Source organism: Anolis sagrei, chromosome 6 (assembly GCF_037176765.1).
Source record: "Anolis sagrei isolate rAnoSag1 chromosome 6, rAnoSag1.mat, whole genome shotgun sequence".
Taxonomy (NCBI): Eukaryota; Metazoa; Chordata; class Lepidosauria; order Squamata; family Dactyloidae; genus Anolis; species Anolis sagrei.
The window spans coordinates 77,216,366-77,448,075 of record NC_090026.1 but is presented as its reverse complement, the minus strand read 5'-3'; the positions used below and the strand labels follow the sequence as shown (position 1 = coordinate 77,448,075).

The 231,710-nt window shown below is 39.8% G+C and overlaps 6 protein-coding genes and 1 long non-coding RNA gene across 9 annotated transcripts; 1 reads left to right on the top strand and 6 right to left on the bottom strand.

Moving 5' to 3' along the window:
* Positions 1-10,677: 10,677 nt before the first annotated feature.
* On the bottom strand, positions 10,678-23,729 carry CLEC3B (C-type lectin domain family 3 member B). Its single transcript, XM_060781780.2, has 3 exons — positions 23,536-23,729; positions 16,231-16,329; positions 10,678-13,018 (listed from the first exon to the last, which is right to left on the bottom strand). Exons 1-3 carry the CDS (start codon positions 23,636-23,638, stop codon positions 12,618-12,620), a joined length of 603 nt encoding a protein of 200 aa, XP_060637763.2. The 5' UTR covers positions 23,639-23,729; the 3' UTR covers positions 10,678-12,617.
* Positions 23,730-27,965: 4,236 nt separating this feature from the next.
* On the bottom strand, positions 27,966-51,186 carry EXOSC7 (exosome component 7). Its single transcript, XM_060781779.2, has 8 exons — positions 51,051-51,186; positions 46,692-46,793; positions 45,661-45,755; positions 37,710-37,875; positions 33,906-33,976; positions 31,089-31,209; positions 29,334-29,489; positions 27,966-28,207 (listed from the first exon to the last, which is right to left on the bottom strand). Exons 1-8 carry the CDS (start codon positions 51,105-51,107, stop codon positions 28,103-28,105), a joined length of 873 nt encoding a protein of 290 aa, XP_060637762.1. The 5' UTR covers positions 51,108-51,186; the 3' UTR covers positions 27,966-28,102.
* Positions 51,187-54,201: 3,015 nt separating this feature from the next.
* Positions 54,202-95,834, top strand: ZDHHC3 (zinc finger DHHC-type palmitoyltransferase 3). 3 transcript variants are annotated; one of them, XM_060781776.2, is made up of 8 exons: positions 54,202-54,465; positions 62,445-62,522; positions 71,221-71,550; positions 72,883-73,007; positions 75,505-75,601; positions 77,256-77,337; positions 79,825-79,955; positions 90,584-95,834. In XM_060781776.2, the coding sequence occupies exons 3-8, from the start codon at positions 71,245-71,247 to the stop codon at positions 90,821-90,823; spliced, it is 981 nt and encodes a 326-aa protein (XP_060637759.2). In that variant the 5' UTR covers positions 54,202-54,465; positions 62,445-62,522; positions 71,221-71,244; the 3' UTR covers positions 90,824-95,834. The 3 variants fall into 3 exon arrangements, with proteins under 3 accessions (XP_060637759.2, XP_060637758.2, XP_060637760.1); XM_060781775.2 differs by lacking the exon at positions 62,445-62,522; XM_060781777.2 differs by lacking the exons at positions 62,445-62,522; positions 90,584-95,834 and adding an exon at positions 85,366-87,113 and having other exon boundaries at positions 54,205-54,465.
* Positions 95,835-99,927: 4,093 nt separating this feature from the next.
* On the bottom strand, positions 99,928-150,889 carry LOC132778602 (protein-glutamine gamma-glutamyltransferase 4-like). Its single transcript, XM_067470204.1, has 15 exons — positions 150,800-150,889; positions 129,159-129,334; positions 122,425-122,601; positions 121,058-121,221; positions 119,733-119,859; positions 116,710-116,828; positions 115,313-115,420; positions 112,430-112,604; positions 112,179-112,317; positions 109,871-109,974; positions 108,159-108,410; positions 106,183-106,485; positions 104,924-105,093; positions 103,513-103,649; positions 99,928-100,966 (listed from the first exon to the last, which is right to left on the bottom strand). Exons 2-15 carry the CDS (start codon positions 129,172-129,174, stop codon positions 100,825-100,827), a joined length of 2,133 nt encoding a protein of 710 aa, XP_067326305.1. The 5' UTR covers positions 129,175-129,334; positions 150,800-150,889; the 3' UTR covers positions 99,928-100,824.
* A 13,397-nt stretch (positions 150,890-164,286) lies between these two features.
* On the bottom strand, positions 164,287-198,584 carry LOC132778600 (protein-glutamine gamma-glutamyltransferase 4-like). The gene is made up of 14 exons (XM_060781773.2): positions 198,569-198,584; positions 196,371-196,550; positions 189,680-189,786; positions 185,962-186,091; positions 184,808-184,926; positions 183,308-183,415; positions 181,237-181,420; positions 179,663-179,795; positions 178,274-178,377; positions 172,995-173,252; positions 170,797-171,093; positions 168,828-168,997; positions 167,483-167,619; positions 164,287-164,492 (listed from the first exon to the last, which is right to left on the bottom strand). Exons 1-14 carry the CDS (start codon positions 198,582-198,584, stop codon positions 164,330-164,332), a joined length of 2,106 nt encoding a protein of 701 aa, XP_060637756.2. The 3' UTR covers positions 164,287-164,329.
* A 3,805-nt stretch (positions 198,585-202,389) lies between these two features.
* Positions 202,390-220,668, bottom strand: LOC132778601 (protein-glutamine gamma-glutamyltransferase K-like). The gene is made up of 10 exons (XM_067470566.1): positions 220,633-220,668; positions 220,277-220,406; positions 218,731-218,852; positions 217,147-217,254; positions 214,728-214,908; positions 214,090-214,195; positions 212,769-212,872; positions 208,425-208,637; positions 204,950-205,045; positions 202,390-203,066 (listed from the first exon to the last, which is right to left on the bottom strand). The coding sequence occupies exons 1-10, from the start codon at positions 220,666-220,668 to the stop codon at positions 203,062-203,064; spliced, it is 1,101 nt and encodes a 366-aa protein (XP_067326667.1). The 3' UTR covers positions 202,390-203,061.
* A 1,186-nt stretch (positions 220,669-221,854) lies between these two features.
* LOC137097385 (uncharacterized) lies at positions 221,855-227,571 on the bottom strand. Its single transcript, XR_010910185.1, has 3 exons — positions 227,486-227,571; positions 223,707-223,886; positions 221,855-221,955 (listed from the first exon to the last, which is right to left on the bottom strand). It is a non-coding gene; the product is annotated as an uncharacterized lncRNA (long non-coding RNA).
* Between the last annotated feature and the right edge of the window lie 4,139 nt (positions 227,572-231,710).

Below are 231,710 nucleotides of genomic sequence, written 5' to 3'. Positions count from 1 at the left end.
GCAACGAAAATAATGTTATGGTTGGGGGTCACCACAACCTGAGGAACTGTATTAAGGGGTTGTGGCATTAGGTTGGTTGAGAAACACTGACTTAGTGGGGTTTTCATGCTGGTCTGCCAGAGTTCTGGTCCAACATTCAAACCACTATCTCCATGTTGGCTTTTGAAATTCCTTTAATATGAATATTCATCATACCATCATGGGGTAATAAATGTCATCTTATGAATTAAGTGCTCTGGTAAAAGAACTACTTTCTAAGTTTTGTCTTAAAAATAGAATTATCCTCTTAGTTCTTCCAGCAACCTATCTTCTAGCTGTAAATCTTTGCAAATCACATCAAAAAAAGGGAACTAGATTAGAAGGTGCTGACTTGGACATGTTTACAATAGACCTGTTGAACCTGAAGGAAAATAAATGTTGTCCTTATTAACTTGTCAGTGTGAAGAGGTGGTTTGAGCATGACTCTGTATTATGGACTATGACTCTATAGACCAGAACTTAAATCCTGTCTAAGCCATGGAAAGTCACTAGATGACCTTGAGAAGTCATACAATTGTAGCCTCAGAGGACGGTAAAGGCAAACCACCTCTAAACAATCTTGCCAATAAAATCCCATGATAGATTCTCTGTAGGGTCATCATAAGTCAAAAACAACTTGAGCAAGCAACAACATCAACTTAAATCCCATTGATTTGTGTGGGTCTTCTCTATGATCATGGCTTGCCTTCTGGATCCAACCTATGTTTTTCAGGTACTACTCTGAGTAGTTTATTAACCATGACTGAACAACTAACTGTTCAAAGTCAGTTGCTGTGGCATATCCGCACTGTTAGGAAAGAAAAAAAAGAATCTGTAGCTTGACAGCCTGTACTGGACAATACTATTGCTAATAATAATAATAATAATAATAATACACTTTATTTATATTCTGCCCTTCTCCCTTGGGGGACTCAGAGCAGATTACAGTATTTAAATACATAGGCAAACATTCAGTGCCTTTATAGTCATATACAATGAGATACACAAACACAAACAAGTGCAGAGGCCTCTCCTTTCATTTTCGGCCTCTGGGGGTAGTGCTCATCTTTAACTTTAGGGAGGTGCTTTTCTCCATTTTCAAGTCAAGGAGCCTGCGTTACCACCTGCTGATTGTGTGGCTAGCAAGATTGGTTGGAACATCTCTTTGCCTTTTCCTGCCGAAGTGATACTTTTTTGTCTTCTCACATTTGCATGTTTTCAAACTGCTAGGTTGGCAGGAGCTGGAGCTAACAGACAGGAACTCACCCTGTCTCGCGGATTCAAACTGCTGACCTTCAAGTCAGCAGTTCAGCCAACTTTCAGGTCAGCAGTTCACCATTGTGCCACTATGGCTCCTGTCTGATATGTGTGCAGTTGCTCTGTTGTGAAGAGTCAGATAACGCATGTATGGATTTACAGAAGAAGTCCTGCATCCAGGCCTGTAGCGAGGGGGTGGTTTTAGGGGTTCAAACCCTCCCCAAAATGTTTCAGATTTTTTAAAAAAACTTGGTTTACTCATGAATTTTAACTGGTTAACCAAATCTCCATGCTAAGTCTATGAGATGCAAAAAATTAAGAGTCCCTCCAGAACTGTAAGCACTATCTCAAGCAAATATTGACAATTTATTCACACTGTCATTACTTGCAGCAATAGCTGATGTCGTGAAGCAACCAAGTTGGGTGTGTGTGTGTTGAAGGCCAGACTTGGTGGAGGTGGTTGACAGGGGCAGAGCTGCAGGCTAGTGAAGGCTGCTCTGCCCTCTGCTGTGCTCTTTGCTTCAGCGTGAGCTAGGAGGCAGGTTTCAACCCTTCCCCCCCCCGAAATTTTCAACCCTCCCCGAAATGTTCAACCCCCCCCCCAAATTTTCACACACACCCCCGCCAAAATTGTCAACCCTCCCCGAAAATTTTTTCTGGCTACAGCCCTGCCTGCATCCATCCATTAATGCATGTCAAAAAACATCCCTCTGGAACTTTCTAGAATGATCCCAGAGGTTTGAAAGTGTGTACTGCCAGTTCAGGCTGGAACTGGGACAATCCACTCTCTACACCACCAGAAAACCCACTGCTTCCTTGCCATCAACAAGCAGCTCCTTGCCAGAAACTTGTTGGTGACCTTTTTTTGGTGATGTCCAGAATGCCCAGAAATGTAATACCACCATCTGCTATGCTTACTAGAATTGATGGGAGCTTCAATCTAGCAATGCCTGGAAAACCACAAATCCATCATCCCCCATACCTTAAGGGTCTCAGGCTGAGAAGCATTTTGAAACAGCCTTTCCAACCTGGTGTTATCCAGATGTATTGTATTATGATTGCCATCACCCCAACCAGCCAATTGTGTTGCTAGCATCATTGGGAGTTGTATGACATGTCTGGAAGACTTTCAAGCTGGAGATGTCTGCTTTCAAAATTGTATGAAGAACTTTGTGGATGTCTACAATACCATGATGAACTACAGTATTCATCATCCTTGACCATTAGATATGACAGGCTGAAACTGACCTTACTTGTAGTCTGATAATATCTGGTGGGCCACAGTTCTCATGTTTCTAGATTAAATCTTTCATTTTTTTATATTCTTATGTAACTGGAGATGGTTGTGTCTAAAACTACTCAATAGCAAATGTTGTCATAAATGAAAACCTCAGAGTAACACTCAAAGTGAGAAATTAGTTTTTACTTAATGGGGTTAAACCAAAATTGTCAGATTACTTAGTTCTTAAAGCGCAGATTGAACTTTCTTTTATTCTAATATAAAATCTAACTGGAAGCATGCCTGGTATAAAAAATCTCTTAAATGTGTTTCCAAGAAAAATGCATATGGCTCTGATTTAAAACTGGTCCTGAAAATCTCTAGCTTGCCCCAAGATGAACCACACAGCGATGCCTCCTTTTCAACCCTTATTGAAATATATTGTTTAAGGAGAAATGGAATCAAATAAAATGTTAGTTTGTTCTTTCAACTTTAGAGAGTTACTGGCTGGCTAAATACCCTAAAGGCACTGGATCCCATACAATCTTGGAAGCTAAACATGCCAGCCCCTGTTAATATCTCGATGGGATATCTCTAACAAATATCAGATGCTACAGGTTATATTTCAGAAGAAGGACCTGGCAAAACAACCTCTGAGTAGTCATCACCTAAGAAAACACTACAAAAGTCACAGGTTGCCATAGGTCAACAGGTAACTTGAATATATTAGATCAGCCCCCTCCCTCCTAGCCTTCAGAAGGAAAGTAAAAACTCGGCTTTGGGATCAGGCTTTCGGAGAATAGTACAGTGCAGTAACAGATTTGGAATGATTGCAATGACTATGGAACGTCTTTGGAGTACAATTATGGATGGCATGATTTATATTTAATGTAATGTTTTTAAACATTTTAAATGCTTAATATGTAATAATTTAATTTTAATGTTACTGGAATTGTATGTGTTTTAAGGCATTGAATAATTGCCTATATGAAAGCTGCCTTGAGTTCCCTTCAGGGTAGAGAAAGGTGGGGTATGAACAGGATAAATCTATATAAATAAAAATGTAATGTTTGTTTGTGGGATTAACATAACTCAAAAACCACTGAATGAATTGACACCAAATTTGGACACAATACACCTATCAGGCTAATGAGTGACCATCACTAATAAAAACACAGAAAAACATAGCAGAAGAGACTTAAAAAGCCAAAACATTAAAAAAATACATGCGTAAAACCACACAGATATATGCAAACATACACATATTATATACACATATACACAAATATATACACAAACATATACATAGACTGGGCCACAGCAACGCACGGCAGGGGAGGGCTAGTAAATAATAAATACTACATACATACATACATACATACATACATACACACCTTCCACTCTAAAGGGTGGTTTATATATTAGCACTAGATGTTACAGTGGTTTATATGTTAGCTCTATTATTTATTATTTATTTAAAACATTTATATTCTGCCTGTCAAGACTTAGGTCTCCCCACGATTCCATTGCCAATCCCCACCACCAGAAAACCTCTCAAAAGTGTCACTGGACATTGGTTGAGTACACACAGTCCGAATCTCCTGAACCTTGGTCCAATCCAGTGGTTCCTCTTCATCCCCACTACTCCCAGACCCATCATTCCCGGAAAAGCCCATGAAATCCTCTTCCTCTGTGGGAGCAGTAAGTATGTCCCAGATATTCTTTCTCTGACGCTCCTCATCTGACTCCTGCTCTCGAGTAATCCTCTTAATACCTCTATTCCCATCTGAATCTCCTTCCTCCTCCTCACTCATTTCACTCTCAGAGAAACCTTCAAAGGATTCTTCATCGGTGGGTGACATAAGTATCTCCCAAATTCTCTTCCTTTGCTGCTCCTCAGCTAACATCTGGGTGCCTCGTTTTCCTCCTCTACCACTCCTACTACCAGTTGCAGTGTTGCCAACAGACTCTACTACAACACTGCCTTTCTCACCCCGAAGGGGACTCAGGGCAGAGCACAGCATAAATATGGCAAACATTCAATGCCAGGACACAAATTCATATAAGCATACATAAACATTAAAAACAAGTGTCTGTCCAAATACTTGGAATTAAACTCAGTGGAATTTACCATACAGATTTGCACAAGTTTGTTCCTAAAATATAGTATCATGACTTGGAATGATAAAAGCCGAAACCATTGAGGGGCTGCATGTCATCTGTCCTACAGATGTACTGTGTAAGATATCCCCTTTCTGCTACTACATGCTTAACCCATTTTAACCCCTAATTTCTAGCCAAGATATATGAGCTATACAGGACATGCCATCCAGCTGTCCCAGTTTGACCAGGACAGTCGCAATCCTCTGTTGGCACACATTTTAGCTGCTTTTAAAATGTCCCTGTTTCTCTCTCCTCCTCTTACTTTATCCTTCACGTACTTCAGTTGCTGCAAACTGAGTTCAAATTGCAAACGTACTTAATTACATGGAGGAGAGGAGAGAAAAAGGTGGAATCTGGCTCTTTCTTTTTAGGCACAGGCTAAAGCAAACTGCTGCAACCTCTCCTCATTTTTGTTTGTTTTTCTTCATTAATAAAACTATGTAACATGATTTTTGTCCCTCAGTTATAAATGTAATGATAAAGCTATCATAAAAACAGTGAAAATGTTTATTAAACTGCAAAATTGTTGGTTTTGCAGGACATCCTGCAACACATTTTGATACAGATTTTCAATGAATATCTCATCTCAAGCAATTCAATTTGTGGCAGCCACAAAAATGAAGTTTCTGGAGTATAATAACTACTTTCAAAGTACGTACTGCACAATTAGGAAACAACACTTTAAAACCAAGGACAGAACATTTTACAAATGTTGTTGCTTTAATGTACTGTCGAAGGCTTTCATGGCCGGAATCACTGGGTTGTTGTAGGTTTTTTTGGGCTGTATGGCCATGGCCATGCCTCTAGACCATGGCCATACAGCCCGAAAAACTACAACAAACCAGTTGTTGGTTTATATTGTAATGTTTGCCATCATGACCACATTCTGATGTTGCTGGGCCACACAAGTTTTAATCTGTGAAATGTTAAGGGTATGGTACAACTAACCTGCTAGTTAATCCAGATCTAGACCTGGATCTAGTGTCTAGATCAAGGGTCCTCAAACTTTTTAAACAGAGGGCCAGGTCACAGTCCTTCAAACTGTTGGAGGGCTGGATTATAATTTGAAAAAAATTAAATTAATTCCTATGCACACTGTACATATCTTATTTGTAATGCAAAAAACACTTTAAAACAATACAATGATTAAAATGAAGAACAATTTAAACAAATATAAGCATATTAGTATTTCAGTGGGACGTGTAGGCCTCCTTTTGACTGATGAGATAGGATTGTGATTGTTGTTGTTGTTGTTGTTGTGTGCTTTCAAGTCATTTCAGACTTAGGTTGACCCTGAGCGAGGGCCGGGTAAATGACCTTAGAGGGCCGTATTTGGCCCTCGGGTCATAGTTTGAGAACCCCTGGTCTAGATATTAGAATATTCACATCTTTCAAGATGATTACTGTGCCAGTGCTGTCCAGATGGGATCCATTTGCTTTGGAGAATTCCCATCTAATCTATTTTATATAGAGCCAAAATCCTGGACATGAAAAAAAGAATTTTGAACAAGGCCCAAACATCACACACACAAAACGCCAGCAGTTGTGTTTATGTTGTGGCTACTTTCCAACCATCTTCTCTTCCATCTTTTCCTGTGTTGCTTGTGGACTTGAATGAAAATAAAAGATTATGAAGTGATAGCAAGAAATGTTCAGTGAAAAATGGAGAGATAAATGACCTTAGCAAGAAAACGGAGCTAGCAAAATGGGACACTATGCTAACAATGCTATTTGGAAGTTCCTTCAGGGTCTAGTTAGTGCAGTAGTTCCCAACCTGTGGTCCGTGGACCACCAGTGGTCCCCAAGAACTAAAATATGATCTGCAGCCTCACCATTACTACGCCATTGGCTCAAATCCATGCAACAACAACAGCAACTGGTTTCGCGAAACCCTCTTATAGTGCCAAGGCAACAAAGATGTTGGGAGGGGAATGTGTTGTAAAACACATTTTCCCTAATTTTCTAACTGGATCGTTGTTTTTTTCCCCCTTGTTGCTCAGATGGGAAACTGCAATTTGTGTCCAAATCATTTGCTTACACAGTTCTAAATCAGTGTAGTTACACAGCTGTTGCCAATACTATGCTGCATATTAACAGCACTCCAACTCATGCCAAGTTACATAACTGACATAAAAACACAAATTTTAAATGGATATGTATGGAAATGTGTCAAATTCAGATGAGGCCCAAAGAATGAGCCAAACTAGATCCCTCCAGACTGATTCTAGTACTTCCTGAGGCAAAACAAAGTTGGAAGGTATCCTGATGGAAAATGATTGAAGATCTGGAAACCGTGCCCTATGGGGAGCATCTTAAAGATGTTTTGGCTACAGAAGAGAAGGTTGTGAGCAGGGATGTAGCCGGGGGGGGGGGGGGGAGGCTTGGGGGGCTTCAGCCCCCCCCCCCAAATTCTCATGGTGGTTCGCGAAAAGGCCTTACTGGTTCATTATTTAAACTGTTCTGTTTATTCATATCATGATCTGATCACCCTACTCAATATATCCCATATGCATGGGGGTATTGGGGTAACGATACAAAAAGTTTGCTAGGGTAGACCCTCTTTCACTCGGACTCAGCCCCACCCACCCCCATCGAAATCCTGGCTATGGGCCTGGTTGTGAGGACACATGATAGCCATGTATAAATATGCGAAAGGTGTCATAAGGAAGAGGGAGTGGGCTTGCTTTCTGATGCCCTGAAAACTAAGGGCCCTTCCACACAGCCCTATATCCCAGAATATTAAGGCAGAAAATCCCACATTATCTGAGTGTGGAGTCAGATACCCAGTTCAAAGCAGATATTGTGGGATTTTCTGCCTTGATGTTTTGGGATAAGATTTAGAGCAATGGGTTCAAATTAGAGGAAAGGAGACTCTACTTGAATCTTAGGAAGATCTGCCTGGCTGTAAGAGCTGCTCAACAGTGGAACTCACTGCCCCAGAGTATGATGGAGGCTCCTTCTTTAGATGCTTTTCGTTATGAATTAGGGAATGGAATGAACTCCCAATCTGTTTTGGAACTATTCTGTTTCTGTCCTTATTTCAGTCAGTACCTCTTCATTGAAAAGTTGCTGCTAATGTTGCTCTCTCCCCTTCCTTCTCCATCTCTGTTCATTTCTCTTCCTGTTTTACTCTTCAGTGCTCCACTTTTGGCAAAGTTTGGAGATACTTCAGAGTTTGCTGGAAACTCCAGAATGTCCAGGGGCCTGTGGTAGTCTGGGCAGCAGGATTTGTTCTAATTTGGTCTGATCTGCTTTCCAATTGGATCCTGCCACCATCACACAGGGAAGGGAGAGGGATAGTGCCTGTTTTGTTGCCATTCCCATCTAGCCATAGAATCCATCCAAGCTCCATTCCATCATGGGGACTTCTACTGATGTCAGAATGGGGCACCCATATGACCAGCAAGAAGGAGAGGGACCTTGCTGGTCACATTCTGACTTCAGCAGACATACTTCTTATAGACATGTGTTAGAAGTGAGGTGTGTGTGTGTGTGTGTGTGTGTGTGTGAAAGCACCTCGGAGCAGAAGCAATGAATATATCTTGGATCCATGGTTGCTCTGAGAGAGATTTACATCAGGCTAAACTGCCTTATGTTGATGAGCCTGTAGTTCAGTGTTTTTCAACCTTCCCAATGCCGCGAACCCATAATATAGTTCTTCATGTTGTGGTGACCCCCAAACATAACATTATTTTCATTGCTACTTCATAACTGTAATTTTGCTACTGTTATGAATTGTAATGCAAATATCTAACATACAGAATGTATTTTCATTCACTGGATCAAATTTGGCACAAATACCCGATATGCCTAAATTTGAATATTGGTGGGGTGAGTTGGGGATTGATTTTGTCATTTGGGAGTTGTAGTGGCTGGGATTTATAGTTAACTTACAGTCAAAGAGCATTCTGAACTCCACCAACAATGGAATTGAACCAAATGTGGCACACAGAACTCCCATGACCAACAGAAAATACTGGAAAGGTTTGGTTGGCATTCACTTTGAGTTTTAGAGTTGTAGTTTACCTACATCCAGAGAACACTGAGGACTCAAACAATGATAGATTTAGGTTCTTGTGGGTTTTTTCGGGCTATAGAGCCATGTTCTAGAGGCATTTCTCCTGACGTTCTGCCTGCATCTATGGCAAGCATCCTCAGAGGTAGTGAGGTTGATAGATTTGGTCCAAACTTGGCACGGATACACAATATGGCCAAATGTGAACACTGGTGGAGTTTGGGGAAAATATACGCTGACATTTGGGAGTTGTAGTTGCTGGGGTTTATAGTTCACCTACAATCAAAAAGCATTCTGAACCCCACTAATTATGGAATTGGGCCAAACTCCCCACACAGGACCCCCATGCCTTGAAGGGACTCACTAGCACGAGCCTCCCTCTAGCCTTGCATGCTCTCCCTCGCTAGCAAATACACACCATGCTGCTATGCGCGGAACACGTCTGCTCTCCCCTCCCCGCTTGGAGTCTCAGAAACAGCCCTCCCCTTGGCTGAGAGGCCAGCCAATCACAGTGGACAAGGGCTTTTGGTGGGAGGATTTGCCATTTATTTCCAAAAAGGAAGAGACATGGAGATCTTCAGCCTTCTCTGTCAAAGGGATTCCTAAGACCATCAGAAATATATATATTCTGATGGTCTTTGGTGACCCCTTTGAAACTCGCTCACAGTCCCAACCCCCAGGTTGAGGAACGCTGCCCTAGTTTTTTATGTGTCCTGCTATGGTTTACACATGCATGTTGATATCATAGAATCATAGGGTTGGAAGAATCATAGGGTTGGTTGCAATTATCCTGACAGAAGAGACCTTGTGGGCCATCCAGTCTAACCCCCTGCCAAGGAGCAGGAAAATTTCATTCAAAGCATTCTTTTATATACTCTGCACTGATACACTCTTTTTAGTCGGTGTTGTGGTTATAGATGCTTAGCCTTTTCTACTTTGTATTATATGCAAACGGATGAGAATTATCCACTCTCAGACAAGAGAAACCGGAAGGAAAATAAGGACATCACATCATGTAGAAATATAGCAGGCTGTCTCCTTTGTCAGAGAAGTGAGTCATTCAGGGACTCCATATGGAGATGTAGCACAAAATTGTGTGCCCTCCAAGGCAAAGCTGTGTGTTGTTTCAGTTTGGAATAGTGACTTGAACAGAAACAAAATGTACCCTACACACTTTTGGGTAGGTGATACACACTCTAAAACAGGGAAACCTGCAGCTGTTGAAATGATTTCTGTCAACAGCATGGGAAGTAGACAGAGATGATGGAAGTCAGAGCCCAGCACCTCCATGAAGACTACAAGTAATCTATCCCTGCTTTAGATGATTTTTCAGACTAGAGATCTCTGTTTTAAGTTTAAGAAAACAGTCTTCAACTTGCAGGAGTATGGAAAACACACAAGGGCTGTTGGTATTAAGATGATTTAACCCTCTCCCCTGAACCGAAAGAATGAATTCATCTTAAAGTATTGTGAAAAATGGCAACAATTGTTGTTTATTCGTTCAGTCACTTCCGATTCTTCGTGACCTTATGGACCAGCCCATGCTGGAGCTTCCTGTTGGCTGTGGCCACCACCCACTCCTTCGAGGTCAAGCCAGTCACTTCAAGGATACCATCCATCCATCTTGCCCTTGGTTAGCCCCTCTTACTTTTTCCTTCCATTTTCCCCAGCATCACTGCCTTCTCCAAGCTTTCCTGTCTTCTCATTATGTGGCCAGAGTACTTCATCTTTGCCTCTAATATCCTTCCCTCCAGTGAGCAGACAGGCTTTATTTCTTGGAGTAACGACTGGTTTTATCTTCTTGGAGTTCAAGGCAACAGTACTAATTAAAAATAAAAGGGCCAGTCAATAAAAGGGTCCAGGTTTTTCCAAATGGGTCATTTTGAGAAAAAAATTTAGCCAGATACATTGAACATAGGGAAGATGGATTTTGGATGCTACCTTGATATGTTCTATCTGATGGATTACTCTGAAGGATGCATCACAAAAATTAATCAAAACCATATTTATAACAAGTCTTATTTATTGATTTGCTGGTTATCTCAACAGAAAGTGGCAATGACAATCTCAAATGTAAGCACTTATAGATGACTCTACTATATACCACCAGCTATGCATATCTGAAATGTATTTTTATCTTCTGTTTATTGCAAAGTAGCCAACTAAGGCATCTCTTTCATAGACTTCAGCAGAAGATCTGCTACAGTTCAGTGATCTGTTACAAAAAGAGGAGCTACAACACTCATTATCTTCTCCATTCATTTAAGATAGAAACCTATTGCATTACTTTCAGTCAGCTGGGACTCTGTGAATGCAAGTGATGAGGTGTGCAAAGAAACAAATCCTATTGCAAAGACCCAATATAGAATTAAGATGAGTGATCCACTTTTGTTATGGAAGAGAGTACTTCATGAACAGTGTTATTGTTTCAGTGTTACAGATGCATAGAAATTACCACCCCAGCCACCTTGTACATAGTAACCTCCCAGCATCCTCTATTTATCCCACATGGAACAATGTTGTGTTTACTTCTTCCTATTGATTAGTCCTACCCATGCTTCGTTCATCTTCTTGTTATCTTTTCTCAAAATTCTGATCATATTTTGATCTAGAAGATATAGTTGTCATGTATTATGTTCTGTAGTTGATGATGATTGGTGGTGGTAGGACTAGCAACTGGTAATGGAAGGGTTAATGTAAGTCTTAGTTCTAAAGGGTTGAGTAATCTGTAACTAAGAGTTCATGGGTGAAAGTAATTAAGGGTGGAGGTATGCAAGAGATAGGTTGCAGCTGGGTGTTTCTGGATATAATGAGCTAGCCTTGGGACTGATCTTTGGGAGAAAAGTATTTAACTTATTTTGGTGGTAGATGCTGCTGGTTTTCCCCCAGGTCTGTGGATTTTCGGTGTCCTGACCTGTCTCCTGAACCTTTGGAATCCTGGAACCTTGAATCTTTGGACTGGATTTTGACTACGGTATAGATTCTTGATCCCTGGACTTTGCTTATTGAATTCTTGTCGTTTGACCACTGGACTGGACCATTTGACTATGGAGTCATCTTGAACCTGCAACAGTATTTGCTGTTTTTGTTTTATATTCTGTGGCTGGGTGCAATCTTTATGTTTTATATTCTGGACTATTAAAACAGCCAGAAAGTAAGTGCTATTTTAATTAAATTGTTTAACACAAACTGGGAGTTTGGTTCATCTCTGCCTAAATATTGGCAGAGCCCTGGCATCGCGATAATAGTGACCCCTTTCATCAAAATATGCTAATCTCCCTCAGCCCTCTTCTTTAGAGTGAAAGGTTTTTTAAAAGCCTTCTTTCTCTCATCTTCTTTTAATTGGCATTCTACGTATAATAATACCGTAGCTGAGACAGAGACAACTTTTAAACCCTCCCATTTCAAAGGACTCATTTGGGCTGGCAATTTAGGAATACAAAACATTAAACAATAGCAGCAGGCTGTGATAAATGTGCTTTCAGCTTTTCAGTCAAGGAGATGATAACCAGAACAATTGAACAAAATATGATTTACTTTGGTACAATCATCTGGAAGAAAAAGAGGAATGTAGAAATGTTGCATGCAATAATAAACTAATGCATCTTAAGTACTTTACTGTTTTTTTGTTTTTGCAAAGTTCAAATTTTGCTCACATGCTGAAGCCATCCTAATACATTTTGAGTGTAAAAATATATCTCTGTCTATAACTTAAGCCTTAGTAAGAAACATGTTGCCTATGGTTTTGATATTTTCAGCCAATTAGATATAATTTATTCTAATCCATTACTAAGCCAAGAGTATGTGTGTTGTGTATATGTGTTTGCATGTGTGTATATTGTAGATATGTCTGTCAATTTGTGCATGTACATGTGCACACACAACTCTAGCCCAAGTGTCAAACAATGTGCCTTGGCCTTTTCTTCCACATCAGGTGCCCCGCTATTAAACAATCATGAACTGGCAGACATAAGGCAACAGGTCTCTGCACCTCTTGTCAAACCATTTGCCAACAGCAACCCCCGACAACGCAGCACAGTTCTCGAGCTTCCCACCATCCGGTTGGGTTGTGATCTCTGTTTCCCAGTTCTTATAACGAATGGGGTTGCTTGTCATGTCCACCCATTTCCCTTCTGCTGCCAGGTCATTCACGCCAAGCCAAACCTCTGTTTCGGGCCCCAGGCTCTTCCTCACGTAGTCATAGAGAGCATCGTTTTCATCTCCCGTCTGTGGGGTGCTAAGAGTGCCGCCTTGTGAGATGCAGTCTTCACTGGCCACGTGATAGGTCTTAGCATTCGAAAAAGCCAGGAAACATTTTAGATTCACTTTGGTACCTTTGAGACAAACTAGTGAGAGGAAAACGTAAGAGTCAGCGGAGATAAAGTCTCAACAGAAAAGAAATACTCTGCTTTGGAGCATAATGTTGCAATTTCCGGTGCCAGTTGTTAAGAAGAACTAGGGAGGAAGAATGTTGCCAGTATCTTCGGTACTGTTGTGGCCTCCACCCAGATAAAACCCTTATTTGGGCGGAGGCCACAAGGTGGTGCTAGAGAGAGAAGGATAGTCCATTTTATGAGGGTGGTGGGTGAGTTGAAGGAGTAAAACCATTTTCCTCTGTTTTCCTGTTATTTCCCCCACCCATGTCCTCGTCGTGTAAACAACCCTTGTTTATGATATTGGAAGGGGGAGGGGGAATAACCAGTGAAAATGGGGAAAATGGTTTTCCTCCTTCAACATCCCCACCCCCAAAAATGGATGGGCCTTCTCTCTTTAGCACCCTCTAGTGGCCTCTGCCCAGATTACTCTACACCAAGGATGAGAGAAGGTTTGGTCCTCCAGGTGTTGTTGGACTTCAAGCCTCATTATCATTCACCACTGTCAGTGCAGGCTAGGGCTGATGGGAGATGAAGTCCAACAACATCCAAAGGGTCATACATTGCCTCCTCCCTCATTTTATAGTATGCAATGGTGGTCACTCTGCATCTTAGGAAAGACGGTTTCAATATGCTCCTCGAAAGGACTCTCTTCCTTCATGCCCACTCACTCCTTTTGCTCCTAGCCCAATCTGTGCTGCTAGCCAAACAGAAAGGATGTGGTTAGTAAAGATTGCTGATATTTCTGCGTCACCCAGGGCCCTTCCATTCAGCCATATCAAGGCAGAAAACCCCACAAAAGCTGCTTTGAATTGGGATATCTGAGTCCACACTGCCATATATTCCAATTCAAAGCAGATAATGTGGGATTTATCCTGCTGTGTGGAAGTGGCCTAAGAGGACAAGTAAGAAGGTAGCAAGACACAAGACTCCCTTATACACTGTCCTTATATCCTAGGATCTGATCATAGGTTATCTGCTTTGAACTGGATTACATGAGTCTCCACTGCCAGATAATCTGGGCTAAACAGATAATCTGGGATCAGATCCTGGGATATAAGGACAGTGTAGAAGGGGCCAAGGAAGTGCAGCAGCGCATGGATAGACGTCTCTAAGTTGATACAATGAGATGTCTACCAAGGCCCAAGGGTTGCCAACACACACTGACAGGGTCACAGGTAATTCTTGCGTACTTCCAGTTAAAGACATGTTCATTGTCTCTCACTGGCTGAGAATTTTAGTAACAGGGTGAAGCAGGGATCCTGTTTTTTAGAACCAGGATCTCTCGTTCGCCCCAGTCTCAGTTAGGGTGAGGACCCAAAGAAATGCAAAAGGTGAAAGTCTTTCCCGTCTTCCACTGATCTGATTTTGGAAAGTTGAGAATTTCTAGCAGAGCCACCAAATTTGTGAAGACAGAAATGGAACAATTACTAGTCCCATGTCCCACTTCCCTGGTCTAGCAGAGAAAGACATACTTAAAAATAGCTTCATGTTCTGTATAAGCTGAAGTTCATAAGTCCAAAATCTGAAATACTCCAAAATCTGAAATTATCCACATGAGTAAATGAGATCATGACACCTTTGTTCTCTGACAGTTCGATACACACAAGCTGTGTTTCATGCACAAGATCATTTGAAAATATTGTATTTAATTACCTTATGGCTATGTGTATAAACTATATATGATATATACAAGAATGTAATGTTAGCCTTCGATGTCATTTCTAAAATACCTCATTATGTATGTATATCCAAATCCAGGAATTCCAAAATAAAAAAACACCAAATGCAAAGCACATCTGGTCTCAAAGATTTTGGATAAGACATTGTTCCCCACCAAAAATCTGTAGATCAAAGTAGGCAGGGAGGAGAGATTTAAACCTCACTGCTCCAGCTCCCTGCAGGCAAAAGTACAGAAGATCCTGATATAATTTAAAAGTGTTAACATATTTTTCCTGCAGCTGTGTGATTTCTTCAAAGCTTCATGCCTGAGCAATTAGACTTCCCAAGAAAGCCCGGCCATCAAGCAAAACAGGCAAATTTGCAAACTATGAAAGTGAGAAAAGCTCCTGCTTGTACAATTAGACATGTTTATTTATTTATTTATTTATTTATTGTTTCAGATATTTGTACCCTGCCCTTCTCAAACCCCCCCCCCCCCCAACGACAACTCAGGGTGGCTTCCAGCTGGCAACAATTCGATGCCGCCAATGTACACATAATAAAATACATAATAAAATCCAATAATTACATACATTTAAAACCTTAAATCACATTAATTAATGAAAATCTGTTTCTGTTTCAGTAACAGCCTAGTGGCCTTATCTGAGCCGAATTCCATAGTTCTATAATTCCAAAAAGGATTGTTTCCAGATATAGAGCTGGCCATTCCAAAACTGATGTGTATATCTGTGCATTCATAAAGGGTGTGTGTCCATGAGCTAGGCACATCACGTGTGAAGCTGAGCAACATAGGCCCCATCAACACAGCCATACAACGCAGTTTCAGATTGCATTATATGGTCAATGTGGACTCCTATAATACAGTTCAACATTGAACAGTATTATATGAGTCCACGCTGACCATATAGTGTAGTTGGAGCCCTGGTTCCATGGAGGAAAGCATGGAGCTTTTCCAGTTTTGTCCCTGATGAGGTATGAAAAATATAGAAAGAAGAGGGGCTGTAGAGATATGGGAGATAGAGAACACTCCTAGGAATATGGAGAGAAAACAGGGAAAGAGAGTAGCAGTACTATTATCCTGCTCTGTCTGCAACTGACCTACAGCAAGTGACACACAGCTGAATAAAATTTCATATTATCTGCTCTGAACTGGAATATATGGCAGTATGGACTCAGATAAACCAGTTCAAAGCAGATATGGCTGTGTGGAAGGGACCCGTTATCTCTAAGCTCTTGGCTATCGAGCCAGGGAAAAGTATTAAGAGACCATCAAAATCCACATTCATCTGAATGTTATTTTGCCTTCTTTCTTCTCCTGTTTGTTTCTAATTGCTACTCACTCATTGGATTCGATAGATGCCATCTTCATATGGGGTTGCTACTACAAAAAAAGAAAGTAGATATTCTTTGTTTTGCACCTGAGAGAGCCCATTGACTCTAATTACTGTCTAAGCTGGGCCAATTTTGTGATGTGTGAAACCTCTCGTTCTTAGGTTTTATACCTGTTTGAAGCGCTTGCTTTTCCTTTAGCAGAGCCACCTCCTGGGAGATATTCTCTAACTGCTCCTTGAGATCCTCAACCATTTTGAGGCTTACGACATCTGTTGGGAGAATAAAGATATCAGTTAGAATTTCTATTTACTAGGCTTGTTTGAGCAAAAACAAAAAATGGTTCAAAACTCATTTTGGATGTAGTGGTTCGATTCTAAAGTCAACTTCAGAGGCTTCCAAATCTTTTCATTAATGGTTTGAAAGTGTCATTTCCTGTTTCATTGGGTGGTCTTTACTTGAAAGTAGTTGTTTTACTCCAGAAGTGGGGAAAAGCAAGCGGAGTAAATTCTTTACTTCTCTGGTTTAAAACTGGTTTCTCTGGCTTGAGCTGAGGCCAGGAAATTCCTTCCTTTTCTGGTTTAAACTGGCTTCTCTGGCTTGAGCCAAGGCCAGGGACCAGAAGCAGGGAAAAGCTGAATAATTTCCGACTCACTTCATGAGTCATAACAAAATGGGGAAAGGGCAAAGGGACTTCCAGTTTTCTTAAAAACTTCAAAATCGCTTCGAAAAGGCAATTTTTCCGAATTTATTCCAAATTACAAAGATTCCAACAGTATCTAACCATGCCTACTATTTACATTCAAATACAGATTGAGCATCCCTTATTCGGAATTCCAAATTGCGCAAAAATGTAATATTGTCCACACAGGTGGCTGACATAGTGAGACCTTTGCTTTCTGATGGTTCATTGTACACAAATGTTGTTTCAAAATATGTATATTAAAATTATATCCAAGCTATGCAAATGAAATGCATATGAAATATAAATGAATTTTGTGTTCAGACTTAGATCCTATCTTCAAGGTATTTTATTATCTACATCTATGCAAATACAAGTATTCCAAAATCTGGAAAAAAGCACCAAAATGCAAAAATACAATGGCAACGATTCAATGCTGACGACATACAGAACATATACAACAACATTATACAAGAGATAAAACATTGGATTAAAATGCATTAAAACATTATTATTCATCATATAGCTGAATCCAAATCTGATTTAGCGACCAATGACTCAGTCAAAGCCTGTCATTGTTAAAATTCAAACATTGTGAGTGCTGCCAAACCTACAGTCTGAATGCCTATTCCCAAAACCATGTTTTGATCTTCCTTCTAAAAGAGAGGGTTGAAGGCGACCTAACCTCACTAGGGAGAGCATTCTACAGGCAGGGGGCCACCACCAAGAAGGCCCTGATCCTCATCCCCGGCAAATGAGCTTGCGAAGAGGGCAGGACGGAGAGCAGGGCCTCCCCGGACTATCTTAAGATGGGACATAGAGGGAGATATGTTCAGACAGCTAAGTTGGGTTGGAACCATATAAGGCTTTATAGGCCAAGACCAGCACTTTGAATTGTGCTCGGAAGTGGACCAGCAGCCAGTGAAGCTGACATAAGAGAGGGCACAGTACCTTTTTTATCTGGTAATAAAGGGGGAGACAAGTCTGACAAAACAAACAGCAAGAGATAAGAATGTTTTGTAGTCAGAGAAGCAAAGCACCGGGAAAATTATATACCACTGTTATTGCTTGTTAACTTAACAGGCTCCAGTAACTCTTTATCACACAATTATTACTATTTTCTTTTCTTTCATGAAAACACATTCTAGGAAAACATGTAGTTAATTGTGCCCTAATTGTAGGAAATCACTCATATCTGAACCCTGCTTTGTACTGGAATCTATGGCAGTGTGGACTCAGATAACCCAGGATTCATTTGTCTCTGGAGAGTTTACAGTCATTTTAGTTGTTTGTATTATTATTATTATTATTATTATTATTATTATTATTATTACACTTGTGTCAAAAAGGGTGGCTTATCAATAATGATTTCTGGAATTCTACAGCCTGTTTATCAAATGTGAGTAGTATTTATGCAATTACTGTTGGCGGGAAGTTTTCTGTCTTCACAGCTTTGTCAAACATGCACTTAAGGACAAAAATAAACAGCTGTAAAGTGCTATAATCATTTGCTGTTTCTGCTTCAAATCACCGCTTGATATAAGCGAGACCTTGTCAGAAAACTGACACATGAACTTAATGTAGTAAAGTGGAACGTAAGGAAGAATTACCAGCTGGTGGCTTTTTTCTCTTTAAAAAAATTACTCTAAATTATTATGACAGTTTGTGCTCAAGTCAAACAAAGAACTTGTGGCTTTCCAGATGCTGTGAGGCTGCAGTTGCCATCATCTGTTACTGCTGGCATATGTTAGCTAGAACTCATTGGAGATACATTCCAATAACATCCATACAATCCCCCACTTATGAAGACTTGTATATACTGGCCCAATACCCCAGTGTCAACCAAATATTACTCCTGGATGTCCAGGGAATTCTAGTCAGTAATGCAGGGTAAAACCCGTTAACTTGATTTCACCCTGTGTTAGGAAAGTCAGAAAATGCTTTGAAGTTTGAGTGATACTTTTAAGTAGCCCTGCACTCTGGGATTAGTTTAGCATCATCATAGGCAAGTCCTCGTGGTTGAGTATGATTGTCTTCCAGGGGTAGGGTATTCGTATTGGGTGAACAAATGACTGTAGAGACTTATTCTGGATCTGCATGATCTTTTTTTTTTTAGTGAAAACATACATTTCCAGATGAAAGGCAGTTCTGACAAGGGTTTGCTTGATGCACATATTTAGCCCTTATATTTGTTCCTCTGCAAAATCCACAACACTGTTGGTAATAGCTGCCCTCCAGTTAGAACACTTGAGGGCCAGGGCTTCCCAGTTCTCTGTGTTTATTCCACATTTTAAAGCCCATCTTCAAAACTCTTTTGCGGTCCATCAACATTCTGTTTTCCAATCTTGAGCTGAGAGTAAATTAATCACTTTGGGATATGGTGATCAGAGATTGGACAATATGGCCAGTCCAGCAGAGTTGATAGCGAAGGAATATCATTTCAATGTTGTAGTCTTTGCTTCTTCTAGAATGCTGACATTTGCCTGCCTGTCTTCCCAAGAGATCTGCAGGATTTTTCATCAACATCAGCAAAGCCTTCCATGTGACCAGGGAAAAGAAAGCAGACAGTTCTCCCTCCTCTCCTAGGTCATGTGGATGGGTTTGCAGATGTGTGGAGCTCTCTGTTGACTGCTATGGTGACAGGGAAGAAAGTCCAGGTAAGGGTGACAGTCCAGTGAGGTTGTCTTAGTTCAGCCTGACTGAAGGGTTTGGACTCTACTACCATGTTTCAGAGGCAGAATGTCTGAACAGTTCCATGGATTCTGAGGCTGGTCCAAAGCAGAAATGCTCAGGATCAACCCCAGATTTCAGTAACTGTGACAATGAGCCTAAGATTTGGGAATGCCTGGGAACAATTTCTACGACACTATTTTGTATTTATTTATTTATTTATTTATTTGCGACATTTATATGCCACCCTTCTCACCCCAAAGGGGACTCAGAGAGGCTTACAAGATATAACAATATATTATATTATTAGCATAGTACAATATCAGTATTATATATTACTATATTGTACTATACCATTATATTGTAATATTATTAGTAATATTACATGCCATATAAAATATATAATAGTAATATCATATTATTATATTATATTGTATTACATTATAATATATATTATATTATATTATATTATATTATATTATATCATTTCATTGCACAGGAGACCAGGTGGAACTATCCCTTGGCTCCCTCTCTCTTCACTCTGGCCCAGAGCAGCAGTTGGTGCCGGGGGGGGGGGGGGGGTCCCAACCGATGACATATGCAGGAGACAAGATGGAACTGTCCCCTGCCCCCCCCCCCCCTTCACTCTGGCCCAGTTTATAGCATAATAGTTCAATTTTAACTGCCTTGGCTGCATTATCTTGGATTTTGCAGTTTTTGGAGGCACTGTGACCTTCTGACTGCGAATTCTCAATGCGCCTCCCTTACCTTTTAGTCCAAAAACAAAATCCCCAAGCTTTGCTCCTACAAGATTAGATATAACTACGTTACTATTTAATAAAGTTTGCTGGAAGGTATATTCCAACAAAAGGAAGGAAACACAAACAACGTTGACACCAGATATCAGAAAATGGAACACTGACCAATCTAAACAAGTAGGTTTTGGGTGGATTTTTTTTTGTTTTTTTGCCATAGCTCTTCATGTTCTGGTACAGCCGCACCAGGAGCTCCAGCTTATCTTGCTATTTGTTGATTACTGCATGTATTTTAAAGTTCTATGCTTTTGCAGTTAGATGGCTTTCCTTAGTTTGCATTTATTGGATCTATGACCTGTCAGTTATCATTAGGTTCCCTGGTCCCGCCCCCTTTTTGGGTTTTGGAGGGAATAGGAGCCATTTTGGGTCAATTCACACAGAGAAGCCTTTCATACAGGACATAAAACCAAGAACTCCTGTAGAAAGCTTCGTCTTCTACAGCTTGGCCGGGGATATACAGCCCCATAGCTTGGCCAGAGAGATGCAGTCTCAGCACAGCTCTTTTGGTGAGGATTTTACAGCCTTACAGCTCCTTTGCTGAGGGAATCCGGTCCCACAGGCCGTCACAGAAACCTGAACACCTTCTTTTCCCCTGGAAGTCTACAAAGCTCTGCTTGGTAAGGGTCACTCGCAGCAGCCAGAAGCAGTTGGTACCGGGTGTAGGGGCTCCACGCCAACAGAGACAAGGACAAACTTTCCAGATAAGAAGTTAAGGATTTCCCCATTAGTTAAAATACAGTTATGAAGATAGTGCCTGTCCCCTGTGGTCAAGATTGAGAGAGCCAATAGACTATTAAGCCTTGAAGTACCTGTTTGATTTCAATAATAGAGTACTTTGTTGAACCTTTAAGCAATCTAAAGACTCTGTTCAAGGAAATCCAAAGGCCTTTAATCGGAGGCAGCCCCGGTGTCCCGTTGGGCACACAGAATTTATGTCCTGTCTACAGTCTTATGTGCAGGCCCAGCGTGCGACAGCACACTTCAAATTACAAATGGGGAGAACCACATCTCCACTTCCTTTGTAGATCATCTCCATTCATAGAGGGAAAATGGCACTTAATTGATAAGGAAGTTTATATATTGAAATAGGTTTCCTTCTTTGCATTATTTGTCCTGCTCTAACTAAGAAGCTGCAGAAACTAAATGATACCAACTGTTCTTGTTATGCAACAAGGACAATAATCTTGTTTCATCACCCCCCTCCAACACACACACACACCTCAAAATAATGTGTGTATCTGTGTGTTGCTTTTTGCATTTGCCTCTGTGTTTGTAGAAAAGATAAACAGGAACAAATGAAGATGTATTCCACTTGTGAATGATCTGTTACTCATGCTTTCTCACACCGAATATTCCATGAGCAGCTTTTCCAATTCCCCTTAATAGTAGCACATATTTTTCTCTATGAATAAAATTATCAAGTACATTTTCATCTATTCTAGCCATAGGCTTTAAGATATTTGGTAGATACAGCTATATATTAAAAAGGAACATTAACAAGCATGACTTGAATGCCTTCTGGTAATTGCTGATAACTCTTCCCAACTCCAGGGATTGAATATTAAATCCCTTTAAACACCATTTAATTCAAATCGTCTACAAAAGATAGCAAAGTCCATTTAAATTCTCCAGGGACCTTTCCATAATTAATTTTTATAGACGAACATACTAGTAATTATTCATTCTTTTTGCCTGCACTCTTCATGTGTAAAATGTCGGCAATATCCTCTTTCCATAAAATCCTTTGAGTGTGCCAAGTGTAAGTCAGTGAAGGAGAAGAAGTGAAAGCCAAAAAGATTAAACACAGAAGCAAATATAGGAATCTACTCTGTGGTTTTAGCAAATTGGTATATAATTCTGTGCAGATTATTCTTGTGCTTCTCTCTGTTGTATGTCAGCTGATTTGGTCAGATGAACTCATAATGATTCATCTGTTTTCAAACACTAGCAAAGCAGTGCAGATTTAGGCAAACAATACCATCTCATAAAAGACACCCAGTGGTGCAATGGGTTAAACCCTTGTGCCGGCAGGACTGAAGACTGACAGGTCAGAGGTTCAAATCTGGAGAGAATGTGGATGAGCTCCCTCTGTCAGCTCCAGCTCCCCCTGCAGGGACATGAGAGAAGCCTCCCACAAGGATGGTAAAACATCAAAAACATCCAAGCATCCCCTGGGCAACATCCTTGCAGACAGCCAATTATATCACACCAGAAGCGACTTGCAGTTTCTCAAGTTCACTTCACTTCACTTTATTTCTTAATTAGTTGCTCTCCACCACGGTGCTCCGAGCGACTTACATTTACACAATATAAAAACATTCAACATAAAAACATTCGACAGTGACTATTTAGCAAATTAGATCTGATTACTTAAATGCACAACCAAACAGCCAAGTCTTGAGTGCCTTTACAAAAGGTCACAACTTCGACATTGCTCTAATGTATGGAGGCAATGAGTTCCACGGAATTGGAGCATAGGTTGAAAAAGCTGTACGCCTTGTAGCTTCCAGGTGTACCTCCCTAGGGCCCGGTATATATAGGAGATTTTCCTGGGTGGATCTAGGTGACCACTGATGGAGAAAAGGAATGAGGCGGTCCCTAAGATATAAAGGTCCTTGGCCATTTTGAGCTCTAAATGTCAGGATCAGTATCTTGTAAGAGATCTGATGTTCTATTGGTAGCCAATGCAGCCAAGTTGCCTCTGACATGGGGAAAAAAATCATAATATAACTTGCGAATTTAATAAAGGTTTTTTTAAAAAAAACATAATAATAATAATAATAATAATAATAATAATATACCCCACCACCATCTTCCCAAAGGGAACATGGCTAACATGAGGCCAAACCCGAAAACACAATAAAATAAAATACAGAGCAATGAAAAATTACATCACCATAGGATATAGAAAGTAACAAAAATATAAACAGTTGCAAAATAATATAATGAAAAAACAATAGAACATAAGAGTATTCTATCAGACCAGAAACAAATAAAGCTGTCATATACTAAGTTAGGCATTAATCCATTCAGCCTAGTTTTGTGAGCTCTGACTGACTGTTGCTCTCCAGAATTTTAAGGCAGAATTTCTTTCCAGCTTTAACAGGAGATGCCCTCTGTTGTGGTTCCTCATCTAAAGTACTCACCAAGCATCATCTGGTTCAGTTTCCAAAACCAGGTGAGACCAAGGTAGTACAATCCAACAGGAAATAAGAAGTTTTTAAACCAATTCCACACATTACATTTTAAAAACAAAGAGATCGCTATCCGATGGAGAAATGCCCCCTTCCCAAGGTGTCTGCCTGTTTTACCTCTCCTGGGGTCTGCCTTTTTCTTGGGTTTGGGGTTTTGCTGAGCTGTCATCTGTGCCATACAAAACAAGCACACAAGAAGGCAAACTCCTCGGAAGAGCATTTTCTGGCTGCTGTGATCCTGGATGGGAGTGAAGCTGAAGTGGATTTGATCTGCCTTGAGCTAGGCTTCTTAACACAAGCTTTGACCAAAAAGTCTTGCCAAGAAACCCTTCCAGATTCTTCTGTAGCATTCCAGTGCCTGGAGGATATTTTTAAAGATTGTTGGGAGAGATCCAACATCCTCAAGGCTTTCAAATTCTCCCATAAACATGGAGGGTATGTGTAGAAATGTAGCTGTTTCTTTCATTTCCTAGATCTTGCTTAGTTTTAAAATAAGTAAAGCTGGACTTTTTTGTCTCCTACTTATTCATCGAGACTACAGTGTAGCATTGCTATCTTTTCACTGTTACATAGACTCTGAAGTTGCCAACTTTTCATTTTCAACTTGATCTACAGACATTTAATAATTCATTTGATATTAAGATTTCTATTCTACCTTTGCACTCTAACAAGGTAGCTAATGCCTTGCAGTGGCTCCAGGCCTTCCTTGAGGGTTGTTCCCAGAAGGTGTTGTTAGGGGACTCCTGCTCGGCCCCACGGCCATTTTACTGTGGGGTCCCGCAGGGCTCAGTATTGTCCTCTATGTTATTCAACATATACATGAAGCCATTGGGAAAGATCATCTGGAGTTTCGGTGTACGGTGTCATCTGTATGCAAATGATGTCCAACTCTGTCACTCCTTCCCACCTGCTACTAAGGAGGCTGTTCAAGTCCTGAACCGGTACTTGGCCGCTGTAACGGACTGGATGAGGGCAAACAAATTGAAACTAATCCAGACAAGACAGAGATACTCCTGGTCAGTTGTAAGGCCAAACAGGGCATAGGGTTATAGCCTGTGCTTGATGGGGTTACACTCCCCCTGAAGGCGCAGGTTTGCAGCTTAGGAGTGATCCTGGACTCATTGCTGAACCTGGAACCGCAGGTCTCGGAGGTGGCCGGGAGAGCTTTTGCACAATTAAAGCTTGTGTGCCAGCTGCGCCCGTACCTGGGGAAGTCTGACTTGGCCACGGTGGTCCACGCTCTGCTTACATCCCATATTGACTACTGCAACGCTCTCTACATGGGGTTGCCTCTGAAGACTGGCCGGAAGCTGCAATTATTCCAATGTTCGGCAGCCAAATTACTAACGGGAGCGGGGTACAGGGAGCGCACAACTCCTTTGTTGCGCCAGCTCCACTGGCTGCCAATTAGCTTCTGAGCACAATTCAAAGTGCTGGTTTTAACCTACAAAACCCTATACGGTTCTGGCCCAGATTACCTGTCCGAATGTATTCTCCTCTATGAATCACCAAGACTATTAAGATCTTCTGGTGGGGCCCTGCTCTCGGTCTCTGTGTGTATCTACATAAAATAACAGTTTGCACATATATGTGTGTGTGAGAGAGAGGGGTGGGGAAGAAATAATTGAATTAGGAATTAATTTGTGTGTGAAATAAGGCAAACCGTTCTTTTATGTGCTTCTGGGCCCTGAAGAGTTTCATGTGTTTTTTTGCACTTGAATATGGTGAGTGGATTTCACAAATTCCAGCAAAATTCACAACAGGCTTCTCACCAGTCTGAAATCTGCTCATCACTAAGATTAATCAATTCACATTTTATTTGCCGTAAGGCTATGTGTACTGTTGCCTACATCACAAACTGCATCAGGAACACTTCCCATATGGAAGCACGGCTCAACATTTCTAGTGATAGACCAAGGCAGGCAGACCTATTGCCCAACCAGGAGAAAAATAAATGAACATTGATTTCACCAACAATTTTGAGAGTTAAATTTTGCTGACAGTATCACCACCAGCCCTAGGGGAAATTTAGAAAAATGGCATGTAATGCCACGTCAGTAAATCAACAGCCAAATCAGTATTTCTGGATTATGCTGGGATAACAAGGAAAAACTGTAAAATAAAAGTGAATGAATAAATATGGCCAGAGATAGTTATTTTTTGGGAGGACTGCAAAAAACCCATGGGGGTATGTTCAAACTGTAGTCCAAACATCAGTTTTCTTCACCCTATGGACATACTTTTTCAAACTTAGTTTGGACAGAGCGAGATTCCACATTAGGAGAAACAATTTAATAAGGCCACAAGGAAATTGGTGATCCCTTCAGACCTCAGAAAAATGCAGATTGGGGCCAAACATTGGCTAATATACCCCACAAGATATGGATGTAATACCTTGATGTGGATAGCACATGCACACTTCCATCATTTTTCAGAATGTGCTGCCACCAGATAGTCCAAGTTTAAATTAATTTTAAGGTTGGGTAAATTCACAGATAATAGATCCCTCACCAGCTATTGCATGCATTAATGGTATGAAACTTATGCAATCAGAACATCCTATAAAAATAAGATGACCCTTTACACTGTGTCTACTTGGAAGCCTCCATAGTTATCTGGCAGGACTTTGCTGTAAACATATTTAGTGTTGATATGAAGGTCTGATTCAGCCAAGAAATTCATAAAAAGTTGCATTTTTATGGAGATTAGCTCCATCTACTTCTTAAAAGAGGATGTCCTGCTTAAGCTTAGAACTCACTTAATTGTGATGGTGACAGCAGATACGTAAATTAGAATTAATTCCTAAACATTGATCTGGAGGAACATACAAACTGTAAGTATATACCTGTAGTGATTTGATTGTTCAGTTTGAATCCCATCTTAGTCATGGAACCCTATGGATGATCTTGGCCACGTTACATTCACTCAGAGGAAGACAAAGACAAACCTCTTCCAAATGAATCTTGAGACAAAAAACTCCATGTGATAGGTTCACCTTAAGATCTCCATAAAATGCACAACATTGATGGAAGCTGCCTATTTTAAATATGGTGAGGTACATATAAGTTTCGGGCATAAAACACTCTCTTTGAATGCAGGGATTCTGGTGTGCCTAAGCTGGCCTGGCTCTCAAAGTTCCAGTCTAATTCAAGTTGTGGCCTTCTCAGTGCTCACCATACAAAAGTGAAATCCAGAGAACCGATTTCACGAATGGTTCCTCATTCATTTTTTTCCTGATTATAGTAATTTGGTGGATTGAACACACTTGAAATACTGCATTTTGGACTAATTCACTTGTCCAAATGTATCTTCCTTTACGATCCATCTCGGAGCTTAAGATCATCGGGAGAGGCCCTGATCTCGATCCCGCCATCCTCGCAAGCACGACTGGTGGAGATGAGAGACAAGGCCTTCTCTGTGGTGGCCCCCCATCTGTGGAACACACTCCCCATTGAAATCAGGTTGGCTCCTTCCCTCTTGTCCTTTAGAAAAAAGCTTAAATCATGGCTATGGGACCAGGCATTCGAGCAGCAGGCACAGCATTAATAATGTATACTATTTCCTTGATAGACAACGGACAGACCTTGGATTATGACTTTGGATGTGGACTTGGTCTTGAATTTGTTAGATTTTAATTGAATGTTTTCATTTATTGGTTAGTTAACGTTTTAATTGTGATTTTATTGCTATTGTTTGTTTGGCGTCTAATGAATGCTGATTGTAAGCCGCTCTAAGTCCCCCTTCGGGGGTGAGAAGAGCGGGATATAAATGTCTGAAATAAATAAATAAATTCTTATGCAAAAATCTGCAGCTGAAAAGGTTTCTATGGGACAATTACTCCAAATGTTTTCTTGAACTGCTCTCAAGGGGTTTAGTTGCAGTCCTCTTGATTTGCCTTATAATTACCATTGTTTTGTTTCAGAAGAATATTTTCATAATGGATGCATTAAGCAAAGCATTTTTGTCAAATGGATGAACTAATTCTTTTTCTCTCTCTTTTCTTACTAAGCCCTGAGGAGTTATTGAAATGCTTGTTTTATTCCATGAGGCCTTGGGATGTTACATTCTGAGCAAAAGCAATTAAATGTTTCTGGGACAAACGCTGAACAATTTGCAATACAGATGTTTCCTTTTATTGCTGTTCTGGATGCATGACAAAGAAAACGTGGCAGTAACTGCGCAGCAACACATGGAAATTTCCACCAGCTCTAATGGCTAAAGCTTCCATGGCAAAGTCTATTCATGGACCAGACAGCAATTCCGGTTGGGTTTGCAGGCAGTTGTCTGTCTGGAGAAAACGGGCTTTGTATGTCTGTGTTGGAGAGTGTCTTGCCAATAAAGTGGACACACCTTCCTCAGCAGCAGCATAAAACAGAGAGTTCACCTCTGCAGCATTATTTTACTCTATGCACAACTCTCTAATTATTTTATGGTGATATAGTAGTGTATTCTGCCAATGACACAATCATTACATTCTCTTCCATTTTTGTGAAATTTTTTGGAATATCTTGTGCTCTGTTACCAGTCTTGAAGCAATTAATCAAAGAGGAGAGAAAACACGTAACTTTATTTAAGAAAATATATTCATCTTTACAATACAAAAACAAAAACCAATAAACAGGAAGGAAGAAAAATGACCCCCCTCCTTGATTGTTGTTCAAGAAGACCAGTGTAATGATGGAGTTCATCCCAGGAATCCAACCTTTTTCCGCGCTGTTCCAAGACTTTCTTCTTTTTCTAAGATAGTTTGCAAGGATGTATGTAATAATTTCCCCACTCGCTTCCCAGTCTGGTATGCACATGGAAACAAAAAAATGAACACAGCATGACACAGGAGAATTTTAACAAGAAGAAAACATACCATATAGATTGTTTATTTTTAAATGTGAATGCTATTGTTTCAAAAACTGACCTACAGCAAACAGTTACATTTGAATCTGGTTAAAGGCTTACTTAAAAAAATAACGAAAAACTAGTTTTGTGCTTCTCTTTAACATATAGTAAGACTCAACCACAGCAAAGTTTTCTTGCTTTAAATTAGTCTGTGGGTACATCTTCTGTCAACCTAGCAGTCTGAAAACATGCAAATGTGAGTAGATCAATAGATACCACTTCAGCGGGAAGGTAATGGCGCTCCTTGCAGTCATGCCGGCCACATGAGCTTGGAGGTGTCTACGGACAACGCTGGCTCAAATGGAGATGATCAGCAACCCCCAGAGTAAGACACGACTGAACTTAATGTCAGGGGAAAACCTTTATCTTTATCTTTTTACATCTACACGAGGCATGGGCAAATTTTGACCCTCTAGATGTTTTGGACTTTTCCTAACAAAGTAAGATGGCTGTAATTTCTGGGAGTTGAAGTCCAAAACATCTGGAGGGTCGAAATTTGCCCATGCTTGATCCACACTGTAGAATTAATGCAGTCCCTTTGAAATGGAATGGTTCAATGCTATGGAATTCTGGGAATTATAGTTTGGTGAGGCACCACACTATTTTGCAAAGAAGGCTAAAGATCTTGCAAAAGGGGTTGTTGTAGGTTTTTCAGGCTCTATGACCATGTTCTAGAAGCATTCTCTCCTGACATTTCACCTGCATCTATGGCAGCCATGCTCAGAGGTTGTGAAGATCTTGCAAAATTTTGGTTCCCATATCCCATAGTATTAAGCCATTGTGGTTAAAGTGGTGTCAAACGGCATTAATTCTACAATGTAGATGCACCACATGTTGAATTTGTCTGTATTTATCCAACCTTGAGAAAGTTACTTTTTTGTATTAAAACTCTCAGAATCTCTATCTCAGTGGTTCTCAACCTGTGGGTCCCCAGATGTTTTGGCCTTCAACTCCCAGAAATCCTAACATATCAAATGCACACCAGAATTGGAATGATATCACTATTTAGAAGTACCACTGACCTCCATCATCTCAAATATGCTTTCTGGATCAAGGCTCCCCCTTCCGACTTTTTTCATACAAGTCATGGTACCTCTACTGGTCACAGAAATGAGGATGCTAGCCAAGGAACATGCTTCCTCTTGAAGGGTGGCATCCACTACATGCCTATAACCAATCTGAAAAAAGGAACAAGCAAGAAACTCAAGCTGCAATTCTAGGCATAGTTTTCTGTGAATACAGAAATACTTCTGAGGATACAAACACACATATTTCTATTAAGAACCAATAGACAACTATATGTTATATCTAGGAAACTCTAGGTCTTCCAGGGTGATTCTATGGTCAACTTTGCAAAAAAGGTTAAAGATCTTGCAAAAGGGATTGTTGTAGGTTTTTTGGGCTCTATGACCATGTTCTAGAAGCATTCTCTCCTGACATTTCACCTGCATCTATGGCAGCCATGCTCAGAGGTTGTGAAGATCGTGCAAAACTTTGGTTCCCATATCCCATAGTATTAAGCCATGTAGTTAAAGAAATGCCCTGGAGGATCTAGAGATTCCTAAAGTGGTGTTCTCCCAGGTAAAAAATATTTGTGAGGGTCCCTAACCTCAGTGAATATGGAGGACTGAATATACTCTTCCCTACCTATGAGTACAAGTACCCTGTATGTCTTGATGGCCTCTTCATCAGATTATCCATATGTTAATCTTTAAAGTATTCCACCTCACCATCTAAGGCAGTGTTTCTCAATCTGGGGGTCGGGACCCCTGTGGGGGTCGCGAGGGGGTGTCAGAGTGGTTGCCAAAGACCATCAGAAAACATAGTATTTTCTGTTGGTCATGGGGGTTCTGTGTGGAAAGTTTGGTCCAATTCTATCATTGGTGGGGTTCAGAATGCTATTTCATTGTGGGTGAACTATAAATCCCAACAACTACAACTCTCAAATGGCAAGGTCTATGTCCCCCAAACTCTACCAGTGTTCACATTTCAGCATATTGAATATTTGTGCCAAGTTTGATCCAGATCCATCATTGCTTGAGTCCACAGTGTTCTCTGGATGTAGGTGAACTACAACTCCAAAAACTCAAGGTCAATGTCCACGAGACCTTTCCAGTATTTTCTCTTGGTCATGGGAATTCCGTGTGCCAAGTTTGATTCAATTCCATCATTGGTGGAGTTCAGAAGGCTCTTTGATTTTAGGTGAACTATACATCCCAGCAACTCCAGCATTACCAAATGACAAACTAAATCACCCCCAACCACACCAGTATTCAAATTTGGGCGTATTGGGTATTTGTGCCAAATTTGTCCAGTGACTGAAACTATATCCTGCATATCAGATATTTACATTATGATTCACAACAGTAGCAAAATTACAGTTATGACGTAGCAATGAAAATAACGTTATGGTTGGGGGTCACCACAATATGAGGACCTGTACTAAGGGGTCGCAGCATTACAACGGTTGAGAACCACTGATCTAAGGTGAGATGAATGACAGGGCCTTGCTGGTAGCTGCACCTGGTTTGTTAAACACTACTCAAGCAGGCCGATCTAGTATCTATTTTCTGACCTTCTGACCATCAAGTAAAACAATGCAAGTTTTGCTTCCATCTCCTACTACTTTACTTTGGAAAGAATGAAAAATGAGTATGGTATACTAGAAAAACCTTGTCTGATATTGAAAGCTTGCTGTGACAATAAAAATGTAGGCAGTCAACCTCTTAAGAGAGACAACTGTAGAGAAGACCACTCAAGAATTTTCAGATGCTTACTTTGCTCAGTGTTACAATGCAGGGGACATTATCTACATTAAGCCGAATACAGTCATAGGGGTCATCGGAGAGCTCAATTTCCCGTCCTCCTTCGTCATCCAAAACACGCACTTTGGGTATCCTGAAGAAAAAAAGAATTGAATGTCAACCAATATGCCACCCTTGAGAATGTGTCATGAGAATCTACCCCATTTCTCTACCAAACATTCAAATACGACAGAAGATACCCAACTGAAGAGTCGCATGTTTTATTCTAATACCATGAATAAATGCTTATATAATAATTTGTGTGACAGACAACAAGGAAAGCGGGGGCCAGCAGCATTGCCCACTACAAAAGTTAAATTCACAGAACAGTGTGCTGTGCATTTGATGCTTTGTGGACATATCAAATGCACAGGTTATACCAATGAAGATATAGCTTGTTTTGGTGTGAACTAGGACCATTTCAATAATCTTCCATTTGCTTGCAATTTAATTGAGAAATGATAACAAAGCATGTATAAAGGTTATATGGGTGCCACAGCTTCTATAGCGTGTCAGTGAATTATTAGTGTGTTTCATATCACTATCAGCAATCCTGGACTCTTTGGAAAAATGGTAGGATATAAATGTGTGAAATAAAAATATGTAATAAATATGGTTCCAATAATGTGGTCCCACTCTGATGTATTTCTGGGTGATAGCATCATCTGCCGTGTGGCATCATCAACAAACATCCATTTAGAGCCAAATCTAGGTCTAGCCAGAAGAGTGTTCAAGCTGCAATATCTACCCCCAACCTTCATGCCTTTAATGGTAATGATAATCTTTATTTCTTATCTGACTCTCCTCATAGTTCAAGATGGGTTACAACATAGCTAAAACACATAATCATCTAAAATATTCTATAAAATACACATATCAAAATGTATTTCTACAAAATACATTTTAAAATACACAGAAGATTAAACACAAGACGCAAGTTTAAAATTTGTCTTTAGATGGTTTTTACATTCAGACCGCTCATTTAGCTGTCACAGCTCTTCTGGCAGGTCATTCCACAGTCTTGGGACAGCCAATGAAAAGGTCCTCTGAGTGACAGTGGCCAGTCAGGTTCTGGTTGTTTGGAGTAGCCTTCCCTCAGAGAACCTAAGTGTTCGGCACGGATTTTACAGGAGAAGGCGATCCTGTAGATAACCTGGATCCAAACTATGTAGTGCTTTATAAGGCTAACACTTTGTTCTTTGTCTGGAAACTAACTGGCAGACAGTGGAGGGTCTTTAGGTGTAATAAGTTCACTCCTAGATGTACCTGTAACCAATCTGGCTGTCGTATTTTGAAACAACTGGAGTTTCTGAACTTGGTACAAAGGTAGCCCAATGTAAAACACACTAAGGATGTCCAACCTTGAGTTACCAGCACATGCACTACCATCTTAAGGTCCTCCAAATCTAGGAAAGGGCGCAACTGGTGGATCGGCCGAAACTAGTAGTTAGCACTCCTGACAGTCACATCTAAATGGACTAACATTTGGAGAGATGCATCGAGGAGCACTTCCAAGCTGTGAACACAGTCTTTCAAGGGGAGTGTAACCCCATCCAGGACTGGTTGACACACCTCCACCCCCAGGTTAGGACACTTGATGGCAAGCACCTCTGTTTTGTCTGCTTCAATTTGTTTCTCAATTCGTCATCACTCCCCTCTAAGCCAGGTTTAGAAGGGCATCATCGCCCTCCTCCAGGCTGGACCCAGGAGGGCTTCATCATCGCTCTCTTCCAAGCCGGACCCAGGAGGGCCTCGTCATCTCCCTCTTCCAAGCTGGGCCCAGGAGGGCCTCATCATCCCCCTCCAGCAGTCCCTTTGGGGAGATAGGGCAGTATATAAATAAAGTATGATGATGATGATGATGATCTCATTCAGCCCATTACTGTCTCCAGGCATTCATTCAGAGGAGACACGCTGTCTTTAGCTGAGGCTGTTTTTAAAGGCACGGAGAAATATATTTGGGTGTCATCAGCATGCTGATAAAACCCCGCTCCATGCCTATGGATGATTTCTCCCAGCAGTTTAATACTATATTTTAAAATTGTATTTCTCTACAGTATTTACAGAAATTAGATGACAACTCCCATTATCTGAGATCATTGGGCATTCTAACTGGTGTTGTTTAGAATTTACCCAAAACATCTGGGAGAGCATCAGGTGGGGGAAGATACAACTGTAAAATGAAAAAGCACCACACACAACACAGCACTTCTTGTTTTACTAATAGCATCATAGTTATGATCTATCACATTTACCACAAATAGTTACATGCACTCAGTCAGTTCAAAGCTGACAATTTCTTTTGTTATCACTAGCTTACAGTCAGTTTTAAATACACGCAAAAACACCAGAATAGAAGGGCTTTTCATTAAACCTTGGAATAAAGTTTTGTTCTCATTTTGTAATTTTTTTACAAATAAAATTATATCAGCAAATAATTTAGAACAGCCTTCCCATCTGTGACAGAGGAAAGGCACATTCCCAGAATAATACAGATTTATTCCAAAGTTGGGGCTTTTTCCTTTCAAATAAACAGCCCAGAACTGTTTTGTACTTGGCCAAACTGCTATGTAAGGATTATATAATATAGCAAGAAGAAAAACACAGGACAAGATGTTTTTAACTAGACCGCTTGGCAAAGTTAGGAAGCTTGATGGAATTACAGTGTTTTGAACCTGGCTGGAGAACTAAACTGGGAGTCATGGAGAGAGTGACCCATCTCTGATTCAGGCTAAAACAGAGCCTTTTGCTCCATAAATTCTCTTCTGAAAATCATGTATGCTCGCTTACCTGGTATTAAATAGAGCTGCTTTTACTGCAATGGAAATGGCATCAAACAAGTTGCCACCGCATTCCAACAGCTGAAAGAAAAAAATAATAGTTACTTTTATATGATAAATCTTACAAATGTAGCAATCCAAAAACCTCTGAATGTATAGTATTTGTGCTGTTTCTCCCTCAAATATATTTGAATATAAATCACCAAATCACAAAATGTTTTCAATGATAAGAGGACTAATCAAACAAACCTTTACAAAAAACAAGCCTGCAGATTTTTTGGCTTGGATCTCAGGGATTGGCTATAGATTGGGGATTAGACAGTGCAAATATTTTTCTCGTTTTGGTAATGGTTTAAAATCTAAATAAAAATATAGTGCTTTCCAGTAAATAAATTAAAAAGATAGTATCTTATGAAGCCAAAAACACTTTGGACAGAAGGACATGTGTAATATGAAATGATCCTAAACCACCTACATAAAACCACATGGGATTGAGTTTACTATTCAAAGGGATCTATTTTAGTATTTAACTAGTAAGAAGACCAAGAAAAGCCCTCAGTACAAAGTTTATGTACTTAAGTAATAGATGGCTGAAGATATTTAATTGATTTAAAACTGGGTCATCAAAGTTTGGACATACTATACTAGTATTGGGGAAATGATTCCATTACACTGTTCTACAATATTTTCAGTTTTTCTCAGTTTTGGAAACGAAATGTGCCGTTTCTTAATAAATTTAACATGCTGAATTCAAATATAATAATTAAATGTGTTAATTGGCTCTGGTTTTTATGCAACAGCTATTTCAATTTTCTCCACAATAGGTAATTCGTTAATATTATGATAATGCGCCTAACCTTACTGCATGTATATAAACCGTGAATATTTACTACATTTTAGTCAAATTATATTGCCAATAGTTTATACATGAGAAATATTTATTTAATTAGTCTATTGTTTATGTTTGTGCAGCAAGAAACTATATTAGTAGGCCTAATGCAGTTGAAAAGTCTGAAAGTTTAAATGTCGCTTTAATCGTGACTTTAGTTTATATCCTGTTTGCTTCTCTTGACTTTTCTTTTGTATTCAAGGAAAGGATTCTCTCTTACAATGCTCCAGCAGTAGTCTGACAGCATTGACGGAGTCCATTGGCCTTGATATCTTTTTTCCATCGTGCTTTATTTACACACGTGCGAGGCATAACTACAGTAAAAAGAACAATGTAAAACGATGTTTAACGATACTGTCCCAGTTTTCAACTGACTGACCCTCACCGTTCAAAAGCCTGGCGTTATATAGGGTTTTCTGGCTTTTGCACATGGCACTAATACTGCGTCATCAAACTTTCTAGAATATTCTAGAATCTTCCATAGTGTAAGTCGCAACATGCATTTTTTCAACCATACGTGATCACGTGATTGCTTATATCATAAAAACTAGAGCCAATATACATTTTTAAATGTCATTTTCGTTTTCAGCACCCCAAAATCATAAAAGAACAACTATTTTCAGGCCCGCAACTTTTTCTCCGTTGAACAGTGTTATTTGAGGATCCTGTCTAAAGCTAGTAATTTCCTTAAACAACTGGATGCCTTTCATGACCATTCCTCATCTCCAAGATTTTTCAAGTACAAATCACATTTCAAGAACAGCACAATGGAAGCTCAGAGCAAATTGTGTGCAGGAAGACAGAAAGAAAAAGCAGTTATACACAGTAACGTTATGTAGCAATTACTGTATTTATGAATTTAGCCGCAAAACATCACAATGTATTGAAACAGCTGTGGATTCGGGCAGGAGGCAGAGTGTGTTGGATAATACAGAATGATGTATGAGCAAAGGTTGGCTAAGCCAGACTCTACTGTATACTGAAAGTTAAAGGTTTCCCTTTGACATTAAGTCTAGTCACATCCAACTCTGGGGGATGGTGATCATCTCAATTTCTAAGCCGAAGAGTTGGCATTGTCCATAGACACCCTTCTAGGTCACGTGACTGGCATGATTGCATGGAGCGCCATTACCTTCCCACTAGGATGGTACCTATTGATCTACTCACATGTGCATGTTTTCGAACTACTAGGTTGGCAGAAGGTGGGGCTGACAACAGGAACTCACCCCATTCTGCTGATCTGAACCGTCAACCTTCCGGTCAGCAAGTTCATCAGCTCAGTGATTTTACCTGCTGCGCCACTGCAGTCCCACTATATCTATATCTATCTATATATATCCTGCCTTTCTTCCAGAATGAGGCTTACATGAGTGCTAACAAAATGAAAGAAGTATAAGACAATATGAAACAACTCACTATATGTCCCCTTAGCCATTTTTGTACCATCTGCAACTGTCTGTCATCATTGCAGCACTGGTAACCCCCCCCCCCCCCCACACACACACACACAAATTTGCCTTTACATTTTTTGCCAAGCTACTGAATTTCAGTGCAAAAACACAGCAAGTAACTCTTTAAAGCAGGGGTTATCAAACTAAGGCCCGTGGGCTGGATGCGGCCCTCCAAGGTCATTCACACGGCCCCTGGTCTAAACTTTAGACTTAGGATCACCCTAAGTCTGAAACAACTTCAAGTCACACAACAACAACAACAACAACAACAATAACAACCTGAATTAACTTGACTATCTGATCAGCCAAAAGCAAGCCCACAGTTCCCATTGAAACCTGAATCCAAGTTTATGTTGGTTTAAATTGTTCATCATTTTAAATACTGTATTGTTCTTCCATTTTTTTTGCAGTACAAGTAATATATCTGCAGTGTGCATAGTCTAAGTGACAGTGAACCGGTCCTCTGCTTTAAAAGTCTGAAGGCCCTTGCTTTAAAGCAACCACTTGGTTCAAAACAAGGTGCTCATTCCCCATATGTTGTTTATAAGCAGGGACACAAATCATATGCCAGGAGGCCCCGCTTTTATACCCTATGCTACCCTAGAGTTCACATATGACCTCCTGTGTACTTTTTAAAAAATGAATTTCTGCTTCTGAAATGAACATTTCTGCTCCTGACCCTTTCAGAAGTGGTGAGTCGTCCTAAAAATAAGGTGTTGACCCTCCTGAATCTTGTTTTGTATTCCCATGAAGAGGCTTTGCAGAACCAAACTGGACAACATGTATGGAGCCGATATTTTCTGGGGCTGATGCAGTCAGAAAACTAATCACCATTTCAACACAAAAATGCTTGCTTGAAGCAATGGAAAAGCTGCCCTGCCTCTGAATTTGGCTCTGCAATGGAGGTGTGCCTGACCACAATGAATTAGGATCCTTCATTACACAGAGCAATATGATATAATGGAAGATCAACCTAAATGGCATCTACGGATGTGGTTACATTAACACTATCTACCCCAGCTTTGAGAGAAATATAATCATAATTATTGAACCAAGCAATAAGTTTTCTGAAGCTCATCTTTAAATTATGCTATGTAACACAATTTTTGTTCCTGGATTATGAATGTCATTTCCTAATTGGTTCTATCATGAAAACAGTTTATTAAAATGCAAAAACTTTGTTTTTACAGGACATCCTGCCGCACATTTTGCTATAGTTTTTGAATGAATATGTCACAGAGTCTTAACCAATTCAACGTATTTATTTACTTTGTTTTATATCCCACCCTCTCTCCCTCGTAGAGGGACTCAGAGCGGCTAACAATCGACAACAATAGTTTGTGGCAGCCACAAAAACAAAGTTTAACAAGACTTTCAAAGTAAGTACTGCAGAATTAAACAGGAAATAATACTTTCAAACCAGAAAAAGATTTTTTTTCAAATTTGGTGTTATGCTTAAATTTATTTTACTTACCAAGACATCAACATAAAGCACCCAGCAGTGCTCTCTGGGACTAATGCAAAGCAACTTCAAGTCGACACTGCTCTTATTGTCAAATATTCTGTAGAGGGTGTTTGCAATTTCAGTCCCCAGCTCCTCTCCACCTCGGCCTTCAAATTCTGGAGTAGCATTTGCTGAACTGGAAGGAACAATTAATATTTTTGAAAGGATTCTTGGCAAAAATCTGAACACTATGTGTAATTCCTTTCCTGCCACGGGGCACAAACAAATTCAAATGGAACAAATCAACACAAGTATTCTTTAGATAGAAAAGTTTTTGTGTTATTTTCTTTTTTTTAACAGAAAATTTAGTACCTGAGGCATAAATAACAAGGAATAAATAGTGATAGTCCTCAAGTTTACCATACACACACGTTTTCATTTAGTCACCAAGTTTATCATAATATTCTCCTTTATAATATTTAACATTTAATTCATTCTTTATTCGGGTTAAGAATAAGGAACAAAGCAGAAAATTGCTAACAACATAGCCTGTTGACAAGTGACAGATTAAGGAGACAAATGCAGTGGGTGAGAACAGATCAAAGTGACAGCATCATCACTGTTGTTTTTTTTAATTGGCTGTTGCTGCATTGAATTTATTTATATTTTTACTAAAGGAATCTTTATTTCAACACATAAAAAGCATTTCTAAAGGACATACAATCCCCTCCCCTGTGGAAAGCCACCTACACAAGAGTACTGGCATAAACCAGAGCTAAGAAGTCTTACTTTTTTGGACCACAATTCACAAAATCTCCAGGCAGCACTCTCAGTACTGCAGTGAGCAGTTCTAGCAAAGGGCTACACTGAATACCAATCTGAGGCATGTCAAACCACAGAATGCTGTGGCGAACAGTGGGGATGAAAAGATCATGCTTATGGGCAACTAAGTACCCCGTTTTCAAGCAGAGACAACTCTAACATAACCCCACATTCCATAGCAGCACTCTAAGAAAAAGGGTGTCTTCCTGGCACGATACAGACAACCACAGTAGTGGCCCAAATGAAGAAATCTTAGTATTTCTAATAATGACAACTCTGGGCAACTATCAGGGGTTAAGGGGGCCCAGCAAATCAAATCAAATCATTTATTTCGGTCATTGACCGGCACAGGAAATAGAGTCACACTTTCATACAAACTTGGTATGTTTGGCACATTAAAAATACAAATATAACTACTGAAGCACAATATGGGTGAGGGAGCGGAAGGGAAGGGGAAACAGGTTAAAAACATACAATGCCCAGATCCATCACCAAATTGTAGATTCAGAGAAGAAGATTACTGGACAAACAGTTAACTTTTGGGACGGATTTTGTATGCTGCTGCACAGAACTTTGCAACATTGTAGGTTGTAGCTGAATTAATATCTGCAAGAAGCAGGGAGGTATAAAATTGTCCTGAATGGCCTGGGTGCTTGTATAACAGAGGTAAGGGGGCCCAGCAGTACCTTTGGAGGGGTAGTAAAAGGTAAAGGTTTCCCCTTGACATTAAGTCTAGTCATGTCTGACTCTTGGGGGTGATGCCCATCTCAATTTCTAAGCCGAAGAGCCAGCGTTGTCCATAGACACCTAAAAGATCATGTTGCTGGCATGACTGCATGGTGCTCCATTACGTCCTGCCAAAGTGGTACCTACTGATCTACTCAGATTTGCATGTTTTCGAACTGCTAGGTTGGCAGAAGCTGGGGCTAACAGCAGGAGCTCACCCCACACCCTAGATCCAAACCACCGACCTTTTGGTCAGCAAATTCCACAACTCAACAGTTTAAACTGCTGCGCCGCAGGGGGCTCCCATTGTAGGGGTAATACTACCCTGCAAAAGAAAATAAATCAAAACAATTTTTGTCCCAAAATGCCCTCTAGGAAATAGGGGGCAGTGTCACCCATTCCCGAGACTCCCTGGCCTGTTTGAAGCCCAGGAGATGCTCTTTATTGAAAAAATTAATTGGGCATGAACCAGAAACCACTCCCTGCTTAAAGGAAAAGGCCTCTCCTCGGCCTAAAATGGTTTGGGGAGATGCAAAACATAGCAAAATTGTTCACATGTCCCCTGGAAGCCACTCAGCGGAAAGGTTTATATGAAAGTTTTTGAACTTTGTTCACCCCAAACTGTAATGCATTAATAAAACAAATCTGAATATTAGCGAACACAATAATTCTGAAAGCTCACACTTTATTTCTGTAGATGATGCAAACCCAACAGAGATAAACTTTTCCCGTGTGTGAGATAAGAAATGATGTCTTCGACCTCCACTCTGGCTTTTAAAAAACCCTGCAATTAAAATTTTTTATATATGTGTGTGTGTGTGTGTGTGTATGTGTATGTATATGTATATGTATATGTATATGTATATGTATATATATATATATATATATATATATATATATATATATATATAAAATCTCAAAGAAAACACCTGCTGCTTGACTGATTGAGGACACCTTTTAAATCACTCAATAACACTTTTCTCTTACCAATAAAGCAATTAAATAATGATGTCCTATTCAGAATGTTCTAACAGAATTTTTTCCCAGAGAACATGCAAAAAACCACGGCAGTGTGGGAGAAATAAATGACTATGACAGAACAGTAATTAGAACCTCCCCACGTACAGATATAATTCCCTTGCTTTTCCCCTTCAGTGTTCTTATGATGTACTAACCAACCCACAGCAAAGCATGATCTTTCTTTAAGAAATACTTTATACTTTGGTTTGATTTCTATTCTGATAAAGACAAAAAGTGCATCTGCCATGCAACCCCTACATGTTGCCCAAGGGGCTACTGGAAAGAAAGACTGCATTTCCACTGACCTTGACCCATTGATTGTTTTGCCATTCTAGTCATCCACTTTGGGAGAAAGGGTGAACATGGGAATTGGTGCATTAAAGCATGGGGAAAACATTGGCTCAAACTATTTGCCAAATATGCATCAAATTATTATAGAGCAATAATATTTATATACTGTGAGTGTCAACATTCAGGAGAGATGCCCAGTTGAGAACATGCATGGCAAAGGCAAGGTTTATATTAGTCTGAAAACACATTTATTCCAAGAGAAGGGATCCAAAAAGTAGAGGAACTGTCATTGATACAGGAAGCCAGAAAGTCAAACCACGACAAACAGTTGGCCAGCAACACTTGTTCCAATTAGCTTGTAGAATTTGTGGGATTGGCAGAGAAAAGGAAGCTCGGCTCTTATGACTCATTTGCCATATCTCACATACGAAAAGTTAACAATTCTTGTAACCTACATAATATGCATGGTAAGTGACATAATTTGCATTAGAGATCTCCCAGGTTAGTGTTAGCCAAATTATCTACCACTCTGAGATGTCTAGACTGAAAGTAGCATACACATATTTTAATAAATAAACGTATAAACACTACTTAAAAGAGTTGAACATACAGTGCCCACCATATGTAGATGTCCTCTAAATTCATGCTGTGCCATAGGGCAGCCCTACAGGAAAAAGCCGATTGCTCAACATCAGGTAGAAACAGTCTCTTTCATAATAATACAGTAAAAAAAACCAATATGTCCCAGTGAAACCATCATGCATTGAAAAATACTCAAGCAAATAGAATCTGAACACTTCTAACAGTATGTTTATGAAGGGACATTAAAAGTTTCCTTGGGAGAAAAAGCTCTAACTAGTATCTGATTTACCTGGATTGGACAATTTAGCCTCTACATAATTGTGAACAAACTCCATTTCTAAATTGCAGTAGAGATTTAATAGACAATTCACATGGACATCAAACCATATTAAATCTATAATGCACCGAGGGTGAGATCTGTGCTATGTTCAATTAAAAGACAAATGCATAGCTTTTATAGCAACATCTAAAGACCATTTCTTTAGGCTTAGCATTTTGCCACAATTATAAATTATATTTTCAAAGCAAAGTAATATGCTATGCTATTACTGAGATAATGAATGAAAATGCCTTGAATAATTTGCACTATGCATCGTAAGTGTTGTTGCTGCCTAGATGTGCTTATACTGCATCATTTCATTGCTGAATTGCTATTGTTGCTTCTATCAATATGGATTTATGATAAACACACAAAAACATAATAATAATAATAATAATAATAATAATAATAATAATAATCTTTATTTGTATTCCGCCCTATCTCCCCGAAGGGACTCAGGGCGGATTACAATCACAAAAAGGCAAACATTCAGTGCCCAAGTATGATAACCAAGCAATGCTACTTGAGTCATTTGTTGGGATATATGACTTCTTTTGTCCTGTTCACCCATTTCATGGGAAACCCAGATGTTCTTCCATCCATACTGAGCTCTCCTTTCAAGAATAGAAGTTTCAGTCTGCCAATGTTCCATTGCTCACACTCTTATCATGAAAAGCTGGAAAAATTACAAATATTTTATGATGCTATAACAGTTCTTCCCATGAGTGAACTTTACTTTCAAGGATAGAAGCTGCAATCAGTCAATGATTTGTAGGTTTTTTCAGGCTATATGACCATGTTCTAGAGGCTTTCTCTCCTGACGTTTTGCCTGCATCTATGGCAAGCATCCTCAGAGGTAGTGAGGTCTGTTGGAACTAGGAAAATGGGTCTATATATCTGTGGAATGAGCAGGGTGGGACAAAGAACTCTTGTCTGTTGGAGCTAGGTGTTCTTTGTCCCACCCTGGTCATTCCAGAGATATATAAATCCATTTTCCTAGTTCCAAGAGACCTTACTACCTCTGAGGATGCTTGCCATAGATGCAGGCGAAATGTCAGGAGAGAATGCCTCTAGAACATGGCCATATAGCCCGAAAAAACCTACAACAACCCAGTGATTCCGGCCATGAAAGCTTTCGACAATACAGTCAATGATTTATTGCTCACACTCCTGTCACAAGAAGTTGGAATAATCATTAATCTCAAATGTCATAGCAACTCTTCCCATGACAATCACATACATTGCCCACCTATTACATATAGTATGTAATATGTGTACACGCCCAATATCTAACTAGATCAATCAGAAGCTTGCATACTTGCTCATGGGATTTGTTTGGGTAAATTGCATTGATGAAGATCAAGAAAACAACTTAGTGGTAACTCTCAACATCTTGGTTGCACACTTCATGACTTAAGAAGTTGCCTGAATTTTAAGCACAAAGTCATAAAAGTATTTCTCTTATTCAGGAATATTGCTCAACATATAACATTTTTAAAAGCCAGACTCTAGTTGATTCATTCCTCATTTCAGTAACAGTGCAATTAAAACATAAACATTATAGTGGAAGACTCGCATCTAATGACCACTAGACCAGTGGTTCTCAAGCTGTGCCCCCCCCCCCCTGAGTGTTTTGGCCTACAAGTCCCAGAAATCCCAGCCAGTTTATCTGTTGTTAGGATTTCTGAGAGTTGAAAGTCAAAACATTTGGGGACCCACAGGTTGAGAATCACTGCTCTAGACAAAGAAGACAAGACTCCCATGCCTTTAACAGTGTATGAAAGAGTGAATCTCAGCAGCTTTAACCTATCTTGCTGAAAATAGCTGGAGGATCATAAAAAAACCCTCCCCCACAACCTCACTCTTACCTTTAATCTATTTCCCTATTTTTGCACTATTCCCTTTCTCGCCAACACCCCTCATTTATTATTTTTACTTTTTTTCTTTCCCTTCCCTTCCTAATCCAACCCTCCCCTCATTTTCCTCTTTCCCCTTTTATGTATAATTAAGATTTTTCTTCAATAAACATACACACACACACATACATACACACACACAGATACACACACTACAAAATACATTCAATACAAGGAAGTTTCAGTAAATGATAAAAAAGAAAACACTTCTGGTATTTAAAATCTGTTCAATTGGTGCCATCTAGTGGAGGCTTAATGGCTTAACTTTTATGAAGAAAGCAAGTGTATTCCTGGGCATTACTTTGTTAATAATACATTTCATAGTCAAAGGTTCCCAATCACTCAAAAATAGGCAGAACATGGATGTCAACTAACTTTTTATCCAAATCTATATGTTGTTTTGGTTTTTTTTTTTTTTTTTTTTTTTTTTTGAGAAACTGCAGTCACTTCTGGTGTGAGAGAACTGGCCGTCTGCCAGGATGTTCCCCACTGGACACCTGGATGTTTGATGTTTTACCATCCTTGTGGGAGGCTTCTCTCATGGGGCGTTGGAGCTGACAGAGGGCGCTTAACCTACTCTCCCCGGATTCAAACTGCTGACCTGTCAGTAAGCAGTCCTGTCGGCACAAAGGTTTAACCCATTGTGCCACTGGGAGCTCTGCCAAATACTGTCAAGTTATTTCCAACCTATGGTGAACATAAGATTTTCTTAGCAAGACTTGTTCAGAGGTGGGTTGCCTTTCTTTGAGGTTCAGAGACTTGCTCGGGGCTTAAAGACTGAGCAAGAATTTGAATACTGGTCTCTAGAATCATAGTCCAAAACTTAAACCACTACAAAACACTGGTTTCTACAATACGCATGAGTTGAATGAAATATACATGTTAAGTAAGCCTTGAGAAAGGAAACAAAAACATCTTAAACCTCCTAGAGACTACAGTATTTGAAATTATCTTTCCAAAGGTATCTAAGAATCTCCCCTCCTTTAAATTAAACCAGACTTCACCTTTCTTATGATTTCCATTTTGGGGTCCTGACTAATAGATCAACAAACACAACTTCTATCAGATGAATTCTTATTTTGAAATGGCTTGGAAACATGATTCAAAATAAAAGACAGTAGAATCATTTGCTACATTTTGAGATCTGCTTTTTCTAGTGAAACTGACTGCATCACAAACTTATGCACAAATACAGCATGAGAGTGGTTATGCCTGCTCTCCACTTTCTCTAAGACAAGTAGACTGGCTATGGACAACCAAGGGTGGTTGTTTGGGCAGTGAAGAGGAGCCAGAGAAGAAAAATGAAAGACTAAAAACTAGTAGCTTCATCAGCCATAGCAGAAGGCCCTGGCAGAAGCAGTCATTTGGGCGTTTGTTGCCATCCCCCTTCTTCTCTGAGGAGACCAGTGGACTGGCTGCAGATAACCAGGGGTTGTAGTGAGGGTGTGTGGGGTGCTCCTTTTAAGTTCTCCCTGGAAAGCGAAGGCCATTCTGGGAGAACCTACCATAAAACACACACTGATCTCCCTCTGCTCTCCCCACCAAGCCAAAGTAGTGCCAAAGAGCCATAGCAAGGAACAGTATGGAAGCAGCACTTCTTTTAGGTTCTTCCCAGATGGATAACTGAGAACAGGGTCTGTTTTAGGAAAACCTATTGGAAAAAGAAAAATGCCTTCTCCTGCTTTTCCTATCAAGTTGGGATAGAACCAAACAGCCACCACTAGTGCCATTTTCCTGCTCAGACATTCCAAAGTGACTGAAGTGGTGCTGCAACCGAGAGTAAAGCTGGTGGTGGGTCTGCTTCTTTTAGGCTTTCATCTTTTTTGGGGGTGGGGGGGAGCATTAATAATGTACATTATATTTTGTCCCCAAAAAAAGGAATCTCTTTTTTGAGCAGGGTAGCGAAAGGGCTTTTGGAGTACCTGAATGGGAAAATGACAGCAATGGTGGCCAGAAGGAGCTGGTCCCCAGGTAGAAATGATATTTCAAACACTTGATGCAATGGGTCCAAAGCCTCAAGGTTTTGTTCTTGAATTTTACATCAATCATATCAAAACTCATAATTTTGGTCCCAAAACCTGTCATTGACATACGTGAGGTAAGCTTCTACACAAGCATATACAGTATGTATGTCATCTGGAGTCCATGGAGGAAGGCCAGATCAGCACAATTTATCACCATCGTCTTTGGAAACATCGTCATGGAAACTTTGAAAAGACATATAGCATTCTTAGTCTTGCTGCTAACATCAAATCAGTATTCATGGTATATGTTTTAATTTATACTATGAGCAGCTTGTACTAACCAGTCAACGAAGAATTCCAGGAAGCCTTCATTTGGTTTATCCAACTTTGGTACTCCCATTTCTGCTTTGACTCCAACTAGGATATCTGTGTGACCCTGTTAAAAAAAAACAGCAAATCTTTTGATTTTCCATTGGCACTCAATTCTTCCAGTTTCTATATTGGTGAGCATTATCCTGCACTTCTTAAAAAATAAAAAAGCTTTAAAATCACCATATTAGACTTCTGAAAGATCATGCAAAGTACGAAACAAGTTAACCAACTAATGCATTATCTTAAGAGCTAAAATGCGTAAGCACTGCTAATGAACCATCTGCATTTAACATGTGGTGATAATAACATAGTCAATAGCTGTAATTCCTCACAATAATAACTATTATCAGGGCTGTTAAGCATGATTGTAACTGCAGATTTCACACAGCATATGCTAAGAAATACATGTCATTTTAACAAAGTAGGATGAACACATATATTGCCTGCAGGACCGAGTTTGACTGAGCCCTTCAGCTTTCAACTCTACATTTCATACATGTATTTTTCTTCATTTTTAATATATGAATGTAACTTTTAATTAATTTCTATATTTAGGGGGGGGGGGAGTTCTCAGTAGTTCTTAGGCAGCCAAAATTTAGCCATAGAAATAAATGATAATACAATTCTTCTGACGACGTCCCAGGTTAACTCAACTTGACATGTAGCGATACAATTTATAAATACCCATTTCCACAGCAATTCTGATAATACCATGACCTTCCATTGATCCTGTATTTTTTCCCTTCAACTCCCTTTCTCTATTGATTCCTATTCTCTTTTTTTTCAAATCCCTGAAGACCTTTTCTTCTGATCTCTGCTTCTGAGCCAGCATTCTCTGTCCTTCAGAAAGCTTACCAGAGAGTTCCTTCAAGTTATGTAGCACCTATACCTTACCTGTTTCCTAGCTTCTAGGCTGCTTGCCCAACCAGTAAGCCACCCCTTGTAGCTTTTAGCTAAAAACACATAGAAACTTGCAGCAGGATTAGTTAGGTGTACTTACTAGTTTAACTCTAGCAGATCCACTTGTGTTAGATACTACATCTGTTTCCACTTCAATACATCTATAATCTTCACATCCACGACCATCAACTCGAAGATCCTCCTAAAAGACCCATAAATGTTGTTATTTAGTGCTAACTGACACAGGTAAGTATAAATGTACATACACGATTCCAAAGGAAGGCTGAGTGAAGGAAGATAAATGCTTTTGAGCTGTGGTGCTGAAGGAAAATTCTGAGAGTGCCTTGGACCGCGAGAAGATCAAACCAGTCCATACTCCAGGAAATAAAGCCCAACGGCTCAGTGGCAGGAAGGATATTAGAGGCAAAGATGAAGTACTTTGGCCACATAATGGGACAAAAGCTTGAAGAAGACAATGATGGTGGGGGAAATGGAAGGAAAAAGGAAGAGGGGCCGACCAAGGGCAAGATGGATGGATGGTATTCTTGAAGTGACTGGCTGACTTTGAAGGAACTGGTGTGGGCTAGTCCATGAGGTCATTAAGAGTTGGAAGCAACTGAACGAATAAACTGTTGAAAACTGGAAAAGTTTGTCTGCTGCACTTTCCAGTTTGTTCACAGGTATCTAGGTCGACAGAAATTTAGCCTGTTATATTTCTATCAAGCAGATGTTCAAAGTCAAAAGAGCCACTGGCAAATGTATGAGAACAACAGAACACTTGCCAGAGATCCCCAAATGAGGAACCAATGATCAAGCATTGGTTTCTAAACACTGAGGTATTTGTGCATCAGCATGCTAATTCATTCATTGATTCATATGAAGTTTTCATTCTGGCAAGGGACTGAAGATGGCTTAGGCCCCTTCTATCTGATTTAAACTGCATTGTGAGTCTCCACTACCAGATAATCTGAGATAAGGAGATAATTTAGGGCCCCTTCCACACAGCCGTATAAAATCCACTTTGACCTGCATTATATGCTGTGTGGATTCAGATAATCCAATTCAAAGAAGATATTGTGGATTTTCTGCCTCAATATTCTGGGTTATATGGCTGTCTAGAAGTACCCTAAGATCTGATCCTGGGATATAGGATCACTGTAGAAGGGGCCTTAGAAATCTAAAGTTTGGTTAGAAGGCTTGCCTCCTTAATCTCAGATGCGGAAAATTGGACAGAAGTCCATCAGAGATGTTTACACTTCCTTGCCTATTTTCATGCATATTTTTCAAGAAATTGTGATGCTCAATGTGAAGATAAGAACTGACCTTATCCATAAGCTATGCCTTTGAAACGATTGACAATATCTGAACTTTTTATGTAGATGCCTAAATAAACAAAGACACTAGACCTAAGATCTACAGAGATACTCACAGAAAAACCTAAGAAAGTGGGAGTCCAAAAGTGGCAGGTAAAACTCCAGAACCTCAATCAATGACTGATAACAGATGACAAACTCTCTCCTGGGCACAGAGAAGACTGGGCCACTTGGAAGGAGCTGAATGGACTGTGTTCTGGCACCACAAGATGCAGACCTAAGCTTAAGGAGTGGGGCTACAAAGTGAAGTCCACAACATGTGAGTGTGGAAAAGAGCAAACCACAAACCACGTACTACAATGCAGTCTGAGCCCTGCCACATGCGCAATGGGGGACTTTCTTATAGTGACACCAGAGACACCTGAAGTGGCCAGCTTCTGCTCAAAGGAAATTTAGCATAATGCCAAGTTTTTAACTTTGTGGTTTTTAAAATACATTATAACTGTATTCTTGGGCCCCCTGGTGGCGCAGCGGGCTAAACCGCTGAGCCCCTTCACTTGCTAACCAAAAGGTTGGCAGTTTGAATCTGGGGAGCAGGGTGAGCTCCAACTGTTAGGGCCTGCTTCTGTCAACCTAGCAGTTCAAAAACATGCAAATCTGAGTAGATCAATAGCAGGAAGGTAACGACACTCCATGCAGTCAAGCTGGCTACATGACCTTGGAGGTGTCTATGAACAATGCCGGCTCTTCGGTTTAGAAATGGAGATGAACACCACCCCCCAGAGTTAATGTCAAGTGAAACCTTTACCTTAACTGTATTCTCTATTTGCTTCTGACACGATGTATAAAAAACTAGATCTTGTTTGGTCTTGGAGACTAGTAACGTCAACTCTGCTTAGTACTTGGATGTGAGAACAATAATGAATAATTGAATATCAGGTGCTGTAGGCTATATTACAGAGGAAGAAACTGGGGGAAACCTATCTCCGAGGATTCCTTGCCTAAGAAATTTAAAAGGGTTGCCAGTGAGGCCTGTTCTACACTGTCATATAAAATCCAAATTATCTGCTTTGAACTGGATTATATGACAGTGTAGACCAGGGGTCTTCAAACTAAAGCCTGGGGGCCGGATACGGCCCTCCAAGGTCATTTACCTGGCCCTTGCTCAGAAACTACTTTTTTTTTGTTGTGTCATGAGCGACTTGAGAAACTGAAAGTTGCTTCTGGTGTGAGAGAATTGGCCGTCTGCAAGGACGTTGCCCAGGGGACGCCTGGATGTTTTGATGTTTTACCATCCTTCTCGGAGGCTTCTCTCGTGTCCACGCATGAGGAGCTGGAGCTGATAGAGGGAGCTCATCCACGCTCTCGCTGGATTCGAACCTGTGACCTGTCGGTCTTCAGTCCTGCTGGCACAGGGGTTTAACCCACTGTGCCACCGGGGGCTCCTTGAAAGTACATGACTTGAAAATACACAATAACAATCCTATCTCATCAGCCAAAAACAGGCCCACACTTCCCATTGAAATACTAATACGTTTATATTTGTTAAAATTGTTCTTCATTTTAATAACTGTTTTAAAGTGTTTTTGCACTACAAATAAGATTTTTATTTATCGTGTCAGGGGCAACAAGAACATTGTATTACATTTCTAACAGAACAAAACAAACAAAAAAAACACAGAGTTTGCAAGCTTGGTAGTTGATTAAATGTCCTTTGACCAGTATCTGGCCACTTGGAGTGCCTCTGGTGTTGCCGCAAGGAGGTCCTCCATTGTGCATGTGGCAGGGCTCAGGTTGCATTGCAGCAGGTGGACAGTGGTTTGCTCCTCTCCACACTCGCATGTCGTGGATTCCATTTTGTAGCCCCATTTCTTCCCATTGAAATACTAATACGTTTATATTTGTTAAAATTGTTCTTCATTTTAATAATTGTTTTAAAGTGTTTTTGCACTACAAATAAGATTTTTATTTATTGTGTCAGGGGCAACCAGACCATTGTATTACATTTCTAACAGAACAAAACAAACATCTCGTGGTGCCAGAGCGCAGTCTGTTCAGCGCCTTCCAAGTCGCCCAGTTTTCTGTGTGCCCAGGGGAGAGTCTCTCATGTGGTATCAGCCATTCGTTGCGGTTCTGGGTTTGAGCCTGCCACTTTTGGACTCTTGCTTGCTGAGATATGGACAGTGTGCATAGAAATTCATTCATTTTTTTCCTAATTTTTTCCCTAATTATAATCTGGCCATCCAGGTTTGAGGGACTGTGACCTGGCCCTCTGTTTAAAAAGTTTGAGGACCCCTGGTGTAGACTCATATGTTGTTGTTCATTCGTTCAGTCGTCTCCGACTCTTCGTGACCTCATGGACCAGCCCGCACCAGAGCTCCCTGTCGGCCGTTACCACCCCCAGCTCCCTCAAGGTCAGTCCAGTCACTTCAAGGATGCCATCCATCCATCTTGCCCTTGGTCGGCCCCTCTTCCTTTTGCCTTCCACTTTCCCCAGCATAATTGTCTTCTCTAGGCTTTGCTGTCTCCTCATGATGTTGCCAAAGTACTTCAACTTTGTCTCTAGTATCTTTCCCTCCAGTGAGCAGTCGGGCTTTATTTCCTGGAGGATGGACTGGTTGGATCTTCTCGCAGTCCAAGGCACTCTCAGCACTTTCCTCCAACACCACAGCTCAAAAGCATCTATCTTCCATCTCAGCCTTCCCTAAGGTCCAGCTCTCACATCCGTAAGTTACTAAAGGGAATAACATGGCTTTGACTAGGCGGATCTTTGTTGCCAGTCTGATGTCTCTACTCTTTACTATTTTATCGAGATTGGACATTGCTCTCCTCCCAAGAAGTATGCGTCTTCTGACTCATATAATCCAGTTCAAAGCAGACAATCTGGATTATATGCCAGTGTAGAAGGGACAGGCAGCTTGAAGCACATCAGGAGGGTATGTAGCTCGTTCACAATAGAGAAACACATATAATGGGCTTTAAAAATAAGCATAGGAGTGTGAATACGCAACCAGCAGAGAGGAAAATGCACTCTGCACATGCTCTGACACTTTCAGTTATGAAGCGGCCTGACGGGCAGTCAGTTTAAACGCTGAAGTAGGCGAGGGACGCCTTCCCCGGCCCTGCCTCCTCCCCGCGGCCGTTACCTGGACGCCGTGAACGATATACACTTTCTCCGCTTCGCTCAGCACCACCGAAGCCATGGTGAGGCAAGAGCCAGCCTTCCGCGCAGCCTCAGAACGCCCCCAGTCTGCCCGCCTACTGCTTTCACTGCGCCTTCTAATGACGCAAGGCCCCGAACCCTGTACTCTGCTGGCGCGTGGGCGCGATTTTCCTGCGTCATCGCCCTGAGTGATTCATCCTTACTCCCGCGTTCCAGACAGAGAGGGCTGATCAGAGCTGCGTTGTATGTCGCCTAGGAATTTCCCGCCTCTGCTGCAGTCCTTCCTAGGAAGGGAGTGATGGCACTAGATCAGGCATGGGCAAACTTCGGCCCTCCAGGTGTTTTGGACTTCAACTCCCATAATTCCTAACAGCCCTTACGGGCCTGCAAGCTCAACTTCAACATAAGAAGGGTCCACTCTGTACTGTCTCTCCACATTTGCAGTTTTGACTTTTGCAGATTTGATGACTGGCCGACACTCACTCGGTGCCTCAAATGTTAGTCCTGTTTCTGGGTATATTTGACCTGCTGATTTCAAGAATGGTACTAGTTTCCCCCTATCCATTATAGTGTTTGAGATACAGAACAAATGCCACATGCCAGTCTCCATCTGCTCACCTATAGAAAATCATGATGACAATATCTAAGGAAATAGAGCTGATGTCTATCCATTGCAATTTTCTGAATCAGTACCCTAAATAACCCCAACGAATGTGGAGGGGTGGCTGTATTTCTTGCTTCATGCTCAGAGCCCTTTTGGAAAACCACGTCAAAGAACAATATAAAAATGTACAAAATGCAAAGATGCATACTTTCAGAAATTATACAGACATGATGGTGGCTTACATGCCTTGGTCTCCTTTTTAATAGAATTGTGTTATAAGCAATATATATATAGCATGCATATTGTGCATGAATGAGATGTGAGATTATACTCATGTTTTTTTAAAAGTATACATTTGCCCCCAAAATAAGTCCCACTGTTTTCAAGAGAACTGTCAGTGAAGTATGCAGTAAGATTCTAACTGATTGGCCTGAATGAATGAGTTACAACTAACAACTGGGAAAACTTAATTTGTTCATAATGGCACATGTATATTGTGAATAGGTGTTGTCACTGCTTTGTATGCAGCATCCGTTTTGAGTAGATGTTGTGTATTTTGATGATTCTAGAGTTAGCATTCTAGGATTGTAACAGGTCTGTAAAACTGCTGTAAAACGTTGTCAGATTTAGAGCTCTGTATGAGCATACTAATGACACCCAACTATTCTTTAACATTTTGGTATTATTCTATTCTGAATGAAAAGTAATGCCTCCACCTTCATAACTCCTCAACAGATGGCAGTACGTGTATGCGGCAGATACTGGCTTGTTCAGTAGACTGTCCTCTATAGTTCCATTTTGGCAGGAAGCCTTAGCATTGAACAGTTGTGAGAAGTACGGAACCCTGCGCAGATGGTCAGTCAATGCAACTTAAGCAACATGCAGTCATTGAATTCTTGACAGCAGAAGGTGTCACCCCAATGGAGATTAATCAGAGAATGCAAGCTGTTTATGGTGATTGTGTTGATGTGAGTACTGTGCGTCATTGGGCAAGTAAGTTTAAAGACCTACTGTGCTATTGCACGCTGGGCCTGTGCATAAGACTGTAGACAGGACATAAATTCCGTGTGCCCAACGGGAAACCGGGGCTGCCTCAGATTAAAAGGCCCTTGGATTTCCTTAAAACAGAGTCTTCAGATTGCTTAAAGGTTCAATAAAGTTCTTTATTATTGATGAAAACAAACAGGTACTTCAAGGCTTTCTTAACAGTCTATTGGCTCTCAATCTTGTCCACAGGGAACAGGCAATATCTTCATAAACTGTATTTTAACAAATTGGGAAATCCTTAACTTCTAATCTGGGCAGTCTGTCTTTATCTCTGTTGGCGTGGAACCCCTGCACCCGGTACCAACTGCTTCTGGCTTCCGCGAGTGACCTTTACCAAACAGAGCTTTGTAGACTTCCAGAGGAAAAAGGAGTTCAGGTTTCAGTGATGGCTGGCTGAAGTCTCTCAGCAAAGGAGCTGTAAGCCTGTATGGTCCTCGGCCAAGCTGTGGGCTGTATAACCCCGGCCAAGCTGTAGGCTGTATATCTCCCCAGCCAAGCCATAGAAGACGAAGCTTTCTACAGGAGATCTTGGTATTATGTCCTGCATGGAAAGCTTCTCTGTGTGGACTGAACCCAAAAAGGCTCCTATTCCCTCAAAAACCCAAAAAAGGGGGCAAGACCAGGCAGGCATGTAGCCGGGGGGGGGGGGGGGGGGGGCTTGGGGGGCTTCAGCCCCCTCTCCTGAAATTCTGATGGTGCTCCGCGAGAAGGCCTTACTGGTACATTATTAAAACTGTTATGATTATTCATATCATGATCTGATCACCGTGCTCAATATATCCCATATGCATGGGGGTATTGGGGTAACAATACAAAAGATTTGCTAGGGTAAACCCTCTTTCACTCAGACTCAGCCCCCTCCCCGAACCAAACTCAGCCCCCCCCCCCAAACAAAATCCTGGCTACGGGCCTGAGACCAGGGAACCTAACTATAATTGACAGGTGGCTTGCCCTATGATTGCAGCCAAAATAAGCCACCTATCTGCAGAGTCCCTGAAACTCAGGACTATAACAAACATTAAATGCAAAGCAAACAAAATTGGAGCTCCTGGTGCAGTTGTACCTGCACAACCTACAACAACCTATTAGTAAGTTGGTTCTCAACTGTTTCAAAAAACACTTTTCTTCTTCTATGATGTTGATTATTATTATTATTATTGTAAAATTCCAGCTCCTAGAACTTCCTAGCAATGAGGCATGGTGGTCAAAGCGGTGCCCCGTTGCATTCATTCCACATTTCTCCTTCTCACTCAACTTTGCCTCCTGCTTTGTTTGCGTCCGCGAGGGAAGTAATAGTAACCAGGAAGGGTTGGTTTCACGTCGGGTTACGTCACGTGGGGGCGCGCAGCCAATCGGAGCGAGCCAGGAGCCGCGCCATGATAGCAACAATGCGGTTGCTGCAGAAGCCAGCCAGAGTGAAGGGAGGGAGGGGGAGCCCGGAAGTGAGCGACGCCGACGGTGGCCCCGCCCCCTGGCCTCGCCTCCCTCAGCGTGGCTCACTTCCGGGCTTCCTCCCCCTCAGTGTAGAACGCGAATGAGGCGGCAGTCAGAGTGAAAGGGAAGAGCCAAGCCTTCGCCGCCTCCCTCCCTCCCTCCGGGCGGGCGGGCTCTCCCCGGCTGGGCGGATGGAACGCCGCGCTGGGAGGTGGAAGGTCGACCCTGGCAGGGAAGCGCGGGCCCCTGGCGGAGTGGAGGCGGCCTCCTCGGCGGCGGCAGAGCGCGTGGTGCTTCCTTCACGGCAGTCTGGGTAAGGTTTCCGCGCGCGCCTCTTCCTGGAAGGGAGGGGAGGGAGGAGGAGGAGGAGGGAGAAGCAAGGGCTCCCTTCACCCCTTTCTTGATCTGCTGTGGAATCCTCGGGGTTGTGTCTTGACAGGGTCTCTCTCCATAGCCTCTCCTACTCACGAGGGCTGGTGCCTCACCACATTACAGCAACCCAGGATGCTATGGCAGTTGGAAGTGGAGTCACACCGCATTCATTCTACCGTGTAGATTCCTGGCACACGCCCACAAGGGGGCAATTTCATTTCTAAGCCAATTTAGAAATGAGTTACTAACAGTTAATTTCTTCAGTTCTTGTGGGTTTTTTCGGGCTATATGGCCATGTTCTAGAGGCATTTCTCCTGACGTTTCGCCTGCATCTATGGCAAGCTTCCTCAGAGGGTGCCTTGCCTTTCTTACCGTTCTAGAGGCCTCATCCACAGTGTGTATATGTGTGTGTGTATGCATATATCTATATAAATAAAAATGTAATGCTCGTTTGTGGGATTAACATAACCCAAACCATAACCACTGGACGAATTGACACGAAATTTGGACACAAGACACCTATCAGGCCAACAAGTGTCCCATCACCCATAAACACACACACACACACACACACACAAAACCCCAGCGGAACAGACTTAAAAACCCAAAAAATACACCATATATACATACATTCATATATTTATTCATTTACTTCGCTTGTATACTGCTCTTCTCAGCCCTTAGCCGACTCAGCGGTTAACAACAATTCCAATATACACAGTAGAAAATCATTGGACATTTAAAAGCAAAGCGATTAAACATCAAACATCAATACATCAATTTAGCAAATCCATCACGTCTCATCAATAAAATCAGAATCCAGTCTCCATATCCATTTTCCGTGTTCCAATAATCAGTTGCACTGCCTAGTTGAATGCCTGTTCGAACAGCCAGGTCTTCACTCTCCTCCGGAATGCCAGTAGGGAGGGGGCCGATCTAATATCCATAGGAAGGGCGTTCCACAGCCGAGAGGCCACCACTGAGAAGGCCCTGTCTCTTGTCCCCGCCAGGTGTTCAACATGCACACACTCATAGACACACAAATACACACATACATATATACATGCACACATATACATATCCACATGCATACATATATAGACACAAATATGCATATAGACAAGCACACACATATACACAATATGCATGTACACATATAAATACACAAATATATACACACACATATATAGACACACATATATACACAAATATATACACACATGCACAATATGCATGTACACTTATAAACAAACAAATACATAAATATATACACACATATATACACCCACATATATTTATGCAAACACACATATATACACAGATATATATATATGCACACACAAAACACATATACACAGACTGGGCCACAGCAACGTGTGGCAGGGGACAGATTGTGTGTGTGTGTGTGTGTATATATATAGATGCTTTGTGCATAATGACGAAAACGAAAGAACCAATGAACAAAATCACACCAAATTTGGCAACAAAACGTCTCACAACACAAGGTGTGACCATCACTCAAAAAAAAAAATAAGATTTTGTCATTTGAGAGTTGTAGTTGCTGGGATGTATAGTTCACCTACAATCAAAGAGCATTCTGGACACCGCCAATGATGGGATTGAACCAAACTTGGCACACAGGACTCCCCTGACCAACAGAAAATACTACAAGAGTTTGGTGGGCATTGACCTTGATTTTGGAGTTGTAGTTCATCAACATCCAGAGAGTACTGTGGAGTCAAACAATGATGGATCTGGACCAAATTTGGCACGAATACTCAATATGCCTAAATATAGACACAGATGGAGTTTGGGGGAAATAGACCTTGACATTTGGGAGTTGTAGTTACTGAGATTTATAGTTCACCTACAATCAAGGAGCATTCTGAACTCCACCAACGACAGAATTGGGGCAAACTTCCCACACAGAACCCTCATGACCAACAGAAAATACTGTGTTTTCTGGTGATCTTCGGCGACCCTTATGACACCCCCCTCCGGAGTCTTGCCTTCCCAGGTTGAGAAATGCTGCCTTAAGGCCATCTATTCCAACTCCCTTCACCAGGGCAAGAAAACATAATCATAGCCTTCCTGACAAAGGGCCATCCAGCCATTCACACACGCACACACACACACACACATGTATATGACAGATGCAGCATCATAGATTTGAAAGGGACCCCTAAAGAAGGACAATGATATGTTGCATGTTCCAGAGTAGGCAAACCAGACAATCTCCACATCAACACTGGCAAAGAAACGGCAAGAAATTCTGTTTACCCACAAGCAGAACGACACTACATATGTTAGAAACCAACACTTTCACATTACTTTATTTTCCAGATCACCAGACTGGGCCACAGCAACACATGGCAGGGGACCGCTAGTGTATATTTATATATACAAACATACATACACTAGCTGCTGTGGCCAACCTTCCCTTCCTCTTTCTCTCCTTCCTTCCCTCTTTTTCTTCCCCTTCTTCTTTCTTCCTTCTCTACTATTTTCTTTCCTCCCTTCCTTTTGCTCTTTGGTTCCATCCTTCCTCTTCTCTTTCCTTCCTTCCCTCCATCTCTCTTTTGTTCCTTCACTGTGGACTTAGACAGCTAACCCAGTTCAAAACAGATATTGTGGGATTGTCTTCCTTGATATTCCAGGTTATATGGCTGTGTGGAAGGGCTCGTAGAATATCAAGGCAGATAATACACAATATCTGTTTTGAACTGGCTTATCTGAGTCCACACTGCCACATAATCGAGTTCAATGTGGATTTTATACAGCTGTGTGGAAGAGTCCATATTCTTCTCTTTCATGGAGGCCACGTTCTTTGGAAGCTTGTTTAGATCAAATCACTGGCCATTTAGTCTTCTTCCATGTGAATAACTTTTTGAATTATATGTCACGGGGGGGGGGGGCAGGCATCAGGATTTTAGAGATGCTTTGGTGGGGCTTTGGAGACGAACTTGCTGACCAGAAGGTCAGCAGTTCGAATCCGCAGGATGGGGTGAGCTCTCATTGTTAGTCCCAGCGTCTGTCAACCTAGCAGTTTGAAAACATACAAATGTGAGTAGATCAATAGGTACCACTTTGGCAGGAAGGTAACGGCACCCTATGCAGTCATACCAGCCACATGACCTAGGAGGTATCTTCGGACAGTGCCGGCTCTTCGGCTTAGAAATGGAGTTGAGTATCACCCCCCAGAGTTGGACTTAACTAGACTTAATGTCAAGGGGAAACCTTTATCTTTACCTTTAGGTGGAGCATGGCCAGAGAAAAGGTTGGGAAGGTAGATGAAATGGGTGCTTTTGGGCATGTCACTGAGCCAAGTGTGGACACTTAATATTTAAGGTGTATTTATCATTCCTTTTGACTGGTTTAACTCGCAGATTCTCTCAGGGCCCTTCCACACAGCCATATAACTCAGAATATCAAAGCAGAATAACTCACAATATCTGCTTTGAACTGAGGTATCTGTGTCCACATTGCCATATATCCCAGTTCAAAGGAGAAAATGTGGGATTTTATTTAGCTGTGTGAAAGGGGTCTCTGTCACATGTCAAAGGCAGGGATCCATCATGGCATAGGAGCAGTTGGCACAGGTTTTTATTTTATTTATTTATTTACAGTATTTCTATACTGCTTTTCTCACCCCTAGGAAGGGAGGGAGGGTTGAGTGTCCCTCCGAAAGGCTTGGGACCAAAAGTGTATCCTTGTAATGTGACAGCTTAGGAAGCAGACATGGTCATGTTGTCCATATGATCTAATCCAGAGCCTTCAAAAACATTTCATGTTGGTGACACCATTTTTAAATGTGCCTTATTTCGAGAGACAGCAATTCAGTTTTACTAGCAAACCAGAAGTTAAATCAACCCCTTGTAAGAGATATGGATACATACATGAATTGTTATAATGAAATCCATGGAGACACAATCTTTATCAAGATTTCATTTCTATGTTTCATTTCTATGTTTTAAAACGTAATTTATAAGATAATAGCATGCATTTCCAAGCATTTTATCATTTCTTGTTAGGTTTGCGCGATACACCTACACACTGCACCTGACAAAGTAATGTGTCGCAACACATCGTTTGGAAACCTTTGCCCTAGTGTCTTGATAGCATTTTATGCCTGACATGTGAAGATACATGCAAATGCCCTGTTCTCAGTTACTCTCCACACACCCAGAAATGTCAAGTGCCAGTGTCTTCATGCAGCAGAGCCAAACTGCCAGCCTTTTCTCCATACAATCTAGGAGTATAGCATTTTCTGTATTACAACTTATCACTCTACTTCCAAGCTAAAGATAAAAGTTTTCCAAAATATATGTTAACTGAACAGAGTTTGTAGTACCGGAGATACAAGCTTCAAGTGGTCAAGACCAAGGCACGACTTTTGGGTACCACTTTGAATCCCCTTTGATGAGATAAAGCGGAGTATAAATAAATAAATAATGCTGTCAACACCTTGTTCATTTTCATTATAATTTGTTGTATGCTTTCATGTTGACTCCTCCTTATAGTGACTCTTTCATAGGGTATTCTTGGCAAGATATATTCAGAATAGTTTTGGTAGTGTCTTCATCTAAGGCTGTGATTTTCCCAGTGATTTTCTATGTCTGAGCAGGGATTTGAAATCAAGTGTTTTGAGTCCTGTTTCAACATTGAAACTAGTGTACAACACTGGCTTTTTCATTATCACAGTGATTCTCAAACTGTAGGTTATGGACCATTGAGACTTTTGACCCATGGCAAGGTTTGTAATTAGTTGTGCACTTCATTTTTTTAAACAATAGAAATTAATACCATTTTGATCCAGGCTGGATTATTGATCAGGATAACTAGACCCTTGCCATCCCCTGTCATAAACAGCATTGGTGCTGTTTATTATTGATATTGTTGCTGTTAGTAGTAATACCCCAAATATTCCCTCAGGACCATGACCCAAGGCAACTCACAACCTTAAAAACCATAAAGTTTAAAAACCCACAAAATATAAATATTAAAATAGAATTAAATGTTGCAATTACTAAAACAATTCAGTTAAAATCTCAGTAAGATGAATAAGTAAAAACAGTTCAGAACACTGTGTAGCCCTTGCCTGTTCTTAAAACTTTGCTTTGATAGCCTGCCTGAATAAAAATATTTCAGCTTGCCACAAGAAGGAAAATAAGCACACACTTTTCCCAGGTAAAGAGCATCTTCTTAATGGCCTTAGGGTTTATCACTTTTCACAATATGGTGATAATTTGATGCTTCTGAAGGAAAACAATAGTATATGCAGGTGTACGTTAGGTAGGTGCCAATTGACCAATGAAGAAAATATTAAAGAGCACACTACTACTAGAGCGTGAACTTCGGGGTACTCCCAAATTAATTCAAGCAGTGCAGCGCAGTGTATAAGGTATTAGTACTGGACTTGGAAAACTCTGAATCAAATACTTGCTTAAATTAAAGTTTCTGAATGATTCTGCATCAATTGCTCTATTTCGACTGAACTTACATGGAATAGTTATGAGCTTGCCCTGAAATTCTGTTCAGATTTTGCATTTGGGTGTGGAACTAAGGCTACACTTCCTGGAGAAGGAACTGCATGGTATTTTGAGATAAGCACTAAGGGAAACAGAGATTTCACAAGGCAAGAACTATGGCCTGGACACATCCCTATCACATAGTCCTGTATTTAACTGTGGAATATTGTCATAAACTGGCCTTAATACTAAGCCAAGAAGTTGCTCTGACGTGTTGAAGGGCCAGATCTGATTTTAATATTGCCACAGTTAATATCTGCTAGTGTTAATTGCAGAAGCATAAGGTAAAACTACATATTCTGATTAATAATAATCTGTACTGTATTGTTCTGGCATCTATATACTTTGGTAATAAACACAACTGAATCTGATAAGAACTGCTATATGTTGCTTCTTTCTTTCATTCTTAAATTGATAGTGATTGATATTATTAGAAATTCTTCAGTTATAGCAACAAATAGTGCTTTTCAATGGAACACATCTTTTTTCCTAATGCTAAGGAGGCACTGCACTCAGTTTTTGATGTCTAAATTGACAATTTACCATTAACCCATATCTTTGAAAAATTCAGGAGTTTGTCACTGATCTTCAGTTTTTTTTCACCTGGGTTCAAAACTGGCCCAATGCATTTTGCTGTCTGACCCAAGCAGTAAGTGCTGCCCCTCCTTTCCCCAAATCAAAGTGTTCTGTACTTCTTCACCAGTCAGTTTACTTTGACACTTGAAGAGGCAAATGCCTCCTCAGTCTCAATATGCCTACTACTTGGAACAAGTCTTGACAGTTTTGCACATATCGACACTTTTGAATTATTTTCTTGAGTATTCCTCAACAGGAGTGGGCAACAAAGCAACAAAATCTACAGAATTAAAGCAATTTAGTAGCACTTCAACTATCATGACACAATTTCAGAATAATAGCAAACTTTTAAGAGGTGAACATTCTTTTTCCCTTGAGGGGGAAAAAAGCAATGTTCATAATTGCAATGTTTTTTTATACTCTGTTTTTTATGCTGACTCAGGACAAACCAAAGTTACAAAATTTAAGATTTCCCATGCTTAGGTGAGAGTGAATAACTGCATAACTGAGAACGCAAATTTGTTCATTTGTTTATTATTTAACTGACATGTTCATTATCTAAAAGCCACTGTGATTGCAGTCCTATATATATTATCTGGAAGGAAGCCCCACAGAATTTGACAAAGTTTACTCTTCAGTAAACATGTATAGGATTGCATTTTTCTCTGTCTTTGAACTTGTTTGCAACACAAATAATCTACTTGTAATTAAGTTTATTCAGTTCCTGTGTTGTCACAAATTCACCTTGTTAACACCACAGCTATTGCACTAAAATTGTATTGCTCTCCACACACCAAATTGTAATCGGCAGTTGTTTTAGCAATTTACTATTCTGAAAATCTTTGACGCACTCCTTTATTCAACTTATACTTATGGAATGATCCCTTGTGACTCTTACTTTTCTTACAGAATTTTGAATATTGGTTTGCTTGCCTAGGAAATTAATTCAATAGTCCTATGATTGTAATCCAATTTCTTGGAAACTGTGCCTTTTCAGTCTGTGGAATCTTCCAGTCTTTTGCTTTCCATGTTTACTGATAGAATTTACTAAGAATTTGAATGGATTCTGTTTTGTTACTTTTTATTTATTATTGATCATGCAGTGTGTTTCCCTTGTGTTGATAGAACATCTGCACTCTTGGCTTAAATTTCTCTTTGATTTCTTGGATCTTGTGGAAGTGGTCTCTTATTCTACCTTTTTGTTGTCTTCTGTTTCTCTGCATTGAATATTATATCAGTTCTTGTACCTTCACACAAATTAACAGTTGTATTCATGGTTTGGACACAATTTCTTCCCATTTTTATTTGTACTTCTCATCCGTCCTTCGTTTGAACAGTTTCATCTATTATTCAGTTTCATCTAGCACTCACACCAGAAGTGACTTGCAGTTTCTCAAGTCGCTTCTGACATTGAAAAAAAATCTATCAATGCAGATAGTACCTTTTTGTATTCTTTTCTCACAGTGTCCTTTCACATATCTGTTAGACTCCACTAAAAAAGTATCTCAATTTTGTGCCTTTCATAGATGCAGAAAGGAATAATGGTCCGTAACACTGAGAAAGTGAAGTATACCATCTGCATAATCTGTCCCACTGTAACCTGATCACACATGAATTACCACACATTAGCATTTGAAAGCATTTTGCTGACTGCTGTGAATTGAGATATGATATTGTATCATCATCTCGTTTTGCTGAACTGGTGGTTCCAAAAGGCTTTTTAATTAATTGGTTTGTTTTGATCCAGTGTTAAGTGATCTTCCAAGTCTTGCAAATATCCTGATCCATGTAAATCTGAAATTTACTTTTTGATCAGAAAAAAGAAGCTAAAGACTTTCCATGGAAAATGGTTACTCAAAACATCATCAACAAACTTTGCGGTGATCTTTCATATGTAAGTGAACTCTTTAAATAACTTAGATAGACATTTTGACTGAGTATCATACCTATAGGTTGGATTGCGAGTCATAAAAAGCATTTTGTGTTCCATATTCTTATTCCCTGGTGCATCAGTTGATAATGCCTAAACACCATGTGATACATTATTTACCAATGTTCTTCAGTTCTTTGCACCCATGCTTTGCCACTTGAGATAGTGTGTATCATGATAATATATAGAATAGATGGAAGAGTGTCAGATGCCCAAGTTCAAATATCCCTGCAGTCATAAAAACTCACTGTGTGATCTTGAAGAAGGAATTGCATAGGGATAAGTTGGTATGTTGCTGAAGAAGGGATGGAACTCCCTCCTGGTTTGGACTCACATGCAAGACAATTACAGTGGGGGTACATTTTAAAAAGATTTCAAGCAGCTTATGTTTTCCAGTATGGTTTGGTCTGTCCAGAAATCCAACCTGCAAAGAGGCCGGTAGTAGTAGCCTTAATGCACCAACGAACTTTGAAATGGTCCCAAATTGCACAAATACTTTATGTTGCTTATATGTGCTACATCCCCTCATCATCACCTTCTGATTTAATATTAATGTGTCATACTGGCAGGGGTTGTATCTTTCAGACAGACAATCTCTCAGACTTTTTTTATTCAGTAGCTGACTTTGTTTTATTCAGTACCTGATTTTATGTATGCATTTAAATGAAGCACTTTCATAGAATAGTTACTATATGCTGTTCCAGCATAGATTTTCATTAGAAGATTTTAGTATCTTGGAGCTTGAGTGTGAATTATAGGTTATCCTTCCCAAAGTATATATTTCCCCATTTGACTGTCAGTTGTTCTTATGATTAGTTCTTCTGTATTCAGGGAATGTTTTTGTGCTTCCATTATAATTAATTTCACTCTGTTAAAAGCAATTTCCAGTTTTAGCCTGTAGTACTGTAGTTTGTAATTTGTTGTTGCGTGCTTTCAAGTCATTTCTGGCTTATGGTGACACTAAGTTGAACCTATCACAGGGTTTTGTTGCCAAAAAAAAATTAGAAAGAAACATAGATAAACTGTTATTCCTTGCCACCACCGCAGCGAGGATATGCTACGCAAAATTATGGAGAAGGAAAGAGACTCCTACGATAGAAGATTGGAAGAAAAAAATGCTGGAAGTAAGAAACATGGATAGACTAAGTCATCTTCTACAAAGGAGCAAGGGGATAGAGGAGACAGAGACTGACTGGGCAAATTTTGACGAGTATCTAAAATAACAAAACAAAATAAAAGGAAAATATTAAGAAACAAACGTAATAGATAAGATAACGAAGACAAAAGAAAAAGGGCCAAAGAAGACTCTCCACAAGGAGAAACAACCCAAAGGAAACAAAAAGAAGACTACAACAAAGAAAGAAAAGGAGAAGACCACCCTCGAAGACTCTTGGAAGCCAACTCGAAGCACCTCACAAATCTCTCTTAAGACTGAATCTCTCTTCTTTTAATCTTATCCCTCACTACCCCGATACCCTTTACCCTTCACGCCCATCCCCCTTCATATAATGCACAATTCTACCCCCCCTCCCTAAAACCCTTCTACCTACCCTAACTTTCCTCCCCATATTTCCTTTTCAAACCTGCTTTTAATTTATGTATATTATGAAAATTCAATAAAGATTTATATTTTAAAAAAAAAAAGAAAGTGTGAGATGTCCAAGGCCATGGCTGAACAGCGATTCAAACTTTGGTGTCTATAGACTCATAGTCTATAGTCCAATGCTCAAACAACTGTACTCCACTGGTTGTCTAGGTCATATATTTGTAGTCCAGTGAATGCATCACGCTGTAGTTTGTGCATATTTGTGTCATAATAAACTAGTATGTTTCTGACACACTATAGTGCTATCTTTTGTAGAACCAGGACTTCACATTGTTCCCGTGTAAGCCCCCGTGTAAGCCCCCCCCCCCTGAGTCCCTTCGGGAAGATGGAGGCGTGGGACAAAAATAAAGTTATTATTATTGGGTTGTTGTAGGTTTTTTTGGACTGTATGACCATGTTCTAGAGCAGTGGTTCTCAACCTGTGGGTCCCCAGGTGTTTTGGCCTATAACTCCCAGAAATCCCAGCCAGTTTACCAACTGTTCCCCCCAATCCTGATTGCCCTCCAGATAGATTGGGCTGCCACTTTCCCTAGTCATCATGGTTGTTGGTGGTTAGGAAAAAAATTAAGTTTGAAGAGCAACACATTTGGATGAGAGTGGATTAAGGACACCCCACCTGGATTAATAGCAAGAGATAATAATTATATCCTATAACTGAGAAGGCGTTACTTGAAGAGCAGGATTTATGTGTTAACGCACACAAAAGGCTGAAGATAAATGAGTCATTCATAGGGTGTTTCAGAAGATTTACTTTTTTTTTATAGTTCCGGTGTGTTAGAAATAACAGGTCACGAATAGACCTTAATGCCAGTCCTATAAATCTGATATCTGTACATATGCCTGCATTATTGTTTTGATGAGCCTGAAATACCTGGACCCATAATGTTGTCAGTGCAGTAAACCATTGCATTACGTTACATTCTATGCTGAAAGGAAATTATTTGAGTGCTAATCTTTAAGAAAACGGTTTCTCTTTCTTAATGCTATTGTAATACTTGCCTTTCCCTCCAAAGTTTGAAAGCAATGAGAAGAAATTAGGGCTTGCACAATGGAAAACAGTTTGCCATAGAATTGTCGAAGGCAATTCACGGCTGGAATCACTGGAGTGTTGTGTGGTTTCTGGACTGTTTGGTCGTGCTCTTAGCAGCATTTCGCCTGCATCTCGCCTGCATCTGTGACTAGCATCTTTAGAGGATTCTCTGAAGATGCCAGTCACAGATGCAGGCGAAACATCAGGAGAAAATGCTGCTAGAACATGGCCATACAGCCTGAAAACCACACAACACTCCAGTTTGCCATTGCTTCTTAAATTATAATAATATTTCCTTCAGTCAATCTGTGTAGCAGAAATCTCTAAACTTGGGAATTAGATATAAGAAAGTCCAAGCATTTCTATTTTCCACATTGTTTCCTAGAGGATTTAACACGGGTTCAAAAACCTCAGAAGTACAGTATATATGATTTCATTCAAACTTTGACCCAAATTACTTGGAATTATTTTGAGAAGTGATTGACAAAAGATTTTTAAACACTAGAGCTGGCTCTAAACCAATATATGCTACAAAGATAACTAGATATGTTTAAATAGGAGAAGGGTAGAAAATATTATTCAGGATCTTTTTCTTATACATTAGGAAACAGTCTGTCAAATAGATGATTATAAAAGTCTGTTCTGAATCTGTTTCCAGACATGAATTATGATGGCACTCTATATTTTTGTTAATTTAAGTGCTGTCTTGCACACTGAGCCAATTTTAATAACTTGTTTAATTTGCTTCTTGTATATATTTTGGAGGAACTGATCCAGAGTGTCTGGGCTTAATACAGCTTTCAAAAGCACGAGCATCTTGAAGGTAGAAAATTATATTTGCTTTCTTTACTTTTATTTGATCATTTAAGCCTGAACCTCAGAATTCTGCAGAATTAATCCCCTTCCTTCCCTTTTCTATCTAATTTCATAAGACATTCCTCCCAGTAAAATCCCAAATTTGAATGTCGAGAGTTTAAGGACTCTTTTTCTGTAATAGCAAGTTAATTCATTAAGGTATTTTAGATCCCTGTAAGACTATTTTTACTATTGACATATTATGGACTTCTAATGAAAGCATGACAGGAATCATAGTGGAGAGTAGAAATAGTGAGTCTGTTACTCATATTCATCCAATTGTCTTTTGCCAAATTCTGAATCAGCTGCTGAAACTACAGAAGCAAAAGAAAATTAGATGTGGATGAGTGGGGAAGCTCAGATTTGTGTCATAGACTGCTTAAATCAGTCTTTCCCAACTCTCTCTTGGCTTCTGGTTACTTCTTACACCTAGAAGAGGAATGTTTCGTAATCCATAATGGGAGGAGTACTTGCCAATAATAAAAAGGCTCTCATTTGCAGCAAATCACCACTGCTTCTCTGAATTTAAGTAAACAGATGATTTTGCTGTTTTCATCATTTGTGGCCTGCTTATAAGGCTTTCTAATTTTGAGGTGCAAGACCAATTTTCTGCGTATAATACTACATCTAGAAGTGCATCTAATATTTCTACTGAAGTGGATTTGCTTGTGGATTTGCTTGAGAGCATTGTTTGTAGCAGGTTTGAACCCACATGAGTTAGGCTAAGTGTCTCTTCTAAGTTATTAGCCCTCATTTCCTCATTTGCACTTTGGTAGACTTCCATAGATTATGCCATAAAGGAATGCTTTGTGTATGGAACACTTCAAACATTTATTGTACTGTTTCTTTGCTTTTGAATTCCCGAATTATGCCTCTGGATTTCCTACAGTTAAATATGTGTATTCTTGTTCATGACATCTATATCTACATTTGTTCTTTTCTGAGTAGGATCAGGTGACCATGCAGTTGATGCTTTCCTACCTTTAGTTTTAGAATTCCGGTTGCAGGATGAATTTCTTCCATGTCTATTTGGAGTCATTTCCAGATGCTGTTGTTCAGTTATGCTTGTACTTGATAAATATTTTAATGAATCAGTGACTTCAAGGTTATGAGCAGCTTTTGGCAGCTATCCCCATATCTCACATGCCCAGTGATCATTCTCAGTCACTGTGAAATCATCATTTCAGATTTTCCTCTGATGCACAATAATGTTACTGACTGCATGAAAGGCAGGTGAAATGAATCACTACCCCCTCCAGCTTTTTCTTCTCCTGCCAGTGGGAATTGATTTCCTAAAGCAAGTAATTGTATATTTTCACCTTCATGAACAGGACATTTCACTATTTTAGTAAATTGCAATTTACATTTGCACAGACAGAGTTTCAGGTTACATTTTTCTTCCAATGCCTCTCCCAACAGGAGAGGGATTGTTTTGCATCTGGATGCCTGGTCCAGCATCTCTGCATTGTACAGTGGGCTTTTGGTGTCCACTGTGATTTGCTTCCATGACTCCCTTGAAGACGAAGTCCCATTATATAAAATTGTGTCATGAAGTGGGATGTCTTATTTAAAAGGGCACCCCCAGAACATTTTCAAGTCATGGATGATGGAATCCATGGATGCAGAATCTGTGGATTTAAATGAATTGACCACAAAATGACATCACAATTTTTGTCCTAATATATTTCAGTTGGTGGGATCCACAATGTGTTCCCAACAGCAAAATGCAGCATTTTGGATCAGTTTTAGTCCCAGGTGTGTAATTTCTTTGAATAAACAAGAAGAAATTTATATGTGGCAGATGGAGAAAATGTGGATACATTCTTTGTGACTTTTCAAATGACCAGTGTTGGAAAAGGCCTACCTTATAAGTCTGATGAAGTCTGCAACAAAATGTGACCCGATCCTACCTGGTTAGATGAAAGCTAATGCAATCTCCATTATTTTCAATAACTGTCTTGGCTTTTGTGATTGTTTAATTTCAAAATACCACTGAAATGTTTACTGTGTGCCTGGGTACAAGCACTCTTTTCAATGGAGACTGTCTCGACCCTTGTTCCAAAGATCAAAGTACTAAGAGTATTAGTTCTGCCAAGGCTCCTATTACCTTTTTAAAAAACATCAGTACTGGCAGTGACTGTTCTAGATTGAGGCTTTGTTTGATTTATTTATTAAACTGTACAGTATTTAAAAATCAAACACAGCTTTAGTTAAAACATTTAAGCTGAAATAGTCATGTCCATATAAGACAAACCAGAACTACTGAAAAGATCAATTTCCAGAAAATTTATTCTGTATAGACTACATACGTTAGTCCTTAGAGTATTTTTATTTTTGTTTTGGTTGTTTGATGTGCAATAAGTTTTTGTATGCTGGTAGAAAAATAAATAAACTTTGATCTTCCAAAAATAAAAACAAAAACATCAGTACAGCAAGACTATTAATGTGTTGTGCACATTTATAAATTTATTACTTATAGCCTGGTCTTTCCTTCAGATTTAGGGTGGGTAGCCACAATCTCATACTCTTGATTTTTCTCAAAAAACAGAGTTTGGAAAAGTCAAGGGTTTGGGACAACACTTTCCAAAATCCCTTAGCCAGCTTGGCCAGTTTCAGGTTGTACATAAAACACTTCTATAAATGTTGACTAACAAATATCCCATCTTGATGGATCAGAAAGCTGGCATGAACTGAATATATGTTCCCTCCAATCATGGAGTGAGTACTGTTTTTATACTATATTGACAGGATTGATTATAAGATGGTTTGTGCAATGCCACTCTGACATTTAACAAAATACTGTGGGATGGTTGATTATCTGTAACTAGAGTAACACTATCAAACTGAAAGCAGGCATTAGGTTGTGTTGATAGTGATTTAAAGAGGCCTTGCTTCCCCTAGGATGTATACCAGCCTTTTACTTTCCAAACTCTTGTGCCTGGTTAAACATGTTTGGTAGGCTTGAAACAATTGGATTCCCTCATTGTTCTTATAGAGGCTTCTCTATTTAGCTTTTGGCTTTCCCCTTTAGATATAATATTCAGAACCTAAGACAAGAGATTAAAAATTACTTTTCCATTACTGCAAACTGGATTCCATAAAGCTTTGTTTCTTATCTGTAAGATAACCAAGTATAGGAAGGAATGGCAGAAAATAGCCATATGATATCTAGATGGGTCACATTGCTTAAGAAAAAGGGAATGCTGATCACTACAGAAACAGGTAAATCTGTGTCAAAGCATTGCCAAGTCTGTGGGCCTGCTGAGTTGGAGTAAGGAATATCTTCTGAAGATTAGTCCTGGTTAGCACTGGGTACCTGGTGGGAATGAGGAGCAATGATAAGTCCATGATGAAAGATGAAAATATGCTGCTAAGTGAACCGAACCAGTGAGTTTTGAGTCACCAAAGCTAATAGTTTTCCCCAAGGGCTACTAGAAATTGTGTAGTTAAGTTTGTTGAATGTTATGATTATGGATTTAAGGAGGAAAAATACATAATTCCCAATATTCCTAATATGAGGGTATAATTGTAGAAGAAATGTTGACTAACTTATGCATGGATGTTGATTTGAAAAGATTTGTTCAACGATTATAATTGGTTTTGTTATCATTTTAAATTTACTATAGCACCCAGACAGTAGAGAGATTGGTATATTAGTACTTCAGATACTTAAATATCTGTTTTTCAGAAATTCAGTACACCCATAACTACTCTATGTACCAGCGATTCTCAAACTTTTTCAGCCGCAGAGCCCTTTTTGAATCAAATGTTTCTCGTGGAGCCCCAATAAATGTTTATATAGTATATTATATATAATGTATATCTACCATTTGATATATATGGTGGTTATGCATTATATATTTGGCAAATGGTAGATTTGCGTGAAGCTCAAAGGAGTGGATCGATGACAAACCAGATAGGTTAGGATAATGTGTGTGTGTATCAAGCATGGGCAAACTTTTTGACCAATGTAAACTTAACACTACTTCAGTGGAATACCCCAGGGGGCATCCAGACCAAACCCCTTCTGCCATGCAGGAGAAGCACAATCAAAGCACTCCCTGAGCAGTGGGAGGGAATTAGGGTTTTGGAAGCAAGAAAGGTGAGAGGGAAAAGATCTGGGCAGCGAGGAAGATGAGGAAAAAAGGCTTTGGCAACAAGGGAGGCAAGGAAAAAGGATTTTGGGGTGAGAGAGACAAGAAAAAGCCTTTTGGGGGCAAGGGAGGAGGGGGAGGCTTTTTGTGGTGAAGGGGCTGAGGAATCAAGGCTTTTTGCAGTGAGGGAACCCAAGTAAAAAAGCCTTTTGAAGGTGAGGGGGCCAAGGGAAAAAGGCAAGTGGTGGAAGAGGAAGGAGCAGGAAAGAGGAGGGAAGTCTTGGAGGCGGAGGAGGAGGGAGCGTGGAGCCCCTCAGTATGCTTTGTGGAGCCCCTCACTTCATGGAGCACACTAAGAACCCCCGCTGTATACTCATTTATAAGTCTAAAAATGCAGATTAAAAAAAATCAACCCAATATTAGTACTGTACCTTAACTTTTATCATCTTCTCTGCATGTAGTTATGAAAGCATGACCTGTCAGTCACCAGGAAAACCTAAAAGAAGCACTGACCTGCTGTACTTTGTCTGGCATGGATCACCTCCTGGCCTTTTTGAATGTCTGGGTGGCAAAACGGGGAATGTGGATCCCTGAAGCAGCATTGGTGATTTCCTCTCTCTGTGGAATGACCCATGACTTATCCTAGAGTCATATCAAAATCATAATTTTTGACCCAAAATCTGCCCACAACTTGTACATGTGGTCGCTATACATGAGTATATATACAGTATGTTAAAAATCAATAAGATGCTAAAATTCATATTTTATGCTAATTTTTATTCTTGTCATTTTTAAATTGTGCCACAATATGTCAAGCATTTATTAGGTGTAATGTAAATATGATTAGGTTGGGGTGTGATAATTTTGTAAAAAAGAAAAGAGAGAAGTGATTGATAGCAGGGGTTTTTGGCATGCTGAATCCCTTACCCACCATTACTGAGCTTGCTTTTATTTCAGTCTGCCCTTTGTTATAATTCCATCCATGAGCTGCATGTCAACGCAGAAAGTCCTCAGTTAAGTTTGCAAAGTGGAATACTTTTGAGAGGAGAAAAAACCCCATCAACACCTATTTTTCAGATCCAAGAATGGACATTATAGTCTATGATGATTACTCCAGTCCACCGCTTCAGAGACATTGAAAGGAAACCGGAATATCTCCAGCCGGACAAGTGTGTCCCACCTCCCAACAACGGTTCTTCGGGAACCATGTGGTTTATCCGAGATGGCTGTGGTATCGCCTGTGGAGTCATCACCTGGTTTTTGGTCTTCTATGCTGATTTTGTAGTCATCCTTGTTATGCTGCTTCCTTCAAGAGACTATATCTACAGTGTGATCAACGGAATAGTTTTCAACACTTTGGCATTCCTGGCTCTGGCTTCACATATGCGAGCAATGGTAACAGATCCGGTAAGTGTTGTCACTGAAAATATATTAACCAGCTGCCATCATTTGTTCTTTAGTGTGATTTCATGAGCAAATTGAATGACAAGGTTTGTATAAATGTTCCTTCTTTGACTGAGATGAAATGTTACATTTTTGAAACATAGTTGTTTCAAAAAGGTGATCTTTAGGTATTTTCTGAATAAGTCTGAGAATACAAAAGAAGGAGAAAGGGAAACTTTTCAATTCTGTCCTCTTCAGCAGTATAGATAATGCTCCTGACATGTCATGACATGGTGAACAAAAAAGCTGGAAAAACCTGTTGTGTGCTGCCTCTTCAAAGAAGTATAATTGCAAGCAAATTGTATTTTGAAAAAAAAAACTTGAGCTTTTCTTATTAGTGCTCTGCATGCATTGATTTATTATATGACAAAAGTCTAATCAAAGTGCATTTTAGCACTTTAAGATTTGCCAGAGAGCATGTTTAAAGTTCACATAAACAAATAGTTTGCCCAATGTTTATATGCCCAAAGAGTAATTAAACTACATCTTTCTAATCCAGGGATAGAGAACATTATGCTTTCTAGATGTTGGACTGGGATTCCCATCAGCCTTCTCATTGTTAAGGCAACCTAGGGCTGATGGGAGATGCAGCCATGAAAATCTGGAAAGCCAAGTGTTTTCCTATCCTAACTTATACTGCTGCACACTCCAATTATTTGTTTATAGTTGTTTCATTGTAGTTCAGTCTCTTTTTGTGAGTGCATGTGTTTAAATGTGAGGGCTTCCCTGAGAAGATAGTGGGGATTGGTCAGGTCTTCATTTAGTGCAGTGGTTCTCGAACCATTGATTTAGTGGCTTAGGTACACTTGAGCATGAAACCTGAAAAAGTGCTGCAACATTCATGCAAATACTGCTACCAAACATGACTAAAAATCACCCTGATTTCCCATACACACACCATTTGGGGGGGGGGGGCGGCTTTAGGACAGTTTTCAGGGGCTTTACTTGTGGTTTCAAGTGCTCTATGCAACCTACAAGGCACACAATGCCCATGCCCTGCATTAAGTTATTAGTAGTTATAACTGAGGTTTTGATTACATCTGTGTTCCTATAGTTGTTATATTTTCTCCTTGTATTTTTGATACATGTGATGAACACTCATTAAATGTTATTCTTCCATTTCCCACCTGAGGTTTTATGTTGAACTTTTAGTAAAGAGGTACTAACGCCAACCTGTCAGTTTTACCATTTGGCTTCCTTAAAACCTAGGAGATGCATCCATATACAGCACCTTTGTAATGGGACCTACTAAGTTTTCTGATTACTAAAAGTGCTCTGTCATATTTTCATTTCCAGGGTGCTGTTCCCAAAGGCAATGCCACAAAGGAATTCATAGAAAGTTTACAGCTGAAACCAGGACAGGTGGTTTACAAGTGTCCAAAATGCTGTAGTATCAAACCAGACAGAGCACACCACTGCAGGTATTATTATTACTACTGTTGTTGTTATAAAGGTCCTCTTATGTTATATCAGTGTTAAAACAAGTATGCTACAGACAGGCTAAGCAAGAAAAGTTTGTAAATAAAAAGACTGAAAGGGGAAAATATCCTGTACATAATATTAGTGTGAAGTTGGAGGCTGCTTTACAAATTTATTGCAGAACATGGACTTGTTAAATTTGAGTTCCTAGGTTCAGTCCTGTTATTGTGGCTGCTGCTGTTTGTTTATACTGGTGACAAGTGAATTAGTTGGGAACTTTTTTTTTTGTCATGTCAGGAGTGACTTGAGAAACTGCAAGTCGCTTCTGGTGTGAGAGAATTGGCCATCTGCAAGGACGTTGCCCAGGGGACGCCCGGATGTTTTGATGTTTTATCATCCGTGTGGGATGCTTCTCTCATGTCCCCGCATGAGGAGCTGGAGCTGATAGAAGGGAGCTCATCCGTGCTTTCCCTGGATTCGAACCTGCGACCGGTTGGTCTTCAGTCTTGCCGGCACAGGGGTTTAACCCTGTGTTCAGTTGGGAACTGAACAAAGCACATATCTTATTTCGCTTGGCTGTTGTGATGATATAAGCACTTTTTCTTATAAAATTGATACATTGAAATAATGATTTTCCAACATATCCCAAGCTTAATACTTGGAGGAATGTTATTGACATTGATTATAACATACTTCCAGTTGTTATCAGATGGTAGCTTGGTGTGACTTTCCAGTATTTAATTTGCTCAAGGAGGAGATCTCTACCTTGTTGATTATACTTTTTGTCCCTAACTCCATGTAGAACTGGGATTTGGCACGGTTCCCCTAGCCATGACTGAAAACATTTTGAAAAAGAAACCCACATGCATGTACCATATCGGTAATCTATGATCTTACTTCCCTGTGTTGCTGTATGTGTAAGGAAGTAGGTAAAACAGGTAGCAGGGAAATAGTGATTTTGACCAGGTTGGCTCAGCAAAGTTGCCTGCCTCTGCTGTAGTTGTTCTGGAAGTTCTGCATAATTGGGTGGATTTTGGGGGTGGCCACATATTAGGCCCCACAGCCATGCTTTCTGTTTAACAGACTTCCATATATTTCACTACCTCAGAGTGTGGTGGAAGCGCCTTCTTTGGAGGCTTTTAAACAGAGGCTGGGTGGCCAATTGTTGCAGTGCTTTTCCTGCATGGCAGGGGGTTGTGCCCAATGGCCCATGTGATCTCTTCTAACTCTTAAGATCCTGTTTAACTGGTCTTTAGGTTTACCTGTGTGTATCACACTGAAAGCCGGTTTGGTGTAGTGGTTTGAGCATTGGATTATGATTCTGGAGACCAGGGTTTGATTCCTCATTTGGCCATGAAAACCCATTGGGTGATCTTGATCAAGTCACACATTCTCAACTCCAGAAATCCCTGTGATAGGTTGCCATTAAGTCAGAAGGCATAGAACAACAGTAATATGTATTACTATTAAGAAGAGGAACAAAGTATGCATGTACATGTAGAGATAATTTTCAGGGTCAGATACTTGCAGAATCATGGTCTCTGTGATGCTGGCATTATTGTTTCCATGGGCTTAGACTCAGGACAGATGTCTTTCTCATTTGAATCAGAGGCCAGGTTTATACATTCTGAATGGCCACCATTTCTTTGAGTAGATGTGTCCATAATACTGGCTGTAAGTCCACAAACCCATGCAGAAAGTCAAACTTGTGGCCATTAATTCTCAAGTTATTTTTTAAAACATGTACTTTGACTGTGTGTTGAAAGGCATATAAGAAAGCGTGCTCTAATAGTGCTTGAGTAGATAAACATGCAGTCACTTGTATGAAAAAAGATACCAAAAAAGCCCACCCCAAGGTAAATGTGACAGTCTCTTTACAGAAATAATCAGCTTTTGACTTGGAGCTAAGTATATGCATCACAACAAAAACTAAATTAGTGGAAATTGGAATGTGCCCTGCAGTCCTCCCCACTTTCTTTTTAGATTATGTTTTTTTTATAGCTGGAAGGAGAGAAACCAGAAACTACAGGGTGTAGTTAATGCAATTGTCATAGATCCAGTTCCTGGGAGCACTTCTGACTTGAAATGATGGTATGACGGTGAATTGCACTTCATACAAGTGTTATTTTCTCAAAAAGAAGTAATAACATTTTCTAATGTGGTAAGATTTTAAATGAACATAAATCAGATTAAGCTTCTGTGATGAGCTGTGCTCACATAATTGCAGTCAAAACAAGAATGTCTGAGTCGGCTGACAATATTGCAGTAGTTTATCACTTATTAATGCTGCTCCAAATCCAACTTGTGTTTCTTCAATTATGAATAATGCTAGGCCTCTAAAATGATATGACCTCAGTTTAAGTCACTTGAAAACAGCTTTTCGAAAAAGAGGCAGTGTTTTCTCTATGATAGTTCTATTTTAAAACAGTGAGGGGTATATTGGATAATTGTCAGGATTTTATTGCAATGTATTGTACACATATTTGGTTCTTCTTTTAGTGTTTGTAAGAGATGTATACGGAAAATGGATCACCACTGTCCATGGGTTAACAACTGTGTAGGAGAGAACAACCAGAAGTACTTTGTACTGTTTACAGTAAGTAATTCACCAAGTGAATTTGTTATGATGTAGTTCAAACAGAGACCTTCAAGTAGGACTTGTTTGTGTTCTTTTCTTTGCCCACTGAAATAATTATAGTGTAATATTCCTGGGGAAACAAAAACACTTTATTGACATCACAAAATGTTTGAGATAAAGTAATTAAGGAATCAAGCCAGGTTTTTGGAAGTAATTGTCAGTTGTTTTCTTTATTCCATGTATCATTGTATATTTTGAAAGTTCTAAAGCCTATCTTATTTCATCTGTTTCTCAATTTTCCCTCATATTCAGCTGTATCTTTCTGCTGTTAACAAAGCTGTCTGGTAGCCCCACCACCACTGACACCCCTTATTTAAAAACACTATGTTTGTTTTGGTTGCCTGGAGACTTTTTTGCTTCACCTTCTCTGGTCATGTATAATCTAGTGAGAAGGGAAAACTTGACTGGCATTAAGACTTGACTGCTTGGCAGACAGGGTCAGATTGGAATGTCTTTGGAATTTTCCAGTTGTATCTCCATTTCACTAAGATTTTCTAACATTATCAATAGTTCTATTTTAAAACTTTTAATCTAATTTGGATGGGAAATTGCTGTTATCTCATGGCGTCTAGTATAATTTAATGGGAGAAAATTGATCCCTTCTTGAGTTAGTTTATTCCAGGTAGCATTCCACAGGGTATACCTAGGTCTATTCATTCTCTGCCTGAAGTAATTTAGCAGATGAGGTAGAAGATAAGGAATCTTGAATCATAATGGCTAGAATAATATCTGTCTGTCCTGAGTGCTTGTCTTGGATTTCAGCTTCAGCTAGAAATTGGCAACTACTGTTAAGCTCTTTAGATCTTTGGCTTGTTCTTCAGAGAAAAAGAGCGACTGAGCTAGTTCTTACTAAATTATTTCTGCAAATAAAGACATGACAGAGTTGCAAAGACAAACTGCTGGAGGGAAGAATATGGTGTGACATAAGATTATCTTCAGTAGAAGCAGCCACTTTAAAGATGGTTCTTCTACTTTAACAAAATGCAGCTGACAGTGAGAGATTTGTTTAATCTCTATTATCTTGGAGGAACAGTCTCACATTGTGCATAACATGACTGTATAGAATTGGAATATAAACTGTTGTATAGTGCAGTATAGTTTGAGATGTCATGGCACAGTATTGGCCAACTTACATGCCTACCAACCCCATGTGTACATATTTGCTCAAAAAGAAGTTGCCTTTTACTCTTGGGAACAACATGGTGTGTTTGTCTGTGTGTGTGTGAGAGAGAGAGTGTGTGTGTAGAATAGCCTGTGGTCCTTACTCTTTGCTAAATAGCACTAGCGTAAAAAGAAATTATATTGAAAAATATGCTGCTTTGATCTGATAATAAATCTGATTCTGTGGAGGATGGAACCGAAAGCTAGAAAGTAGAGAAAGATCACATTGCTAAATTCTTGTGCTGTGTAAATGACTTAATAAATAAACAATGATACCCAGTGATTGTATTCCTTGGTTTGGCCATTGAGGAATCTTTTGACTAAAGCTCTGCAAAACCATTCTTCTCACTCACAACATCATTGGAAATTTTGTCCATGCAGCAGGATTGTGGATGGAATGACATCATTTTCAAAGATGTATAAATAGATTGAAACGTATACTTTGTTTCAGATGTATATAGCACTGATTTCTCTGCATGCCCTGATAATGGTTGGATTTCACTTCTTGCATTGTTTTGAAGAAGACTGGACAAGTGAGTATTGACAAATGTAATCTTTTCTGACTTAGAGGTAATACATTGTTTTCTTTCAAAATGGATAAAATCTGTTGGAAAGTATCACTTCATAGATGTTATTCCATATTTGCTTTCATCAGGTTTTATCAGAGTGGTATGGTATCGAACCATGTAGAATTTGCTTTTATTCTATTGCAGCTGTGTATAAATTGACCATGTATATCTAGTATAATATAGCTAAGATTCCATAGTTGGTATTAGTTTGAGAAACCAAATTTCATATACATCAGCCTCATTATAAATATGGCCATTGTCTTAGATCAATGTGAGCAACGCACAGCTTCTGCACTCCATTCGGCTACCACTATTTTTACACACAAATCCTGCTGCCACTATACCATTGGAAATCTATAATGATGTAGCTATGACATACATCACCTCTGGAGGGTTGTGGGCAGCAATGTTTCTGTCCTTGTAGTTTTTTAGCCTATTTTAAAGAACATTTCAAGTCACAATTCATCATAACCTCTTTTCAACACAGTGTGAATGTATGATTATCCCAATGTGAAAAAATATATTTAAAGCATTAGATACATGTGGCATACCAAATCACTGAAATGAGGTAATAAACTTGGCAATAAACATGAAAAAGATTATTATATTCTGGAAATGGTCCTCTGGGTGGTGGGCAACTATTGGTGGAAGGAGGCTGCATTGGGCTCCTCCTCTCCGGAGATCTTGGAGAACACAGCCATACAAAAATTTGAAATCGTTTATCCCTATATTCCCTTGTCTATTAGGAGTCGTTTTGTCATTGTAAAACAAGAGGAGCTTGTTTTATAATAATGAATTTGAAGTCAGATTCTGATTCACTTTCTGTTAGGAAAATGGCCGCCCTGGCCTAAAATAGCCTGGGGGCATAAAAGATGACATAAAAATGTGGGCAGGGTATAAAACCAGCCCTGTCTCTGCACTTTTCTGCTCCTTACACTATGTAGAACAAGAGCATCTTAAAATAGTGCTTCCAGGCAACTATCCTGTTGAATCAAAACAGTATATACTGGAGCTCTTGGCTTTGATTACTTTTGAGGGTCCAAAGGAACCCCAGGGGAGGCCTTTTGCCAAACTAAGAAGTATACTGGATGTCTCTTTTGGATTTGAAAGAACAGTTGTTCCCAACTTAAAACTATTTGGAGTGGACAACAAACAGTATGGAAGTGCTGTCTCCTGCACTATGTAGAGAGGCCAGGTGTATTTTGGATATTTTTGGATTATCTGGTTCCTCTTAAAACAAAGAGATACATGTTGCTCAGAGGCCACACTTTTTGCTACCTCTATACTTATTGCAACTTTGACTCCTTTATGGTGAACAATCTATAAATGCAGATGCAAGCAAACCAAACTAGTCTTGATTTCCATTTGTTTTGGTTTATAGATTGAGGTTGCAGATGGAAACCTGTGTGTCATATCTTTCCTATCCCTGTGGGAACAAAAATGGGGCACTATCTACCGTACATGGTGGAATTGCTTAACCGTCTTCTCCTATATTTATGTATCCATGGGGCAGATTAGTTCTGATTCCTGACATGCACACTTTTAAGTGACCAAATTCTCTTTGCCTTCTGCAAAGGAGAAGGCAAAAGGCAATACAATGAAAGCTGCTTGTAATTGCTATGTGCTGAACCTCTCTCCTGCCATTACCATGTACTCCAACCATTTCTGCTTGCAAGATTTTAGTGTTCAGTTGCATTCATACACTTGAGCTTGTCTTTGTAGATGTGGACTAGAAATGTACTTAAAAAAAACCCTGACATCCAAAGTTTGAAGGAATTAGAATTCCCATTTCTATTCTTATCTAGGTTGGGATAGTGTTCTAAATGACTATGGTTATTTCTGATGTCATATTTTCAGTTATATAATTCCACTGCTGCTTTTAATTTATACTTTTAAATTATTAGTCACTGTGGTTTTTAATATTATGTGCTATTTAATATAGACATGTCATGTTATATATGTAATAATCTTAAGTGCGATTCTCCTTTCCATTTCGAGTATTTAAATATTAAGCAGTATAATTTATTGACTCTTTTTTCTGTCTAAAACACTGGTGCTCAACTGCATGTGAGCCAGGGGGCAAGTTCCCTTGTGTATGTGTTGCACTTCTGTATTTATCCAATCCTTTCCAAAAAGATGACCAGAAGTAGTGGTGCATCATTTTAAATTTTGTGAAGGACTCCGGTAAAATTTGATACAATGGGAAGAAAGTTATAGAAGCTTTCTGTTTGGGGTTGGGATATCTTTGCACAGTTGGGAGGACTATCTTTTACGTTTAGGTTGAAACAAGCCTGAAAATGGTGCTTTCTTTTATATTAGAGGGTGGGGGAGCAGGGTTGAGACTACAGAAACTACAAAAGTAGGGTTCAGGAACCACATGTGACTCCATAGGCTGCTTTTTGCCCACCTCAGTCTAAAGCATTCAATGCTTGCCGTGTTCTGTTTTTGCAGAGTGCAGTTCTTTCTCTCCACCAACTACTGTGATCCTACTTATTCTCCTGTGTTTTGAGGCTCTCCTCTTTCTCATCTTTACATCTGTTATGTTTGGAACGCAGGTACACTCCATTTGCACAGATGAAACGGTGAGTATGTCTGGGCTTCTTTCCGTGTTCCTTTGGCTAAAAACATAATTTGTCCAATAGGTAAGAGATCAAAGTAAGGTAACAATAAAGAAATAACAAGCATAATTCAGAGGCAGGCTGGGGTATATATGAAAATATGCTTGTGAAGAATATTGTTCTATTTGCCATTGGAATCCCTTTGTGCTGGCCTTTTTCTCCTAAAATAGAGAGTCTTTCATACTAAAGTCTGAGCTCTTCACAGTCACTAACATTCCAGCATCTCAGTTTGACCTATACATTGCTATTAGTCCCATCTTGACACAGAGATTTACTTTGATGAGGTGAAAAATATGGCAGAAACCATGTTTACAGAAATAAGTGTACTTTTAAAGCAATTCGTTTTTTAAAAATAAAATGTAATTCCTCTGTGCATTTTATTTGTGTCATTTCAAAGAAAAATTATGAGGGTATTATTATAGCCTAAACTCTCTCTAGAAGTGTGAACTCTGTCTAAAATCCAAAGTGACTATTTTTTTTCTTATGATGAGAAGAACCTGAGTAGGAAAGACAGTGTTTTGCAAGGTAGAAGGCAGACGAGGGAGACCACAACCCAATTAGATAGAATAAATCAAGGAAGCCAAGGCCCCTGCAAGACTCACCCAGAGTTGTTCATGAGTTGGAGCTCAGCCTATCATAGGGCTGCCATAAATCAAAATCAATGTTACAACAGCTAAAAATTATTTTTGATTTTACTGAGACCGTGTGAAGAAAATCTGTGACAGTCTCAGTATGTAAGAGTGCGATGATCCTTCATAATGGATGTGGCAAAAGAGATCTGTCTATTTTATTGAGCATACAGAGAGTTGGCTGTGATTTCTCTGTCCTTTTTATTGGCTGTTTCCCAGTAGACAGTTCATGCTTTTTGCAGTGTCCTTCAACTTGTCTGAAGTATTTTCTGGTGAGCATAGCCAGCCATAAATAAAATTCAGCTCCGGTTCAACATAAACAAAGTGAGCAGTTTTTGAATTCTTCTTTTTCCTCATAAGGAGAAGGCCTCTGTGTTTCACCTGATTTTTATTCCAGAGTGGAAATGATGGTCAAATATTTAACCACCTATTTTTATTATTTGCCTTTGAAAAGAGTTACTGTGTTCCAAGAGTAAATTGCATAATCGTAATCATTATTGTTTACTGAGTTGGCATACCTGAAACTGCAGATCTTCACACAGTGGGGCGTTTGTGGCATCATCACTTTATTCATGCCCTTGCCAGCTTTTTTTTAACCAAAGGTTTTAGAATCTCCCAGCCTGGGCAGATACAAAGATCTTCACCTAGTTCCAAAGAGAGTAACATTTGGGCAAAGAAAGCTTTCCCTGTAAAGGCATTGCAGACCTAAGGTGATATTGCCAAAAAGGTTGTTCTCAATCACTATTCACCCCAGTTGAGCAGAGGATCATGAAAAACTGCCTTCAAGGAAGACCTTAGTACTGGAATATACCTGTACAGCAGAAGATAGATCATAAAATAGCCATGTTCCATGACATTTCGAGTTTCAAAGATTAAAACTGTCTGGCGCTTTGAATTTAAGTACTCACATGGATGACCATCTATAGAGAGATGGTATAAAGGAATTTAGATAAATCTCGCTATGGTATTCAGTGCCCCATCTCTTTTTATCATTTTTGTGAACCTAAATACTTCAAGTATATTCCAGCGTTCTTGTAAGAAAGGTGCTTTAATTCCTGGATTGTTATGGTGGTGCTTTCTCAGTGTATATTCTGTTACTACCTGGGATATGCAAACGAGAAGTATACATGATGCTTTGTTGAGTCTAATATAAAGGCATTATGATTCTGGAAGCTTAATCTTCTCCTAGTGATTTCTAGTACTCAGTACATTTGATTTTGCTTTACGCTAAACTGACACTTAAAGCTTCAAAGCCTGTTTTCCTGAGTAAAGCCTCATCAAGACACACACGTACATATGATAATTTTTTTTCACATCATTTTGCAGATATGTTCAATTTCATGTGTTATGTTACTCATCCACCAAGTTTGAAAAATCCTTCATAAAGTCACTAGTCTTATTTGGGTTTTCCTATGCTGAATTAGCCAGGTGTGTTCTTCAAACTCAGTTACATCGCTATCAATTCCTGATTAGAATAAGTTATGAACAAGTTAATATATTGGCCAAACAAAGATCTAGGCCCTACTGCTTGTTTTTTTCTCTGTGTCAGGAATAGAAATCATGCATCTCTCCAGGAAGTGTTGGACTGCAACTCCCAACCTCCTAACTTGTACTGCCAATGGCAATGAGTGCTGAGAGCTGGAATCCAATATTATGAGGAGGGGTGTATGGTTTCCACCACTAATTTGCATGAACATTTTCTGTTTACATTCTTTCCCAACCCCTCAAAAGTTATTTACAACTATAATTTCCAAATGTATTTGAAGAGTTTTGTCAGAAGTGTTTTCAAATTTTCAAACAAAAGTCTGCATTCAGATATAATGATAAGTGTGTTTTATCATCTGAAGCATTAGCAACCTTGGGCTCCTGCTCAATCCCTTTCTTGGTATATGCAAGAGTATATTAGAAGCTCCTGTTCCTGGTTTACAGCAAACTAGAGCATGGACCTGGCAGATGTGTGTTTTGATTGTCATTTGGAGATTTTGCTGTGTGTAAACCCCTGGTGGTGCAGCGGGTTAAACCACTGAGCTGCTGAACTTGCTGACTGAAAGGTTGGCAGTTTGAATCCGGAGAGCGGGGTGATCTCTCGCTGTAAAGCTCAGTTTCTGCTAACCTAGAAGTTTGAAAACATGCAAATTTGAGTAGCTCAATAGGTATCACTTCTGTAGGAAGGTAACGGTGCTCCATGCATTCATGCTGACCACATGACCTTGGAGATGTCTACAGATAATGCTGACTCTTCAGCTTAGAAATGGAGATGGCACAACCCTCCAGAACTGGACACGATTAGGCTTAATGCCAAAGGAAACTTTTACCTTTACCTTAAACCATAGTTTACAAAGGTTACATACAAGAGCAAATTGCAGTTACTACTATGGGATCACAAGCTTCTAATTTCCTCCTGGAAGAGTGAAATAAGCATACAGATTTGAGGCTTGTCTTGCTGGTAACAGTGGACCAAGGTGTGCAGCTAAGTCTGAATGCAGTCCTTATCTATTGGAGCAACCTTCTTCCCATAAATCTACATATGTGGTGATACATTTTTAATCATTAAAATAAGAGAACATGAAGCCATGTTCAGTGTTTTTCAATACATGTAATGATTTTATCTTTTCTGACATGGTTGAACTGATGGTAGGTCTTGTAATTTCGTGACATCATCCCGAATCCTTCTTAATAAGTGGATGTGCATTTCTTTCCTAATTTGTTTTTTCTTTAAAAAATTAGCAGTGTACATTTCCATGTCAGAGTCTGCCAGACACAGACATTTGTTAGTTTGTCAGGTCAGAAAGCATTATTTGTATCTGAGAACAATAGGCCAGATCTTGGTATTCTTCCAATGTCTTCTACTGCAAAGGCTGATGAAATTGATTCATTTAGCTTCACTGCAGCCGTCCTTTTTGCCTTTAGAAATGTTTTGACACTTTTATCATTCAAAGGGCTTGCCACCTCCCCACTAGTTTTCAGTATGTTTATGCCGTCAATAATTTTCATTTCGGAGTGATTCTGTACCTTTATAATTTGCACATTTTGTGAAAGTCTGTGGTTTCCCCATAACTCAGTTTTTCTTCTGTTGGGGAAGATTTTTGCTTCCTTTTAAGGTTTATTGGCACCATCCTTTTGTATTTTCCATATGCAGTCTTATTTGTGGCCAACCTTCTTGTTGCTCTGCCTGTTTGCATCAGTTTCAAGCATCTTTTCAGATTTTCTGAACTCTTTCATACCTGTTTTATAATTAATGCACCTTTCGACTAAATTGGCTTTTCTAAAACTAAGTTCGACTATGTTGGATGTTCTTTGCCTCCCTCCTTCTTTATGCATAGTTTGGATTGATAGTAAAATAGCCAGAGTTCATGGGTAAGGAATCTTTACATTTCACATTCACATATAGCAGCTGCTTAGTATCTTCTCACCTGTATTATATAATCTGCTTATTCTATTTACCCTAATTTAATTTGTTGTATGGGTATACTTTATAATTGTTATGTGCTAGAATGTGGAAAGATCTGTTGTAGGTTTCGCATTTCCCAGTGGTTGAGGAAAATGCATCATTCTCTCAGCCCACTGGGGTATGTCCTGCCATCACAGTTGCTGTGCCACCAAATTCCCTGCTGTGTTGCCATACACATTCACCATATATATTTACTCTAAAACATGGGGCACAGGCAACATGTGCCTTGTAAATGAAACTGTATTTTCTTGCAGCAGCAACACTTCCATCAGGATCAGTGAACTAAGCAAGCTCAATTCTTCTTTTGGTTCTTATTGGTTCCCTAATCATTCTTAATTACAGTTTTTTTTAGTGTATTAAGAAATATTTTTTGTTTTGTTAATTGCATGTACAGCTGTGTTCTGGATAACTAAATTCTCCCATTAGTTCCACATTTCTGGTTCTCTTGTTGATTTAATTTTCTGTTTTTAAGATCTTCAGTGGGCATCTGTAGTGTGTTCCCATATTATTTGTTTGGCCTGGCATTTCTGCTTCTTGTGGCCCCTCTGATTCTTTGACCAGTTTCTCGCTTCATATGACATTTAGTTTCTCCCTTGATAGCCATTGTGATCTTATTGTGATCTGATTTTGATGTGGAAAGTTGATAGTCAAAAGAACTGGAGAGTGGATCCATTTTGAAAAATGTCTACTGTTAAAACAAAATATTTTGTAGCTGATTTGTAAAGAACAACTTTCCCCTTGAATGAAATGAATAATGCTAATATTGAAGTAGCCATCAAACTAGAAACCTAGTATCTGAGGGGTCTATATGAATTCTCCTTCTCTCCTTTACTAATATTATTCCTTTCTGACATATCAACATGCTTCTGCTTAATCCTTCAGTCCTTTCCTCCATTGACAGCCTTGGCTTTTGATTAATACTAGGGCATGTCTTGAACTTGTTAGTGAATACACTGAAAATTGTTGGAGCATGGGATAATATTGAGGGATTTCATGTTAGTTAGTTTCATTAAAATAATTGCCACATTGAGCATCTCTATATGTGTGTGCGTGTGCACATATATACACAAACACTCATATAGGATTGAGAGAGTTATGGAATTTCCTCAACAGCAGCTGTATGATCATAATTTGTCACAGATTTGTTTTTATCTATTATTTAGCAAAAAAAGGTGAAAGAAAAATGCTTAGGAAATGTATCCAGCCGTAAAAGAAACGTTGAGGGACCCTTTTCCCCGAAATCAGAACTACAGAAATAAGTTCCTGACTGAAAATGTCATGTTTCTGTTTTCAGGGAATAGAACAGTTGAAAAAAGAAGAGAGAAGATGGGCTAAAAAAACAAAATGGATGAACATGAAAGCAGTATTTGGCCATCCGTTCTCTATAGTTTGGCTTAGCCCATTTGCTACTCCAGACCAAGGAAAAGCAGACCCATACCAGTATGTGGTCTGAGAACCCATGAACAGCATTTCCACTGAAACAAAACCACATTTACAGCACTAAGGTTATTATACATGAATGTTCAGAGTGAAAAGGCAATTTTTCAAAATGCCTATCCGATGACTGGATCTTGCAGAGAAAAGACAAAAAAAAGCAGCTCTGTATTCTGAAAACCTTTGGTAACAATCCTCTGTTTCTGGTGGCTGAAGCTTTTTCTTTCTTTTTTTAAAAAACTGGTTAACTTTACTTGGTCTCTTTGGGTTGTCTATCTGCTTTCTCTGACATAACTAATGTGAAGAGGGAGCCTCGTTCTTCTGTGCCCTCCATCTTTATTGACTGTGTACTTTCTCATCATGATTGACATCTGAATGACAGTCTGTGCCAACAGTGCCATCTTCTAAAATGAACACTTATGGACTCCTAGATGGCAGGTGACGCTTTGAGTTCACAGTAGGTCTCTCGCTGTGCCGTTTGTATCTAACTTCCTGCCCCCACTTCCCTCCCAACCTGTTGAAGTCAAGTCTTACTGAGAACTGAAGAATACAAGACAAAAGTATGGCCTTGCAAGAAGACCAGTTAATAAAACCGCTTTGCATTTAACATTTAAAATGTATCGACAACATTACATTATTATACTTCAAACAACTACAGAAAAAGATTTCTTGCACGTTTGCCCTCTTGCCCTGCTACCTTCTAAATCTGTCTTCCTAGGTTAAGCGCTGGATGGTTTTGTGAGTAAGTGTGGATTGTAATGCCTTATAATTGGAAGGAAAGGTGAAATGTTGATTTAAATGTGTAGATTAGCAAGATATCAGCTTAAAAATATTGAAATGTTGAAGGATGCTTCTTGAACAGTGTTCATGTACAGAAGAGGCAAGTCCAGACAAAACCTAAGCACAGTGTGGTTTGTGTAGATATGTCAGCATTGTCCTCTTTTTTTAAAAACGTTACCACCTTTTTATATCTCCAATAGTTTATTCTCCTTTTTATATTGATACATATATATTTTACATTGGGGTAATATGTGTTCCAGGATAGTGCATGCCTTCTGTCATGACTATATGGATGGCAAATTGTGTATGTAGTCAGCACTGGATAGAGGTGTGGAGGACATTCTGTTGAAAAATACAAGCAGGTAAAACAGATTATACTAAACCAGTGGTTCTCCAGGTGTTTTGGACTTCAGCTCTCCCAGTTCCTAACAGCTGGTAAGCTGGCTGGGATTTCTGGGAGTTGATGTCCAAAACATGTGGAGGCCCAAAGGTTGGGAACCACTGCACTAAACTGACTGAATTTGTAACGCTTTTTTGTCCATCAGAGCAGGGATTTATTATATATTTTGGGTCTGAAAACTACTGATAGGAGCTATCTGATCAATTGCAAAAATAATTATAAAAATTCCAAAATGGCAGAACTGCGAGATGTACTGTAGTCCTGAATTTTTTCTTTAGACTGAATCAAAGCCATGAAGTGGGGAGGAAGTTAATGGAAGAGGCTGATGGGTCTGTTTTGTTTGGAAAATAATGTGAATGATGCATCTTTTCAATTCTGTTAATGCTTCCATATGGGAAACAAATGCAATAAACTTTTTCTGACCACTGTTTCTGTGCATTTTTTTGGAAGGGAAATTAAATGCGTAGCTAAAATGATAGAGGAAAAAAGTCTGATGAACTAGAACTTGGGTTTCAAATGTTGAAAAACATTTCCCCATGCCCCCAAAATCAGCCACATCTTTAAATTTGATATAATTGCTTTTGTTCCGTAAGGGAACATTTCTGTTATAAATTCTGTTGTTGCAATTTTGTATTAATATGTCTTTATTACAACCATTGTACTGAATTAATTTGTACAAGACAAAAAGGATCTATGAAACCCTATTTTTTGTATACTGTATATGATGGTGGTTGATTATATTGTATCTAAAGAACCATAATATTTTCCTCCATGAATTATTTGTTAACCTGCAGCTACTCTTCTTTGGTTCCTTTCTGTCTTAATTCACTTGAGTAACAAACCAAGAACAAATCCTGGATTCTTTCCCTGGTGTGTTGGAAGAGAAAGATAGCTATAGGATATAATAAACAAACTATGTACCAAAATTACTACTTTGGAGTCATTCCCTGGAAGTAAGGTGTCCTTAGCAATTATGTATTTCTTTCGTAAAAAATTGTGGGAAAATGAATGTTTTCTTTTTCAGTCTGATCGTATAGTTAGAATTATGATGCACTGAGCTCAGTTAAACTTCGCCCAAAACATTTCTGCCAAAATCTGCTTATTTGCTACTTTTTTGTCATTAGATAGGATATTGTTTATTGGATCCATGGAATAACTAAACACAATAATTCTGCCCTGAATAAGACACTTCACAAACTGATCTGTAACATGACAACATTGTTTTCATATTCCATTATTTCCAATTAAGTGTCCACATTAGGGTTTCCAAATATTATACTAGCAAGAGATGCAAAACAGTGAAGAAAGAATTTGAAAATAATTAAAAAACAGACTTTAGTGATATAAAACTACACTGTGGTGAGAATTTGAAAATGAGTTCATATATTCCCCTGTGTTAAGTCATTGATCCAAGTGCCTTTCTGATGCATTCATTCTGTGAGGCAGTCCTAGATTGACTGAGAGGTGGTGAACAATGTTCAAATATTTATAAGCTCGTAGCTGTGAAATTCACTCCCCAGGGAGTCTTGCCTGCTGCCCAAGTGATCTATTTTTGGAACTTGGTGGAGACCTTTTTATTCTTCCAGACTTTTAAACATTCATTGAGATTGTTTAATGCACATTGTTTATTGTGCTGCTATTATCCGTTTGTTATTTCTAGCAGTTCTATGAGTTTGGGTGTGTCTGTTTTGGTTGGTTGTTTTTATAAATCACTTGAGATATATCCATATTGAATTATAGTTAATTGTGCTTGTGAAAAGAAGTTATTTTATTTGTGTTAAAGAAATCCTTCTGTAATAAACCAAGCCCATCATTTTCTTTCCAAGTTGCATTAATATATATGTGTCTGCAAATGTTTTCTATCCCATTCTTTGGTCTAAACAAGCTGGATATTCCCAACCCAAAGATACTTCTGTTGTGTATATACTACATACAGTAAATGTCTGTAGTTGCTCCACTACTTACTATTCTGGCCTGCAAGTACAGTGATACAATTTTTGAAAATGTAATGTTGGGATTTGAACTAAACATTGGGAACAGCCCTGCATTGCTCTCATACAAGTATTTTGCAGAACTAGCTATAATCACCGGTTTATGCAGTATAGATCAGGCCTCTTCAGTCTGAGGCCCTCTAGATGTTTTGGACTTCCCAGAATTGCTACCATTGAACTAGGGCTTCTAGGAGCTGGAGGCCCAAACACTAGGAGGACTGCAGGTTGAAGAGGCCTGGACGAGATCATACCTGCACAGTAGGTCTTAGCATTTCCTGCAGGGAGGACATACCTTAAGGTTTGCAAATACCCTGTTTACTCGAATTTAATGTTCACCTTTCTTGGCTAGATTACCTTGCCAAAATTAGGGTGCCCATTAGATTCTCGTCATACAGTAATCTTAGTGCTGAGCCAAAGCGAAAGGGGGAACTGTTTCAGTAAGTGCACCTGGAGATCCTATTTGAGGGACATAATCTCTAATTTAATGACCATGGCTCAATGCTGTGGGTTCCTGTGATTTGTAGTTTGGCAAGGCATCAGCATTCTTTGGCAGAGAAGGTTCAAGACCTTGGATACCTAAGGGGAAATATTGGACTATCTTGCAGCAATGTCATAGAAAGAAGGAAGTGAAACACCACAAACTTTCCCTTATTAACAGAGGCTTCCCTGGTATAAACGAATGTGTAAAATAATGTTCGTGCTTTTACACAGCTTCCTGCTTCTGTCATATTTTCTAATTCTTCATGGTTCGCCAGCTATGTTGAGTGAGAACCAGGCATAAAAATCTGAAATAACCACAGGGGTTATACATTAATAGTTGGTAGTCTGTACAACCCTAGCAAAACCTTGTATTTAACTAGTCAAGGAGCACATGGTTATATAAGACACTAGTCCTTTCAGATCCTTCTGATGAATGTAGAGCAAGTTGTAGTGACATCATGGCATCAAATCCCCCCCCCCCCTCTAAAGCAAATAGATTAATGATAGTGTTTGAAAAGATGCCCTTAAATTGACTTTTCTGTGTATATGTGAGTAGACTCTGCCTCTCCTAAGTTCTTTGAATGGTCAGAGAATAACCCTTCCTATAGGCTAATGCAATAAGCCTTCCTATAGGCAGATGGCGAGATTTTAATACTGAATGTATATATTTTTTAAATGCTTAACTTGTATTAATTTCAACTCAACTGATTTTTAACTTTTTAATGTCTGTATGTGTTGCAAGGCATTGAATAAATGCCTTGAGTCTCCTTCAGGGTAGAGAAAGGCAGGGTATAAATAGGGTAAAGAAATAAAGAAATAAAACTGTTAAAAAAATTTAATGGTGGTTTAAGTTTTTTGCAAGGTGTGTGCTAAGACTTGCAATATTTAACTATTAAGCTATTTAAAACATTTTGACCCATCTAAAGGTCCCCAGTTTATCTAGTAACAGATTTTCTCCCAGTGTTTTTGTAATGCTAATGCAAATATCAACCATGGGTTTTAGCTAGAATCAGAAGAGGCATTCCTCATTTCCTCTCACATAGGATTAAATAGGAATTTGAACATGGCACCTGCTGTGATGTGAAGAAGTCTAATCTAAAAACAAGACTATTTGCTTTAGAGCTATCTGTAGACACTTTCATCTGCTACAACTTTCTGGCAAGTGTTTCTTTCATCAAATGCCTGCCCTTAAACAAATTCCATGAAAAAAATGTTGGGAGCTGCATAGGAATAACAGTGAGCATATTATTTCTAAAGAGCAGATTATGAGGCTCTTAATTCTGTATTCTGGATATTTGGTTTTTATTTCTTGGAAGAATCTTAATATTCCCGATTATTTAAATGTTTGTTCTGTTCTAAAAACAGAATCCCAAGTGCAGCAATGTTTGCCTACAATAAATAAATGCAAATTGTTTTGTCTCCTGCAGGGCATAGAACGGCTTAAAAAGCAGGAGCCAACTTGGGAAAAAGTCAGCGGCTGGGAAGGGATCAAGCTGGCTTTCGGGGGTCAATTGTCACTGCAATGGTTCAATCCTCTTTCAGACCTGAGTTGCAAGAAGTCTCCGCCAGCTGGGACAGCAACCGTTGCTCCGTCTGAGATGGTGGTCCAGGAAGCTTTTGAGCAGCTTCCTGATCAAGATGTGGTTATAGAAGTGTGCAGTGAATAACAGAAAGTGCCTGTACCAATGTCAGTATCCTGTTGAAATGTGTGCACTTGAAGCTTAGCTTTTAAAGGATTATGTTGCATGAAAGCATTGAGATTTTACCATTTCTCTAGCTGAAGGCCTCACCAAATCAATGCAAAGCAAGTACATTCCAAATATTTTTACTGCTGATGATCATTTAACCAAAGTTCCACGAAGTTCCTATACAAACAATGACAAAGTTGACCATTCCTTTAAAAATGCAATACAAAAAAGGCAAACTACCAAGCTTAGCTTAAGTTTTCATAGTCCATTTGGCTGTGTATTGTGTTCTCAAGTAGTGCAAAGAGTGGTCAAGCAGAGACCCTGGATTTTTTTTAAAAAAAGAAGAATTATACATGGCAGGTCATTATGAATGTTTATATGTTTTTACCAAACAACCATAGAATACAGTGACCAGTTACATCACAAGCAGTTAGCAACGGGATTACCATGAAGACAATGACAAAATAATAAATGAAATGTTATACAATGGGTTAAAAAATTCAAACCAAGAACAAACAAATCTTACAAGTCCAGCTAAGTGACTCTTGGAAACCAACAACGCCTTGTGCTCATTTCTACTCAGTGCATTGAAATCTTTTTTTCCTTCCGGTGCCTACTCAGGGGAAATTAATGTTCTATATAACTGATTGTTTTGTCCCAAACAATAGTTGTTTTGCAACCAAAAGACTTACAAAGATTAGATGCTGTCGTCACTTCTTAGGAAAACCAGCACTTATTAAAATATATTTGTAAATAAGGGGTAGTTAAAATATATAGTTTCGACATTGGGAAATAAAAGCTATGTTTTGTCTGCTTATCTAGGAATGCTTTGGAATCAGTATACCTTTTGCCTATGAGTGTCCAATTAATCTCAATTTAATTCAGTTAATTTTACAAATAAGTAAAGATTGTGGAATAATCTGTAATAGCCTGGCTATAGAACAGTGGGATTGTGATCAGTGGTCAATATCTGGAATATAGGTCAAACTCAGCAATTTGTCAAAAAGTCAGTGCATATGCATTAGAGGTGTGCAAAATGGCAGAAATCCATTCTGTTTTCGTTTTGAATTATGGGTGCCCCGTCCGTCTTCCCGTCCCCCCGGTTCTGTTTTCAGGAAGATTCTTCCCAGAAACAGAAATGAAACTCCATACCCCAAATTATGAATTTGAACCCCCCTCCCCAAATATCCTGGAATCTTCCTGAAAATAGAAAAGGATGGGGACCCAAATTTTGAAGGAAAACAACAGATTTCTGCCATTTTGCACACTCCTAATATGCATGCATCACTATTAGGTAAGACTAGTATAATTCAGATGCTGTGCATCTTTAATAAAACTGTCACAAATGGGAAAACCGGGGTGTTTTCAGGTTTCTGTGAGTGGTCAGTGAACAATAGGTAGTGTAATATTATTGAAGCTGGTTAGTAACCAAAGACTGATCCATTAAATCATTGAGTTGGGAGAGACCACAAGGGCCACCCAGTCCATAGTTGAGAAGGGAAACCATGGGGAACCTTATGTAAAAGCAAGAGTCTGCATGAATTATATATATATTTATAAACACACACACACACACACACACAATATGGAAAATATATAAAATGAAGAGTAGTTGAATGGGTTCTCTAATTCCTCCCCTTTAATTCTGGGTGCTTTTTTATATTTTATTGAGGGGGAACCTTCTTCCCTTCTGGTGCTCATCGATAAGGATAGCATCAGCACGCGCCTTTAGCACCTCAACTGCCATTTCTTGTGAAATAACAGAAAATTTAAGGGTGGAGGAGTCTCTATGATGAGCCTAGTATGGTTAAGATCCATACATTATCAGGGGATTTTGGGTTGGTGTTGCTTAAATAACAGGTCTCACTTCCTATGTTGTATGTCAAAGCACTTCTGAAATGAGAGGAATTTTCTTGATATTTGTTATTGAGAAAATTGATTTATTTTTTAAAATCCATCCAAAGTAATATCTGTATCTTGAGCCATGGTTGTCACTTAAAAGCTTTACTTATGAAATTAGAATATATTTGCATATAAACCTGGATGCTAGTTTCTGTGTTGCAGATTGGGAACTGAAAATCTTCCAAATATGTTTTGCTTTGAAGAGCTATGAGAATTTTCACTTTTATGGTGGTTGGGGGAATGTTGCTGCTTTGAAGGGAAATTAGGGGTATCTTATAGACATTGGGGATTCCTATGTTTTCTTCTAAGCTCCCTGTTTAGAGAAGAGGCCAAGTGAATGCTTGTGCCCATTTATCTCTGCTTTTTATTTGTTTGTTTTTGATTAATAGTAATCACGATTCATATTTCCCATATATTTCTTCTAAGTGTGACCATTGGCTTGCTTAGCTCAGAATTGTCTATTGACTAGTAGCAACTTTTTGAAAACTCAATGTTTTTCTCATCACCTGTTGCCTGATCTTTTAAAAAGGAGAGATATTGGGCATTACATCTGTTTTTCCTTAACATGCAAAGTGTGTGCCTGTTTACTTGAGCAGGAGAACTTCTCCCAACTGTAGAAGGGACCAATAAGCGAGAACGAACAACTTTTTGCTTGTATCAGATAGCAGAAAGGTAGGTGTAGGTTCTCCAGTTTGCTACCTGCTAAGCTTAAGTTTAAACACTTGCTTGGGCCTAAATCAGAATATACTTTTAGAAAGAATACTGAGAAAAACTAGGGGAAGGGAGAAAAGGTAGTTCAGTCAATGGGAATTAATAAAATATAGTTATTTAAATTATAATTGTCCAAGCATTTGAGTTGCACGAAAAAAATTGTGCCTAATTCAGAGTGGGAGCTACAGGTGTATTCCTTGAAGCATCCTGAGCCTATTTATTGTTTGGGATTGTGTTCAAAGAGGATTTTAATGTGAAAAATGCCAGTTGAATTTATGTAACAGATTTGTTGTAACTATGTCTTGAAATGTCCCTGTTCACACAGCAAAATGGCCAACCTACTTCTGGCTTTAAGTAGAGATGCTACTTTTTTTAATGAAGCAAGCCTCTTTGTATAAAAAGCCACTATTGGAGAATGGGTCACAAGAGATACATTCATTCCGGTGCCTGTTTGAGAGCTAAATAGTAAATGGATTAGTGGGGCGGGGGCATACAGTATAACCTGCAACTAATGGTTGTTTCAGGCTTGTATATGCTGAGTGCCTAAAGGGAAAAAATTACTCTCAGCTCAATAATTAATTTCTACTTTGTGGTTCCCCACTGACTTCAGTGGAGCACCTACTGATACTGGTGCCTATCAGAACATTAATTTCATTGGCTGAATAGCCCTGAGAGAGGGAATAAATCAAGCAATTAAGTGAAATTTTATTAGGAAGTACTGCTCATAAAGCTTCAAAAATGCTACACAAGAGTAAATTACTCTTATATAATTACTATTATATAAATTATATTGTTTACTTCTTCAAACATGAGGGAAAATGTCCTTTTTAAAAACTTCAAACATTGGTTTTTGAAATGGATCTTTATTTGTATTTTGTGTTTGTTGCGACTATACATGGTTGTGATTTTTCTTTCTTTCTTTTGGTTAAGTCAGAATATTCTTTGTACATTCAAAAGTATGGTAAGACCCTCGTACCAACAGAGTCTCTGGGAATTTGCTAGGTCCTCCAATATAACTTCTGGGGGAAGTATAGCATAAAGTCACCTGGAGAACCAACATTTCCGAAGGAAGTGGTTCCCAACCTTTGGTTCTCCAGAGATTTTGGACTTCAACTTCCAGAAATCCCAACTATCTTACAAGTGCTAGGAATTGTGGGAGCTGAAGACCAAAACATCTGAAAGGACCAAAGGCTGGGAACCTTTGTAAAGATACTGCAGATAATGGCTTCTGCAGTTATGGGAATCTTACTGTATTGTAGAAGTTTACTATTACAACATTTTGATCAATTGGCAAAGAGTAAATTAACCTTGAAATGGAAGCGGAATTGACTGACAGTTGGATAGAATTTGGGTATGGCATTGTCAATAGAAGAAAGGAGAAGTTACTTCCACTTCTACTGTGAAAGGAAGACCATCCGATTTGGGGAAGTTTCTCCTTGCTTCATTCCTCACATGTGGTGGGGGTCAATAAAGTTAGAGAAGGGGCTGAAAGGTAGATACTAAAGAAGGTTGTTCTGTGAAAGGAACTTAATTTAGTTTTCATAATGGGAATTAGCACCTAATCCACTGTGGATTTCAATTGTATTTCACTTTACCACCTTATTTTGATGCCCAGCAGAGAAATGGAGGGAAAGACCTAGGAATAAATATGGATTTTTAAATTCCCGTGGACTGCTTTTTAAAGGAACATTCTTGCCTGTGTTAAATAAAAGTGCCTTATTCATTCTCAAAGCATTTTGTAAAGCTTTATGCAGCAGACTGAGATTAAATCATTTTTAGTTCATGAGCCATGAACCAAAGCATCTAACAAGTTTTGACATGGTTGTGCTTCTGCTGAAGAGCTATTTAGGGGCAGAGCCTTAAAAAAATCCTTCAGATTAAATAGCTAATTTATCTGGAATCCAGCATTTATATTACTATGTCTATTGTTGCCTATGTGAGTAGTTCCATGGAAGCCTTCAAAACAGCCTGCCTTGGACAGCTCCATGTTTAGTATGTTAATTGTTTGCACAGGCAGGACCTCAGAAGTTGTCTTGGAGAAAGAAAATATATGTGTGCTATTAAGTTAATCATGTGCAACCAATGACCCTATGTTTCCTGTTTTAGACATGTGGTATGTCTTTAAAAAACAGCCATTGTGTAGGCAGAAAGGTGCCTTAGTTCAAAAACTCCAATAAATAATGAACTGGATCCCAGCCTGTGAGGAAATATTGTGTTTTCATGTCCAGTATCAGGCTGTTCATTGTATGTTCTATGCAATTAAAGTTTACGCATTTACAAACCTTAGTGTATTATTTTTGCTCTTTGTATCTCATTTTTGACTTCCACCGAACAATGGTACTTATTAAAAAAATAAATCACTATTTTGATCGCACAATGGTTCTTCTTTCTTTCAATTGTTCATGGTGCTATTGAGGTGATTTTTTTTCACTTTTCATCTCCACCAGTTCTCTGGCACGTTTGCCACACTATACAAATCCATTGGACTCAAAAAAAGTCACAATTCATGAGGACCGCATCTCATTCTACAAACCGGTGCAGGCCCTGAGATCTGCTGGAGAGGCTCTTCTCTCAGTCCCACCATTGTCACAGGTGCGATTGGTGAAGACGAGAGGGGGGCCTTCTCAATGGTGGTTCCTCGGCTTTGGAATGTTCTCCCTGGAGAGATTAGATTAGCCTCATCTCTCGAAACCTTCCGGTCTAGCCTAAAGACACGACTATTTACATGGGCCTTTGACCTGGATTAATGTACTATGGTCATGTGACGACATTGACCATTGTTATTTGTCACTTTAGTTCATGTTTGAAGAAACCCAATGACCCACGGACTTGACTGTTTTAGAAATGTTAAACTTAATTTTATTAATTGATGTTGTCCATTGTTTGTAATCAGTTAATTTATGTATTTTTCTGGTGCTGTGTAATTTTATTCTTTTGTGTAGCACCTTGAGTGCTTTTGTGAGCTGCCCCAAGTCCCTTTGGGGAGATGGGTCGGGGTATAAATAATTTTTAATTATTATTATTATTAAAATTCTTGTTCCTGTGAAGGCTACCTATATTGTACTTACCTTTGCAGAACAACTTTGCAGAACCAAAATAGGCATAAATGAAGCTTTTATTTCAATTGATTTTTATTGTAGGTTATTTTTTTCAGATATTTCCATTTAGAATGGAAAGAACTTGAGAATCAAAAATAAAGGAGAGATTGAAATAGGCAGGTTTCCCATTTCAGAGCAAGATTCTGAGACATTAAGTCTTATTAAGTCTTGTCATTTTAATGTGTAAGCTATAGATGTGTCTGAGAATGGGAATGTTCTGTACCAACAATTGATTCACTGTGTATTTCTATGACACATCAATTCATGAATCTAGTCCTGCAGATGTGCTGCCCACTGAAATGTTCTTTCTGTTGGCATGCTTATTGATGGCCTGAGAGAGCAACAGAGCTTTCCACTTACTATCTGTAATTAAAACTGGAATGTTTCTTTAACCAAAGCAAAATAAGGAAACACCCAGAACCCAAAAAATACAAATGCAAATGCTGCCTTTATGAATTGTTTAACATACTGCCACATCTTCAAAAAGGGCATGACTGTTAATTTATATGAATTAGTATAGCTTTAACAGAATTTAATGAGAGGAATCATCAGTGCCCAGGACAGGTTTTCACCTAGACACAGACTCGTTCACTCACATACACAAATGTACATATATGCATGCATACATGTATTTTATAATAATTGATAAAGGGGTACAATTCGGCCAAAAGGCATGCCGTTTCGGAGTCCATCTTGTCCATTTCTAGGAAGTTACTCAAATACAGCAACCAACTGCGACCATACCTCGTGAAGGTGGATCTGGCCAGGGTGGTCCATGCCTTAGTCACCTCCAGATTGGACTACTGTAATGCACTCTACGTGGGGCTACCCTTGAAAACGGCCCAGAAATTTCAACTGGTTCAACGAGCGGTGGCCAGGTTGTTATCTGGAGCTCCTTACAGGGAGCAATCAATCCTTCTGTTTAAGGAGCTCCATTGGCTGCCGTTCATTTACCGGTCCCAATTCAAGGTGCAGGTGCTTACCTACAAAACCCTAAACGGTTTGGGACCCGCCTACCTACGTGACCGCATCTCTGTGTACGAACCCACACAATTTCTTCGATCATCTGGAGAGGCCCTGCTCACGCTCCCACCACCATCGCAAGCGCAATTGGTGGGGACGAGGGAGAGAGCCTTCTCGGTGGTGGTCTCTCGACTCTGGAACTCACTCCTCAATGACATTAGGCAAGCCCCAACTCTTGCAGTCTTTAGGAGGAGCCTGAAAACGTGGTTGTTTCAGTGTGCCTTCCCAGAATAAGGAAACTCCCAGCAATATGTCCCTAAACGCACTTTATTAGTGATCTAAGATTGTCTGCACATTTCATCCCTCTCCAAAACTTCTATCCCAGTTACATGTCACCTTGCCATGCCCAGCATTATTTATTAAAAATTTTAATTATTACATTTGGCCCACCCATAGGTTTTTAAACACGTTGTGTTATTGTTAATGTTTATTGCTTATTTTTGCTTATGAGTTTATTGTTTTGTATTATTGTTGTTGTTGCTTATTGTTGTATTGTGGGCTTGGCCTCATGTAAGCTGCACCGAGTCTCTTGGGGAGATGGTAGCGGGGTACAAATAAAATTATTATTATTATTATTATTATAGGGAGGGCTATTGCCATTTTCATTTGGCAAAGATTCGGCCCATTGGCTACAATGGGAAAATTAAAAGGCTCAATCCTTAACCATTTTAAGGCCTATCTGCGTGAAACCTACCTCAGTTTTAGACCCTATTTACAACTGCAGGCCTGCCAAGTTTTGAAACAATTCACCAGTCTACTGATTTTTTAGAATTATTTTAAGTTTTAACCATAACATTTTTTTTTTAAATAAGACAAACTGCAAGAGAGATTTCTGGGAATTGTAGTCGCCAGTTGTGTCAATTCTCAGCCAATTAGAGCATGGACACACCAGGCTTTTTATTGGCTGAGAAGCACACATCATGCTCCGAGAGGAACTCAGAGACTTTTCAGTGCCTGCCCCATGCAAGCTGCTGGGAAAGCAAATTCCCAGCAGGGCCCTCTCTGGAAGAGGAGCTTAGGGAACTTTTCCATAAGAAATGGGCACTTCGCTGCTGGGGAGGGAGAAAATTATTATTATGATTATTATTAACTTTATTTATACCCCGCAAAATCTCTCGAATGACTCGATGCGGCTTACAAAGGCCAAGGCCACGCACAAACAACAACATACAAATACAACAGTAAAACTCATAAGCAAATAATAAAACATCAAGCAAAACAATAAAACACTAAAAACAATGACACTATGACGCATTTAAAACCTAAAGGCCGGGCCAAATGTAATGGACAAAATTTTAAAAAGTGCTGGACTTGACAGGTGATATGTAGAGGTTTTTTGGAGATAGGTGCAATGTGCAGACAATCCTAAATCTCTAACAAAGTGCATTTGGGACATGATGCCAGGAGTTTCCTATTCTGGAAAGGCACACTGGAACAGCCAGGTCTTCAGGCTCTTCCTAAAGACTGCCAATGTTGGGGCTTGTCTGATGTCCTTGGGGAGAGAGTTCCAGAGTTGGGGGGCCACCACAGAGAAGGCCCTGTCCCTCATCCCCACCGAACACGCTTGCGACGCAGGTGGGATCGTGAGCAGGGCCTCTCCAGATGATTGAAGGGAACATGTGGGTTCATATACGGAGATGCGGTCACGCAGGTAGGCGGGTCCCAAACCATTTAGGGCTTTGTAGGTGAGCACCTGCACCTTGAATTGGGACCGGAAGATGAATGGCAGCCAATGGAGCTCCTTAAACAGGAGGGCTGACCTCTCTCTGTAAGGAGTGCCAGTTAACAACCTGGCCGTCAACCGTTGGACCAGTTGGAATTTCCGAGCTGTTTTCAAGGGCAGCCCCACGTAGAGCGCATTACAGTAGTCCAATCTAGAGTCTAGAGAAAAAACACTGAAGGCAATCCCATCTTTTCCAGGAGCCCCATGGCTGACTCCTACCCCAGGTATTAACCCCATCCTCTCCAGCTCCCTTAATCTGTTTTGCTGGGTTTTGCAGTTTCCTCCTCCTCGCTCCGTTTTCGAAGATTATACAAAACTTGCATTGAACACTATGCATATTATTTTTTGCAGTATTTCTGATGCAGTGTCATTATTTCATATCACAACTGCAAACAAAAAAGATCAGTTTGTTCATCCTTAGGACTCTGAAGATTGTGAACTTTTGTTTTCATCCTCATATTCCTCTTTAAATTTGCCGAATATACAGACAACTAGCTGAACAGATAGACAAGATGATAAATGCTAGTAATAATCTTTATTTTCAGGAAATGTTAACAAGGAAAGTTAACACAAGCTCAGTAACAGGACATCAGTTGTCCTTTTTGAGGTTAATGTTCTACTAATATCCTAGTATAATACTAAAGCAAGTCTACAAATTGCACACTGAAGAAATTTGGCCTGTTAAAACTGAACAATTTCAGTGTTATATATAAAATATAGCACATCTGACAAAGTTACGGAGAGAGAATAGAAAGCTATATATAGTTTTGTAATACACTGGAAATAGATCTATACATTATATGCAATTAGAAAATGTCATAATTGGCAACTGGCACAGCTACGTAGAGGAGCAAGAGGGGTCAATATATTCACTTTATATCAGGATTAGGATTTTCATGGTCTTTTAGACGTTTGCTGGACTGCAATCCCCAGTGTTCCTTGGTTACTCTGACAATTTTTTTATCATGTCAGAAGCGAATTGAGAATATACTGCAAGCCACTTCTGGTGTGAGAGAACTGGCTGTCTGCAAAGACATTTCTCAGGGGATGCCCGGATGTGTTACCGTCCTGTGGAAGGCTTCTCTCATGTCCCCGCACGGGAAGCTGGGACTGACAGACAGGAGCTCATCCTGTCTTGTGGTTTCGAACCGCTGACCTTCAGGTCTTCAGGTCAGAAGTTCAGCCGGCACAAAGGTTTAACCATTGTGCCACTGTGGCTCCTATCTTAGCAACGATCGCTGAGAGTTGCGGTCTGACAATATTTGGAGAAGTACACAATTTACTCCAGTTTTCACAAATCACATTTTAGTCACCATAGGTTTTCAGATCTCTTAAACATGAAAGAAACATTTTAATGATCTCTATTACATTCTTAATAGTTGAAATCAAAACAGCTATATGCTTAAGTCACTTCAGTTATCACAGTTTAAACATTTTGTCTGTGCAAGCAATGCTACAAGCAGTGTCAAAGAAATACAGCCATACAGCTCTGCTGACACCATATGACAGAACTTGGGAATGCTCTACTTAGTAATGCAGATCATCTTTTCCTCTGTTATCCCTTTTATCTGGTTGGATGTCAGCTTGGCCACAATCTTCTTCAGCCCAGTCTTCCTTGGTGCACACACTATTTTGCATTTAAATATTCGTCCAGGTTCTAAGTCCCTAAGAAGGACAAAAATATAGGAGATTATGTTATGAAAGTATCTTTTAATGTACTAGATTATGTGTAGATCTCCATTGACATATGTATTAAACAGCATCTGGGAAAATTGGCTTTCCCTTTTATTGCAATAGAAGGGGCTTCTATGTCACCCTGCCTAAACTATGGCATACACAAAGCTATCAATGATTTATAATGAAAATGAGAAGTCTATGCAAGAAGTTCCTAATGATTGCAGGTGAACTTCAGTTGCTAGACCAACAGGTTATCACCGCATCATTGGGTTGGATTGAAACTGAACTATGCATAAACCCAACACACGGCTTCTGTAGCTATGACATATCATTTATTTATTTATTTATTTATTTATTTATGACATTTATATGCTGCTCAGAGCGGCTTACAAGATATATGTATATATATACACACATACAATATATTATATTATTAGCATAGCACAATATCAGTATTCAATATTACTATATTGTACTATACCATTATATTGTAATATTATTAGTAATATTACATATAATATAAATATATAATTATAATATCATATTATTAGTATTATATTGCATTACATTATAATATAAATATATGTATATACAATATATTATATTACATTATATTACATGCTAACTGTGGTGAACACATACTAAGGCATCCACCATACAGTGTGGGCATATTTAGATGAATAACCTCCAAAGATTTGACACAAATGAGTCCCAATTGGGGGATAAAAGTGGATAATAATAACAGAAAAAAATAAATACCATAAGATCTTAAGCTTCATCATACAATCAGCCCTCCACATTCGCTGGAGCTTAGGAAGCAGGGCTCCCATGAAAGTGGGAGAACTATCATTTTTTACCTAAAAGAATACCTCTTTAGGAATCTCTTAAGTATTCCAGTGCAATTCTATGATCAGCTTTATAGAACCATAGAATCAAAGAGTTGGAAGAGACCTCATGGGCCATCCAGGCCAACCCCCTGCCAAGAAGGAATATTGCATCACAAATTGGCCACAGAATTGTGCCGAGCGATCTAATGATTCTAGAGGGGTATTTTCTTGGTCAGCTTCTGGTAGAAGTTGACTATAAAGTCTACACTAGAGAACCTACAGGTTGCCAGAGATGATACTTATAAAATCCATTAATTATCATATCCACAAAAGTTAAATCTGCAAGTGTGGGAGGTCAACTGTATAGTTCAGGTGTGGGCAAACTTCAGACCACTGAGTGTTTTGGACTTCAACTCCTACAATTCCGTTAGACTGTTAGGAATTGTGGGAGTTGAAGTCCAAAATACACAGAGGGCCACAGTTTGTGCATGCCTGGTATAGCACATATACACAGATTTGTAGATCTGCTTTACTTTCAGTCTATGTAGATAGTTCTGTTTGTGTAAATGTAGAAGCAGGTTTTCATAATCCTAGATGAAACCAAGACAGGATGAATGCTCCTGCTCCTATCTCCAAAGTCACATATATGACTCTCCGGTATAGAATTGGCAGGTTCCTGAATTGAAGCTCAGGGAGGTTTTTTGAGAGGGGAAATGGGCAAGAAAGGAAATCAACTTTATTGGCACAGGCAGTTTTACTATGTATCAAATTCCAAACAGCTTGAGGCTGAAGATAAATGCATTCAAGAAGCCAACAGCTTTTTGTCTTTGAACTGGAGGTCATTTGGGAAGGGAAAGGTAAGTGGGAAGCAAAAGAGCAAGTGTCCCATCACCATTTTAAGAAGGAATACAGAGAAAAACAGAAGAATTTGGGCCTGTTATATGTGTGTCTAGGAGAGAATCTGATCCTTGCCCCCCAATTCCACATTTTCTGACCCCTGAAGGAGCAGAATGAAGAGGGTGAAACACAAATACCCCAGGGCTGTTTTGTTGATTTTTGAAATAAGGATTGATAATAAATTGTACCATCTCAAGAAGGACCTCCTCTAAGGTTTTTTCACTTCAGATTCTGAAATTATTCAACTGCAATGTTGCCTGAGACAGGAGAAGATTTGTGGTTCAAATCTGTTGTAATGCGCCAGTATGATTGGTAAAAAAAACCCTCTAGATTCAGTCTTGGTTAAGTTCTCAAGGCATGAGGGAGTGTGTTTAGCCAAAATGACACTGCTGGCTATAACTGGATACTCTAGATCAGAGATCCCTAAACTATGGCCCGGGTGCCGGATACGGCCCTCCAAGGTCATTTACCCGGCCCTCACTCAGGGTCAACCTAAGTCTGAAATGACTTGAAAGCACACAACAACAACAATCCTATCTCATCAGCCAAAAGCAGACCCACACTTCTCATTGAAATACGAATAAGTTTATATTTGTTAAAATTGGTCTTCATTTTAATTATTGTATTGTTTTTAAGCGATTTTTGCACTACAAATAAGATATGTGCAGTGTGCATAGGAATTCATTCATGTTTTTTTCAAATTATAATCCGGCCCTCCAACAGTTTGAGGGACGGTGACCTGGCCCTCTGTTTAAAACGTTTGAGGACCCCTGCTTTGGATGACATCAAGTTTGACCCACATCCCCTTACCCTTGATCAAATGTTTCCATCGTAAAGAGACCCAGGCCTTCAACATGGAGTTTGCATTTTTCCAGGGGAATGGACAATGTGTTCTTGAAAATGAATGCACAGGTAAAATCTTCATTGACCTTTGCACTTTCTGCCATCTGTCAAACAAAGATGGGTCACAAAGAAGAACAAATTAAATGAAATAAAGTGTATCAAATGTGTTAGTGCTAATTACATAAGCACAATAACATGCACACAAATTGTATCTCCCAATATGAGCCTAGCCAAATTTTAAGATCCTTGGGTAATTATTTTCTCTTGGGATCAATGCCAGTATAGATCCATTTAGAACAGAACAGAACATTAATATAATATAATATAATATAATATAATAACTTTTTTGTCATTGTACATTGTACAACTAAATTTAATGCTTTCCCCAGCACACATCACAAAAACAACACACCCATCCCTCCACACTCCAACCACCACTGCACAGCCCCCAGTGCCACATCAGTGAGAAACCATGGAGTTCAATGTAGTTACAGCTCTAGGATAAAATTTAGTGCAGACAAAGGGGACTGTCTCCTTGGTGTTCGCTTCCAGAATTCCTCCCATGGAGTGTGAAATTCGTTGTTCTCTTTCTCTAGCAGGCAAAAAGCTTTCTGTTTACCCTGACCTTTTTCTCTTAACTATTGTATTGCTGTGTTGTATTTTGTGTTGTATTTTATCAGTATTATTCTATTCCAGCTGTATTAAATGAATGTTTTAATATGATTTTTGTTTAGATTTCTTTAGAAGTTTGTTTTAACTGCATTTTATGTAAATCAAACTGAACCAACTTGGGTTCCATATTGGGGAAAAGATGAAAAATGAAACAAACAAACAAACAAATCCCATTTATGAACAGATACTGAAAATACTGACTGGTTGTTGGTATTTCTAAGATCAGAGAAGAGTTTGGAAATGATGCTCATTGAATTGCATTTCCCAGATCCCCTACCCCACTAGTTGAAGAACTGTGGCTATCAATCCATGCTACAGTTTGACACACTTTAAAAAGATGTCAATAGTGCTAAACCATATTTCATATTTTATAAAATCTGGAACAGCTCCAATGCACAACTGAAATGGAGCCTCCAATTGCTACAGTCCAGTGGTTTAGAGGTCTCGGTGGTCTGAACCAATGCCACTCCTTTAATGGACAATCTGGGACCCATAGTAGCCTATATATTCCATATTCTCACTGAGCTCATCTCCTATTCCCTCTCTTCTAGCAGGTTGGATGAGCTAATTATTTTTAAAAAATCAGACAGCTATCTACTTTGTCTCTAGAAGATTTCCCAATTGGACTGTTTATTGAATTTGCAGTTCATCAACAATTATGCTTTCTACATATTAAGCATTGCACTGCTTTTCCTTTATGCCTTACCTCCACTTTGAGTGGGGGGTACTCAAAGTTGAAATACAGTTCTTCCATGAACTTCTCATTTGTTTCTTGAACATCAGCAATAATATTGATCTTGACTAGAAGTTCATCCTCTATGGCCATCAATGTTTTCATGTAAGCATCAGGTGCTATTTTCAGAGGGATCTCAATAACTGTACCAAAACATAGAAAAGGTAGCTAGAAAGAAAAATGTACTATAGCACAAGTAAGTGCCTACTTACAAATCGCTCTTACTATAGCATGGCTGCTTTCTGTTTGTGAAGCAGAGATATCAGGGAAAAGATTTTAAAAGAAAGTGAGGTAGCATTCATTATGTTGATGCTTCCCCACTCTCAAACAGAAATAAATATAAATAAAGTATGAGAAAAATTGGGATTTTGCAAATAGAGGACCCAGAGGGTTTGTGCAGCTATGAGAGACTTACTTGATATGACTATGAAATCCACAGCTCTAGTGATATACTGTACATACTCCTGTATACGTTGGTGGCCATTTTTAATAGGGGCCTACTGTAACGGCCTTTGTGCCCCTGCTAAAAATGGCCATTGTAGTTTCCCTGCAGAGAAGCCCTTATTAAAAATGTTGTCATCACTCTGCTCCATCCTAAGTGCCCAAAATAACCCAAACATGGTGCTGCTGCATTTAGCTCAGGCTGAAAAATAAATGAAGAAGGGAGGACTTCTGTAAAGTAAGAGTAATGGAGGGGAAGTGTATTCTCTTTCCTTATTTATTCTTCTTTCCCTATCTGTATACAGACATTTTAAGATGAGAAATACAATCTATCGACCCATAAATCGTAACCACTCAAACAAGCAGATCCTCTCCTATTTATCTCTGTCTATAAGGACTTCATCACACTAGAGAATGAATCCACTTTAAATCCTGTTGCTGCCTCCTGCAGAATTCTGGGGGTTGTAGTTGAGGGAGGAGTCTTTAACAGCTTCAATAAATTACAAACCGCAAAATTCTGCAGGGGGGCAGAAACCGGATTTAAAGTGGATTCATTCTCTAGTAGTACTGTATGTTCCCTTTATACATTTTGTAAAAGAGAAGAAAAGTGTGGTGACATATCCATCCTCAACATATGCATGGGTCAACGCAAAAGCCACAATTTTGACCCTGAAGCCTGCTCTTAAATTATACATGGGGTTGCCTTATACATAAGTATACACACCAGGCAATTTTCAATATAAGAAAAGGCACATGGAATACCTTTCCTTGGGACAAGATTGTATACACACCTGGCTTGCCTTCTGTTTTGATTGTCTCCTTCACGGTCGCAAGGCTGGCCTCTACATTCCCAGTGTATGATTCCAGTTGGCAAGAGGCAGCAAAGTTGACGGTCCATGTACCTAGAGAATCGTTCCTTACAACAATAGTCAGCTCAATGGGTTGCCCTGGCCATAGTGCTTGGTCCCCTTCCGTCCCAAGTGTCAAATTAGCCTTGATGGAATCCTGGGAAGACGGGTCTTCCATGGTGCCCAGATTGCAAGACTGAAGATAACAGCAAGCAGTTTCCACAGCTTTCCTTTCCTCAGGAGATTCTGAAAAAATAGGGAATGGGAAAGCAACCAAACATGAAATCATTAGCTTCGATTTCATTTGCTACCTGCCTGTTCTTTTTACTAGGATTAACAACCTACCCAGCCCGCAAAAACCAAAAACACCCCGCTTCCCACAACTCTAGGTAAAGGATTTCATATGTATGTCAATATTATTCGTAAGGACTACAATATGGCCTAAACTTAATTGAAAGATAGAATACTCTCACTGAATATATTCTTGAATTGTTAGTCAAGATTTATCTTGATCCAATGGATTTACTCTATTTGATTCAAGTTATCATATTAATTACAAATGACAGGTGACTGCTTTCAAGTCTGGCTTTTGGATACCACTCCTATTTGCTGGAATTAGGGGTGCAACACCCCCACACAAGTGGAAAAAGTGCAAATTAAAAAACATGATTTTTTAAAACTTAAGGTAACATCTCTCCAGTAATCTCTAGGTCATCTACCACAACTCTGTGGTCAATTTTTGTTGCACATTGTTAACAGAATCATGCTGGAAGATCCACAAATACCTAGAGAAGAGTTGTCTCTAGGAATCTCTAAGTCTTCCAGTACAGCTCTATGACAGAAGTTAGCCATACACTCATGCTAGACAATGTACAGATGCCTAGATAGAACATATTGATCAAGTTCATATATAATCAAATCTGCAAAAATGAAACCTGCAAAGATGGAGGACTGACTATGAAAAACCTGCATGACTCAGAAAAACCTGCTTCGTTTGTCTTAATGACATTTGTGTGACTCCCATTTTGATTCTAAAGTGTTTTGGATAAATTGTGAGGGATCTGACTCAGATCTATTACGGAGTTGCAAAAATTTAGTAAGTTTTTTGCTATTTGCCCATTTGCGTCAATTGAGACACTAATGGGGCTCTTCCCTCCCTCAGTTTTGGGGCTATCAGGATGAAACTTACTACAATTGTAGCACACATTTACCACTTTATTAAAAAAATAATCTTTATTAGAATTTTAAATTAAAAACAAACAAACAATTTACAGAAAAAAGTAATTGATAATAAAGCTTTGGTTTATATCTGCAAAATTGCACACATTTACCACTTTAAGGCCCCTTCCACGCAGCTGAATAAAATCCCATGTTTTCTGCTTTGAACTGGAATACATATGGCAGTATGGAATCAGATAACCCAGTTCAAAGGAGATATTGTGGGATTTTCTGCCTTGATATGCTGGGTTATATGGCAGTGTGGAAGGGCCCTAACCCCCCCCCCCCCCCAAGTTTCAGAACATTTCGCTCATCCATTGATTTTTAGGATATTATATATATGTTTCTATGGGAGGGGGTGCTGTGCAGTCTTCATAACACTGGTTGTAAGTATGGATTTAACGTATCACTTACGACTTTTGACCCTCTTACGGTTTTTTGCACAGCTTTATTGACTATATATGTTAAATGTCTAAGCATATGAAGTGTCCGCCATGTTGACTTCACGCATCATATTACAATGATTATTGTAATTCTGGCCATTCCACTTGAAAACATTTAAGGGTATATTAAAAAAAATAAAACCTAGCTCACATAGTAAATGTGATCCATAAATATTCCACATTAAATCTCCAAGTTATGAGTGCATATGAGAAACAATTATAACTTCTCTAGCACAATGAAGTCAATGTGACAGTCACCTTCTGGATATTTGTACTGATCAGTGATGTCTTCCCGGACGTTCTTCCCAACGGCTTTGGTGCTGATGCTCTTCCCTATGACCTTGGTTTCTTCACGCTGCTTGATGTATTTTTCTTCGCCCCCCTCATTCTTTACAATCCAGTAGACCTTGTCTGCATTCACTTCAGCAAACACAAACTTAGAGTCATAGGGAAGATAGACTTCTCCCTTTTTGATTGCACTTATTGGAGTAGGGCCACACTGGTAAATACCTATAGAGAAGAATGAATATTAATTTATTTCTGCCTCCATTTGTTTTGAGAGTCCATGTGCCTCTCATATAATGGTAACACGGCTCTTCAAAATTCAGCAGCAGGAATAGCAGTAATTCAATTAAATATTACCGTGGCCATTTTGCTGTTTCCCTTTGTCCCACACATCTATATTTGCAGGTGTTTGTTATCTACAGTGTTGCACATTTGTGAAAGTACAACCTTTATGGATCTTTCACAGTTAAAAAGCATAAAAGCTAACAGGTAACTAAACTCGGCAAGGTGGGCATCAGAATCTATTGCACTCAGAAAATATCACCCTGTGTTAATAGAGATGAATTTGTTAATAGAGATGAATATGCAAATCCAGACACATCCTGCACATAACTGGGCATGGAAATATATGGTGCACACTTTGCTCTTTGCTGCCACAAAATGCCCATGTGAACAAAATTACGATATGACTTGCTTTCCCAAGGTTACTAATGATACCCTTTCCCCATTTTTCATTATTTCTATGTTCTCCAGACATTTTAGATTCCAAAGATATCTCTGTCTCCTCTTGCTCTGTTGGGTGCACGAGTTGATCAATAATCCTAACTTATTTTTGCATTTTCACAAGTGACAGCCATGGTTGCAATTTACATCCTGGTAGATACTGTCAGGAATCTTGTTCAATTTCTAGAGAAACAGAAGCTACCATTAGCTGAGGAAAAGATTTCCATCACTTTATGGAACACAATATCTCCACCAAGGGAGATAACTTGAGGCTAAGGCCTAAGACTGTGGCGCAGCTGACTGGGAGTCAGCTGCATTAAGATCACTACTGACCGAAGGGTCATGAGTTCGAAGCCAGCCCGGGTCGAGTGAGCTTCCGACCAATTTGTGTAGCTTGATGTCGATCTTTGCAGCCCGAAAGACAGTTGCATCTGTTAAGTAGGAAATTAAGCTGCCACTTATGTGGGGAGGCTAATTTAACTAATTTACAAGGCCATAAACATCTCCAGCAAGCATGCAAAGAATGAGGAAGTCCTTCATCAGTGTCACAAATGGGCGGTGAAGCGACAGCTCCCCTGGTGGTCAGAATACCCTCATGAAGGCCAGAACACCCTCATGAAAAAGCTGGATTGTTAAATAGCCTCTGGGTGTCTGTCTATATATGTTGTGTGTCTATGGCATCGAATGTTTGCCATGTATATGTACATTGTAATCCGCCCTGAGTCCCCTGCGGGGTGAGAAGAGCAGAATATATATATAAATAAATAAATAAATAAATAAGACATTGCCAGGAAGCACCAAAAGTGAGGACTCTATGGAATTGAAGCAGCTGTTGGGAGTTTCAAGGAGTACCAAACAACCCATTGTTTAAAATAGTGGATATAATGAAGATTTCTGTTTTCAAATTTGACCTGTTTATAAACCAATATTTAATTTTTGACTTGCTTGTGGTCAAGTCCTACCTTGGCTAATTTCCTGAGGTGTGGCATCAATCGCCTGCCAGCCGTCAAAGCCCTTGGGCAGATCTGGCCTTTTCATCCAGACATCATTCCACACATGGAAGTTCCTATGGACAGATAAGGTTCGGTAGTGAAAAAAAACAAAAAACAATCTAATAACTGTAGCTTCATATGTTAAATCAATCTACTTCAGATGTAAACAGGTATGGTAATTGTGACCTTCCTGATATTTTTGGACAACCGTTACTGCTGTGATAGCTTCAACATAGGTTGTGCCAGGTAGGGATGGATGGGAGCTGAAGTCCTAAAATCTTTGTAAAGGTGGGGAAAGTGAGGAATTAGCCAATTTTAATGAAAACACCAGAGAGAGCTAAGTGGTCATATGAATAAGTTTCATCAAGCTGTTGCTGGAATCCAGACCAGCTTTCTTCAACCAAGTTTCATCCAGGTTGGGGAAAGATGAGAAGTAATTCATCTCTCTAATGTCTTGGGTAGGGGTAGTTTCCTGTCCTGTTATCTAAATTCTTTGTCAGAGGTGTCTCAGGTTGAAAATGGAACCTCCTACATATATGTCTGTACCTTCCTAAGCAGGTTTCAAAGAGGTCAGTGGCTTTAACAGGGCCTTCAGTGGATGCTGCAGCAGAGGTCTTAACCTATAAAAGCCCTAAATGGTTCCAGCCCAGTTTACCTGTCTGAACGTATCTCTATGAACCACCAAGGACCTTAAGATCATCCGGCGAGGCCCTGCTCTCGGTCCCACCACCATCACAGTCACGTTTGGTGGGGATGAGACAGGGCCTTCTCTGTGGTGGCCCCTGAGCTGTGGATCTCCCTTATGAGATTAGATCTGTCCCATCCCTCCTGATCTTCTGGAAAAAAAACTCAAATCTTGGCTGTGGGATCAAGCGTTTGCAGAATAGACTGATTTACTGGTGAAGATAAGGTTTTAGTGGACTGCAACGGACTGATTTGGATGACAATTTGAACCAGCAAACTGTTTCAATGTATATTTATAACCGTTTTTAATGTAGGCTAATTGTATTTTATGTTATGTTATGTTATTATATTGTATCACTATAAAATAGTTGCCTGTTGGAAACTGTTCTGAGTCCCTCTTTCGAAGTTGAGAAGGATGGGATATAAATGTTCTAAATAAATAAATATTAGAGAGCAGAGGAGAAATAGGAGGAACATAACATTTTAATCAACGTGCGATTGGCATCCTCTTAGCGACATGCAAAGGCATAAGGTATTTTAAGAGCTGTTTGAAGGTGGAATCAGATGCCTTAGAGCAGGGGTCCTCAAACTTTTTCAACTGAGGGCCAGGTCACAGTCCCTCAAACTGTTGGAAGGCCGGATTATAATTTGAAAAAAAATATGAATGAATTCCTATGCACATTGCACGTATCTTATTTGTATTGCAAAAAACACCGAAAAACACTTCCAAAGAAGGAGCCTCCACCACACTCCGGCTCTCACAGTCAGGAAGTTCTTCCTAATGTTCTGGTGGAATCTCCTTTCTTGTAGTTTGAAGCCACGTCCTAGTCTTCAGGGCAGAAAACAAGCTCCTCCCCCCCCCCCCCATTACTTCCTCTCACATATTTATACATGGCTATCATGTCTCCTCTCAGTCTTCTCTTCTTCAGGCTAAACATGCCCAGCTCTTTAAGCCGCTCCTCATAGGGCTTGTTCTCCAGACCCTTGATCATTTTAGTCGCCCTCCTCTGGACACATTCCAGTCTGTCAGTATCTCTCTTCAATTGTGGTGCCCAGAATGCAGGATTATTTGACAGAGAGTGTTAATGTTTATTTAGCAAACAACTAACCTTGGGTTTCCAAAAGTAGCTAAAATGGTATCGAAATCCGATAACCGTATAGGGTGAAAGAGATATAAGTTTCTTTGCCACTTCCACTCTCTTGCACTATTTTTGAAAGAACACCAGAGGGCTTCCTGACCTTTGAAGGAATGCTTTCAAAAAGCTCTAGCAACTAAATTAAGAAAGGAAGCAACTGAGAAACTGGGGGGAATTCTAGAATGCTTAAAAGAGTTGAACCAAAATGCAGTAATTTAGAACTGCATTAAACGTTTTTGTATTGATTTGGTTTTGGTAATTTTTCTTCAAGAAGTAAAAGTTGGAGTTACCCTTTTTAAAAAGACGACATTATAGAAAATATCTAGTTAAGACCAGAACATGAGTCGCTATAAGAACAAGGAAGCATATGACTCTCAGACTCCAATTTTTCCTACAACTGAAAATTTCAGAAAATGATCAACTGTATCAACATGAACAGTGAGTTATAATCTGATTACCAAACTGAGTCGTTTGTTAGATTGCTCAGTTTTTCTCCCTTTTCATTCAAGAAGATATCCACTTTCAGATTTTCTTCTGTATCGTGTGCTGATGCGAAATTGGTCACACTTCTGGCTGGAATCCCCAAACAACGCATAACTGAAATACAGATACATAAAGGCAGCAGCTTTAAATTATAGTTGTTTGCTTCCATAAATTCGAGGAAAGATACAGAATAGAGAGACTGCTACCATTAAGATGCATATCTTACCTGTGGTAAGCACTCCAGAGAAAACCCAGCACTGGCCAAACATGACACTTTTTTGGGTTTTGTAATACTGTTGCAAAATTGGCACACTTCCCGTCCAGGCCAGAGGAGAAGTACCACTTGAATATTTTCCTGACCAGCTTGCAAAGAGCACTCCACGATCGTCCTGAGAGTTAACCTAAGGAACAGTCGAAGAGAACACAAACTCCTGACTTAACCGTTATGCCCTTTACATTGTACTAACGTTCTTTGAAAGCTAACTCATTGTGAGATTTAACAACTGATGAATAAATCAGCCATGGGAGAAATGTTGGACACTCAATGGTCAGATAGGTGGAGATTTGTATTATTCAAATAAACAGAGTGATGCATGTGTTTGGGGAAATTATAATTCTGAATCATTCAAGTCAATTTCATAGGTAGGAGGAGGACTTCTGCAGGAGTCTACCATGTACCATGCAGCTGTGGACAAGTCTACATAGGGACCACCAAACGCAGCGATGCCCAAACACGAATCAAGGAACATGAAAGGCACTGCAGACTACTTCAACCAGAGAAATCAGCCATAGCAGAGCACCTGATGAACCAGCCTGGACACAGCATTTTATTTGAGAACATAGAAATGCTGGACCACTCTCACAACCACCATGTCAGACTACACAGAGAAGCCATTGAAATACACAAGCATGTGGACAATTTCAACAGAAAGGAAGAAACCATGAAAATGAACAAAATCTGGCTACCAGTATTCAAAAACCTCTAAAATTACAACAGCACAACAACAGAGAGGAAACAAACAAGGACATCTAATCACCTCTCAACAAAAGTTTGCTCTAGGCACTGTCAGGCAATTATATGCTAATCAAGGTGGTCAGTTGAAACATTCACACCTAGTTCCAGCAGACAAGAGTCCTTTGTCTCACCCTGGTCATTCCACAGATATATAAACCCTTTTTCCTAGTTCCAACAGACCTCACTACCTCTGAGGATGCTTGCCATAGATGCAGGCGAAATGTCAGGAGAGAATGCCTCTAGACCATGGCCATATAGCCTGAAAAAACCTACAACAACCCAGTGTTTCCGGCCATGAAAGCCTTCGACAATACAAGCTACACACATTTTTCATAACCCCCAAATTCAGGTAGGTAAAGGTAGGAAAAGGTTTTCCCCTGACATTAAGTCCAGTCATGTCCGACTCTGAAGTGTGATGCTCATCTCCATTTCTAAGCTGAAGAGCTGGCGTTGTCTGTAGACCGGCCGGCATGACTGCATGGAGCACCGTTACCTTCCCGCCAGAGCGGTACCTATTGATCTACTCACATTTGCATGTTTTCGAACTGCTAGGTTGGCAAAAGCTGGGGCTGACGGCAGAAGCTCATGTCACTCCCCAGAATCGAACCTACGACCTTTCAGTCAACAAGTTCAGCAACTCAACGCTTTAACCCACTGTGCCACCGGGGGCTCCCAAATTCAGGTAGAGGATGCCAAAAGGATTTGTGATCCACAGTTTGGGAAGTATGTTAAACTGTGAGTCTCGACCCCAAATGGGGTCCACTTTGCTCAATATTAGGGTCTTGAAAAAGAGTTCTGAACATGACCTACAGACACGATTGAAATAGAACAGTGGTTCCCAACCTTTTTTTGACCAGGGACCACTTTGATCAGGGACCACTTGACCAGGGCACACTTGACTAGGTACCACTTTGACTAGGGACCAGTCTCCAAAATTAGTACCAAAAGGGTTGCGAATCAGTTTTTGGTCAACTTTAGATTTGGTTTGGGGTGCTGATTGTGAAAATTGGATTGGATAGACCACATCAGCTCTAGTTTCTGATATAGAACATATGCCATGGCCAATGACAGGGAACGAGTGGGAGGTGGCGTGAAAGAAGTGGAAATAAAATAAAATAAAGAGGAAGGAGGCTCGCGGACCAGATCTTTGTCCTTGTGATCCATGGTGGTCCATGGCCCATAGGTTAAGAACCACTGGAATAGAATAACTTTATTGTCATTGTACATTGTACAACAAAATTCAATGCTTTCCCCAGCACACATCACAAAAGCAACACAACCATCCCTCTACACTCCAACCACCACTGCACAGCCCCCAATACCACATAAATGCAAAACCATGGAGTTCAATATAGTTACAACTCTAGGATAAAAGCTGTCTTTCAGCCTCTTTGTCCTTGTCTTTTTCACCCTGTAGTGTCTGCCAGATGGTAATACTTCAAAAAAAAAAAAAGAATATACTGGTGAGCTGGATCCTTAAGAATGTTCTGTACTTTCTTAAGGCTGTGAGACGTGTAAAGTTCTTCCAAAAAACAACAATGTGCAGTATTTACAGTGGACTCTACAGAAAATGCTTCAGCTGTCCTCCACAAAAAAAGGAAAATCAGCACCACCCCTCAAAGTTGGACACATCTAGACTTAATATCACGTGGTAACCTTTTTACCTTTACCTTTACAGTGCTGCATAATCCAGTTCAAAGCAGATAATCTGGATTGTATATGGCAGTGTAGATCCAGCCCTAGATTGCTTGTTATGCATTTATGTAGCAATCATGGCCAAGAAAGAATGCTTTGACCATCTATGAATAGTACATGCCCAGTTTGAAAAAAAGTAATAGCTTTTCTTCTTCCTGATCAAAAACAAACAATTCTGTGTACCTCTATTAGAGAATTATAGCAATACGATATCAAGGCTCCATCCTATAGACTTCTGTGATTTATAGTTTTGTGAAATATTTAGAACTAACTCTAATTTGGCTCAGATGCCTCTCAAGATTCTGTAGTGTAGAGGCATGGCAATTAATGTGGTATCAGACTTCTAGAAACCTGCAATATAGATACAACCTGCTTTCAAGAATTTATTAAAAAGCATACCAAAGCTGACATGGTCCGGGAGATGACGACAGGGTCTTTTCTAGCATTTGGCTTAAGCTGGCTCTTGTCCAGAAGGTACATGCAGCAATCCAGGATGTCTTTCTCAAACTGTGGTAGGGAGACAAGTTTGGTCACTCTTTCAATTGTTCATTGCTGAAGAGAGAAAAAATCCTCTCTTCCAATTAATACAACTTCAAACTGTTGTTGAAATGTGCTTTTCTGATAATCTGTTTTTTAAAAAAAAAAAATAACTGAAATAAATTCAACATAATATTAAATCAGAGTACCTAGAAATCTTGACATTTGCTTCCAATCACTGCAGAAAGGATTTTATAGCAATAAACAGTTTGAGGCTCTTAGTATATAAAGCATAAGGGCCATCATACCAGTTACAGCTGATCATATCACAATCTTCCCGCATAAAACGAAACTATGCTTTCTTCCAAGCAGTGCCCAAGATGAAGAGTTTCTTCAGGGCAGAGCAACTGGAAATTGTATTTGCAGTACATTCCCGTTAAAGGGCATGTTGAAGGGTTGTAGAATCTGGGTTGCTGTGAATTTTCTGGGCTGTGTGGCCATGTTTCCTTATTGATTCTTGACTGGAATTCCCCTGATTGTCAAGAATCAATCAGGGCCAGTTAACACCTTCCAACAAAGGATCCCCCTGGCAGCAACTAGCCAGGCTTTGAAGCTGCAAGGCAATTCAATGCTAATCAAGGTGGCCAACTGCAACATTCACACTTGCCTCAAGCAGACAAGAGGTCTTTCTCCCACCCTGGACATTCCACAGATATATAAACCTCACTTGCCTAGTCTCCAACAGACCTCACAACCTGAGGATGCCTGCCATAGATGTGGGTGAAACATCAGAAGAGGATGCTTCTGGAACATGGCCATACACAGTGCCATAGCCAGAAAAAAATGGGAGGGGGGGGGGTTTAAAAAACATTTAGTGAATCATAAAGAGTAGTTCCATAACACAAAATAATTTAAATAGTATGGTTCATTCTATATTTTATATAGGGTTAATTAAATCAATTTAATGTTTGCTTCTCACAGACTTAGCATAGGGATTTGGTTAACCAGTTAAATTTCATAATTAAACTAGTTTTTTTAACCTCAAAACTTTCGGGGGGGGGGGGGTGTGGATTGAACCCCTAACCCCACCTCCACCCCCACCCCGGCTACAGCCCTGGCCATACAGCCCAGAAAACTCACAGCAACCCAGTGATTCCAGCCATGAAGGCCTTCGACAACACAAGGTCATAAAATCATATATCTCGTCTTGCCATCACAGTATTTTACATTCTTATTTATTCAAGTCAATTGAATATCTGGACATATTTACATCTGAGCATGCTTACATCTGAGCAAAAAAGAAAACATGCACTTTTTACCTGTCCAAAATTCCAAGGCCTTCCCCGAATACTTTTTGTTGATCCGACATAGATATAGCCAGAATCATTGAGCACATACTCAGTTCTTTCAGCCTCATCAGGCAGGAAAACAGAATCCGCTAAAGCAAACACAGAAGTGTGTGATTACTATTTTCTTCTTTTTCATATAACTGACAGTAAGTCTGAATGGAAAGTAACACGCTTATGCTTGGCTGATCATGCAAGTGTGGCTGTTAGAATGTCTGATCTAATCCAACTAGAAGGTTTTTCACACCCTCTTGTCAGAATTGGGTCTTGTGAGGAGTTGCAGGAAAAACAAACTGCATCATCAACTACCAAATATACACAGGTTTTCAACATGTGCCTCCCTCCTCTCCAGAACTTCCCTCTGCAAGTGTTTCATAGAAATCCTGAACAGAGACTGCAACTGTAGCATCTCAGCCAGTGTTATAGTTGTAACATCCTTTCACATATTATTACTATTTCCGCCCAAGTTTGGTATTGAGGAGCAATAAGGAATGGAAGGTTGCAGAAAAACAGAACCAAGTATGCCAGCTGGAAAAGCTGACAACTTTTCAATTAAAATTGCAGTTTTGGGCTAGTTTTTGGCAAGAAAAGGGGGAAAAAGTCCTGGCAAACATGTAGGTTTTTCCTCTTCTTCTTCTTGCACCATTTTCCAAAAGGGACAGGAACTTCCATTTTGACCTCATTTAGGAAATTGACAAATTCCCATCCTATTCCTACTGTGTTTATCTTATTATTATTATTATTATTATTATTAGTAGTAGTAGTAGTAGTAGTAGTAGTAGTAGTAGTAGTATTAGAAACATAACAAGATTAATACACAGCAAACAAGATCACTATGCTGGTTGTTTTATTGGATCACAAATCAGACACTTCCCAAGTGTCTAGGACTGTGTGATGTATTGGCGAATAATGCATGCAGATCCCAGTAGGATCTGCATGCATTACCTGCAGCTGACAGAAGGTAATTTTGTCAGCGCTGATTGTGTTTAAGTGCAGGCCAAAGTCTATAGGCACTGCACCCAGTGTGCCGATCACCACTGAGACCACCTTGACTGGCTTGTGACAGAGTCTTTGCAATTCAATATTAAAATCCTCATATCATGCCAGCTTTTTCCAGTTGTTTCTCTTCAATCCTGCGGTCATCTGGGATTGCAACATTGACAGTCCACACTTCGTTTTTTAACACGATTGTGAGGTCAGGAGTATTGTGCTCCAAAACTGTCTCCATGGAACGGCCTTTGGCATATTCGTGGGTCATGTCAAAATCCATACTTTTAATCCCCATACCTGCCCTCAATTTATATATGAGGTTAATTTACACATGAGTATATATGGCACCTTCCTGTAGTTTTTTTTTTTTTTTTGCCTTACAATTTTATTAGAGTGGAGGTAAATCTGATTACTCTGTATAGGAAAGGTTTTATAGAGATTGCTCACTCTTCAGGTTTTCAGTGCGAAGACACATGTGAAAAACAGAGCAATGTGTTGGCTTCCGCTATGACAGTTTTTCCTCCTAAAAGCAGGACTATGTTGTGGAACAACCTGAAGAACAACTGGCTGTCTGGGTAATATCAGGGATTACTAATTGCAATCAAGTGTGGCAAGTTCTTGGTGGTATAGGGATAACAAATCACCTTGTCTGAATTCTGAGAAATCTTTATAACTACCAAGTAGCGACAGGAAGAACTGACCATGGAACAACAGACTGGTTCAAGATTGAGAAAGGAATACGGCAGGGCTGTATACTCTCACCCAACCTACTCAACTTGTATGTATAACACATCATGTGATGTGTGCGGCTTGATGAATCCAAGGCTGGAGTTAAAATTTCTGGACAACCTTAGATATGCAGATGACACCACTTTGATGGCTGGAAGTGAGGTGGAGCTGAGGAGCCTTCTAACTAAGGTGAAAGAAGAAAGTGCAAAAGCTGGGTTGCAGTTAAACATTAAAAAACCAAGACTGATTGATAACTGACAAATAGAAGGAGAAAACGCAGAGGCAGTGACAGACTTTGTATTTCTAGGTGCAAAGATGACTGCAGCCAGGAAATCAAAAGACATTTCCTTCTTGGGAGGAGAGCAATGACCATTCTTAATAAAATAGCGAAGAGTAGAGACATCACATTGGCAATGAAGATCTGCATAGTTAAAGCAAAGGTATTCCCCATAGTAATCTACAGATGTGAGAGCTGGACCATAAGGTTTTTTGATGTTTAACTGCAACCCAGCTTTTGCACTTTCTTCTTTCACTTTGATTAGAAGGCTCCTCAGCTCCTCCTCACTTTCAGCCATCAAAGTGGTATCATCTACATATTTAAGGTTGTTAATATTTCTTCCAGCAATTTTAACCCCAGCCTTGCATTTGTCAAGCCCTGCACATCGCATGATGTGTTCTACATACAAGTTGAATAGGTTGGGTGGGAGTATACAACCCTGCTGTATGCCTTTCCCAATCTTGAACCAGTCTGTTGTGCCATGGTCAGTTCTTACTGTTGCTACTTGGTCCTTATACAGATTCCTCAGGAGACAGACAAGGTGATTTGGTATGCCCATACCACCAAGAACTTGCCACAATTTATTATGATCCACACAGTCAAAGGCTTTAGAATAGTCAATAAAACAGAAATTGATGTTTTCCTGAAACTCCCTGCCTTTCTCCATTATCCAGTGAATATTGGCAATTTGGTCTCTTGTAAAATTAAGAGGCTAATAAAACCAGAGCAAAGGCCAGATGCTTACAAGAAGCCTCCAAGCAGGTCATAAGTGCTACATTCTTCCAGCAACTACCAGAGAGAGATGTACTGTCTCTAAAATGAAAGCAGTATACAGTGTAGCTATTACATTGTTGTGTGCCTTCAAATCATTTCTGACTTAAGGCAACCCTAAGAGAAGGTTTGCCACTGATTTCCTCTGAGACTGAAAGAATCAGTTGATTACCCAGTGGGTTTCCGTGGTAGTAATAGAAATGTAATCTCGATAGGCGATGTTAATTACCTTCACACCAAGGGTTGAACAATAGGTAGAAATGCTTATCACAGCTATAAATGTTAGCCCCGGTGTCCACCTTCACAGCGTATTTTCCAATAATGGCATCTGCTGGACTGGTTACAGCAATCAGGCACTAATTTTTAAAAAAGAGCATGATAGTATTACAATATTGCATGTATTTCATTATCCTTTAAAATCCTCATTGCTTGCTGTAAATGTGAATATACCATATTCACATTTACATAAGATTTAACCAGAGTGTGTGTGAAAATGAGCAAGTATGAAGAAGTGATGAATGTGTATGAGTGTGAAAAAAAAGAGAATGAATGTGCATGGTTTATGTGTGGATACGGATAGATGTGAGACGGCTGAGCATAATGTTTGGGATCAGAAGTGTTTTTGGTTTCAGATTTAGTTTTGGATTTTGGAATATGTTTTTACAGGGTTTTTATAATGTGTATTAAAAGTTTTACTTTTGTTTTAATTTCTTTTATGTTCATTGTGGCATCAAATTGTGACAGTGTAAGCTGCCTTGAGTTGCCTTCGGGTTGAGAAAGGCGGCATAGAAATGAGGCAAATAAATAAATAAATAAATATGTGTTGCTTATTTATTTATTTACAATATTTCTACCCCACCTTTCTCCACCCTGGAGGGGACCCAAGGCAGCTTACACATAGGTAACTATTCATTGCTATAAAACAATGTACATTGAAAATAAACATTCAAATAGAATTATAAAATACATTAAAACAATTACAAACATTATTGCTGGACATAATGAGATATCTTGGACTTGTAAACCAAGCCTAAACACAAAATGCATTTATGTTTCATGGACACTTTATACATAAAGCCTGTAGATAATTTTATATGCAATATTTAATGATTTTGCAAATAAAGCAAAGTTTGTGTACAAGGAACCATTAGAAAGCAATTGTGTAACTATCTCAACCACACATGTAGACAGTTTAGGATATTGGATTTTTTTGGATGATGGATTTCCAGATGAGAGATGTTTAAATTGTATTTGATAATCAATTTTTGAAAACTGCTTCTTCTTCTGATTCTCAACAAGGGTTCTTATTTCAATTGTAACTGTAAAGTTCGTGAGCAAAGGAACAAATTTACATGATTACCCGTTCCCAAATGTTCAGTGTTAGATTCACCTTTCTTGAGTCCCATGTGCATTTCCTAGTACCATGTATGTATCATAAAAGGAAAATATAAAAAGACTTGCCCTGATGGACAATTTCAATTACTTCAACCATGTTTGATGTGAAAAAAAAATCAAAATCTAATCTAATGAGACTTGTCAAGACAGGATAGGTACCTCCTTCCCATTTGTTTGACAGATTTTCGCATGCCATGGTTGATTACTTTGCTGAGACCTGGTATTCAACCTGGACCTGGTTTTCAACTGCGATGATTGATTACTTTGCTCGGACCTGGTATTCAACCGCATCAAAGTTCCATTGGACTCTATTGGTTTATCACCTAGAAAAATACAAAATCACAAAAAGTAAAGTTAACAAACTAAATGACAGAATGACAGAGTAGTAGCCTATGGTTCCAGTCTCCATCTGAAATAACTCATCTAATGCATATAATACTGGCATCTAAGGTCCTCTATAGCACTGTGAATCCTCTTGAACCACCATTGATGTCTCTGATGGAATGCAGAGACTTGTAGTTTAGCAACAGATAGTTAGCATTTTCAGCCCTAGTGCAACACAACATTTCTAAGGATTCAGCCCTGCTGTTAAGGAGGAATCATAACTGCTATAACGGCGTAGTGCGAAAGGGCATAGACCAGATTATAAAAAGGAAGGTGAGCTATTCCTGAAAGCAGAAATATGTGGGTTTTGCCTCACTGCTGACCCTCCTTTTTGGCGCCTCAGAAAACATCTCATTGTTAGTTACCTTCAAGTCAATTTCTACTTATGGGGAATGAGAGAACTCCAAGTTACCCTAACCTCAAGAGCCCTGCTCAGTTCTTGTAAACATAGGGCCATGGCTTCTCTGTTGGGTTTATCCATCTAGAATGCATTCTTCCTCTTTTTCCTACTGCCCTCAACTATACTAAACATCATTGTCTTTTGTAGTGAGTCATGTCTTCTCATGATATGGTAAAAGCATGGCAGCATCAGTTTAGTCATCTTTGTTTGTAGGGAGAGTTCAGGTCTGATTTGCTATATGGCTGGTCTCCAACACCATATCTCAAATTAGTTGAATTTCTTTGCTGTCCAGCTGTCAAAACCATGTGTGGCATAGACCATACTAATTTTAGCACTCAACAATATATTTTTACACTTCAGGATTCTGTTTAGTTCCTTCATAGCTGCCCTTCCAAGTCCTAGGTATGGACAGTCTTGAACTATTTCAATGGCTTTAATCACCTGCTTTAAAATAAAATGGTGTAGCCATTATTTTTGCTTTCATAACGTTTGACTGTAAAACTGACTTGACTTTCTTCAGTCTCGCTCCAAGTCTTAGTGCCATTTTATTCACATTTCAATACCCTTGTCTTAAATCGGAACTTATAAGCCAGTCAGAATGGAGAAAAGTTTTATGAATCTGCTTCAACTCCTTTGCACTTTCTCAATGCAGATATGGAATCTTTGAAAGGCAGGTGTTTATGCATCTCACATCGTATGCTAGACATACTTTTAGGGACCAAATAGGGATAAGATTGCTTACCAGTACTGAGCTGCAGGATGACATTGTCACTATCGTTCAGCAGTCTGTTAAAAAGCATCTTGATTGTGAACAGCTGTCCTCGTCGTACAACCAGGCTAGTGTTGTCATAGTCACAGGTACGATGGAGAGAGACATTCTCTTTTCGGAGGAAATCAACTCCAACAGCCTTCAGAGGACCTTATGGAAATAAATGACAATAAGGATTTCCCCCCTTTTCTTATTTTCTATTTATTCTTATGTAAGGCAAATTATATTTTCAGATCTCCCACTTTCTGATTCATACCCTTTGCAGAAAGGCTGGTTGTTTCTTGGGGGAAATGTATATCTTTATGAACAGTATAAACTGGAAGAAGGATTATTGTTTGTTTGCTTGGTAACCTTGTTTGTTTCTTCCATAACTATTTTGAAGAAACACACATGCTGGCCAAGATTGGGTAGTGTATGTGATACCTTACACTAATAGAACAACATTTTCTTACATTTCTGCTCCCTAGAGCTGCTGAGAATAGATCAGAGCTCCAATGGGAAAAAATCTGTGGAGAGAGGTTCGCAGTTGTAATTAATCAATGGAGTCCATTGATTAATTACATGAAACAGAATAAGATGAAGATTTTATTATAAGGCTTTTACTATATGGACACCTTTAGACTAAATGCCCACTGTGATTATTTTCAGTTTCATGTTCTAATTTTATATTGTTGCGCTCTTTATTTATATTGGTTTTGTATCATATGTTATTTTCTTTTCTTATTTTTTGTTGTGTTTTTGTGTTATATTGTGTTACTGTATTGATGGACGTGGCCTCATGTAAGCTGCCCCGAGTCCCCTTGGGGAGATGGTGGCGGGGTATAAATACAGTTTATTATTATTATTATTATTATTATTATTATTATTAACAACAAATAAACCTTTTTTATCAAGGAAATCACTGCAGGACTGATACCCGTGAGAACAAGGAATGGAAGACCGCCCCCCTCCATTTTTTTTACCACTCATCTTTCCTTTTCACTTCCCTTTCCATAACCCTACTTTTCCTTCCCTCTTCTTCTTTCTTTTTTTTTGGGGGGGGGGGTCCTTTCTCTTCCCCTTCACCCCCCCATCAAATCTAATTTTATTTTATGTTACTTCACTTGAACATTTAATAAAAACTATTAGAGAGAGAGAGAGAGAGAGAGAGAAGCTCGCATTTGTTCTTCTGTAACAGAACTGCCCAATAGATAGGAGACCACTGCTGGGTGACTATGGGCAAGTAACCTAGATGGATATGCACCTAAGGGCGAAACAGGTGGCTTTGGGATCAGAGAGGAAGGGGTTCCTAGCTGCACAGAAGAGGAGGCAAATGAGGAACGTGCTGTTCTCCTGCTCCTGTGGGCCAGGAAAAGACTGCAAGTAGGCTTCCTACTCAATGTTGTATGGAGAACATACAACATTTGGACAACTGAAAGAAGCAATGGATTCTGGCAAAAGAGTGGTACTGTAGTTGAATTGTTCCCATGTTCAATGAGGTACCATTCACCAGTTATGGAATATTTGCCATGATTCATTCCTAGGTTAAAAAACAAGTTTCTAACCATTAGGAGTAGGAAAAGGTCCAACAAGAAATTTGCAATTGTCTCCTGGCACTCAATGTTGCAAAGTGTGGTTCAAAATGTATTAAAGAGAAAAACACATTTTTTTGCACCAGTTCCCCCCTTTTCTTCCATACTGGAGGTCTAGAGAAAAAGCTTCTCTAGGCATTTTCCAGTTCCTCCACTCCTTGCTACGTCTATAGTATGCTTTGGCTGAAAGTCTAAGACAGCATGAATTTCAACTGGGAAAAAAGGGTTCCAGACTACACAAAAATCGCACTACGCAAAGGGTCCTAGAATGGCTCTCTTGTGTGATACGTGAACCAATGTATAAGCTTCTACATACCACTTTAATTTTTGTGTTTTGTGATTCGGACTGTACCTTCAAATGATATCAAATTGATTAGATTCAGGGTAAAATTGTTCTACATAAATATATGGTTGCTAGACACTGCAGAGACAGATAAAACATGTTGTCTACTTTCAGAGCCACAGATGAACGATTGGATTCAGAGCTTGGGATTTATATATACATTGCCATTGGACATTGCAACTCCCCAAATCACTCATCACCAAGTATTACCTATAACTATATTGTCTTCCAATTAAATAAGTATTCTTTTTTCACTGTTCTTTGAAATCTACTATGGTGCCAACACAGAGAACAAAAAACTAAACAATGGCCCACACATTTTGTAGATCATGGACAGAGGGGGAAATGTGTACCCAAATAATCTAATTGATAGAGCTGGGATTTCCCATTGCTGTTTGTTTAAAAGAGGGTGAGTCTAGAAGATCCATGGTGTTGCCATTTTCAAAAGGGAGAAAGCGGTTGTCTCAGTCTGTCAAAGGCAATTACAAGTTCAGAGATTTATGAGGGCAAAGAAGCTTGGAATGTCTGGTAAAACATTCCTTTCTTACTGACTAATATCAATTTGGGAGAAAAAAGACTTTTACCTGGTATGAACCAGCTAAAGAAAAAAAGAGTCTTCATTAAATACAAATATTCAAACCTACTTTTGTGCTAATTTCTTGACAAATCAACACTGTAATGTTGTTTGTCATAGCCAATCAACAGAGTTTTTATGTAAACAAGGTTATACATTCATATCCACATTCCTGTACTTTAGAAAAATGCTAGTTTACAAACTTTTTTTCCAAAGGCTTTTTTTCCATTGTGCAGAAAGCTAAGAATTAAAGGCTGGTTGATTTCCCATTTTTGGAAGTTGTTTTTTTTTAATCAAAAATTCCCTATAACATAACAAAACTGGCAAACCCATTATGCAGATATTTCCAATGTTCTTGGAATGCCCCAGAATATTTTAAAATACATTGGACTACCTGTGTGAGACTAAAGATATGCAAAGATGTGATGACCTGGAGGTTAATGTGATGGGAAACTATAGGAGAAACCGAGCGGGCAAATACTTGTTACCAGCACTGAGAGCAAATGTATTTGTCATGATTAAGTAAAATAAATAGCCAGCACCAAATACGAATGCCAGTGAATTGCTCTTTCAATCCAGCATACTGTTTACAAGGATGATAGTCTTTTGTTTTGACTCACAGTAGATTTAAAGTGGAAAATCCTAGGCTCTAATTCAAAGCAGTGAATCAAAAGCTAGATTGTATGGTTAATATCTGTCAGTCAGCAGAATACTTTCTTTCCTGCTACTATTTATTACTACTATTTGTTTATTTAGTATTGTTGGCAGCATGTTAATGTCTGTCTTTTCATCTCTTTATGGACCCAAGATGACAGCTGTCTCTTTTTAAACAGATGTTGAGACCAACATGTAAATTTTTTTCTCATTGTTGAAAAAAAGGGATGGCCTCACCCAGCTCAGCAAAGATTGAGCGAAAGTGTCTTCACTTTGGATGCCTTCAATGATTTTGTGTATCTTGTCCTTTTCATGAACTTGGCCTAAAGAAACTAGATATGTGACCTCCAAAGTTAGCTTGCATTTAAACATGAGGAATTATCTAAGCTATGTGGTTGAGGTGGTATAGATGACTTGGGAATTTTCCTCTAACTGGTTGCTGAAAGATATATAAGACTTGTGTACATTCAATAAACTTGTCCCATTCATGCACAGATTGTGTAGCTAGTGTGTGTATTATTTTTAATAGCTCTGTACCTACTTGTTGTGTGGGAGGCAAGCATTACAGTTACTTTATTTCACATCAACATGGTCTTAAACCATGGATTGATAGTAAATAGCTCAGGATCCATTAATAAAGCTGTTTACAGTGTATTAACAAGCACTTCTTAATTTTTATTAGCATATATAAGTAGAATAAAACATTTCACATTCACATTAGCAAAAACAAAGGAAAAGACAAAAAAATCTGCATATTTACACCATTGAGGTGTAATCAATATTCTTAGCCTTTCCATTTCTATACATTTCCCATTTTATGTGTTCCCTCCAACTTTGGACAACTGTTGCTTGCACAGCTTCTATCATATATTTTGCAGTTTTGGCCCATTCTTTATTCCTGTCTATACCTTCTATTTTCTAGGTAAAATTTTGATTTTTATTCAACTCTATTTTTATTTCTAATATATCCGTCCTCTCACTTTTTATGTGTTTATAAAATGTTTGTGACTTATCACAGTCCCACCACATATGTATGAAGGTTCCCATTTCACCACATTTATGCCAACATAGTTTTGATGTGCTTTTTGTAATATGGGCTAGTTGATGTGGGGGTAGAAATCATTTTGTCAGAATGACAAAATGACCTTAATCCTTAGGTGTTTAATATTTTTAGTTGTATTTATACAGTATTCAATCGCCTTCTCATTACTATTTAATTCCTCTTCCCACACCTCAATCATGTTTTTCAAGTTATATTGTTTTCTACCAGTGGGTGGTATTCTATTTTCCTATATATAAATCCTACAATTCCTTTCTCCTTCTCCATTTTCCATTTCAACATTTGATCTAAATCTGCTTCTGGGCTTTCCTTTCTCTTCCATGCTTTGATCATCTGTATCATTCCATGGCATAATAACATTGTCCACACTTGTCTTTTAACTCTTCCCAATCTTTTATTGTTCCATCAGATTTTAAGTGGTCACCAGTCTTTAATAGTCCACTCTATGTCATATCTAACAAGCACTTGACTTCCAATTGGTTCACAACAGCAAATATTTACTGCCAGGACTGATTTTGTGGCAGACCTTTGTGACCAGGCTATCTAAATAAACCAATAGATCTTAAATGTGTTGCAAGATTGCTCTTCCACTCTTTTTTCCTTCTTATGCCATCCTTGTATGTTACATTACTTGTGATATGGAACTTCATGCCACTGTATTACTTAAATACGCAATGAGTTATTTATTTACTGTATTTGTATACTGCTCTTCTCAGCCCTCAGGCAGCTCAGGGCGGTTTACAGAGGCAATGATTTGATGCCCAATACACCATAAAACATTTAAAAGCATGAACACGTAATATAAAACCATAACAATAGTATTAGAAACATACATCAATTATGTCTCCTAATAAAAACGTTGTCCAATCTCGTTGTCAAGTCATTCCAATTCCTATGTAATTTATCTTGCATTTTCAAACGCTTGTTCAAACAACTAAGTCTTGACTCTTTTGTGAAATGTTAAGAGGGAGGGGGCCAATCTAATGTCCCCAGGAAGGGCGTTCCATAGCCGAGGGGCAACCACTGAGAAGGCCCTGTCTGTCATCCCCACCAAACGTGTTTGTGATGCAGGTGGGATTGAGAGCAGGGCCTCCCTGAACGATCTTAAAGTCCTAGCAGGTTCATAAGGTCATTATGTATTTTAAGAAATATTCCTTTCCAGCTATAAACCAGAGATGAGTTCATTGGGATCTTAATGGGAAAAGGAAGACATAAATTTATCCCAAAATAGTTCAGCCCTTCATGTTGTATGTGCGTCAGTGCAAATGACGCTGTCAATGTAATGTATAGTTAGTTCTAATATTGCCATTAAAACATTACTCCTGAAGAAAGAAAACAGGAAAAGACAAAGATGCTACAGGAATCTACTGGGTCAAGAGTCCTTTCTAAAACACTATTTGCTCACAAAACTTGCGTGGTTGCTTTTTAAAGAGAATTACCAGCACCTGTCTTCTCAGTTAAATAAACAAAAAGAAAAGGAAATGCAGGGTATTAATTTGGCAGTGGGAAAAATACATAAGAAAGGTATTTCTTTTCTGTAGCTAATCATCATGCATACTTTCGTCATCAAAAACCATGTGCTTTGTCACTGCCAGGCAAAGTCCTTTATGGCAATTGTACTCTCAGTCAACAAAAGGTAATTCACAGCCTACTAAGGTTTCAGATATGCTATTTTGGCTGCTATCCACGTACCTTGGACTTAGCCTCACTGAAAATAATTGTGGGAAGATATGCACAGACCTTTACTATGAACATAACTATGTGAAAGAATAATTATTTTCTTTAAAATTACCATCTTTTGCTCATTTTTTTTAAAAGCAAGGGATCCATATAACTTCTATGTACATAGTTGCATGTTGGCGTTTTTCATATTTCTCTCCCCTATTTTCTCAGATATCATTTTATTTAATTTGCAATTAAACAACAGCAGAGATAGTGTGGACAGTTTTTGGAAGCAAAAAAAGGTAATAACACTGTACTATACACCACTTTCATAATATTTTTAAAGGTAACGTAGCTTTCTAGTAAACATAGCAACCTATGCAGAACAGGCAGGATTGCTTTTAATATTTGTGTGTTATGGCAACAATTTTTATGCTTATATTATTTTGTTAATCTTATGGTTATGTTGTTTACTTTGTATGTATTGGTGATGATACTTGGAAACCACTCTGAGTCCCCTTAGGGAGATAGAGTGGTATATAAATAAAGTTTTACTTTTTTATTTATGCCGAATTCTTGAACCACTTCACTATTCTAACTGTATACCAATCTATACATTAATAAATACATATTACTATGTGGCAAATTATACATTCCTCTGAAATCCTAAGAAAGGAATTCAAGTCTTAGAGCTTAAGTGTCTGGTAATATTAGTGGTAAATGTATAGGACTATTTTAGTTATGTAGCATGCAGTTCTGGATTCTTTCAGGCTGGAGGTATTGAATCAGAGCAAACAGGGTGAAAACGACTCAAATGGAGTCAATATTTCCTCATGTACTCACCAGGTGTCTGGCTCATAATGCCTTCTGGGCTTTGCTCCTGGACGTTTCGAAAAGGCACGAGTGATATGCACCACAGGTTTTCCTCAAGGGCTGAAGGAACCTTCTCCCTTTTATCCAATTCGTTGAGGTGTCAGACTGTGCCCAGTCAGTGGGTGGTGTTTGGAAAGAGGGAGTTGCTGAAACATAAAATAATGATTTAAACATCTCACGAAACCTAAAAAAAACTAGCTATAAGGAATCCATCAAACATAGCTCTGACAGGTGGCTTATCTGAAATGAAAAGATACCTGTGAACGTATTCTGTTTTTTTCACCCACAAAGGGAAATAGTATTCAAATGTGGGGAACCCAAGGGTGATGGTTTCCATGTCGGTGGGGTGGTTAATACCATCTGTGTTTTGGTCTGAACTTTAAAGGAACTCTCAAGGTATTATCTTCGAAGTAGTTTCAGCACTTCGGAGAGCTCATTTAAAATCTGAGATAAAACACAGAAAAGATTCTCTACATCTCTGACAAGGAAGCCACCACCTGCCATTTATTAGGGTGCCTTTCACACTAGATTACTGGGTGTCAAACTCATTTTCCTTGAGCGTCAGTTCAGCCTTATTTATGGTTGCCTTCAAAGGGCTGTTGAATCCATGGGCAGAGAATCCAAGGATACAAAGGGCAAATGTACGAGGGGTATTTTTTAAGTAAGGTCCGTTTAAACATAAGTACACAATGAAAGTTTATTTCAAAAAAGTACATTTATTTTCAGAAAGTACATACTTCACTCTATTTTTCGACATAGTTGCGAAGTTTGTTCAAACACTTATCATACTTCTGAACCAATTTTAAAATACCCTCTTCATAAAAACTTGCTGCCTGCTCCGATAACCAAGAGTTCACTGCCATTTTCACATCGTCGTCATCATTGACGTTGTCACGGCCATCTTTGAATTGTCGTACCCACTTACGCACTTTGCTTTCACCCATAATAGTATCACCGTACACTTCACAAATCTGTTGATGAATTTCTGCAGCAGGCAGGTTCCTTGCTGACAAAAACCGTATCACTGAGCAAACCTCACATGCGGAGGGTGAGTTGATAGTCTTAAACATTTTTAAAGCACAGAACAGAACAGAACCGTACAGGTTAGCTACAGAGCGGAAACTGAGCACAGTTGTTCCCGAGGCATGCCGGTACACAAAACACGAGCTCGTTGCGGTATGTGCGTGAACTACTAGTGTCTACAACAAAACGGACCTTACTTAAAAAATACCCCTCGTAATTTTTTTAAACATAGTGGTTGGTGCTCTTTAGGTTACGTTCCTCATACTCGCAATTAGAATCAAACACACAGCAGAGTATCCTGTGAAATACATTCATATCTTGGTAAAACATTTATTTTCTGTATATGTAACTTTCAAATGCTTACAGCTACATCTTGTTCCTTTGGTCTAGATCCCACTAAGTATAAAACCTAAAGAGAACAATTGTCAAGTGTATAACTTTGTAAGCACCTTCAAATGTGTTTTATTATATGATGTTTAATGTAGCTAGTGTTGATGTATATAACAATTTCAGACCACCAGAGGAAGGCCTGGAGTAAGGCTAAAATCAGTCGTGGGTGGCTGATTCATGTTCTATTCGGCACAAGAACACACAACGTCCATACAATTTCAGAGTGATTGTACAAAACCCATACAATATTGTTTGTGATTATTGTGAATTTGAACAGTATAGTAAGTTTCAACAGTCACCTTATTCGCTGAACTTATTTATTTTCTATTTTTGTATATAAGTGGGCTATTTTGTTGAGCTCTCTAGTTTGTACCCAGTTTTAGGTCCCCAGATGTTATGATTTTTATGATATTTTACTTATTTTAATGTATAATGTATATTGTATTGTATATTTATGTTTATTGTGGCATTGAATTATTGGCAGTTTGGAAACTGCTCTGGGTCCCCTTTAAAGTGGGGTAAAGCTACAGTAAATAAATAAATAAACAAACTCCCATTACTTTTGATTATCTACCATCTGGACTGGGGATAATGGGAATTGTTAGTGAACCGTACTTGTGCTCTGAGGCTGAGGAAGTTTAAAGAGCATTTTAAAGTCAGACATCATATACACAAGCCTTTTATCTAAATTTAAATCCCATTATCCTAAGTAAACAGGGCAAAGTGCACCTTTCCAGATGTCACTGTATCACAACTAACATCAGCTCTAATCATGATGTCTAATGATGAGGAATATGGGAGTTGTAGTCCAGAATCTGGAGGTTCACATAAAATGACATGGCGGGCTGAGTTATTTATTTATTTATTTATTTACCATATTTATATACTGCCCCTCTCAGCCCAGAGGCAACTTGGAGAGGTTCACAACTTGGCAGCAATTTGATGCCTCAACAATTATAACAAGTAAAACAATCATAAAATTCTGTTAAAAACAATAGCAAACAATATAAAAATATAAAAACCGTACAAAGCTAAAAAACATTTTCGTGAGCGTCTCCATGTCAAGTCATTATTCCATTGTGTTATCAAGTAGTTCCATGATTCCGTAAAACTATGCCGAATTTGGGAAGGCCTACTCAAAATGCCAGGTTTTCACATTTTTTCGAAGTCAGGAGGGAGGAAGCCGATCTTATATCTCTAGGCAGGGCGTTCCACAGTCGAGGGGCCACCGCTAAGAAGGCCCTGTCTCTCATCCCCACCAGACGCATCTGTGAGGAAGGTGGGACCAAGAGCAGGGCCTCCCCAGAAGATCTTAACAGCCTAGATGGTTCATAAGGCCCCGTGGGCCTTGTTTTTAAGGCATGTGCACTAGATGATCAGGAGACTGAGTTGCATCCTGTGGGATCCTGAATTTTGTAGTCTTGTGATGCACCAGAGCTCTCTGGCTGAGAATTTTAAGCACCTGTCTCTAAAGGGAAAATAGGATTCCACAGGATGGCAGTTAAAGGGCAATTGTAATATTGTAGTCATTTTTTAGGTCTTCCAGTGTGATTTTATGGCAAACCTCTGTTGGAAGTTGACAATAAAAATACATTGGAGACCTAGAAAAGGGAGAAAGGTATTCTCTCAATGCATTCTCTGGGTTCTCCTGCAAGATTCTATTGTATGTTTCCACCAGAGGTCACTCATTTCAATAGGGTTCACTATTATCTGCAGATTCACATTTCCGTGGTAAGTCCAGGAATGCATTCTCTGTGGATATGGGAGTTGCACTGCATCCTCCTTAATAACACTGAAATACCCTCCTTACAATCACTGTACCATGTGTGTTATCTTCCTAACCCTGTTTCCAATGGAGCACACATTAAATAACACTGAAACACCAGCTGTAATAACCTCTATGGTATGTCTATCTGTATAATGTTATGCTAGATGGCTGTGAAATCCCCCTAAAAAGAAAAAAGTTTGACAGAATTTTTAAAAAATGTATTTTAAAAAAAACACTTGGCATGACTGGAGCACGTCAGACTTTGTGGAAAGATATGAAACGGAGAAGAGGAAGAGATTGGGAAAGACATAAGAGTTACATGTTCAAGTCTTGACTAACTAGGGAAAGAAGGAAACGGGAAGTAGTATGTGTCAGCTTTGTAAGATTGTTGGGTCTCCCCCTACCCCAAGGTGAGCTTTTTACAGCACTTAGAGAGCTGTGTCTTATTAGATACCATTAGGAAATCATTCCAAGGAAGGTAGATTACACAATTATATAGGCGGTGTGTAAATGCAATGCCATCATGATACTTCTATAACACCATGGAGGAAAGAAACCAGTCTCCATATTTGTTGGAACAAGCTAGAATACATAGAGAAATGTGTATGTGGTGTGTGTGTGTGTCATGTCACTGTGGAAGGAAATGAGTGGAAAGCCATCACTACACAATTTCAAACTAGTGTCCTGCACTTTTTGCCATATATTGGTCCAGATTTCAGCTGTAGAAACTGATGTGAACAATTAGTGTGTGAAATATTAAATCAAATGCTCATCAAATTAAGGAGATATTGAAATGTTTGAAAATGAGAGTTTGAAAAACTGTGGAAGAGCAAAATGACAGTGAAATGGCATAGTTATGATGGTGGGAATTCACATGAGATTTGAAATGTAATCCAGCAAGCTTAATTTAATGTTGTGATATATTCCAGAATGAAAATTATACTAACTGTGATGGGGATGAAAGGATCAGTCAGTCTCAGATGTGCATCATATGGATGCTAAGAAGGTTGATGTGCATCATATGGATGCTATAGGGTTACAGCCTGTGTTGGATGGGGTTATACTCCCCCTGAAGACGCAGGCTCGCCACTTGGGAGTTCTTCTGGACTCATCACTTTGCCTGGAACCCCAGGTTTCAGTGGTTGCCAGGGAGCATTCGCACAATTAAAACTTGTGAGCCAGTTGTGCCCATACTTTGGGAAGTAAGACTTGGCTATGGTAGTTCATGCTCTGGTTACATACCAAATAGACTACTGTAATGCACTTTACATGGGGCTGCCTTTGAAGACTGTTTGGAAGATATACATCGGCTGCAAGAATTCTAATACCACAGAAATGGAAAAGCAAGGAAATTCCATCTAATGAAGACTGGTTAAAGAAAATAACAGATTTTAGGGACCTAGATAGGCTTTCGTACCCATTAGAGGACCAGAGTAAGGCTAAACAAACTAACTGGAATCATCTGGGAGAGTACCTGAAAGATAAAATTAAATTGGACATATAAGGTTCTATGGGCAAGACGAACAGGAGTCTTAATTTGCTATGAAAAGAACTGTATAACGAGATGTTTATTCCTCTGCAGACTGAACGGAAGTATAACCCACATATTTCTAGCCTTCCCTCTCTCTTCTACCTCCCTCCACCACTACTACCCTGCCCCCCACTCTTTTCTCCCTTCCCTCTCTGCTTTTCCCACACGGTCTGTCCAAAATTTCTTATCTTTCTATCATGATGATTGTTCCCCCTCTTTCACTGTAAAAGGAAAATCTTATAAACATAATTTAAAAAAAAGAAAAAGAAGAAGACTGTTTGGAAGATACAAATGGTCCAACGGGTGGCAGCCAGATTTCTCAGCAGAGCAGCATACAGGGAGCATACAGCCCCCCTGTTACGTCAGCTCCACTGGCTGACAATGTGCACAATTCAAAGTGCTGTTTTTATCCTATAAAGCCCTAAATGGTTCTGGCCCAGCTTATTTGTCTGAAAGTATCTCCCTCTATGAACCACCATGGAGTTTAAGATCATCTGGGGAGGCCATGCTCTCGGTTCCGCCTCGCTTGCAGGAGCAATTGGTGCAGATGAAAGACAGGCCTTCTCAGTGGTGGCCCCTCGACTGTGGAACTTCCTCACCAGCGATGTTAGATCAGCCCCCTCCCTTCTGACCTTCTGCAAGAGAGTGAAAATTACACCCACCCTGGTCATTCCACAGATATATAAACCCTTTTTCCTAGTTCCAACAGACCTCACTACCTCTGAGGATGCTTGCCATAGATGCAGACGAAACATCAGGAGAAAATGCCTCTAGAACATGGCCATATAGCTCTTTAAATTTTACAATGCTCTGCTTTTGGATCCCTTCTTTCCTGTTTTAGTTGGCATGTACAATGTCATATTATAAAAAGGGGAATAGGGCCCCCAAAAAGAACACACAAGCCATTGAATACTAATGTATTGTCGAAGGCTTTCATGGCCGGAATCACTGGGTTGTTGTAGGTTTTTTCGGGCTGTATGGCCATGGTCTAGAGGCATTCTCTCCTGACCTTTCGCCTGCATCTATGGCAAGCATCCTCAGAGGTAGTGAGGTTTGTTGGAACTAGGCAAAAGGGAATTCACACGAGATTTGAAATGTATTTGAAATTGAATACTAATTTTAGACCATGTTTGAAAGGCAATTTTCAAAAACAGTGTTATTATCAGTTGTGAACTGTAATATCCTAGAGTTTTTTAAAGTCACAAATTTCTTTGCACAGCAAAGATTGCAAGCATCAACACCTTCTGCATTTGTAATAGGTTACACCTATAGCAAATAATACCTCTCCAACAATTCCAAAATGTACGTTGCTGTAAAGTTAATGAGAAGCACAAATATTGATTGCGAGCAAACAATTTATGGACTGTAATTGTGCGGAACAAGAAGAAAAGATATTGATAAAAATGGTTCACAGAAAACTCATGAAGTGGCTGATTTGTGAGCCCTCGGGACTAGAATATCGACAGGTCGTTTTGGGAATTCACTGCACTTGTACAGTATTGTCAGGTGTTCTTTTTAAAATAAAAAATGTCCCTTATCTAGCATTAAAAGGCTGTTCCTTATAGGCATGACATGCCTTATTATAAGAAACTAGCTGTCCCCTGCCACGCATTGCTGTGGCCCAGTTTGTTGATCTGGAAAATAAAGTAATGAGAAAGTGTTGTTCTAATATATGTGATTTCTTTATGCTTGTGGGTAAACAGTATTTCTTGGTGTTTCATTGTCAGTGTTGATGTGGAGAGTGTCTGGTTTGCCCACCCTGGAACATGCAAGATATCATTGTCCTTCTTTAAGGGTCCCTTTCAAGTCTATGATACTATATCTGTGTGTGTGTGTGAATCATATCATATCTATCTATCTATCTATCTATCTATCTATCTGGCTAGATGGCTCTTTGTCAGGAGGGCTTTGATTATGTTTTCTTGCCCTGATGAAGGAAATTGGATTGGATGGCCTTAAGTATTTTCTGTTGGTCATGGGGGTCCAGTGTGGGAAGTTTGCACCGATTCTGTCGTTTGTGGGGTTCAGAATGCTCTTTGATTATAGGTGAACTGCGAATCCCAGTGATTACAACTCCCAAATGTCAAGGTCTATTTCCCCCAAACTCTATCTGTGTTCATAGTTGGGTGTATTGAGTGCTTGTGCCAAGTTTGGTCCAGATCCATCATTGTTTGAGTCCACAGTGCTCTCTGGATGTAGGTGAACTACAACTCCCAAACTCAAGGTCAATGCCCACCAAACCCTTCTAGTATTTCCTGTTGGTCATGGGAGTTCTGTGTGCCAAGTTTGCTTCAATTCCATCATTGATGGAGTTCAGAATGCTCTTTGATTGTAGGTGAACTATAAATCCCAGCAACTACAACTCCCAAACTCAAGGTCAATACCCACCAAACCCTTCTAGTATTTCCTGTTGGTCATGGGAGTTCTGTGTGCCAAGTTTGCTTCAATTCCATCATTGATGGAGTTCAGAATGCTCTTTGATTGTAGGTGAACTATAAATCCCAGCAACTACAACTCCCAAATGACAAAATCATAATTTTTTGAGTGATGGTCACTCCTTGTGTTGTGAGACGTTTTGTTGCCAAATTTGGTGTGATTATGTTCATTGGTTCTTTTGTTTTTAAGGTACTCATTATGACCAGAGCATTTATATATATATATATACATGTCATGTATTTAAGGTTTTCAAAATCATTTCGTTTTATAGTCTCAATGACCATTAATAAAGACAGAAAAGTATGTATCATGTAATGTAGGAACGTGGACAATGTGCTAATTTTACAGAGAAATATATGACTCAGTTGATACAAATCAATGTGTTCAGTTGATTTTTATAGCTATTTCCTGATTGTCGACCCACAGAGTCATAAATTTAACCGTTCCATATGACTGTTTTGAAAATCTGTTAACACTGGATTACCAGGCAGCATGTTTTACTAGAATTTAATAGAGCCCCAGACAAGGAAAGGGTAAGAAAAAAGCAGTTATGAGTACAACTGGTTCTGATGAATGATCAGATAGCTTTTTCTTATTGACAGCTGTGAAGTTTTTTTTGAGATTTCATATTTTGTTTTGTTGTGCAAATGTGATTTTAAGGCTCACCTGAAGGCATATTTGATTTGGCTTGGGAAGAGCTCACAAGCTTTTGTTTATTTTAGATAGAGCATACTGGGGCCCTGTTATCTAACTTCACAGGATTTCCCCACCTTGCTTAAGATAGTCTGTTCTGCGAGTGAGAAAAGGAATTTGCATTGGGCAACAGCTCGTATTTTGTGAGCTGTCATGTCTTTGACGTGTCTAATATCCTCGTCTTCTGGTTTTAATTGCACAAGAGGGTTGGGCACAGTTGGTCCTTCAGGAGGTGTTGGACTGCAACTTCCATCTGGCCGCAGTTCTTAACAGCATAGTCAATGGTGAGGAGTGCTGGAAATTGCAGTCTGGAAACATCTGGAAGGCTCAATTTCACCCATCTTTCATGTACAGAATTTGGATTGGGTTTAGCCTTGTCTTCTGAGCACTGGAGCCTCTTGTAAAGGCAAAATTCTAAATCCTCATCACTGAAAAGTCATTTTGAGACTCCTGATCGCAAGCATTTTAGATAAGGGATACTCAACCCATATGGCTTGGCCACGGTAGTCCACACTCTGGTTACATCCCATATAGACTACTGCGACGCGCTCTATGTGGGGCTGCCTTTGAAGACTGTTCGGAAGCTTCAAATGATCCAACGGGCGGCAGCCAGGTTACTAACAGGGAGCACACAACTCCTCTGTTGCGCCAACTCCACTGGCTGCCAGTTTGCTACCAGGAACAATTCAAAGTGCTGGCTTAAGCATTCAAAGCCCAAAACGGTTCTGGCCCAGCTTACCTGTCTGAACGTCTCTCCCTGTGAACCAGTTAGGAGCTTAAGATTGTCTGGGGAGGCCCTGCTCTCTGTCCTGCCTCCTTTGCAGATGCGATTTGTGGGAACGAGAGACAGGGCCTTCTCAGCAGTGGCCCCTTGGCTATGGAACGCCCTTCCTAGGGATATCAGGTTGGCCCCCTCCCTCCTAACATTTCTGAAAAGAGTTAAAATCTGGCTGTTTGAGCAAGCATTTGCAAATGCAATGTAACAGGCTAATTTAGATCCACGGAACAATTGGACAATGCGACTGGAAAATGATTTTAATAATGAGATGCTGAGGACTTGTGTTTTTATTGTTTTTACTGTTTTATATGGCTTATATTATATGTTAATGTTTTTAATTATATTTTATGTTATTGGGGGTTTTGATTGCCGACTGTAAACCACCTTGAGTTGCTTTTGGGCTGAGAAAAGCAGTATATAAATATAGCAAATAAATAAGATTCCAAGATTCCAAGATTCAAAACCAGACATATCAAATAATGGTTATGATTATGTTAGTTATTCCCAACTAGAGTAAACCTATAAAATTAATTCTTGAATGGCGAATCAACATACAAGTAAATTTAATTGAGTCATTGGATCTACATTAATTTTAGGGATTAAAATAGAATTAAGAACATAGAATCATAGAATCAAAGAGTTGGAAGAGACGTCATGGGCCATCCAGTCCACCCCCCCGCCAAGAAGCAGGAATATTGCATTCTAATCATCCCTGACAAATAGCCATCCAGCCTCTATTTAAAAGCTTCCAAAGAAGGAGCCTCCACCACACTCCGGGGCAGAAAATTCCACTGCTGAACGGCTCTCACAGTCAGGAAGTTCTTCCTCATGTTCAGATGGAATCTCCTTTCTTGTAGTTTGAAGCCATTGTTCCTTGACCTAATTTCCATAGAAGCAGTAAACAAGCTTGCTCCCTCCTCCCTGTGGCTTCCTCTCAGATATTTATACATGGCTATCATATCAATATATTATAACACGCATGGCTCTGAAACGGTAGAAAACCCACCAAGGAGGCCACGATTGTACTAGAAGTTACTTTCTCAAGACCCATCACCATGACTTTGGATTCTTAGAATTAATCCATACTTGAGTGCCAGGGTGTCTTCAGTACACTTCCGCCTGGTGGAATGTGTCACATATTAGATTGCCTTGTTTGTTGATAACACTACAATGCACTGCCAGAATTGAATTCAAGGGTGGCTAATCACGCTGATGATCCAGAAGAAAGAAATGATGGCAGCCTTCCTTGTGTGAAGGCAAATCAAAAATGTATGTGGCAGACTGAGGATTAAGGTTTTGTCAATATGAAATAACACTGAAGTCACTAACACACTGATTCTTCTTCATGATAGGCTGGCCAAAGCAAACCTGGAGACTCCCAAATGTGTCAAGCGAATTCTTCAATGTCTGCCATTCCCCTCTCAGTTATTGACGAGTAAAAAGGGATAGGGTGTGTGCATAACCTATAAATAATATCAATGCAAAAAAAAATGCAATCTCTTCACACATCATGATGTCTCACAGTTTCTGGACCATTTGTGAATTATGGAGTATCGACCCCTATTATCCGCAGGAGTTGCATTCCCAGACTTCATGTGGATACATGAAACTGCAGTTAAAAGTGAACCCTTATTGAAATGAAGGATGTCTGACTCAAGATTATCATAGAGCAGACCTGCACAAACTGTGCCCCCCTATGTTTTTGGGCCTCCAAATCCCAGAAGCCCTAACCAGCTTGTTCAATGGTCAGGAAATCTGGGAACCAAAGTCCAAAATATCTGGAGGTCCACAGGCTGTGGAGGTCACACTGAAAGACCTAGAAAATGCCCAGAGAAGATTTATTTTGTCAGACATGGTGAAATGAAATTGTTTTTTTTCCCATGCCAGGAGTGACTTCAGAAACTTAAGGTCCATCAAGAGGGAGCTTGTAAAAGGTAGGGGATTATTTAAGTATAAATCCCACAAACTGTACACCACTTGTAATGGAATGTGGCGTCTTTAATTTAAAATCAAAAGCTGTAATGAAGCTGGAACAATCTTCTGGCCGAAAAACCTTTCAAAAGAATACTGGCTACCACGACAATTTAAAGTAATGTTAAGCCCTTGGCTTACTTGAGGTATCTAAGCTAGAATGTGCTAGATTTGCACTCAGGCTTTATACTCTGAGGTAACAATGAAGAGATTACTTTTTAAGATATACGCTGCCACCATTTAACCTTTGATTTCTTCAGTAAACTACTTTAAAACTTCTCACACGTGAGACAGATGTTGTGAACAAATAACAATGTTGTTTATTTGAGAGAACGTGAACAAAACAGGCATTAAGCTTAGCTGTTTGGATGTTTAATAAAGTGTGTGGTTTCTTTAAACAGTTCAAAACTTAGTTGCAATTAACACTCCTCTTCCCCTGCAGAAACTACTGGCAGGATTCCTCTCTGGCCTGCAATCTCAAACACCTCACAGACAGTCCTTTCCTGGATCTGTCTCTCCACATCACCAGCTATCCTTCCCAATAGCTGAAAAGCTTCTCACTAACTATCTCTGCTGGCTAACTAGCCAACTTTAGGCTTCCCTAACTTTTCTCTTCTTCACACCAAACCCTAAACTTCCTTCTTCTTTGACACCCAGACTCTCTCTGAGCTGTCAGATTTCTTCCTTTCTGTTGAAATTGTCCACATGCTTGTGGATTTCAATGGCTTCTCTGCATAGTCTGACACGGTAGTTGTTAGAGTGGTCCAGCATTTCTGTGTTCTCTGGACACAGCATATTATTTGAGAATTAAATGCTGAATTATTTCCTTTCAACGGAATTATTTCCTTTTATTTTCAAGAAACCATGAAAATGAACAAAATCTGGCTACCAGTATTAAAAAGCTCTGAAATTACAACAGCAAAACAACAAAGAGGGAACAATCTGGGACATCTAATCACCTCTCAACAAAAGATTGCCCCAGGCACTGCCAGGCCATCAAATGCTAATCAAGGTGGGCAGTTGAAACATTCACACCTAGCTCCAGCAGACAAGAGTCCTTTGTCCCACCCTGATCATTCCACAGATATATACACCCTTTTTCCTTGTTCCAACAGACCTCACTACCTCTGAAGATGCTTGCCATAGATGCAGGTGAAATGTCAGGAGAGAATGCCTCTAGAACATGGCCATATAGCTCGAAAAACCTACAACAAAACTGTGAAGATTCTGTGTTAAGCTGGCCTTTGCACAAGAGGACTTAGTATTCCTTTAGTTTGGAAGTTTAAATGATTTACAAACATGGAGGAGTTCAGAAAAGTCCAGAGCAAAGTATTAGTAAGAATGCAGGGTCAGGGAATGAGGAAAGGATGCTGAGCTGGAGAAAGACTAAGGGCAATTATTTGAACCAGCAAATATTTGTAGAGTGTAAATCATATGGCAAAGGGAATAGATTTCTTTCCAGAGGAGCAGTTCTGGAGCTTTATCCATGTGTATTGTGTTCTTCATCTACTTCCATTTGCTTTATGTTAGAGTTAGAAAGAAAATTTGGGTTTCTCCTGGCCAGGTTTAATTTCAATCCTGGTAGATTCTAAGACAAAGCAATTATTCACTTGCCAGTTGGAATCTCTTAGTGTCTTCTTTCAGAGTGACATTGATCTTGTCACCTAGTGATTGCTAAATGCCAAATTAGATAATATTGGTCCGGAATTTTCTGGAGTTGGTGAAACCGACATCAATTTTGATTAATAGTTGAACTCGGATAATTCAGATCTAGAAACCAGATGCACAGGCAAAATAACGCCTGAGTAACTTGACCCAAAGTCAATCCTTGATTATTGTGTGCTATTAGAAAGTAGTGCACACCATGATAGCTGTAATTCCTAAAGCACTCCACCCTAAAGCACTTTAATGGATCTGGATAATGGGATCACAAGTAATGAAGGCACCCACCAGAGTCCAATGAATGAGATCAACAGATTGAGGATAGGCAACAGGTCTTTGCACTCAGAGCTCTTAAGAGAGCTTCAGTAGATATACTGCTTAGCCATTTAAATTCTAAAAGGTAAAGGTAAACGTTTTCCCCTGACATTAAGTCCAGTCGTATCTGACTCTGGGGATTGGTGCTCATCTCCATTTCTAAGCTAAAGAGCTGGCATTGTCAATAGACACCTCCAAGGTCCTGTGGCCGGCATGACTGCACGTAGTGCTGTTACATTCCGGCTGGAGTGATACCTATTGATCTACTCACATTTGCATGTTTTCGAACTACTAGTTTGGCAGAAGCTGGGGCTGACAGTGGAAGCTCACGCCACTCTGCGGATTTCGGTCAACAAGCTCAGCAGCTCAGCGGTTTAACCCACTGTGCCACGGGGGCCCTAGAACCTCCCTATTTGGTGGCAAAATTCACAGAAAAATCTCAAAAGTTTGATAGTGAACATGTTAGAAATATTTACACCAACTTGAGAAACCTTTTCAGCATAAAGTAAATCAATCCTCCCCAAGAAACAGAGTTCTGTACCACAATAGGTCTTAAAAGCATCATTGCAACCTATTGTAACTTTAATAAAGCTGGGATTTTTAAAAGTAGGCTCCCCAACCAATTCCCCTGGTAGATGCTTGGTAGATCACTAGTCAACTAGCCTAAAGTCCACAATAGTTAGAAGAGGAGATGATTGTCCCCTTTGGGCCCCATCTACACTGCCATATAATGCAGTTTCCGAATGCCATTTAACTGCTTGAGGTGGATTATATGAGTCTACACTGCCATATAATGTATTTCAATGCAGTTAAAAGTGCATTCCGAAACTGCATAATATGGCACTGTAGAGAAGGGCCTGGGACAACTGGAGGAAATAATATATCATTGGGTTAAAAATTCTGAGAAGGTACTAGAGCTTACTGTTGGAGCTGGCAATTTAAAAAGTAGTGTGGACAACTTTAAGTTTTTAATATTCAGATTGTTTATGTCTAGGCCAAAGGCATGATGACACCCTTAAAGAAGACAACTTTCAGTGTATACTTTTACCCGCAGGAACAACATATGAAAGGGTTTCGTGGATAAATAAATATCAAATGCAATCTGTAGAACAAGTAGATGGCTCCAGTAAACCAATTGATATAGAAGTTCTGCCATCTAACACTGAGAGCCATTTTAGCATTTTTAATGGGCCATTAGGGAGACCGAATAATATATGAATCTGTAGAAGGGGCCGTGGTGGCACAGCGGGTTAAACCGCTAAGCTGCAGAACTTGGTGACTGGAAGGTGGGTGGTTCAAATCTGTGGAATAGGGTGAGCTCTCAGCTTCTGCCAACCTACAGTTCAAAAACATGCAAATGAGAGTAAATCAATAGGACCCACTTCGGTGGTAAGGTAACAGCGCTCCATGCAGTCATGCTAGCCAAATGACCTAGGAGGTGTCTACTCTTCAGTTTAGAAATCGAGATGAGCACCACCTCCAGAGTTGGACATGGCTAGACTTAATGTCAAGGGGAAACCTTGACCTTTTAGAAGTGGAAAAAAATACTATTCAATTTGGTTGTAGGATCAAATAAGCTGGTAAAATAATAGGAAAGATAACTACGTAAGCAGGGCAAAGAAAATTTACCACTTTTAAAAAGAGTATCTCACGGCCAGTCATATTAAAGCTTGGCTATGAGCTTTCTGATGGTATAAATGCAAATGGCACTTTGATTAAGGACTTTCATGCTGAAATACAAGTATTGATCCACACACGTTATTATAGATTATTATTTTTTTTAAATTAAAATGTATATTACTTCCTGATTTGCCAGAATCCTTGAGATGATATCCAACTATAACAACAGGTTTTTAAAATAATAATAATAAAACAGTTCACAGAATTTAAAAACATTTTGTTTTAAAGTACACAATTTAAGCAGACCCCAAGATTAATCTTGGTTTTATTATGGAACAAAGGTCAGAGAAAACAATCCAGCCTACAGAAGAAAACAGAGGTAATCGGACTTGCAGATGTGTGCTTGTGTGACCAGCAGGGGATTCCGAGGAAGAAAACTGGCCATTAGCTCCCATTCAGGTGCCCACCCTTATTGTTTATTTTTTAAATTTATTTGATTTTCTTTCACCAACTTTTTCATTATTCTTACAGGACAGGCATAAGCCACTGTTACTGGCATGAGGAACAGAAACTTAAAAGGAGTCCCACTTTGTCACATAAGAAAAGATAACAAAAGGCAACGCCCTACGTTCCCTTGCTGCTCACCTTTAGACTTTTGTCAAGATATGGATGAGTCCCGTGATGGCCAGACTTCTAATGCTGGCAAAAAATACCCTTGGCTGAAATGTGATTTTTCCATTTGCTGGTTGCCTAAATGCATTTAAAGGAGCAGTGGTCTTCAACCAACAGCAGTGATTTCCATATCCAAACTTGGCCTCTTCCAGGTTTACAGTGGGGAGTAAACCCAGAGTGCAAACTCTAAAAGACAGCTTGTAAAAATTACACTTTGTAGCAAAATTTGGAACATTTTCTGTTCCTGGTTTTGAAATTCTTATTTTCTGTTTAACTGTGCAGTTCATGGCCATACAGCCCGAAAAACCTATAACAACCCTTTGCAGTTCTTACTTTGAAAGTGGTTGTTATACTCTGGAAACTTCATTTTTGTGGCTGCCACAAATTACATTGAATTGGTTGAGACTCTATGAGATATTCATTGAAAAACTATAGCAAAATTTTCAGCAGGATATTTAGTAAAAACGAAGTACAGGTGACTTAACAGGTACTACACAATTATAGTAATAATAATAACAATAATGACGTCACACTCAACTCCTGGAACGATTCCATCAGTGTTGCCTCTGAAAAATCCTACAAATCTCTTGGGAAGACAGGCGGACAAATGACAGCTTGCTGGAAGAAGCAAGATCACCAGCACTGAACGATGCTCCTCCGCCATCAACTCCACTGGAGTGGTCATGTTGTCCAAATGCCCGATCACCATCTCCCAAAGCAGTTACTATACTTCCAACTCAAGAATGAGAAATGGAATGGTGGTGGACAGGAAAACAGATTTAAAGATGGGTTCAAAGCCAATCTTAAAAACTATGGCATAGACACTGAGAACTGGAAAGCCCTGGCCCTTGAGCGTTCTAACTTGAGGTCAGCTGTGACCAGCAGTGCTGTGGAATTTGAAGAGGCACGAATGGAGGGCGGAAAGGAGAAACATGCCAAGAGAAGGCACGCCAAGTCAACCCTGACTGGGACTGCCTTCCACCTGGAAACAGATGCCCTCACTGTGGAAGAACATGTGGATCGAGAATTGGGCTCCACATTCAGCTACATACCCATCGCCTAGACACTAAATTTGGAAGGCCATCATTCTCGGACAATGAGGGATTGCCTAAGTAAGTAAGTAAGTAAGTAATAAAACTTTATTTATAACCCACCCTCTCTTCCTGGGGGGACTCAAGATATTTTCCCAGAAGTAACAATTCATAAAATATACAGAACCACTGTATATATTGTTTAACACACACACACACAAACACACATCCACACAGAGAGAGTATGACACCCCCCCCCCTTATCCATGAATTTGATATCACAGACTGACCCATCTCCCAAAAACACCCATGGAAGTGTTTGTTCCTCTATAAGGCAACATCTACACAACCATATAAAATCCAGATTATCTGTTTTGAATTGGATTCTATGAGTCTAATATAATATAATCCCATTCAAAGCAGATAATCTGGATTTTATATGGCAGTGTAGGTGGAGCCTAGGTCTTCCAGTATAATTCTATGGAATGATTCCAGCCCAAATATGAGGGTTGAATGAAAAGTAATGCCTCCACTTTTGTATCTCCTCAACAGATGGCAGTACTGGTATGTGGCAGATATTGGCTTGTTCAGTAGACTCTCCTCTACAGTTCCATTTTGGTGGGAAGCCTTAGCATTGAACAGTTTTATTGTTAAAGTGCGAAGTATGGAACTCTGCGCAGGAGGTCGGTCAATGTGACTTAAGCAACGTGCAGTCATTGAATTCTTGACAGCAGGTGTCACCCCAAAGGAGATTCATCAGAGAATGCAAGCTTTTATGGTGATTGTGTTGATGTGAGTACTGTGCATCATTGGGCAAGTAAGTTTAAAGATGCTGAGGTGGGAACATCTGACTTGCTTGACAAACAAAGAGTTGGACATCCTGTGACAGCAACCACCAAGTTTCACAAGCAAAGGGTTGACAGATAGATTCAGGACGATTGTCATATCACTCAGAGAGAAATTTCTAGCATAATCGGCATTTCACAAGAACGTGTGGGTCACATTATTGCTTTGCTTGGCTATCGGAAGTTCTGTACACGATGGATTGTGGAAACAGAGTGTCGCCTTCTTCCGTGACGGCTTCAGAAAACTTGTTCATCGTTGGCAGAAATGTATCCAACTGTCTAGTGATTACGTGGCAAAGTGAATAGTGGTAGTTAGAGAACACATTCTAAGGATTATTTCTACGTGTGATTTATTTAAATATTCCCATCCAAACCCAAGTAATGAAGGTGGAGGCATTACTTTTCATTCAACCCTCGTATGTTAGAAACATAAGATTTCTCATGGTTTAGGTATACATGGAGAATCTTGGAACATATCCTCCACAGATATAGAGGGTTATTCTGTATTGTCAAGTAGGAAGAGCAAGAAAATGAAATATTCGTTGCGTTTCATTGTCTAAAAAAACAATTTGGTATTTGAACAAGAAGCATCATATACTGTATCATTTTTTAAACATTGTGACCGGCCATTTGCTCCAATTCGTAATTTGTTAAATTCTGTAGTAACTTTTCATGTTTCCTGTTTCATGTTTTCATGCATGGCCTTTCATGGCCAGAGGAATTACACTTTCTTTTAAAATTGTGAAAGACTATTTGCTCCAATTGCTCATTTGCTAAGTTCAGTAGTAACTGTTTTATTTACCAGATGCTGTCATGTATGACCTTCAGAGGCCAAAGGAATTCCAGTTTCTCCTTAAAGGCACTCCTTTGTGGTTTGGTGCTGTAGCATTCAACCCACCATATCTGTCAGCACAGTCTTTGCAGTAAGTAACAATAGGTATCTGTTGCAAACCATCCAGGTAAACAAAAGGAGAGAAAATATCTCATGCCTAACTGAAGACAGCAAGAACGCCTGCTTTTTTTGGCTTGATGTCGTTTCCGGTCTGCATCATGAATGAAAAATCCTTTAGGTTTCTATTTCGTCTTTTCCTTTGGGTGGTTTTGTTCTTCTGGAAGATGTGGCTCAGTGTGGAGAAGCAAAAGTCCAAGGAGAGTAATAGATATCCCTATCCACCATAACAGGGCACGAGTCTCCCCAAACAGCAACTTGCCAAGGAAAGCCTAAAAGGAAAACAGAGGAAGTTCCCCGACCAAAATATAATAATTGATAGCAAAGCTGAAGCATAAAACAACATGCAAAATCCTATACTGGAGAGTGAAAACACCTGCTGGCCTAGTTCTCCTGGGTTGCCGGTTCTATCTCACACAGAACAGTTACTCAATGCCAATAAATCATTTAGTGGGTGGGTGATATTTTTCCACCAGCTATGGAATAACAGTGGACTGCTGGTAGGGTATCCGTTTGTTTCTATGGATACTAAACAGTTGAGTGGAAGTGCCCTGTTGCTGGGAAATTGGCTTCCATGTATATTGCAGAGGGTTGTGCAAGGAGGTACTAAGCACCTCCTATTGTAATATCTTCAAAACTATGCACAACTCCATGTTATGCAAACATATAACATACATGGATTTCCAGTTATGCAGTTCAAATCTCGATGGGAATGAACTCATGTACTGAGCCCAATTAAAATTATTTGAAAACCTGGAAGTTACCGTATTTCGAAGAATTTGACCAAATGCACTGTTTGTAGGTGTTAATGCATAGAATGTTTATAGAACTGATTAGAGAAGAAGACTGATGTATTTGGAGGAGGCAAGGAGATATCCGCTGTGCTTTTGACTAGACAATTCCCCAGATAGCGTGGCCCCAGCTAGGACCCAAAAATCTTACCCTCATTATCCAAAGTTATAATGCTCTATCTTACATTGCCCTCTATCTCTACTGTTGTCATGTGACTTATACACTTTATCCATCAGCTCTATCCTCACAATTGATTTGCACCAGTCTGATCATTATTGCAGGTTCATTGGTTGTTGGTTTGATGCTTGCTCTTATATGTTGTTATAATGTTGTTGTTTTATGGTGCTGTTTATGTATTTTAATGTGTTATATTTTAACTATGTTGATTGGGTTCGTCCCCATGTAAGCAACGCCGAGTCCCTCCAGGGAGATGGGGTGGGGAGGAGGGGAACATAAATAAAGTAGTAGTAATAGTTGTTGTTGTTGTTATTATTATTTGAAACACAACAAGATGAGTCCACAGCAAACATGAACACTCTGCTGGCTGTTGTATTGGATCACACATCAGACACTTCCCAAGTGTCTAGGATGTGTGATGTATCAGCGAATAATGAGTACAGATCTCAGTAGGGTGGCCTTTTGCAGCTGGCAGATGGTAATCTTGTCAGTGCCAATTGTGTTTAAGTGCAGGCCAAGGTCTTTAGGCACTGCACCCAGTGTGCCGATCACCACTGAGTCCACCTTTACTGGTTTGTGCCAGAGTCTTTGCAGTTCCATCTTTAAATCCTCATATTGTGTCAGCTTTTCCAGTTGTTTCTCTTCAATCCTGCTGTCGCCTGGGTTTGCAACATTGACGATCCACACTATTATTACTATTATTATTATTATTATTATTATTATTATTATTATTATTGGGATGGTTTGAACTACCTTGTCCCAGTAATAGAAAAAAGAGACCAACACTCAGTTCCCTCAAACTGTTCATCCCTTGTGCGCATAGTGCCGTTTTGGCTACACAATAAAAAGAACTTGGAATTGAACTGTTGGCATGGCATGTGTTGCTAATGATACTTACGGTTTAAATGAAAAAAAATAGCTAATAACACCTAGAATTCTGTTTCACACCAAGTTTCATAAAACATGGACTCAAAGTCGCAATTTTCTGAAAAAAAAAGCAAACTTTGCAGAACAGTCCCGAGCTTGTTAAAAATGTTCATTATATCAACTTTAGTCAAAATCAGTTGACAAATGTATATTCTACGGTGAAATACACATAAATCCAAAATGTATGTTTGGAAGGCAATTGATCCAAGCTATTTAAGAACAAGATCCAAAAGCTTGGTTTTATCAACTAACACATTACATCTGGCAGCTATGTAATCTAATATATGGATTTGTATAGCACAACAGTCAGGTAGACAAATACTTTAAATTCCATATATATGTATAGTGTTAAGAAGCAAAAGCAAGATCCTTCATAACTGATATTTTCTAAATGTTTATATTTTTATGGGTGTGTGGCAATCCTGACAACTATACAAAAAGGGTTGGGTAACTGAAGCCTTAACTAACATTAAACTTTGACAAGGTATCATGGAAGGTGCAGTTCAGCTGTATCTGGAAACTATAGTTGCCCATCAGTTTGCATCACATTATCTGAAGATTTAAATCTTGCTTATAATCAACTGAATGATGTGAGGGATACACTAAGAGAATGTAGAAGGAGTCTGTTGCTTCTCGTTTGGGATGTGATCACTGGAGAACCTTTTATCAAGTTTACATTGGTTTGTGGCCTTTCAAAAGATCTCTGTCCAATTGTTTATGAAATATTTTAAAAATACAGATGCACCTTAGTTGGCAAAGTCTCTGTACTTTAGAAACCACAGTCTTCAATTGCAGAGTTCCAACAAAGAGGCATTTTATTTTTGCTGTGTTTCCTTCTTCCACAATAATGACTCTATTTTGTGAACATATTGTCCTGTGTAGTGTTCGAAAACATGGTGGAAGCAAGGATCAAATTTTATCCTGTGCTTTGCTGTTTTGTTGAGTTTCCAGAAAACATTGTGGTCGTCTATTTCCATTTTTTAATTTTTGTTTTTCCCTCAATTATTTTTGTATGTGTTCTGGGAACTGAGACATGTTAAGTGGAAGCCCTCATGTTCTGGGTCATTTAAACATTTTGGAAAGTCTGACTCTTTTGGAGGCCACATGCAGTTCACAGTGTGCACTTACTTCTATTATAATGTATTAATATTTTTGATAATATTGAGATTCACATTTTAATTCAGTCGTTCTTGTGAAATCCCCCCTTTCACTGGAGAAGATAGTTAATCAAATCTACATTATAGTAGGTAAAGGAAATAGGGCCAACAGGAAATATGATGCCTAACTCATATGGGGTGAACAGGCTGTGTGGCGCTACATGGACACAGAAAATTGGTGATTTTGATGCTATTTTCCACTTCTACCCTCCCCATTGTAGGATAAAATGGTTAGTGTGGGGAATAGCCAATGAGCAGGTAGCTGTGTTCTGCTTCTTCACTGACTGGAGTGATCCATGCTGTCATCCCACCCACACTCCCTCTGATCCCTAGGGATATGTGTTACTGCATTTATTTGTCACAACTTTGTGGGGCAGTTGGCATAGGTCTTGGACGCTGTACTGGTGACCAGTACCCTTCAGACATTGGGTTGAATAGAAGTCTCAGTAGGTGGTTTGAAGAGTGAGGACGGAAATGCTCTTGCCCAGTGCTAGGTGAAGGCTTTCCATACCTCTTGGTAGCTGAGAACATGGCTGGAGTTGGTTCAGGTGATATTACAGACATTTCTAGGCGATCTGGCATTAGGCCAGATCAGTAGGCTTATCAAGCAACAGGCAGGTTGGTCATTGCCTGGATCCGGACTCATGTGTGGCCAACCTATGATTAAAGATGTAACCAAGCGAAGTTTGTGTCTGTTTTCATTTGGAGTTTGGTAGCCAGAGTGTAACTCACACTTGGTTTTGCAATACAGCTATTTTTCTGTGAGCTTCCCATCTCACTTACATCTCATACAAATAAACAAGGATATATCTAGACAGCAAAATGTCAACAAACTCAGCAAAAAAATGCAATGTAGGTGTCTGCATATACTCACCGAAGAGATGAAGTTGGAAGCTGTTGAGGTAACAGTTGCTGTAGCAGAGGAGGAGGAATATCTTAGTGCTTTGGCAAAGAGAGTCCACATTATGGCATTACATGCAAGCATCAGACCACCACACCCTACTCGAAGCATCACGGGTAACTGTTGAATAATTTGGGAAAGACAATGAATTGCATTGTAATTTCTAAACATTTCACAACCATTTTGGATGAAACAGAAAACATCTGATCTGTAGCCCATGATTTTGTGAACTGCTTTTAAAGAATGGAATGGAAATATGTGAAAACACTTTTTTAATAGTGGAGAATCATGTCTTTGATCCTCTTTCTCCATGATGGACAGAAAGTCTATTTCTTTACCTTATATTTAATTTTGAAAGACTGACTTAGCTATGGAATCTCACATGGTCACCTTTGTAAAGTCACACTTGCTCTGTCTTATAGAATGGCAGACCTCCTTTGAATAAATCTTGTTATTCCGTCCGAGCTCCCCACAAATCATAGCACTTTCTACTTATCCCACTCATGGGTTTCATCAAACTCTATCCATTTTTATCCACGGGCCTTGCTCTCTTTGTCGAAGTCTATTATCATTTTATCATTTGGTTTTTTTTATTTATTTAAAACATTTATATTCCACCCTTCTCACCCCGAAGGGGACTCTGGGCGGAGCACAGCATATACACTGCAAACTTTCAATGCCGGGACACAGATTCACATACAATACATAAACATTAAAAAACATTTATCAAAATATTAAAATACACTATTTAAAACCGTCCTAGTCATCCACATCAAATCATTGGCCTGGTCATCTTTCCTATTGCTACTTTATTGTCCTGTCCCGAAAGCTTGGTCCCACAGCCAAGTTTTTACCATCCTTCTAAAGGACAGGCGGGAGGGGGCCGACCTGATCTCACCAGGAAGGGAGTTCCATAGTCAGGGAGTAATCACCGAGAAGGCCCTGTCTCTCGTCCCCACCAATTGTGCCTGTGACAATGGCGGGACGGAAAGCAGGTCCTCCCCGGAGGATCTTAATCTCCGCGATGGTTCATAGGGGGAGAGGCATTCGTTTGTTATTTTCATTTCATTACGATGTTTTTATTAAGTATTTTATTTGATGTTATTATTTTGTTTATATGTACCTTTGCTCTATTGTAATTTGTTTGGGCTTGGCCTCATGTTAGCCGCCCTGTGCCATCGCGCCTGGAGGCTATAGCTCTTAGTGAAATAGGCATGGATGTGAAATCTTTCCCCAGGGGATTGCTTCTTGCCCTCCTTTAGGAAACTGGAACTCTCAAAGACCCAAAACACTGTAGATAACTCAAAATAAGTTTTATTGATCACAAAGAGTTATTTCTTTAAAGCTATGAGCTGGAAATTTCAGAGGGGTAAAGGAAAATATATGTCACAGTCTCAGTTAGTCCTGGGTCCAAGGAGTTTGAAGCTGAGAAGCTTTTCCAAGTTTCCTCTTTCCTCAATGGCTGTGAATGCCAGAGCAATTCACAACCCCAGTTCAAATGGCCTATGTTTGAAGACTCAGGATCTTCCTCTGGTGCCAAAAGAACCAGTTTGAAGGCGCTTGAGACTTCCAATGTCGTTCAGGTTGGTCTGAACATGAAGCATAAGTCTCAAGGGTAAGAACCTCAGAATTGGTGCTGAGAGGTAATTTAATCAGGGGTTTTTAGAGCCAAGTCTCTTACTCATGTCCATCTGATAGAAACTCTGATGGCAGATTGAAAAAGGGAAGCACTCCTCTCCTCCAGGAAGAGGTGGAGCCAAACAATACTGATTGACAGCTATAAATAACCAATCAATCCAACTATACATAAGCAGGGTAAAAAGGCAGGATTAAGCATGATACAACAGTTTAAATCTTGCAACTAACAGCTCTACACATAGGTGGCACCACTCACGTCATCACATGCCCCGAGTCCCTTCGGGGAGATGGTGGCGGGGTATAAATAAAGATTATTATTATTATTATTATTATTATTATTATTATTATTATTATTTCTTAGTGTGCCGTCCTTCTTCCATTTTGCTCACACACCTTCTTTTTGCCTCCTTGCCAGTATTTGAAAAGCCAGGAAAAATTGAGAGACTTTCGACTTGAGACAGATTTTATCATACACATTTTTGTTTGATGCCTTTCAGAATGCAAGTTCTTTTTCTTACAGATGATAATATCAGCTCAAAAATTAGAAAGTTCCTACTCAGTTCTAACATTGCTCCCAATGGTCCCTTGCAAAACTTCCAGAAACAACGTGCTCCATACAAATACAATAATGCAGAGAAATAAAACTGTTCATTCAAGAGTTCTTGCTTTCTCCTCCTCAGTTAGCAGCTTATATTCCCCACCTATCCTAATAAAAACATATTCATTTTTTCGTATTTGGGGCAATGTTGGAGTAGCAGTGGCAGGGATGGGATGGGATGAAACTGCCTGTACAAATGAACTTGAAAATCCCCATGAATACAGGAGGTCATGCTGGTTTTTAATGAAACTGTGCCTCGATGGGTGTGCCCAACCTGCAAGCAGCTTACATAAGGCGGGCTCAACAAAATACTAGAAAGCAAAGAAAAGGGTAAGGGTGGGAGAATCAGAATGTGCACAAATAAATGGGCCTTTGAATAAACAGAACAGAAAGGTGTTGGTTCTCCATGAGGATTAACCAGCCTCCACCGCACCTTCAGCTGCCTTCAGTTACTCAGGGATCAGACTCCAGAAGGCTTTTGTGTTTCATGGCAGCAATACATGGGGAAGCCATTAATCACAAGTGTGAACCAAGGGAGAATTCACAGTCAACCATGCCCTAAGAGTCAAAACTGTATTTTGAATGGGAGATCAGTGGTTAGATCTATTGACATCTTCATCGTAAAGGAAAAGAAATAACAGAGTTCCGCTTAATTAACGGAGTCAGTGGTGCTAGGTGAGATCTCAATCCCTTGCTGTTGGGTAATTTCCTAATCAAAATAGAGGAAAGAGACACTGGGAGAGGGAGAGTCATGTGTTTCTGTGTTAAGGTAGATATTGGGCTAGAGCAGCGTTTCTCAACCTGGGGGTCAGGACCCCTGAGGGGTCGCGAGGAGGTGTCAGAGGGGTCGCCAAAGACTATCAGGAAACACAGTATTTTTCTGTTGGTTGTGGGGGTTCTGCATGGGAAACTTGGCCCAATTTTCTCATTGGTGGGGTTCAGAATGCTCTCTGATTATAGGTGAACTATAAATCTCAGAACCATCATTGAGTCCACAGTGCTCTCTGGAAGTTGGTGAACTATAACTCCCAAATTCAAGGTCAATACCCACCAAACCCTTCCAGTATTTTCTGTAGGTTATGTGTGCAGAGGCGGCCCTAGGTAATTTGCAATGGTAAGCAAAGAGTATTTTGGCGCCTCCCCCCCCCCCCCCCCGCAACCAATCACTGATATATATTTTCTGTTCGTCGTGGGAGTTCTGTGTGCCATATTTGGTTCAATTCCATTGGTGGAGTCCAGAATGCTCTTTGATTGTAGTTGAACTATACATCCCATAACTACAACTCGCATATGTCAAGGTCTATTTTCCCCCAAGAGCACCTCAAGAGCGCCCCTGGGCAAAATCAATTATACTGCAAATGCTTACTTTGTGTAATGGGTTGAGCCGCCCCTGACTACAACTCCCAAATATCAAACTCTATTTCCCCCAAATTCCACCACTGTTCACATTTGGGCATATTGAGTATTCGTGCCAATATTTGGTCCAGATCCATCATTGTTTGAGTCCTCAGTGCTCTCTGGAAGTTGGTGAACTATAACTCCCAAACTCAAGGTCAATGCCCACCAAACCTTTCCAGTATTTTCTGTAGGTCATGTGTGCCAAGGTTGGCTCAATTCCATTATTGGTGGAGTTCAGAAGGGTCTTTGATTGTAGGCGAACTATAAATTCCAGCAACTACAACTCCCAAGTGACAAAATCAATCCCCCCAACACCACGTATCGGGTATTTGTGCCCAGTTTGTTCTTCTGAATGAAAATACATTCTGCATGTCGGATATTTACATTACAATACATAACAGTAGCCAAATTACAGTTGTAAAGTAGCAATGAAAATAATGTTATAGTTGGGGGTCACCACAACATGAGGAACTGGATTAAGGGGTCATGGCGCTAGGAAGGTGGAGAACCACTGGGCTAGAGGCACTAGAGCTCTCTAGCAGAGCATTAAAAAACCTCTCATTCAATGACAAAAGTATTCATAGGACAGGATGGAAGTACGGCAATTAATGTGGACTCAAAGTGCTATCCCTGTTCGGATATCAGCCAGCACACCAATGACTTAAATCAATAAATAGTTTTCTAAGATCTACAGAGACATTCGCTGGAATACCTCAGCAAGCGAGAGTTCAAAAGTGGCAGGCTCAAACCCAGAAGCTCAATTAATGGCTGATACCAGATGAGAAACTCCTTCCTGGGCACACAGAAAACTGGGCGATATGGAAGGCCCTGAGCAGACTGCTCTCTGGCACCACGAGACGCAGATCCAACCTTAAGAAATGGGGCTACAAACTGGTGTCCACAACATGAGAGTGTGGAGAAGAGCAAACCACAAACCACCTATTACAATATAGTCTGAGACCCACCACATGCACAATGGAGAACCTTCTTATAGCAACACCATAGGCACTCCAAGTGGCCAGCTACTGGTCAAAGGACATTTAGTATAATGCCAAGTTTTCAAACTTTGTGTGTGTGTGTGTGTTTTAATACAACCCAACTGTTTGGTTCTCTTCTGATAGATATATATATAAATAAATTGCACTATAATTGTATAGTGTGAAAGGGTATCTGGAATAATGAAAAAAGGAGGGAGGCTTTCAGTCATCCCTAGAAACAGATTCAATAGGATCAGAACGGCATACTGGGGTGATACCACTGTGCCTCTGGCAGGACACATTTCTTCACTGAAGTAAATGAAAAACAAACACTGGTAGCTGATAGGGTATTTTCAGGAAAACGGTCAGAAGAATGGAGGCAAACAGTGCAATAAAAGAGAAGTTCTCCACCTTAATATCAAACTGAGAATAAACAAACTACCAGGTCCAGATTGTATCTATCCGAGCGTTATTAAAGAACTCATTTATGACTCTGCTGAAACTCATAAGAAAAATATGTAACGTATCTTCAAGATGATCTCTGCACAAGATGACTGAAAAGTGACAAGTGTGACCAGAGGCGGCCCTAAGTAATTTTCAACTGTAAGCAAACAGTATTTTGCCCCCACCCCAAACCAATCACTGATATATATTTTCTGTTTGTCGTGGGAGTTCTGTGTGCCATATTTGGTTCAATTCCATCATTGGTGGAGTTCAGGATGCTCTTTGATTGTAGGTGAACTATACATCCCAGTAACTACAACTCACATATGTCAAGGTCTATTTTCCCCCAAGAGCGCCTCAAGAGCGCCCTTGGACAAAATCAACTATACTGCAAATGCTTACTTTGCGTAATGGGTTGAGCCGCCCCTGACTGTGACATAATTTGTAAAATGTGATCAATGGAAATGATAGGCTGAAAAAGTGGCAGACTGAAATTATCAAACTTTATCATAGAATCATAGAATCAAAGAGTTGGAAGAGACCTCATGGGCCATCCAGTCCAACCCCCTGCCAAGAAGCAGGAATATTGCATTCAAAGCACCCCTGACAGATGGCCATCCAGCCTCTGTTTAAAAGCCTCCAAAGAAGGAGCCTCCACCACACTCTGGGGTAGAGTTCCACTGCTGAACAGCTCTCACAGTCAGGAAGTTCTTCCTGATGTTCAGATGGAATCTCCTTTCTTGTCGTTTGAAGCCATTGTTCCGTGTCCTAGTCTCCAGAGAAGCAGAAAACAAGCTTGCTCCCTCCTCCCTGTGACTTCCTCTCACATATTTATATATGGCTATCATGTCTCCTCTCAGCCTTCTCTTCTTCAGGCTAAACATGCCCAGCTCTTTAAGCCACTCTTCATAGGGCTTGTTCTCCAAAACCTTGATCATTTTAGTCGCCCTCCTCTGAACACATTCCAGCTTGTCAATATCTCTCTTCAATTGTGGTGCCCAGAATTGGACACAATATTCCAGGTGTGGTCTAACCAAGGCGGAATAGAGGGGTAGCATTACTTCCCTAGATCTAGACACTATGCTTCTATTGATGCAGGCCAAAATCCCATTGGCTTTTTTTGCTGCCACATGACATGGTTGGCTCATGTTTAACTTGCTGTCCACGAGGACTCCAAGATCTTTTTCACACGTACTGCTCTCTTATCAAATCCTACTGGAGAAGAGCTAACATAACTTCTAAAGAACGAATTCCTGTCTTGGTACATCTAGAATTATTTGGGTGTCCATAAGCAGGTGGATATGGATCCATTAAAAAGCATGCTCTTAGTCTTTCAAAAGGCTTTTGATGGAATCCCTCACCAAAGATTTCTGAGCAAACTTGGCAATTATGGCACAAGCATCTTTCATCTATCTATTCCATTATTTATATCGCATCTGACTCCAAGACTGAGACTCAAAGTGGCCTACCAAAAGGAATAAAATATGAGGTGTGCTCAAAAAGTATTCAACCTTTATTCATTAAAAAATAATTGTATTAAGATACAACAATTTTACACTAATATCCTTCAAAGTAGTCCCTTTGGGCTGCCACACACTTTTCCTAATGATTCTGCCACTGTCAGAAGATGACATCGCTGGCTGCTGGAGCTGATGAACAACTGCACTGCATCCTGTCAGATCCCCAAAATCTGGAGGAAAGCAAGAGTCATCGCCATCTTGAAGCCAGGCAAAGACCGTAATGATCCAAAAAGCTACAGACAAATCTTCCTGTTGTGACACCTCTACAAAGTTCTGGAGAGACTTATTTTGCATAGAATTATGGAAAATATAGACCCCTGTCTGATCCCACAGCAAGCTGGCTTCAGGAAAGGCAAAAGCTGCACATCACAAGTGCTGAACCTGACTCAGCACATAGAAGATGGCTTTGAAAGGCAGCAGATCACAGGAGCTGTCTTCATAGTCTTGTCAGCAGCCTATGATACTGTGAACCACCGCCTCCTCCTGAGAAAAATGTATAATATCACAAAGGACTACCACCTCACCCGCCTCATAGGAAACCTGCTACAAAACAGGAGCTTTTTTGTTGAGTTTCAGGGCCAGAGAAGCAGATGGCGGAAACAGAAGAATGGCCTGCCTTTGTGCCTCACTGCCGGGTGATCCTCTTCCCTTTGTGCCTCACTCCCGGGTGATCCTCGCCTAGCCCCTCTCGTTCCTGCTCCACCCGGCCACCGGGTGCACGGACAGAGCCGGCACTCAATCATTCTCCGTGTTCGATCCCTTCCCCATGACCGGCTCCCTTTCCCGATCCCCCGGCGCTCCACCCGCCTCCTCTCCCCAAGGGGCAGAACCGCCGCGCCTGGCACGCTTCGGGTCCAGAGGCATGTCTGAACACCCCAGCGTGCGCACCAAAAGTCGCCTCTTCTCTTCAGCCATTGGGACCAAGAGAGAGAGAGAGAGAAAGCCCCTCCGGCTGGAGGTATCTCCCACCTCCGCTTCCTCCTTTGTTTTTGCGCCTACCTTCAGGAAAGGTGGGCATCTCTGTCTCTGTCTCTCTCTCTTGGTCCCAATGGCTGAGGAGAAAGTCAGGAGAAGAGGTGACTTTTGGTGCACACGCCGGGGTCTTCAAGAACGCCTCCAGACCTAAAGCGGGCCAGGTGCGGCGACAAGGGAGCAAATGTGGCTAGTGTAGTTATTGGGATGTATAGTTCACCTACAATCAAAGAGCATTCTTAACTCCAGCAATGATGGAATTGAACCAAATATGGCACACAGAACTCCCACGACGAACAGAAAATATATATCAGTGATTGGTTGGGGGGGGGAGGCACCAAAATACTGTTCGCTTACCGTTGAAAATTACCTAGAGCCGCCTCTGGTTGCTGATGACACGATAAATAAAAAATAGAACATGACATGAGGCAGGTCCATTGCCTTCTGCATTATGTCTTCTCTGGACTGAAATCAATGAGTACTAATCCTGATGACTGTATGATATATTACAATACCAGAAGTAATATGTCACTGAATAGTTGCTCTTTGGGGGGAAATTGGCAAGAGGATGCTACTAAGTCCCATGTCCTGTTGTGGGCTTCCCAGTTGCATATGACTGACCACTGTGCAAACACAATGCCTGACTGGATAGGCCTGTGGCTTAAGCTAACAGAGCTTTATTTCTTTTTATTAGTCACCAAAGGAAAACTTACGGGATGTGGTCTAATTGTTAATTCCCATAGAAACACATTTCACAGACATTAATATTCTTTTGCAAAGCTTTGGCTGCTCATTATCAACCACACAGAAACTGAATGTGGCCAATACTGCTGCGCATGCGCACCCGCACCAACTTCTCTGTTCTGCAGCAAGCCGGCGCTTCCTACTGGAAAGGAAGCGCCTCGCTGATTGGTGCGTTCCCAAGGCGAGCGCAAGGGCGGCTCTTACCCAAACGCAAAGGCCAGCGGCGGACTCGTCCCCCGCCACGAGCGCAAGGCAGCCCGCCCGCAAGTAGTCAGCGCCCAGAGCTAGTTTAGCCGAGCAGGCGGCCAGCGCCCCCAAGAGGCCGGCCCCGGCAGCGCACGCGGAGCCCACTCCGCCTGGCATCTTCCTCCCGAAGCAGCCAAGGAAAAGCACGTGGACGCGCTTCCGGGTTGTCTCCGCTGACGTAACAAGCTAGCTCCGCCCACCTATGACGCATCCTTCAGTTCAGAGAAGCACTTGCTATTGTTTGGCAGCCTTTTGAAAAGGGAGAGGGAGACCTGTGGGCTTGTAATACTGAACCGCATGGGATTTAAAGTAACAGTGCCACTTTGGAATTTGAATTTTTGATGGAGACATTTTGGAGAATCCACACTAAAGAAAAAATCCACTTAAAATCCGGTTTCTGCCTCCTGCAGAATTCTGGGGTTTGTAGTTTAGTGAGGCTGTTAAAGTCTCCTCCCTGATCTACAAACCCCAGAATTCTGCAGGAAGCAAAAACCGGATATTTCCCCACAAAATTAATTAGTAGTTTATTCTTATAACTTTGAAGAATTTTTTCCCCAACAATTCTTAGACTCGTCTTCCCCCTTTAATTTATTTTCTTTTTAGTCTCAAAATAGGAAAGACTTTATGTCTAGGTGGAGTTTTTTTGGTCGTGTCAGGAGCGAATTGAGAAACTGCAAGTCGCTTCTGTTGTGAGAGAATTGGCCGTCTGCAAGGACGTTGCCCAGGGGACGCCCGGATGATTTGATGTTTTGTCATCCTCATGGGAGGCTTCTCTCATGTCCCCGCATGAGGAGCTGGAGCTGATAGAGAGAGCTCATCCGCCTCTCCCCGAATTCAAACCTGCGACCTGTCGGTCTTCAGTCCTGCTGGCACAGGGGTTTAACCCACTGCGCCACGGGGGCTCCATGTCTATAACCCATGTCTAGGTGGTGCCTTCATAGTGTAACATTAGAAAATGTTGACCATTTCCGCTACCTTGGCAGCCACCTCCCCACCAAAGTCAACATCAACACCGAAATACAACACCACCTGAGCTCTGTGAGTGCAGCATTTTCCCCCAAATGAAGCAGAGAGTGTTTGAGGACTGGGACATCCGTAGGGAGACCATGGTGCTTGTTTATAAAGCTATTGTCCTCCCAGCCCTGCTGTATGCCTGTGAGATGTGGACTGTCTACAGACGTCACATGCAACTCCTGGAACAATTCCATCAGCGCTGCCTTCGGAAAATCCTGCAAATATCTTGGGAAGACAGGCGGACAAACGTCAGCGTGCTGGAAGAAGCAAAGACCACCAGCATTGAAGAGATGGTCCTCCGTCATCAACTCTGCTGGACCGGCCATGTTGTCCGGATGCCCAACCACCATCTCCCAAACCAGTTGCTCTACTCCAAACTCAAGAACAGAAAACGGAATGTTGGTGGGCAGGAAAAGAGATTTAAAGATGGGCTCAAAGCCAACCTTAAAATCTCTGGCATAGACACTGAGAACTTGGAAGCCCTGGCCCTTGAGTGCTCCAGCTGGAGGTCAGCTGTGACCAGCAGTGCTGCAGAATTTGAAGAGGCACAAATGGAGGGTGAAAGAGAGAAACGTGCCAAGAGGAAGGCGCTCCAAGCCAACCCCAACCGAGACCACCTTCTACATGGAAACCAATGCCCTCACTGCGGGAGAAGATGCAGGTCAAGAATAGGGCTCCACAGTCACCTAGGGACCCACCAGAACACTGATCCTGGAAGACTATCCTACTCGTCCAACGAGGGATCACCTAAGTAAGTAAGTAAGCCTTCATAGTGTGCATTTAGTCATAAATGCAGCCATTCATGAGATTATACATAATACAGATGAACTTCATGCTGTTGATCTGCTGCTGTTTTTTACACAATGTATTAAGAACCACCAATGGAAGTGAAACATATAGTGTTTAATTAACATTTTGACTGGACACAGTTTAATCCATGCAATCAGTGCTCTCACGACAACTTTTTCCCCACTTATATAAAACATAGAATGTTATGTCAGCAATACCACACAATACGGCAACGCATACTATGATCACAGAGACACGTGAGGAAGTTGTAGGAAGAGGCAATGCACGAAGGAGCAGAGTGGCCCTTGCAATATAGGATACTTCCACAACATTGTTGCTTTCATCAATGGCACAAATGGCAAAGTAGACTAAGGTGCCATTTTCTTTTGCGAGATCATCTGGCTTATACCAAAAGGTCTGTTTGACTCCAGCAAATTCAGGTATCAGAGAAGAAATGTCCAAAGAGGTGGCACTAGGAAAGTTAATCTGCCATTCATTTACCGGTCCCAATTCAAGGTGCAGGTGCTCACCTACAAAGCCCTAAACGGTTTGGAACCTGCCTACCTGTGTGACCGCATCTCTGTGTACGAACCCACACGATCTCTTCGATCATCTGGAGAGGCCCTGCTCACGCTCCCACCACCATCGCAAGCGCGATTGGTGGGGATGAGGGAGAGAGCCTTCTCGTTAGTGGCCCCTCGACTCTGGAACTCACTCCCCAAGGACATTAGGCAAGCCCCAACTCTGGCAGTCTTTAGGAGGAGCCTAAAACGTGGTTGTTTCAGTGTGCCTTCCCAGAATAAGGAAACTCTCAGCAATATGTCCCTAAACGCTCTTTATTAGTGATCTAAGATTGTTTGCACACTCATCCCTCTCCAAAAACTTCTACCTCAGTTCCATGTCACCTTGTCATGCCCAGCATTATTTTTAAAAAAAATTTAATTATTACATTTGGACCATCCATAGGTTTTTAAACGCGTCTTGTTACTGTTAATGTTTATTGCTTATTTTTGCTTTTGAGTTATTTATTGTTTGTATTTATTGCTGTTATTGTTTATTGTTGTATTGTGGGCTCGGTCTCATGTAAGCCGCATCGAGTCCCTTGGGGAGATGGTAGCGGGGTACAAATAAAGTATTATTATTATTATTATTATTATTATTATTATTATTATCTCTATTAAGTCCAATGTGTTTGCACTCATTTTTATTTCATATCTGTCAGCTTGTCCAAAATCATAATCATCCCCAGGGGCTGTCCAAGTCAAAACGAATTCCTCATCCTCATTGTATATTTCTTCAAGGTCGGTGATTTTATTTGGTGGAAAGACATCTATGTATGTTTCTCCGCCTCCCCCGCCGCCTCCCCTGCCGCCTCCTCTTCCTCTGCCTCTTCCTCCTCTTCCTCTGCCTCCTTCTCCTCCACCTCCTTCTGGGTTCCATAGCCAAGGGGCCACCACTGGGAAGGCCCTTTCTCTCATCCCCACCAACTGCACCTATGAAGGAGGTGGGACCGAGAGTAGGGCCTCCCTGGATGATCTTGACCTCCGAGGTGGATCATAGAGGGAGATACATTTAGACAGGTAAGCTGAGCCAGAATTGTTTAGGGCAGTGGTTTTCAACCTGTGGCTCCCCAGATGTTTTGGTCTTCAATGCCCAGCAATTCTAACAGCTGGTAAACTGCCTGGGATTTCTGGGAGTTTTAGGCCAAAACACCTGCAGACCCACAGGTTGAGAACCACCGGTTTAGGTCTTTATAGGCTAAAGCCAGCACTTTGAATTGTGCTCGGTAGCAGACTGGCAACTAGAGGAGCTGACACAACAGGGAGGTGGTATGCTCCCTGTACGCTGCTCTAGTGAGTAATCTGGCTGCCGCCCATTGGACCACTTGAAGCTTCCAAACAGTCTTCAAAGGATTCATGGGGACTCAAGGCTGCTAACATCTAAAAAGGCAAATGGAGCAAATAAAGGCCAAACTATTTTTTTTTAAAAAAAGTACAAAATACACGAGAGATGCTCTGTCAGCTCCTCACAAAATGTCATTGTATTACAGTCCACTTTGTCATTTATCTAATAATATTTAAACTCCTGAGATCTGATTATTCAATAAAATGAAGTATTTACATCTGTTTCTTTCCATATTCCAATATATCCATCCAAATTAGGCCAATAAATGTGTTAATTCAATAGTGTAATATATTTCTGTGTATTTTCGTTGTGTGATTGGACAGAAAAAGAGTAAGACAAATAGATTTCATAGTAATTTTTTTATTGTGAGGCATGATATAGGCAAAAAAGTTTCCTATAGCAGCAACTCATGATAAAAATTTGAGTTATTGAAGAAAATGCATATTTTCTTGTTTCAAAGGGACTAAAATTTTATTAAAAGACACATAAATTCCACATTATATATATATACATTATGGAAGATAGCCAATTTACACAATTTTATTAAAATATAAGAGAGGCAAAAACAACTGTGGCACCAAATGCCATTTCCCGTATCATTTAAAATCCAACTCGCACTTGTGTCTGATTCTGAGAAGTCACTAGATATTGTCTACATTATCATCTTTGTTGATACATAGGCTAGGAAAACAGACTGTGAGCTACTGTTTGGCAAACGCAAGTACACAAAGACATAATGAATTAATGTATATGTACAAATACATGCCTTTCATAACAGTTAGCAAAAATTGGTGAGCTGTGCTACATTGGCCAACTAAGCCACAAAAGGACAAGCACAAGAGAAAGCATCATGTTACTACTTTTTCCTTCTGAATGTGATGTTGAAGACAGCTGGAAGTTGTGCATGATACTTGTGTTTTGCATAATAGCAAACCCTGTGTCTATAATACCAAGCTAATTGATCCTCCAATGTGTTATATTAAATTTTCTACAATGTGTGACCAAACCCTGTGTGTTTCTCCTTCAGATGCCAAAAATTATACATAATATCCAAACCCGTGTATATAATTGCAAAATGCATAGACTTCTACAAAGTTCTCTTGCAAAGAAAAAATATAAAATATATTCCATATCAATCCATCCCTATTAGTTTGAACTAAAATAAATGTAACTTTCAATCACTCACACACTTGGTTGTGAGTCAACTGATGTTTCTCATCAGTTGACTCACAACCAAGGCATCAAATAAAGCTTATATTCACAGTACATAGCTCTCCTCATCCTCGGTGATGGTAATAAACTTTTCCTCAGTTATTCCTTTCACTTGAGTAGAGTTCAGTTTGGCCACTATCTTCTTCTCTCCCAACTTCCTTGCTGTACAAACTATTTTGGATGTAGAAGTTTGACCGGGGTATATATTCCTGAGAAAGAAAAAAGATTGTTATTAGTACTGGTTATAGTTGTATAATTATAAGTTCAGATTTATAGAAATTGGTCTATAATTATAGAATTGTAATACAGTTCAACATTTTTTTCTTGGTCTTGGTTTTTAGACCTGTTCCTGGGGATTATTAATAAATAAACAAATAAACAAACAAATAAATAAATAAATAATAAAACTTTATTTATACCCCGCCACCATCTCCCCAAGGGACTCGGAGCAGCTTACATGAGGCCAAGCCCAACAACACATCAATAAACAAAAGCAATACACAAAAACAAAAATACAATACAATTAATATAAATCACATATAAACAATAACCAATAAACGTTAACACACAAGGATTTAAAAACCTTTGGGTTGTGGATTCAGAAAATTGCATTGAATAAACTGCATCAGCTCTAGTTTTTTAGAAATGGTTATAATGATTTTCTATGGGCAACCAGATAGCAACTGATAGATGGAATATGTTCTGGAAATAAAAAACTTAAGCCGATAAAGGGAAAGTAGTGCCATTTTTGGAATCAGCAGATCAGGTATACCCAGAAATGTGTGATCCTGGACTCATTGCTGAGCCTGGAACCCCAGGTTTCGGCGGTGACCAGGGGAGCATTCGCACAGTTAAAACTCGTGCGCCAACTGCGACCGTACCTTGGGAAGTCTAACTTGGCCACGGTAGTCCACGCTCTGGTTACATCCTGTTTAGACTACTGCAACGCTCTCTACGTGGGGTTGCCTTTGAAGACGGCCCGGAAGCTCCAACTAGTCCAACGTTCGGCAGCCTTGATACTAACAGGAGCGGAGCGCAGGGAGCATACAACTCCTCTGCTGCACCAGTTCCACTGGCTGCCGATCTGCTACCGGGCTCAATTCAAAGTGCTGGCGTTGGCCTTTAAAGCCCTAAACGGTTCTGGCCCAACCTACCTATCCGAACGTATCTCGGCCTATCAGCCCACCAGGACCCTAAGATCTTCTGGGGAGGCCCTGCTCTCTATCCCGCCTGCTTCACAGGTGCAGCTGGCGGGGACGAGAGACAGGGCCTTTTCTGTGGTGGCCCCTCGGCTATGGAACGCCCTTCCCATGGAGGTAAGATCAGCCCCCTCGCTGATGGTGTTCCGAAGAAGATTAAAAACCTGGATGTTTGAACAGGCATTTGGTTAACTCAGTGCAATTAATGTAATGATTAAAGGATTGGCAATGGACGACGAACTGGATCATGATTTTAGTCAGGAGATGTATTGGATTGTTATTGATATGTGAATTGTGTATTATGCTTTTATGGTTTTAAATTGTATACTGTTGATTGTTATATTTTGTTGTAAACCGCGTTGAGTCGCCGGCTAGGCTGAGAAACAGCGGTATACAAGTATAGCAAATAATAATAATAAAAACATCTGAGGTACCAAAATGTGTGTTTGCCAGTATAAGTTCAGATTACTACAATAAGTTCTTAATGTCCCAGATTTTATGTAGGCAAAGTCCTCTGTCAAAATCCATATAAAAGAAATCCCAAATAAGAAGGCTTGCTTTATAACTACAAGTCCTGGGGTGGGAGGGGGAGGGTTGAATGAAAAGTAATGTCTCCACCTTCGTAACTTGGGTTTGGATGGAAATATAATAATAAATCAAATGCAGAAATAATCCTTAGAATGTGCTCTTTAACTACCACTATTCACTTTTCCACATATTCACCAGACAATTGGATACATTTCTGCCAACAATGAACAAGTTTTTTGAAGCCATCATGGAAGAAGTCAACACTTTGTCTCAGCAACCAGCATCTCACAGTTCTCTCAACGTCTTCATCAGAAGCATAATGATGTCTGTGGGTTGTTGTAGGTTTTTTCGGGCTATATGGCCATGTTCTAGAGGCATTCTCTCCTGACGTTTCGCCTGCATCTATGGCAAGCATCCTCAGAGGCAGTGAGGTCTGTTGGAACTAGGAGAAAGGGTTTATATATCCGTGGAAGGACCAGGGTGGGACAAAGGACTCTTGTCTGCTGGAGCTAGGTGTGAATGTTTCAACTGACCACCTTGATTAGCATTTGATGGCCTGGAAGTGCCTGGAGCAATCTTTTGTTGAGAGGTGATTAGATGTCCCTGATTGTTTTCCCTCTGCTGTTTTGCTGTTTTCATTTTAGAGTTTTTTAATACTGGTAGCCAGATTTTGTTTTCATGGTTTCCTCCTTTCTGTTGAAATTGTCCACATGCTTGTGGATTTCAATGGCTTCTCTGTGGTTGTGAGAGTGCTCCAGCATTTCTGTGTTCTCAGATAATATGCTGTGTCCAGGTTGGTTCATCAGGTGCTCTGCTATGGCTGACTTCTCTGGTTGGAGTAGTCTGCAGTGCCTTTCATGTTCCTTGATTCGTGTTTGGGCAATGCTGCGTTTGGTGGTCCCTATGTAGACTGGTCCACAGCTGCATGGTATACGGTAGACTCCTGCAGAAGTGAGAGGATCCCTCTTGTCCTTTGCTGAACATAGCATTTGTTGGATTTTCTTGGTGGGTCTGTAGATAGTTTGTATGTTGTATTTCCTCATCAGCTTCCCTATGTGGTCAGTGTTTCCCTTGATGTATGGCAAGAACACTTTCCCTCTGGGTGGATCTTTGTCTTGACTCTCATGACTTGTTCTCGGACTTGCAGCTCTTCTGATGTCTGAGGTGGAGTATCCATTGACCTGTAGAGCCCAGTTTAGGTGGTTCCGTTCGTCTTGGAGGATGTGGGGTTTTCTAGAGTGAGATAGTTATTTTGTGTCAGAGTTGGGAAAGATTCCTCTGACTTCATGAACTGTTGGTACTCACTGTAGGTCACCTAGGACTAAATGGAATAACTCTCTCACTTGACACAAGGCCCTGTTTCTTCATGTCTCAGGTAGGATGAGTAAATCTCTACCAGATAGATTTTGCCACATATGACTGACATGACATGATTCAGAATATGGCAGATCCCTTGAAGCCAATTAACTTACCCTTGGTCAAAAGTTCTCATTGGAAAAATGCCAAGGCCTTCAATGCACAGTTTGCATTTTTCCAAGGGAATGCAGAGAGTGTTTTCAAAAATCACTTCACAGGTAAAGCTTTCATTCACTTTTGCAGTTTCTGGCATCTGTAAAACAAAAAAATTGCAAGATTTTTAGAAATGTAAAATGGATGTGTTCTACACTCAAATGCAATTGTGTGAAATCTAGGTGGAACTTTCATAATGAGATTGCCTGTTTTCTCTAAATGCATTTGCAGCACTGTGTGTCCAAAGAGTGACAAATCCTTGCTATGTCCTTGTAAGTTGACTAATGTACACACATGCGGATGTATGCCCATCCAACCTGTTCAGAAGTATCTTAACTACCAACCACACAAGTAGATACTACAATATTCCTTGCCTTTGATTCTCAAAAGTGGTTTCCATTCACTGATCAGCATTAATCACCCTGAAACATATTGTACATGTCCTAAAATAAGTACTAAATTCCCACACTAACTTGTTGAACTAAAATTTAAGACATCAGATTAAATGTTGTTGTAGTTTTTTTTAAAAAAAACCAAACAAGCTATTTTTCAATATTGCATCATTATTAAAATATGGTAATCCTGTTTAAAGGCAGTTATCTTATGAGTCCTCTTAAAGCTGGCATAGTTTCCGTTATCAGCATATATGATATCTAGATGTCTATACTCAAATAAAAGTGGATTGCTGTGCGTTCTTCGGACTGTATGGTCATGGTCCAGAAGCATCTCCTGACACTTTCCCCACATCTATGGCAGGTATCCTGAGAAGTTGTGAGGTCTGAGGATGCCTGCCATAGATGTGGGCAAAATGTCTGGAGTGAATGCTTCTGGAACATGGCCATACAACCTGGAAAACTTACAGCAACCCAGTGATTCTGGCCATGAAAGCCTTCGACAACAGATAAAAGTGGGTTATTCCAAATTATTTAATGTGATCCCATTGAAGCAAATAATGTATTTACCCATGTCTAATGCACCATTGAATCTAATGCGGACCTCAATTTTCAAAACCCTGAAACCCAAAAAAGTATTTACCATATTACATGAATCAAATGTACACCTTTATTTTGGGACGGTAATTTAGTAAAAAAAGATGAGCATTAGAATTGAGTAAATACAGTAACCCATTCTTGTCTTTATTCTCTATGGCTATAATGGTTGAGATCGTAAATTTGTTTCATTAAATATACATTGTTGCACTCACTCCATGCATTTTAGTGTATATCTCTTATTTTTATTGGTGTGTCTCATTTTGGATTTAACTATGTACCACCATCTAAGTATTGAAGTTGTCATGAAATTTCTTACCTCTATCTTGAGAGGTGGGTACTGGAAAGTCAAGGTTATCCGTTTTCCAAGATTTTCATGAGTATCTTCAACATTTGCAAAAATATTGACTTTGAACAGAAGTTCATCCTCTGTTGAACTCATTATGTCCATGTACCTATCAGCATCTACTGTCAGAGGAGTCTGTATAACTGCATGAATACAACGAAGAGAAAAGGTGAGAAAGGATCATTCATATAACAAAGGCCAAATTTAACACTTTGTATATGGGTAATTTTGAGGGTGATGCCTGCTGTTTACAAATGAAGATGTTGAGCAGATTGCAGGCCCCGATCTCACATGCCATTCTTTTGTCCGATATACTATGAAAGTAAAATTTGTAATACTTCTTGTAATACTTCCACCCTTCTCTGATGTCTTTCATTTACATTGGAAAACATTATGGGTGCTGTCACATTACACAATTAAAGCACTTCTTGTTGGTTTATTACGGCATTGAATGGTTGCCATTCTTTTGTTGGAAACTGCCCTGAGTACCCTCGGGGAGACAGGTACGGGATGCTGATGATGATGATGATGATGATGATGATGATGACAACAATAATAATAATAATAATAATAATAATAATAATAATCTGACTTTAATTGCAATGACTGCATTCTAGAATGCCAGGATTTGTAGGTTAGGTCTACAGCAGTGTTTCTCAACCTGGACTTCCCTGGGAAGTCACAAGAAGGTTTCAGACGGGTCACCAAAGACCCTCAGAAAATATATATTTCTGATGATCTTAGGAACCCTTTTGGCAGAGAAGGCTGAACATCTCTCCATCTGTCTGTCTCCTCCTTTTTGGAAACAGACGACAAATCCTCCCACCAAAAGCCTTCCTTTGCTGTGATTGGCCAGCCTCTCAGCCAGGGGGAGGGCTCTTCCCGAGACTCCATACAAGAAGGAGAGAGCAGACAAGCTTGGTACATGGCAGTGTGGTACACATGTGCAGGTGAGGGAGAGTCTGTGAGGCTGGAGGGAGGCTTTCGCCAGAGAGTCCCTTCAAGGCGTGGGGGTTCTGCATGGGAAGTTTAGCCTAATTCTATCATTAATGGGGTTCAGAATACTTTTCACTCGTAGGTGAACTATAAATCCCAGCAACTACAACTCCCAAATGTCAAGGACTATTTTGGCATATTGAATATTTGTGCCAAGTTTGGTCCAGATACATTATTGTTTGAGTCCACAATGTTCTCTGGATATAGATGAACTACAACTCCAAAACTCAAGGTCAATGCCCACTAAACCCTTCCAATATTTTCTGTTGGTCATGGGAGTTCTGTGTGCCACGTTTGGTTCAATTCCATTGTTGGTGGAGTTCAGAATGCTCTTTGATTGCAGGTGAACCACAAATCCCAGCAACTACAGCTGACAAAATCAACCCGCTTCCCAACCCCATTATAGTATTCAAATTTGGGTGTATTGGGTATGTGTACCAAATTTGGTCCACTGAATGAAAATACATCCTGCATACCAGATATTTACATTACAATTCAGAAAAATAGCAAAATTACAGTTATGAAGCAGCAACTAAAACAATTTTATGGCTGGGGGTCACCACAACATGTGGAACTGTATTAAGGGGTTGTGGCATTAGGAAGGTTGAGAAACACTGGTCTACTGCTTTTAGGTAGATAATTCATACTTTATGGCCTCAGCCTTATCTCTAGACCTCAGCATTACAGAGAATGGGACCATGGCAGTTAAAGTGGCTGCACAGTGCTATGTATGTAGCATTTATGTAGTTCGGAGCATTGATTGGGAGGATTCTATGTACAAAGGATAATTTTGGTACTTTATTCTGATCTATGATACAACTCACTGGGGTCCTAAGAGAGGGAGCCTGACTGGGACGAAAGGAGAGGCAGTCATTTTCCTAGAGAGGAACAGCTTTATCAATGTAAAAGGACAGGGATATTATTTAATGGAGATCTGTAGACCCACCTGGTTTGCCTTCTGTTTGGACCGTCTGTTGAATGGATTTCAGCCTAGCTTGTACTTTCCCTGTGTATGACTCCAGGTGACAGGAAACACACAGATTGACAGTCCATGCATCTGCAGACATGTTCCTTACAACAATGTTAAGATCAATAGGCTGTCCTGGCAACAATGTCTTTTCCTCTTCTATCCCAAGTGTGAGCTCTGCTTTGGGAGACTCAGGGAAAGATGCTGCTGTATAGTTTTCCAGAGAGCTTGCATGGGACAAAGCAGTTTTCATAGCTTTCCTCTCCTCTGGGGAACCTGGAAAATGAGGGAAAGAAGCAAGCAGAACGCAACCTGAAATCACTGGAAGCTAATTCTGTTGGTCAACTGTGGATAAATCAGATGTGCTTGGTAGTTCCAGAAATGTTCAGATGACGTCCATTTCACTCTGACTTCAGCTTAGGATTTGACACAAAACAGCTTTGATGACTCTTATGAGTATAATATAGCTGAAGCAAGAGTAAGAAGTTGGTCCCTGCAACATCTCCCAATTCTGTTGACAGCCTTAATACTACAGATCACAGCATGCTTTTGGATCAGTGGTCTGGGATGAATATGGGACACAACTACATTGCAGTGGCTCTTCTCCTGTCTTTTTGCTTAGACTAGAAAGTGCGGTTGGAGGATTATTAGTTTGGTTTTTTAAAATATCAGGATGTAACATGCTTCACAAGCTCCTGATTGATCAGCAGTACTATCTGGTACCTATGTGAAATAAGTAAGGGAAGTATAGGATGAGTAAACTGTACCAAAGAACTTGTTTCTTTCTTATTTTCATCACATTTATGCAAACCTAAGATAGACTGAGTACTGTCAGAAAACTGAACCTAAGCCTAGATAAGACATAAGTTTTGAGGAGAGGAAATTACATTCCTGCCAAAAAGATGACTAATGGGCCTACAATATGCAAACATAAGGACATCACATTTAGAACAAGCACTCTTGCTTTTTTAAAAAGTGGTTTAGTCTTATCACTGGGACACTATCTGGGGGCAAGTAAGGTTTCCAATTAAAACAAACAGAACTAATACGCCTTGCTGGGCTGATTCCAATGCTCCTAATTATTGCTCTGAGAAGTATGATTGAAAATCAGTCAAAAAACATTAGGAATAAGTAATCAATAACTATGTCTTATTCTCATAAAGTAAGAACTTCTTCAAGAACTGAGACTCTCGAAGCAATATGTAACAATATATTGGGTTAGATAAGATTTATCAAAACTTAAGAGTAGATCCATTGCTATCAATGGGATTTAAATTAATGACAATTACTTAAAAATTACTAAACATCAAAAAAACCAAGATTATGGCAACAAGAATGATTGACAACTGGGAAATAGAGGGAGAAAATGTGGAGGCCGTGACAGACTTTGTATTTCTAGGTGCAAAGATTACTGCAGACGCAGACTGTGGCCAGGAAATCAGAAGACGCTTACTTCTTGGGAGGAGAGCAATGTCCAGTCTCGATAAAATAGTAAAGAGTAGAGACATCAGACTGGCAACAAAGATCCGCCTAGTCAAAGCCATGGTATTCCCTGTAGTCACCTACGGATGTGAGAGTTGGACCTTAGGGAAGGCTGAGCGAAGGAAGATAGATGCTTTTGAACTGTGGTGTTGGAGGAAAGTGCTGAGAGTGCCTTGGACTGCGAGAAGATCCAACCAGTCCATCCTCCAGGAAATAAAGCCCGACTGCTCACTGGAGGGAAGGATACTAGAGACAAAGTTGAAGTACTTTGGCCACATCATGAGGAGACAGGAAAGCCTAGAGAAGACAATGATGCTGGGGAAAGTGGAAGGCAAAAGGAAGAGGGGCCGACCAAGGGCAAGATGGATGGATGGCATCCTTGAAGTGACTGGACTGACCTTGAAGGAGCTGAGGGTGGTGATGGCCGACAGGGAGCTATGGCGTGGACTGGTCCATGAGGTCACGAAGAGTCGGAGATGACTGAACGAATGAACAACAACTTAAAAGGGCCACTATGATTAATTTTGGAACAAACCCAATGTGTTATATATAAAAAGATAGCTTGAACATGTACAATTCCCAACTAAGAGGGATTCCACATGATCACTTGGTTTATATACCAAAATATAATGACCAAAAGTTTTGTCATTTTTGTCCTATATGGCAAGGAAAAAACCCATACATGTATGAATTACCCTCTGGAAATTTGTACTGATCTGTGATGTCTTCACGCTCATTCTTCCCAACAGCTTTGGTGCTGATGTTCCTTCCGATCATCCTGGTGTCTTCAAAGACCCGCATGAATTCCTCTTTCCCGTTCACTTTCCTTGTGATCCAGAGGACCATATCTGCATTCACTTCAGAAAACACAAACATCGTGTCGTACGGCACATAGACATCTCCCTTTTTGATGGCAATAACCGGAGCAGGACCGCACTCCAGACTCTCTCCATCTAAAATACATGAAGAAAGCTAATTGACTTTTTCTGCTTGTATTAAGAATAGGCCTGCTGTACAATGTTTCTCATTATGTCCATCAAAGGTTTATGAACTCAATACAATTGCTATTTCATGAAGTGGTATGTATTATAATGCAGAAAATGTATAAAGAAATTCAACTATTGAGAAAACTGTCACATAGTACCAAAATAGTTTTAATAATGGATTTTAAACTTCCATTTTATGTCTAACTTTTTGTTTTGTGTATTTTAATATGTATATTATGGAAATACATTTTAATATGGGGAGCCCCCAGTGGCGCAGTGGGTTAAACCTCTGAGCTGCTGAGCTTGTTGACCGGACAGTTGCAGGTTCAAATCTGGGGTGTGACATGAACTTCCGCTGTCAGCCCCAGCTTCTGCCATCCTAGCAGTTAAAAAACAGGCAAATTTATTTATTTATTTATTTATTTATTTGCTTTATTTCTATACCGCGTTTCTCAACCTATATAAGGTGACTCAATGCGGTTTACACAGAATTAATTACCACACAATAACAATTAAAACATAGCATACACAACAGCAAACACACAACATTCATACAATGCCTCGATCTCAAACAAGATCCAGTCTCATATCCTTATGCCGTTCCTATGTTCAGTATACCGTCATTCTATGTGCAATTGCGCTGATTAGCCAAACGCTTGCTCAAAAAGCCAGGTTTTGAGCTTCTTCCTAAATGCCAGCAGTGAAGGGGCCTGTCTGATGTCGCTTGGTAGGGCATTCCATAACCGAGGGGCCACCACCGAGAAGGCCCTATCTCTCGTTCCCGCCAGCCGCGCCTGCGATGCAGGCGGAACCGAGAGTAGGGCCTCCCCGGACGATCTTAATGTCCGTGTCGGTTCGTAGGAGGAGATGCGTTCGGAGAGGTAGGTGGGGCCGGAACCGTTTAGGGCTTTGTAGGCTAGTGCCAGCACCTTGAATTGTGCCCGGTAGGGAATTGGCAGCCAGTGGAGCTGGCTCAGCAGAGGAGTGGTGTGCTCCCTGAGAGCTGCTCCTGTTAGCAACCTGGCTGCTGAGCGCTGGACCATCTGGAGCTTCCGGGCAGTCTTCAAGGGCAGCCCCACGTAGAGCGCGTTGCAGTAATCTATACGGGATGTGACCAGAGCGTGGACTACCGTGGCCAAGTCCGACTTCCCGAGGTACGGGCACAGCTGGCGCACGAGCCGGAGCTGTGCAAATGCTCCCCTGGCCACCGCTGAGACCTGGGGCTCCAGGCTCAGCGATGAATCCAGGGTCACACCCAAGCTGCGAACCTGCGTCTTCAGGGGGAGTGTAACCCCGTCCAACACAGGCTGTAACCCTATGCCCCGTTCGGCCTTTCGACTGACCAGGAGTGCCTCTGTCTTGTCTGGATTCAACTTCAATTTGTTCACCCTCATCCAGTCCGACACAGCAGCCAAGCACTGGTTCAGGACCTGAACAGCCTCCTTAGAAGTAGGTGGAAAGGAGTGACAGAGTTGGACGTCATCTGCGTACAGATAACACCGCACCCCGAAACTCCGGATGATCTCTCCCAACGGCTTCATGTAGATGTTAAACAACATGGGGGACAGTATTGAGCCCTGCGGGACCCCACAAGACAATGGTTGTGGGGACGAGCAGCTGTCCCCCATCAACACCTTCTGGGTACGATCCTCTAGGAAGGACCTGAGCCACTGTAAAACAGTGCCACCAAGGCCCATTCCCGCGAGGCGTCCCATAAGGATACCGTGGTCGACGGTATCGAAGGCCGCTGAGAGATCCAGCAGGACCAACAGGGACACACTCCCCCTGTCGAGCTCCCTGCAGAGATCATCCACTAAGGCGACCAGGGCTGTCTCGGTACCATGTCCCGGCCTAAAGCCAGACTGTGCCGGATCCAGATAATCCGTGTCTACCAAGAATACCTGGAGTTGTGAGGCCACCACACGTTCCAGGACTTTGCTCAAAAAGGGAAGATTGGAAACAGGCCGATAGTTGACGAATTGAGTGGGGTCTAGTGATGGTTTTTTCAACAGCGGTTTTATTACAGCTTGTTTTAAGCTGGCTGGAATATTGCCTTCCCGAAGGGAGGCATTAACCACCACCTCCACCCACTCGGCCAATCCCCCTCTGGCCTCCTTTAGAAGCCAGGATGGGCAGGGGTCTAGGATGCATGTGGTAGCTCTCATTCCTCCAAGTATCTTGTCCACATCCTCGGGTTTCACCAATTGAAATGAATCCATCAAAATAGGACAAGCAGATGCTCGTGTTACATCCTCAGAGACTGCCGTTAACGTGGTATCCAGGTCAGAGCGGATCAAAGCGACTTTGTCCGCAAAGAACCGAGCAAATGCTTCACAGCGGGCCGTCGAGTTGTCAGGGTTCCCATCCGGAATGGTGGGGTTCAATAGCCCTCTGACAACTCGAAACAGCTCCGCCGGACGGTTCTTTGCGGACGCAATATTAGCCGCAAAGAAAGCTTTCTTTGCCGCCTTTATTGCCACGGCGTATGCCCTTAATAGGGCAATAAACCGTGTTTGATTTAACTCGCTCGGGTCCGAACGCCACACGTGCTCTAGTCTCCTCTTCCTTCGCTTCATTGCTGCCAGCTCCTCGTTGAACCAAGGCGCTGGTTTAGCTCGGCTACTTGAGAGGGGACGTTCTGGAGCAATCGTGTTTATGGCCCTAGTCATCTCCCCATTCCAGAGAGACACCAGGGCTTCAACAGGATCACCAACCGAGGTAGCAGGAAAATCCCCAAGAGCCGTCAGGAATCCACTCGGATCCATAAGCCTCTTGGGGCGGACCATCTTAATGGGTCCCCCACCTCTGCAGAGGTTGGAAGGTGTGGTGAGTCTAAATCTGACCAGATAGTGGTCGGTCCATGGCAACGGAGAGGTGGATAACTCCTCAACACCGCCACCTTGCTCCCATCCCTGACAGAAAACCAAATCTAATGTGTGTCCCGCACAGTGGGTGGGGCCAGATACTTGTTGGGACAGCCCCATGGTTGCCATGGATGACATGAAGTCCTGAGCCGCTCCTCCTAGGGTAGTCTCGGCATGTACATTGAAGTCCCCCAGCACAAGAAGCCGTTGAGACTCCAATGCCAGGCTCGAGACCACCCCCGCTAGCTCAGGTAGGGAGACCGTAGTGCAGCGAGGTGGGCGGTACACTAACAGAATCCCTATTCTGTCCCGGTCGCCCACCCTCAGGTGGACACACTCGAAGTTGGTTGACTGTGAGATGAAATGTGAGATCAATAGGTACCACTCCGGTGGGAAGGTAATGGTGCTCCATGTAGTCATGCCGGCCACATGACCTTGGAGGTGTCTACAAACAACACCCGCTCTTCGGCTTGGAAATGGAGATGAGCACTACACCCCAGACTTGGACACGACTGGTCTTAATGTCAGGGCGAAACCTTTACCTTTACCTATTTTAATATGTGTATTCTACAGAGTGTTTTTAAATGATTATTTTAGCAATGTTGTAACTCGCCTCGAGCTGTGAAGAGAGGCGGGTAAGAAATAAAATTATTATAGTGGCAACATGTACTCAAGCTAATGTAATTCAGTATTATTTATTTATTTACTTACAGTATTTATATTCCACCTTTCTCACCCCGCTGGGGACTCAGAGTGGATTACAATGTACATATACATGGCAAATATTCAGTGCCATAGACACACAACATATATAGACAGACACACAGGGGCTATTTAACATTCCAGCTTTTTCATGAGGGTATTCTGGCCACCAGGGGAGCTGTCACTTCACCGTCCATTTGTGACACTGATGAGGTACTTCCTCATTCTTTGCATGCTTGCTGGAGATTTTCATGGTGTCGGAAATTAGCCTCCCCTCATAAGCAGTACCTAAATTTCCTACTTGACAGATGCAACTGTCTTTCGCCCTGCAAAGGTCGACAGCAAGCTACACAAATTGGTCGGAATCTCACTCCGACCCGGGCTGGCTTCGAACTCATGACCTTTTGGTCAGTAGTGATCTTAATGCAGCTGACTCCCAGCCAGCTGCGCCACAGTCCCAGTGCAGTAGTGATCTATTCACACAGCTAATTTGGTATAGGTACATATAATAGTCAAAAATAAAGGATTAATGCTTTTCCTTGGCATTTCTCAGCATATACAAATAGCCAGATGTTGTGTATGGCACACACAACATTTCCCCTAAGGACTAGGGAGAAGTTGGAAGTTAACATGAACAGCTCAAATGTTTACAAATAGTTTGGGGGAAAATGAGTAAAATATAATATTTTACTTTGCTATAGTTTTGTGTGAAACATTTGCTTCCACGCTTCCCTGTAGAAGTCTCTCCAACAAAGGTTAACCCCTTGGTGCTTTTTCTGATGGCAGACAAAGACATTTCAGCTTGTTCTGACTTTTGGCTATCAACCGGCAGAATAGCTTTTAACAGGATATGATGTATTTTTTACCATTGTTATGGTGCTTCAACTCTTTAAAATGTAAGGTTCCAATATGATCATTTATTTAGTTTTAATCTTCTGTGTTACCTGTTTTAATTACGTTTTGCTTTAACTTATCTTGTGAGTTATCTCAGATTCCATATTGCGACATAGGCATTGTTGAATAATTCAGTAGTTTCACCTGGATTGATTGTTAAAATTAGAGATTAAAAGAAGAGCAGTAGTGAAGAGGAAGGTAAGAGATCAGAAAGAACGTGGATGGTGGAAATGCAAAAGAGTCATAGGAAAGGGAAGGACCAGAGGCTCTGAAACCATAAGGAAAATCCAGGGATGCAGATATGTCAGGCACCCAACTATCCTTTGTAGTTGGAGGAAACAGGCCAAATGCGGATCTGGAGACAACATCTCCAGCTCCATGGATCATGCATATTCTATTCAGAGTACTAACTTTATTTTGTACCTGACAAAAAAATGAGAACAGTTGAGTAACATTTCACTGTTACAGATGAGCCAAAATTGACTTTTACTTTTCTAATTTGCCTTTATGTCTACAATGAAGTCTTACCTTTCATGACATACTGGGGTGTGCCATCAATCACCTGCCAACCATCATAGCCCTCTGTTAAGTCTGGTCTTTTCATCCAAATATCATTCCATACATGGTAGTTCCTATGAGCAGTTACAAACCAATATTTTAATGTCTGACAGAGAATTTTAAATACCATGTGCTAAATTTCAGATACCAGGATTGCGTTATGGGCATTAGAGTGGCATCAAAGCTCTATAATTGAGTGTTGTGCTAGAATTCAGTCTCAGGTGTGTTGTGCTAGAATTCTGGTATGGCCAATGACACTGCTGGCTAGGGATAATGGGAACTGTAGTCCAACAACTGAAACATTAATCAAGTGTCAATGAAGAGGTTGGGTATGCTAATCTGTGAGAGTGTTTTTCTTAATCATTACATTGATTGTAGGGTTGGGCGGTTTCGTTAGTTAATTTTGTAATTCGTTATTAATTAGTATTTAAATTAGCTTACGATCCGATATTGAGCCATGCAGGAGTAATTAAAAATCGAAACAAAATTTTCAATTTATTTTGTAATTGTTTCGTAATTGTTTCGAAATTGTTTCAAAATTGTTTCGTAATTGATTCGTAATTGTTTCGTAATTGTTTCGTAATTGTTTCCGTATGTCTGGTGCAAGTTTTAGGGTTGTTGTTTGTTTTATCAGTGATAAAAAATAAATTATCACACCAACAGTCAACAACAGAGGGAGAGGGAAGCTTCAGAAGTTCCCCCTGTCCCATTTGGAGGGTTTTTTAGCATATTGCGCTATCGCGTCCGCCATTAACGAATTGATTCATAATTGTTTCGTAATTGTTTCGTCATTTTACGAAATTTTGTATATTTCGAACTTTTTTAAAGAAAATTTTCAGAATTCAAAAACCCCTAAAAACGAATCGAGTTTAGAAACAAATTTTTCCGTGGTTACCCAGCCTTAATTGATTGCTCTTATTCTTATGTTGCTACACTGGTACAAGTGTAGAAGCACACAAAGCAGTAATGACTGAAGAAAAATAATGTTCTAATTTCATAAAAATTGAATTATATTCGTATTTATTTATTTAAAGCATTTATATTCTGCCCTTCTCACCCGGAAGGGGACTCAGGGCGAAACACAACATAAATACGGCAAACATTTAATGACAGAATAAAAACAAACTATAAATATACACAAACATGAAAATGACTTGTAACCACTTTAAAATTAAATTGTTATAAACCAGTAGACCTGACAATATGAAATATTTTAAATAAACAAAATCAATTCAGTATGGATGAAGTAGTGGATGAAAATATCATACTTAAGAGAACACCAAATGTATCTTGTTTGCTCAGCCCCATCTACCAACCATCACTATACCAGCAGATTCATTAATAAATTGTAGCAAATACCAAGTAAAGTCTGATATGTTCATTTTTTCTCCCATTTCATTGTAGATTTCATCAGCGTTTATATTTCTGTGGTGATCATGAGCACATTCATAGATGGTCACACTTCTGGCTGGAATCCCCAGGCAGCGCATAACTGGAATGTAGAGAAGGATATTATTGCTCAGTTGCTACACTTTGCTTAATAGGCCTGTGCAATCAATGAAAAAATGGTTCAAAGTTCTTTACAAAATTAGAGGGTGGCAAGAAATAGTTTCTAAAGTCATACTGAAATTTGGCGAGGTCTGTATTGTAACTATAACAGGTTAACGAAAAGTAGCGAAAAAGTAGTTAAGTAATTATGCCAATGGGGAAGCTTCAAGAGCCCCTTTCTCCCTCATTGTTACAGCTATTGGCATTAAACTTGATACAATTATAGAACACATGTACCACTATTAGCTCATCAAGTTTCAGAATGTTTCACTCATCCACAAATTTTTGGGGAATTTCCAAAGTTTTTGCAAACAACATTTCTTTAAAAAACTAAAAGAGCTATCTTCTTGAATTTTCTATACAATGACACACGATAACAGGGGATCATTCCCCCCAAGTTTCAGAAATATTCATACATCTACTGGTTTTTGGAATTTTTAAAAAGTCTGACAAAACTTTTTTTAAAAAAAGTCACATTTTAAAAAAAGTCTTTAACCAATAGAACTGAAATTTAGGGATTTCTTGCCAGTACAGCACAGCTTTACTTACTAGTATTGAAGTACCAGCCAGCTCTCCTCTTTGCAGATTCAACAGAACTCTGGCTGCAGTTAGGAAGGAGGGATAAATCTCTTCCCTATCCTAATTAGTGCTTTCTGATGCTGAGCAAAATTCTGGGAAATGTAGTTTAGGCCAGAGCCTTTTGAATTCTCTGCCATAGGGCTCCTCGCCTTCCCAAATTACATTTCCCAGAATTCTGTTCTCTCTCAGTCTCTTTCCCAGCTCACTCAGCTCGTCCTGCCCTGCTGCTTTCCTCTCTTCATGGCGAGAAACATGAGTCACCTCTGGGTGAGAAAGGCGGTATACAAATGTGGTAAATAAATAAATAAATAAATATCTGTTCTTAATTGAAAGAGGAATGGTAGCATTTTTGGCTTTTCCTTGCTTGCACTGAAAATGAAACTGACTTCCAAGCATTACAGAATGCAAATGAAAAAGTATTGGGTGAGTTTGATCTAAGTTTTTGTGTGGGTGCCCCTCCCTCTTTTGTGTTTCTTAATAACTGTTTGTATATACAAAACTTAGGAATTAGATACAACCTAAGATTTAAAAACCAATATTTGCACACCCCTACTTCTTAATGACACTCACTGTCTTTACTCTAGACATGCTAGGGAAGAGCTTAAAAAGTTACTTTTGGAATATAATGCCCAGAATTTTTGGCTAGTGTGTCCCTTGACTGTTGGCCAAGGAAATTCTGAGACTTGTCACCTAAAAGTAACTTTTCCAAATAGTTGATTTTCTAAGATTTACAGACCCTGCCACTGAAAGTTCCATAGTGATATATTCAGAGAAGATTGGGATAATTATGAAAGTAGACGTCTTACTTGTAGTAAGCACACCAGAGAAAACCCAGCATTGGCCGTAAAGTACGGGTTCTTTATTTCTGTAATAGTGTTGTAAAATTGGGACACTTCCTGTCCAGTCCTCAGGAGAGGTACCATCTTCATAGTATCCTGACCAGTTTCCAAGGATCACTCCATCATCATCCTCATTCTCATCATAGTTAACCTAACAAATGGGAGTAGGATAAGAAAGAAAACAAAACCACGAAGCACAGTAAAGTTTCCCAAACCTATCTAGTTATTAGATTGTTGCTTTCAACCACTGAAGCAAACATCACACCAAGTTTGCCGCCTCCAATATTTTTTTTAATTGTTCAAGTTTGGGGAAATATAATATAATTTTAAATCATAAAATCCCAGTATTGTAAAACATTTATGATCAACTGTATGCTTGCAATGGCTAACCAACATTTCGCTTGGTTCAACATTTATAGATTTAGGTTCTTGTGGGTTTTTTCGGGCTATAGAGCCATGTTCTAGAGGCATTTCTCCTGACGTTTCGCCTGCATCTATGGCAAGCATCCTCAGAGGTTGTGAGGTCTGTTGGAAGTAGGAAAAATGGGTTTATATATCTGTGGAATGGCTGGGGTGGGGCAAGGAGCTCTTCCCTGCTGCAGTTAGGTGTGAATTTTTAGCTGATCACCTTCATTAGCATTTGAAGGCCTGCCTGAGCCTGGGAAAATCTGTTGCTGGGAGGTGTTAATCTGTGCCTGGTTTTTTCCTCTCTGTTGTTTAGCTGTTATAATTTTAGAGTTTTTTAATACTGGTAGCCAGATTTTGTTCATTTTCATGGTCTCTTCCTTTCTGTTGAAATTGTCCACATGCTTGTGGATTTCAATGTCTTCTCTGTGTAGTCTGACATGGTGGTTGTTGGTGTGGTCCAGCACTTCTGTGTTCTCAAATAATATGCTGTGTCCAGGCTGGTTCATCAGGTGCTCTGCTATGGCTGACTTCTCTGGTTGAAGTAGTCTGCAGTGCCTTTCATGTTCCTTGATGCGTGTCTGGGCGCTGCGTTTGGTGGTCTACAAACCCACCAAGAAAACCCAACAAATGCTACGTTCAGCAAAGGACAAGAGGGATCCTCTCACCTCTGCAGGAGTCTACCGTATACCATGCAGCTGTGGACAAGTCTACATAGGGACCACCAAACGCAGCGCCCAGACACGCATCAAGGAACATGAAAGGCACTGCAGACTACTTCAACCAGAGAAGTCAGCCATAGCAGAGCACCTGATGAACCAGCCTGGACACAGCATATTATTTGAGAACACAGAAGTGCTGGACCACACCAACAACCACCATGTCAGACTACACAGAGAAGCCATTGAAATCCACAAGCATGTGGACAATTTCAACAGAAAGGAAGAGACCATGAAAATGAACAAAATCTGGCTACCAGTATTAAAAAACTCTAAAATTACAACAGCAAAACAACAGAGAGGAAACAACCAGGCACAGATTAACACCTCCCAGCAAGAGATTTTCCCAGGCTCAGGCAGGCCTTCAAATGCTAATGAAGGTGATCAGCTGAAACATTCACACCTAACTGCAGCAGGGAAGAGCTCCTTGCCCCACCCCAGCCATTCCACAGATATATAAACCCATTTTTCCTACTTCCAACAGACCTCACAACCTCTGAGGATGCTTGCCATAGATGCAGGCGAAACGTCAGGAGAAATGCCTCTAGAACATGGCTCTATAGCCCGAAAAAAACCCATAAGAACCTAGTGATTCCAGCCATGAAAGCCTTCGACAATACATTTATAGATTTCCTCGTTCCATCCATAACATATGAGTGTACCGCACATAATTTGAGCAGCATACAGAATTTCAAAATGCAGCTCAAGAATTACCTAAATAGTTATGACCTACAATTTATGGTATAAAATATATTCACACAGTTATTTGTGTTCTAGGCTCTCTTCTCTAGATAGCAAACATAATACAGCATACATTATTTGTAATTGCTCCAAATGCCTGAACCCAACCGTGGCAAGATGTCATCTTTTTCTGTTATTTTATAAAAAACAGAGTATAATGCGTAAGGACATACCAAAGCTGACATGGCCCTGGCAACATGAATAGGATTTCTCTGACCATGTGGCCCAAGCAGGCTCAGGTCCAGAAGATGCATGCAGCAATCCAAGATATCTTCTTCAAACTGTTTGAAAGCCAAGTATGGACATTACTAAGTTGTTTATTACTGGAAAATACATATGTATTACTTAAATGCAGTTGTTGAGTTTGAAATACTCCATGAGGGAAGTGCTATTTTCTTCATTTTTACTTTATTTCAATTCTAGATGCACTAGATGTAGAATGTAAATTAGGCTTTTAGTTAGCAATTGTCCCAACTTACTCTTGGATTTTCATGAAGGATCCAGACATTATTGTCTTCTACTTGTAACCCTTTTGTCCTTCCCCATTGCTTTTTTCATCTTTTTTTCTTCCCACAAAAATGTTTTATGGATTGAAAATGGGGTAAGTACACAACGTTTTTGGTTAGCAGTGATGGGAGCAATTTTACATCACCTTCCAATAGAGACTTACCATATATTCCGGCATATAAGGCGACTGGGCGTATAAGACGACCCCCAACTTTTCCAGTTAAAATATAGAGTTAAGACGACCCCCATGCATAAGACTACACCCTTGTATAAGACGACCCCTGACTTTTGAGAAGATTTTCTTGGGTTTAAAAGTAGTCTTATACGCCAGAATATACTGTATTTGTGTGCTTAGGGTTCTGATTAAAAGTGCACATACAGAGGCTTTGCCAGACACAATTTCAATACATAACTACATTACTTCTTTGTTTCTAATAGGAAACCAGCATGGGCCTAAGATCTGCTGGGGAGGCTCTCGACTCGATCCCACCTCTGTCTCAAATGCAGTTAGGTGGAGTGAGGGAGAGGGCCTCCTCAGTGGTGGCTCCCCGGCTTAAAGAGATTAGGGTAGCCCCCACTCTCCAAGTTTTCCAGAAACGGCTAAGAATATGGCTTTTTAAACAAGCCTTTAATCATGTTTAGGAATGGTTTTTAAGTAACTTTTAATGTGGATATAAGTGATTTTAATGTTTGTATATATTTATGGTTTTATGTCCCGGCATTGAGTGTTTGCCGTATATATGTTGTGCTCCACCCTGAGTCCCCTGCGGGTGAGAAGGGCGGAATATAAATGTTTAAAATAAATAAATATGGCCTTAATCACTATATTTGATCACTTCACTTCAACAGTTAATGGGGACTTCTATTGTATACTGCCACTATTTTTGTAGCTTGCTGGTTTTTGTAGTATTAAGTTTTATTGCTGTTTTAGATATAATTGGGTCAATTTTATTGTTATTAATTTTTTAAAACTTTTTTGTATCTTGTTGTATTTGTATTTTGCTGCACTATTGAGTGCTTTCTGTGAGCTGCTCTGAGTCTCTTCAGGGATTGGTAGCAGGATAAAAATAAAGCTTTATTATTATTATTATTATTATTATTATTATTATTATTATATGATTATACCCAAGAGTTGAAAAGTAAGAATGTAATATGTGGTCTTTTACCTGACCAAAATTCCAAGGTCTTTCTAATATATGTGTTGCTGATCCACCATACAGACATCCAGTATCATTGAGGACATATTCAGCTTTCTGTTCCTCATCAGGCATGAAAACAGAATCCGCTAAAACACACACATGAGAATGTTAATTTTTGTGAAGACTGCCTAGACAGAAAACAGCTGGAAGTTTAGGCAGACAATATAATAATGATCGCTTATCTTATTTGCAATAGATTATGGATCTCAATAAGTTCTTTCTTCTATTATTATTATTATTATTATTATTATTATTATTATTATTATTAAACTTTATTTGTACCCCGCTAGCATCTCCCAAGGGATTCGATGCGGCTTACAACAGGCCGGAGCCCAGCACAACACAATACAACAATACAACAATACAATATATAGCAAATAAAACAGTTAAAGCAGAAAAACAACAGCAATAACAATACAACAGGACATTATTAAAAACTGAGCCGGCTGAAGTGGGGTACAGGGTTAAAAGTGCTGAAAAAGTGTCGGGGGGATATGAGATTAAAGTATAAGTGTGGTGTGCGTTGAGGGTGATCTTGACTCTACTAAAGTGCTTCTGGGCTTTGGTAGTGGGGTTCCTAATCTGAGAAGGCACGTTGGAATAGCCAGGTTTTCAGGTTTTTTCTAAAAACCGCCAAGGTGGGGGCCTGTCTGAGATCTTTTGGGAGGGCATTCCAGAGGCGGGGGGCCACCACAGAGAAGGCCCTGTCCCGCGTCCCCACCAAACGCGCCTGCGAGGCAGGTGGGATCACGAGCAGGGCCTCTCCTGATGACCGGAGCGAGCGTGTGGGTTCGTAGACTGTGATGCGGTCTCGTAGGTAGGATGGTCCCAATATTCTGTGACCTGGATCTATTCCTGGAAATATTGGCAGAGTTACATTTCAGGGAGGCTTTGTTCTCAGAAAGCAACTGCCTGTTTAATCATTCCCTGACTAATGCTTAAAGACTACTGTGATATTATGATTATATTGTGAATAACAACATAACTCAATAACCTTATTTTCTCTTTTTATCGTCTTATTGGATGCTCAAATCTTGCTGTATTTAGGGGGAAACTGCTTAATGATCTGTTTCTAATGTAGCAATGTTACCATTTAATGCTCTTTAGATCACATTAATTACCTTCACACCATGGGTTGAACAACACATAAAAAACCACATCTCTGAAGTTACGGAGGTTAGACTCCGTTATCACATCCAGGCTGTATTTCCCGACAATTGCATCTGGTGGACTTGTCACAGCAATAAAGCACTAGAAAAACACAAGGCAATCATAAAGTTATAATAGGAGGAGATATCATATTTAGGTATCCTGCTGCTTCACGTAATTGCAGCTGCATTTTAAGGAGTGAATGAACCAGATGTTCCATTGCTCTCACTAGCAACCTTTATATTGGAAATGTTCATTGTACTCACAGAAAAGAAACAGGAAATAAATAAATCTATATAAATAAAAATGTAATGTTCATTTGTGGGATTAACAGAACTCAAAAACCACTGGACGAATTGACACCAAATTTGGACACAAAACACCTAACAACCCAATGTATGTCCTTCACTCAAATTTTTTTTTGATTTTGTCATTTGGGAGTTATAGTTGCTGGGATTTATAGTTCACCTACAATCAAAGAACATTCTGAACCCCACCAATGATGTAATTGAACCAAACTTGGCATGAAGAACTCCCATGACCAACAGAAAATACTGAAAGGATTTGGTGGGCAGTGTCCTTTGCTTTTGGAGTTGTAGTTCACCTATATCAAGAAATCACTGTGGACTCAAACAATGATGGATCTGGACCAAGCTCCAGAAGAATACTCAATATGCCCAAATGTGAACACTGGTGGAGTTTGGGGAAAATAGAATCTTGACATTTGGGAGTTGTAGTTGCTGGGATTTATAGTTCACCTACAATCACAGAGCATTCTGAACCCCACCAACCATAGAACTGGGCCAAACCTCCCACACAGAACCCCCATGACCACCAGAGTGGGCCACAGCAATGCGTGGCAGGGGACGGCTAGTAAATAAATAAATAACAACAGCTTTAGGTTCTTGTGGGTTTTTTCGGGCTATAGAGCCATATTCTAGAGGCATTTCTCCTGGCGTTTCGCCTGTATCTATGGCAAGCATCCTCAGAGGTAGTGAGGTCTGTAGGAATTAGGACAATGGATTTATATATATCTGAGGAATGGCTGGGGTGGGGCAAGGAGCTCTTCCCTGCTGCAGTTAGGTGTGAATGTTTCAGCTGATCACCTTCATTAGCATTTGAAGGCCTGGCTGAGCCTGGGAAAATCTCTTGTTGGGAGGTGTTAATCTGTGCCTGGTTGTTTCCTCTCTGTTGTTTTGCTGTTGTAATTTTAGAGTTTTTTAATACTGGTAGCCAGATTTTGTTCATTTTCATGGTCTCTTCCTTTCTGTTGAAATTATCCACATGCTTGTGGACTTCAATGGCTTCTCTGTGTAGTCTGACATGGTGGTTGTTGGTGTGGTCCAGCATTTCTGTGTTATCAAATAATATGCTGTGTCCAGGCTGGTTCATCAGGTGCTCTGCTATGGCTGACTTCTCTGGTTGAAGTAGTCTGCAGTGCCTTGCATGTTCCTTGATGTGTGTCCGGGCGCTGCGTTTGGTGGTCCCTATGTAGACTTGTCCACAGCTGCATGGTATACGGTAGACTCTTGCAGAGGTGAGAGGATCCCTCTTGTCCTTTGCTGAACGTAGCATTTGTTGGATTTTCTTGGTGAGTTTGTAGATTGTTTGTATGTTGTGTTTTCTCATCAGCTTTCCTATGCGGTCAGTGGTTCCCTTGATGTATGGCAGGAACACTTTTCCTCTGGGTGGATCTTCATCTTGACTCTCGTGGCTTGTTCTTGGTCTTGCAGCTCTTCTGATGTCTGAGGTGGAGTATCCATTTGCCTGGAGAGCCCAGTTGAGGTGGTTCAGTTCATCTTGGAGGAGGTGGGGTTCGCAGATTCTTTTTTGCACGGTCTGCCAAGGCTTTAATGGTGCTCCTTTTTTGACTTGGGTGATGGTTGGAGTTTTTATGTAGATATCTATCTGTGTGTGTGGGTTTTCTGTAGACGGTGTGACCCAATTGTTGATATGGTTTGTGGATGAGTAGGGCATCTAGGAAAGGCAGTCTTCCTTCATTTTCTTTTTCCATGGTGAACTGGATGTTTGGGTGGATGCTGTTAAGATGGTCCAGGAACCTGTTGAGTTCTTCTTCTCCATGGCTCCAAATGGTGAAGGTGTCATCCACATATCTGAACCATATCGTGGGCTTTTTGGTTGCTGTCTCCAGGGCTTGTTTTTCAAAGTGTTCCATGTAGAAGTTAGCTATGACCGGGCTGAGAGGGCTCCCCATAGCTATTCCATCTTTCTGTTCGTAGAATTCATTGTCCCACTGAAAGTAACTGGTGGTGAGGCAATGGTGAAACAGAGCCATGATGTCTTCTGGGAACCTCTGGTTGATGAGTGCCATGGTGTCTGCTACCGGAACCATGGTAAATAGAGATACCACATCGAAGCTGATCAGTTTGTCGTTGGTATTTAGCTTGAGATTGCTGATTTTTTCTATGAAGTGGGCTGAGTCCTTGATGTAGTGTGTTGTGAGCCCAATATGGCTTTGTAACTGTGCAGCAAGAAATTTTGCTAGGTCGTATGTGGGGGAGAGTCAGGAGAAATGCCTCTAGAACATGGCTCTATAGCCCGAAAAAACCCACAAGAACCTAGTGATTCCAGCCATGAAAGCCTTCGACAATACATTAACAACAGCTTTATTTTTATACCCCACCAACCATCTCCCCAAGGGGACTCGGGGCGGCTTACAAGGGACAAGCCCAAAAAGTTACAAATAAAACACAAACAATTAAAAACATCAGATAAACTATAAAAACAATCACAATTGTAAACAACATCAAAACAATATGGCTGAGAAAAGGAACATAGCTGAGGTTCAGCAGAATGTGATCAGAAGACCATGATATGGCAACAAGAGGCTATGAGTGTTTTCAAGGGCAAAAATTATAGAACACATACGATTATTTTAAGCAGAGAAATCTTGGAAAGTATAGAATTTAGGAAACCCTGAAAATAAGAATAAATGAATATGTGTGATTAATTTTATGTACTTTTGAAAATTTTGGCTTGTTATGGAAACAAGGATTGGTGAGAAAGCTTCTGTGGAAACACCTTTTCCCCCATGACAATAACTCTTCCAGGAGTGAATTTCCAATCCTAGGGGTAGATTTGTCTCACTTCCTATTGTCTCACTCCCATTCTTAACTATGAGTTGTTTTTAAGTCAGATATTTGTAACTGTCTGTAGTAACAACATAACCCAATGAACTGGACCATATGATTGTTATAATAATGGAAACGGCTATGTGTCTGTATAACTAATGTTATTGTTTTTAATGTATTGTATATTTATGGTTTTATATTGTTATACTGTGATATGTGCGGCATTGAATTGTTGCCAGTGTTAGTCGCTCTGAGTCCCCTCTCGGGAGTTGAGAAGGGCGGAGTAGAAATGTTGTAAATAAATAAATAAAATAGTATGGAATATGCGACTTGCACAACACATTCTCCAGATCATCATATCATTTTCTGTGCTGGCTGACACTAATGATCAGGCAGCACTGGGGTTACAAGTTGTAGAACTCTTGTATCTCTTGACAGTGGACTTTATTAAGGGAAGTCTCTGTCGTAATTCAGGATCTTACCATGAAATGACAGCCATGTTGAGCAGTTGAATGCATTTTTGTGCAACGGTCACAAAAAATATAAAACACATGCTCTAATTGGATATCTGCATATAAAGTGATCCAAACTTCTATACCTTCTGTCCATCTGTATCATAAATCTCAGCATGCCATGGTTGTTTCTTCTGCTTTGATGTTAAATTCAGATATAAAATGGTCCCATTGTATCGCTTTGGATTCTCACCTGGAAGAATACAAGTTCATGAAGAGTAGTATTAACAAATTCATGAAGACTGTAATAGAAATAACAGAGCAGCAGACTATCTTTTCAGTCCACAACTTTGATGGCTAATACAGTGCTACTCAAAGTGGTATTACCACTTTATCTTTGGGAGACTTTGGAAGATATTGTGCTAATACAGTGCTACTCAAAGTGGTGTCACCACTGTATCTTTGGGAGACTTTGGAAGATATTGACTGGCAGCTCAGAGTGTGTTTCCAGGAGAGAATGAAACAATCCGAAGCCCCTTCTACGCTGCTATATAATCCAGATAATCAAATCAGACAATCCACATTATCTGCTTTGAACTGGATTATATGAGTCTACACTGCCTGTTCTGTCGCCGCTGGACCTGAAATGAAGTGCTTTTAAGAGAGGATGTGTGGCTTGAATCCAGCGGGAAGCCAGGGCCCCCGAAAAGGAGCCGTTAGATAAATTTCCCTCATTAAACAGTCTTTAGGAGGCTTGAACTTAAATATAACAGTCTTTTATTGATGAACAAACAGAATTGTAAAGCTTTCTTGGTAAAAAACCAGTTCTCTCAAACTTGTTCACAGGGAACAGGCACTATCTTCAATAACTTTGTTCAAAGGAAAATTCCCCTTTCTAGCTCCTCCCAGGCTACTGTGAACCTAAACCTGACTGATTTGAATCCATTACCGGCTGAACTGCGTCTCAGAACCAAGCAGATGTACCAGCAGGCCTGTAGTCACTTAGCTGGAGATCTTGATGATTAGAGCTGCAATTCCCTTCGGAATTCCTCAGGGCTCTAAGGCTGTTTCCCCGGAACCTTTTTGAATCTTTAGAGGCTCTTAAGACTGTTCTCCCCCGGGAAGTCTTAAGGGACGAAGCCTTTGTACAGGAGGACATCTGTATACATCCTCTGCATAGACTTCCTTTGCTGAGACTAACTGAAAAATGGCCCCTTCCCTCCAAAAAACCCAGAGAGGGGCGGGACCAGGGATCCTAGCTGTAATTGGCATGTGGCTTGCCCTATGAATGCAGCCAAAGGAAGCCACCTATCTGCAAAGTCCCTGAAACTTAGGACTATGAAAAAACACTCAGTGCAAAACACAAAATTGGAGCCCCTGGAACAGCCATTCCAGAACACTGCCATATAATCCAGTTCAAAGAAAATAATCTATATTTAATATAGCAGTGTAGAAGGGGCCCTAGTCAATGGGTGCCAGATACTGGCACATTGGCAAAAAAAACCCTGCAATACTTTTACATGAAGAAGATACCGACACTTGTAGTTTCCAGTAAAAAAATTGCAAACAAATTCCTATTTCATCTATAATTACAATGAGTGGTGTACTGGAAAAGCAAAACTCACTTTATTTATTTATTTATTTACAACATTTTTATCCCGGTCTTCTCACCCCCGCAGGGGGACTCAGAGCGGCTAACAATGGCAACTTTAAAATATTGAATTTTCAGATATGGTAAAGATATATATATATACTAGCTGTGCCCTGCCACGCGTTGCTGTGGCCTATAGTAAAACTTATCAAAGTTGAGGTAGATATCTGGACTATTATGAAAGAGAGGTCCCTACCTATTCCTTCCCCCTTTTCCTCCCCCTTTCTCTCCTTTCTTCCTGCTCTACCTCTTTCTTTCTTTCCTTCTTTCACTACTTGGTTTCATCCTTCTCTCTTTCCTTCATTCCCTCCCCCTTTCTTCCTTTGCCTTTCTTCCCTCCCTGTTTGCTTCCTTCTTTCACTTTTTATTTCCTTTTATTTCACCACCATCATAACAATAACAATAAGGCAATGCATTGCCTCTGGGACCTGACACCTCTCCCATTCCCCCTAAAAGGGTCTCATAGGAACAATAGCATCATAATAATAGAAATAACAACCTTTACCCGCCACGTGTTGCTGTGGCCAATCTTCCCTCTTTCTCTCCTTCTTTCCCTCCCTCCCTCCCTCCCTCCCTCCCTCCCTCCCTCCCTCCCTCCTAGGGTTGTGAACATCAACATGGGTTGTGTTATGGGCACGGGGATTTTAGTTAAGTTTCGTTGAGGGATTTTTGAGTTTTGTTGTTTTGCCATTTTGTGAGTGTGTTGTTGTGTTGTTTTTCATTTTGAGTAGATATGTTTGTACCTTGTGGGTTGTGTTATGGGCACGGGGATTTTAGTTAAGTTTCGTTGGGGGATTTTTGAGTTTTGTTGTTTTGCCGTTTTGTGAGTGTGTTGTTGTGTTGTTTTTCATTTTGAGTAGGTATGTTTGTACCTTGTGGGTTGTGTTATGGGCACGGGGATTTTGGTTAAGTTTCATTGGGGGATTTTTGAGTTTTGTTGTTTTGCCGTTTTGTGAGTGTGTTGTTGTGTTGTTTTTCATTTTGAGTAGATATGTTTGTACCTTGTGGGTTGTGTTATGGGCACGGGGATTTTAGTTAAGTTTCGTTGGGGGATTTTAGAGTTTTGTTGTTTTGCCGTTTTGTGAGTGTGTTGTTGTGTTGTTTTTCATTTTGAGTAGATATGTTTATACCTTGTGGGTTGTGTTATGGGCACAGGGATTTTGGTTAAGTTTCGTTGGGGGATTTTTGAGTTTTGTTGTTTTGCCGTTTTGTGAGTGTGTTGCTGTGTTGTTTTTCATTTTGAGTAGGTATGTTTGTTTCCTGTGGGTTATGTTATAGGCACGGGGATTTTAGTTAAGTTTCATTGGGGGATTTTTGAGTTTTGTTGTTTTGCCGTTTTGTGAGTGTGTTGTTGTGTTGTTTTTCATTTTGAGTAGATATGTTTGTACCTTGTGGGTTGTGTTATGGGCACGGGGATTTTAGTTAAGTTTCGTTGGGGGATTTTAGAGTTTTGTTGTTTTGCCGTTTTGTGAGTGTGTTGTTGTGTTGTTTTTCATTTTGAGTAGGTATGTTTGTACCTTGTGGGTTGTGTTATGGGCATGGGAATTTTGGTTAAGTTTCGTTGGGGGGTTTTTGAGTTTTGTTTCCTCATTGGATGCCCCTAACAAATTTATATATATAGATATATATATATATATAATATATATATTAAATAATTCATAGTACATGTTGCTTTCCCAAAGAGTCAGGTAAGTTAGTTTCATCCCAAAATTTTCCTAGAAAGTGGGCCGATAAAAGGGAGCACCAATATAAGGGTCTTTTACACAACACTATTACAGCATTTTGATTCTTAAGTACCAGGGCATTTAATTTGGGAATTTGTAGTATGGTGAGCTATGGCTGAGAATTCAAAATGCTCAATTGCAAATCTTGTATTCCATAAGATAGGGACCTGGAGGTAATGAAGGAGTTACTACTATGCTATGTTCTGAGAATAGTACTGAACTACCAATGTAGCCCAATTGAGATATTCATAACAATGACAACCATAAAAGTAAGTCATCCTATCACTTTAGCTCTTTACTGTTCATTCTGCAGCAATGGACCAAGCTACGGGTGGGTCTTATTTTCCAAACCCAGTCTGGCAAAATATTCCAGTCTAAACAGCAAATTTATATTGATCAGAATATCTCTCCTACTAACATAATAAACTATGATTGGATGAATGTAAAACTTTTAGTAAGCATTATAAATAGTTTGTGTGTATATCAGCAATTCTAAAGTAAGGAAAGACATTTAAATTTTTAACCAATGGAGGTAGATTGGTAGATGAGGGCAACAGCTACGATGTGTATTGTTGCTTCTGGGGCGCCTTGCGGAGATGTGCCTCGGGGGCACTGTTTTACAGTGGCTCCGGTTATTTCTGGAGGGCCGCACCCAGAAGGTGTTATTGGGGGACACCTGTTCAACGCCACATCCTTTGACTTGTGGGGTTCCACAGGGCTCTATACTGTCCCCCATGCTGTTTAATATCTACATGAAGCCGCTGGGTGAGATCATCCGGAGTTTCGGGGTGCGGTGTCATCTGTACGCAGATGATGTCCAACTCTGTCACTCCTTTCCACCTGCTACTAAGGAGGCTGTCGAAGTCCTGAACCGGTGCCTGGCCGCTGTAATGGTCTGGATGAGGGCGAACAAACTGAAATTAAATCCAGACAAGACAGAGGTACTCCTGGTCAGTCGCAAGGCCGAACAGGGTATAGGGTTACAGCCTGTGCTGGATGGGGTCGCACTCCCCTTGAAGGCGCAGGTTCGCAGCTTGGGTGTGACCCTGGACTCATCGTTGAGCCTGGAGCCCCAGGTCTCAGCGGTGACCAGGGGAGCATTTGCACAGCTCAGGCTCGTGCGCCAGCTGCGCCCGTACCTCGGGAAGTCTGACTTGGCCACGGTAGTACACGCTCTGGTCACATCCCACCTTGACTACTGCAACGCTCTCTACGTGGGGCTGCCCTTGAAGACGGCCTGGAAGCTCCAGCTGGTCCAGCGCGCGGCAGCCATGTTACTAACAGGAGCGGAACGCAGGGAGCATACAACGCCCTTGTTGTACCAGCTCCACTGGCTGCCGATCTGCTACCGGGCCCAATTCAAGGTGCTGGTGTTGGCCTACAAAGCCCTAAACGGTTCCGGCCCAAAATACCTGTCTGACCGCATCTCGGCCTATGAGCCCACGAGGACTTTGAGATCGTCCGGGGAGGCCCTTCTCTCGATCCCGCCTGCCTCACAGGCACGCCTGGCGGGGACGAGAGACAGGGCCTTCTCGGTGGTGGCCCCTCGGCTGTGGAACACCCTTCCTGTGGACATCAGACTGGCACCCTCCCTTATGACATTCCACAAGAGACTCAAGACGTGGTTGTTCGAGAAGGCGTTTGAATAAGTGCTGCAAAAAAAAAATGGCAATGACGATAGGAACGAAACATGGATAACGATATTTGGATTGTGGTTCAACGATGAGACGTCGCGAAAGACTTGTAATTGTATTATTGATATTGATGTTGTTGTTTGATAATGTTTTTGATATTGCTAATTGATGTGAGTATATGTTGTAATTGCACCTTATTTTACATGTTGTACACCGCCGTGAGTTGCCCAAGGGCTGAGAACGGCGGTCTATAAGCACAGTAAATAAATAAATAAATAAATAAATAAATAAATAAATAAATAAATTTAAGAAAATTATAGGGAAATGTTTGTAACTAGGACATTATACCCATTAACTCAGATACACTATTTCTTCTGATTGATTCAGCTTCACTTCTTAACATCAAGTGCCCACCCCATTCCAGACTATAATAATGCTCATAATATTAAAATTACACAAACTTTCCACTTTAGGAATAGTAGATTTTCATCCAACTGTTTATTAAATCAGTCACCTGTTGTAAGGGCTTTTGGATTATGATAAAATGTTGTTGTAGATTTTGCCAAAAGTTGTACTTTAATCTTTGTTATATATAAGATCTATGAATATTGGTGCATTTATAACATTTGCATATAGTCATATTTATCTTACTACTTGTCTAACAGATTTTGCAGCAGCCTTCTATGAAGCTAAGAAAGTTCTTGCCATAATGCCATGAAGACCAGCATTATACTTGTAAATTATTGTGAATTCGTTTTTTGGCATTGGGTGTGTTTGTTTGTTATTTAATTGATTAACCTATGTTAGGTTGCCCCTAATACAATTTATAAAATTAAAGAAATAGTATGCATATCTGTTTGACATGAGCGACTGTAGTTTGTATCTTTTCCACTTTTGCGTAGAAATTTGAGATTTCCCAATATTCTATTAATAAAGTCGAGCAACTGCTCACTTCCTGCGTAGGAGAAACCATGAAATCCATATATACATTACCCAAGAGAAGAAGGTATATCAGTGAACAATATAGATTTGTGCCCCTACTTCTCTTTTCTCCTCGCAGTATCCAGTTTATTAAAGCAAGATCTATTTAACTTGCTTTAAATTGGAATATTTTTTTCAGGAAGGTAAATCTCTGCAAATTTGCTTGCACGTGTACAAAAACCTCTGAGGAAAGAGCTTTACTTTTTCTGTTTGCAGACTAGGAATGTAATGAAAAACATACCCTTAATATATTTTTACGGCCAAAATAATGATACCTGCCTCCAAAAAATCCTGCAAATCTCTTGCAAAGACAGACGGACAAATATCAACATACTGGAAGAAGCAAAGACTATCAGCATTGAAGCGATGCCCCTATGCTATCATCCGAATGCCCCTATGCCATGTTGTCCAAATGCCCAATCACCATCTCCCAAAGCAGTTACTCTACTCCCAACTCAAGAATGGAAAACAGAATGTTGGTGGACAGGAAAAGAGATTGAAATATGGGCTTAAGGGCAACCTTAAAAACTGTGGCATAGACACCAAGAACTGTGCAGCCCTGGCCCTTGAGCACTCTAACTGGAGGTCAGCTGTGTCTAGCAGTGCTGCAAAATTTGAAGAGGCATGGATTGAGGGCTAAAGGGAGAAACATGCCAAGAGGAAGGCACATCAAGGCAACCTTGATTGGACCACCGTCCACCTGGAAACCGGTGTCCTCACTGCAGAAGAACATGCGGATCAAGTATAGGGCTCCACAGTCACCTATGTATCCACCACCAAGACACTACACTTGGAATGCCATCATACTCGAACAAGGGTTCACCTAAGTAAGTAAAGATATACTTACCTATGCTGAGTTGTAGTATGACTTTATCATTGTCATTCAGCTCCCTTCCGAAAGTCACCTCCATCTGAAACTCCTGTCCTCGTCTCACAATAAGATTAGTGTTGTCGAAGTCATTGGTATGATGGAAATAGGTATTGTGTTCTCTGTGGAAATCAATTTTAATGGCCTCCAAAGGAGTCACTGCAAATGACAAATGAGTATTTATCCAACTTCCTTTCATTACTTATTAATTTAATGTTATAGTTCACAAAGCTTAAGTGTGGACAGTAGAACAATATTAAAACTTATTAGTCAGTTGTGCTTTTAGTTAAAAGTTTCCTGTTTTCTGGTTCTGGCCATGTCAATGTTGAAAAGTCCTCATGCTGAAAGGTTGACAATCCTAATCAACAGAGTTCTGGCATAGATTATCTAGCTAACATGCTGCATATTTTAGCTAATTTTCCTAAATTGGTTGTACAATTAGGGCACTGCTATTGCACTGGCAGGATTATACATAATTTGTGTGCTTCCACTCCATGAAGAGGTGGACTCATTTCCCTTCCTTCATTCAGATCAGTCTTTTCAAACTATATACTCAATTCCCTCAAACTATATACTCATTTCCTTTCATTCTTTGCCATTGGCCTTATTGCTGAAAATGCTGGGAACTGCATTGTAGAGGAGATCAGACTGGAGATGACCGCACTGGCTCATGCTATTCACCTGGATTGTTGTATTTGTGATAGCGTTGCATTTTCTACATTGAGAGACACAGGGCCCTTCTACACAGCCCTATATCCCAGAATATCAAGGCAGAAAATCCCACAATATCTGCTTGGAACTCAAATCCCACATTATCTGAGTGTGGATTCAATGTGGGATTTTAAGTCTTGATATTCTGGGATATAGGGCTGTGTGGAATGGCCCACAGATCTGCAGTCAGTGCTTGACATGATGAGGCAGAGGCTGGGAGCCCAGGAGCTCAATATTCTGCTCCCTTTTATTATATAAAATCCTTGAATCCTTGAAGTGACTGGATTGACCTTGAAGGAGCTGGGGGTGGTAACGGCCGACAGGGAGCTCTGGCTTGGGCTGGTCCATGAGGTCATGAAGAGTCGGGAACAAATGAACAACAACAACATACTTGGAATTGCCCAAGACAGGCATTTTGTAATGCTATTTATGTGAAATACTAGTTGTTTGCATTTCAGTTTTATGAATGGTCCCATCAGAAAAAGCATACCCATATAATGGGATATTTTATATTTATGATCTGATCAGGCTGCCACTCCCATTATCTCCAAATCTGGGTGCCTGAAACGCCTATCAGTTCCATATTTGTCCCAGATCTATTTGGGTTGCAATTCATGGCTCTCCTCCTAACTGGACAGATGGTCCAGCCTTCTTGTTGGGCTGCAACTCCCATCATTCGCAGTCTGCTTAGCAAAAGGATAAGAATGCAGCCTGGCAAGTAGGCTGAGCTGTCTGACAAGTTAGGAGGAGAGCTGAGCCTTTGTCTTGGCAGGGAATCACACAGCTCTCTGGATACAGCTGGACTCCAACTCCCATCATCCTCTATAAGCCCTCCAAACACCACCACTATTTTATTTTTTTATCATTAAGAACATGCGTTTCAAGTTTGATGGGTGGGATTCACATGATGTGGCTGGACTACAACTCCCACCATCCTTTCTCTGCCCTGTCCCCCCATCCAAACACCAGTATTTTAAGTTGGATCGTGATGGGTATGTGCACCAAGTTTGGTCCAGATCCATCAAGCTGTGTAGGAACCTTTGTGGATTATAGATACATAATACAGAGGGTCCCCAAGTTACGTATAATATATGTTCTGCAGGTTTGTTTTAAAGTTGAATTTGTATATAAGATTGGTGAGAAAGCTTTAGTGGAGACATGTTTCCCCCATGATAACTCTTTCAGGACTGAACTTCCCTTCCTGCGGGGTAGATTTCTCTCACTTTCTGTTGTCTTACCCCTTTTCAAACTATGGGTTGTTTGTAAGTTGGATATTTTTAACTGAGGGACTGCTTGTACATATTTTAACGTAACTTTTTAATATTTTAACTAGTGTATACCCACCATTACCTGGTGTATACACTGTCAGATATAACTGTTACCTCCCATTTCCCCCACTTTTTCAGCTTACTTCTGTTGCTACAAACAGACTCCAAACTGCAAGAGTACTTTCTGCCTGTACTTACCTGATGTTTCACTCATGTTCCTAGGCTTTACTCCTGCAAACTTTGAGAAAACAGCCCTGGGCTTGTGCAACAAGTTGAAGAAGGAAACTTTCTTTTTATAGTGCTTGCAAATCAAAAGTAAAAATGCAATATAATGGCTTAGATGTTATGCTGAAGATTAAAAAAGTACCAAGAGAAACAAAAAGGCAAGTACTATAATAAACACAACAAGCACATTTCTAACAAGCAGTCTATCTAATACACAAAGAAGTTACAAACACATTAGAATAGGTGTATAAGAGAAGAGCTGAGTGAATTCAGCTGTATTTAAATACTCTGTGTCAAAAGCAGGAGAATCTTTAAAGGACACCCAGGAAGGTTTTAGTCCTTAGAGTAACAAGGTTGTCCAACAAATAAAGGAATTTGCATTTGCAAAACCTGAAAAGGGTAGTTGATGGTGGTAGAGTCTCCATAAGCTCAACCACATGCAACCCCTGGAACGATTCCATCAACACTGCCTCTGAATAATCCTGCAAATCTCTTGAAAAGACAAGCGGACAAATGTCAGTGTGCTGGAAGAAGCAAAGACTACCAGCATCGAAGCAATGGCCCTCCACCATCAACTCCGCTGGACTGGCCACATTGTCCGGATGCCTGACCACCATCTCCCAAAGCAGTTGCTCCACTCTGAACTCAAGAACGGAAAACAGAATGTTGGTGAGCAGGAAAAGAGATTTAAAGATGGGCTCAAAGTCAACCTTAATAACTCTGCCATAGACCCTGAGAACTGGGAAGCCCTGGCCCTTGAGCGCTCCATTTGGAGGTCAGCTGTGACCAGCAGTGTTGTAGAATTTGAAGAGGCATGAATGGAGGGCGAAAGAGAGAAACGTGGCAAGAGGAAGGCGTGCCAAACCAACCCCGACCGGGACTGCCTTCCACCTGGACGCCAATGCCCTCACTGCGGGAGAAGATGCAGATCAAGAATAGGGCTCCACAGTCACTCATGGATCCACCGCATACTGCACACTGACCCTGGAGGACCATCATCCTCGGACAATGAGGGATCGCCTAAGTAGTAAGATACTTTCAAGATGGGGATGAAGTCTAAGCATCAAATTTATTTATGTTTTATGTACACCCTATATGCATGGCCTGGTGGTAATTTTATACAACATTTTCAATAAGTTTGTGAATAAAACAAAGTTTGTGAACACTAAACCATCAGAAAAAGGTATCTCTCCATGTGGACAGTTTTGGATTATGGAATTCTGGATAAGGGGTGCTCAATCAGTATTAATTCTATCACCTCTGTGTGCCACATATGGTCATCTATATAAAATACTTTCAGAGTCTTGCAGCACTTTAAAGGCTAACAAAGACTTTAGTCCCATGTGTGTTTTCTCAGGAGTAAATCCCATTGAGCTCAGTGACATCAGGTGAAATAGAAGTGTATTAAGGTAGAAGTTTTCATGGAATACAGTTTACTTTACTAAGGGCCCAGGTATGATTTAAGGTAACCACTCAATGTTTTTCTGTTCGAGTTGGACTGCAACACATTAGTAAAGTTTTTCAGATTTCACAAATCTCTTGCTGGGTTTGTTGTTGCAAACTCAGTGGAAATGTTGCAGAATTCAAATGTATGCCAAAAATAATATAAGGGTTTTGGGCCACATCAGTAATTGTTAAGTGGATTTTGGGGAGGGGGGGGGGGTTCTTCTTTTTCAAAATGCAAAATATGAGAGAGTCAGCAGTCATGTTGTGACTTTGGTGCTTTTATAGCTGATCAGACCCAGAAGAAGCAGACCTTCAAGATGAGAAACATAAAGAGGGAAACACAATACAATGCATTTATGGAGGGCAAAAAGAAAATCCATAAATACTTTTGGATGTGCATTTGAGGTCATCACCCCTAATCGGTCTCCTGTCATCTGTTGACAGTTCTTTCTTAGCCTAGTTCAAGTTTTAAAAAGAAAGCATCAAGGAAGATAATGCACAATACATCATTACTACTAACAGAATGACAATATTTCAGAATATTGGATAAGCGAAGACTGGATAAGCGAAACTCTACTGTACAAGAAAGGCACTTCAAAAGGCATTTAATGGTTTAAATGTTGATTATTTAATTGTCATTATTTAAACTACTTGTTTTAACTTGTGTAATGTATTTTATTGTTTGTTGTTTATATTTTTACTTCTGTTTTATATAGGCATTAAATGTTCGCCTTTATTATTATTCATCTACAGTCTGAATGCTTTTGCTTGGGAAACTATTGCTCATTACTACAATATACTATTCCCTTAATCATTTAGAGCAGCATATGAGATGACTTTTATTTTTCTCTCACTCAATATCCATATTTCTCATGGGCTATGGAACAAATATGCTAAGAAGATTATCATTGTACACTGGGACTGAAATTTTGTTGTAAGGCAGTGGTTCTCAACCATCCTAATGCCATGACCCTTTAATACAATTCCTTATGTTGTGGTGACCCCCAACCATAAAATTATTTTCATTGCTACTTCCTAATTGTCATTTTGCTACTATTGTGAATCATAACATAAATATCTGATATGCAAGATGTATTCATTTTGCTACTATTGTGAATCGTAACGTAAATATCTGATATACAAGATGTATTCTCATTCACTGCACCAAATTTGACACAGATACCCGGTATACCCCTATTTGAATACTAGTTGGCTTGGTGGGGGGGGGGGGGGTTGATTTTTGTCATTTGATGGAATTGAACCAATCTTGGCACGCAGAACTCCCATGACTAACAGAAAATACTAGAAGGGCTTGATGTGCATTGACCTTGAGTTTTGTAATTGTAGTTCACCTATAACCAAAGAACACTGTGGACTCAAACAATGATGGATCTGGACCAAACTTGACACAAATACTCAATATACCCAAATGTGAGAACTGGTGGAATTAGTAGAAAATAGTCCTTGACATTTTGGAGTTGTAGTTGCTGGGATTTATAGTTCACCTGCAATCAAAGGGCATTCTGAATCTCACCAACGATAGATTTGGGCCAAATTTCCCACACAGAACCCCCATGACCAACAGAAAATACTGTGTTTTCTGATGTTCTTTGGTGACCCCTCTGACACCCCCTTGTGACCCCTCCGGGGGTCCCGACCCCCAGGTTGAGAAACACTGTTGTAAGGCATCAAGTCAGTGGATCTCAGTACAGGCAGTCCCCGAGTTACAAACATCCAACTTATGAACAACTCATAGTTATAAACAGGGGTGATACAACAGGAAGCGAGAGAAATCTATTTCTAGAAAGGGAAATACACTCCTGGAAGAGATATCATGGGGAAAAGGTGTCTCCATTGAAGCTGTATCACCAATCCTTGTTTCCACAATAAGCCAAATTTTTCAAAATCCAATTATCACGGGGACAGAAAGTGAGGTGAAATCTTCTGAACAGGGGCACAGAGGCAAAACAAATACTATGCTATCCAAAGTATGCATGCATATGTGTGTGTGAGAGAGAGAGAGAGAGAAAGAGAGACTGGCGTTACACTTAAAATGTACCTGTTCCAACTTGCAAACAAATTCAACTTAATAGCAAACCTTCCTGTCTTCCTGTATTAAACAAGCTGATATTTTCCCATAATAAATGCTCTATTCTCCAAAGTTTCTACCTTAACTATTTTTATGTGGGGCTCTTAAAATCTTTACTTTCTGTTCCTTATGATGTTAGTGTACAAAACCATCTGTCAAGTCCATGAATTAGTTAATACAGTTCACATAAAAAAATTAAATAAAAATTGCTGGTCCCATTTGGGGATAGAATAAGAGACAATGCATTAAGTTGCTTGCAATCATCTTTATTGTAATGCAGGTGTAACAAGATAAAAGTGTGCCATGCAATTTTATTACTGCAATAACTCATAAGCATTTTGCATTTGGAGGTTATATAATAGAAAAACTAGATTATGAAAGAAAAGTAGATCTACTTATATGCCATATATTGCATATTTAAGAAAAGAAGATTCAATTAAATTCTTATCTAGTTGTTATAGGTTTTTTCGGGCTATATGGCCATGTTCTAGAGGCAGTCTCTCCTGACGTTTCACCTGCATCTATGGCAAGCATCCTCAGAGGCAATGGGGATGCTTGACATAGATGCAGGCGAAACGTCAGGAGTGAATGCCTCCAGAACATAGCCATATAGCCCGAAAAAAACTACAACAACCCAGTGATTCCGGCCATGAAAGCCTTTGACAATAAATTCTTATCTACTACAATCAAAATAATAATTATTGGTACAGAACTTAAACACTTGACCATTATGATTCTCTATTAAACATTTTTACCCTGTGATTAAGACTGCAAGCTGGGCAAAAATGTTTATTTTGGTGCAGCCTCATGACAATTGATGCCAATAAATTATGTTGCAGTAATTCCTTTCACTTGGCTGGAGTTTCATTTGGCTGTCATCAGTTGATCTCCTGGGGTTTTTTTGCTGCACACTTTATTTTGTTTGATGGGACTAACCTAGTAAAAGAATAAATAAAAAGATATTAACAATACAAATAATTATAAATAATCTTTATCCCATCCCTCCCCAATAATATGCATTTGGATATGTCATGTTGCCAACCTACAAAAATTGTTTCTACTTTTACTGCTTCTTTAGGATTTCTCTGTACACCTAGAGCTCTCCTTAAATCAAAATGATGTGGGGAAGGTCTGGTATCTGATTCAGTTCTGAATGTCAACATGCAAAGTGCAAGTAAGCCAGTGTATCAGGCCCTGGTTGTGCAAAAGATGCTGCAAGAGTTGCATGCAGAAGAAAGTGTGTAAGATCAATTGTTCCGAGTTTATGGAGAAGGCTAAATCTAGGGGTATATCTACACTGACCAAATATTCAGAATGTTAAAGGTGGGAATCTACTGAAAAACACTCCAAGGGGCAATTGTTATTGACTCCCTTGGATGAGTAATTGATGACTCTCACTGCTAAATGTTACTTTTCCCTTTTCTCTCCTCCTCATCTTTCTCTGGAGCACTTGGTCCAAATGTCGTCCGGAAATGGTGAAAAAACCCTCCTGCAAATTTTGAAATCTCTTAAGCCACAGATACCTGAATTCTTGAACCATTTTCAGGCAACTTTCCATGATAATTGTAATCACCTTACAAGCTTCGAACTCATTCCAGAAAAGTTCATCTAATAACATAATGTAACAAAACTTTCTGTTCTCGTTTTGAAAGCGTTATTCCTGTTTATTTGTGTGGTACAGACTTTGAAAGTAGTTGTCATACTCCAGAAACTTCGTTTTTATGGCTGCCAAAAAAAGGTTGAGACTCTATGAAATATTCATTGAAAAACTATAGCTTAATGTGCGGTAGGATGTCCCACAAAAACAAAGTTTATGATAAAACCAATTAGGAAATGACATTTATAACCCAAGAACAAAAATCATGTTACATAGTATAATCTGCACAGTGAAACCAGTTTCTTCTAAACAGGTCCCAAAATGACCTAATTGGTCAGTGTAGATGAGCCATAGCGGAACTCTTTTCTCTTGTGGCTGCATCTACAACACAGAATTAATGCAGTTTGGCAACACTTTAACTGCTATGGCTCAATGCTATGTCACTAGGGAGTTATATATATATATATATAGTTGTTTTGTTGACCATTTAATTGCTGGTTTCATATGTTATTGTATTTGTGCAGGCACCAAGATGTGCCTTTTTGTAAGCTGCCCTGAGTCCCCCCTCGGGGGGTTGAGAAGGGCGGGGTAGAAGTATACGAAATAAATAAAATAAATAAATAGTATAGTTTGATGAGGGACCAAACACTATTTAGCACAGGGGGCATAAGGCCTGGTAAAACTATAACTCCTATGATTCTATAGCATCAAGGTATGTCAGTTAAAGTGTTGTCAAAACTGCATTAATAATAAAGTGTTGACACAGCCTTAGGACCTCTTCCCATGGCAATTGTGTTGGGAATCACTGGTGAAAGGGAAGGCATGCAGGGTGGTTTGTGGCACCCTGCCAGGCCTCCCTCCTTCCCCCATCACATGGTGTTGGCACCCTGTCCCCATAAGATGGGAGAAAGGGCAGCAACCCATGCTGCCCCATTACTCTTTCTTCCATCATATGGGGGAAGGGGAAGGAAAGTATGGGTAGTTCCATTGGAGCTACTCAAATGACACTTTCCTCTTGGGTGCTTCCACCACAATTTTGGAGGAATGTGGGCAGGGCCTGCCATGCATCGTGTGATGGCGCATGGCAGGCCCTGTCCTTGCCCTGCAACAAATGCCCCTTGCGAAGAGGTGGTTAGAGAAAGACCGAGAGCCTTCTGCTCTACAGAGATTAATAGCCACCATCAAAATAAGAGAACATGAAATATGGCTTCATGGGACACACCTTTTTTTGTTCCTTCCCAAACATTCTGCTGGATAGGTGGAAACTTTGCAGATAGATGAGCTGCAAGTGCCAAAGCTTTTTTCCCCTCTTCTGATCCTGAAAATAGGAGGACAGTTTTAACTCTGGATTGTTAATGTTACTTGTCAGCAGAATGGTCAAAACAAACAGCTTTTTGGGAAATTGGAGAATCTCTTGGGATATTCTAGTAATCTGAAGCAATTCCAGTCTGGTTTCACCTTTCAATTACCTATCTTGTGAAAGGGAGAAAGGTCGCCTAGTTATTTCTCATGGACTTCTTGAGAGCCTTACATAGGATCATTCATAATATGTCTGTGAACTAGCTGCTTGGGATGGAAATAGAAGATAATGCCTCTCGATTTATTCCCATATTTGTGAGAATGATGGCAGAATGTGTTGCTGGAGGAACTATTGGTCTACTCCTTGGAAGTTTTCTAGACTGTCCCACAAGTTTTGCCTTGTCATTGGTGCCACTTAACATCTATGGCCCCTTCCACACTGCTGTAAAAAATCCACATTGAACTTGATTATATGGCAGTGTATGGACTCAGATAACCCAGTTCAAAGCAGATATTGTGGGTTATCTGCCTTGATATTCTAGGTTATATAGCTGTGTGGAAGGCCCTGTGTAAAATAGCTGAGAAGTTTGGACTGTAGTGCCACCAGTATGCCATGAACTTGAACTTATGTTTTATTTAATCAAATTCAAGTAATCTATAAAATGCAGCTATCTTTAATCAGTAAGGATTGAATGGTGGCCGGCAAGACAGAGCTGCTATGGACAAGTGATTGGTCAAAGTTGGAAGAATACTGTATATACTCGAGTATAAGTCTAGTTTTTCAGCCCTTTTTTTAGGCTGAAAAAGTCCCCCTCGGCTTATACTTGAGTCAAGGTTATTTATTATATTACTCTGTTATTATTATTATTATTATTTCATTTATTATTTTATTCTATTTGTTATTATTACATTTATCATTTTTCTCTGTTATTATACATTTATTATTTTACTGTATAATTGTTTTTATTGCTACATTCATTATTTTACTCTTTTTATTATTGTTGTTATTACATTTATTAAGTTTCTTTATTATTATTGGAAGGATACGTAAGCACATTTACATTGAAGAAGGTAAAAAATAATTTAATCAGAGTTGGACAGTCTTATCTTAAATTACCATTTTTGTAAATATTCAATATATATAACCTACTGATTCCTCAATTAATGTAATTTAATTGGTATCTATTTTTATTTTGCTATTTACCAGTAGCTGCTGCATTTCCCACCCTCGGCTTATACTCGAGTCAATCAGTTTTCTCAGTTTTTTGTGGTAAAATTAGGTTCCTCGGCTTATATTCGGGTCGTCTTATACTCGAGTATATATGGTAATTATTGCTGAGGGTTTGCAGTTGGTGGATGCGCTCAGATCTGGCATTGCTTTTAGATATCTATATGCAGGTAAATGCCACTGTAGCATCATTGTGCTGCATTGATGTGCTAGATGGGAGAAACTGGGTACTGATAAGGTATTTTTTTGGAATATTGCCATTAGTTGCACAAGGAGCCACTTTTTAAAAACTGGTCACATTCTCCAAGCAGAGCAAAGTACAACAACACATATATTAAACAAGACTAAACAAATGGAGCATGTACATTATTGCAGTTTTGAAGTAGTTGCATGGATTTCTAATTCATTTCCAGAGACAATTACAGATAAATGCTTTAATTCATGGAATTCTAAACAACTTGAGATAAGGGCTTCCCAACGCCCCATTTCCCCCTGTTGGCATGGGATGTAAGGCAGAGTGTGTTTTGGGACCTTATTTTTGGAACATTTTATGGAGACAACCTCTTGGTACTGCCATTATTTACTCCCTAAACAAAACACACATATTTGCCTGAAGCCTTCATTTTTTTGTATTTTGGGATAGAATTTCTATGCATGCTATTTGGGGAATAAACCCAACTGAGGGTGTACTTACACTGTAGAAAATTTTGCAGTTTGACACCACCTTGATTGCCATGGCTCAGTTCTATGTAATTCTGGGGGTTATACCTTGGTGAGGCACCAGCACTGTCGGGCAGAGGTTAAAGTTCTTGTAAAACTACAACTCCAATGATTCCATAGAATTGAGCCATGGCAGTTAAAGGCATGTCACGATATAGGGGTTTTTTTTTGCATGTGTCTCATTTCTAACCTATATACGCATATATATGTGTCCACCAATACTTTAGATCTAAGCGGTTTTAATCTTCTCATACAAATTAAAAAAAATATTTACAACACTGACCTGGTTTTGACCTATAAAGCTCTATACGGTTCTGGCCCAGCCTACTTGTCCGAACGCATCCACCCCTACGTCCCATCTCATAATCTAAGATCATCCAGGGAGGCCCTGCTCTCACTCCCGTCAATTGCACAAATGCGTCTGGTGGGGACGAGAGACAGGGCCTTCTCGGCGGTGGCCCCTCGCCTATGGAGCACACTCCCAAATGAGGTAAGATCTGCTCCCTCCCTCCTGGCTTTTAGAAAGAAATTAAAATCATGGCTTTGGGATCAGGCCTTCGGACAGTAGATGTTTGTAAAAAATGGACTAGAATGACAATATGACTGGCGGGACTGTTTTTATTATTTATTGTTTTATTGATTACTTAAGTACTGTCTAATTATGATGTATGTTTAACTGTGGTTTTATTATTGTGGTTGTTATAGTTTGGCATCGCGTCAGTGTCCAATGTATGGCATTGAAGTTTTGTCAATTATGTGTAAACCGCTTTGAGGCTCCCTAGGGATGAGAAAAGCGGTATAGAAATACTGCTAATAATAATAATAATAATAATAATAATAATAATAACAACAACAACAACAGTATCATTCCACTTTAACTGCCATGGCAACAACATATGGAATCCTGGGATCTGTAGTTTGGGGAAGTTTAGGAAAAGGCATTTAGAATTCCCAGCAAGAGATCTCTTGCAGAATTTGCCATCACAGTGAGAATGATAGAATAGAATAGTGTTTTAGAAGTATCCTGAGATAGAAATCTAAGGCTGAGTCCTCACTGCAGCATTCTAGCAGTTTGATACCATATTAACGGTTGTGGCTCCATTCCTGGAATCAGGACAAATGAGGCTTTGAGCCGGAAGAGGAAGTGGAAGCTAGGGTGGCCAGAGCTGTGGTGGGGTGTGTGCTGTAAATGGAGATAGGGAGTTAATTTGATTGTTAATTAAATATATGGGAGAAATAGAAGATGACTATGAGAGCTGGAAAGATTTTAAAAAATAGTTCTACTACAGGAGTTTCTGGGAAATACAGGAAAGTCAGTTACTCTACATGCCAACAACTACTAAACACATTTATATGTTTGGTGGTTAGCCTGAGAAAACATCTCTTTAGCTGAACTTTTATCTTTCTGTTCAACTTTATGAGAGAAATATAACCTTCAGGTATTTGTTACCTTCTGGAAATTTGTAATCATCTATGATGTCTTCAAAAGACTTCTCTCTAGAAAGAGATTTGGTGACTATTCTTGTTCTGATTTTCTTGCACTTCAAGTTTTCATCGACCTCTTCTACATTCACTGCAGCAAACAGGAACCTGGTGTCATAGTCAAGATTGACTTCACCATTTTTGATCGCCTTTAGTGATGCAGGGCCACAACAATAAATTCCTATAGAAAAATTGAAGAATGTTACTTGCTTTTCTTCTTGCATTAAGAACCCGTGACCCTATGACTCTACTGCATCTTTCCACTCAGGAAAGAATGGCAGCTGAACTACAGCTAAAGACATTTTATTTATTTATTTATTTACTTACTATATTTGTATACTGCTCTTCTCAGCCCTTGGGTGACTCAGAGCGGTTCACAATAGCAAAATTCAATGCTTAAAACATCATAAAACAGTTAAAAACAATTAAAGCACTAACATGATAAACAATCAATTAAACATCATATAACATCTCATTATCGTCTCATAGTTAGAGCTCTCCGAAGCTCTAGGTGCTCTTACTGCCTATTACAGGGAAAACCAACTGATCCCTAATCCATCTAAAACACAGACATGCGCCTTTCTCCTTAGGAACAGACAAGCATCCCGAACTCTGAGGATTACCTGGGAAGGAATCCCACTGGAGCATTGCAATACACCCAAATACCTGGGAGTCACTTTGGACTGTGCTCTGACCTACAAGAAGCACTGCCTGAACATCAAGCAAAAAGTGGGTGCTAGAAACAACATCATGCGAAAGCTGACTGGCACAACCTGGGGATCACAACCAGACACAGTGAAGACATCTGCCCTTGTGCTATGCTACTCTGCTGCTGAGTATGCATGCCCAGTGTGGAACACATCTCACCACACTAAAACAGTAGATGTGGCTCTTAATGAGACATGCCGCATTATCACAGGGTGTCTGTGCCCCATACCACTGGAGAAATTACACTGCTTAGCCGGTATTGCACCACCTGACATCCGCCGGGAAGTGGCAGCCAATAGTGAAAGGACCAAGGCAGAGACATCTCCAGCTCATCCCCTGTTTGGGTATCAGCCCGCACATCAACGACTTAAATCAAGACATAGTTTTCTTAGATCTACAGAGACACTCGCAGGAACACCCCAGCAAGCGAGAGTCCAAAAGTGGCAGGCCCAAACCCAGCACCTCAATCCATGGGTGATACCAGATGAGGGACTCCCCCCTGGGCACACAGAAGACTGGGTGACTTAGAAGGCGCTGAACAGACTGCGCTCTGGCACCACGAGATGCAGAGCCAACTTCAAGAAATGGGGCCACAAAGTGGAATCCTCGGCATGCGAGTGCGGAGAAGAACAAACCACTGACCACCTGCTGCAATGCACCCTGAGCCCTGCCACATGCACAATGGAGGACCTTCTTGCGGCAACACCAGAGGCACTCCAAGTGGCCAGATACTGGTCAAAGGACATTTAACCAACTACTAAATTTGCAAAATCGGTGTGTTTTTTTTCTTTTTCTTTTTAATCTGTGTGTTTGTTTTGCTCTGTTAGAATTGTAATAAAATGGTATGGTTGCTGGTGACACGATAAATAAATAAATAAATAAATAGTTAAAATCAAGATCCAGTCTCATCATCCAATTGTTCCATATTCCTATATTCGTTACACTGCCTTTAGAAATACAGGGCAAATCATTAAGCAATAGTTCCAAACCTTCATATGCTGTTTATTATAATTTCAGAACTTTGGGGCAAAAAGCAGACACTGAAAAAAGTGTCCATTGTGTGTAAGAGTGTCTGGGTATATATGCACTACACAACCTATAGAAAAATGCATTCAAAGCCAGTTTTTGTGGGCAAAACCTATTTCCCAATGTTTGACTATAAGCCTCTGAAATATTATAATATTTCTTTATTGTTTGTATATTTTTGAAACTATTTCAATCCTTAAACCATTTCATACAGTTCTTTTAAAACTTTGTTGCTTTGTGCCAATTTTGAGTGCATGTTTAAAAGAATTCTGATTGCTACCTTGCTATTGTTATTACAGGATATATGTGTTATGTACAATCTCTTGTGTTTTGTACAGTTTCTGAATCCCAACTAGAGTAATAATAATCTGTCTATATATAAATGCTCTGTTCATTTTGAGTGTCATCGTAACTCAAAAACCGCTGAACAAATTGCCACCAAATTTGGCCACAAGACACCGACTAACCCAAGGAGTGACTATCACTCAAAAAATTGATTTTGTCATCGGGGAGTTTTAGTTCTGGGTTTTATAGTTAACATACAATCAAAGAGCATTCTGAACTCCACCAATGATGGAATTGAACCAAACGTGGCACACAGGACTTCCATGACTAATAGAAAACACTAGAAGGGTTTGGTGAGCATTGACCTTGAGTTTTGGAGTTGCAGTTCATATATTTCCAGAGAGCATTGCAAACACAAACAATGAAGGATCTAGACCAAACTTGGCACAAATACTTCATATGCCCAAACATGAACACAGACAGATTTTGGGGAAAATAGACCTTGACGTTTGGGAGTTGTAGTTACTGAGATTTATAATTCACCTACAATCAAAGAGCATTTTGAACTCCACCGATGATAGAATTGGGCCAAACTTCCCACACAGAACCCCCATGATCAACAGAAAATACTGTGTTTTCTTGTGGTCTTTGGTGACCCTTCTAACACCCCCCCCCCGGGTCCCGACCCCCAGGTTGAGTAATGCTGCCTTAATGCCATCCAGTCCAACTCCCTTCACCAGGGCAAGAAAACAATCAAAGCCCTCCTGACAAAGAGCCATTCAGACATAGATATAGATATATATGATTCACACACACACACTCATATATATGTATATGACAGATATAGTATCATAGATTTGAAAGGGACCCCTAAAGAAGGACAAGTATATGTTGCATATTCCAAAGTAGGCAAACAAGACAATCTCTACATCAACACTGACAAAGAAACAAGAAATACTGTTTACCCACAAGCAGAAAGAAATTACATATATTAGAAACCAACATTTTCTCGTTGCTTTATTTTCCAGATCACCAGACTGGGCCACAGCAACGCGTGGCAGGGAACTGCTAGTATAATAATAAATATTTATTTATACCCCTCTTTTCTCCCTCACAGGACCCAAAGCAGCTTACAAAATCTTAAAATCGTAGAAACAACAGACCGGATACATCAATAATAAATATGAATATCATAAAATAAGCCATTTACAAACCAAACTGCAATATACATTTGCATCACATTTGCGTATCGCATCATGTCAAGTTATATTACACTCTGCTCCAATAGTCATGTTATGAAGTTCTATCCAACAGGTTTAATTTCCCTAAGAGTACATCATTGAGTCCAGAATACACCCATTGAATGGATTTAAATGGAGAATAAATGTGATTTAGGCTCATATGTCCTACCTGATTCAATGAGACCTAATAGCATAAAGAGCTACAGATTAGAAAAAAAACTTGCATAACTTGTTTAAATTTATATTTAATATGGTACAGATGAAAGAATATTGTAAAAGAAATGTCCCTGTTTTAATTTAGCCAGGGACAGTTCTACACAGACCATATAATGCAGTTTGAAAACAGCTCAAGTGCGGAGTGTCCACAAAGTATACTCTCCCAATTTATGCTGCAAAAATTAAACCCAAAATAGTGCAATACAAACACTCAGCACAAAGTGCAGAATAAGCCAAAAGCATGCACTGCAGCCAGAGTATATTCCATGCAGGGCTCAAAACTGGGAGGAGAAAATGCGGAGCACATATCAAAGCCACACAGTTGGCTGATGCTCCGATGGAGAAACTCTGGGGCTAAGTCTCCTCTTTTCCCCTCTCCCTTAGCCCTGATAGGCTGAAGAGTACGTGTAATGGAGCATGTTAACTGTACCTCCCAGGAAAGTTTGTGTGCACTCAAAAACAAGTGGTCTCATGGAGACACACGAACACAAATTTCTTCTGATAACACCAGAAATTGGTGTTTTGAATCGTTTGTGTTCTGGGGGGGGGGGGGGGTGGCTCTGGCTTCAAAAATCGTATCATAAATATAGATTTAATGAAACACTTCCAACTTCTGACCCACAGATTATTTTTTTGTGGAGCCCTAGTGGCTACTGGCCCAGCCTGGAAGCAGTTCCTGTTTGTCTAGGCTCTCCGGAGTGGAAACAGCTCCTTTTAATGCGCTTCCTGACTTGGATTTAGTGCCTGCATAGAACCGCTCCAGTTGTAATCCTAAGAAGTCTTTAACCTTTTACTTTGCTCATTATTTTATATTATTTATCATGATCAAATCTTACCATCACTTGTTATTTGATTTGTGCCATCAACTGCTTGCCAACCATCATAGCCATCTGGTAAATCAGGTCTTTTAATCCAGACATCATTCCATACATGATAGGTCCTATAGTCAGTTCGGAGTCAGAATAGAAAACAAAAATTGTTCTTATCTGTGATTTTACGTGCTAGACTTGTTTAATAAGTATTTGACTTAGCTGTGGCATCATTTGCTAAAACAGCTAATGTGCATTTGACAGTACTGGCATTTCTGTGTACAGAACAATCTGCTTGTGAATCAGAAAGACAATAGAGAAGTCTGTTAACTACTGGGTATGTTAATATCTTACTTTGGTCTCACCATAGGATTATCTTGCCCAGTGCTGTCTACTTTTGTCAGTGATTGGTTTCTCAAAGACTCGGGTGGTATTTCTCTACCTTGCCACCTTTCTTGTCAATGATGAGATTCAAACCTCAGAATCTTCTACATGCAAAAGCATGGGTTCTTCAACTGAGCTATTCTCTCATGTAAGTGGAAGTGATATAATTGCAGAGTAACAGACAAGGAATGAGAGAAGTCCAAAGAGTATTTGGAGAGGTTTTATCATATGAGGCAAATATACTGTTGTTGTGTGTCTCCAGGAATTTTCTTGGAAAGATTTGTTCAGAGGAAGCTTGTATTTGTCTTTCTTCGAAATTGAAAGAGAGTAACTTACCCAAAGTCACCTATGGCTAAGTGGGAATTCAAATTCTAGATTCTAGTTTCCAATGTCTAATCACTACACCATGCTGGCTCTCTATATGAGAATTACAGCTGGATCATTGTATCTTTGGGTGGGCATTATCATATGATGTTATTCATCTTCTCTTGGTCTGTTGGTAGAAAACCATTTCTTTTGTCAATTGGAAATAAGTCATCAATTATCTCCTGCTAGAGTTTGGTTACAGTTTCTAGTGGAGTGTTCAAATCTGTTTTTTTGCTGCTTTTGGATGGTTAAATGTTCTGTGGTTGCATTTTGAGTGTGGCTTGAGTGCTTCTCGCTTGCATTCCTATATTGTGTGAAACTGTCTTCTTTAGTATTGCCAGGTTCTCAAAATGGCAATAAGATACAGTCAAAATTCATGAAGTGTGGCACAGGGATGACTTCTCTTGAATACAGCTTGGGAAATGGCATTGTTTGTTTGGACTGCATCTCCTAGGATCCCTTGACTAGCATGAGTTAGGGATTCTGGGAAAAATAATGAAAAAGTGACTTTTCTCAACTCGGAGTATTCCATGCCCAATATGTTGCCACCTGGAACCCCACAAACACACCTGCCAAGGGTCTTCCAAACTTTACTTACCAAATTTTCTCCCCAGCATGATGATCTATTTTTAAATTTCCATCTTTATCGACACCAGCACTGTATGCTGTCACACTTCTGGTTGCAATTCCCAGGCATCGCAAGACTAGAATACAGAGAAAATATCAGCAAGATATCGTTGGTTTGTTTATCCTTCAATGAGATCCATAAATGAGATGTATACAAAAGGGTATGGGATCTATTCTAGTTAGACAAGTATGGATCTGCTCTGCTTAAAGAGCCAGCATAGTATAGTGATTACAGCTTTAGACTCTGGAGACTAAAGTTGAAATCCCTGCCCTGAAAACTCACTGGGTGACCTTGGGCAGGTTACACTCTCTCAGCCTTGGAGGAAGGCAAACCAAACTCACTGTGAACAATCTTTCCAAGAAAATTCCTTAGGGTCATAAGAAAATAAACACAGGAGCAGCTTTTATAGCTAACCTAAGCCATAACCCTAAAAGATAAGCTCCATCCAGTCCATCTTGCTCCTGACACTGGCTGACATATTAACAGAAATGAAGGGATAACAGTCTTCCCAAGCATCTGATATTTCAAGCTACACAACTTCCGAATAAGAAGATACTGTTGACATAAGTTAGTCTTAGTAGATAAAGAGCATTGTATTTGAGTCTTACTTGTGGTAAGTACACCGGAGAAAACCCAGCACTGGCCATACTTCACTGATTTCTTCGTTTTGTAATAGTCATTCAGAATTTGAACACTTCCTTCCCAAGTCCAAGGGCACGTATGACCACCACATGGTTTCTCCAGCTCCCATTTTCCTTCAAGCACTCCTTCATCATCCTCCTTGTTAACCTAAGCAATAGATGAGAGCAAAAATATGCAGCACTTCTCTCTGGCTACATTTTAACAAAATTTTGATCAAATAAACCTGTCCCTGCCACTCATGTGAGTCCAATGTGACAGTTCTAAACACTAAACACCAATGTAATTGTGCGTTCATAGTATGTGATGATTGATAGAGGGTCTTGGAACCAACCCATGTAGATATTGAGGACCCACTGCATTTGACTTAAGGTGTTTGGTTTTTATGTACTGGGGACTGTGGTAAGCAATAATTTTTATTGCTGTGGTACAGTTGGATGTCCGTATCCATAGATTTAACCATCCAACATTTTTTTAAAGTTTGTTTTGTATATCTAAAATCACATAAAAATCTTGGGTAGAAAAAAGTCTTTGTGGTACAGTTGGCTCTCCATATCCATGGATTTAACCATCTGACTTAAAAAAAAATATTTTGTATATCTAAAATCACATAAAAAATCTTGGGGGGGGGAGGGGGAGGGACAAGTGATATTGAAATTAAACCCAAACCACACTGTATATTCAACAGTACCAACTGAAGCCCCAACACAATTATATTGCAAGGTAAAGAGATGGAATGTGGCATCTCCCAGGTGCCTCTGTGCACTGTGTCAGTCCTAAAAGAAGTGGCAGGAATTTTGGGGCAGTGAATCTCGGTTTGAATTCATTTGTGGGCTGTGTACATGTGTGTGTGAACAGAGTGAGCAAGTATACAGTATAGGTGGCTACTGGAGCCTCGTTACAACATTCACCTTTGGACAGACATCCCACCCACTCAACCCATATTGCAGTGATTATTTGAGCTGTGTATCCTCATTGTTTTAGGTATAGTCTTTGAGAAGAGATTTGTATCTTCAAGGCTATAGGTACTACAATACTTGTCACACCTGGAAGCAGTTGGCATGGGTTCTGGCTCTAGTATATGGATTAATAATGCCCGCTGGGCACTTGAAAATAGATGAGGGAGATATGTGGGCAAAATAGAGGTGCTGTGAGGATCAGGGGCAGACCCTTCTGTACTTCTTGGTGGTGGGCAGGACCACTCGGGTATCAATCTTTCCTGTCATTTTGTAGGTTTGACAGATTGGTCATTGCTTGGATCTGGGACCCATGTATATGGACCAATTGTAATCATCGGCTGTAACCAATAAAATCGTGTCTTACTTCTTTTCCACCTGGCCATGTGTTTAGGCTTTTCCCAAGGAGAGCTTAGTTGCCCTTGGACATGCAGTTAAGATGTGCATTTGTCACCCAAGAAGAAAGCCACTACCAAGGAGGCCCCTTTCCTCATTCTCATCAGCCTAATTCCACTTGAAGGTGGACACATAAAAGGATTGAAAAAGGCAATCTGAGACTAAAGATAGCTTGGAAGAGAGCATTCTTAAAACAACCTTGTACCTGCTGGGGAGATATTGGAAAAATAGATATTTATTTATGTATAAATTGTATGTACTTTATAAGCACTGAAATGTATAGAAAAATCAGGTTCTCTCTCTGTATTAGAAAGAATGCTGAAGGAGATCTGTGTCCAAGGCACGGGCAGGAGGGGGATAAACATTCCAGGAAGGGGGGAGATAAGCCCGTCCTAGTAGCAACAGAGATAAGTAAAAAGTAAGGAGCCAATCCCTCTCCCTCCTGACAAGTCAAAGTAGGCTCCTTGATTGATGAATGTAAGCTGTATGCTGCTCTTTAAAAAGAAATACAGAGACATGCCTTTTGTGTGTTGGAAGATAGAATTTGGTATTTCTGTGATGCTAAAGTGATGTAGAGAATAATGTCAATGTATGTAGAAGCATGTTTCGTTGTTTGCCTGCATTTGAAGCGTATAAAAGGCAGTCAACGCCTTTATAGGGCACTCTGGTTGCTTTTGGACACAGCTCCACTCCAGGGTCCCAGCTGGAAATAAATGTACTTTTCTTTCTCCAGAAAGGATCTCTCTTGATATTACCATGCTGCAACAAACCCATACTAGTCACAATTTAAAAATCCATGACTTTACTGTATAGTGATAAAGTCAATATCTTCTTCTCTAACAAATATCTTCAGTGCTTCTTAGATCAAGCTGGGCCTATGCCTCCCAGGTATGCTAATAGGTGTTCTCTAATGACTATAACTCGTTAGAAAATTTACAATAAAATCGTGAGTTGCTAAGGCAAAGAAGACTAGTTATTTACTTTCTCTGAAGAAAAAGGTTACAATCTGATTAAAAGAATTTATTAATGGACATACCAAGGCTGACAGGACTCTGGTGATCTTCACAGGATCTCTCCTCTCCTTTGCCACAAGTTTGCTTTTGTCCAAAATGTAGAGGCAGCAATCCAAGATGTCTTCCTCAAACTGTTTTGTGATAGAAAACAACATCTGGTCAATTCTTAATTTGTTCATTTCCAAATACTCTGCTTTCCTTTACAAAACACAATACAAAGCTCTGCTAACTTGAGTTTAAATATCTCATTGAGCTTATGAGTCACTCTCTGTGACTCACAGCAAACAAGAAACTTATAATCATCATCAAGTACTTATAATTATAATAATAATTATTTTATTAATAATTATTTTATTCATTTATATCCTGATCTTCTCCCAGTAATGGGACTTAAAATAGCTAACAACATATTTAAAATGATACAAGTTAAAAGTAATGAAAAAGTCAGAATATATATATATATATATATATATATATATATTCAATTAAAATATATACAGTTAAAACCAATTTGTTTTATATACAATTAAAACCAATTAAACAATTGATAACATACAATATTTAATATAAAATATATTAAAATGTATTTTAAAAACTACATAAACCTGTTACAAGCTGACACACTTTGTTTATGCTTCTTCCTCCCCCCTTTTGCAACTAACACAAAGTATTTTACAGAAAAAGCATTGGCCGTGAATGTGTAGTAAGCTTTTTCTTCATTCATAAAGTAAGGCAGAATCATACTCTCCAAGATGTCGAAGAATAAAACAAGTGGGGTCAAGATGGGAAAAATTATTAATGAGGAAGAGCACTTAAACTAGGAGTGGCTACTGTGGTTTACTTTTGTTTGAACCTATTGGGAAAATTCTGGCCCTTCCTTTCTCCCTCTTAATTTAATGAAGTGTGAACTGCATTTGCGCTTTGAACTCAATTTGCAGTAATGAAAATAAGATGCTGACAAAAGAGGAAACTGAAAAGAAGAAGGAGTAACCAGGACACTTTAAAAGTATCTGAGGCCGGATTTACACTGCCATATAATGCAGTATCTGATCCCAGATTATCTGCTTTGAACTGGATTATATGAGTCTACAAAAGTGAAACCTACAAATGCGGAGGGCTACCTATATGCTGCTTGCATCAAAATTGCTCCTTGCAGACATTAACTCATGTCTCCTGAAACATTAGGAAGAACTTCCTGACTGGAGGACCACCAATTGGGAGTGCTTTGAGTGTATTCTCCTACATGGCAGGGGTTTGGATTGGATGGCTCTTGCATTCTCTTCCAATTCTAGGATTCTATAACCGATCTAACATCCTTCATGACACTGCATAGCAGGGCTTGCTTTGTGGTTGTCTTTGTTGTGGTCTCTTCCATGTCGCTTTAATTCTTATTTCACACATAAGAATAATGCTTGAGAGACTATCCTCCAAAATTGGTTTCCTTATTGGTGCTGAAACCTGGTGCAAGTTTACCTCCATCACATGGGCTCCCAGTTCTGCTGAAGCAAACAAAGCTGGAAAGATTTTGCACCCTATTTTCCCAACAAGGATTCAGCACAGCACCTGCTTATTATACCCAAAGGAAAAGAAAAATGCCACTTTTTTACCTGTCCATATTGCCAAGTGCTTGGAACCACGTCTTCTGTTTTTCCTTTCGAATACAGAGTTCCGCAGTCATTGAGGACATACTCATCTTTGTGAGCATCACCAGGCAGGAAAGTAGAATCGGCTTAAAACAAACACAAAAATACATCACTTTTTTGTTTCTTTATTTAATCTTCTGTTAGAATATCAACCTGGGAAAAATAGTTGCGAGGATGGGCAGACAGCATACCTGCCAGAAACATAGAAATATTGATAGACAGTGCATACAAATAAATTATCAGAGGGCTCCTCCAGTTTGCTAAACATTATACTTCTCCCAGTACCACAAAATCCTCCTAACTATAGTATAGTTCTTCTGAATTCAACTTGAGGAAAATGTGCAATAACGTTTCCATTTAAAATTCTTCTTTCCCAGCTGAAACTGAGTGATGCTGGAGAGATGTGGTTGGTAAAACAATAACATTCTGGGAAATTACCACTGTAACACTAGACTCATCTTCCAATGAGTTATAAAATGTATATGTATCAAAAAGAGGTATTTGGTAGGCCTGGGTAACAATGCAAAAATTTGTTTCTAAAATCGATTTGTATTTGGGGGGTTTTTTTGTTTCGATATTTAAAATAATTACAAAATTTTCCTTTTAAAAAGTTCGATATTTATGAAATTTCGTAAATGGTAAAAAAATTAACGAATCAATTTCCGAAACAATAATGAATCGATTCGTTAATGGCGGACGCGACCGCGAAATACTCTAAAAAACCTCCAAAAACTTCTGAAGCTTCCCTCTCCCTCTGTTCTTGACTGTTGGTGTGATATTATAATTTTTTTTCACTAATTAAACCATAAAACTGGCCCAGACATGCGGAAATAATAACGAAACGACCTCAGAACAATAACGAAACGAATACAATAACGAAATACGAAGCATTTACAAAACGTGTTTAAAAATTCGTTTTTTTTAATGATTGCTCCAGAATGGTTCATTATCATTTTGTAATTGGAAAAATTAACAAATTATTAACGAATTACGAATTAACAAAACGAAACCGCCCAGGCCTAGTATTTGGGGGTAAATGGCAGAATGCAGAAACAGAAGGGGTAAGCCAAGGTTTGGAGGACCTTAACTTAATCTACATTCCTATTTCAAGCTACGGATCCTGAGCGAAGCCCCATTTCCAGCCTGGAAAGCAGATGGAAATAAACCATGGTAGGGCAATGGAATAATTGAATCCACATATGTCAAAACTATGTGGAGGGAGACAGAAGAATGATGAATAAGTGTCCCTTTGGCACTCCTGAGTAAAAAGTAGAATCCAAACCCTACCAGAAGACTGTATTTGAAGCAGGACTTTTTTCCAGCATGTCTCTTTTTTGCTTGAACTGCCACTGTAATTCTAGAATAACCCTCTAAGTAGCCACAGTCCAATAACATTATTAAACCTTTTTATAGATAATTATAGATTATTAAATAATTAGAAAGTTGCTAAAGTAGACATATGTTATATAGCACATGTAGAAATTAAACCTTTTAAAACTATGTTGATTACCTTTACACCAAGGATTGAACAATATATAGAAAAAGTTCTTTCCAGAGCTGCAAGCTTCAGGTCTGGTCTCTACTTCCAAAAAGTATTTTCCAATAATTGCATCTGCTGGACTCGCCACAATTATGAGATGCTAAGAAAAACATGAGATCGTCACAATGTTGTAATAGAAGAGAATGTATCATAAGTCACTGTTCTGTGTAAATGTGAATATACAATTGTTCAGAGAATACACCAAAAGTTCTGTTATCAAAAATAATGCAACTCATGATAGCAAATTCGATACTGAAAATGTTTACACAAGTCACTTTCTCAATCTATAAATATAGCACAGTGGTAATCAACCTTTATTTTTTTACCAGGGACCACTCTGACCAGGGACCACTCTCCAACATTAGTACCAAAAGGGTTACAAATCAGTTTATGGTCAACTTTTGATTCGGTTTGGTTATTTGGGGTGCTGATTCAGAAAATTGCCATTGGATAGACCACATCAGATCTAGTTTCTGATAGATAACATATGCCTTCCAGTAGTTGCCATCTGCTCACCCACAGAAAACCATATTTAATAATTTAGAGCTGATGTGGTCTATCCAATGCAATTTTCTGAATCAGCAGCCCAAATAATCACAGGATCAGACCTAAAAACAAAAACACCAAGGCACCCTCACTTACAGGTGCCACATGAAATGGCTCTGCTCAGGAAGTCGGGGGAGGAAGAGAAGCAGCAGTCAGGAGGATTGTTGTTGCACCTTTCATGGGTAGTCAGCTTCTCCCCTCCAACATCCTTGTTGCCTCGGCACTATAAGAGGGTTTCCTGAGACTAGTAATTTTCGTTGCAATGGTGTAATAATAATGTGTTTGCGGGCCATATTTTAGTTATTGGGGATTACTGGTGGTCTATGGACCACAGGTTGGGAACCACTGATATATCACTATGATTTCACTTTACCTGTTATTATTCCATCCCATTAAATCCTAGGATTTGTATTTTGGTGAGGCATTGGCACATTCAAGCTGATGATTCTAAATCCCCTTCCCTAAACTGTAGATCTTGAGGTTCCATAGGATAGAACCATTACAGTTAGTACTATATTTGTAAAATATGAAGATGCTTCAATACTATTTCTTGGACTTTTAAGGACAAGACTTCATTCAGCATCTGCCAACACTAGCACTGAAGCCTGCCTTGCACCCCCTTTCTTCTGGACACATAAAAGCCCCCCTCTCTAAATTCTGCCTTCCTGGGACTTACAAGTACTGTCACCAATCTATATAAATAAAAATGTAATGTTTGTTTGTGGGATTAACATAACCCGGGTGAGAAGGGCGGGGTATAAGCAACTGTAATAAATAAATAAATAAATAACCACTGGACATTTTGATTCCCAGTCCCTCGGGCACAGATTCCTTTCTTGGCATAGTTAAAGTGATACAAAAGGAATATATGGAAAGACTCACAGTGATGGACACTTGACATATCCAACAAGAAAAAGCATCTTTTATGACAGCTATCTAAATCAACAAGTTTTTTAAAGTGGATCTTTTAGTGTAGAGCAACCCAAATGTATTTACCTCCTTTCCTTTAGCTGTAGAATCCTTAGCATACCATCCCTGGTCCTTCTTTCCAGACTTTGTGTTCAAGTATAAAAGTGTCCCATCAGATGACTGAGGCTTATCACCTGTTACACATTTATAAATTGTAATATTAATAAAAACACAAGAGAGAATAAAATGATAACATGATTTTTAAACCCCTCCCTTCAATACTTGTCTTGAGTGGTGAATTAAGATTCACTTAATATAAATTAATTATAAAACTGTTGCTATGAAAACGCGGCACACAAATTGTAAAGGACATTTGGAGATTTTTTGACCTAGTCCGAGGTGAGTACTGAGGGCCTAAAGAAGGTTCTCAATCTCTCTCATGCCGCAACCCCTTAATAAAGTTCCTCATGTTGTGGTGACCCCCAACCATAAAATTATTTTTGTTGCTGTTTCATAACTGTAATTTTTATATTATGAATCATAATGTAAATAGCTGATATGCAGGATGTATTTTCATTCACTGGACCAAATTTGGCACGAATACCTGATACACTCAAATTTGAATACTGATGGGGTTGGGAGGGGGCATTGATTTTGTCACTTGGGAGTTCTAGTTGCTGGGATTTAAAGTTCGCCTACAATCAAAGAGCATTCTGAACTCCACCAATGATGGAATTGATCTAAACTTGACCAACAGAAACTACTGGAAGGGTTTGTGAGCATTGGCTCAAACAATGATGGATCTGGACCAAACTTGGCATGAATACTCAATATGCCCAAATGTGAACACTGGTGGAGCTTGAGGGAAATAGACCTTGACATTTGGGAGTTTTAGTTGCTGGGATTTATAGTTCACCTATAATCAAAGAGCATTTTGAATCCCACCAGCTATAGAATTGGGCCAAACTTCCCACACAGAATCCCCAGGACCATCAGAAAATACTGTGTTCTCTGATGGTCTTTGATGACCCCTCTGATACTCCCTCATGACCTCCTCAGAGGCCCAACATTGAGAAGCGTTGGCCTCAATGCTATGCTTTGCCTACCCCAGATTTATCTTCTGCTTTCTCCACACTGAGACTCAAAAATTAAAACCAATATGAGGTAGAGCACATATAAGCACATGATTAAAAACATAAAAGATAATATTTTTAAATATGCTCAAAACTAAGTGTAGAGCCAAAACATAAATAATACGAATACTGAAAAAGCACAAGATAAAAACCAGAGTGGTAAATATCCTTGCAGTTTAAAAACAGTCTTTATTTTACTTGAAAATGCTGTATGATTTGAGGGAACATGATGGGCAACTCCTTCCCTGAGGGCCTCTGACAGTGAACTATGTAAAATGGACAGATTGACAACTGGAGAGGAAAAAAGACTGATCCGCAAATGGTGTGCTTCTGATTTCTTTTTTAAAAACAAGAATGCTGGTACTAAGGAAGGATGCAAAAAAGGGAGATGTAGTTGGAAAAGCATAGGAGTGAAGCATCTGTGAAGAAGAAGGAGGAGGAGGAGGAGGAGGAGGAGGAGGAGGAGGAGGAGGAGGAGGAGGAGCAATAATAGAGTGCAGTAAAGATGTTGAGGAGGAAATAGTGGAAAATCTGCAACAGCAGCAGCTGGTTCCTTCCAAGTCAGTGAATCCACTATGATTTGAGGGAACTATCCAGAGTTCTGAAGCCCATTCACCCACACAATAAGTTCAGCACATTGGTCAGCTCCCTTAAAGTTCAGATTAAATCATTCTGAAAATTAAAAGAATCTCCATGAATTTTCTTGAGCTTGTACAATATGTTCTTTTTACAACTCTTTGTGTTTTCTGATTCCATATTAAGGAATAATTGAACTAGTATTCCAAGACTTATTTTAATTCATGCTTGCTTACCAATGCTGAGTTTCAGGGTGATTTCCTCATTGTCTTTCAGCTCCCTGCTGAATGTTATCTTCAACTTAAACTCCTCTCCACGTCGCACAACCAAGTTCTTATTCTTAAACTTATCAGTATGATGGAGGGAAGCATTTTCGGCTTTACAGATGTCAATTCCAACAACCTTCAGAGAACTCTCTGGAAATGAGAGCAAATATAGTTAGCCTTCTCTTCCAGTATTCACGTCTCAAAGTAAATTAAAGGATGGTTTTAAGAGGTAAAAGACAAGCTGTAGCTAGATTTTGAAAATTCATATTTATTTGAACAGCTTAAGTTTAAAAAATGCTTTTCCCCACACTTCATAACTTTGTTGTTATTTAACCAGGTTTTCTAGGCACAAGAGTTAACTCTTTACTTTTCTCTGCCACTTTCTTTTTGTCCACTGCAGTTTGAACCAGAAATATTTTTTACAAAATTAACACAGCTACACTAAGCATTTTTTTTCTGTGTCAGGAGTGACTTGAGAAACTGCAAGTCACATTTGGTCTGAGAGAATTGGCCGCCTGCAAGGACGTTGCCCAGATTGCCCATGGAGGCTTCTCTCATGTCCTTGCATGGGGAGCCAGAGCTGACAGAGGGAGCTCATCCACGCTCTCTCCTGATTCGAACCACCAACCTCTCGATACAAGGATTTAACCCATTGCGCCACCAGGGGCTCCACTAGGCATACATGAACTGAACTGAATTCTGTGAAAAGGAGAAAACATGGGTTTTCTCAGGATGCAACACTTTCTAGAATGCAAACAATTTCAGCACTACGACACTTCCCTTCTCACAGGATTCAATCAAACATACATGAACTGAATTGAATCCTGTGAGAAAGGAAGTGTTGGTGCTGAAATACTTTGCATTCTAGAAAGTGCATTTTCTCCTGGCTATGTTTTTCTCACTAAATACTGAAGTTGTGCCTATAGTTCAGAGTGCTGTGATGAGCTATGGCTAGTCCATCTCCTGTGGTGGCTCTTTGACACAATTCTTTAGCCCTGGATCTCCACAAATTGAAATGTAGTAGTACCAGTTTCTTTTAAATCCTAATTCAAAATACTAATAGTTAGCTTTGAAGCCCTAGATGGATTAGATTCTTTCCGGGAATCTGGGTATTTCCATATTAACTTTGTGTGTGTGTTAGGAGTGACTTGAGAAACTGCAAGTCGCTTCTGGTGTGAGAGAATTGGCTGTCTGCAAGGATGTTGCCCAGGGGATGCCCGGATGTTTTGATGTTTTACCATCCTTGTGGGAAGCTTCTCTCATGTCTCCACATGGGGATCTGGAGCTGACAGAGGGAGCTCATCCGCACTCTCCTTGGATTCGAACCTCCGATCTGTCAGTCTTCAATCCTGCCAGCACAAGGGTTTAACCCATTGTCTCTCCTTATTAACTAACTTATACTTAAAGAAAATTAGCTAATTTCATTTTTGATGACTTCTTTATGAGTTGAACAGAAAGAAGGTGTCCCAGTTATGGAAGGCCCTCTCCAGACTGAATGTCATGGTAGCACCATTATCACTGCCTTGACAACCGACAATACTTCTTTATCCACCCAAGCATTCCAGGTGATATATTTTTAGGTTTTATCTGCTCCATTTACTATTGTGGTTTATTGTTTCATTGTGGCTATACACTCAATTGCATCATTACATATAATTCTGAATTAATGTTTAATGTACAATGCCTTTGTCCTTTTGAATATTTCTGCTTTGTTACATTTGTTGTTGTTGTGTGCCTCCAAATTGCTTCTGATTAATCACAACCCTAAAACAAAATCTCATGGGGTTTTCTGAGGCAATGAGTACATAACTTGCCTAAAGTCATCCAGTGGCTTTTCATGCCTGACTGAGAATTTGAACCCTGTTCTCCACTTAGGATGCTTCTATTTCCTCAGAAACCTCTGTGACTTATGCCGTTTGTATATTAATTTTGTTTAAGAAACCACATTAAGCTATAAGGGGAAACAAGTAATTCTGTGATTTATACATCTGATTCTTTTAAAAAGCCTGATAAATCAATTTCTTGTATGTTGTATGTTTTGCAGATGTATAAAATACATTTCAGATTTTATGAAGGATGTACACTCCTCGAATATAGGATATTTTGGCATCTTCTTTAGCGTGTATGAAAGGAAAAGCTTCCAAAACCTCAAATAGGAGGAATTTATTGTACTAAAGGAAACCTGCAAGTCCTATAAGGAATTAACGAATAATAATAATAATAATAATAATAATAATAATAATAATAATAATAATATCTTTGTAACCTGACATATCTCCCTGAGGTAACAAAATGTGGTAAACATTCAATACCATAAGAACAGACAAACAATAAATCGATCAAGTTTCCAAATTTTTCATGAGATATATCTCTTACAATAAAGGACACCTAGCAAGTCTGCTTCCTTGATTGACAGTTGCATTGGGTATTTATTGAGGATGCTGCACAAAGGGTCAGTGAATGAGATCTTAGGAATTATCTCAAAGAAGACATGATCATAATCTTGAGTTATGTGTTTGTGTCACCACTAATATTCCTAGTAATTGGTCTTAAGATTCTGGCATTGGAGGCCTCGGGATATTTGTTATACAGAAGTACCAATGTAGGAGTGGGCAATCCTAGGAGTTGCTGAACTACAGTTCCCAGAGTTTCTCATCCTTGGCCATGCTGTCTAGGGCTGCTAGCACACACAACCAAACAACATCTGGTAGTCCACATGATTCTCATTTCTCTTTTAATAACTTCTACAAGTTACTGCAATCCAAAAATTAAAGTATTTTTGCAATTTCATATCCGCTATGTTCTTGACCATTTTTTTCCCTAAGCTTTGGTAAGACTTTGGGGGATTTTTTGTCATTGTAAACCAGGCATTATATAGTAGTAGACAGTGAGAGCTCTGGTCTGAGAATTTGGAGACCAGGTTTTGAAGCCTTCTCAATTATGGAGACTCATTGGCTGACCTTGAAGAAATCTTGCCAATAACTCAAAATTAACGTGAAGGCACGCAACAAAAAACAACAAAGGCAAGTTAAGTGCTAGGACAGTAATGTCTATAGGTGTCTATATTCACATCTATTTACATAAATACTTTGGACACAATTCCAAGATCGGGATCATATGAAATGAAGAATGAACCAGTCACAAACCTTGTCAATGGAAGAATGACACTTGGTAACAATATCTTTTGAAATGCCATTTTTTTTGGGGGGGGGGTGCCACATGCAACCCCAAGGTTGTCCTTTACTTATCTCTGCGCACCAAGAAGGATATACACCAGGCATGGGCAAACTTGGGCCCTCCAGGTGTTTTGGACTTCAACTCCTACTGGCTGTTAGGAATTGTGGAAGTTGCAGTCCAAAACATCTGGAGGGCTGAAGTTTGCCCATGCCTGATATACCTAGTGGGATGAGATGTTTTGGTACAAATAACATGGTAGTTTCTTCTCTCAGGACTACACTGCTAGGCTGAAGGAACAGTAGGTAGCTAAAAGTGCCTGCTTGAAGTATTGCTACCTGTCCTCATCCATTACATGGTAAATTTTGGAGACTTAAGGAAACAGAGGGAGGAACATCTGGAGAACACTTCATTCAAGGTTCCATCCAATTAGGCAACTAGTTTACGAAGGAGAAATTTCAAGAGGAAAACATTGCTTTAACTACATTCTGTGCATTTCTACCCCATGCTATCAAATAGGACCAATGATGGGAAAATCAAATAAAACAGAACAAACCCTTTTCTCATGTACTTACCAGCATTCGTGCTCATGATGCTTTTTGTTTTTGCTCCTATGAGATTCGAGAAAGCAGCTGCTCTGTGCACCAGGTTTTGGTAAATAGGCTGAAGGAATGTTCTCCCTTTTATATGATTTCTGGGATGACAGGTCATAGAGTTTTTTCTTGTTTTCAAAAAGGAAGTTGAAGCATCATCGTATGATGTAATTTTTTTTAAAGAAATGTAGAATTCTCTGAATTTAAGGAACACATATCAAGTGAGATAAGAAATGCAACAAATATAATTCTGACCTGTATCAAATCTGTAATCGAGAAGAAGATGCATGTGTATTTTTATATTTTTACAAAAAAGGGGAAATCAATTTTACTAAATGTGTTGTTTCATTCAATTTTAAAATGTCATATTTATTTCTTAATTAAAATTTATCAAACTTTCCTTGAAACAAATAATCATTGATTCTAAAATAAATTCATTTTAAAATTAATTCCATTGATAAGTTACTGAGCGAATTTATTGCCATTTGTCAGGAGTTGCTTTGTTAGGAAAAACAGTGTTTTCTTTATGGAAAAGGTATGCTCCAAAACAAACCCCATTCTGCAAACTGTCTAAGTGCTGGAATTGTTTCTTACCAGCTTAAACTAACCAGGTTTCTCCTACAAATAAAGGACTTATTCCAACATTTATCTTTCCCAATATGTGCAAACTTCAGTAGCAATGGGACTAGGAACTTCACAAATATCTACTCTTTTCATCCAAGGTCAATGGAAGTGCGAAACAATAGGAAATAAGAATTCGATAAATAGTTATTTGGGAATGGCCAATTTTTATATACTGCAGTCAATCCTCTGTATTCACAAATTCCATTAATACTGGTATCTATGGGGGTTCAGGAAGCAAACCCCAGCGATACCAAGAGCTGACTGTATAATAGGCTCCTTTCTGTTTCCTTGCATGGTTTAATGTTTCATTGTAGCTAAACAACTCCAACCCTGTTCCAGAAATGACAAAATCAAAGAGAAAGGAAGGCACATTAACACTAATATTTTAAAGATCCAATTTAATTATATTTGTTATAAGAAGGGTGTTTTTACAAATTAATTGGTAAAATATAATATAGATGAAATAATAGAAATAATATCATACAAAAGCTGACTGGCACAACCTGGGGATCACAACCAGACACAGTGAAGACATCGGCCTTTATGCTTTGCTTCTCTCCTGCTGAATACGCATGGCTAGTGTGGAATACATCTCACTACGTTAAAACAATGGATGTGGCTCTTCATGAGACATGCTGCATTATCACAGGATATCTACGCCCCACATTGCTGGAGTATTATACTGTTTAGCTGCTCCTTCACCACCTGACATCCATTGGGAAGTAGTAGCCTGAAATGAAAGGACCAAGGCAGTGACATCTCTGGCCCATCCTCTGTTCAGATACCAACAGTGAGCCAATGCCTTAAATCAAGAAATAGCTTCCTAAGATCTACAGAAACACCTCAGCAAGTGAGAGTCCAAAAGTGGCAGGTTAAAACCCAGAATTTCAATCAGTGGCTGATAACAGATGACAAACTACTTCCTAGGCAGGTCCTTGGTAATTTGGTAAGCAAACAGTATTCCCCCCCCCCCCCAAAATCACTGATATATATTTTCTGTTCATCTTAGGGTTCTGTGTGCCATATTTGGTTCAATTCCATCATTGGTGGAGTTCAGAATGCTCTTTGATTGTAGGTGAACTATACATCCCAGTAACTACAACTCGCATATGTCAAGGTCTATTTTCCCCCAAGAGCATCCTCAAGAGCGCCCCTGGGAAAAATCAACTATACTGCAAATGCTTACTTTGAGTAATGGGTTGAGCCGCACCTGCTCCTGGGCACACAGAAGACTTGACCACTTGGAAGGAGCTGAACAGGCGGTGTTCTGGCACTATGAAATACAGAGCTAACCTTAAGAAATGGGGCTACAAAGTGAAGTCCATGACATGTGAGTGTGGAGAAGAGTAGACCACAGACCACTTACTATATTGTGGTCTGAGCTCTACCCCCCCTGCACAATGAAGTGTCCAGCTTCTGGTCAAAGGAAATTTAGTATAATGACAAATTAACTTTATTTGTAGTTTTCTATAACATTTGTAGTTTTCTATACATTACAACTGTATTTGTAGTTTTCTATACATTACAACTGTATTCTCAATTCCCTGCTGACATGATATTTTTTAAAAAACCAATTCATTTATGTGATATATTTATGTTATGTGGTAGAAACACTGAGAACTGGAAATCCTTGGCCTTGGGCATTGTAAATCGAAGTCCGCTGTTACCAACATTACTGTGGATTTTGAAGAGGCACGAATAAAGGGCAAAAAGAAGAAATGTGCCAAGAGAAGGTGCATCAAGCAAACCCTTGTCAGGACCACCTGCACTCTGGAAATACATGTTCTCAATGTAAAAGACCATGTGGATCCAGAATAGGACTTCACAGTCATTTACAAATCCACTGCCAATACAATTGTATTCGACCTTTCAAAGACAACCATATTTGGCCACAAGTGGTCACCTATGATAATGATAGTTATGTTACAATGCTACCTAAAAACCCTTTCCAGATTGAAGTTTTAATAATCCGATCAACAATTTGGCACTCAGATGGTGGGTATTTTGTAATTAGATTCCAAAACTTGGAGATGGGTGCTTCTTTGGAAATTGTGACATCTGAGATAGTCATATTTTAATGAAAGAGAGATAGTCCTTGTTTTTTCTGAAGAAATGTTTCGAGGGTTTTTTTATTTGTTTTTTTTTTTTTTTGTGGAAGAGGGGAAAGGGAAATTGTGGTGAAGGTTGGTAAACCCAGAAACCCCTTAAGCCAATTCATCTGAAGCAAACTATTTTTTAGAAAAAGATTGCGTCATGTGTCTTAAACACTATAATCTTCCAGCCCTAACAAACCAAAACAATCCCCTAAAGTAAGAAGTGCCATACTTTAGCCAAAATCCTAGAGAACTGAACTGTGAGTCGAATGTGAAAATTCAATCAATCACTTAATTTGTACACCACCTTCTTCCCCAAGACTTGGGATCGGTTTTGGGGGTTTCCAAGCTCAAGTATGTCATAAGGCTGCAGTTTTAATTCTACGTTTTTCTTTTTTAACTCAAATGATATTTTGCTGTTGCAGATTAATTTCTGGTAATTCTAAGATTGTAACTGTCATTGTAACATTTAATTCTCACTCTTGAATGGATTTATTTGTAATTTATTTCATTTTTTAAAAAAATATGTCAGAACAAATATCTCCTTTTTCCTTTTCAAACAAGAGTTATACTACGGTATATTAGTGAAATGACACTTGTATATTATTAGCATATGCACCTGGAGTTGCCTGGGTTTGCATTTTGTAATGGTATTTATTAATTAAAGCATCTGTTGGTTTTGCAGTTGTAGGATTGGTTCTATCACAGGCATGAGCAAACTTCAGCCCTCTGGGTATTTTGGACCTCAACTCACACAATGTCTAGGCTCAGACCCAGGCCCGTAGCCAGGATTTCATTTCCGGGGTGGGGGGGGCTGAGTTTGATTCGGGGGGGGGGGGGCTGAGTCTGAGCGAAAGAGGGTCTAACCCTAGCAAACCTTTTGTATCGTTACCCTAATATCCCCATGCTTATGGGATATATTGAGTATGGTGATCAGATCATGTTATGAATAAACATATCAGTTCAAATAATGCACCAATAAGGCCTTCTCGCGGACCACCATGAGAATTTGGGGGGGGGGGGGCTGAAGCTCCTCAAGCCCTGAAATACACAGCAGTAGTTTCTCTATCCCTCAGGTACTGATTACACCTGGGTGATATAGATCTCTGTAGCAACCCTCTAGTGCATAGCTTCCCAAACTGTGTGTTGGGACACATTAGTGTGTCACCTGTAAGTCCCAAGTTAATGTTGTGTGAAAACTTCTCCCTAGATCCGACCAACAAAAATTGGTGCTGTTCAAGTGTATGTACTGTTATAACTTTTATAATTAGCACAATTTGTTGATTGAGTTGCAATAATGACTATTGAAATTGATAAGTTTCTCCTTAAGAAAGTAAAATATGTTGGCAATGATGTTTGTGATGAACCACATGGAGCAGCTATAAAAAAATCAACTGTAGTACATAATGTAAAGGGAAAAATTCCAAACCTCATTTATACAATAAAGAAACATATATACTATACATTAATTAATATATAATCTATATAAA

Bases quoted from the DNA above. Each gene is read 5' to 3' on its own strand.
- CLEC3B (XM_060781780.2), bottom strand. From the start codon at position 23,638: ATGCTCTTCCGAGGAGTTTGCCTTCTTGTGTGCTTGTTTTGTATGGCA. The intron at 16,330-23,535 runs GTAAAACAGGCA...TTCTCCCAACAG, and splicing joins AAAGGCAGACCCCAGGAGAG to ATGTCGTAAGCCTCAAAATG. The intron at 13,019-16,230 runs GTATAAAACCTA...TCCTCTCACTAG, and splicing joins AAAGCAAGCGCTTCAAACAG to TTTGTCTCAAAGGTACCAAA.
- EXOSC7 (XM_060781779.2), bottom strand. From the start codon at position 51,107: ATGGCTTCGGTGGTGCTGAGCGAAGCGGAGAAAGTGTATATCGTTCAC. The intron at 46,794-51,050 runs GTAACGGCCGCG...TGGGTCTTTTAG, and splicing joins ATATCGTTCACGGCGTCCAG to GAGGATCTTCGAGTTGATGG. The intron at 31,210-33,905 runs GTAAGCGAGCAT...TTTTTTCTTCAG, and splicing joins GCAGCTCTATTTAATACCAG to GATACCCAAAGTGCGTGTTT.
- ZDHHC3 (XM_060781775.2), top strand. From the start codon at position 71,245: ATGATGATTACTCCAGTCCACCGCTTCAGAGACATTGAAAGGAAACCG. The intron at 71,551-72,882 runs GTAAGTGTTGTC...TTTCATTTCCAG, and splicing joins GAGCAATGGTAACAGATCCG to GGTGCTGTTCCCAAAGGCAA. The intron at 77,338-79,824 runs GTGAGTATTGAC...CTGTTTTTGCAG, and splicing joins TTTTGAAGAAGACTGGACAA to AGTGCAGTTCTTTCTCTCCA.
- LOC132778602 (XM_067470204.1), bottom strand. The intron at 121,222-122,424 runs GTAAGCAATCTT...GTATTTTTCTAG, and splicing joins CATCCTGCAGCTCAGTACTG to GTGATAAACCAATAGAGTCC. The intron at 116,829-119,732 runs GTAATTAACATC...TGTTTGCTTTAG, and splicing joins GTTCAACCCTTGGTGTGAAG to CGGATTCTGTTTTCCTGCCT.
- LOC132778600 (XM_060781773.2), bottom strand. The intron at 184,927-185,961 runs GTAATTAATGTG...TGTGTGTTTTAG, and splicing joins GTTCAACCCATGGTGTGAAG to CGGATTCTGTTTTCATGCCT. The intron at 183,416-184,807 runs GTAAAAGACCAC...GCTTTCAAACAG, and splicing joins GACCTTGGAATTTTGGTCAG to TTTGAAGAAGATATCTTGGA.
- LOC132778601 (XM_067470566.1), bottom strand. From the start codon at position 220,668: ATGTTGGAGAGTGGTCCCTGGTCAGAGTGGTCCCTG. The intron at 220,407-220,632 runs GTAAAAAAATAA...TGTTTTTCTTAG, and splicing joins CCTGGTCAGAGTGGTCCCTG to CATCTCATAATTGTGGCGAG. The intron at 205,046-208,424 runs GTAACAAATACC...TCCTATTTTCAG, and splicing joins TGATTACAAATTTCCAGAAG to GATCAGAAGAGGGGAAAAAA.